Genomic DNA, 274,149 nt, shown 5'->3' on the forward strand with positions numbered 1-274,149 from the left:
CTTGTATCCTGGAATTTAAAATAAAATAAAAATTAATTTTTTAAAAACCTGTTTTCTTCATGAATTACCCATCTCAGGTAGTTCCTCTTAGCGATGCAAGAATGGACTAATATACCCCCTTATCCACAAGCCATCAAAATACATTTCAAGACTGTCAGTGGATGCCTGAATCTGTGGAAAGCACCAAACGCTATATATACTATGTTTTTTCCTATACGAACATGCTTACGATAAAGTTTAATTTATAAATTAGGCACAGTAAGAGATTAACAGTAATAACTAACAATAAAATAGAATAATTACAACCATATACTATAATGAAAACCAAATGAATGTGGTGTCTGTCTCTGTCTTTCCCTCCCTCTGTCTAAAAATATCTTCTTATACTGTGCTCGTTTATTTTCTGACCATGACTGACAGAAGGTAACTGAACCTGCAGAAAGAAAAACTGTGGATAATGGGGAACAACTGTATAGCATCAGCTCAGAGCTGAATGGCCTGACCTTATAAAATTGGTCCCACTTTAATAAGGGTTATTTCGACAGACACTATAATTACATTTAAACTGTTTTCCATACACCATTAATCAATATCATTTTTTCCCACAGGTTTGCTGGTTTCATAAACAACAGTTCTGTTTCTTCTATTTGTTTTTCCCCACTTTCCAGTAAGCACCATATTGTGCTTTAAAAGTGTGTTAAAATGGCAGACATGGTGGCTCATACCTGTAATCCCAACACTCTGGGAGTCTGAGGCGGGAGGATCACTTGAGTCCAGCAGTTCAAGACCATCCTGGGCAAAATAGGGAGACCTCATGTGTACAAGTAATTTTCAAAGATTTCTGGGTGTGGTGGCACATATCTGTGGTCTCAGCTACTCAGGAGGCTGAAGCAGGAGGATCACCTGAGCCTGGGAGGTTATGGCAGCAGTAAGCCATGATCACTCACACCACTTCACTCCAACCTGAGTGAGAGAGACAGACCCAGTCTCAAAAAAAAAAAAAAAAAAAAAAGTATGTTAAATACAAAGTCAATCTCTTCATTCAACCTAATTTTGCAATAATGGAGTTAAAATAACAAAAAGTGAAACTTACAAATCCTATTGCAAGATGACTTGAATTTTGTAAGCCTAGATAGGGTGATCTGTCTGTGTCTCGTGTGTGTGTGTGTGTGTGTGTATACACATTCACGTATATATACACACATATATATATGAACCATATTTTTTCCTAACTTTTGGAGTTGGAGAAACAATGACTTGACAAAATTTAGTATGCATGGTATGTAGCTTTGTGTTTTTCTATAGCAGAAAGGTTAGCAAACTCCAACCTCTGGACCAAAAAAAAAAATTTTACTGGACTTATTCATTCATTTGCTCTACAACAGCAGATGTAGTTGCAACAGATACCACTATATGGCCCACAGAGGCTAAAATTTTTGCTAACTGGCCCTTCACAGAAAAAGTTTGCTGACACCTGCCACAGTACATTATCACCAATAGTTATTACCATGGTCTGTGTAGGTGCTCAAAAATATTTAATGAAAATCTGAATTATATAAAGGTTTATTAAGGTTAAAACAGCCTGGAATTTTTCCCTCTGCCCCTTCAGATCCATTCTTTACTTTTAGCCAGCTCTGAGCCCTGGAAGCTCATCCTGTATGGATGCAACAGCCACAGGGTCCTTTGCCCATGGTGTCCTGTTGGATGTGGGTGCTCATCAAGGGGAATTCAAAGGGTGGAAGGTTTTAAGGTGCTCCCACCCACAGGTGCCCTCCAGCCTAGCAGCTGTTGAGTTGATTGTATCCCTCCATGCTCCTGTCTGTCAGTCCCCTCTGAAGTTCCATCCACTCGTTATGGGTTATGGTCACTACTCCTTTTCCTGAGCCCCTCAGACCTAGCATAAGGTCTGGCAGATCTTGGTAAGGGGGCTTCATGATTCTTTGTCAGTTTTCCCGCTCTCATGTGTAAATATGTTGTTTGGTAAGGTCTCCTGGGTTACCCCATTGGAGTGGGCATTTTTCTTCAGGGACCTTGACTGAGGCACAAAGTAAATCTCCAATGCCTGTACCCATGTAGATGTGGACTTAAATACTATGTATTTCAGTGACTAGCTGTGTAACTTTGAGAAAGCTCTTTTACTTCCCTAGACTTCTCTGAAAGAGACAGATAATAATATCAACTGCAAGGAATAGTTGCAAGAATTGAGTGGTATGTTGATAAAGTGCTTAATACAATGTGGGACACACAGAAAATTCTCAATAAATAGCATAAATGGCAGCTAGTATTGTTTTTCAGTTTAAACATCTATGACATTCCCACATTAAGAAAAATATCTCAAGAATTAAGTAAAGAATGCATCAGGATGTTAATGTTTTTGTTTGTTTGTTTGTTTTTGTTTTTTGTTTGTTTTTTTTTTTTTTTTTTTTTGGAGATGGAGTCTCGCTCTGTCGCCCAGGCTGGAGTGCAGTGGCCGGATCTCAGCTCACTGCAAGCTCCGCCTCCCGGGTTTACACCATTCTCCTGCCTCAGCCTCCCGAGTAGCTGGGACTACAGGCGCCCGCCACCTCGCCTGGCTAATTTTTTGTACTTTTGGTAGAGACGGGGTTTCACCATGTTAGGCAGGATGGTCTCGATCTCCTGATCTCGTGATCCACCCTCCTTGGCCTCCCAAAGTGCTGGGATTACAGTTTTGAGCCACCGCGCCCGGCCGATGTTAATATTATCTTGGTAACTTTATAGTCAATTCTAACATGATTTTTTCTTCAAGTATTTTGCTTCAAATGACTACATTACAGCAGTGATTCTCAATTTGCAACAATTCTCTCCCCTTCTCCCACCCAGGGGACATTGGCAATGTCTGGAGATGTGTTATATTGTAATAATGGGGTAAGGATATGCTACAAGCATCTAGAGGGGAGAAGTCAGGGATACAAATAAACATCATGCAATGCAGAGGATGGTCTCTCAAAACAAAAAATTTTCTGGTCCAAAATAATGAGAAACCCTAAATTAGTGGGATAATTTTAAGTCAACTTTTTGGGGAGCCCAGAAGAGTGAGGAATCCAGTGAACCTTATATTCCATACACTTTCCAATTTGCAATAGCTATCCATGCTAAGTAGGGGGTCAAGAATAGAGTTTTTCTAATATTTCAATGCTAATAGGAAATACTAGTCATAAATAGGCAAATCCCTTAGAAAACTGTTTTAAAAACTTTTAAAGCAATAAAATTTCCACTGCTCATTAAACATGAAAGTGAGCCAGTTGTATTAACATCCATTTTAATAATTTTAAAATGGAAGAAAGCAATTAAGCGTTTTGTTCATCATCACAAAATTTAATCATAATACAGGTGGCCTCAGTTACTCATTTTCTCTTCTTCCCCATCTTCTCTCCAGTTCTATGGCCTCTTCCTCTAAATCCTACAACACAGCAATGCATTTCTGCTGAGCTACATCACTTTCCACTTTGCCCTGCAATTTCACACACTACACGTGTATGGAGTCTTTCAGCAATCAAAGAAGCAGAGTATTTTTGTTTATTTGTTCTTTGTTTTATGGGGTGGGGATGTTGTTTCGGGGGGTTATTTAGTTTTTTGTTTGTTTGTTTGTTTACAAAGTGGACACTCTTCCCACTTGTTGTGTTGCGTCTTACCAGTATTGGTATCAGACAGTGTCTGATAGATTCCCTAGTCAATCAGTGCTTTCAGTTTTTACTTAAAACCATCCTTCTCACCCAGGTTTCTTACACACACACTTCACAGAACTCAGAATCCACAGGAAGGAGGCCACGGGGCTGTCCTGGAAGACAACTCAGCTACAAACAAACAAGACTCTGTGCCGAACTCAAAATCTCTGCTTCCTTCTGAAGATTAAGTCTTTGTTATTGGGTCAAGCTTAACTCCTCCTCCGCCTTTCTCAGAAGGCGTCCTCTCCCAAGAAATTTCCTCCATCCTTTGTCCTTTGTGCAATGACGGGGCAGTGCCCTGCAGGGTTTCAGAGATGACCAGACATGTCTGTATCCAAGGGGTCTGGCTCAGGCAAGACCCTAGTTCACGGTATTTATCGTAGTCTCACCTCTCACGTAATCAAAGCGATAAGCTTCAACCCTCCCTGACCCCCAAAGTTGCTTAGTAGACCAATATTTTGCTTGCTGAACTCTTTATTAACTCTGATTTTTATCAAATAATCATTATCCAAATATTTAATATGATAAAAAATTAATACTATCATAGAAGTCTGACAAGTGAACATGTTCAATGGATACCATGGAATATACCAAGAAAGAGGCATTCAGATGATTCTTCAGGTAAGTGCCTTTATTATGCAACTTTAGGGAAAATACAATAAAACCCTATTAAGAATTGCCTTCCTATACCACTAATCCAATTATACTCCGGGACAAAATTGTATTTCTGTGTTAAAATGAAATATACTTTATTTCTCCTTCTATCATATAGAAGTATATTGGGTTATTTTCCTTGGTAAAAGTGACTTAATGGTGATGAATCACACTTGACTACCTTAAAATTAACTCCTGATATATTGCATTATTTACAAATACATGAAATAAGAGCAAAACATCTATTTTTTCTATTAAAAACTCCTATTTTCTCTTACTGTGTTAATGTGCAGAACAAGGGCAGTTGATGTATTATAATTACATCTTTTTTTTCTCTCGATTCAGCAGAGGATATACTAGATTTTAGAAGCTCAAACAGAAAGACCTTTGAATAGATTTAGAACTGCGAAGATGAAATGCAGGAGTGAATGTACAAAGACGTAATACTCGGGGTCATTCTTGGGCTTTGTCTCCAGAGAGTCACTTCCAATGGCACCAGAAAGGTTTGTGCAAGGCAGTCGTCTGCCCACAACAGCAGGGTGACTGTCTATGATTGTGGGATCTTGGAGATGGTGTGCTGCCAAGGTCAAAGAACACAGAAACAGGACCGTACAATGGCTTCTGTTCTGAGAAAGAATGTTCTGCCACATATATAAATGTGGATTGAAGAGAAAAGTGGCATTTTAGCAATTTTATGAAAACGGAAGATATCTAGTAAACTAAGCCTGTGTTCTTCTCAGGGTCAGCTAATGTAACTCCAAAAAACATTCTGCTCAGTTAAACATGCATGAAGAAGTTATATTTTGTATATATGTACTTCCCAGTGAGATTAGCGTTCTTTCAAGGAGATACCTTATTGAATAGGTTTTTCAACTTCACATGTTCACATTCTTGAAAGACTAATGGATCCTTCATTAAAGACATCACAGCTTTTCGGATGTCATGCTTGAAGACACACAATGAATTGGTCATTAAGGAAATTCAGCCACGCAGAAAGGACAGGAGAACAACTGGTTGACTCTTCTAATGACTCAGACAATGCTGGCAAAGCTGCTTTCACTTATGGCTGGTTTATAGTTGCAGAACAAGCATTAATTTTTCAGACATAACAAATAGGTGAAAGAGTCAACCACCTCAGGAGTAAGTGTCCACCTTCTGGAAAAACAGTTTGCATACTGGTGTTTTTCATCAAAACAGATCTATTCGTAGGTGACTGCTGTCCCATTCTGTTGCTTCTGGCTGAAAAATTTTGTGCATCTTAGACATAAGTCAAAGTAATCACACCTAGGTACCTAATTACTTTCTCATTCAATCATATGGATTCAAGAGAACACACCTTTAAGATTACGGTATTTTGAAATAGACATGCATGTTGCATTATCCTCATTGCTCCGTGTGGCTTTGTTTACCTCAGGCTGAGTCTGTTTTGATTTCTTACTAGCAATGCCAGACACTTTGCTTGCCCATTGTGTCTGGTTAACCAGGCCTTCCCATGAAAGTCTCAGGAATGAATAGCTCTGTATTCCTTCATCGGAGATTGTCTAAATATTTGAACTCAAGATTTTTCTGTATCTGGCTGAACGGTGAATGAGAATTAGAGAGGAAACCTAGTGTCTGACAGCAACTTCACAATCCGCTTCTCCTCCCCTTTGTCATAGGGAAAAAGGTTCTGGTGAAGGTTGTTCTTTCAAGGATAAGCTGACAATTTGCTAAGCCTGTGTAAAAGCACTCTGGCAACTTCTTGATTAATTTTGAGATTTTTTTTCACCTTGTGGTGCTTCAAGGCCAAATGAGCCTTCAAGGAGGTCATAGGAATGTAAGATCATAAGAAATGCCATAATAGGTCAAATTAATGAGCCAGTTAGTGTGATACGCTGTCTCTGAGAGTGGCAACAAAGTACATTTTGTGCATGTTGTCAACTTCAAAATATTTGAGGCTATAAGCAGCAGTGTTTCTCAGATCAAGTATCTATTTCAAATGTCCGTGACTTCCTTTATTAATGTGCAATACATCTTTATCCACAAATTCACTTAAACCCATCTGATGATGTTTTAAATCATGCACTACTTTTTGTATCATGAGCTTTATAAACGTTTTCTCTAATTTTGCCTAAACTGCTTGTGTCACATTTTCAAGGGTTTCCCGATTGGAGCTGATAGACCAGTGACTGTGGTTGTATGCACTTCATTTGATTGAGGTCTCCGTACTGAGTTGACTAAATGGTAAAGCCTTTCAAACAGGTGGTGGTAGACTATCCACCTGCAACTCCTAGCACTTTCGGCCAGCTTTTCCTTTATTGCTCCAGGGTCAATACGTTCTATCTTATACTCAGATATTTCCATTAGTTAGTTTTTTGGTTGACTTGGGCTGCTATAAGAAAATACAATAGGCTGGATGTCTTAAACAACAGATAGTTATTTCATTCTCACAGTTCTGGAAGGTGGGAAGACAGAGAGCAAGGTGCCAGCCCATTCGGTTCCTGGTGAAGGCCCTTTTCCTTGTCTGCCTTCTCACTGTGTCCCCACATGGCAAAGAGAGACAAAGTGTGCTCTGCTTTTTCTTCCTCTTGCTATAAAAGCACTAATCCCATCACGTGGACCCCATTCTCATGACCTCATGTAAATCTAATTACCTCTCTAAGGCCCCATCTCTACATACCACCACATTAGGGATTAGAGCCTCGACATAAGAATTTGGGAAAGACACAAACATTCAGTCCATAACAGTTAGCCAATTTCCTCTTTTTACCAGAAAGAACTAATCGGGATTCTTCTCACTAAATAAATAAATAAACTGTGTTTCTCAGGACTTCACAACAGAAGCTGGACTATCAAGGATGTACGATGTGCACTCGACATGGGTCCATGAGCAGCTGGGCTGTGGAGATGTATTTTTAATTGACAACAAAAAAAATTAGCAATTCAAAAACCCATTGAAAAGCCAAGAATAAGGAACAAAAATGGGTATTGTGTTCTTTTATCCACAACAATAAAATAACTTTGGTACAAGATCTGTCTGGCATGTTCCAGAATAAATGAAAACCCAAATGAAACAAAATGACATTTTATCAGACTGAAAGGAAGCAAGCATTTAATTTTTAAAAAGGAGAGAAGAGGAATCCATGCCTGGAGTTGCAGAAGTTCACATGAGGGCCTCTCCGCCCCTGCTAAACTGCCTGCTATCTTGCCCCACTGCTATCATAATTTTTGGTTGGTTAAGAATGAGATGGCTCAATCTTAGAACCAGAAGGGATGTGAGAGATTTTTTCTTGTATTATAGGTAAAGAAACTGGACTTCAGAGAGTTTAAATGGCTTTCTTGCAGCCACACAGCTGTTTTTTGTCTTGGGCAAAGATAGGTCTTAGATGCAAGTATGTTGGCCACCAAGCAGGCATGGACAGCAGGGCTGCCCTGGCTCCATGCCTATAGATGGGATCTGTTCTTTCTTGGGACCATGTAAGGTTATTACCAGGATGTCTTCTTGCAATAAGACTTTCTTTTCTTCTAAACTCACACATTGCATGCACTTATTTAGTGAGTAATTAAAAAGAAAAAGGCAAAACAAATACACCCAAATCCTACCTTCATTTCTCAATCTATCGAGTAATCCAATAAATTATTTACTTTTGGATTACTTGGGTTAAACAGCATTCCCTGCATACTAGATGAGATGTCTTTGATCTTGAGCTTCTTTTAAATAAATAGTTCTATCAAAATAGAATGGCCTTAACTTTCAGCCCTGGGAATAAACAAATAGTCTCAATCAATGATGCTGAGACAACCATTTAATATTTTTCAAGAGGCTAAGAAAAGAAATATTTTCATGCCTATAACATTAAGTCAGAAATAGCCTTTGGCACATATTTCGCTTGGTCTTTTCAAAGGTTGTGGGAAAATATGGGGAAAAATATATAAGCAAAATTAGCAAGGCTACCATGACAACAGCAAGTACGCAGAGGCAGAGCTAAAACTCTGGAACTCTCAGAGGGAAGGAAAGGAGGGTCCTTAGGATAGTTATCAGGAAAGAGACATCAAGCATAAAGAGAATCATTGCTAAGTGGACAGATACTGGAACAGATATTTATTATAATGGATTTCCTGTGGTGTGAAATTTTATCAAAAGGGCACTGTTACTGGGGAGAGACTATTTGTTTGAAATTATAAGTGGTTTTTGTTGTAGTGAACTCAATGTAGAAATAGATGTCCGACACATTCATTTCTGTGGGCTGTCATTTGTTTTTGTTTAACACACACAAGAAGCTGCATGTTTGAGAGTAAGGATAAAAATATGTAGAGAAGTTTTTTTTAATTGAGTTATCCAAAGTGGCTGAGTCAGGACTCAAGAGTAGACACCGGGCCTACCAGTACTCTTTCTATCACAGCATGATTTTTTTTTTTTTTTTTGCATTTAACTTGTAAGCCTTAAATGCTTACATTCTTTCATTCAATCAACAAATATGTATAGGAAATTACTGTGTGCTGGTCTTCCGTAGCTGTCGGGAATACAGTGCCAGACAGGAAAGAGAGCAACATAGCCTCTGTGTGAGGGGAGCAAGAAAAGACACAATAAACAGGTGAACCAATATGTAAACAAGACAATGTCTAGACAAGAGGACCGACAAATGCAAAGGCCTTGAGTCAGTAATGAGTATGACATGTGTCAAGGACAAGAGGAGGCAAATCTACCAAGAGTACAGTCAGCCAAAGAAAGTGTGGTGTGTGATAAGGTTTAAGACATTAAGTAGGGATCAGACCATTGGAGGTGTGCAGTGGAAAGTTACCATCATCCCCAACCAGCTGTTTTTGAGACATCTATTAGAATTATCTAAAAACATAACTAATCTCTCATCTGGATTGTTACAGTAAACATAGATTCTTTATTCACAAGGAATGTTGAATCTAAAACTGATAAGACATGAGGATAGTGTGGATGTGGGAACATAAAGGAAAGGAAGCAATAACAACTCCAATGTTTTTAGCCCGAGGCAGTGAGTGGATGGTGCCATTTACTGCCATGGGCAAGCCGGGGAAAACAAATTCAAGGGGAAACTGTCTGATGGACATATTAACTTTGGAGTGTCCATTAGGCATCCAAACAATGTGGTCAGGTGGACAGTTACATACATAGTCCTTAGCTAGCGGGGAAGACCAAAGATGGAGCTATAAATTTGCATGTCATCAGCCTAAAGCTGACACAAAGCAATGGGCCCAAATGAAATCACCTAATGTGCAGAAAAGAGACAGATCCATAGCCTAGCCCTGGGCACCTTTGATCTAGAAGAGAACAGGGAATGGAGGAATCAAGAAACCTGAGAAGATGTCACAAAAAGATAATAAGAATGAGGTTAGCGTGTATCAAAGAAACCAAGAAAGAAAACCATTTCCACAAAGACAGAGTAATCAGCTAGGTCAGATACTACTGAGGGACTCAATAACAAGGAAACAGAGAAGTGTATGTTGGATTTGACAACTAGAAGGTCATTGTTGATATCTAAGACTAGTTTTCCTGCAGTGACAGATATGACTACAGTTTTGAGGGAATTGAATCATGAATGAGAAATGTGAAAGGAAAGACTGTTGAGTATAGATAAACATCTGTTCAACAAGGAAATGAAAAAAAAAACTGAACACCTACTGAAGTAAAGGCATACTTAGTGTTATTGTTCTTGACTTTATTATGCTTTGTAGATAGTGCATTTTTTACAAATTGAAGTTTTGTGGCAACCTTGCATTGAGCAAGTCTATTGGTGCCATTTTTCCAATACCATGTGTTAACTTCATATCTCTGTCACATTTTGGTAATTTTCATAATATTTCAAACTTTAAAATATATTATTATTATTACATGTTATGGCAATCTGTGATCAGTGATCTTTTATGTTACTATTGTAATTGTTTTGGGGCACCACGAACCATGCCCATATAAGACAGCAAACTTAATTTTTAAATGTGTATGTTTTGACTACTCCACCAACTGACCATTCCCCTACCTCTCACCCTCTTCTCACGTCCCTACTATTCTCTGAGACACAACAATAATGATATTAGACCAATTAATTATCCTACAGTGGCCTCTAAGTGTTCAAGTGAAAGAAAAAGTTACATCTCTCACTTTTTGTTGTTGTTGTTGATGTTTTTGAGACAGAGTCGCACTATGTTGCCCAGGCTGGAGTGCCGTGGCACAATCTTGGCTACCTGCAGACTCCACCTCCCAGGTTCAAGTGATTCTCGTGCCTCAGCCTCCCCGAGTAGCTGGGATTACAAGTACCTGCTACCATCCTTGGCTAATATTTGTTTTTTGTTTGTTTATTTGTTTCTATGTTTGTCTTAGTAGAAATGGGGTTTCACTATGTTGGTCAGGCTGGTCTCGAACTCTTGACCTCAAGTGATCTGCTTGCCTCAGCCTCCCAAAGTGCTGGGCTTACAGGCATGAGCCACCATGCCTGGCCTCTCGCTTTTAATCAAAAAGTAAAAATAATTAAGCTTAGTGAGGAAGGTATGTCAAAAACTGAGATAGGTCCAAAGTTGGGCCTTTTGCATCAAACAGTTAGCCAAGTGGTGAATGCAAAGGAAAATTTCTTAAGGGAAATTAAAAGTGCTACTCCAATGAACACATGAATGATAAGAAAGTAAAACAGCCTTATTGCTGACATGGAGAAAGTGTGAGTGGTCTGGAGAGAAGATGAAACCAGCCACAACATTCCTTTAAGCCAAAGACTAATCCAGAGCAAGACCCTAACTCTCTTTAATTCTATGAAATCTGAGATAGGTAAGGAAGCTGCAGAAGAAAAGTTAGAAGCTATGAGATTAACCATGAGGCTTAAGGAAAGAAGCCATTTACATAACATAAATGCAAGGTGAAGCCATAGGTGCTAATATAAAACCTGCAGCAAGTTTTCCAGAAGAGCTAGCTAAGATAACTGATGAAGGTGGCTACACTAAACAACCGATGTTCAATGGAGATGAAACAGCCTGCTATTGGAAGAAGATGCTGCCTAGGACTTCCATGGCTAGAGAGGAGAAGTCAATTCATGGCTTCAACGCTTCAAAGGATAAGCTAACTCTCTTATTAGAGGCTAATGCAGCTGGTGACTTTAACTTGAAGCCAATACTCATAGACCATTTCAAAACTCCTAGAGCTCTTAAGAATGATGCTAAATCTACTCTGCCTGAGCTCTATCAGAGGAACAACAAAGCCTGGATGATAGCACATCAGTTTACAGCATGGATTACTGAATATTTAAAGTTCACTGTTGAGATCTACTGCTCAGAAAAGAGATTCCTTTTAAAACATTACTGCTCATTGACAATGTGCCTGATCACCCAAGAGCTCTGATGAAAATGTACAAGGAGGTTAATGTTGTTTCCTACCTGTGAAAACAACATCCATTCTGCAGACCATGGATCAAGAAGTACTTATGACTTTCAAGTCTTGTTATGTATGTAAGAAATGCCTTTCACAAGGTTGTAGCTGCCATAGATAGTGATTCCTTTGATGGATCTGGGCGAAGTAAATTGAAAATCCACTGAAGAGGATTCACTGTTCTAAATGTCATTAAGAAAATTTGTGATACATGAAAGGAAATCAAAATATCAACATTAACCAGAGTTTGGAAGACGTTTATTTCAGCCCTCATGGATGACTTTTTGGAGTTCAACACTCCAGTGGAGGAAGTAACTGCAATGTGGTGGAAATAGCAAGATAATTAGAATTTGAAGTGGAGTCCGAAGATGTGACTGAATTGCTGCAATCTCATGATAAAACTTGAGCAAATAAGGAGTTGCTTCTTATGGACGAGCTAAGAAAGTAATTTCTTGAGATGGAAACTACTTCTGGTAAAGATACTGTGACCGTTGTTGAAATGATAACAAAGATTTAGAATATTACATAAATTTAGTTGCTAAAACAGTGGCAGAGTTAGAAAGGATTGACTCCAGTTTTGAAATAAGTTCTCCTGTGGGTAAGATATTATCAAACAGCATCACATGCTACAGAGAGAAATCTTTTGTGAAAGAGTCAATCAGGAGGCCGAGGTGGGTGGATCACTTGAGGTCAGGAGTTCGAGACCAGCCTGGACAACATGGTAAAGCCCCATCTCTACTAAAAATATGAAAATTAAGGTCAGGCACGGTGGCTCATGCCTGTAATTCCAGCATTTTGGGAGGCCAAGGAAGGCAGATGACCTGAGGTCGGGAATTTGAGACCAGCCTGGACAACATGGTGAAACCTCATCTCTACTAAAAATACAAAAATTACCCAGGCATGGTGGTGCATGCTTGTAGTCCCAGCTACTCGGAAGGCTGAGACAGGAGAATCTCTTGAATCTAGGAGGCAGAGGTTGCAGTGAACCGAGATCGCGCCACTGCACTCCAGCCTGGGCAACAGTTAGACTCCGTCTCAAAAGAAATTTTTTTTTCATTTTTTAAGTCTATCAATGTGGCAAACTTCATTATTGTCTTATTTTAAGAAATTGCCACAGCCACTTCAGTCTTCAGCAACCACCAACCTTACCACTCAGCAATCATCAACACTGAGGCAAACCCTTCACCGGTAAGAAGATTACGACTTACTGAAAGTTCAGATGATTGTTAGCATTTTTTTAGCAATGACATATTTTTTAATTAAGGTATATATACTTTTAGACATAGTGATATCATGCACTTAATATAGACTACAGCATAGTATAAACATAACTTTTACATTTTTGTGGGAAACCACAAAATGTATGTGACTGTATTGAAATATTTGCATTATTGTGGTGGTTTGGAACCAAACCCACAATATCTCCAAGGTATGCTTGCAAAGATAGAAGAAAAAGATAAAATTTGAAGCATTATGTTGGCCAAAAAAGACTCAGGGTGTGTAATCATGATCAAATTTATTTTTACCTCCAACTATTCTTTTAAACTCTACTCAAGGATTACTTTCTTCTTTTTATCCTGAATGAAAACGGGCAATCCCATTACTTTTCTAACTACTCTTAGTAATTGCAAACTCCTACAGTCACCTTAAGTCACAAAACATGATCTCAGTTTGATAATTATAATTACAATCTCCAGGGTCATTTTGAGTCAAAGCTTCCAATTTCATTCAAAGGAAAGTCTTATATATAAATTATAGTTTCATAAAAAAAATCTATATGGAGTTCCAACCTTAAATCCAATAATTCCCATAGAAGTAACACCATGTAGATTCCCTGGGTGAGACAAGAAATGTTAGAAAATGGAATGAGTTTATTTTCTCTCTCTCAATCACCCCTCTCCCGTGGCCAGCTACTCTTTTTCATGCAATCTAGGGTGTGAAGGAGGAAGAGGGAAGAAGCAGAGAGCGAGAGAAATCATGAGTACAGGAAAATGCTTATAGGATTGGCACTTTGTAAGCTGGCTTTGTGCTCTTGGCTTGGTGGATGTTTAAAGTTGTCCCTTGTGAAACTTGCTGCACAGGTTTCTTGCAATCTTTGACCACTTGTGGCCTCTCGCTTGCCTTTCCCCCAGCCAGATGAATGACCTCTATTCTTGCAGGTCCCTAATCTCTCCTCAGGTCATCTCCAGCTTCTCTGTTGAAGCCTTTTCAATCCTCTAAAGATGATCCTATTAGATCAAATCAACAAAGGCCTCCAGAACAGCTTTTTCTCACTTATAGTGCTCAACCAATCCCCAAGAAACACTCTTTTTTTTTTTTTTTTTTTTTTTTTTTTTTTTTTTTTTTTGCCCAAACAGATCCTGGCAATAGAGTTAGACCTTAGGCAGCATCAATATGTCTTCACTTTGGTTTTCTGAACCATCTCATCTCTGCCTTTTAAGTATTTCAACATGGGTTCGCACACCTGAGTTAAGACATCGTCATGCTCTCAAGTGGTGTCTTGAAGGTCCTCATACACCCGAGATGACAGACAGCAGAGAAGGGAAGAAGACTCATCACACAGGGGCTGCTTGTGTTCAGAGAAATCTCCTCCAAATATTGCTTTAAATCTGAGCCTTTTCTACTCAAAGTGCATGTAGAATTCAAGCGTCATGTAACAACTTTTCTAAAACTCCTTTGGAAATTCTGCATATTCCTGCTCTGGAATGCAGCATCTATCTTATTATTACACTTAGCTGAAATTGCACATTTAAATCTTGTCGTGGATATTTTTAAATACAGAATAATCCAGAGAAAGTTCATAGGTTGACTTGAATGGTCAAGAGGGAAAATTTGATGATCCAAGAAAGAAAAGGAGTAACTACAGAAGGAAAGTGCCAGGAGTAAGAAAGAGGAAACAGATTCAAGGGAACTGGAGGACAGATATGATTATACATATCTCAAGAATACTAGTGTTCAAAGATTCTAAGGAAACTTTTTTTTTTTTTTTTTTTTTTTTTTTGAGACAGAGCCTCACTCTGTCACCCAGGCTGAAGTGCAGAGTGCAATGGTGTGATCTCGGCTCACTGCAACCTCCACCTCCCAGGTACAAGCGATTCTCCTGCCTCAGCCTCCCAAGTAGCCGGGATTACAGGTACGTGCCACCACACCTGGCTAATTTTTGTATTTTTGGTGGAGACGGGGTTTCACCATGTTGGCCAGGCTTGTTTTGAACTCCTGACCTCAAGTGACCTGCCCACCTGGGCCTCCCAAAGTGCTGAGATTACACTTTGAGCCACCAAGCCTGGCCTGGCCTGAAAAATTTTTTAATTTAAATATGTAATTTCAGGCCCGGCAAGGTGGCTCATGCCTGTAATCCCAGCACTTTGGGAGGCTGAGGCACGTGGATCACCTGAGGTCAGGAGTTTGAGACCAGGCTGACTAACATGGTGAAACCCCGTCTCTACTAAAAATACAAAATTAGCCGGGCGTGGTGGTGCATGCCTGTAATCCCAGCTACTTGGGAGGCTGAGGCAGGAGAATCACTTGAACCCAGGAGGCAGAGGTTGCAGTGAGCTGAGATCGCACCATTGCACTCCAGCCTGGGCAACAAGAGCAAAACTCTATCTCAAAATAAATAAATTATTTGGTTATCACCTAAAGAATATGTAATTTCATCTCATCCTCTTGTGAAGCAAACAAAAATGCTTGCATCTGTATAAACTATCAGTAATACTTATACTATCTTTATGTCAACACATTATAACAGAATATTTCCATATATTTTAAAGATATTATATACATTTAACGTTTTAAAATAATCTCCCTATGCATCCTTTTATTGATAAATATTTCAAAGCTTCACAAAGTCTACCAGGTTGTAGCAGAAAAGCAAAATTGGTACAGGCCCATAATTCTTTATTTGAAATTCCAAAATCCAAAACCTCTGAAAAATTTCAAGATTTTTCATAAGCTTGATGACAAAATCTGATCTGAACTGAGGAGAGCATGTTTTCTATTTATCCTACTTACTGCAAACGTTCACATTTTCTGGAAAAATATTAATGTGTTTGATAGTGGGGTTTTACCTAGACTTTGCTGATAGTATTGATGGTGTCATATGCAATATGTGCAGAATATTATCTTTCTAAAATTTGTGGGAGGGAGAATTTGAGTTTTTAAAAGCATTTCAGGTCCCAAGAGTTTTGGAGGAGAGATTGTAAACCTGTTGTATAAATGTAGTATTTTGTGATTTTATGCATTTAAGGAAGCCCAAATTTACAGAATTTAATTATAATGCAGAAACTCCGCCTTAGAGTAATAGTAGAAAGACCTTTTTGTAACCTTGCCTTACCTATATCACCAGTAGCGTGTACAGACTCCAAGGAGCAAATTAAAGCAAGATAGAGTGTACTCTCTCCAAAGAAAGTTGGGCTTTTCTGCTGGCTTCCTTATTTCATCTGGCCTACAACATTAAGCATGTTAATAACCAGAACACTCCTGGAAGTCGTTTGACCAAGCCGGCCTTCAGGTCCCTGGAGTTCACGCAGACCTGCACAGTAAATCTATTGTAGTAATTGGAAATATGTATTACAAATACAAAGGAATCTACATTTAATCCATCTCTAAAAGTCATATTTAAAAATCATTGGAAAGGAGGATAAGGTTTATGGGGCGTAATCCTATCCGTGTGGAATTTTGGCTGGCCATCAAAATACCTTTTGATACCATAAATCTGTTTTAATCTTTAAGAAGTTCTGCACTGAACCAAAACGGTTTCCAAGAGCGATGGTGCTGAAATGTGTGCAGTCGACCACGGTGTTGAGTCCTGCATCACTCACTGGGTTATCGCCCAAAGAAAATAGTACCTTCAACCTCTTGATAATCATGACCATGCAAGTGTCTCATTTCTTCTGTGTTAAATGTGACTCACAATTAAATTAGACAGTAAACATAGACATGTGTAAATACCCGATAATATTTCTCAACCTGAGTTTGGGGAACAAACATCTTTTCAAACTTTCTAATGACAAGCCACTAAGGAAATGCAAAATGTACACGTTGCAATGCAGGGCTGCTCTGTTCATTCCTCTGGATGCTCAACTGTGGTGGAAATAGGATACTCTAAAAACACGATGTTGAATAATGAAAATGTAATTTTGCTTAGAAATTGACAAAATGTCTAAATGTTATTAGAACTTATGGATAAGTATCAAGCAGACAGTGGCTAGCCTGACTTCCAAAATACCAGTTCAGTGAATACACCATGAGCTTAATAGAAAGCTATAACACAGTTGCTAATTACATTCACCTCAAAACAATGTCATAGAGAGAGTTCCCCATGAGGACATTCCTTTGATGTCTGTATCTCAGAGTATCCAAAAATATTATTTTCTGTTAGGACTAATATTTGTGGATGGGGTTTTGGTTTTCTCCTGGTTCTTAGTAAGTGTGTAAGGATTATTACTTTTTTTAGGTTTTGTCTATCAGTTTTCTTTTTTGCATAAATTTCTAGCAATTATCATGATAAAGAAGAAGGGAAAAGGGAAGAGAAGAAGAGAACAAGATGAAAGTAGATGAGGCAAGAAACTCTCACTTATATACATCAGTCAACTGATATAAACACTAATGACTGCTTAATTTTGAGATGCTGGGGTTTTCTTTTTTCTTTCTCTTCAGCTCACATTCTGTTTTTCTTGATTGTGTTGTTGTTTAGTCTATATTTTGATTTTATTATAGACTCTACACATTCCTGAGAGTAGCCATTTAATCCTGTCTTTTGAATTTCTGGTACTCAGAATAAATGAAAGTAAATGTCCAAAGAGGTTTAGCAATAACTTACCAAACATCCTTACCAGATACGCTTAAAAGTAAGCAAAAACTAAGAGTTCATCAAATGAGAGGCTGTGTAGTTGGTGTTGAGTTTTAGACTTTCAAACTCCATTTGTTTTGTTTTGTTTTTGAAGATACCGGATGACCAATTGTACTAGAGCAACATGAAGACCAGCAGAAGCTATTGTTGGGAGTTTTCTTCTGGGAAATAAATTTGCTTTCCTAGCTTTCAATGTCCTGCCTAAATAATACGACTTAAGAATATAGGGCCGGGCACGGTGGCTTACGCGGTAATTCCAGCACTTTGGGAGGCCGAGGAGAGTGGATCACAAGGTCAGGAGTTCAAGACCAGGCTGGCCAATATGGTGAAACTCCATCTCTACTAAAAATACAAAACTTAGCCGGGAATGGTGGCATGCTCCTATAGTTCCAGCTACTTGAGAAGCTGAGGCAGAAGAATTGCTTGAACCCGGGAGGCAGAGGTTGCAGTGAGCTGAGATCACACCACTGCACTCCAACCTAGGTGACAGAGCGAGACTCCGTCTCAAAAAAAAAAAAAAAAAAAAAAAAAAAAAAGAACGTAAAGCTTGCAACTCAATTGTAGCAACTGTTTGCAGACCTGATGTTAGACCACTGCCCAGATTTGTACTGTGTGATGTAAAGGACATGATTCTGGGGTCAGAGCTATTATTACTGCTTTATTTGCAGTATTTTTAAGTGGGAAGTGCATATTTCAGTCAAGTTCACTAATTTTTGTTTCCAGTCCACTATGCTATTTTTGTAACTAGAAAACATTTTTAAAATAAAAATGTTAAAAGTAGAATCAATGGAAATAATGAAAATACCTATTCAGTCGTGATTCCCTATACAGGTTAACATGATTGGAAAGAAACCTTTAGCTGTGGAGAGGTACTGCACCGCCCTAAATGTCTTTCACTTCCCAGGTGGGACGGCAAAGCAACCTTTCTCATACACTTTCTCCTTTTTCTCTGACTATAATGTTTTCCGATACTATTTAAGAGTGTGTCGAATTGATTTTTCCAGTTTAGCAAGACTCGCCCTGAATCATTTCCTGTTTCCTCTTTTGCTGGGAACAGAGACGTCTCTGCAAAAAGCCTTTCCATCCCTTGATAGCCTCCCTGGACCAAGCCTACTCAGGTCCAGCGCTGTGCAGCCAGGAGGGTGTCTGCTCCGGTAAGAACCCACCTTATAGTGTGGCAATAAACAAACAAAGGAAGGCAATGCAATGACAAAAGAAAGCAACTCAAAAGCTAAGGAAACCTAGCTTCAAAGTCCCTGAAAAATAAACACATTTATGAGACAGTCCTATTTGACACTTTTTTAAGAATTTTTGATAACATTTCACAAAATAGAAGCCTAGATTCTCACCCTTTGTCTATTGTTTAAAAATCTTTATTGTTGAAATTAAAAGAAATTAGAGAATAAAGGTCTGTTCTTTATTAAGAAAATAATTTAGAGTACATCCATTTCTTGACCTCACTACTCATTATATTTCCATTAAGGACATTACTTTCCACTTGGCATAGCAGTCACTTGAATACTAAACTTGTGCTCAAAAAAGAACACACCCACCTTTTATTTTTTAATTTCTACTAAATGAAAATTATTTCATTTTGGCTTACATTTCCTTAAGCTAATTTTGCAAATAGCCTTTTTGATGTGTACTCAGGCCAATAAAACCTCCCTACCACCCAGGGCCATTCCAATCTCTTCTCAAAAATCACACTCTCAGCGGGGCGCAGTGGCTCATGCCTGTAATCCCAGCACTTTGGGAGGCGGAGGCAGGCGGATCACGAGGTCAAGAAATCGAGACCACCCTGGCCAACATGGTGAAACCCCGTCTTTACTAAAAATACAAAACTTAGCTGAGCATGGTGGTGGGCGCCTGTAGTCCCAGCTACTCCGGAGGTTGAGGCAGAAGAATGGCTTGAACCTAGGAGGCGGAACTTGCGGTGAGCCGAGATCGCGCCACTGCACTCCAGCCTGGGAACACAGCGAGACTCCGTCTCAAAAAAAAAAAACTGCCATCACGACAGTGTTGTGGTTTCCGTTTTTCTTTTCTTCTCACTCTCAATTTTCTCAATTTTGCGTTTTTCTTTTCTTCTCTCTCTCAATTTTCTTTTCTTATAATCTGTCAGTGGATTGGCAATGGAAAAATATGAATACATCATGTGATTATTAAACACACTTAAAAGAGCATGATTTTTGTGTTTTTTTTTAAATGGGCACGCAGTTCAGAGGGGAAAAAGTACTCACATGTTTTAAAGTAGTCAAGAGAATACTGCACATGTGTGGGAGGAAGCTGTGTCTCACTTACTATAACTGGGTTAAGGATTTTACTCTATTACTATATAGCAGACAATAAAAGCAATAGATATTGATACCTTAAAAAATCACCATTTAATCATCTTAAACTTCACACATATAAGTAAACTTTTAAATTGATTGTCCTTTGTGCAATAATTCACTTATCATTCAGCCTACAGAGTTTAAAATAATGTATACTTCCTAAAGATGAGTACAGGCAGGAGGAAAAAAAAAAAGGTAGCTTGTAACAGCTACAGCTTCTCTCTTACTATCCACCATGAATACCTTCAACTGAAAAACACCTCACAGAAACATAAAATAAAGGTAAAACTGTGTATTAGTCCATTTTCACACTGCTGTAAAGAACTGCCCAAGACTGGCAGTTTATAAAGGAAAGAGGTTTTATTGACTCACAGTTCCACGTGCTGGGGAGGCCTCAGGAAACTTACAATCATGGTGGAGAGCAAAGGGGAGGCAAGGACCTTCTTCACATAGCAGCAGGAGAGAGAATAGCTAGCAAGAGCAGGAAACCATCAGATCTCATGAGAACTCATCACTAGCATGAGAGCAGCATGGGGGAAATCGCCCCCATGATCCAATCACCTCCTACCAGGTCTCTTCCTCAAGATCTGGGGATTACAATTCAAGATGAGATTTGGGTAGGGACACAAAGCCTGACCATATCAAACTGGTTTATGTGTTTTGCAAACACAACTTCAGAAAGCAGCCCCTAACTCATCTTTCCAATTCCCTCTCCGGTTACCACACACACAGATGACAGGCTTAAGGGACATTTGCAAAGATCCCAGTTCTCCACTGACTTTGTGGGAAGGTTGTGCTTCCTATCACGTCATGTAACTTGCTGTGGCCAAAGAACTGGAAGCACAAAGGAAACACATCATTTAGCAGAAGTTTTAAGGGCCGCATTCTCTAGTCCCTTTGAAGTTCATGTCCAAATTGAGCCTCCAATGGCTTCTTCTATCCATGAGTGACAACAATGAGTACTGCCCCCCACCCCGCAGATTCACAATGAACATGTAACCTGAGTAAAAAATAAACTTTTGTGCTAATTCACCAAAATTTTGAGATTTGTTTGTCTTACTGCAACTTAACCTCCCCTAACACATCATTTCATTTAGAAACATAAGTGATCCCACAGGAGGCAGCAAAAGTTAGCAAACATCATAACAGGTTTATTCAAAATAGCATGAATAAAATATTACTAAAAATCTATAAAAAGTTGTTCTTATTAAAATCTAAAGATTTTAAAATCTAAAAATCCATTGCTTTCCCTTAAAAAATAAGTGTTTAAATTATAGTGATGTTTTTAGCAGTAGTGTTAAAATAGTACTTAACAGTAATAGTGACAAAATTTATATTTGCATAGCACCCCAAAACAGTTTAAATCTGTGTTTTTTATTAATTTAATTAGGATTGAGGGATGTCTCATTACAAGGGTCTCAGTTTTATCACGTGTGTTGTACAGAAAACATGACAATTCCAATGTCACACTAATTGAAATGCATTTTGAAAAACAATAGGAGACTAAGTAAAAATATTAGTCTTAAGTGAGTAGAAGGAAATTAAATACTATTTCTATCAAAGAGAGAACATGGTCTTATTCTAGATGCTCTAATGCAGTATCTGTAAGAAAAAAAAAAGAGAGAGAGAAAACAATAGCTCCAGGTTAGACTACTTGTCAGAATCCTAGAAATGTCTCAAAGAAATCGTTAGGAAGTTAAAGAGCGGTAGCTCGAGGTCTCAGTGTGCACTCACGTGAGATGGCAGGGTTGCAAATCCCTGCAGAATTGTGTGGCTTCATCAGGCTTCTCAGGAAAGTGAAATCACAAAGAAAGCCACCAAGAACTGTCACCTACGAACCACGAGATATGACAGTGTTAAAAAGTGACTGGTCCATTCTACAAAGCTGGACGAACGACATTTCTCTGATGGTTTCAGGCAATGTAATTAACAGAAAAATGTGTGAACTTGAGGAAATACTAGGACCCAAGGTCATCCAATAGCATTTAAAAACTCAATAAAGGAGACAATTATATATTCTTTTGGCAAATATTAGTCCTGTGTGTATGTGCACGCGTGTGCTCGCGCGCGTGTTTGTGTGCGCGTGTGTGTGTGTGTGTTCTACACAACTGACCATTATTTGACAAGTATTTATTGAGGACTTTTTTTTTTTTTTTAAGAGACAGAGTCTCGCTCCATCACCCAGGCTGGAGTGCAGTGGCACAATCTCAGTTCACTGCAACTTCTGCCTCTCAGGTTCAAGCAAGTCTCATGCCTCAGCCTCCAGAGTAGCTGGGACTCCAAGCATGCGCCACCACACCAAGCTATTTTTTTTTTTAATTTTAATAGAGACGGGGTTTTACCATGTTACCCAAGCTGGTATCAAACTCCTGAGCTCAGGCAATCATCCCACCTCAGCCTCTCAGAGTGCTAGGATTACAGGCGTGAGCCACCATGCCAGGTCTATTGAGGACTTATTGTGTAAAACTTCCTCCACTTGGCAGCATGGACGGTACAAAGATGTTTGAAAAACATCCTGTGGTCTCCCAAAAGTTACAATCTATTCCATGCCGAGCATTCTAAGCCATGGAGGCAGATATATGCCCTGGAGAGCACTTTGGAACCCAGCCCAGGCTTTGATTATAGTAAAGGTTTCATAGATACTTACTTGAATGAATAAACAATCATTTAGAATTAACCTCCTCCATTTATTTCTTATATATAAAATCTCAATTTCTAAACATTTGCTATTCTTCTTTTAGGATATTCACAAAACCCCTGCAATAGAGTTTCTCTCTACCCCACAGCATGATGAGATATTGTGACAACTTTATAATAATTATGATATTCCAATTTAAAAGCATACAGCCACACCTTTATATACGAAAAAAGTGAATAGTTGACCTACAGATAGCCAGGTGGGAAAAAGGAGTTAAGGAGATAATGATTTTAAGCAAGAATATTGAAATAAAATATCCCATAAGGTTTTGAGTTAGCTTACGTTCATTTCCTTGTTAATTAGAAACAGCGAGGACAAATATTTGGTAGTTTACTCTTTAACTTGTATAGTCTCTATATTTAAAAATACCATCCAGGCACAGTAACTCATGCCTATAATCCCAGCATTTTGGGAGGCCAAGGAAGGTAGATCACTTGAGGTCAGAAGTTCAAGACCAGCCTGGCCAACATGGTGAAATCTCATCTCTACCAAAAATACAAAAATTAGCTGGGCATGGTGACGCACACCTGTAATCCCAGCTACTCAGGAGGCTGAGGCAGGAGAATTGCTTGAACCCGGGAAGCAGAAGTTACAGTGAGCCGAGAATTGTGCCACCACACTCCAGCCTGGAGACAGAGCGAGACTCCGTCTCAAAAAAATAAAAATAAAAATAAAGGGAAAAGTAACATTTATCAAGCTTCAACCATATAACAGACGGCATATATGTGCATATATACATGTTTTTTGTTGTTTTTTCTCTCATCTATTCCTAATACTGCCTTATGGAAAATAAAGCCTACTATCTAGATGTTTTAGGATGCAAATAATTAATTAACAAGAAAACCTACTCACACTGGCATAAAGGTTGATTGTCGCATATATCAAGAAGTCTTGGTTGGTTAATTCAGTTGCTCATCAATGTCCTGAAAAACCTCAGTCCTGTTCAAATGTTTTTTGAGTCATACTCAGCCTATCACCATGGTTTCAGAGGAGATCCCTGCTGTCTGCTGTTTGAGGCAGGCACAAAATCTTTCAACAACAACAAAAGAAGAAGGGTAACTCTTCCGGTGCGTCTTTTCATCGGCAAGAAAATTTCTCCCCTCCACTGATTATGGTTTAGCAGAGGTCTGGGGCTCTCTGAGTACACGGCTATATAGAAAACAGCTGGCCAACGAAGCACAAGCTGGACATGGAGGGTAGGAAACCAAGAGTGTCTGCTAGCAACATATCCCTTTTCATGTACAGTTAACCTTCTATCCACAGATCAAGATCTGAAAATTCATCTACTGGATAAAATTTACTTTAACCCCCAAATCAGTACTTACTGCATCTTTTCAGTCATTCACAGACTTATACAGCAGGGAATGGGGGTTGGTAGAAATGAAAATTTTGAGTCACCCAACGGGCATTTCCGCTCCAGACTGAGGCCGAACAGGTGATTCTGTGCCTTCTTGTTTCAGCTCCCGAACTATAAACAAGTGTCCTTTTCACAGTCTATTTAAAAGTGCCACGCTTTTTGGAATTTTGTGCTTTGTTGGTGATTTCACCATTTCACCAAGCATGGTACGGAAATGCTGTCTAGTGTTTCTGAGGGCAAGAAAACTGTTAAAGTACTTTATGGAGAAAATATGTGTTAGAGAAGCTTCATTTAAGTAAGCATTATAATGCTGTTACCCACGAGTTCAATGTTAATGAATCGACAATATATATTTAATAAGGTGTTTTTAAAGAGAAGCACCTGTAAAACAAGGTTATATATTGATCTGTTGACAAAAGTGATATAACCAGAGGCTCACAGGAACCTAACCCTGTATTTTCCCAAGGAGCAACGATTCGATATTTGCTAATTCAGTGTTTATGGAAAATGTACAGAGCATAACTACCACAAATAATGAGAATCAATGGTGAAGAGAAACTGAGATGTAACTAGGTCAAGTCACATGGCCATAAATAACAAGCCAGACCTCAAATCCAAATCCTATCCACCTTGTTAAGGACTTTAAATTTTATTCTGAAAGCAGTGGGAAGACGCTAAAAGGCTCTAAGTAGGGAGAAACATGAACAGATCTGCATTTCTGGAACATCATTATGGATATAGCCTGGAGAACAAATGAAGAAGTAGGAAGACTGGATTTAGGGAGATGAGGTAAGAGGGTGCTTGCACTAATTCAGGTAAGAAGTGACAATAGAGAGTGAAAGTAGAATAGGAAGTCAGGATCAAATTATTTTCCTCTGAGACAACAGAAAATAGACCCTTGCCAAAATGTAAACACTAGTCACCAAGAAAGGATGCAAAACAAACATAATTTTTACAAAGGAACAGTCAAGGTTGAGAGAGAAAGGGGGGCAGAACACAGATTTTTAAAAAGGAAAGAATTGTCCAATTTCAAAATATGGCTAGGTACTGGCTAAGTCTGGCCCATTTTCAGATTCTCATCTGAAAATCTTAGCAAGAACCTAGTTCATAGCCTCTATTAATATTAAAACATTAAATTTTAATAGGTGGAAAAATGGGATTCTTAAAGTCTCTCAGTTGCATCCAGTAGGAAGCTGACCAGTCATTTGTGATTTTACACATCTCTTGGTTAAAGCAAAGTTACAAATACATAACTGAGCATTGGGATGCATCACGCAAATGTTTGACTCTCCCTGGAGGACTCTGTGTCTCCAAAGTAATGAGCGAATTGCAATTGAGTTATAAATATGATATTTCCACCTATGATCAACAGTAAGATTTTCCTTAGGCAGTATTTAAAGTAAAAGCCTTCAGAACTATTGTACATTAGAATGAAGGTAAGTAAGCTGAGAATTATGATCTGCATTTATATGATCATGTCACATTTCCATTGAGACATTGTAGAATTTGAAGTATTGTCAAGTCTCCATGGAATTGTATGAGAGAAGGAAAGAGTAAGAAGAGAAAGAAAAATATCGATGCTAAAGGATGATGAAGACTAGAATGTTGGGGCGTGTACAATCTGTTCCTTATCAAGTGTTGATATCTGGTGCATCGTCATTTCTAAATCTTATGACCTGCGAATGATTTTAATTATCTCATGATAAGAATATCATAATACATGTTGCTGTGCAATATTCAAAACATTAATGCTAATATATGGCCACATGCAAACCCTTACATGTTGTACATTTGAATCACATGCCGTATATTATTATACATAAGTGATAAGCGCACACTTGGATGACCCACTATACAAGAAACTTTTAAAATAAACTGTCCTTTGAAACTCAGCCTTTCAAAGGGCTCATAAAAGCCTTTCAGGTAATACTGTCAGTTAGAAAGAGAATCAACACAACTAGAAATAAGTGAATCATTTTAGAGTATTTTCCAAGTTTTGAAATTAGAAAGAAGCACATAGTAAGGATATATTCAGTTTGATTCTTCCTACTGTTGACTGTGCTGCACATGGTTTGTGCTGAGTATCCCAAAACTAAAATAGGATATTTTTCATATTATATTTATGAACGTTTATATTTATGAAAGTGTTAATAAATGCGAGCTGCTGCAGCAGATTTTTTTTTTTTTTTTTTTTTTTTTTTTTTTTTACCAGAGTCTCGCTTTGTTGCCCAGACTGGAGTGCAGTGGCACAATCTCAGCACACTGCAACCTCCGCCTCCCGGGTTCAAGTGATTCTTGTGCCTCAGCCTCCTGAGTAGCTGGGATTACAGGCATGTGCCACCATGCCTGGCTAATTTTTGTATTTTTTTAGTAAAGACAGGGTTTCGCCATATTGACCAGGCTGGTCTCGAACTCCTGACCTCTCAGGTGATCCACCTGCCTTGGACTCCCAAAGTGCTGAGATTATAGGCGAGAGCCACTGTGCCCCGCCTGCAAACGTATTTCTCACATCAGAATCAGTGTCTTTTTGGTTGGATGGCCTTCCACATGGTCACTTCTTCCATCTTAGGCCATGGGAGTGCTCTTCACTCAGCTGGTTGATGGTGGAAGACACTGTAGGGTGCCAAGGCTCACCTGTTTCTTAATCACACTGGTTTGGCTGTCACTCCTCTTTATATTCCATTGGTGAGAACTAGTCACGTAGCCCCACCTAGGACTGGGACTGGGACAAGCAGCCAGGAGCTGAGCTGTCACTGCCCAGTAGCATCTCCTCACTGGACAGGCCCCACAGACTGCTCAGCTATGTGTCTCAGCCACATGTGACATTTGCATTTCTTGCCAATATTCTTTGCCTTTAAATATCCAAATTTGGTTACAGAGGGAGTCAAATCGCCATACATATTCCATATGCAATGAACCTTTCTTGTTATGGGACAGAAATATCTGCGATGCCTCTTTCATAATACTAAATTAGACTTCAATTGCATCTGGATCTTTATATAGAATAGTGCTGCTACTACTAATAATTATTATTATTGTCATTGAAAATTGGGGTGAGAAAAAGAAAAGATGTCAGAATATACAAAGAATATTCTTCCTTTCCCATCCCACTCTTCACTCCTCTTGAAAGTTTCAAATCTATGATGAAACATGTTTTCCCATTTTCTAAACAGAAAATCAAAGGAATGTTAGGTACTACATTAATGAAAAGTCCTTTATCCGTCAGGGACTCCATTAGCATCTTGTAGGCTGAGGCCCAACAGGATAGTGACCTTGTTTATTTACACTTTTTCAGATCTTACCAAATTGCGAACCAAGATTCACACCAACATCCAGACCGCACTGATCAGAACACGGTTTGCCATGACTATAACTTTATGCTGTTGTGGAATCTAAGACTTGCCTTTTTTCCTCAGCACTGGAGAATAAATCATGTGCCAAGGAAAGTAAGTGCTTATAATTTCATTCCATATCAATGGGGCAGTAAATAGAAGATTTGTGTGAACTATAAATGTAAAAATTACCTGGAAATGATCCTAAAGATATTTTAAGAAGAAAAAGAAGGGATCTCATTTAAGATGAGGCAGAGATCTCACAGACAACAAGCAAGAAATAAGATGCCTTTGGGCTCAAAAGAAATTATGCTGAACTTCAGCAATAGGATCAGAAGAGAAGAAATAATGCAAAAATGTTGAGGACCACACTGTCACGGTTAATAACAAACGTTCTTTTTCTTGAAAGACCATTTAATTGACGTAATGATACTTCTTTAAAATCATGGTAATGATGGGTGGTGATGCAATGAAGCAAGGGATGTTTCTTATAAGTACTTTCTAATAGGCACCCAGCAGATGATACTGATGGACAGAAAACATAACATGGAAAGAAATGAAATAAATGTTTTTTATCCCAGCATTGAGAAACTCTGTGGTTCAAATGGAATTCAGATTTAACAAAAAGCAGGGATCAATAATTCCGCCTCCTTCACATTGTCCTGAAATTATTTCAAGCCTTAATTAGAAAATCTGAAAAAAAGAACCTTCTGGAAAATAATGAGATTCTCCCTAGTCTGCTGTTTTTAGAGGCACCACCCTGAGTATGTCTCACATTGCTCCTAGCTAGCGTACAACATGCATTGAATAGAACACTTTCAGATTGAAAATGGCATTTATTGGTTGTCAGGATAACCGTTTCTTTAACAGCTCAATTTGGCATGCCTTTGTTTTTAATTTAAACTGAATGAAAATTAATTTTGTCTTCAAATTTTCACGCCACTTTCTGGGATGATTGGAGCTACCCTGGAGGGTGATGAAACTGGAGTTGGGGATCGCAGTTTTGGTCTCAAGAGAGAAAGAAGCAATTTCCATATTTCAAAATCATTTCATTAGTGAATATAGATGGTCTGAATTTTCAAATCTAGGGAACTAACCATATGCTCCCTCTCCTCTGAAGAAAATAGTGGCAAATTGCCACCATCCAACCTAGAAAGAATGGAAGATGTCTAGCAACAAGGAATTACAAATATAAGCGTACTTCATTATGCATATTACTTAATATAAATGGATGGTCTCTGTGTTAATCACAAAGTTTTTTCTTTTCCAAAAGTTAACGAGTAATGTATCTTATCTTGGAGTTACTAATAGGTCAGGCAGAAGCCAAATGCAATTCAAGAGAGAATGACTGAGAAAGAAAAATGCATTGCAAAATGGTACTATAATGTACAGGAAAGAGTCACTGTACTATGTAGCAGCCTTACGTGTGATTTCTATTTTGTGGATTGTTAATAGGACCTCGAGTTCCAGTGATGGCAATATTCACTGGGGACCAGATTCACTCCCTAGGTTCAAATTAACAGCATAGTGTTGCAGATTTCTCGAGAAAGATATATAAGGCTGTCAAAAACACAGCATATTGTTAAATCATGTGTTAAAAATAAGTTCCAGAAGTCACAGTAAAAAAAAATTCAAAAACTGTAATTGTGCAATGGAAATATTATTCCTAAAAAACACACATTGTTTTCCAAAACAAAATCTGCTCTCTGTGTAACATTTTTGTATTAAGCCTTTTTAAAAAGCATTCTCGCATGGAATTCAGAGAATTTAAAGGAACTTTCACACATGATCTGAAAGCTCCTGGCATCCCTAGGAGTCCAGGAAGGTAAAATTATATTCTCTTTACTATTTTATAAAGAAGGAAGCAGTGAGAAGATAGATTATGTGGGTTATTCAAAGTCACAAGGCAGAAAAGGGGCAGACCCAGGAATCAAACCTCTAACAACCAATTCTGTCTTAGAAAGGGGCCACCAACCGAACACGTGATCTAACGTTGTCCTCTTACCTTCCCACTTGTCTAAAGCATGCCTGGCCCAAGCAAATAGAGCCCTCATTCATTCTTAAATTTGTAAGGTAATAAGCCTAAAACGAATTAAAAGGCATATCATGCCATGGCCTTGGGAAAAAACATCCTCTCTCATTGCCATTACAGAGAGAGACGAAATCATATCAAAGTAAGCTAGACAGTTGAAAGGGAATAGGAAATAAAAAGGAAGTGGCCAAGCGGTGCTGGTGGCAGCTGTCTGAAAGAGAACATCAGCAGGATCAAATAACAGAACTTTCTTATTTGATTCTTGAAAGCACAAACTAAAAAAAAAAAAAAAAAATCATACACACTGTTATGCTGAATCTAAATACACATCCACACACACAGTTTAGTTTTAGAAGGTATAATGGTGAGCCTCTCAATGGCAGACCAGATTAAGCACCAAAACTAAATGCCTTTGAAGTCAGCGTAGACAGTAACTTACATGGCCTAGTTTGAGATGAGTTGAAAGCTCACGTCTCTTTATGCCTGGTATGGGGCCTGAAATCTCCTCCAGTAAAGGCATTTCTGAGGATTCTAGCTCAAATGCAGATATATGACAAGGGAGGGATAATGTTAATCTAGATTTACCCATTATTACAATAGTTTGTCAGGATATCTGGGAAAGAATCGGGCATTTTAAAAAGCAGAGAAGGGAAAACAGTAAGGAAAGGTCCAGAGGCCTTTATGGCACCAGAGTGTACGTCCTGCCATTAGGAAACCCAGGCAATTGCTCTATTTGGTTGAAAGACTGCCGGTTTATGGATGCTGGAGAGCAGCCTGCTGGGTGGTATAATAATGAATTCATTTGGCTCCAAAGCAGCATGTCAAGTAAGTTGGTCTAACCCTAAGCAATTGATTACTTGTTTGAAATATTTCAGAGAGTGTCTCTTACCCCTCAACCCCTCCTTTCCTACCCCCAAGTGAACGACTTGAGTCATTCTTCCAGAAAGCCATAGCCTAGGTGAGATAATGGGTCCCGTTTTAAGTTCCAAGCATCCCATATAGAAACAGATCTCACTTAGAATCTTGTTATATAGAGTACTTCAGAAAGTTGGACAAAAACAACTGCAGGACAATTATTGTCCAAATCAGTGTGCCCGTTGACTACCACAGTTTAACATCTATAAAAAGAACCAGAGGTAGTCAAAAAAAAAAAAAATCAAAGCAGGATCCTGTAGCTCAGATAATCACAATAGAAGAGTTAGCCTTAAAAACAGAATCAACGTGCTTGCAAAGGACCCACATACACGTGAGACTCTTCTTTGGTTCTTAGTCTAATTCCAGAACTCTCAATCTTGAGTTGTAAAAACAATAAAGTGGCCAGGCACGGTGGCTCATGCCTGTAATCCCAGCACTTTGGGAGGCCAAGGCAGGCAGATCCCCTGAGGTCAGGAGTTTGAGACCAGCCTGGCCAACATGGTGAAACCCTATTTCTACTTAAAAAAAAAAAAAAAAAAAAAAAATTAGCCGGGTGTGGTGGTGCGCACCTGTAATCCCAGCTACTCGGGGGGCTGAGGCAGGCGAATCACTTGAATCTGGGAGGCAGAGGTTGCAGTGAGCACCAAGGTCGCCGATGCCATTGCGCTCCAGCCTGGGCAAAAAGAGCAAAACTCTGTCTCAAAAAAGATAAATGAATAAACAAAGTATGGTTCAAGGTGAGGGGTCTTTTTGCCCTTCACATACCAGCTCTAATGATGAGAGGGAGAAAAATGCAAACATACGCTCAAAATTGGAAAAAAAAAAACCTATACGATCTCCCCATCCATTGTGTAAATATTTCTTTCCTAAGAGAGCATACTCAGCCCACTAGTTTCTTTAAAACTAGAACTAGAAGGGAGGGGGGATTATTTAGACCTATGAATTAAACATATTAGCTTGAAGCTGGGCCTCTAACCTGAAAATAAATAAACCAACAGAGTCAAAAACAAATAGCAATTAACTTTGAAAATAATTAACTGGAACATCTGTACTATCAAAGTGACCCTTTCTTCAGGAACAAATCCTAGAAAATATAAAATAGTATAAATTGCTTAATTAGATTTTTGGCTGTCTAGGTAAGTGTGTTTTTTACTTCAATGTATTATGCTTCCATGATGGTAGCCTATTTTTCAACACTGTATATGGTACCCTATGTACTTAGGAAAAGGTACTTACTTGAAAATTAGTGAATAGATAATGATAACTCATTCATTATTATTGATTCTGATTATAGACAGTGATATAGAGAAGGAAAGTAGAGATATAATGACCCAAGTTTTATTTCTGACTCTGAATTTGATTATACATAGTCATTGAATTTGACTGGAATTCTAGTTAGCCTGTTTTTGAGGTATAGAATGGATAGATCATGAGGCCAGGTACGGTGGCTCACGCCTGTAATCCCAGCACTTTGGGAGGCCAAGGCAGGTGGATTACCTGAGGTCAGGAGTTCAAGACCAACCTGACCAACATGAGAAACCCCATCTCTACTAAAAATACAAAATTAGCTGGGCGTGGTGGCGCATGCCTGTAATCCCAGCTACTCAGGGGGCTGAGGCAGGAGAATTGAACCTGGGAGGCAGAGGTTGCGGTGAGCCGAGATTGCGCGCCATGGCACTCCAGCCTGGACAACAAGAGTGAAACTCTGTCTCAAAAAACAAACAAACAAAAGCATGGATAGATCATGAACTATAACCAACCATTGAAATAACATTGTGTCAGGTAAAGATGTATGAAGTCTCATTACTAATGGTTGCAACATTTGAAATGTATCTGTAATGGCTGTGTCTATCATTGGTTCAATGTTTTAAGTATCATTAGATCATGAAATAAAGTATTTTATTTCCTCTTGACTGATAGCAAATGAAACTTCCAATATACATATGAGAAGTAGATGCTTTCCAAAATTTTGTTATGAAGGTCATTGAAGAAAGTTAGTTATAGGATGACGTTCACCACTGGAAATCATGAAGCTGAATATCTCCGCTTTTCATACAGTTTTCTGTATCAACAGATACCATCCAAAGTGGGATTCAGAGCATGGACATAGGCATGATTTAATCAAAAGTCCTTGGTGCTTAGTCCAGCATTTCAACTTAAGAATTGAAATCCAGTCGCTGCATTTTAAAAATCAAATCCATTCTCTACGGAAAATTTTTACAAAACATCCTGGCACCTGCATTGCTGAAAATAGAACCAATTCTATTTAAGAGAAAGTAACAGCAAATCGGAGATTTGTGCAATGGCAATAAAATGCAGTTAAGTGTGGTAGTGCCAGGTTTTAGTCCAGAGACAAGGGGTTTTTATAGCACATTATAAACTTCTGAAAGGAGAGGTTATTAGAGGATCAGTTCCCTAACTGTGTGGTTCTAGCAGGCTCTGCTCTGTTGCACTCTTTATTCTCCTGCTGGGAGTTCCGTCTTCTGAGGTGCAGAGCACATCCATCAGCCTTTTCAGCTGTTAAGGCACTTCATTTATTCTAGTGTTCCCTTCATCTTATTCCCTTGCCCCTGCTCCCATGGACCTCAGAGATCTACAGCTCTCTTTGGCCTCTTAACAGGTGTAATGGATCACCAGCTGAATGAACCATCATCACATAGCCCTTCTTGCTCAGAAATTATTTCTCTTCTGCTTCAAATGTTCTTCCTTTACACTTGGTGCCTTTCCTTTTGCTGCTGTTCTTGCTGTGTAGTCACCTATATGCAAAGAGATAAAACTTAGTCCAAAATACTGGTTTGCCTTTTGAAGTGGTCTCTTGAATATTGGTCTTTTGGTCTTTTCCAACTGACAGTAGATATACAGAGAAAGATATATCTATATACAGACATATATCTATATATAGATATGTGTCTAGATACAGATATATGTGTATAAAGATATATGTATATAAAGATATATGTCTGTATATAGATATATACATCTCCAATATGCAAATATTTGCTCAAGAATAATGTGTTATTATTATTGCATGTCTATTAGATTCATAGATTATTATTTAACTATTTAGAAAATGAGCTCTATTATTAGTATTAGAATCCTTTCATGTTGAAAGTCACTTTCCTAGCTCATGTCTGTAATCCCAGCACTTTGGGAGGCTGAAGTGGGAGGATCACTTGAGGTCAGGAGTTTGAGACCAGCCTGGCCAACACGGCGAAACCCTTTCTCTACTGAAATACAGAAAGTAGCCAGGCGCAGTGGCACACACCTGTAGTCCCAGTTACTCTGGAGGCTGAGGCATGAGAATCGCTTGAACCCAGGAAGTGGAGGTTGTAGTGAGCAGAGACCACACCACTGCACTCCAGCCCGGGTGACAGAGCAAGACTCTGTCTCAAAGGAAAAAAAAAAAAAGGAATGAAAGTCACTTTCCTAAACATAATATTCAGTTTTAGGCAAAAAGAAAGCTACTAAATTTTGTGAGTAACCAGGGAAAATAGGAGGTACCAAAATTCCCCAAAAGAGAACCCTTGAAATTGTTAGTCACCTTGATGTACTGATGTCCATATGTTCCACACTATTTTCATTAATTAATGATGATCTGGTTGGTCTGATACCGCCAGGAATAACTAAAATATGTACTCGTAGAAACACTGGGTTGTTGGCTAGAAGACCCCAATAGATTAATCAAATGGCTTTGGGAAAGTCACCTAAATTCGTGGGGCCTCAGTTTCCTTTTCTGTATTAAGAGCAGGGTTGAGTAGATCACTATGTCCATTCTGAGTCTAGTACTCTGGGAGAAATTTTCAACTAGTTCCTCCTCCAGTTGTTGCCTGACTCTGTCCTTTATTTGCCTTATATACTCTGTTTTCTGTTCTCTCTGTTTCTTCCCTTTCCCCTTTACTCCTTGATTTTCTTTTTTGCTGAGTCATTGTCTTCCTTTTCTCTAGTCACAGCCCATTCACTATAAAGCATCTCTCTTTATCAGTTCAATTTCAGGACAGCCTTGAGTATAGAATTTTCTCAGTTTTTAGCTTTGAAGTCCTATTGGTTCCCCACTATGACCCAAAATGAAGGTACATTTGGTACCAGGATTAAACCAGTCAACAGAATGGCCAGAGTTAAGAAAGATCTTATAATAGAATAAAGGTCTCAAGAATACCTTGGCCCTCCTCCAGTCTTGTGCCAATCCAGTATTACATAATGGAGAAAATTTAAAAGTTAACCAATTCCTGTTGCAAACATGTGAGCAATATAATTAATCACCAGGACAGATTACTTTTATTTAGGAAACCATATTGAGGGTCTTTCTTGATATGAAAGATGGGTTCCCTCTACTCCCTGCACTGAAAAATAGAGAACTAAATTGCCTTTGGAAAGATATTTTAAGTTCCTTCCCCTGCAATAGAAAGGGTAAGTGCCCCCAAAATTGAGGAAGAGGGCATATGTAAGGCAGCTTAATGAAAGAGGGATTTCTAAATACCACTCAATTTTAGGGGCCAGCCACAGTGGCTCATGCCTATAATCTCAACATTTTGGGAGGCTGAGTCATAAGGATTGCTTGAAGCCAGGAGTTCAAGACCAGCCTGGGCAATAAAGCAAGACCTCATCTCTACAAAAAGTAATAAAGTATCCAGGTGTGGTGGCACATGCCTGTGGCCCCAGTTACTCAGGAGGCTAAGGAAGGAAGATTGCATGAGCTCAGGAGGTCAAGGCTGCAGTGAGCTGTGATCATACCACTGTACTCCAGCCTGGATGGCAGAGTGAGATCCTGCCTCTAAGAAAACAAAAAATAAATATAAATATAAATAAACTTTAGGAAACATTTAGACCTAATGTTGAATGTATTCTAACAATTTACTCCCTTCACCACCCGCATCTTCCATTGCTGCATTCTAGCGCTACAGTGAAAATCTGCTGCCCATACAGGCTTGTATTGCTGATACTTTAGGCAAAAAAAAAAAAATAAAAGAGGTGATGTCCAGTATGGGGTGAAACAGTAGGAAAGTGGAGCCTCCAGAACCAAGGGAGACAGGAGTGGGAGGTAGGCTCCAGCATGTACACATGGAAGAGAGGTATGAAATTTCATTGCCATGGGCAGAGCCACCCGGACCACTGCTGAGCATGCCGGGAAGCTCCCAGGGCCGTATCAGTGCATGGCATGGAAGCTGGAATCACTTTATTTGAATAGTGAAGTCTACAATAACCTCTGAAGTCTGAAGATGAGCACCCTTCAAGGTGACGGGCCTTGGCCCATCCCCGAACCCTTTTCCTCATCCTCCCAACGGTGCTTCCCCAATGCCTCATTTTCTTCTACTTGTAGCAAAAACCATTCTTATCAACTCAAAAATGAACATGTCTCCAGAGTACAGCCATTCAACATCCAGTAATCAAGGAGAAGGTTATGCAGCCTCAGGCTGGCTTGTGCCCTCTGCTTGCTTTGTGGATATCTGGTCATCTCCACTGTATATCAGCACTGCTGCAGGAGAGAGGTGTAGAAGAGTCACTGTCTTCTAAACGAGGTGCCTGTAAAGCTGCACACAGGATTGGGACCAGCTCCAGCGAAACAGTGGGTTGTAGATGCAATTCACCTCCCTCCACATCTACTGAGGATTGCAAATTAGGACAAATCACTATCTTCTCCCTCTTTCTCTCTTCCTTGGCTCTTTCTCAATTTTTACTACCCTTTTACACACAGACACACACACACACACACACACACACACACACTTAGACTAGAAGAGTCATTTAACATGAGAACATTAACATCTAGAGATACGGTTTGGCCGTGTCCCCACCCAAATCTCATCTTGAATTGTAGCTCCAATAATTCCCAAGTGTTGTGGGAGGGACTTGGTGTGAGATAATTGAATCGTGGGGGCAGTGTCCCACATACTGTTCTCATGGTAGTGAATAAGTCTCACGACATCTGATGGTTTTATAAGGGAGACCCCTTTTACTTGTTTCTCATTCTTTCTTGCCTGCTGCCATGTAAGACATGCTTTTGCCTTCCACCATGATTGTGAGGCCTCCCCAGGCCTCCCAAACTGTGAGTCCATTAAACCTCTTTTTCTTTATAAATTACCCAGTCTTGGGTATGTCTTTATCAGCAACATGCAAATGGACTAATACATCTAGTCTTTATATGTTACTTAAGGATAAAATATGTATTTTACTTCATTTTTTCAAAATAGACACAGCTTTTTGTTTTTTATGCTTATCAGTGCTTATCATAAAATAATTAGAAATTGTAAAAATAAAGAAAGAAAAATAAAGATCATTGGAGATGGTACTAGCCAGATGACACAGTTTACATTTTAGGATATAATCTTCCCTGTTTTTTCTAAATATGCTGTTTATTCTTCTCATCAATTACTCATAGAATTTCATACCTTGCTTTTTTCAGCTAAATATATATCATGGATCTCTTTTGCTATCAATAGATATCTGCCTTCTCATAGCTAAGTAATATTCCACTTTATAAGTGTACATGAGTCATTTAGCTGTACCATTTATGAATACTTGTTCTTTTACTAACTTTTCCTATTAGAAATAACACTACAACATTTAGCCCTGTGTGATTATTGTGTTTGTTGAACGATTTTCTGATATATAATTCCTAGAAGTGAAATTTTGGTACATAATGTCAAATAACTCTGTAGAAAAAGAAATCCAATTTTTGACCCTGACCAGAATAATATAAAATAAAAATCCTCCTCCGCACTCTTCTTGCCTACCTTGGACATTGTTAATTATTTCAAGTTCTGCTAACTTTGTTGTAATGTGAATTCATTTGATTACTACTGCAAATGAAATTAAAGAGCCTTTCATATGTTAATCAGCCATCTTTATGTCTTCTTATGTGAATTTTTTTTTACATACTAAAAATATTAGGTTCTTTATTTTATATATTTTGCAAGCATTTTTCCAGGTGGCAATGGTCTATGTTGTTATGGCCTGGAGAATTTTTAATTTTTATGCACACCAATCTAGCAATGGTTTTCTCCACCTTCCTGCCTCTTTGATGCCATACTTAGAAATGCTCTGCATAGATCAAGATTGTAAAAATATTCATCTGTATTTTCTTTTTGTTCTTTTTCTTTTTCATATTAAAACATTTAACACCTTTAGAATTGGATTCCTGTAAGATGTAATTTTTAAAAGCCAAATCGTCAGCGGGTTGCCCAACAAATTTCTCATCTATTCACTATTAAAATGCCATTTGTATCACATATTGAAGTACTATACTTATGTGGATCTTTTTCTAGCACTTCTGCTTTATTGTGTTAATCTGTATATCCTTGTAATCTGTAGAGGGGTCATGAAGACAGTCTGCTCCTCTTATGCACAATCCCTTCTGGTTTTTCTACACACAATACCCACACATTTTTTAACTGTTCTATTTTTATATCCTTCCAAATTTTCTATTTTTGCGTGCTTTCTGCTTCTTGCTGAGGCCCTGCTAGGCCCACACTATTTCAATTACAATAGCATTCCATTATGTTTTAATACTAGGGAAGCATTCCTCTCACTATTCTTTTTTTCTTTCTTTTTTAATGTTTTTCTCATACATTTCTTCATCCAAGTCAATTTTAGAATCATTTGCACTTTCAAAAAAATATCCAGTGCTGTCTTAAAAAGAAAAAAAGTCACTAAAGTGAAAATCAGATTGAGTTGTCTGAAAGTAGAGAGAAATTTTGACAGAGTAGAAAGAGCCAAAACCTGCACTTGAGGTTTGACTCCCAACTAAAGCTATAAATCTGGCAAGATTTTTAGCTCATCTGAACCTCAGATCTTCATCTAAAGACGGAGTTAATAAAATCTAAGTGTAGCGGGCATCTCACATGCTCCTTGGCCACCCACCATTGGAACCCCATTCCTAAATTTGGAGAATTCTTCACCCAAAACTCTTGTGCGAGCACCAATAATTCCATAGAAAGCTAATAATGCCAGGAACTCACTCTTCCACCCTCTTTTGTACTGATGCTCAGTCAAGAGATCTAGGTTCTGGCAATCATAGGCACAAGCCCTGGTTGGAATTAGTAGCCGATAAAACAAGAAAAAAGGTCCATGAGGAAGAATCTCTAGCCATAAAGGCAGCTTCCACCATGGCTGGAGTCTCGGAGCAGTCGCATCTGTGATGTAGGCACACAGTAATCGGCTGCGGTGTCCTCCCCGAACCTGGCTCTCCAGCTCTCCTGTGATCCCAGAAGGATCTCAGTATCTTCTCCTGCTTAAGCCAGCCAGTCAGTTCTGTTGTTTCCAGCTATAAATTCTGCCTGACACAATCCACCCTGAGATAGTGGACAATGAGATTGCACAATGAAACGAGGTAAAGCATGCATTCTCAGTACATTTCTTCCTTCTCACCCTGATCTGTCCACTCAAATGTTAATGGACTGCACTAAGGAGTTTCTTTCTGTTCTGGTTTCCGGTCGACTTCAGCCAATAGAATGCCACAGCATGAGATGTGATGAAGGAAGGAGGGCTGGGGAAAAGCATTTATTCCTTCAGCTCTCTCTCTCTCAAGGGTTGCTGTTCACTGACTGCGTGGTTCCATAGAGTTAGAATCCTGAGTCAGCCATGTCTCTCTGAGTTCCATTTGCCCTTCTGGCTTAGGGGTCATGAATACCGCCTAGCCTCAAGGCAACACATGATCCCTTCTGGTTTTTCTTCTTTATAATATTCACATATTCTAAATTGTTCTATTTTTATATCCTTCCCAAATTTCCTATTTTTCCTCTGCTTTCTGTTTCAATCTGGGGCCCCAATATGCAAGCAAAAGTTCCTAGTACAGTACCTGGCTTCTAAAAGGGTTCCAGAAAATTTCCATGAATAAAGATACAAAATGTACTCATTTTCTCCTATTCCGTGGATGTGGTAATGCAAGAGAGCCAAAAGTAAGATAAGAATTAATTGCATGTATAACTGCAGCCCTCTGGTATTTTCAAACAAAGGTTACTGGGGTTTTCTACCTTCTGAGTCTCCAAGCAGAGAATCAAAAGCAGGTCCCTCAAATAGAAATTTTCCCAGTTTAGCATTCCCAGTAGACCCTCATGCCAAAGTTTCTGGAATATTTGCTAGGGTATGCATATAGGCATTCCTGAATGTCGGAGTGCACATGTATATGTAGGAATGTCACCACTACCACCTTCACCACAGCCACCTGTTCCCTGCTCCACTCACCTCTCAAATCTAATGGGCATCTAATGGGCATGTGTCATAACCATCAAACCCACTCCCCCTTCCCATTCCACTCACCAGTACTCAGGTGTAGCTTTGGATGGATTACAGCAATCTATCAAACTGGCTCTTTGGAGCAGTAAAACTTCCCTTCAAACACTCTTTCTGTATTCATATAATAAATGGTCATAGATGCTTCTTGACTGGCCAGTTTTTTGTATCAATATATGAGTGTGAAGTGCAATTAGCCATTGAAATAAAATTGGTAATGAATGCTAATTACTTCATTCTATGGGTTTTGGGGTAATGTATTCCAAGGCTTTTCTCATTACTTTGAGAAATTGAGAGGTGGCTCTGTAGCGATCTACAGAAATTCTGAAATGTACTTAAAGCATCAGACATTAGCTGAAGCTCTGTATAATTGGATCTGTTCTGCACCCCTTGCATATAAGTTTTCTTGATGCAGAGCCCTGAATGCATAAAGAAAAGAGAACGTGGAAAGAAGAGCAGCTTCAATCTGCTTTGCTGTCATTTGGATCTTTTGAGTTCTGAATTCTTTTGGCAGCTCTAATATAACAGAAGAGCTTTTCCTTCGGTGACTATAAAATCCCAATTTGGAATGTTTTTCTCACAGATTTATGTGAACGTTGCCAATGGCTACTTTTCACAAAATTAATTCTCACCCTCAATAATTATTTACAAAAGTTTGCTGAAGTACTGATAGTAAATATTAGGAACTGTAAAACAGATATCTTTGCCACAGAAGAAAAGTGCTTTCTCTATGTACACAAATGTTCAGGAATCAAACACAAACAGTTTCATTAGATGTTGAAATAAATTTTGAAACACAAAAAATGTCACTTCTTATAATTTATTACACTACGTTATTATCAGCAATTCCTGTCACAACAAAAGCAAAATGAAATCACTCTATAGGGACAGAAAATTCCTGACATAAAGAGGATGCTGGTTGTTGGAAATACACAGAAAACAGAAAAGCTTTTCTATCAGGCATGTTCTACACCTGAAGGAAAGCTAGATTCTGGTGCCCCCGCTCTGCCACTAATAGATCTTGAGAAAAGTCACTTGACTTCTCTTAATCTCTCTTATCTGAATAATGACTGAGTTAGCCTAAATTGTTTCAAAGAGCCCTCCCAGTACCAATCTTTGTTTGTTTTATAATTTCCTAAATATCCAGTAAATTTCATCAATAGGGAATCAAGCTGGATCAAATTTAACCCCTCCTATTCTTTAGCAGTAAGGATTTCAAAAATTCACTTTATTTGAAGGTTTGCTTCAACTTTTAAGATAATCATAACAACAATGGTTAAATTTGAAAGTCCTAGTCAGAAATCAAAGTTTGCATCACATAATACATATTTTGCTTTTGTGCCAAGATATCTGTCCTAGCACCAGTAAGGGGATACTTCTTAATAGGTAGCAGCTCCCCTAGTGATGTGCAGTGTCTAGCAGGAATGGTCTGAAAAAATGCCCACTTTTCCTTAAATCCTAGTCTGATCACAGGATATTAAAGACAGATTCTTGCCATCTTCCTTTGGCGCTGCAAACTTTGTGTGGATCTTCACTGGTCCTCCTGAGACAGGATGCATGACACTGTTGCCCTCACCAGGGTTTCACTTGTCATTATTTGGGCTGAATTGCCCCAGGCTGTGGATGAGAGACTATGGAGAATGCAATGTGTGCCCCATCTGCAGCCTGGGACACTGGCACAACTAGCCACTTGCTCTGGTCTTCAGGATTGCTGGACGATGAATAGCACTATGTGGAGTCATATTCTGTTTTATTCTAGTCCATTTATTTCTGATGAGCTCAGGAGCAAGTGGATTGAATACATGAAGGTCAACCAGCATCATGGCAGGGTGAGAGAGATGAGAGAGCTGAACTTCCAGCTCCCAGCACTAGTTAATGGAAATAATAGAACCAGAAGAGATTGGTAACAGTTTGCAATGAATGACCTCCCTCTACAAACTAATATATACATATTTCCATTTCTTTCATTTTTAACTACTACCATTAATAGGATACTTCACATGAATCCCATCAATCCATTAATCTGCTTTTTTTAAAACCAAAACATGCAGAGGAGAAGGTTAATCTGTCTTCTCTCTCTCTCCTTTCTATCCCTGAAAACAGAAAACAGCACCAGCAAGAGCAGCAGCAGAAAGGCAAGGGAAATCTGGCCCAGAATAAATTGGTTGTGCTGAAACATTTGTAATTAAGCATGATAACCAATTACAGAAATACCTGGGGTAGTTCAGTGATTCTCTCTCCCACATCAGAGGTCTCCTAATCAATTTGAAATAACCGAACGCTATAGAAAATAAGCAAGATCACAGCGTTTGCTAATGAGTCTCAAAAACGGATTTCACTGCATGAAAATGTTCATTGTCAGGAGAAAGACTGTTTTCACAATCTTGCAGGTCATTTGCATTTGTATTTGATTGGAGAAAAGTCCTTTGTTCTTTTCTCCCTTCTCATATCCTTTACAACACTACTGATTTTTTTCTTCTGGTGATTTAGTATTTTTGTATCAGTGTGTTGTACCAAGCCTTAAAAATACACCAAAATAAAACCTTTTGTGCTGAAGTAGCCAGTATCCACTTCAATTATTACTTAATTTCACTGCATTGAATGGGTTTCCTGGAATTTAAATTGGCGGATTTATGACATTGAAAGAGGCTGTTGGACAGAAGTTGCAGTTGTAGAACTCTGAAAGCATCATGAAAGCCACATAGTGTATCATGGACAATACCATTTAAATATTTCTACACTGCAAAGCCCCAGCAACCCTCTCCTCAGAGATTTGAACTGTCGTGGGCAAGCATTTGAGGGCTCCCAAAACCAAAAAAACAAACAAACAAACAAACAAACGGATAGACCATTCAAAATCTGTAATGGTGTATCACAAGCCCGATAAATTTCTGCCATTTCCACAGAAAAGAAACATGGAAAGAAGGGTCACGGAGTTGGAAGAGGAGAGAACATGACATGTGATACTTCCACTTTCCTAAAGGCAACATTACATAAGACATCTGCAGTGCTGTGTTGGTCAACACTAGATCGGGTGAGTCTCTTAGTAAGTTTCATCTATCGATCTCTTAATAAAGCCATAATTTATTCAAAAATCTCTCTTAAGTTCATGGTTTAAATATTCTTTCCAAAATCATATGTTAGGGGAATCTGTGCCTCTTCTGTCTCTCATCTGTTGCATCCATCCTATCCTACTCCACTACTGTACATCCTATGATCCCTCTCTTCTCTCCCCCTATTCCCTGTTCCCTCACTTTTCTCTCCTCTTAGCTGTTCTGGCTCTCTGTGTACATTTGCAAAGCCTGCATGACTGAAAGTGTGTTATCACTTCCTGTCTTCCTCAGGACTTGGACAGCATGTCCTCCGACGTGTGCATGGTCGGCCATATTCACAGTGACCCTAGCTATGACCTCTTCCTGTCACCTCTGTTAACAGAAAATCGTCACACCCACAACTTAATGTTCCACTCAGAGAGGTGCCCAGTTTGTGCTAGCTATTTTAACCCTTCACGTTTTAAAAAATGCTTAAATAGAAGACATTTTTATTCTGAATTATTCTCACAACTCTTGCTTATCTTTTTAAACTTGACAAAGTAATCACACTTTTCTAGTTAGTTAGGAAACTATTTATCAGACCCAGTACGAGAAAAAATAATCTAATTTCATTCTTGGCAGATACAAGATTCCTATGTCTTTCTAAAAACTTTCTGCAAAATTCTTGGGTCCAATCCTTGAAATAGTTTTGGTTTCTGCACTTACCTTTCTTCCTGTGCTTCCTCAAGATTTCTTTCTTTCATCCTTACTACCCTCATAATACACACCTGTTCTCACACACACACACACACACAACCAAGAGGAACTAACAGGATATTAACAAGTAAATATAAAAATATGTACCATTGCTTGTCACGTTTTTTCTTCAGCTGTTCTCAGTGCTGCTTTATTTGCATCTTTCAAGTATAAGCTCAATTGTCTCTTCCACAGAATTTTGCCTGAGCACACTGAGTGGGGTTAATCTCCTGCTTCCACCCCGCCACTGTCACTTTCCATAATATATTTTTAGTGGCTCTTATCAGTATACAAAATTATCCTGCTTATCTATTTGTGTGCATCTATATTTATATATAAATATCTGTATATGTGCATATATGTGTGCATATACACATTTACTTATGTGTATATATGTGGGTGCATATACACATGTATATGTGTGTGGCATTCCTAGGAAGTAGTCCCCAAGTTTATTGTGAATCCCTTCAGAGACAGGAAACTTAAGAGCAGCCAGACGCTATGCCTTTGAACCAGCTAGCCCACATCAGAGTCCTGCAGCCATGACAACCTGTTGCACTTTCCATTTCCATCTTGAAGGTTTTAGTCTCATATTGTCTTAATAATCATACTACTTTACACTCATACACTCCTCTAGATTCTTGCAGAACCTGTCTTTGATCTCACAAATGTCCTTTGGACTTGATACTCAGTACTACTTCTGTGATGCTGAAATCAGCCCTCTTCCGCACTGCAATCTCTGTTAACTCTTACTAGATACTACAGAAGAAACCTCCGTCCAGTGAACGTCAGTCCTTCTGTCCTACCCCATCACTATTTTATGCAGCCTTTCTTAAAGAAAAGTTTAAAGTTTAGAGAAAAATTGAGTAGCAGGTACAGGGATTTCTCATATCCCCCTTCACCCCCAATTCCCACACAGTTTCCCCTCTTATTAACATCTTGCATTAGTATGGTACATTTTTTACTGTCAGTGAACCTGCATTGACATCTCATTATCTGCCAAGTCCGTAGTTTAAATTAAGGTTGACTTTTGATGTTGTACATTCTATGGTTGTGTGTAAATGCATAATGATGTGTATCCACTGTTAGACTGTAATGCACATTCATTTCACTGCCCTAAAAATCCCCTCTGCTCGCCCTATTCATTCTTTCCTCCCTCCCCCTGAACCTCCACCAACCACAGATCTTTTTACTGTCACTATAGTTTTGCCTTCCCAAAATGTCCTATGGTTGGAATTATACAGCAGGTAGCCTTTTTCAAATTTACTTCTTTCATTTAGCAATATGCATTTAAGGTTCCTCCATGTCTTTTTGTAGCTTGATAACTGCTTTCTATTTATCACTGAATAATATACCATAGTTTGGATGTACCACAGTTTGTTCATCCAGTCACCTATTGAAGGACAACTGTAAACATTATAGTTCGGGTATCTAGTTCAGGTAGACCTAAATTTTCAACTCCTTTGGGTAAATATCAAAGAGCATGATTGCTGGATTATAGAGTAAAAACATCTTTAGTATTGTAAGAAACTGCCAAACTGTCTTCCAAAATGGCTGCACCATTTTGCATTCCCAGCAGCAATGAGTGCTCCTGTTTCTCCACATCCTTGCCAGCATGTGGTGGTGTCAGTGTTTTGGATTGTAGCCATTCTAATAGGTGGATAGTGGCATCTCATTGTCGGTTTCATGTAGGGTTTTCCTTATGGGAATTTTCCTCTTTTAAAACGAAATTGGACAACTCAATGTTTTCCTGGGTAAGCTATGCCCTAATCAGGAGCTGACTATTAAAAGTTTTTCCCTCAGAGGTAGCCAAAGTTTTTTTCCCTATAACTTCTAGATACTAATGCTAGTCAAACCTTTGAGACCGTGAAGCTCCAGACAAATATCTTTTCCTCATGATGCTACTTGCACTGTTTTTTAAACTATATTTTCTCTGAATTTTCTCTTATCATAGAAAAGTACTCATTTAACAGAATAGATTTAATAACTTTTGATATTGTCTGACGACATTCCAATTTGTCTATATATCTCTGAAAATGTGGAACCCATAATTGTCCATAAACCATACACAAATTGTACATAAACAGATGGAGTCTGACCAGTACCAGAGGAGAGATCTTCAACTTCCTCTTTCTGTTCTCCAAATAAGTCTAAGATTTCATTGACCTGTGTGGCTACCCTATTACAGATGACCTTTTCTGAGAATCTGCTACATTCAGTTGCTAAGCAGGAAGGTTTTTTGCTTTTAAGGTAGGACTTTACCTGTATCCCTATTAAATTTCATCTTGTTAGAGGAAGCTTGTCAAAATGTTTTCAGATTGTGATTCTGTCATCTAATATATTTGCTATCCATTCCAGCCTCAGGTCATTTGCAAATCCAATAAGCATATATTCTATGTATTCAAACACATCATTGATACATGAATGCAACAAGATGTGGCTAAAAGCAGAGCTCAGCAGTCCACTGTTAGAATCACCTTCAGGCTGGCATCTTCCCGTTAATCAGCATCCATTGAGCAACTCTGTACAAGGCGCCATGCTAGGCACTGCAAGGGATGTAAAGTGGCCCAGTTTACTCCTTCCTAATAGGGATGTTTTAAAGGATTCTTAGCAAAGAGAAGACATGATGAAATAAGTGTTTCTAGAAGATAAGCCTGACTTTGTTGTTGTCCACTAGGAATTGAAGTACTAGAAACAGGAACTTAATACGCTCTTCTAATATTACAAATGGGAAAAAGAAAAGTCAGAACGACAATCTTTATTTGAGAAGACAAGTTATTGTTCACTCATTAGATCAAAGCAATTTGACGACCATCTTTCTATAAAAATGAAGCAACCCCACTAAATTTTCAGATGAGAGTAGGATTTACTTTTATTCATGTCAACAAGCAATGGATGACATGCACCCTCCATGCCAAGTACTGGGCTCAATGATGGGTAAACCAAAACACAAATATAACTTTCTTCTTACCTTCTCAACTCACTCAAGAGCCAGATGCATACATATGTGTTATATTATTATGTGACAATAACGTACCAGCAGTCAAGGACTACTTCCCCCCAAAAATGACTATTGAATCAGAAACCAGGAGAGTAAGATGTTGCTTAATGAAATTCAGATCTTTCATGAGATGGGATATTGCAATCAAGCATGATTCAATAGATCTATGACATCTGTACACTGCCTCAAATTCCAGAGAGTGAAAAACTCAAGCAGACATGCTGGTCAAGTTGTTTCCCCATTAAGTATAAGGATTTCTTGTCCTTAAAGTTAACCAATGCTTAAAAACTTCAAGGTCTTTAAGACAGAAGCAATTTCACTCACAACAAAATAAAACCATGAGTTACTAGCATTCTTAGGAGTAATTAAACATGAAAATGATAAATGTTTGGCTAAAAATAGGAACATAAATGGAAATGAAGGAGCACTCCCTTTTTCTGTGTTATGTGTCCTGCTTGGAATCTTGTCTTTTTAATGCCTTGCCCTAGGCTAATTTGTCTGGAGCAAAGTTCACTTAGGGTATGCACAAAAGAACAAAGGATGTGATCACCAAGCAGGAAGCTTCTGAATACGTTCCCTCTGTCTATAAAGTCCAAAAGCTCTGGTATGTCTGTCAAAACAAGTTGTAACTTTCACTTCCTGGGGTGTGCATTCAGAAGAAATAAGAAGAAAAACAAGAGAAGGTGAGCCTTGCAGCCCAGCAGTAAACCAGTAACTCAGAATTGCAAGCTAGCAAATAATGCATGCCATTGAATCACCAAGGAGTCAGAGACAAGCTCATTATTGCCCGCACCATTCATAGACCGTTCACCGCTTCTCCACGACTCCTCTCTTCTCATGTTGCCTTTATAAAACTGCTTAGCAGAACTCCTCCAAATATAAGCACATCATCAGTCCTTAAGTCAGAGTACCAGAGCGGTTTTCCCACTGTTACCTGAACTAGCCCAGGATATTTGAACAAAGCTTGAGGAAACCTGTCCTAATTTTTCTTAAGAATATGACTCTTTTGCTTTAGTTTTGCAAAGTTGTCATTTATCTCAGGCAGGCACTTTGAAATTCAGCCTCATGTTTCTAATTTTAATGAACTAATTTGATAAGCATCATTAAGACCAAAAAAACTAATACAATCCAATCAAATAATTCTATAGATAGCTATTAAATGTCAAAACATTACTAAATAGTTTAATGCAATAGAGGAAAAAAACACAAGAAACATACATTAATCTCCTAGACTCTTATTGGATTTTTTCTGAAGTAATACACAATTATAGAATCTTTGAAGAAATATGTAATATCTATCCCCAATTCTATTGTTTCCTCTACACATAACTAATCAATAATAATTTCCTTTTAACCGGATTCTGTGTCTTTTACACAATTCACAGTTAATTTGAACGGTGTTTTCCTAGTCCATCTTTCCCCATTGAGCTCTAGTCAAGAAACATTTTTTGAGGAACTTCTACAGTGCCAGATATTCTCTTATGCCTTAAGAATACCAAGAAAAATTGTCTTCAGCAAACTAATGCAGGAGCAGAAAACCAAACACCACGTGCTCTCACTTATAAGTGGGAGCTGAACGGTGAGATTACGTGGACACAGAGAGGGGAACAACACACACTGGGGCCTGTTGGAGGATAGAGTTGGGGCAGGGAGAACATCAGGATAAATAGTTAATGGATGCTGGACTTAAACCTAGGTAATGGGTTGATCTGTGCAGCAAACCAACATGGTACACGTTTACCTACGTAACAAACCTGCACATCCTGCACATGTACCCCAAAAACTAAAAATAAAAATAAAAGAAGAATACCAAGGCAAAAGTCAAAATTCCTTTTGTTAAATAACTCACTGTTTTGTCAGAAAAATAAACATGTAGAGAGATAGTAACTGTTCAATATGACTCGTAAAAAATAAAAGTAATGTTGGAATAATACAAAGCAAGGAATAATTACCTATGTATGGTGATCAAGGCAAAAGAATCATAGCATTTATACAGACCTATTATGAAAATTCTGAACTCCAGCCTGACTATTCCTGGGCATGATGCACTATCCTTTCTTTGAACAGTAACTCCAGTTCAATCTGGTTCATATATTCCCTGGATGACAGGCCAATCAAAAAAAAATAGTAGGGGATTCTAATTTGATTCTGGATTCTGGATGCTGAGGATAATCAGCTGCCTGGATTCTCCTTTTAGACTGACATGGCCTTAGACCATAAGGACAATGAACACTCTGGTCTAATGATTTTAGAGCAGGAGGATAGTACCCCTAAAATGTCTCAGCGGGTCAAAGTTGGGATACTTTGGATCTCTGTAAGTTTTCTAACAATGTTCTCCTCTTCTAATATCTCACATTTCTGGATCAAATGTCTCAGCATAAGGAGGCGAGGTTTGGAAAGTGGTAAAGTTATTACCACTTGAAGAAGACAGGACAATTTGTGACACTGGATGAACAGCAACAATCCAGGAAATGAGAAAGGAAACATCTTATATCCTGGAATGTTCAGAGGAAAGAGAAGTTTCCCACCTGGAGCCTTCCTCAGGGGAACAACAAAAGCCCCAGTGAAGGTCTCCCAAACTGTTGACAGTAGGTTGAATTTAACTGGCTGACAAGGTCTACCATGCCCCTCTAGATAGCTCTGACTACAATTTGCTCACCATTTTTTCTCACCAAGAAATCCATCAGCAACAGCAGGTAAGGTCCCAGCTCCTGCACCTTCCATACAAAACACACATTAATACCTCTTGATGCCTCCCGGCCAGTCTCAGTCATGCCATGGGGCACACCAATGCCACCTGGTAAGGTGTTAAAAAAAAACACAGAAAAGATTGAACTGATGGTCCTAGGTCATTCCTTCCAAGGCTCAATTATTCAGACTGAACTGGGAACCCAAAGGGTTATCAGTGAGCCAGAAAGGCACATTGGAAGCACTGTCAACCTATGTCTAACGTAGGTCCCACTTGAGAGGGCTTCAACAAATAGAAACAGCACTTCCTTTCCAAAGGCTCCGTGTGTGCCCCCAGAGTCATACTTCTTGTAACTGACTCTTGGTGGAAGATACTTTGCTCAATTTGAACTTGTTGAGGTTTGGGAGTCTGTGAAGCAACTGGGTGGAGAGATCCAAAAGCTTATTGACACTCAGCAAAAAGAATGAAGTGCATGTCACACTTTTTCCTACCTCTCTCCCTTCTACCTACAGTTCTCATCCTCTCTGAAAAAGCATTTTCTTCGTTGAATTTTCCATAATTAACTCCTTTTATAACTCATTTTTCATCTCTCCATTATTTGTAAAATATCCATTAGATGATTACCCATGTAGGTATGCACACTCACTCACACATATGCACAAAATCGTAAATGTATTTGACAGAGTAATTCATACCCTTGCTGCTCAAGGTATAGTCCATGGACTGCAGCGTTCATGTCACTTGGGGCTTGGGTAGAATTGCAGAATCTCAGGCCCCACTCCAGGCCTTCTAAATAAGAATCTGGGCCTTAATGAAATACCCTAAAATTTGTATGCACATTGATGTTTGAGAAGCATTGTTCCAGATTATTATTCTTAATCAAATATGAGCACACAGAGGGGGCAAGTACATATCAAAATAAATATATCTAACTTATATGCATATAATAGATTACTTTTTCTAATACCTTTCCAAAATGTAATGATCTAACTCAAATAAAAGGAGAGTTATATGATAAGGCTGAGTTGGAAATATTGCTGTGCACGTGGTTAATCTTAGACATGTATTTAGTAAACACTGATTAAACAGATGACTTGTAAAGTTCCAACTCAATAATTCTGTATGTGATAATATAATAAAGAGAGTCGGACTGAAAGTCAGGAGATGTGGATTAAAGTCAGGCATTAGTTTAGTCCGCTATGGGATCTGGGGACTTTCCGTTAACATTTCTGAACCACTTTCCTCCTCAATACAATGCCAAGCCTTCGATCCTTACTCCACAGTGTTGGTGTCAGAATCAAATACAATATTACACAGCATACTAGCTGTGAATTATAAAGCAAAAGTGAGGTGGTATTGTTTTAGGGTAGCCTCTACATATGCAATTATACAGAGACATGTACTGTTGTATATTCATCCACCAGAACTCCTAAAATAAGTAAGTCATGCCTATTTTTAAATTCCATATTTCTGTATCTAATAATATTCATTATAGAGACTTCATGTGTTACAAATTCATTTCAGATAAAAGGAAAATATAATGATTAAAAACACTTACTGACTGCTCACTAAGAAAATGCCTTGACCTAACTTCTTTACATACACAAATTTACTTAGTTCCCTAAAGCAAACCCATGAGGCAGAAACTATCGTTATCAGGCCCGTTTAACAGATAAGAAGACTGAGGGGCAAAAAGGTTTAATAACTTGTCCAAAATCACCTAACTATTAAGTGTGATAGCCAAGATGTGGTTGGGCATTCTGGTCCTACAGCCCATGCTCCTACCTACAGTGCTATACAAGCTACCCATTCATTCATTCCTGCATTCAACAAATCTTTATTAAGCACCTACCATCTGTCAAGCCCTATTCACGGTGCTGAAAATACAGAGATTAACAAAATATACATTCATGTCGTTGTGAAACTTACATTCTGGTGGTAGAAAACAATGAAAAAGTGACCAAATAATGTATAATTACAAATCATGTAAAATTCTATGAAGTCAAGGAATGGAATGCAGTGAGAAAGAAAACTAGAATAGGGTAGAGCTTAGATTAGATTTGGAAGGACTCTCTAATGAGGTAATGTTTAAATTGAAATTCAAAAATGCTTTCAAATGATTAAAAAAAGCAAAACCACAAATGCATACATACGCGTTGCCACAGTAAACATAATAACCTACTTATTATGGATGATATTTGAAAATTTGGAGGATGCAAAATTATGTCAAAAACTATTATTGACCCATTACATGTAAGGAATCCAAGTCAGAAATCACATCCTAACCTTTTTTCCCCATCTTTCTCTTCATCCTGTGCTGCAAAAACCAAATAGGAAAAAGGAATTGAATTACCTACATTATCTTTCTAATCTCCCAGGGAAGGCACAAACCTCTTGACTCTCCTGCCCTCCCCTGTGGAATATACCTTGTTATAGAAATACATGTGTACTATTGTTCTGCAAGAAAAGAAAGGAAACAATAGGAAGCCACTTCCTACCAAAGAATATTTGTCTCCTTCACAATCACAAAGACTTTGATTTGTACATATGCAAAAGAGAGCCGCCCATATTCCTTGATGTGAGCAATTTATGGTACTCATTTACTGTGAAATTGAAAAGGGAAAAAATTAAGCATGGTTGATGACTTTTGTCCATAGAAGAGAAGGTAAATTATTTGATGACTCTTAGTTGCTTAGAGATCTTTAAGAGAAAAACACATACCAGCACACACACAGAGGAGACAAATACACACAGACACAGATACACTTGCACATGTGCACACTTAAATGTACAAATGTGTATATATTACACATATATATTATGTGTGTATATATTGCTTTATCTTCCTCTTCTTTCTATAATTCTATACATCCTGAAATGAAACTATGGAAAAGATGGTGATATGGAGAAGTTTGGCTTATTTATTCTTTTATTCACCTGTTTAAAAAAAAGAAGTTTCCCACTACATAAGTGGACTTGAGAGAATATTGTTGCCTTTAAAGGTGGTAACATTGCCGGGCACAGTGGCTCACACCTGCAATCCCAGCATTTTGGGAGGCCAAGGCGGGTGGAGCACGAGGTCAGGAGATCGAGACCATCCTGGCTAAGATGGTGAAACCCCGTCTCTACTAAAAAAATACAAAAAATTAGCCGGGCGAGGTGGCAGGTGCCTGTAGTCCCAGCTACTCAGGAGGCTGAGAATGGCGTGAACCCGGGAGGCAGAGCTTGCAGTGAGTCGAGATCGGGTCACCGCACTCCAGCCTGGGCAACAGAGCGAGACTCTGTCTCAAAAAAATAAATAAATAAATAAAAAATAAAGATGGTAACATTGTTCTTGTGGGGAGGTTCAAAATGAGACAACACTGGGGGCAAAGTAGCTCACTTCGAAAACTGGTTTGAAACAACAATCACATTTATACCAAATATAAAATGCATGTACATAAAATATAGAATTATGTAAACATACATGTTCATATCTATGCATGGTGTGTATACATACATATGCATATACATATATGAATATATGAAATGTTTTATATAATTTCAAGTTTTAGTTTAGATGAAGGGGCAGATGTGCAGGTTTGTGACATGGGTATATTGCATGATGCTGAGGTTTTGGGTACAAATGATCTCATCACCCAGGTCATGAGCATAGTTCCCAATAGTTGGTTTTTCAGCCCATACCCTCTCTCCCTCCCCTGTACATATGAAATTTAAAGAAGAAGCAGTGCTATGTCCCTTTTCCAATGGGGTGTCAAACAATGATCACTCAGACTAGCCTTAATCTTATGAAATGAAAGTTTCTATTTTGAACCCTAATTTTGAAGAGAGAATTTTTGAATCCATAGACTTCTTTTTTTTAGAGCAGTTGATGGGATTCAGGACATGCTATCCCAAAACATGGCACCTTGGCATTTGAGAAAACAGCAGAAGCAGGAAGGTCTCTCTGACCTTTTCTTTCCTGTCTTCCCTGAAGCAGACCATAAAGGAAATATCTCACCCTCCTCTAAGTAGGTGATAGACCTTCATCAAGAGGTGGCCACTGTATACTAGAGGAAAGGAATGCCACATAAGGACACAGCAAAAAGTCTGAATAAACAGACCTTGCTAAATTCAGCCCAGTTCATTACCATTCGAACATACTCGCCTGTCCTCTAATCATACTTCTGCATGGCTGTCCATAAAAATACAGTTTCCCCTGTTGTTTCATGGGGTTTTCAATTCTGAAGGCTTCTATGTCACATAGAACTTACATTAAATACATTTGTATGCCTTTCTCTTGTAAATCTGCCAGGTGTTACAGGGATCTCAGCCAGGAACCCAGTAATGGGTAAGAAAAGTCTTTTCTCCCCTACACAGTTTTAAGTTGACAGAAAAATTGAACAGAAAAAACAGAGTTCTCATATATCTCCCCCTGCCCTTCACACACACAGTTGCCCTACTATTAACATATTGCATTAGTGTAGTACATTTGTTATAATTTATGAGCCAATATTGATACATTATCATTAACTAAAGTCCATAGGATTCAGGTTGTATGTATAATGCAATAGTCCACTATTCCAGTCTCATACAGAGTAGTTACACTGTCCTCAAATTCATCTGTACTTCACCCTATTCATCTCTCCTCCTCAGCCCTCCCACCCCTGTCCCTGCAAACTACTGGTCTTACTCTGTCTCTGTAGCTATCCCTTTCTCGGGATATCAAATAGGGGAAATCATACAGTATATAGTCTTCCCAGACTGACTTCTTTCACTTAGCAACATTCATTTGTGTTTCCTCTATGCCTTTTCATAGCTTCATAGCTATTTCTTTTTATCACTGAATAGTATTTCATTGCATGGACATACCAAGTTGATGACCCTATTCACCTACGGAAGAACATCTTATCTCCTTACCAGTTTTGGACATTACCAATAAAGCTGCAGAAGAGAGAATTTTAAAAAATCTATCTCTACCTCTTCTTTTCTAAGGATCCTAATTTCTAGAAAAGTCAACTTACTGGAAATCCCTCTAGAGCTGTGCTGTTGCTCGTGTATTTTAAACCGTGGCAAGGAAAAAGCAGGGGATTTTAACAGTGGCCTTACCTTCACAGAACACACACACAAAATTATTTTAATGTTCAGCTGATACTGAGGAACTTGAGTATACACACAATTATTTCTATCTAAATGTTATTAGATTACCTAAGCAACTTATATTTTCTTTCTTCTCAGGAGATGTATAATGACGTTCCATAACCTGAAAAAAAATACTGTGAATATCATATACACATGTGCTCATGTGTCATAAGTGCATGTGCGATGGTTCTATTTGCAGAGAGGAAAGGTACTTTTCCCTAAAAATCTACCTATTTGTGAAAAAAATGTAATAAAACATTTGATTTATCACATCCAACTTGCCAGTTTACACAAATTTGTTATATCAATGCCTAGGACTGGAATTCAAGCTAATAATTCTACATCATTAGAATTTCATTTATAACATATTGACAGCCTCGATTCCTTATTTGTTCAAGGAAGTTCAAATTAAGGCCTCATTATCCATTATTGATAGCTATCAGTAAAATAACATTATTGTATCATGTCAGTCTTATATTGATTTTTTAACCCAATGTCAGCTACATTGAAAGTATAAGTTCTGTATTAAATGGACAGATCCCTTCCTGCCCAATAAATGAGGAAACAAGACAAGGGAAGCCCAATTACTGAGCAGGCATAGGGAGATGGACGGTGCGTGTCTTTGCTGATTGTCTAACCACACCAGGCACAGAGCAGCATCTTTGCTCCTGTGCCTCCTCCGAGCACCTGAGGCATCTGACCTCATTTAGTGCTGTGCAAAACCCAGGAGGCAGGCACAGACTGCCCTTTTGCATTGGTGTGAGTCACCCTTAGTCCCTCCATAATGAATGACTTAGCTCAGCCTCCATTTGTCACCAAGCTGCTCTTCACCTAGGTCCCCGTAGCCTGGATCTAAATGCTGCCACAAGCTTTATTATATCACATTGCTTTTCACTTAAAATAATGTCTGCATCATTTCATTACTAAACCACATATAAATCATTTTTATCCCAAGTCCACTCCGTGGTATCACTTAATATTATTCCAACTATTTTGTGCCTTTTTCCCCCTTTCGATTTCTAGCCAAAAAAACTGTCCTACTTCCAAAGCAGACATCAAGGACCTTCCTGCCTAGAATCTGAATTACCACTACTAAATCTCCTGAACTTATCCCCAAAGCGTTCATTCTAAAATGCCTAACTTTTTACTCCCATATATAAAATCCTTATACAAATATCCACTTATGTGTCTATGTTTTTTGAAACACGCCTTGGTTTTGTCTTCATTTTTGTTAGGTTTTTATTTCTGCTTTTGTCTCCTCTCTGTGTGTCTCTCTTTTTTTTTTAATAGAGGCAAGATAAAAAAAATGATCACTTATGTGAGAGTTGCTTTTCCCGGTAACTTCTGCTTAAACAACAGGTGAGCTCTTTCAAGGCCTGTCCTGCCAGCAGGTGGTTACTGTTCTTCAGCATTCTTCACCTTGTCCAGGTATAATGGGGTGGTACCAGATAGTAGAGAAGGCCAAGGGTAAATGTTTTATTTCATTTTATGAAGCCTAAAGGGTGCTAAAGAATTCAAACATTAATGGATTTTGAATAACAAATTGGTAACTCAAAAGCAGCATTTTGGGGAAACTGATCTCCATAATTCCTTCTCTCTAGGTTTTATTATTAGCTTAGTGCGGGGCAAAGGTCATAATCTCTTCTCCTCACTAATCCCTTAAACTAAGATTTTTCTTATGATTTTTCTATATAAGAACAAAAGTGTTTTCTCAGAAGAAATGACAACAGTAAGCTGCTGTTGATAAACAGAAGTTTACATACAACCTTTCACCTCATAGGAGATGAAATATCTCCCATGTGGGAAATATCATAACTACAAGTTGGAATACTGATCATGGTAAAAAAAAATTTAAATATGAAAGTATAAATGTCTATCTTGATGTATGCTGCATAAAAGCATAGAATAAACCCATTCCAAAAGCCCATCACAGAAAATGTTATATGAGAGAAAGAAGGAATAAGAGTGGGAAAAAGAAAGTGATTTAAAATGCAGTTTTATACTTTAGAAACTAATTTCTTACTCTGAGAAATCAGAAGACAGATTTCCATGCTGTGTTATAAAAACATAAGTAGAGAGGACAAGTTTTGCATTTTAGTAATTGGAAATTGTGGTCCACTTCTTTATTTGAGGGGATGATGAATTCTCTCCTTGATTCAAATGCCAGATAGACAAGATAAACTATTAAAACTATTTACAGAAGAAGTTTGAGTCTATAGAAGTGCAAGAAAAAAGAAATTATGATCTCACATTGTAAACCTTCACAGAATATGAAAGCATGGCATTTAAAGATCTAATGTTTGTAAAAAGTATATTTTCCAATTGACAATTACTTTGCAGAGTTGATATGTATTGGATCATTTCATGGTCGGTACTACATGTTAACAAGAAAAGAAACCAAAGGCAAAAGGTTCTGAAATTAATTATCAGCAACAAGAAGGCAAATATTTTCCCAACAGACATTGAAGGGACACACTTTCCTCCTCCCTATATCCCAGTTTGGAGCATCCCTTAAAACCAGGTTGGTGCTTTGAACACTCACAATGACCATCTCTAAAGAGCACCTTTAGTGATCAGGCTAAGCCCTAATGATTGTTGCTGCTTTACCCTTATTGGAAAAATGAAAGTTGGCAAGAGTACAAAGTTACATGGCTGTGTAGGCACAAACCGATCTCACTACAAAGCCCCAAACTTCAACTCTGGACAATTATCTTTATTCCCATCCTTTTTAACAAAGTTATTCAAAGAAGTAAAAGCCCTCTCTTGGCTTCTCCAGTCTATCCACCCTTTCAACTACTTTTCATTTTTAGCTCCTTTTACCAACTGGGGTCATATACTTCTTAACATTTTCTTAAGGTTATATAGAACTACACACAAACACACACACAAATATGAAAGAATTGTCATCACACTGCACATTTTTTCACTCATCCATATAGCACAAATTTTTTTCATGTTATTAATATAACTCTACCTTATTCTTTTTGATAGTTACATAAAGCCGTTTGTAAGGATTTATTCCACCATTTTCTTATTAACGCACATTCATGTTTGTAATAAGCACAAACATATGCTTTTGAACCATAGCTATAAGAAGGATTCCTCAAAATGATATTTCTAGGTTATAAGAAATGAGCACCTAAAATGTTAATAGCTATTACCAAACTAATCTCCAAAGGTCTTGCAAATTTACTTTAATACTGTAGGGAATGAGAAGGTCACATTCATGCCACAGGTCAGCCCCATATAGCACAGCACACAAAGTTTTCCATTTTCTTTATGTTATCCCAGTCTAAAAGCCAAAGAGGGATGTTATGTTTTGATTTTCCTTTTTTATTATTAATACAAAGATTGAGAACTTCCTGTTTATAGGTCTTGTCTAGTTCTTCATCTCTGAAGTGCCTATTCACATTCTTTGTCCATCTTCATGTTACATGGCTATTGTTTTTTCTTAATGTAGTGAAGGAACTCCTTAAATATTAGGAATATTTGCTACACATACCTATCATATATGGGAAAAATATTTTCACATTAGCTGTGTGTATTTTAACTTTTCATCTGCTGTCCTTTAGAGAATTTACAATTTTAACAAACTCAAATCTGCCCATGATGTTTTCTTTATGGGGTCTGATTTCCATGTCTTACTTAAGAATGCCACTCTAAGCTTATAAACATATTCTATACTTTGTAGATTTTACATTTAGATTTTTTATCTATCTGTAGCTTGTCCTTTTCATATGGTGTGAGGGAGGAATCTAATTTTATGTTCTGCTTTTGAATATCCAATTGTCCAAACCTCTCATGGATTTGAAATACACTGCTTAACAAATACTATGCTCCCTTATGTAGGGATGTGGTTTTGGTCATTGTCTACTTGGGTTCCATTGATCTGTCTGTCTATCTTTTGATATCATCTTGTTTTATTGAAGCAATTTTTATCGTTCAATATCACTGTACATACCTCATCATTATTAATTCTGTTGGATTTTTTCATATGAAATTTAATATCAACTCTTTAGATACTGATTAGGATTATATCTTTGGGTTTACATATTTATTTATTTTGAGACAGGGTCTTGCTTTGGCATCCAGGCTGGAGTGCAGTGGCACAATCATCACTCCCTGCAGCCTCAACTTCCTGGGCTCCAGCTACCCTCCTGACTCAGCCTCCTAAGTAGCTAGGACCACAGGCATGCACCACCACACTCAGCTAATTTTTTATTTTTAGTAGAGATGAAATCTTGCTGTGTTTCCCAGGCTGGACTTGAACTCCTGGGCTCAAGTGATCCTCCTACCTCAGCCTCCCAAAGTGCTAGGATTACAGGTTTGAGCCACCACACCCAGCCAAGATTGAATTTTATTTTTATATTCATTTAGTAAAACTTAACATCTTATTATTATTAATTATTCCTACCCAGGGAAGATTCTTCAAACATCATTTTATGTGAGACAAAAATGTTTTAAAAAATATTTTTATGGGTCCTGAAGGACAAGCATTAATGAGAGTAAATTTTAAGTCAACTCTCTAACACAGCGGGATATAATTATAAAGAAACTATGAAGCTAACTTTATGAATCTTTTAAATCTAGACTTTGCTCTAAATGAGGAGAAACGTCTGTCATTCTCAGGACTATGTTTTTTTTTTCTTTTCTAACACTGCTTTTGCTTTTGTCCCCCTGGGGGTGAAGATGCTGGACTAAATTCAGCATGAATAAAGATTTGGTCACAGAGATCATCAAAAGAATTGAGGATGTGTCATTTAAGATAGGCTCAGTTTAACTCAGGTTGCAACAATGAATGGTTTCCTGCTTTCTGTCCAGTGAATGGGATGACCTGGTGCAATGAGCTCAATACATGAGCAACGGTGTGAAAAGACAGAGCACTTTGTCACCTTTCCTTATGACCCCTTTAACCCTGTTGCTGAGACTATCAACCAGGGAGACAATTAGTAACAGTTACATTCTAGTCTTGTGACATGGACAGCTATTCACTAGGAAAGAGACCAATTCATTTCATCCAGGTCGCTGAACAATTGCTGGATCATAAAGACTTTTAGTCACTGCCAAACTGAACTACATTTGAACCACCGGACCTAGTTGTGTGAGTCCATCGATCACTGCCATGCCAACTGGTCACCCATACAGACATTGCATTAAATGCAATAACCCCCAAGATGATTTATAAGTTGTCTTCTAAATACAAGTGTATGTCTTGGATATGGGGAAAAAATTATACAGAAGGGATGTATAGATTTTTTTTATATCTCCTGTCTCTTCATTCTAATATGTCTTATTGAATGCATCGTTATTTACTGCGTGCAGTTATAAAGCTTAAGTCACAGGTACCCCTTATTTCTCTTCTATCTCAATTTCTCTTGGCTCATACACTGCTTACTTCACATAAATACTGTAGAACATAGGGAAAAAAAGATCCAAGGTTTAAAAGCATAGCATGACTGTCTTACAAGACAGAGATTTGTAATATCCAAAGGTCTAAGTTACAAAACCTTTTATAACTGGCCTTTTTTCTCTTCTTCAGACCTAGATAAAAGTTTAGTGAATTGGTTAATTGTCCACCTAGAGTGGACAATAAAAGATGGTGGTTGTACGAAATAATAGAAGCCTAAAGAGTTTCAGATGCTGTGTGGGGCTGACAGAGTGCATAGTTTGGATACTGGCTATGCCTTATAAATAAAAATATGAGGTCTGAACAGAACAAATTTTCTGAGCCATTCCTGAGGAATAACCAGTGTTTCATCATCCTGAACACTGGGTTTTGGTTTTTGTTTTTGTTTGTTTGTTTGTTTGTTTATTGCCAACCAACACAAATGAAGATAAACCAGTCTTTTAGGTTAAAGAAAAGAACAAGTTTTGTTGTTGTTGTGTTGTTTGTTTGTTTTTGTTTTTTGCAGTCAGAGTTAAATCTCGAATGAACAGCAAATTCTCAAGTTGAGAGTAAGTATGGATTAAATATCTTCATCACTTTCTCAGATTAATTATATATTTTTAAACTGAATTAATGTTATGGGCAAATCAAAAGAGATTGCTTAACTTAGAACAAGTACTAAATGAAATCACAACCAGTAGTTTTCTGGTCTCCCTAGTGGATGCTATAATGGAAATGGACAAAGGGTCTGTGTATCAGATGTCAACATACCATGCCAAGAAGCCATGTAAATGCACCAAGATACCCTGTTCTTGAAGTCTCCTCTTTAACACACAGAATCAAAATGGTAACATCCATGATGGAGAAGGAAGACGGTCCCCAGCCCCCACCAGCCAGGAGAACTCTAATGACATTCCATGTGCAGTCATGCCTTGGCATCAGAAACCTCAAGGGAGTTGACATCTTCTCCATTATGATCATAGTCTGGTAACAAATCATCTATTTAAAAATGTAGAGCCATGTTTATTTCCTTACTTCATTTCAAAGGACTCCTCTGAGATAACTGATAAAATGCAATTCATCTTCCAAGGTGGGGAAAGAAACCTGTCAGTTACAAGAAAACCCAAATTTGAAATTAGAAAGAATCACAAAATCCAACTTACCCATGCTGTCTTTTTATAAAATTAAGCTCAAAGAAAGAACTGAAAGTTACTTTTTGCAGGAGGAATATTTTGTAAGGACTATACGAATAAACATCACCAGGTATAAACCTGAGGTTTGCAAGGATTTAAAATATTGCTCCATGTTGCAGCTATGAAAATCATGAGCAAGTGAACTGAAAGAAAGCTTCAGTTGCGTATCAGGAACACATTACATGGCGCGTGAAAAATAGACTCTAGTAACCATTGCTCAGTACAAGAAGCAGCACCTACTGAAAAGAGCAAAGAATTTATGCTATAAATAAAATACAGAGCCTCAAACACAAAGCTGTGAGAAGAAGAGAATAATTTTACTTGCTTAATGGGAAGTATATTCAGGACGTTTATTGTTTTTACTCTTGCTTTTTCTTCACAGAATATATAACTCGAGGTCATGTTCCTGTCCCGAGAGAGAGATGACCCTCTTCTTGGTGCTTTCCCACTTGAGTTTTCATCTTCCATAATTTACGAATAAAGCATAAAATGTAAATTGACTTGAATATGACACATATTCAAGAAAAGAATGATGTGGAAGTGCCTGGCAGAAAAGCAAAAATGTATTAAATGGCTGAATTTACTTTCATTGATCACTTCATATGCCCTAGACCCTGTATTAGGCAGCTTACATAGATGATCTCAGTTTTTTTTAAACAAAGAGGCTTTTAAAAATTACCGTGAAATCAAAGTGACAACAATAGAGTTTAGGTAAAAATTTCAGTACAAAAATGACATGCAAGAGCAGGATAAGTCATAAAACCACATAGAAAACAAGAGCTTTTCTATGTTCAGTCAATAATCAGCTGGGCAGGAATTAATTTAACAAACGTTTATTAGTAACGTGCCACAGGCAAACCGAAGCACTGCGTTAGCTATTGGGTTACTAAGACAGTAAATCAAGACAAGTGAAAAAGGAAAGGCTGCACCACCAGAATATATACGAAGAGTGAATTGGGAGACACCGTTTTCGGTTTTGTTTCCATAGACTATAATGGTAATAGCATCCAGCAGTTCAGTACTCAAAACCACACTAGTATTTTATTCCTCAATTAGATCATAAGTTCCCAGGAGGCTGCAACCATGTCTTGTAGGTCCATTATCCCCAGCACAGTCCTAGATATACTCAATAAAAGCTAGTTTATTGAGTATTGATATTAGAACCTAGGAGAGTCTGGTATACTTAATAATCAGTGTTCAAGATGTTTTAAATCCAAGATAACCAAATGGGGTTTTTGGTCACCTCAGTGTAACTGTAAGGGCATGATTTATCTTCAACTATGAAGGAAGTAATACAGTGACAAACACCATCACTAAGGACCCAGTCACAGTGTGGAAATGGGCTAAAAGAGATGAGGTGCTTTCAGTGTTTCTAGCACTTATCATCAAGGGGAGAATATTGCTTTAAGGCCAATTCATATTCCCCAATGGTCATAGTTGTTCCATTTTATATGGTATTCATTCAGCATTTTTTGTCTTCTTTGGCCCGGAGGGGAATTGGGAATTCAAGCCAGTCATTTGAGAATCCATGCTGTGCTACAGAGAAATCCTGCTGGGATCCCATGGCTGTGTTGCTGCTGGTCCTATGAGCTAAGTCCTTCCTGGCTCAGCAATGTTGTGTTACACTACACACAGCTGTAGGGAGAGGATCATGCCAAAAACCAACAGTCAGGGTGTTTTTATAGACCTAACATTTACTCAGTGCTGATAATGTGCCTAGAAATATTCTAAGCTCTTTACATAGATTGATTCATACAAGCCTCACACCAACCCTATTGGATGGGTACTGCAATTATCTCCAGTTTAAGAGGAAGAAACTGAGGCAGAGAGACATTAGGAAACTTTCTGAAACACACAGCTATTAAAGGGAGACACTGGGATATAGATCCAGGCTCTGAGGCGCCTAAGTCTGGAGTCTCAACTGTCCTACAGTTTATCAGGCTTCAGAGGTCCCTGCCACCACATCACTTTTGCTGAGAGCCTCCACTCCTGCTTACTGAAATCCCTGGTCTAACAGCCACCCCACTGTTCTCTACATGCCTGCTACACAGCACTGTGGAACCTAAGCATTGCATCCCTTCATTCCACTTTCTCATCCTGATATGGTCTGCATCTGTGTCCCCACCAAATCTCATGTCCAGTTGTAATCCTCAGGGTTGGAGGTGGGACCTGGCAGGAGGTGACTGAATCATGGGGATGGATTTCTCATGAATGCTTTAGCACCATCCCTCTTGGTATTGTCCTGACGATAGTGAGTGAGTTCTCATGAGACCTGGTCATTTAAAAGTATATAATACTGACTGGGTGCAGTAGCTTATACCTATAATCCCAGCACTTTGGGAGGCTGAGGCAGGTAGATCACCTGAGGTCAGGAGTTTAAGACGAGCCTGGTCAACATGGTGAAACCCCACCTCTACTAAAAATACAAAAATTAGCTAGACGTAGTAGCAGGCACCTGCAATCCCAGCTACTGGGGAGGCTGAGGAATGAGAATTGCTTGAACCCAGGAGGCAGAGGTTACAGTAAGCTGAGATCGTGCCACTGTACTACAGCCTGGGCAACAAGAGAAAAACTCCACCTCAAAAAAACAAAAAGTGGGTAGCATCTCCCGCTTCTCTGTCTTGTCCCTGCTCCAGCCATGTAAGACGTGTCTGCTCCCCCTTTGCCTTCCAGCATGATGGAAAGTTTCCTGAGGCCTCCCCAGAAGCTGAGCGGATGCCAGCATCATGCTTCCTGTACAGCCTGTGGACCCGTGAGCCAATTAAACGTCTTTTCATTATAAATTACCCAGTCTCAGATATTTCTTTTTCACAGTGTGTGAACAGACTAATACATATCCTTAATCCTTTCTTTCCACATCACCCCATGTGTCATGTGCCCACTGAATACCTGCCATACTTCTACCAGTGGCTTCATACTACATCCTGAATCCCTTGTGTAATCTTCAAATGCTTTCTCAGGAGCATTTTCAAAGTAGGGACAAAAAAAGAGGGTATAGATACAGAAATATATCAGACAGATGCAAAAATAAAAGAAGGTTTGGTGCAATTAGATAAGCACAATTCCTTAATTATCTTTGCCAGTGATAAGATATATTGATGATACATGAATATATTCCAAAGCCTAGTGGTGAGACAATACCAATGTTACATAAGGGAGTGAAAATAAAAGTTAGCAACTAGGGATCTTCAACACCAGAAACACCATAAAAGACACTCTGTGTAACTGTTGAGACAGGCCTTCATGTTCTTCATGTTTGTAAAAATATGTCCCTGGTATGATAAATATCACTCCCAAAAGTCACTTTGAAAAATTCTGAAACTGCTTTCCAGACTCATTCATAAAGAGTGTAAAAAATTTACCGTACACCACAGTCAGCATCAATGACCACGGAAGGATGATCAATCCATTCCCATAGCCTCCCTAGCTGGTGATGTGGGGTGGGCTGGGCTGCTGGGGGAAGTGCTGCACTCAGGCCAGACACAGCAGGCTGAGAGTGTGGGGACATTAATATTTCTCTGGACAGAATCTCTGGACTTCACCTTTTCCCTTCCTGTTCCTGGATGATATGCTATTAGATATAAACTCAGAAGTGTAGCATTATTTATCTCCACATTTCTCAGCTGAAATGTTAGTTTTTGCCATGTTATTATCAATTCCACCATGAGCATAGGTGGCTCCATAAACTATAAAGGGAGTAGAGAGAAAAGGTTGAAGTTACTGTAGGGTTTGATGTCATTTCTTTACTAGGTAGGAAACTAGACTTAGGACTGTCAGGTGTGTTTTTATTATTTCACTTGTAAGGAAATAAGAGGCTCTGAGAGAGGTGACCCGTGAATGATCATCTCCAAATGGGCTTATATATTCTCTTCTGTTTCATTCAAAGTTAAGTAGAGTGACCATATAATTACTTGTCATCCAAGCCAAAACACTCTTGGCAGTAAAATAAGGCACGATTAATAATTAAATCAGTATAACCAGACAAACTAGGCTGGATGATCACCCTAAAGCCAGGCAATCCTACTACAAAATGCTTTTCTACTTGGAACTGATATCGGTAGAGTTTATCATTGGTGCTCTTTCCAAAGGAGCTGGGCCACTTGACCAATATTTCATGTGATGTCCACACTGGCTACAACCACAGCATCTCCTTCACCACTGATGTAGTCTCCATCTTGTATTCTCTCTTGTTATTAACACTCAAAATTATGGCTGTCCATGTACGTATGTATTAGCTTGAATTGAACATATTTATTATTTCCTTGGCTGACTTACATAATATGGCCAATCATCCCTGAGTTCTCTTTGTAGAAAACTAAATGCAGTTTAATTGCATGGTTTATTTTGCAATTGCAGTATCAGTAACTCAGCAAGCTTGTCATAGAGTCAAAAAGAGTGACCAACCAACACATCAGCTATAGCTAACACCATGGATGGGAGTGCCCAGTGCATCAAGCTTCAATTTCTATTCCCTGGGAAGGTGAAAATGAAAGTTGGGCAACTATTTATAGAATTGAAACAAGCTGGATGAATTTGTCTTTTAAATCTTCCTCAGTATCCAGAGCATGGAGATCATTATAGCTAAAGAAATGAATGAGTGTTCATTCTGCATCAAATTCTCACAGCATCTCGCTGCCATCATAATCTAATAATTTAATACCAACGGATTACCAACGTACAATTATTTGACCTATTGACATTTTAATTTTAACAGGTTTGTAAAATGAAAATGTCTTCAAGGCCCACAGAAATAAATCTCCATATGAATGACTTCAGATATTTGACCCACACCAGTATTCCTTGAATCATTATTACCCAGGGAAGAACACAGTGTTTGATTTGACGTGACCCAACTCACCTGCAAAGATACCTGACCATCTGCATCACTGGCAACCAACTATTCCACATAAATGAATTACCAAATTATCGAAGCACACCTATTCAGATGCTAAACATCATCAACTCATTCTCCAACTTCTTAAACAATTATTAGTAGCTTTCTAAGGGAAAGTGACTATAAACTAACTTTTCTTGAGTTTCAGAGTCATCTTTGTGAGGCTTCATCATAGTTTTTCTGCAGCAGTACCCTCAATGTCTGCTTTTTTTGTGGTGGTGGTGGTGATCTTTCCACTCAAGGTCAGCTGTCACTTCTACTGTTATTAAGCTTCCTTCTAACACTATGTCAACTCCTGTCCTTCTAATTTATTGCTACAAAACTGCTAAGTGGTCACAAACTAAATGTTGAGACCGGGCGCAGTGGCTCATGCCTGTAATCCCAATACTTTGGGAGGCCGAGGTGGGTGGATCACGAGGTCAGGAGATCGAGACCATCCTGGTTAACATGGTGAAACCCCGTCTCTACTAAAAAAAATACAAAAAATTAGCCTGGCGTGGTGGTGGGCGCCTGTAGTCCCAGCTACTTGGGAGGCTGAGGCAGGAGAGTGGCATGAACCCGAGAGGCGGAGCTTGAAGTGAGCCGAGATCACGCTACTGCACTCCAGCCTGGGCGACAGAGTGAGACTCCGCCTCAAAAAAAAAAAACAAAAACAAAAAAACAAAAAAAACACTAGGTGTTGAATATAATTAAAGATGGATTGTTAAGAAACAGTCACTTGGATACTATCTTAGTTTTTCTCATTTCGGGTTTGGAATTAAGTTGTCAAAAGTTCAAAACGAACCTTCTAAGAAGACTGGGACTATCATCCCTTACTGAGTCTTCCTTCTAGCCCTTTCTATGAAAAACGTGATTTTCTTCCCTTACTTGTTAGCCATTTCCTAGCATTTTGTGATTTTTACATCTCTCTTGTTAGTTGAATAAATCCAAAATACAGGGGTTTTTTCCTCCATTTTTTACACTACATTTTAAGAGCTTCACAAGAATAAGAAAGTCAAAAAACCAAACAGGTGAAAAATCATTTCCAAACATCTGGTCTATTCAAAACAGCTACACAAAACGAATCACGATTGCCTGAGCTGGGTTTCAAGACGATCTGAGAAGGAACAGAAAATGAATGCACACAGCTGCCAAGCATTCCATTTCAACCTCATGTTCCAAATTTCAAAATTCCTGTGCTTGAGGCAAAGTCATGCCAAATTCCCTCATGTCCTAACATTAGGCATTCCTGAATTACCTTTGTTTTGAGTTCTCCTGAAAATAGCATCATAGATGGTACAGAACGCTGATCAAAACAAAATAGTGACTGGCACCCCAGGCTGAATTACACAGATCACAGGATTCCATCAACGTGAACCTGACTGTCACTGTCATCTCTCCCAACCTGCATAAACCAGAATGTCATCAGCAAAACAAGGCAGAGCACAGAAGTAATTACCTGGCTAATTCAAACAGAAATAAATGTCTCTTGTTTTGGCTACGTTATTAAGGGAATCCAGGCAGAAGTGTCTCTCCTACCTGGATTCTCTAAGCAATTACTCAAACATCCACTTCATTCCGAAGCCTGTCAAAGAATATCCAGTCCTCAAATTTATAAACAACAGTATCTCTAAGCAAATTATTGAAGTAACATTTAAATCCAGCTGTCGATCCCTCCAAGGTAAAATTCATAGCATTTTATTCTACAGCTAGCTATGCAGAGGAGGGAAATGGCTCAAAGAAATGCTAAAATCCCAAGCACAAATTTGCTATAGAATTAATATAACAATTTGTCACTGATAATGAAAGCATATAAAACAGGTCCTGACAGCATGTTATTTCTGTTGCAGATCATTCTTCATAAAATCCAAACAAGGTTTCCCTTGCAACCGTGGAAATTATTTTTTCCTTAAATTTACCAAGCAAAATAATATTAATATTGTGGTTAGTAGCCATCTGCTTCATGAGAATCCTGTGCAATCATTAGTCTAAACTGATGGCATTGTGGCAAGCTGCCACCTCCCAAGAGGCCAGCCTCTAAAACCATCAGCATCTTGGAATTAGTCTCAAATCCAAGAGGGCAAACCGCAAACCCGGAAATCAGCTCTACGGGAAGATCCATGTCATTAAACTCTGTTCCTAGATATTGAACCCCAAAATATTTTCATACCCCAGTCTATATACAGAGTCATGCATCAGCCGGGCCAGTCAAATGGAGTCACCGGGCAGCAACTAATAAACACGAGGCATTTGGGTCCAATGCCAGGTCCAGCAGAGAAACTAGCGACCTGTATTCCACTCAACAACAGTGGTTTTCACTACAAAGTCAGAAGAGGATCAAGCTGTGAGGAGTTCAGCTTATCACAAAATCTCACTGAAGTCACTGTAACTTTTTAGTTTAAAAAAAAAAAAAGCCACAGAGGCAGCAACATGCAGAGGAATTCAAAGGAGGTGTGAACTAAGTAATATTTCTCACACGGTCTCCACCATAAAAACTTGCACCGGAAATATCTAAATTTAAATGTTTCATCCAATAGGCTGTGTACTCTCTTGCCATTTTTACTAGCCTGTTCTAATGATTTTCATTTAGAAATGCAAAAGGATGCTGTATTTTTAATGTTTAATCAATCTTCAAGTACTCTGTTATGTTTGTAATCATGGGCCATATGAATGCTTGCAGAGTAAGATACGTGCCCAAAAATGATTTAGCAAGACACACTGTAACTGCTTTTCTCTGGTATCGTAATCACATATCATTTTCTTTTTGGGTAGCCTAGATGCTCCAAGCAGCGGGTGGAAAGGGGGAAGAAGAGGTAATAAGGAATGAAGAAATCAAACTAGGATGTCACAGTTAAATGTAATCTTGCAATACTTATGCAGATAATTCAAGTTTCACCAAACATTTTGCCTCATGTAGAAGTTTATGTGAAAACCTGAGTGAAGGAACAGGGGGATGCACGTGATAGAGTTGGAGTCTAACCTCACGTATACACAGAACAAGTCACACTGTGAGAATCTACTTGTTTTCAGTACAAAAATGATAAAACTTTTGATAAAAGTTTTTTTTGATAAAAGTTTTTTTTTGATAAAACTTACGTGGGGCCTACATGCATTTGTAGATAAATGCACAAAAAAAAACTAATAAATGAAACCACCATCTTTTTGCACACAATATAACTTGCATGCACTTATCCAAAAGCCTCGCTGACAAACTGTCAGAGATGTTTTACAAAGGAAAAAAAAAAAAAAAAGACAATGCAGAGGCATATAACATTGTGCAATGTATTAAACTAATCTTACATGTACCATCAGTTATTTAAAATAAAACTCTTAAGAGAATTATTCATTTAATTTTGAACTGTCATATAAAATTATCAGGTTTTCCCTCCTTGTCTCGTGGCATCCTGAAGGTCTGAAGGAAACTGAGGAGAGGCAAGCTTTGTGCTTCCTTCTTCTTCCACTTTAAGCAAATATCATATTAAAATGAACAAAAAGCAAAATGAATCTTAAGAGATGAAAGGCTGAGCTGTGAGGATCAGGTAGGGACAGGAAGAGTCTACCACCCATTGCTAGAGGTGGTAGAAATACTAATTAACTAGTTGGATATCATCATATCAGTAGACAGCGTTGGGCTCCAAGCACCACGATTCACTGCTCAGAGCCAATCTCTCCAAGGCAACAGCCCCAATTTGCTGTACAATAGGGTAGCTCTGCACTTATTTTTCATGAAAAAAATGATCGTATTTTGCAAAATAAACAGCAGACTAGCAGAAACCTTACCCTCCTCTTCTATTGCACATAATCTCTACCCTCCACACAAAGCCAAGGGATTCTTTCCTGCCTTATCAGCTGCAACTTGGGTCATATTCATATCTAAGCACAGAAAGTGTCACCACAACCATTTGAAACAAATATGATACCTGAACCTCATTAAATATATTGAGTTAAAATCACATGCAAGATTTGGGTTCAGCTCTGACCACTGGCTGGCTCGGTGACTTAGACACATTATTTAATCTCTCTGAGATACATGTTCCTCATCAATAAAGTGAGATTATAAATAAAGTGAGATAAATGACTTTAGAAAGTTTTCATGGGGATGAAAAAGGTAACTTATAAAGCACTGCTTGTGTAGTTCCTGGCCCATAATAGGCACTCAATAAATGGAGCGACTATTGTTGTTCAAAAACATGAAGTTCTAAGTTTTCTGAGAATTTTAGGGTCTTGTTTTTAAGTTAGAGACAAGTAAACTGTAAGAATAAGCTTTTCAAAACAAAGAGCTCAGGATTTAGAAGTTTTCATCTCATCCCCAGATTCTGTTTCTAATAGTTGAAGATAAAGTACTCTTGTGTCTACTATAAAACGACTAGAAGAAAACACTTTGGAACACTGATCAAGGCAAAGAATTTATGGCTCAGACCTCAACAGCGCAGGCAACAAAAACAAAAATAGACAAATGGGACTGTATTTAACTAAAATGCCCCTACATAGCAAAGTAAATAATCAACAGAGTGAAGAGACAACCTGTTGAATGGGAGAAAATATCTGCAAACTAGTCATCCAGCAAAGGACTAATATCTAGAATATACAAGGGATAAAAATAACTCGACAGCAAAAAATTATAATAATAATTAAAAGTGGGCAAAGGATACAAACAGACACTTCTCTAAAGAAGACATATAAATGGCCAACAGGCATATGAAAAAAATGCTCAACATCACTAATCATCAGGGAAATGCAAATTAAAACCATAATGAGAAATCATCTTAGCCCAGTTGAAATAGCTATTATTTAAAAGAAAAAAATAACAGACAGTAAGAGTGTAGAGAAAAGAGAACTCTGATACACAGCTGGGAATGTAAGTCAGTACAGCCACTATGGAAAACAGTATGGAGATTTCTGAAAAAACTAAAAATAGAACTACCATATGATCCAACAATTCTACTATTGGGTATTTATCCGAAGGAAAAAAAACCAATATGTTAAGGGGATACCTGCGCTTGCATATTTATTGAAGCACTATTCACAATAGCAAAGACGTGGAATCAATTTAAGTGTCCATCAATGGATGATTAGATAAAGACAATGTGGTATATACTCACTATGGAATACTATTTGACCACAAAAAATGAAATCAAGTCATTTGCAGCAACACGTATGGAACTGGAGGTCATTATGTTAAGTGAAACAAGCCATGCACAGAAAGACAAATATTACCTGTTTTCACTCATATGTGGTAGCTTAAAAAAGTTGATCTCATTGAGGTAAAGAGGAGAATGATAGCTACCAGAGGATGCGAAGGGTGTGAACAAGAGGGGAGATGAAAAGAGGTTGAGAGGTTAGTTACTGGTTACAAAAATACAGTTAGAAGGAATAAGTTATAATATTCAATAGCACAGAAGCATGATTATGGTTAACCACAACATGTTATATATTTCAACACAGCTAGAAGAGAGAACTTGAAATGCTCCCAACACATGGAAATGACAGATACTGGAGGTGACAGATACCCCAAATATGACTTGCTCATTACACATTTTGCATGTAACAAAATATATGTTCCACATAAATATGTACAAATATTATATATCAATTTTAAAAACCTCTTGTTTCTAAATCCATTCTGTCTAACTTCAAACAGTAGATTCTTGTTCAGGACTCTTAAACTGTCTGAGTTTGCCTGCCCTACCTGAAAAAATGATGGCCAATGTAAATGCACCCTCTACTGAAGAGAACTGGAGTGAACATGCAGAGGAGTAGTGGACATGAAGCATTTTATAATCTGGAAAGTGCTGTATAACACAGGCTATTACATGAGGCAGCAATGTGCCACGCTGATGTGGGGTGCCAGAGTTCAAAGCTCCACCCTGCTACCCGCTGGCAGTAGCAGTGTAGGAAGGCATGGCCATTAAGCTCTGTAAATCTCCATTTATTCACAGGCATAAGAATGATTACTTCACAGAGCTGTCAAAATAAACAAAAGAATATAAACAAAAACTTCTAATACATCTCCTGGCACACTGTAAGTGTTCAATAAAGGTTAGCTAATAAAATGTATTATGGACCTTTTTGGTTTACAAAGTATTGAGTTCCTTTTCCACTTTGCAATTAGAAATGTTTCATTTGTGTTGCTTTCATTTTTTAAAAGGTTAACTACTTATTAGCAATTTTGATAACCACTAAAAAATTTCAAAACATCCTTTAAATGTCTTTATCTGCATTCTTAAGACATCACGGTTTGTGATATTTTTCAAAGAAGACTTATATCCCTGATTTTTCATGGGCTTAGTGAAATCTACATGGTAATATTCATGGAGATATGTGATTACGCTTGTAAAGACTTTACTAGTCATAGAAACAGTAATAATCGCTTTCCTCAAATTCTTAAGTTTTACAAAGAAGTACCAGTTCACATCACACTGTAATACCAATTAATAAAAAGGCATTTTAAAATATTCAATGCCTCATTAAGAAAAATCGGCTTTCCCTGTTGGTTGTTCTTCAAGACTATTATTCCGAATCCGTAATGGGCAGCAAGTTTCAACAAAAGAGCTTTCCTTTGTCCCCCTAGTGGCCACATGCAAAATAACAACAGGTAAAGACAAGGCTTTCAGAACTGCTGAAGTAAAAAGCCATTCAACGCCTTCGTTTTACAGAAGAAACTAAGGCCAAGAGATGAGAACTTGGCCAAAACTACACAATTTTTCAGCAAGCCACCAGCATCTGAAAAAGGCTTTTGGATATTATGAATATTATGACTTCTGGAAAGATACCCCAAAATGGACTTACCTAAGATTTTACAATTTTCTTGTCAATTGACACTGAGAAGCTTTATTTCCAGTTTTCTTTTTCCTTCTCAAACAGCTAATAAGTACAGTTTCCCAGGGGCAAAGATAAGACCTCAGCTGTGACCAAGAATTCTGCCTGAATCCTTGGTGAAGGATTCCTTTTTTGAGGAATAAAGACTTCCCCTGAGGGCTGAGAAGTGTACAAAGATAGCTCTCCACAGAAAAGACCAGCAAGAGTCAATGCATCTTTTCAGATGGCCAAGGGCTCACAATGAATAAGACATAAAGGTCAATAAATAAGTTAAATTCAGTTTTTCTCAACTTTAAGGTATCCCCAAATAGGGAAAAATTGGAAGCAGGCAGGGTACACACATGGCAGAGGATAAAACTGAATTTTCCTTTTTTGAAAAAAAGAAAAATTATTTGCGTTATTAGTAAGCCTTCTGTTAGCACAAAAAAATAACAAAAGTACAGGTTTTGATTGAACATAATTAAGGAACTGAAGTCATTATCCAGATATTTTGAAGCAAATAATAAAGAAGACAGTCATGTAACACCCAAAATATGTTTATCTTAAAATTAGAAATTTCCCAGGTTTCAATTTTTACATCGCTTCACATAGATTCCACAGAAAGTTCTGTCAATCTGGAGGCACCTACATGATGATTATGACCACAGGAATTCACCTCAAAGTGTATGTTCAAACCTCAGCTCAGATGCATACTAACTGCGTGATCTTAAGCAAATTACTTTACCTCCCATTCCTCAGTTTCCTTATCTACACACAAGAATGATAACAGTATCTAGTGCATGGGCTGTCAAAAGATTAAATGTGAATAACATGCATGGTGAACAAGTACTTGGCACATTGTCTCCATGCAGTAAATATTAGTTACTGTTCTTATCAAAATATTGAGGAACCCATTTTCTATACTTTAAGCCTGAAGAGAAAGCAAAGATAAGCAGTGAGTAAAAGTAGCTGCAGACTGGATCATGGGAGCCATGCTAGTCTGGCCTCTCTAGCTCTAATGAGACGTCTGACTTCGGAGAAATCTCTCAACTGGTGTGATTCTTGTTTTCTCATCTGCAAAAAATAAGAGGTTGGATCCAAGTTCAGGAACCTCAAGTTTGACAAAAATGTAAAAGATCATTCAGTTCCAAATGTGATGCTTGAGCTCATTTACAACAAGCGCTTGTCTAGATTGTGACTGAATGTCTTCAGGGATGGGGCTCATGTCTGTCCTAAAGCTGCCAGGCCCTTTTATCTTGAACATAAATGGCTTGAAAATCCTTTCGTATGTTGAGCTGAAATCAACCATCTGCATGTCATCAGGGCTACAATACCAATGGTAAGAAGTAGCACCATTCTTTAATGTGTTGCTGAGAAAGAAGAGACACTGACAAGTATATGATGACATGATGTTTTTCTTACCATGTCAATCGTAGGAGACATCAAAATTTCAGAGTAGTTAAAATATGAAAATATGAGTGTCTTACAATCAACTAAATGCAATTTTCATCCAGTGACTTCACCAGCTGATCCTAATTAAAGTCTATGGCACTCTAAAACCCAGTCTAATTTTCTTTCATAGGACAGTTCCTAAAGTATTTGCAGAGTATCCTTGACCAACTTAAACCTCTCCTTTTCCAGTCTTACCACCTTTAGCTCATATGCAAATCTTAAGACTATAACCATCTCCAGCTTCTGTCTACAGAACCCATTCTAGTTTATCTGAATCTCTTCTTATTCATACATGCAAGCACTAAGCACTTTTTCTACCACCCCAGATAAAAAGATGACCAAAACAATGACTCTGCCATCAATAATTCAATGAATATGCACTCTAGAACATGTAAACAATGACATCAAGCCAAAGTGCTATAGGTATTCTGTGAAATGCAGTAGAGACATAAGCAAAAAAAAAAAAAAAAAAAAGTATATTTAAATGTAGTACTCAAAGCGGAACAGAAGGCTGTAGGTGAGGTCTGTCTATTCTGAAGAGAATACTAAAGCCTAGACAGAGGATGGTCTTTCCATCTTCTCATCTTAATCTTTGTCTTCTTTTTGACAGCCATGATATCCTGTAAAATTTTGATGTTCTCAAAATCTATAAAATCCCAAAATGTTTTTTAACACATGCTATTATATTGTCTTTCCCACTCCAACCTGTCACTCTTCCCATCAAGTGCTTCTATAATTGGAAAGGGGTTGGTGGGAGAGAATTATTTTTTCCTCTAGAGGAAAGTAGAAGATGTTCTGTTTATTCTGGTCTATACATTTATTTAGAAGAATGTACTGAGACAACACATTTCCTCTTAAGGAACTGTTTCTTCTAAACAAGGACATGCCTCTTCATTGCCATAATACAATCTTGATTCTCAGTCTACCAAACTTGAGTTGTACATATCTGATCATGCAAATTTATATTTTACTACAAACAGGGAATAAAATGTAAAAAGAATTCAGCAAAATTGAAGTCCACACCACCTACTGTCAAATGCCCAGAGTACTAAAATACCCTGTGTAGGTCAATAACATTTTGCTGCTGTGCATTTATCTCATTTGGAAATCTTCTGGCTTATTGCAATCTACCTATAGTGATGAGTCAACTATAATGATCAAAAGGGAAATGTCTTAATGCATCCTGGGATCCAACCCACTTTAAATAACAGTATTGGAAGCTGTCCCAGGATTAGAAAACCTGGATAAGCACATGAACTTTGTGTGAATTTCAGTTTGTATTGAGATGTCTACGGCTCTTACAAAAAGGGAATTCCATTGAGATTTCTTGTCTCCTTTGTTTCAATTCAATAAGATCCATAGTGGTTAAAGCTTTTTTCCCCATTAAACACAGTATGTGTATGGCATGTGTGTGCGCGTGTGTGTGTGTGTGTGTGTGTGCAGCAGAGGTAGGGGATGGTCATTCATTCCTCACTGAAATCTGTGCTTGTGCACACCATGATGATTGAGCCATAGCATTGTAGTATGTGAGTTTTTCCTAGCAGCAACACATTTAGGATTAAGTTTTAGATCAATGATTTGTATTGGTTGATCAGAACAGCTGATGCCAAGATTCTTAATTAAGTTCATGGTTTAAAAAGTGAATTTTTTCTCCTAATCAAGAATAATTGTTAACGATCATGAAAACATTGTTATCAGATAATCATTGCATACAGATTTGTATTATCTAAAAGAAAGTCAGAAAACTTGTAATTATTTATTTATATGCATCCCCATTATAAAGACAAGACAGCCTCTTAATCATCTGAAGAGAGATATAGTGGAAGTTGGAAAATCCTTCATCAAAATTAATATCCCTAATAATGGTTTATAAAGAAGTTTTTTTTAAAAAAATAGAAATTGAAACTTTGCAAGCTGTAAAAGGAGAGAAGTACCAGTAATTTTGACTGAAGCATATAAAGTAATGAAGTAGCCTAAAAACTGATGAGATGTTTCAGCTGTTCCAAACTACTGAACAAAACAAGAGAGTTGGGGAACAGGACACTTTCTGGACTGTCTTTCCAGTATATAAGGATACTCCTTAAATGCTCCCCCTCTCTTTGATCCTGGGGGTGCTAGCCCCAGCTGATGGGTCCAAGACAGTACCGGCCAATCAGGGCCATTTTCTTTTCTTTTCTTTCTTTTTCTTTCTTTCTTTTTTTTTTTTTTTTCTGTGGCCCAGGCTGGAGTGCAGTGGCACAATCTTGGCTCACTGCAACCTCTGCCTCCTGGGTTCAAGCAATTCTCCCAATTCTCCTGCCTCAACCTCCCAAGTAGCTGGGATTACAGGTGTGCACCACCACATCTGGCTAAATTTTTTTTGTATTTTTAGTAGAGACAGGATTTCACCATGTTAGCCAGGCTGGTCTCAAACTGCTGACCTCAAATGATCCTCCTGCCTCGGCCTCCCAAAGTGCTGGGATTACAGGCTTGAGCCACTGTGCCAGGCCTCAAGGCCATTTTCTAAGAAATTGGAAAGGGGGCCGAAAGAGAAACCCTCCTTTCGACAGGTAAGCTCTGGAACTGTTGGGGTGCCATTCTGCCCTGTGGACTGAAGGATGAAGGAGGCAGGATGTGAATGAAGAGGAAAGGAAAGCAGAAGCTCCCTGAGGAGGAGATAGAGCTAGGGGTACAATGCTGGCAGCTTCTTCGCACCTGCCCTTGGGCCTTTCCAGAGACTGCAGAATTTCCACTCTTAGCTTTCAGGAGAAACCCTATACAAAGATGACACATACCTCTTCATTTGTTTAACTATCTCTGATGGGCTACTGTTACTTGCCAACATGTTTTGGTGTGATGATAGAGAACAAACCAGAAACAGTACTTACACAACTCCAAGTAATCATTTAACCTCAGTAACTCTCAGTTTCTAGTCTCTGAAATTAGAATAAAATAATTCTGGATATTTACATCAATCCTGTATTTGCAGATTAATAATTATTGTGACAAATGTTACTAGAAAGCCTCAAAAATTACATAAAATCCTTTAGTACAAGTGCTGTCTTTTATATAATTTAATGCTGCCATCTGAACTGTTCAGAAGCAAACGGATTGTCCGCTCATAAAGTAGTTGTTCTAAACACCTTTGACATGTAGCTTAATGGGGTTTGAAGAATAGTATATTGCAAACAATTAGAGGTTTCCTTTGTGAGATATTAACTGCTTCAACAGTTAGAAAATCAACTTCACTATAACCCTCGTCCACCATAAAAATCAGTCAATTTGCACATTTTTTTCTGCTAAAGGTGGTCTTAAAATATGACTTATTTTATTGACATATGTACATATTATGTATTCATGTATTATTCTACTACCACATATGCTAATAAATTATACCTGTACATATAATCTGTGGGTCTCTATGTCTGCATACACACCTGCACACCCTTTTACCAATAATATTTCTGCTTCTTGTGTGTTCCAGTTTCACTGCCTTGGACATGTTGTGTAACCTCTGCTGTCTCTTTATCAACCTGTTTTCTCTGTCTTAATAGGGAAAATATTACACCACTTGTTGAAGGATGAATTAAATAAAATAGTCTACAAAAGTACTTTGTAAGCAGTAAAGGACTACACAGACACACAGAGCTAATATTTCCAACTAAATGTATAAGAAATGCATAATCTGAAGAATGGACTATGAATCCAAAACAGCTTTCTTCCCCATTCTTTCTTCATATGTGTTTAAAGAGCTCTAAGAAAAGAAAATGTTCAGCCTCTTTTCACAAATTGGTAGTAATTCTTCATTCGGGGAAGGTCTTTTCCAGAAAGAAACTCAAGTCTTTCCATCATCCGTGTGCAGAACATCTGTGCTAAAACTATTCCATGCACACTTCTTTGAAGCACTGGCTGCCTAGAGGAATACTTTGATTTGGGCTTTATTTAAATGCCTGAACTTCTATTGGAGAAACAAAAGGTTTTCTAGTAAGAGCTCAGTTGGGAACAGGACCAACCTCCAGCCAGTTTAACCACTCAGAGGCCAAGCAGCCTGGCATTTCTTAGAGCTCTGTGCAATGAAAATCTCCCTGAGAACTTGCAGCACAGGCGAACAGCTGGTTTGGGAGGCTAGTGACCCTGGGTGCAATCACTGTGGTAATTAGATTTAATTTTCCTAATCAAACAGTGGCTGACTCCATCATGCCTATGTCTCCTATGTAGAAAATCATTACTCTCATTTAATGGTACTTTGACGTGTTTCATATTTTTGTGGCTTAGTACCTTAATATTAGATATTACCTCTTTGTGACTATCAATCTAGCCATTCAAACAGCTATGTGTACCAAAGAGTTTAATTTGGAGGTTACCCTACTTAGGCAACTTTCCAGAAGGATCTTCTAACGTTAAGCAGACCTTGAATATCATTGTACACTCCTCCTCTGCAAGTCTTTTGTATGCTTGTATCAATTCATTTAGAACGATGGCATCAGCCATAAGTCATTGGCAAGCCTGAAGGGTTTGGGTTTTGAGTGTTTCTGCAAGCCCAGGGAAGTACGACATCCTGGGGTCACTCCAAAAGAGTAACAGAGATCATGGGGCTACGTGAAAGCGTGTCTTCCTGGAAGGCGAGAAGGAAAGACATGTATGAATCTATCCATGTCTGCTTGCATCTGGAGAATGCCTGTTCATGTTGTAAAGAAAAGCCATCGGTATTGTCATCTCAGGAGACCGGCTTGTTTTATGTGTGTGCATGTTATACGTGCTATCACACGAAACTGGCCAACTGATAGCGTGACGAGGTACTGTGTCCCTGGGAATTGTAACTGCTTGGTCGGTGAAAAAAAGAACATCAGACCGTTGCTGATAATAGCACAAGGTGCATTTTGATAGTGTAAAAGAGGAAACAGACGGAGTCATACAAGTTCTGAGTATATCTTAAACCCCCGCCCAAGGGGGAAAAAAAAAGAAAGAAAGAAAGAAAAGGAAGGGAAAGCCTGGGGCTGAAGGAGTGTTACAGGGAGCGAATTGCTCAGGACTTCAAACACTGGGAGTCATTCTGTCAAGGGGAGGGGGCGGGCGGGGGCAGGCACTGGGCCTCTTTAACAAAGTCCTCCTCTCTTTGCTCCCTCCCACTTCATTCACTTGCAAATCAGTGTATGCCCACAAGAGCCAGCTCTGCCGAGCCCGTAACCTTCGCATCCCGAGAGCTGCAGTTTCAGCGCGAGAGCAAGAACGGCAGAGCCGGCGACCGCGGCGGCGGCGGAGGCAGGAACAGCCTGGGCGGGTCGCTGGGTCTCCGCGGGCGCAGGAAGGCGAGCAGAGGTGGGTTCGGGCTCCGTTGGCTGTGCGTACATCTCCCATTTTTTTAATTCTGTAGCGTTGATGAAAGCCAATCAGAGAGAGAGCCCTCTCCGCCCGGTGGGTGCCGCGCGCCGGAGTTGGGAGGAATGCTCTCAGCCTGCGAGCCCGGGTCGGGGCGGGCGCACGGGTCCGGCTGCGCGGGCGGCGCTGCTGCCGCTGCTCAGGACTGACGCCTCTTCCCGGGGAGCCTGGGCGCCGCTCCTCCGCCTCCGGGTAAGACCGATCCGCCGTGGCGCTGGGTGGGGGCACGGGGAAGCGGGCCGCCGGAGAAGGACCCGCTGCCTTTCTCTACGCCGGCAGAGGCTGCCAGGGGAGCTCCGGCATTTGCAAAGTTGGCTGGTCAATTACCAAAGGGCGCTGGTGCGTGCAGGACCCGCTGAGCCATTTGGGGCTTGATTTATCTCCACCTGCCCGCATCATAAGGGTCTGTGCGGTGACTGCTTGGGCTGAGTTACATTTCTTAGCTTTGGGGGTAAAGCAGAAAATCAGGTAGTCTGAAAACTCTGGAATGCTCCCAGTAGGGAAAACTTAAACTAAAGAGACGATTTGGCTGGGAGAAGGAGCTAAAGAAAACTGTTAGCTTGCATGTTCCGGGCAACGCCTGCCGGCTCATCTAGGACAGAAATGCTTAGGTTGCGAGGAAAGTCCAACACTGGACTCCGAAAATGGAGCACACTGTCCAGGGAAAAGTCATGTGGAAGGCGCAGCTCGCTCGTGCTCCTCCACGGCTGGCCAGGCTCAAATCTGGGGGATAAAGCCTTCCCCGGACTGATTGGAGAGTAGTTGGAGTGCGCTTGGTTTTAGGTGCCAGATGCAGGAAAATTGGAGCCCCCAATGCGTTAATCCCAGAATTTAATAAAAAGGGACGCTGCAATGTGGACTGCAGCAGTTGCACAGCTGAGATTACTTCTGTAGTTAGATATTCTGCCGTGAGTTACCGTAGATCTCGAGATGGCAGATGCTGGAGAGGTCAGCGTGGTGCTAAGAAGTGTTGTCACTGCTGCAATAAAATCCATATTTTATGGGGAGTTAAATGCAGGTCTCTGTTAGTGCAAGGGGCTGGCCACCTGAGTTGACTATGACTCAGAACATTCAAGAACCAAGAAGTTTAATCATCTGGAATAGCCATACTTTTCTCTCTCCCACTCTCATTAAAAAAAAAAAAAAATTAAATTATGATAGTCACACTATACAGTTGTATCAAACCGTGTCTCTGCGAATCTTCACTTTCACTTCGTAAAGCACACAGTGGGAAGGAAGAAAGAGGTTTTCCCTGCAAGAATGTTGCAGGAGTGGCTGTCGTGTACATATATGGCTGCTCTGGAGGGGTGCAGACCAAAATATGGGCTTTCTGAATGGTTAATTATCCAGGGGGTTGCAAACTCCTCCCTGTGTTGGAAAAGGAACCCGGGGATATGCCTAGTTAATGTACACCTCTTCCAAGAAGGACTAACAAATATGTTTATATGAATTTTGCCAAGAGTTGCTTATTTTCTTTATTTTCTTACTGAAAGCTTTATCTGAAAAGGAAAACCCTTAAGATTTTACTTTGAGAGAGACAGAGGAAAAAAAAACTCTTCCAGTTTCACTCGAGACTTGAGCATCATGCCTTGTGTAATAGTACTTGCATGGCTCTATGCTTGCTATTTTAGAGAACCGTAAAACCAGTTGTGTGAAGAAAGGGGTATACTTGAGCAGATGTCTTCATTATGTCATAACCAGGAGGGCAAAGTTTATGCCAGAGGCCAGATTGTCAATGCAGAGCTCAGACACTTAAAAGAAATCCAACAATTGACTGGAAAATGCAATCATATAGGATTGTATCTCATCCCCTTTTGCTCTTTGGCGTGTTCTAATTAAAAAGGTACTGAAGGAAAATAAAAAGCAGATATTTTCCCACCTAATGTAACGGTTCATGCCATACTTTTGAAGCAGAGGAAGTAACCAATTTCTTCAGAAAAACTAAGAGGCAGCAGCCCATTTTTGAAGGAAAATGGCACCAATTCAGTTTTACTGTATTTGTGTCTACAATTATCTTTTGCTACCATTACAAGAAAGTGACAGGTTAGTATCTCCATAGGGACTTTTAGTCCCTTTACTATCTGGCTTTTACACCAATTTATTGCACTTACATTTTGTACTGCTAACTCTGCAAAGATAATATATGGAAACATAATCATTTTCTACCAACTTGCCTACTATCGAAAAACGTGTACCCTACCTCTTCCACCCACCACTTCCATCAGCTTTGCAAGGAAAAACTTACTGAGGCACTCTTCCTTTTTAAGAAAAAAATGTATCTTGCAAAATACTGCTTGAGACACTTGAAAATAGCTAAACATTTTCTAGAAAGCACAGCTACAGTCACAGGGTATTACATGATACTGTATTATTATAGCAATACATTGCAACAAGTTCTGAAAATTGGGACTAATTGAGTGAATGTCCCACATAGGGATTTCTTTAAAAGGAATGAAATGTGACAAATATTCTGAGTGAAACTACAATCTTCCTAACAAATTGAAATGTGTGGTCCCCTCTTCTGGCCCCGTAGTTGCTTTGCAGTCATGAATGCCAATACACTAAGGCTGAACCCTTTGAACTATTGAAACTTTTTTTAGTTGGAAGGGACCTCTAGTGGGTCACTCCATGCATTTCTCCCTGGAGTTCAGTTGCAGAATGGATTTTGTTATCTAAGATGAGAGTATAACAACTTTTTCTCTGTAAACAAGTTAGTATTCTCTAAGCACTATCTTAATATTTGTGACAGGTCAAATCATTATTGCTATTATTTCTGTACTTTCTCTAATTTAGGGGACTTACAAATGTTTTTATGGTTTTCTGAATATCTAGACTTTTGGTAACTGCTGGATGGTTCCAAATAAAGCAATGGCCAATTAATAAAGAATTTACCATCATCAATATAAGATTTTCTTATTTCTGACCTTTCCAAGACTCTACTTCCTTACTTCTAATTTACCCAGTAATTATAACATTATATTTAGAACTCCAAAAGTTCTACATGAAGAGTGCCCCCCCCTCCACCCAACAACAAAAGAAATATTTGCAGGAAAAAAAGTACGACGATTGTTTCAAAAATCGGTGAACATTCACAAGTTATGCTGAACTAAAGCCATCTAATTCAAAGAATTCCCTATTCAAATAAATATGTTGAATATCCAAAAGATGTTTAGATACCTGTGTCACCCTTTCTCCAGGTTTTTTCTGTTTCATTTCTTTCCTTGATGTATCACAACACATTTTAGGTAACCTACTCCTTAAAATACTCTGCCTGGAACTTGGAGTAAGGTAACTTCTGTAGGGTGATTCAGCCTCTTCTGCTGACAGCCTGCAGGTTTCAACTTCCAATTTAAAAATCTGTTCTAAAGTTTGAAATGTGTTCCAAATGAGATAACATCCGGCAAAATCCAGTTGCCTTGTGCTTCTTGCTTAGTCACGGCTGCTTATTCTTTGGTGTCCATCAGAATGAGGGTCTCGCTTATAAAAATAACAAGCGGTGACTCAGTCTGAATTGTATTCCTAATAGTGTTTCAACCTAGCAGTGTCTACTGAGCACGCTTTATTTACTTCACAAAAAAGTGAAAACGTAGATAACCAAACCTTCTCTGGTTTAAATGTTTTTCTGAATAATGATTCTAAATTCAAAGACTCAAGAACATTATGGTAATAGGAGAATTGCAGAAAGAAGAAGGCATACACACACACACAAACATAGCACACAGTTGTGACAGTGTTCCAAGAATATTAGAAAATAAATGCAGAAATGCAGCCTTTAGGCTGATTTTCTTTTCTTCTTCTTCTTTTTTTTTTTTTTTTTTTTTTTTCATGTTGTTTTCTCCATTGGGATTTTTATTTTATTTTGAAGACAGATGAGTGCTTGAAGCACTTTCCTGAAACTAAATAATAGTAATATTTTTGTTCAAGTTTGCCTCTTACAAAGATTAACTGGTCTACTTTTTTTGAGTTTCTATTCATACAGAAGCCTCTCTTTTTCAAAGCAATCTTATGAGGAACTTCAGGTTCTCTCTAATTAACTATTGAACTAAATGTATATAGTGTTTGTGATGCTATCACCCACAGAGTAGGAAGATAAGGCAAGAGGGGAGAATATAAATAAACCTTCAAAAAAGTGGTGCACTTAAAATTACTACAAAATAGTTGGGTCAGAGGGAGCCATCTATAGCCAACAGTCTAGTTGTTCAAAATTGAACTATCCAAGAAATTTTCAACTCTTCCAACAAAGAAAACTTATTGAAGGCTGAATGCTGTGAGCACACATTCATAAATGTAGAGTAGACACATATGCAGAGACTATTCGAGATTATTTCATCTTATTTCATCTGGTTAATATATTTACACTAATACCGTTGGGAGCTGGTTTCTTCCAGCAATCAGATCACCTTGCTGTGATTTATAAGAGGTAGAGTTTCATTAATGCCAGAGTGTTAATATTAAATTTGATTTGTCATGTAAATGGGCAGCACGGGTTGCAAGCTTTTCTTAGTATATGTGGTACTATCTTGTGAGAGAAATGACTTATGAAGAAGATGAGGCACATAAAGCTAGCATACCACAGGGTATGATTTATCTTCATATTTCAGCACTTGAAAGAACACTGTGTTTTTCTCTTTCTCTAATTTCCGAAATTGGTAGGTCTGGCCAAAAGATATCCAAGAGACCTAATAAGTTATAGGAAGAGAAAACAGCAAGAAAAAATTAACTTTGAGAAGTGTCCAAGTGAGTAAAATGGAAAGAGATGAGGAGGTAAATTTTTACAGCAGAGGGAAACATAAGAATAGAAATAGAATCAAAATTGCCATTTTTACATAGGGTGCATTTTCCTCTTTATAAATAGTGCTACTGTTAAATGCCACTTTATAAACATAATTGCATCATTAACATATTTATACACACTACTCTTCTCTACCATAAAGTGCAAACTTAAAAATTACCTTTAAAAAATCACCATCTAAGGGAGATAACCCTGGGTGGATGGTAAATTAACCAGAGGAATATCTTTTTTAAAGTGGTCTGAAATCACATCAGAATCAAGGAAAAGATTTTATTGGTGCATTGAAGAATATCAGCTCTTTTCCTTCATTGTCCTGCATGCTAAATAGAAAAACTGTGTATTCCTCTGATGCCTACAATCCAAAGTATACAGTAATAATATAGACCGGCCGGGCATGGTGGCTCAAGCCTGTAATCCCAGCACTTTGGGAGGCCTAGATGGGCGGATCACGAGGTCAGGAGATCGAAATCATCCTGGCTAACACGGTGAAACCCCGTCTCTACTAAAAAATACGAAAAACTAGCCGGCAAGGTGGCGGGTGCCTGTAGTCCCAGCTACTCAGGAGGCTGAGGCAGGAGAATGGTGTGAACCCCGGAGGCGGAGCTTGCAGTGAGCCAGGATCGCGCCACTGCACTCCAGGCTGGGTGACAGAGCGAGACTCCGTCTCAAAAAAAAAAAAAAAAAAAAATAATAATAATAATAATAATAATATAGACCAAGTATTCTACTTGTCACCCATTTGGATCCTGTGTGTGATGTAGCATGATGAAAGGCAGAGCTACAAGACAGCATGCCCCCATCTCTTTACATGATGTGTGTATATATATGCTCAGAGCACACATATATATAGTGGATAGAAGAAAAAGAGTTGATAATTATGTATGTGTATATATGGTATATATCTGGTATATATATGTGTATATATACACTTTACATGGTATATATACACACACATGTGTATATATATGCTCAGAGCATATATATCTATACACACACATATAGATATATGTAGTGGATAAAAGGAAAACAGTTGATAATATATGTGTGTGTATACATATATACATATATCCAGCGAAGATTTAAAAAACCACTATTTTGGCTCGGAATTTTTATACATCCAAATAATAATGATAATAAATAATAAACTAACCTTTACTGAGCTTTTCTAAGTCACACCCTGTTCTAAGTATTTTACACGCATTTCGCATAGCAATACTTACACAGTAAATCAGAATGACCCTGCTACACTTATATCCTCTTTACTTAGCCCTTTTTTGGTTTGAATTTCCAGGGAATCTCCGTTTAAGCCAAGCACTTAATGAATGTGCTGTTAACAAACAATTGTGGTGTCTTGGAAGTAAAAGTGTGACTCTCTCTGAGAACTGCAGAGCAGCAGAGGGCGTGGGAATGATTTTATTATTTTGACCAGAGCTTGGCAGATGTGAAGGCTGAGGAAGATGTTTTCTAAGTTATTCATTTTTGAAAAATAATCTGCAAGCGTGTGTCAGAATTTATAATTATAGTAGAAAGCATTGTGTGGGCCATTTTTCTGAACATAATGATGGTACCTTTTATAAGAGAATAAACATCTTCTCCTGCCTTCAGAGGGATCTTTATGAGGGAGGGAGTATTTCAGGAAGGTAGCTAAAATGACACCTGTTCATTGCATTGAGATGGGAGAGACACCTCAACCTCACAGCACCCACTAAGGGCATCAGTCCATTCTCAGCTCGTTGACATTACCATGGATGTAGCATTTGGGACTCTGGGTAGAGCTAAGTAAGATAGTGTTTGTGTCCTTCCTTATCTGATAAGTAAAAGTATTTTATTTTGTGACCACAATTATTTCATTACTTCATTACTATCACAATTTGGTATTTGTTCTGAATGATTTATCAAGTAAAATTTCACACACACACACACACACACACACACACACACACATACATATACACCACTACCATGCCACCGGAAGACAATCCCCACAAAAACAAGGAAAGAAAGAGGGAGGGAGGAAAGGAGAAAGGAAGGGAAGGAGGGAGAGAGAGAGAGGGAGGAAGGGAGGAAGAAACCCTCTTAATACAGTCACATTTTATATGGTTGACATGATGAGCCATTTTCATTATATTCTATTCTTTCTATTGCCACCATTCAAAAAGTCATGGAGTTAATCTAGCCTTCAAGGAAAGTTTGATCATTAGAAATATAATCAGAGAATGTGAGACATAGGAAGGTGCTTAAAGATGACTTTATCTAATACTCTTCATTTAACTGTGAGATAATTGATGACCAGAGAGATGAATGACTTATCCATGGATATATTTGATTTATTTTGTTCTGTTATCTCTATCTTTCTCTGCTGTGGCCTGAGTTCTAGTTGTTGAATATTCTTGCTTTTTATCATCACCATTTAATTCTGGCATTAAAAAGTAAAAAGGAAATTTAAATCCAGAATATTATTATTTATAAGTATTCTGTGAAGGGACAAATGTGGAAACTTGTGGTGAAGATAAGGATGTAGGCTTCTTTAGGAATTTCATGTGTTCCTACATTTTGTAAATTTCCTATTGCAAAGAAGAATTAACAATTTCCCTCAAAATATTGACCATTGCTAGGGAGACATATGATAAGGTTTGGGGTTTTGTTTTATTTGTAATGGCTTGATGGCAGTTTTGAGTAAGCCTTATCTAAATCAGTGATTCCCCAGGAGACCAAGTTGTATCCATCTTTGAAACAAAAAATTATTAGTGGTTAGATATGAAAAATGATGACAACCTATTGTGTTTCTCATAAATCTCAATTTGTTTGATTTAAAGAACTCAGACAGTGACCTTCCCACTGCTTTGAAGTTAAAATGTCAATTCTTTCATGGAAATATGGGGAAAGATTATGATGGCTTTTTCCATGGCAAAATTTAAATTTGGCAAGTAACTCAATGTCAATCCTCTCCCTTTTAAAAAGTAAAACGTTAATGTTCCATGAAATCCAAAAATCTGGGGACCACTGGTTTATACAATGACTGACATCATGTTGAAAAATGATTGACCTGGTTCTCTTCCTTCTTATCTGGATGAACAAAAAGTAAAGGGGAATTATAATTATATTTAAAACACCAAAAAGACAAACTAAACAAAATCCATTTAATCAAAAGGTATCCTTGAGTCTCTTAATTAAAACTTATAGAGATTAATACTAACGTTTGGAATACTAATATGATCTTTGACCATATTAACAGATCCTCAAAAAAAATATGCTTTGCCAAGCTCATGGCCAGAATGTGTCATTAATAATGAATTTTCCTACTTGATTACATAGTGGATAATTCAGTGGGAAATGAAAAGTTTTAAATTTATATCTAACTCCATAAGCTGGAACAAACACAGCCCACCTTAACTATATAAATTATAAAATGGGTGTCTTTTTTTTCTAAAAGTGAACTTTGTATACTTGTAGACAAAAATTTACTAACATGTTGGTCTGTATTTTGAGGTATGCATTCAAAAAGCAATTGCCTTCTAGTGTATAGTATAGATTTCAGTCATTAAAATGAGCTTATCATATTTTTGACTACAAAGCTTAAATCTCCTTTTGCAGAATTAAACAAGAAAGAGTTTCATTAATCTACTATCATCCATTTGAAAATATTTTCAGGCTGGGCATGGTGACTCACGCCTCTAATCTCAGCACTTTGGGAGGCTGAGGCGGGTGGATCAACTGAGGTTAGGGGTTTGGGACCAGCCTGACCAACATGGTGAAACCCCGTTTGTACTAAAAATACAAAAAAATTAGCCAGATGTGGTGGTGGGCACCTATAATCCCAGCTACTCAGGAGGCTGAGACAGGAGAATTGCTTGAACCCAGGAGGCGGGTTGCAGTGAGCCCAGATCACACCATTGTACTCCAGCCTGGGTGATAAGAGCAAAACTTTGCCTCAAAAAATATATATATATACACACACACACCTATATATATGCAACTGTATGTATATATACACACACACATATTTATACATATATACATATATGTGTATATATGTATATATAACATATATGTAACTATATGTATATATACACACATATATATATGCGCAAAATGTATATATATTTGTAACTGCTCAGTTTCATACTCAACAAAATATCCTAAGGTCCCCTTAGCAACAGGTGCTAATTTAACACCAATCAAAATGGCGTGTGGTCAGTCTAATTACCAATGCAAACTGATGAAATCTGCCATGACTGTTATATTACTGCTGACTCTTCATTTGAACCAAATTCAGTGACTTTTCTCCCAGCAATTATTCTCATATTAAGCTATTTGTTTAAAAGTATCTAGTAGAGATATTGTCAGTGTTTCATAAAGGATTAATTCCATTAGTGTGGCCTTATGATAAATATCAGCGCCACATTTTCACTCTCTGATTCACCTGCCTTTTTATAAAGAGAGAGAGACGTTTCAGGCAGGTCTTAATTAAGACAACAGAATGAAGTGGAGTCACTTACAAGTTAGTGTACCCGGGAGGAGCTGGTCCCAAACCTCCAGATACAAAAAGTGCCTGCTCAGCAATAACTTTTGCATTCATAGCAAATGCGATTACCTGGAAGAAAATTGCATTTAAGATAACAGGGCGGGAATGTCTAATGCAAGCGCTATATTTAGATATTTTGTCTTATACTTTTTCTTCTTCCTCAAGTTCACTTTTAATTCTGTCACCACACTCCAAAATATCTTTCCAAAGAGCACTGTGGTTTGTTTTTCTTAGAAAACTTTTTCTTCTTGAATTTACATGGGCATGTACTTTGTGTTCCAAAAAGCAATGAAATTAAATTGAAGAGATAATCTTAGTACATGAGTGGACAGAGCAAGGTGCTTAGTGATTATCCAAATAAACACTTTCTCCCCAAATGTAACGCGAAGGAGGACGGGTTCTTTATTTAAAATATGAAGTTGGAAGCAACATAAGAGTAAAGTGCTCTCAAGCAACTGAGTTTAATTTGATATAATAAAAGATTTCTATGAGGTAGGCAGAGAAAGGAGAAATTATTGAAACCCTAAGCTGGATTAATTGGGCACTATAGAATAAAAAGTTTGCTTTGCACCTTTGAGGTTCTGAACATTAATTGAGCATATGTTTGCTTCCCAATTTCTCACTAAACCAAAATGGATTTTTAAATGGCTTTTTTCTCTTTTTTCTTTGTACGATAATCTTTTTATCACGGCTGGTTAGAGAAACCAACCACAGAAGACGAGAGCCAAACCTGTCCCATTTTGGATTTTAAAATATGCACTAATGTCTATAATCTTATAAAAGACTTTAAAGCAAGAAGTGAAATTTGCACTGCATGTTAAACTCCACAATCCAAAAAAGCAGCTACAAGACTCTGACTACTAAGGAGATGCTGAGTTTGTCAAGTACTTTCCAATTTAGGTTTTCCCTGATTGACAAGTGTTCCTAAGAATGATATTCAGCCAAGACTTTTGGAAAATCCATTATTTAATTCCCTGCACAGCAAAAGCCCACCTGATACAAACATAAGATGCTTTATGGAATAAATAAATCCAGGTTGGGGGAGAAATGAGAAAATGGTTTTAAAATATCACTTTTCCATCTCAAGATGAGAGTTTTAAGATGAGGGCATCCCTTGTAACTGTAAGCACATAGGGAAGGCTCAATAAATGCTTACTAGGTGAAATTCTTCTCATGTAAGCTACAAAAGCACCTCTTAAGTATTTTTACAACTGATTTCCTGTTCAAGCTTATTCATGCCAGTGAAAATACAACTTTTCTATCTCATGCTAACAACTTAATTTTTTATAATTCTGACCACTTTCAAATGAGCCTATTTTGAAGGAAGCCCTATCAGTGGTGTCCTGAGAGCCAGGAAGACCAAGCAAGTTGATAGGGCAACCGAGCTTTCAACAACGGGGCCACCAGCCCTCACCTTCCTCCAGGCAGGCATTTTATTAAAGTTGGTATTCAACATTGTTGCCTGGAGCCTGATTAATAATTTATGCCTTCCTAAGCAGATTAGCAGAATTCTGTCATTTTGATTTTTTAATTCTTAGTTTGTGTTTGGAAACAGAATGTACCCCCTGAGTTTACACTTTTAACATATTTTATTTTTTAGAATTCATACCTAAACTAAACAATGTCCTTGCCAAGAATTATTTTCTCTTACAGTTTTAGTATCCATGTGTGTTACCATGTATTTTCTATAATAAATAAAACAATTGCTTATTTTCTAAGTGAATGACCTTTTTTTTTTTGCCCCTCATTCAAATAATCCTATATGTTCTTGTTAAAGTATTTTGAATTTTGTTACTTAAGGATTAAAAATAAGAAAGATGATTGGGAAAATGGAGTAGAATAATAAAACCTAACACTTAGCACTTACAATATTTCAGGCATCATTTTAAATATCTTACATGAATTTAATGTTCACAACAAGACTTTCAAGTAAATACTGTCAATCTTCTCAATTTTAAAGATAACACTAGGGAACAGAACAGTTATGCAACTTGCCCAAGGTCACACAGTTCTTTTTGGAGCTAAAATTAAATCGTGGCACTGTTGAGAACCCACATTGTTTTAACTATTGCATTCTTGGCCTTTTGTGCTCTATATACATGTACTGAGATCATAGACAGAATAGATAGATGACAGGTAGATGACAGGTAGATGATAGATAGATAGATAGATAGATAGATAGATAGATAGATAGATAGATGATAGAATCGATGGAAAATATATAGATAGATAGAAGACAGGAAAGATAGATTCAAATGTATGAATCTCAAATACAAAAAAAGTCAAAGGTATATGGATTTTGTATATACATATATATTATATGTAACATGTACACATTTCTCAGGGCTTAAAAATACAATTAGAAAGAAAACTCATTTTCTTTTTCATCCTTCAGTGAGTGTATAAGTATATTCTTTAACAAGTGAGATCAATTAATTATAGCCCAAAGCAACAGATTTCAGCCTCATAGAGGCCTTTTAGCTTTAGGCCTGTCCGCTTTAATTTGAGTCAGTCTTATAATCACTTACTCTTGGTCCCAAGGAAAACCTCGCAAGGGTGTTTGAAAGGTTCAGATTCATCATTAATTACTTTATTCATTCTACAATGTTTATTGAGGGCCCCTGTGCTCAGTTCTAGAGAGAAAGCAGGTAATAAGACAAATATACATTGACTAGCAATTTAGGGAAAATAGATTATTTCCTCATACTCTATCTATGTATACTCATACATACCAATAATACTAGCTTTGTATATAATGAATAGGATATTCAGAATTGATTATGTTTTCTATTCTCCCATACTTATATCTTACATTAATACAGAAATTAGCTGTGAGTTTCATGATTTGTAAGGTTTTGTAAGGTTTCTATTCATCTTCAGGTTTGACTTTGAACCTCCTACTCAGCTTAGAAAGAAACACCATACCTCCCTTCACTACCAAAAATTTAACATGGTTTTATATTTTTGATGGTATGCCTCAGAATATTTTCATGGTGGTTCCTTCACTAATCCCTACAATTTCCCCAGTGAATTTGCCACAAAGCACAAAGCCATACATACACTGGTCAGTGGAAATACAGTTCATCAAGAAATCAGTCTACACAACAAGACTAGTTAAAATTTAGGATTGAGGTGATGGGATTTCAATTCAACTCAGCCATTTAATGAATACTTTTGGGCAAAGCATTGTGTCGAGCACCACAGATAATGCCATGCTTCGATGTCAGATGAGGTGCAGTCTGTGGTCGAGATTAAACATGACCATTAAAAGCTGCTATTTTACAAAGTTAACTCTTTCAGAATTCAGGTCTTTTAGTCAGGAAATCTATTGGGCTCTACCATTGCTAACTTTGGAGTTGAGTGTGTTGACACTCACACTCCGTGCTAATATCCAGCTGACCAGCGCTCCCACTTATGTTTACCTGGCCAAATCTTATTGGATCTTCAGGGCAAAGACCAAGAATCTGCTTCTCCAAGAAGCATTCTCTGACCCCCACCTACCTGTCTCGCTCTTAGCTTACATTCCTCATGGTGTGAGTGTGTCAGAGCCTTTACTTAGTCTAAGTGTAACTGTAAAAACATCTTTTCAAAAGTCTCTGCATGACTGTCTAGGCCTCACCTATCAGACTGTAAGCATCTGGAGAACAAAACCACTGAGTCTTCCTTTGACCAACAAGGCCTAGCCTTGTTTTTGACAAATGGCAAGAACACATTAGATGTTTGTTAAGAGAACAAAAGGAGAGAACTCATTATGAAACTCTGTACTACATTTATATACTTCTCTACATTTTTCATGTTGGAAGTTAGTGTTCTTTTCTAATAATTTGATTTCATTTGGGTACATTGAAGCAATACACTTAAGAAGCAAGAAGATTGGGGCCAGCCTTCTAGACTGTTCAAAGGGGTACACCCAACAGAAGGGAAATATTCTCAAGATGACCTTGGTGCCTATTGGGGTGATCAAGCCCAACACCAGGCCATCGGGGTCAAAGTCCAGCAGGGTCAAAGGAATGAGAAAAGACAAGCTAAGAGTGCATAAAGTGGGTCCAGGGGGCCAAAGCTAGATTGGAGGCTGCGAAGGCCCCAAGCTCTGGGAGTCCACACTATTTGTTGGTGGGGTAGAAAGGTAGCAGTGCATCAAGCATAGCTGTGATGGTTTAGCGTTTTATTTGATGCATATAGAATATGCTCTGATACTTGAGATAATGGAGAGCATGTTTATGAGCCTGGGAGAGCAACCAACAAGTCTGTGCACATTCCAGAGTCTACGAGGGGTTTTATGCCCTGAGCCCTGGATTCCTTCCAAGCCACAAGGGATTTCATGCCCTGGGCTTAGATTTGTGGTGCAGCAGGGCAGCTTTCCACCCTTTGGCACAGAGCTTGGTGTTCCAAAGGCCACGAGGGGCTTTAGACCCTGGACCCCGGATATCCTCCAAGACTCTTTTATATTATGACAGACAAGCCAGTCCTGCCTCAGCTCTTCTACCAACAGGTGCCTTTGGCCAAATGTCTGAAATAGGGTTACAGATTCTATAACTGATGGATCTCCTAACAGAATAATTGAGTGTCTTATAGGAAAGTTGACATTTTTTTGGTCACTCTACTCCAATGCATTGAATTGTTTACAGTTTTTGTTAATTTGTTTATGGTGGAAACTGTGGCTGTTTATTATTTCTTATTGGTATAGGCTATTATGATCAACTTTGCTTATCTTTTAGTTTATTATCAACCCATAGTAGTACATGAAACTGAATCTACAAAAAAAAATATATGGAAAATTCTTATGTGTGTGTTTCATGAGCAAAATTACCTTTCCTTTAGATTCCAACCTTGGAAATGTTTCTTGAGTTTCTACAGGAAGTCTAATACCAGATTCTATGTACCTTGTTGTCCTTGAACATGGCTGTACCAAAAAGATTGAATTAAATTCAACTGATTATGTAGTCCAATTTCATTCCTTAAGTGGCCGTCAATGCATGGAATAGGATCTTCATGAATATAGCTTGGCAGTGAAACATGCAGTTCAACTCAGCTCTATCTGAGCATGCCAAATGTTTTATAAGGTTGTGAGATGAAGTGGGAGAGGTTTGGATGATTTCCCTTATATTTCCCCTATTTAATGTGATAGCCATCATTCTGAAGCCAAAGGTATATAGAGAATTTTAAACTTATTAATCAATAGAATAGAAATTAGTTGTTTTTTTTTTGTTTTTTTTTTTTTACATAAGTGAATTTCCTAGACCAGAGTAGGTACCATGGTAGCTTCTGGCAAATGTTCTACTGCATCTCACCACTGTGGGAAATTATAACTTCCAAGGAAAAGGAGTAGAAATTATGGACTCAGAAAAATGAGATCAGTGATTCCCAGCATTGTGCTTGAGCCTCTGCACCATTCTCTTGCTTAAAGCCTTCCAATCAGTAACGTGTCTTATTAACACAAGTAATCTAAACTGGTTAAGGGCATCCTCTCCCACACTGCACATTCCCAGCTTTAAAATGAGAAGTAGAGAGTTAAATAATTTTCAGGAGTGATTAAGCTAGTGGGAGTAAAGGGGAAGGCAATAAGTAACCCTATTAATGGGAAAGGCAGTCAGAAAAGCAAGTTACAGTCATTCTTGCTCAGCATCCTAAAGATCTGATTGCTTCTCACTCTGATTCTCTAAGTGTTTTCAGCTGGTGTATTGGGATACTTTGGACTATGAGTAAGAGAAAATCCCATTTCAAACTGGCTTAAAAAGAAGTAAAATTATTATTTTACATAAGAGACAGTCTACAGGAAAGCAGGCTCCAACTGATCTGTTAGATCAGTGATATAACCAAAATCTCAGGATCTTTCTGTCTCCCTCTTGCTATCCTCAGCATCGAAGTCATTCACCTGGTGATTTGCCTCAGAGTCGAAGATGGTTGCCGGTGGCAGTTGGAGCTACACCCTTCCTTATTTTTGTCTAGTAGAAAAGAGAAAAAAAAATCTTTCTCACAATTAAGGATTAAGGGTAATGTCCTTCAGCTCATTGTGCCAACTCAGGTCATATGACCACTCAATACAATATTAAGTGCTGGAAATTCTAGATGCTATTTAGCTTTTTAGACTAAAGGCCCATTCTTGGGACCAACTTTTCTTAAATTGTGTGTGTGTGTGTTTGTGTGTGTGTGTGTTTGCAGAAGGAAAATACTTGAGCAAAACTGAGATTCCATTTTGAAGAAAGAAAAAGGTGAGAAACATGCTGGGTAGTCAACAAACACCATCTACTATAATTTAGTCACTTAAAGTCAGTATCACTGGCGGGGTGCATCGACTCATGCCTGTAATCCCAGCACTTTGGGAGGCCGGGGTGGGCGGGTTGCTTGAGGCCAGGAGTTCACGTTAACATGGTAGAACCCATCTCTACTAAAAATACAAAAATTAACCGGGCATGGTGGTGCATGCCTGTAATCCCAGCTACTCAGGAGGCTGAGGCAGGAGAATCCCTTGAACCCGAGAGGTGGAGGTTGCAGTGAGCTGAGATCATGCCACTGCACTCCAGACTGGTTGACAGAGCGAGACTTCATCTTAATAAATAAATAAATAATAAACAACTATTGCAGATAGTGATACTGATACTAAGTGAAAATATAAGCACAGTCATCAGTATCTGCAGAGAATTGGTTTCAGGACACCCCTCCTTCTCCCAGCAGATACCAAAATCCAAGGATGCTCAAGTCTCTCATATAAACGGTGAAGTATTTGCACATAACCTACCTACATCCTCCCATCTCTAAATTACTTATAATACCTAATACACATGAATGCAATGAAATAGTTATTTTACTGTATTTTTGTACTTGTATTATTTTGTATTACTATTTTTTGTTTTTCCTGACTATTTTTGATCCATGATTGGTGGAATCTGTGAAAGCTGAACACACAGGTACAGAGGGCCAACTATTGTATAAGTAAAGGATTCAATGGAATTCCATCTAATAAACTATAGCTTCAGAGGTAATAGATAACAAGACCCAAACCCACTTATTCTGTTCAGTGAGGGCTACCTGCAAAATAGCAATTTAGAGCAATACTAACTATTTGAATGACCTCTGTTCCTATCTTTTATTTTAGCTTGTGTGTGAAATGGGTTTTTGGTGTGTTTGTTTTGGGAATAGACTGACTAGAAATACATCACTGTCCAAAAGGAAAACATTTTTTTCATCTAGGGATTTGAGGCTTAACTAGCTGGAAGGAAAATATAATTTCATTTTGTTCTCATAGTCTCATTTAGAAAATAACCTTAAGAGATTCAAAGGACATCATGCTATGTGAGCACTTTCCTTGCTCTGTGGGGTGGGGGGATTTGGCTTGGGCTTCAACTTTATGAGTATCTTCTGAAGTGTTTCTTGAGAAAGTTTTTGCCTTCAGCTCTTTCCTAAACCACTAGAGCTTTAAGAAACAAAAAAAAAGTGTTCTTCAAAAATAGAATCACAAAACAGTTTTCTTTTTCCTTTCTTACTATAAATATCCCAAATCCTTCTTTAGGAACTTTTTTCTCTTTTAGCTTTTATTGGAAAGGCAAATAAGCTGAAATGCAGATGTTTATCTAAATCCAAGTCAAAACAGTATGAGAAATAATTATAAAATATAAAATGAAAAGCCAACAGAGTTCTACATCTATTATCTGGGTAATTTTAGGCAGAAAATGAGGTTCTGGGGGGTTTTTTTACAAATGCTTTTAGGTGGTTGTGATGTATGCCACACAACAGGATGTTCCCAAAGTGGAATAAAATCTAAAATCTTAAATTTTGTTCTTGATCTTGTTTGTATTCCCTGAGAACTGACCTTGCCACAGTGTGAATTCGCCTCTCTGCAAATGTAACTAGGACAAATATGTTTTGTTTGTGGTTAGGTTTTGTGTTTTGTGGGGTTTTGCTGTTGTTGTTTGTTTGGCCTAGCAATTTGGGGACAGAATTAAGGAACCATAACCATAAAAACTCCATATTTAATTAGGAGACTAGCTATATTTGTGTGAAATCTGGAGAAAAGGGGGCAACTCATCACTGAACTCTTCAACTGTCCTACTTCTGTATGACAAAGGGAATCCCATGTTGACTGTGTAGATGTAAGAACTACCTTGTCCAAAAGATGCCCTGTTGGACATTTCTCTTATGCAGTTTCCACCAATAAAATGAGAATAATGATACTTTTTACTTAATCAAGGTGTTGTGAGGAATAACTCAGTTAATTGCTAATAGAACTTTCACAAGGGGTCTAGCATGTGAAAACACCCCCAAAATGTCAGATATTTCTGCTGCTGCTATCGCTGCTGTGACTATTATTTCTTCCAAATTTTCAATCCACTTGGAGGTCTTGGGTATTTTTAAGCAACCTGCAAGCTTTTTAAAATTTTTTTTTCACTAATTGGAATGAGCCATGACATTTTTTTGTATCACAAATATAATGTGCCACCGGGGGTAATAGTCCCATAATTCTACTCACTGAAATGTGATTTGGCTGAAACCGCAATGTGCCAAATGCGGCTGAAATTCAGAATTCCTCAGAGCCTCTTCAGCACCATTCCCTAGAAAATCTGCAACCCGATTTCATTTCTCATTTGAGCTTAGGAAGGTGTGAACCAACTGCAGCCAAAATTAAGTAAGAATGGGAGATGTAAAATCTGTGAAGAAGTTTGTCGTCTGGGCCTGAGGGTATTACTCTAACCTGTCTGCCTGCCTGCCCTTGTCCATGGGATAATGACTGGAGAAAAGTGATAGATCACAACTGTGGCATCAAAAACTCATGGTGTTCACATGAACGTGCGCATGCCCACACACACATACAGCTCCACCACCAACAATGCCCCAAATAAAATGGGAGAATTGACTTACAATTCTAGAAATCAAGGCTACCAGCTAGTTGAAGTTGCTTTTCTAGCCCACGTAGATGCCCCTGGACACCTTCCTTTGCTATTCCCCACTCCTATTCTTCCAGTAGTCATTTATTCATAATCATTCATTCATTTACTCATTTATATCTTCAGCAAGTACTGATTGTTTGCCTACTATGTACTAATTACAGAAGATAAGATGATAAGCATAATTACTTTTCCTTCACCAAGAGCTTTACGTCTCTAGAAAAATTCTCAAAAAATATGTGGTAGAAGTTATTTTGAATGTGTACTCTTCAAATCTGAAAACACAGATGCAAGCTACATCACTGGCTAGATAATATGGATGTTATCTATAGATAATAGGATGGGAAAGAATGTTAGAACTCAAACAATGGAAGTACAGAATGAAGGCTGCAATACACCCATCAGAAAATCTCCCAAGCAGCACAGGTTGCAGATATTCAAATGTAGAACAGATGCATTTTACTGCCAGGATGAAATGCTTAAAATCAAAATCGTATCTCCAAATCACACTCACAGGAATTAACTGTTGGTGTCTCTGTCCTGTGTGGAGCTCAGCAAGAAAACAGGGGTGCTCCTCAGCTCTTGGGTGAAAGGCTCTAGAGAGCAGGTGATGGGTTGGTAGGGTGGTGGATAAAGGAAAACAGCAGACTGTTAAGTGAAAGAAACAGCCCAGTCTGTGGAATAAACTGCTGCTTAAACAGGTTTACGCGGAATGTGATTGTATGTCTTTTTAACAGCCTCTAAAAGTCCTTTTTTTAAAGCCTTTTCGGAAGTAGTTTCCTCTTTTCCTGTTGGACTGTCAGTTGGCAGATGCCTCTGGGAAAGGGGGATCTGCTTTCTAAAAGGCTCTTAAATAATGTTGGTTAAAAATTGCTTTTAAAGCTATCAGCTGAATAGCACATTGCCCTCTTCCCCTCACCCTCCCCAGCCCTATCTGATTTGTCAATTACCTCCTTCAGAAACCTCTCTCCTCTGACACCTGTGCTGACATAACATCCCCCCCCCTCCTGGCAGGCACCTGCCAATTCTCACTGAAAAATGATTGCTAAACATTTCAGCACCAGCTCCCAAGAAGAATTCCCTCCTCTGCCCATTGGCACCATAGAAACAGCCATTGTTCCTCGTAATTGTGAGTCCGAGGCTTCTACTTTGTAACTCCCTTCCCCTGTGGCATTCATGAGTTCTGGAACGTCACAACTGGGGAGGGCCTGTGTTGAAAGGGCAATGATGTACCAGAGGGGGCCTTGATGACCAGAAAGGTGCACAGAAAGGAATCTGTGCCTTAAAAATAAAAATTTAGAAAAATTAAAAAAAAAAAAAAAACAGGCAGCAGGCTGGACAAAGCCAGACACACTGGGCAATGCTTCTGACTTCAGAAAGAGGTCACAGGGCAGGTCAAACAACTCAACCACTCTTGTTTTTAACGTTTTTCAGAATTAAATTCTGCAGGCCATTTTTCTACATCCTAAGGGGAAAAAAATATCATCCATATATTTTTAAAAGGCATTAATTAAGTTTAGCTCTGACACCCAAGAGTAATACTCCCTGACCTAAGCCCCAACCTCCAACTAGGGGATTTGGATGAGGCTAATGGTGGTTGCACAATCAGATCTGTGTCGCATATTGAATATAGGTCAAAGAATGACTGCTGTCTGCAGAAAACAAAAATAATCTTTCTAAGACACCATTTCATATTAGCATAGGCCCATATGCTCAGGATCAGAAAGAAATTATGTTGTATCTAAAAGAAATCACATTGGAAGAAAGTCACATTCGAAGCTAAGGCATTTGGCAATGGAACCACATTTCTGTAAGCCTTTATTTACTGATTGCAGATAAATCTTGACCTGAAATTAATGAAAAAAAAAAATGTGAGCATGTCCTGGTAAAGTTTTGGAACCTCATAGAAACTGCCAACTTTGAATGATTTCATACTATAACATTCATCTTGCTACTTTCAAAATGTCTAGCTTCAAAATGTTTGAAACTTCAATGTAAAAAGCTTCACAATTCATATTAGTTCATTCCTGAGATCCAATGCAAATGGATTAAGTTGCATATATGAGTGAATTGACTTTACTGTTTTTTTTTAATCTAATTTCTACAATTGAAATTATAGTCTTGCTGCTGAGGAGGTATCTTACCCACTTTGGGATAAATTGGCAACTTTTTTCTACTATAATTCTCAGTGAATATTCTCTTGAATGATGTCTATAATTAACATTAATATATTTTCAACTATAATTAGAAGAAAATTCCTTTAGTAAGCACCAATCAACTAGTTAAGTGATGCTTTCTGACACTTTGTTTATTGAAAATATTTAATTACTTTTTAATCCTTTAAATACAATATCACATAGAATTAGATACTACATTTATTGAACCATAATAAACTGCTGTGGGTATGAATACTATTCAACCTAGGTTTCAATATAGTTTCCACACTGGGTCCCTGAAATAATTTAAAACATTTAATTTTCTGGTTTTACTATCCACACATTTAAGAATGCTGTGAAGGTAATAGGTTTAGGGGTACCATCAATATTTAGGTAATAAAAAATGTAAAACCAAATAGCTGGAAGTCAATTCAGTTCTACCATGTAAAATAATTGCTGACTGGAGCAAATCAATGCTTTGAAGATGTAACCTAATAAAAAAATATAACTCTGATAAAGTTAGGTAAATTGAGAATTCTAGGTCTGGTGTGCAGCAGACTCATTATTTATTCCAAAATGATGATTTTAATGTCTCCATGTCTATTTCTTTTTTTTTTTTTTTTTTTCCTCATTGTGGGTATTCAAAGTCTCCATGTCTAAAGTAAAGAGCTTTGCCATGGGTATCCAGATGCAGGATAGAATCAAGTCTAAGAGTCAAAGCCTTTACCTGGTACTCACCAGCAGGGTGAGCTTGAGAAAATCACTCGATCTCTTTTTCTCTCCATGAGCTACCCCCTAACATTATTAGGAAGATTGAATGAGATGGATGGTAAAGGCTTTGCACAGTTCTTGACTCATATGTAAGGAAACCAGCTCCCTTCGTAGAATTAAACCTGGATTATCCAATTTGACAACGGACAACAAATTTCCACATAGCAACCAAGAGACGGATGACCTAAAACCTGTGTTTCCTGACAATGACTGTGTGTTTACACTCACCATCATAAAGCAGGAAGAAGGCCCTTTGATTTTTTTTTTTTAATCTATGCCCTCCTACAGCAAAAGTATAAAGGGGTCGTAAGGTGTTTTAAAGTTCTGCAACATAGGCTATTATATTATTTAGATCATTCATTTATGTACACATTCAATGAAGTTTTGGAACTTAAAATACATCTGACTTTTTTTTTTTTTTTTTTGAAAACTTAGGGTCTGTTCTAAAAAGTGAAATAATTTGAGTTTAAGAAGTTTGCTTGCAATCTAATGCTTATCTTGTCAATTCAGTTGCACATAAACATTACAGTACATGCCTTGAGGGAAAAAGTGTTGTTGCTCCAATACAGGGGTCAGCAATCTATGGCTTTCAGGCCAAATCCAGCCACTGCCTGCTTTTGTGTGGCCTGCAGGCTAAAAATGGTTTGTCCATTTTTAAATAGTTCAAAAGAATCAAAAGAAAAATCGTATTTTATGATATATGCTGTATTACATATTATTTTATATAAAATTCAAATGTTAGTGTCCACAAATAAAATTTTTATAACAAATTATGTATGCATTGTCTATAGCTGCTTTCCCTCTACCATAGCACAGTCAAATAGTTCAACAGAGATGTGTATGGCCCACAAAGCCTAAAATCTTTACTATCTGGCCCTTTAGAAAAACAGTCCACTGATTCCTGCTGTAATATAGCATGCCCTCCTACCAAAAAAAAAAAAAAATGCAACAAGGAGTATTCAACTTAGAAATAGGTTTTATACCAAAAATTCATCTGGAAGTCAGTTATCCATGAAAGCCAAATAAGAAATGGCAGTTTGATTCCTGACTGGCCTGCAAATGCCGATTAACTTATAGTTTATTTTAACTGCAGGACTAAATCCTGAGTTATGAAGTTTAGAAATACGTGGCTGTAAGTTACAAAAGAGATGAGGAAAAGATTTCCATAACCTTTTTCTGGTTGATAGACGGTAGCGGGGCTCATGTGTGGCTTTAGGGTCCTTCTCCCTGGGTGCTGTCATGCTCTCTGAGCAGAGGGACCTTATATTATGCATGTTGATACTCTTCACAGTAATTCAGCCCAGGGCGTGTATAGGTGCAACAATATATACCTGTTATATGAAGTGAGGTTTGTACATTTCTATGTTCTGTGTGTTGAACAGTCAGTTTTCCATATAATCTTTGTCTCTCTTTTGTTAGTAGGCAAAATTTTCATAAATTTAGATCCGTTTTAAGAAAAAACATTTTTAACTTTCAAATATAGTGGTTTTCAACTTTTTAAATTGTAAACCACAATAAGAAATACATTTCACATCACAGCCTAATGCACACATCCATATATACTCATAATTAAAACAAAGGTTATTGAAAAAAAGAACTTTTCTACATCAAAAAGTATCTGTTCTTTTATATTCTATTCCGTTTAACTATTTTTAAATTCTCATCAGTCTTACCAGATGGGTTTAGTGGCCTACTAATGAGTCATAACCAACAGTGTGAAAACCTGGACCTATATTATTTCAAAATAAATAGCTGGATACTCACAAGTGAACTGATTCAATCAATCGGTTATTTCAGGACTATTAATTGAGCACTTTAATAAGTACCTGGGCCAGACACCATGCCAGACACTGGGATGCTGTGATCAGCAAGACACCCTCCCTAACCTCAGAGAACTGAATGGTTAGGTGGCGACGTAACAAACAGTAACTGATGTTGAGGGGGTGAACGTTTCTCAGCTCAGCCACAGGTACGCACAGGTTACAATATAAAGCCTCCAGGAATAAGAGAATAAATCCAAGTCCCAGGCCCAGCTCTGCCTCTATTTAACTAATGTTTTCATTAACCTCGGATTTAAGGCGTGGCTTCCTGTTTTGCTATTGAGGTGTAATCATTCCCCAAAATTTAAACCAGTTTTTGCAAGTAGAAAGACCTTTAAGCTATATTTAGCTTAAATACAGATAAAAATTGAATGTAAGGATAGATGAAGCTAAAATTCGGTATTTAGAAGTTTTCTTGCTGAAATAGAAACGGCATTTGTTTTTTTCTATTGTCATTAAAGTCTATTAAGTTTATTTTAATTTGTTTTTATAACCAAATTACTAAAAATGGTATTATTATTATTATTATACATTTGAAATTCCAGGACAGTTAAAATCATGGAAATACCAAGTTGAAATATACTTGCAATATGTTCTTGCAACCATTACTATTTTAAGCTTAATTATAATATATCATCCAATGAAGCAATTAGGCATTTTATAAGCAGATAAATTCACAAAAACAGGAAAAAAAAGGACACAATACTCAATCATTGTATTTAAAATTATAGCCAAAAGAAAACTATACCTGAAAGAGGTTTATCTCACATGTCTCAAAGATTTATAGTTAATTAAAGTAAAACATGGGTAGGTAATTCCAAATGCACAGCAATTTCATCCGTTTAACAAAGAGCTCATTTTACTGGTAGAAATTGTAGATATGAGAAAGCACGGGGGTTTTTGTTTTTAAAGAAATTGGACCCACTCTTGTTTATTTCGACAGAAAATTCCTAAGTGTGTTCTTGCTATCTTTCCCCATCTTACCCAAATGCAGGGTAAGCTCTGGGTTCCTTTTCTGTGAGCCCCACATCCAGCCCATCAGAGCACAGTCATCTCTATTGCCCAAATATGTCCAGAATCCATTTCCTTTCCTCTCTCCATCTACAGAACCTAAGTCCAAACCTCCATTTATTTCCTCCTGCCCAAACTCCAGCAGAGACCTCCAGCTTGTATCCCTGCTTTCTCTCTCTTGCTTCTGTGAAATCCAGGGTCTAACACAGAGTCATCTATAAAATTTAAGTCAGAGCATCTTACTCCTGCTGCTTCAAAAGCTCCAGTGGTTCCCACAGCACTAACCCACCCTCATCCCCTACTACTTCCCTCTTTGCTAGCACATTCCACTTCAGTCACATTTAACTTCTTTCCTAGATGGGATGGTTAATTTTATGTGTCACCTTGGCTGAGCCAAGGTGCCCAGATCTCTATGCCAAATGTTTCTATTAAGGTGATTTTTGGATGAGATCAACACGTTTTTAAATTGGTGGACTTTGAGCAGATGAGCCTCCATAATGGGCCTCATCCAATGAATTGAAGGCCAAATAGAACAAAGACTCAAACACACAAACACAGCAAGGAGGAATTCTGCCAGCAGACGGCCTTTGGACTCAAACTGCAATTCTCTTCTGAGTCTCCAGGTTACCTGTGTTTTAAAGTTCTACAAGATAAGCCATCAGATTGTTTTGACTCACCAGGCCTCCATCCACAATTGTGTAAGCTAATTCCTTAAAGTCTTTCTCTCTAGACAGGTAGGTAGGTAAAGAGAGAGAGAGAGATACACATACACACAGCCACACACATCACATCCTATAGGTTCTGTTTTTCTGGAGCACCACCAACTATAACACATCAAACATACCCAACTTTCCCTGTAACACTTCTGCTCTTGCCATTCCTACTCTCTAAAATTCCCTTTCCAGGCTCAACATATGACTGCCTTCATCACATGATTCATGCCTTCTTTAAGCTGAGGCCTGAATGATGTAAAGGAGGCAGTTATATATGTTGAGCTCACCCCAGATACACCATCGCATTACCCAGTTTCATTTCCTGCATGGAGCTTCTCATCCTGAAATGAATTCTATTCATTTATTTGCATATTGTCTGATTTCCCCTGATGGATTCCAAGTTCCAGAAGGGAAAAAAATCTGTTATATATTGTTCTCTGTTGGGTTCCCAGCACCTGGAACAATGCATGGGGCAAGTGTTTAGTAAGTATTTATTGAATAAATGAATTAGTTAAAATGTTAAAAGTTCAAGTGACTTCTGTGCACTATCAATCAACCATCAGAATTTGTTTTGTCCAGGAGGTCAATCTCCATTCACAGTTCATACAATGAAGAAGATAGCTGTATATCACATGAAAAAGTTGTTCCCCTCTTAATTTCCACACATACTGTATCATTTAAGTCTTAAATGGGGAAACTCAGATACCTACTAAAATTGTCTTAAACCTCTCTTTTATTTCGCATAGTTAAGTGTAATACATTTCTTATTAAATTAGAGCTAGAACCTTATTCTTCCTTTGTGCACTTCCAAAATTAAAAACAGTTCTTTATATTTTTCTATGACGCATCTTCCATGTTAAAGAGTATCAAAGGGTCTTGTCAGTGTGTGGACCTAGTTTCAAAGGTTCTACCTGCTAACTGGCTCCTGTTTTGAATTAATGAGACAATGTTGCCAAAACCAAAGCAAAATACTGATTTTTAAATGTGAGAACTCAGGAAGCAGGACCAACTCCAACAGATATGCTAAATCCACTTAAAAGTGTTTGGAATATTTTAACTTCATAAGCACATTATATCACACTCCTTATATCTCATAGTATCTTATACTCTTAGAGTTTGTGTGAGTTATTAAAGTGAGAGATGCCAAATTCTCTATTCATTTATTTATTCTCTCATCTGTTCATTCATTTCATTATGAAGCATCGCTAAGCACCAAATACTGAGCTAGGTGCTAAGTATACATTGGTGAATTAAATAGACACAGCCCCTGCCCTTGAGAAGCTTACAGTCTCATGGAGGAAGAAAAAAAGATGTAAACAAATAAGCCAATACATATATACATAAAACTATAATGCACGCTATGAAGAAGATGGACCTGGGAATAATGGTAGCAAATAACTAAGAGGGCATATTCTCTGGCAGAGAAGTTATAAAAAGCCTCTTTGTAGCAGTGACATTTTATCCCCCAACCTGAAGGATGAAAAGAAGGAAGCCAAGAGAAGAACTGGGGATGGGAAGATGAAAACTGGCCAAGAGTCCCAGGAAGAGGGGTCAGAATGGATAAGGAGTGTAGGGAAGCAAGTGACTGATCCAGTTTAAGAACCTTTAGTTCTTAGGGATCTTTTTCCATGGGGCATCATCCTGAACATCTGGATTTATTCTTTCCCTTAGCCTTTGACTGAGATCTTAAGCTGTCTTTCTTGAATTCTTACCCTATCCTGGACGCAGGCTATTCAGGGGGAGACATTTAAATAGAAACCATGTAGTTTGTCATGCAAATTGAATCTCTTGAGCAGAACTTGATTTAATAGATATCCCGAATGTTCATTATGCAAGCATAGCCTGGCTGCACATTGACGAAGTCCTTTGTCAACAGCAGCGACTCAGTCTGTCCCCAGTCACTCACTCACTAGTCAAGCACTCTGGCTGACTGCCAGAACCCTTTAGAAAGTAAACACTACTGATTAGATAGGTTGAATCAATACTTCTTTTCCTTACATACCAATAGTGTTGATTTTGTAGGCCAGAACCAGAAACCCTTTATCGGTCTTGGGCTCAACTCACATACATTTCGGTCATCTGCAGTCAACTTTAATTCTATTCAGAAAGAATTCACGCACAACAGCTCCAAGTCATGGAATCTTGGAATTAAGAGAGAAATCATTCTCTAGAATTTTCAAAAAACTTATTTCATTGATGAAGATTTTATCTTTTTTTCAGTATTTTTTCACTGACCTTTATTAAACATGTTATTAAATACACCTGAGAAAAGACTGTCATCAAAGACTGATGACTCATGGAAGAAATTGGAAGGAATCAGAAAGCCTGGCTTAGAGTTATGATAAAACTTGATGACAGTGCCATCTTGCACTTCATCTTTTATTCACAATTTGAACAAGCTAACAAGCTTAGGCACATTAGTCAGTTAATCAATGCAAATATTGTGTAAGGTACTGGGAAGAGAGTTGTTTAAGAAAGATGATGTGATGTGGTAGACAAGCTTGAGTTGTAGAATATTACACATGAAACTTAAAATTCCAATTTGGCCATAATGAGTTAGGAATTTTTGAGACAGGTAGTTCCTCAAGTTATTTAATTTTTTTTCACTTGCAAAAGTGGGGATCAAATCTGCTAGACTTGTGGTGTGGATTATATGAGAAACCATATGTAAAACCATCCGGGAGGATTTCTCCCAGCTAGTCAGCTTTAGAATGTGTTAGCTTGCCTTTCTCTACCTACTAACATTTTCAATGCAACTATAAAATACCTTTTTCTATTGTAGTTTTAAAAATATGAAAGACTTCCCTTCTATAAAACTTCTTGCAAGAGAAATAAATCTTAAAATGGCCCAAGTAACTTTTTATGAATAGGGATATTCACTACTTCTAGGAATGTTTTAATATTGGAAATATGTAACTGTTAATACCTGATATACAATGACCAAACTCTGACAGATGAACATTCCTTAATGCCAATTTTTCCTTATTCTAAGAATGTAATCCTGCCATCTTGTAAAAGTGATTGACACAGGTGTAAAAGTTTGCCCTACACATAAATCAGAGAAAGTGAATTAGACATAAGTATGTTAAGTTCCTTGTTTTTCTATTTGTCATATGAATCAAATTTTATGCATTTTTCATTTTATCTGGAATAATGCTACAGAAAGTTTTTTTAATTAAAAACTTTCCAAAGGAATACATTAAATTGAGCTCAGCATGAAAGTGTTTTCTGCTGATGATTCAGTATCGGCACAATTAGAATCACCTCCTGGGTGCCAAGTTCAGTGCTAAGACTTTAGTACACTTTATCTCACTTAATCCTCTTAATATCTATAAAACATAAGTATATATTTAAATACATAGAGATAAATTCATTACACAGATGAGAAATTGAGATCCAGAGAAATTAAGAACTTAAAGTAGAATAATTTGTTAATGGTGATTTTATAACCTAAATCAAAGTCTGTCTAATTCCACATAGCCTCTATTACACCTGGCAAAAATAAAGCTAAGCCAATCTACTATAAATTATAGGTCATCTGCTGTTTTTATTATTTTGTGCATTACCCTGATCAATACCATGATCCTTAGGTATTTATTTTGAGGGACTATATTTTCTTGCAAAGTTCTCATGTTTTTGAGATGGTGAAGTCCTTTGTTCTTTTGCAATACCAACTCTCTCTCTCTCTCTCTCACGTTTCCTCTCTCTCTGTGTCTGTCTCTCTCTCTCACACACACACACACATACACAGAGAACTTTCTTTTCAGCCACCTCTTCACTGTCTCAAGCTATACAGTATCTGTCAGTACCTGAAAAAAATACGTCTCATTTTCTTTCCCTGTTGACTTATGTACAAGTTCATTGATACCATCTTTATCTTTAGAGTAGTAGAGATTTGTTTAGAAGCCCTTTTAAAGGTGAACCACATTTTAAGGACATAGTTTCATAGTGGGGGATAAAAATTGCTCTTAAAACTTGTTTGATGCATTTTCATCTCTTTCTTTAACTGCTTTGCTCACAATGTTCTGACTTTGTATTTATTTCCCCTTGAAGAATTTGTTGTCACAAAAATTAATTACTTTGCTGCTAATAAAATTAGGATTTCAAAAAAATGGAAGCTTTGTAACATTATCCCTCCTTCTGGGAAACATACTTGTGCTCTCTAATGTGGAACTTAGGAGTTTTATAAATCCAGTACTTTGTTTAAATAGTTTAATGAGATTCTTATTTTATTCTTTTTTGTAATTATTTGTAGAATGTGCAGCTCTCAGTGATTTAATTCTTAAAAAACTAATTAGTGTGCTATGGAATGATTTGTCTTTTGTTAATTTCTATTAACATTACATTTTGGTTCTGGTGGTGTATGTTGCACTGGATTCCCTGTGGGCATCAGTGGATGAAAGGCATATTTAACTGTGTCCAATATAATCATTACTAATGAATGAACAAGTGAAAAGAAAGAAGAATGGATATTTTGATGCACCCTTCCTTTCGAAGGCTGAAGTTTGAAATCGTATAAAAGAATTTAAAATGTATTTGCCAAAATAATTATTTTTTTTAAAGCTATACTTTTTGATTGAGGAATACTGCCCTGCTGCATAGAGAAAGATTTATCAATGATTATGATAATGACAATGGTGGTGGCAGTGGCGATAAACAACAATGAAAAAATAATTGTCAGCATGTACTAAGTGCTTCTGTGGGCCCAACATTATGACATTATCTCATTTAATCCTCATGGTAACCCTGTGTGCTAGTCTGTTTTCACACTGCTGATAAAGACATACCTGCAACTGGGCAATTAACCAAAGAAAGAAGTTTAATGGACTTATAGCTCCACATGGCTGGAGGGGCCTTGCAATCATCGGGGAAGGCACGGAGGAGTAAGTCATGTCTTACATGGATGGCAGTAGGCAAAGAAAGAAAGCCCGTGCAGGGGAACTCCTCTTTACAAAACCATCAGATCTCGTGAGATTTATTCACTATCGTGAGAACAGCACAAGAAAGACCTTCCCCCATGATTCAATTACCTCCTACTGGGTCCCTCCCACAACAAGTGGGAATTCAAGATGAGATTTAGGTGGAGACACAGCTAAACCGTATCACCCTGTAAGACACGAATGATTTTTTATCCCCATTTCATAAATTACAGAACTTAAACTTTGAGAGTTTAAGTAAATTATCTAAAGTCGTACAGACAGCTAGAAGACACAGTTAAACTCCACGTTTCCAGAGACAAAATTTGAATCACTCTTACTAGTGCTTTCTTGTTTGTCTGAGACAGGGTCTCACTTTGTCACCCAGGCTGGAGTACAGTGGCCCAATCATGGCTCACTGCAGCCTTGACCTCCCCAAGCTCAAATGATCCTCCCACCTCAGCCTCCCAAGTAATAAGCACATGCCACCACACCCCTCTAATTTTTGTATTTTTTGTAGAAACAGGATTTTTCCTTGTTGCCCAGGCTTGTCTCAAATTCTTGGGCTCAAGCAACCCACCCTCCTCAGCCTCCCAAAGCACTGGGATTACACACATGAGCCACTGCACCCAGCTCTCACTACTGTTTTTGTAAATTAACATGTAATCTCACAATATTTATATTTCAGCCAAGTTTTCTGTATTGCTTAACTCACAATTTTAAGGCAATGGTTGTCAACTACAGGCGATTTTGCTCCCCAGGGAACATCTGACAATACCTGGAGGCATCTCTAACTGTTACAACTGGGAGGTGCTACTGGTGTCTAATGGGTAGAAGCCAGGGATGCCACTAACGTCTAGCAATGCACAGGACAGTCCCCACAACAAAGAATAGTCTGGCCCAAATGCAAATAGTGCTGAGGTTGTGAAACCCTGTTTTAAGGATTTGTCCAATGAATAATTTTCTGGTAACCATGCCTTTATATGGCTTGATTTCTGTTCTAACTGTTCTATTTGATGCATAACTGACTCTGGGCTTTGTGTTTATAGAAGACACTGCATCAACATAGAGGGCTGACATCATCCCTCAGAGTCTCAGAGGATGTGAGCCATGTATTCTTCGGGCTTGTTGATATTATTACTCTTATTATTATTATTATTGTTACTATTATTACACAACATGAGAGCTCATTCTGGACATACACTGTCTGTATTAGTCATTCCTGCATTGCGATAAAGAACTGCTGAGACTGGGTAATTTATAAAGAAAAGAGGTTTAGGCCGGGCGCGGTGGCTCAAGCCTGTAATCCCAGCACTTTGGGAGGCCGAGGCGAGCGGATCACAAGGTCAGGAGATCGAAACCACAGTGAAACCCCGTCTCTACTAAAAATACAAAAAATTAGCCGGGCGCGGTGGCGGGCGCCTGTAGTCCTAGCTACTCAGGAGGCTGAGGCAGGAGAATGGCGTGAACCCAGGAGGCGGAGCTTGCAGTGAGCCGAGATCGCGCCACTGCACTCCAGCCTGGGCAACAGCGTGAGACTCCGTCTCAAAAAAAAAAAAAAAAAAAAAAAAAAAAAAGAAAAGAGGTTTAATTGGCTTACAGTTCCACAGGCTGTACAGGAAGCATGGCAAGGGAAGCCTCAGGAAAATTGCAATCATGGTGGTTGGCAAAGGGGAAGCAGACATATCTTACATGGCTGGAGCAGGAGGAAGAGAGAGCAGGGGGAGGTGCTACACACTTTTAAACAGCCAGATTATGTGAGAACTCACTCACTGTCACGAGAACAGCAAGAGGGAAGTTCGCCCCCATGATCCAGTCACCTCCCATCAGCCCTATCCTCTGACATTGGGGATTACAATTCGACATGAGATTTGGGTGGGGACGCAGAGCCAAACCATATCACTGCCCAACTGTGTTACATATTCAAATGCGCATAATGGTACTGCATGGTGGGTGCAATTTTCCCCATAGAGTATTGTGGATAAGGAATCTGAATAGCACAGAGGTTAAATAACTTTCCTAAAATTGCATAGCTGGTAAGTAAATGAACCAGAATGCACATTCCAAGGACACACTCCGTTCAACATACCCCAGATATAATCAGCAAGAGAAACGTAGAGTCCTACGTTCTGCCCTGGTCCTTTGCTGCACTGAGAATAGGGTTTTTCCTGAAATAAAGTAACGCACTTCTCAGGTTAGATATAACTAAGTAGCCCATTGGATAGGAGGTTTGAGAAGAAATGTTCCCATTACACAGAAAAACATACTTTGAACAGTATACACAGAGTATGTTTGTATGCATGTATGTATGTATGTATGTATTTATGTATTTATTTTTGAGATGGCATCTCACCCAGTCACCCAGGCTGGAGTGCAGTGGCACAATCTCAGCTCACTGCAACCTCCCCCTCCCAGGTTCAAGCGATTCTCCTGTCTCAGCCTCCCAAGTAGCTGGGATTACAGGCACCTGCCATCACTCCCAGCTAATTTTTGTATTTTTAGTAGAGAAGAGGTTTCATCATGTTGGCCAGGGTGGTCTCAAACTCCTAACCTCAGGTGATCACCCACCTCGGCCTCCCAAAGTGCTGGGAGTACAGGCATGAGCCACTGCGCCCGGCCCAGGGTATTTATCTCTGATGGCATACAAGTGATTCTCTCTTCTAATCAGCCACTTTCTTTTCTTGGAAGAGGAACCCAGGGCACAGAGAGGTTGTGCAACTTGGCCATGTTCACACAGCATGTTAGGGAATTCACAACCAGAGTGCAGTTCTACTTCTTGTCCCTTTTTGCCTCCTCTCCCAGGGTCCCCACCTCCTTCCTGCCAACATGAGAATAAAACGGTCAGTTCAAAGTCCTCCTGAATATGAAATGCTTTTACAAACTAGGTATACAAATTCGTCAGTTTTGCTATTTTCAGAAACTGTTTGGGACTGCAAATACATGGTGAAAAAACCAGGCTTTTGAAGATGTGACAGAGAAATCCCACTATCCTCATTATTATGCAATCAAATCACTCCGCGAGACTAAATAAGGATTTTGAAGTATGTTGTGTTTCTCAGAATTAAATGTGAAGAAAGGTGGTCTCATGGCTTTCATAAGAAAGGGCTGAGCCTATTCCAACCATATAAGGGCAAAGCTTGACAACGACCCGTTGTCCCTGGAAGCTGCTCCGCTTCTCCCTGCACCACACATTGGGTTACAGCAAACACACTCCTCTAAAAACAGGGCTCCTCAAACTCCAAAGCACACAAATCTCCCTGCCTAGCTGCCACTGGGAGAGATGAAAGGAGGTATCTCCTCACCCTATCCTACTTCAACCCCTTTCTGAAACTAAGCTGGGCGAGAGACAAGGAAAGGAACATACGGCAGGAGAGTACCTCCGCCCATCAAACCACATTCTCCCAAACCCTCCATACCCTCTCCTCCACTCCACGGTGGATGTGGAAGACAATCTACTGAGCTTTGGGATATGTATTTTCTTTACATATTTTCATTATGTACCCTTTCAACTTATATTTTTTATTTGCCCAGTCCCATATACTGTATACAAGTACAGAAGTACATTAATAAATAAACAAGCATAATATAATAAATAAACAAGCATATACATTTGGAAGTGATTTGCTGTATAGTTTTTGGGAGTTCTGAAGAGAAATATTTCCCGACTTTTTCCCAGCGTTCTAGAATAGAATGTACACCTCCCCGTCCCTAGCAATGCATCAGAGGCAAACACCCTCGCTCTTCACCTCTTCCTAAAACCTCACCGATCAAGGCTTCTGCCAAGATTCCTCCAGAATTTACATCCATGTGGCCTCTAACCCCAATTTTATTTCTGTAAAGAATCAAATACATGTTCCCTCTCAGCCACAAGGTGTGGCTGTGCTTCTCAGCTATTCCCTGCTCATCAACATGCCCAGTCTCCATGCTCCATCCCACCTCCTGAGTGAATGGACCCCTACCGTAACTATCCTACATCTATACAAACAAAGCTTAAGAAACCCAAAAAAGACAAGGAACCAGTATTAGTTGCTTCTTGCTGCTGTAACACATTACCATAAAACAATACAAACTTATTCTCATACAGATTTAGAGGTCAGAGGTCAGAGGTGATTCTAGTGGGCTAAAATCAACCTGTCAGTTTGCGTGTGTTCTTTCTAGGGCCTCTAGAGGAGAAGCCACTTCCTTACTGTCCCCAGTTTCCTGAGGTCACCTGTTTCCCTTGGCCCCTTCCTCCATTTTCAAAGCCAATAGTGTAGCATGTTTAAATCTCTCTCTCTCTGTCTCAGACTCATGCCTCACTGTCACATCTTCTCTGACCCACCTGCCTCCCTCTTATAAGGTCTAAGGACCTTTGTGGTTATATTGGACCCACCCAGGTGATCCAGGATAATCTCTGCAGCTCAAGATCCTTAACCATAACTTCGGTCTCTTTTGCCATGCAAGGTATTGATAACGTAGGTTCTGTGGATTGGGACATGGACATATTTGGAAGCCCTTTGTTCTGCCTACCACGGACCCCAGTGCCAAGATTCAGGAAGTGAATCAGCTGGAGAAGGAAGCTGCATTCACCTTGATTCCAAACTTTGTGGAATGGAGAAACATATGTCCCAGGGTCAGACACACATGGGCTCCCCACCCCAGCTTTGCCAATAACCCAGTTGTATGACCCTGGGCAGTGGTCCCCAATCTTTTTGGCACTAGAAACTGGTTTTGTGGAAGAAAATTTTCCCACAGATGTGGTGGGGTGGGCAGAGGACATTGTTTCAGGATGAAACTGTCCCACCTCAGATCATCAGGCATTAGCTACGTACTCATAAGGAGCACGCAACCCAGATCCCTGGCATGCGCAGTTCACGATGGGGTTTGTGCTCCTATGAGAATCTAATGCTGCTGCTGATCTGACAGAAGGCAGAGCTCAGGCTGCAATGCTGGCTCACCTGCCACTCACCTCCTGCTGTGTGGCCCTGTTCCCAACAGGCCGCAGACTGGTACTGGTCCATGGCCCCAGAGGTTGGGGACCCCTGATCTTAGGCATGTTATTTGATCTCCCCATGATTTATTTCCTTTCCTGTAATGTGCAGAAAATAATAAATCTCTCATAGGGCATAAAGAATACAAAAGTACCTTATATAATGATAGACTCTTAGTAGATGTTCAATAGAGGTTAGTTCTTTCGCCATTCTGACACTGACAGCTCTAATCACTGTAATAGTAACTAGCACTTGTGTGCCATTTCCAAGGTTACCAGGTGCCCAAACTATATCATTTTATTTAATCTACAACACAGCCCACATGCTCTACCCAATTCTCCAAAACCTGAGTCCGATCAAGGTGAAGAGACTCAGTCCGTGATAAAAGAAGAAAGGGCAAAACAAAGACTGCAAGTCTACTGTTTTGACTCCAAATCTGGTGCTTTTCTACCCTAACAGACCTCTTGTTATCCAGTTCTGGTCACCATACTGGTTAGAAATTAAACGTTGGGCCAAAATAGATTGGAGGGTAGGAAATGAAGCATATTGCCTGTTATCTTTGTGAAGTTTGCAGAAAAGCAAAACAGAATGAGGAACTGGAGGCTCAGGAAAATATTTTCTCTCAGGAGCTGTTAGGCATTTGTAACAAGTTGTTAAGGCAGCTTGGCTCTTACGACTGTATGGCTGGTGCCAATTTGGAAGCTTTTATAGGTCTCTAGTTCCCCTGATATTATTGGCTAAACCAATAAGTGTGGTTAATTTTTTATGTAAAAAGAATTCTAACTCTGAAAACACTTGTGGGAATTCAAGAAACTCCAGAGTCCCACCTAAGGATTTTTTAGTGAAAGAATGAATTATGACAAGAGAAATGCAATTGTGGACCATCATGGTAGCTGAATAAACATTTCTCAGTACTTAATATCACAGAACATAGGAAGAAGTTTTGTGTTTTTGTTGTTGTTGCTCTTAATTGGGATTATTAAGGAGCAGCATAATTATGGGCTGAGGCTTTTTGCCCTTGGTGACGTAAGGGACTTTGCTCTCCATTCTCCTGGCTGGTGATTATCAGGCCAGTGACTTGGATCCTGGTATGACAATTAAGATTGAGTAGTGTCATCTGTTTCATAATTAAATTCTATCTTCCATATCCTTTGAATGCTGTATGGGCGTTTAATTGGCGGATGCTATTTCTGCTGCCACTGTGGCGTGTCTGAACAACAAAGTCAAAATAACAGTGATTCCGCTCCTTGCAGAATATCCCAGTTGAAGAGAATTTGCTTTCTCTTTGGCACAGAAAGGACCCTGAAGTCCCAATTTAGACACAGCAGTTAAGAAGCTGAGGGCCTCTGAATTCCTGCAGGTCCTCACTGAAGGTGATGTTTAGGGTCTACCATTGCAAATTAAAAGATCAACTTAACATGCATGGGAGAAAAGTCATCTCTGTCCTGTAGGTGACTTCTCCAAAGACATAGAGAACTCACTAGGTGATTGTACATAGGTTTGTCTGTATAACCATCACAGGCAGAGAAAATCTTTTTTTTAAATCCTGGCTCATTTTCCTTCACTTAGTAGAAAAAGAGTCTCTGAGAGTATGTATTAAAGTATTTATGTTAAACACCGTTAAAATACACTTCCAGTGTATTTATTAACAGAGAATCCAGAAGCATTAGGCCTCCTCTACAGACATATCTTCCTGTTTCATCTTTAAGAAAGGAACGGAAGATGTTTAAGAGCATGGGTAATGTACTCAATGAAAAATGAGAGCAGAAACTTATAGGCAAAGCAAAGAGAAACAAATCCTCCATGAAAAAGTGAAAATGCTATTTTTTAAAAAAACTAACCTATGATTTAAAAACCATCCACAGAATAATCTTGATTGTGTCCTCAAGTGGAACAACAAATCCATTGAGTTTAATCAAACTCAAAATAAGTCTAAAGAGAAATTAGAGATGTATACAAAAGAAGCTAAACAATACAATATAGCATCCAGGTAAAAATGTTGTATGCTAATTAATAAACAATTGTAGGGGACTTCATGAACTGTGAATGAAAAGATTGGTATGAATCTTTGTGCAAAATACTTAAATCCATGTTAAGACGAACAAACTCTTTAAAATGTAAAACCTAAGCATATAAAAATATGCAGGGAACACAATATGCTCTTTTTAATATTCTTCTAATCACATGATTATATTTTAATTATAGTTTTCATATGTTGAAAGTATATTCAAATGCAATATTTTTCTTTTCTTCTGGATAACAGTCTTCATTGCCTTATTTTCATCTTAAGGTGATTCAGCCTATAATGATTTAGAGGCCAAATGTTCAAACTCTTTTTAACGGATTACTCACGATGCAATTAAAATTAAAATATGTGCATAAAATTGATATTTTAATCAAATCATTGTGTATCTCCATAGTGGTTTAGCAATAAGGAGAAAAAGAGTGGCCTGAAACTCCCAGGATTTTGTCTTCCTTGCCCTTTGGAAATTTCTTTCCTTTTTAGTATCCTTAACAGATTACTGTTTGGCGGGGTCAGAATTCCCATGAATCATATTTCAAGCAGTTCCAGCTTATTTTGAATATTTCATGGACGCTTCCTGCCTCAGTCCATTTTCTGTTGCTCATAACAGAAGGCCTGAAACTGGGTAATTGATAAAGAAAAGGAATTTATTTCTTACAGTTTGGGAAGGTGAGAAGTCCAAGGTCGAGGGGACATACCTGGTGAGGGCTTTCTTGCTGGTAGAGACTCTACGCAGAGTCCCAAGGTGGCACAGGCCACCACATGGCAAGACGGCTGAATGTGCTAGCTCAGATCTCTCTTCCTCTTCTTATAAAGCCTCCAGCTTTACTCCCCTTGATAACCCACTAATTCATTAACCCACTGTTTCATTAATCCATTAATCCATGAATGAAGCTCTTAAAGGTCCTACCTCTCAATAATGCCACACTGGGGATTAAATTTCAACATAAGTTTTGGAAGGGATAAATATTCAAAGCATGGCATGTCCTCTGTAGCTCAACCTCTAACATAAAGAAATACAAGGGCATTACTATGTCCAGTTTTAGACCTTTGCTCTTAGAAGAAAAATATTCACTTAAGGAATAGAGTAAGCCTACTATAATTATGTTTCCTTTCAAATCACCCTGATTTGTTTCTCTTGTTCTGCAGGAATTATTTTGTATCTTCCTGTTCTTGACCTCTATGTCAAATGAGTTTTTCAGGCTTCACAACTTAGGCATTACCATTTAGCTTCTACTTCTGGTCTTACACTACTTTGTTTCTCACTCTTTAATTAGAAATGGTTAATTTGACTTCATGTCTTAAGGCAAGGAGAAAATGAGTCTTAAACAGTATTAAGCTCCCATAAATATTTCACTTTATGCTAATTCCTGTGCTTCCAGCTGAGCCGTTTGAAGTTCTCAAAAAAGTGTTTCTGTTCCTCTCAATTAAATACATAACTGGGAAACAGTAAAATAATTATCAGTTTTACTACCCTGCACTTTATTTTCCAAGCTTTCATTCTGGACGTTTTAAATTTTTCTTCCACATTTACGTAACCCAACCCAGTGTCATAGGTGCTACCTCCAGGCTGGATAGACTCTAAGACCCAGGCTTTGGAGGAATCTTAGAGCTCCCTCAAGTGGACCTATGTTTAATGCACCCTTAATCTCTAGAAAACGTTTTTGGCTGCACTCTCTATCCAAGACAGGAGTATTTCACTGTCCCAATTTAGAAACAGAAGTGGTTTCCTCTTTAAGCTAAAAATATTCTGTAAAGAAAGAAAAGTTCAAACAAGTTTGCCAAGCAAATGGATTTGAGTGGCCAATGAAAACATATCAAGTCAGGCTTTTTAGTTATTGGTTTTGCTTGCGAGAATGTAACTTGTAATTATTAATTACAATATCATTTATTCATTTGGATAAAATGTTATTGGTTGAGGAAATTATAAATGCAACACTTGTATGGCACTTATACTATTGCCACATGTACTATACACCAGGCCTTGTTCTAAGAGTTTTCCATATATTATTTCATTTCATCCCCACAACATTCCTCCAAAATAGGTCCTTTAATATTCCCTGTTTGACAGATTAAGAAACTGAGTCACAGAGAGGTTAAATAACCTTTCAAAGGTTACAGAGCTAGAATATGGAAGAGCCAGTGTGCAAACCCAGGCGGTCCAAAGTTCACTATATCATGCTGTTTCTTACCATGCAGTGAACAACTGAATATGCAAATACACACACGGCGTGCATAGACATATCTCTATAAACACACATATAGGCACATAAATACACGTTCACATGTTACACATAAATACACGTTCACATGTAACATGTGAATATATATGTGTATATATATGTATAACACATATATACACACAAATGCACACATATACACATATGGAGAGTATATGGTATAAGGAGCATATTTTATACAAAAAATAATCACTTCAAGTATAAAAGCTGAAAGAGAAGAGAGATAAATTACAAACATTTGAATCAAAGCTTTAAAAACTTTACTTATCCAACCTGGGCAACATGGCAATGCCCCCTCTCTACAAAAAAATACAAAAATTAACCGGGCATGCCCAGCTACTCAGGAGGCTGAGGTGGGAGGATCGCTTGAGCCTGGGAGGTGGAGGTTGCAGTGAGCCGAGATCATGCCACTGCACTCCAGCTGACGTGACAGAGTCGGACCCTATCTCAAAAAAAAAAAAAAAATGCTTACATTTCCTTGTTATTGCTTATCATTACTCATTACAATTTCTAGTCATCTCATCTCATACTCTAATTCAATTACTCTGACCTTGCTTCATTAAGACCGTTGAAAGTTTCTTTCCTGTGTGGCTATGACACTTCCTGTGTGGCTATGACACTTCCTGTTTTTTCTACTGGAAACTTCTGCCAGTTCTTCCCATGACTGGCTCATTGTCATGATTACAGTTTCTTCACAGAGAGGTCCTCCTTGACTTTATAAAACACCCACTGCCTCACTCTCTGCTACTCAGCATCCCTTTTTCTCCATAGGCCTCACCAATGATTCAAAAATATATTGCCTGACTATCATTCACTTGCTTCCAGTGCGTCTCCTCTACTAGAACATAAACTCCATGAGGCAGGACATGTTAGGAACTCAAAAGATAACTCTCAGTGAATGATTGAATTATTAAATGTTCCATTCTGTTGGCTTTTGAATGAATGAAAAATTGTGGTAATAGTCTATATCTCAAATTTTTTCATAATGTTTTTCTGTTTAAAGTGTGTTCTTAATACTTTGACTAAGTCTCAAATTTTAAAGACTGAAAATATTTAAATGTGTAGCCTAACAATTGTATTTAAAGGTATATTTTTATTCTTTATTAACATGTTACTCTTGCCTGATGTTGTAACAAGAACTGATGATACACTAGATGTTTAAGTACATGCAAAGATTGCACTAAAATAGTACCAGAAAAAAAAATTTGTACATCTGTAAATTTCTATAAACTGGGATAACATTTTAAAAGACTTTTTCTGGTTTTATTCATGGACTGTGTCATGATTTTAGAATCTTATCACATATATGGAGTGTATGTCTGCTAAATAAGTCTTATTTAGCAAAACCATCAGAGATTGATAATGGGAAGGTATCCACAGAGTAACTACCCTAAAAGAGTGTTACTAATAACTAAATGCCATTTTCCTAATACTTGCCATTCAGAATCCAATACAGCTGATAGGTGGGGAATCACATCTCCACCTCCACTCCAACACCAGGTTCTCACTGTAAATTACAGAATGTCCACATTCCTTCCTTTCCATTTCTTTGCTTCACTTCTATGACTCTTTTCACTCCCTGCCACAAGTATTTAATCAGTTTTTATAAAAACAGACCTGTCTTCTTTTCTAGGCTCCAGGCCTTCTTTCTTGGGCCTCTATTATTATATTGATGATTAGCTCAAATTATATATATAAACACATACATATATATGCATGACACATATATATACATGCATACACATTCATGTGTATATAGGCTTGCACATATACATACATATATACTCATTATGATATTGAAGCTACTTTAAAATTAATTTCTTGCACTATTAGCCTAAGTAACTCAAAGCATCCTGTCCCCAAGCACGCCATGATCCACAGGTGTGCAGTGTGAAGGCATCACTTTGGGGGTGAGGGAGTTTGCCATACTGTAGTCAATATCATCATTTAATAGATGGTTCAACCTATTTTAGATTTTGAGATACTGAGTGAGTTGCCAAATATCCAGCTGAGAAGACCATGGGGTAGAAGAAAATTTTTGAATCACCCATTCAATCCTAGGTCGTACTACCATATAATCAATTTCTTTAGGGTTTAAATATATTTTTATGATACCATATTATTTCATCTTTTCTATTCCTTTTTCTTTTTCTTTTTTTGCCTTGTATGCCATTCTTTCAAGCTCAAAGATAGAAACATTTCATTTTTTTTCAGTCAATCCATTATATCAGAGGCAACACCAACAAGCATAATTTTGTGATTTGAGTGGCTTTTGTGTGCCCATAAGAAAATATTGTTTTGTGATTTCATTTCAGACTCGACAGTTATATAGCTGTCCACCATTCTGATACATTTAGAGTCTTCTTCTATTTGATTTTTACTGTTCTCCTTTATTCTTTTGTCTCCAGTTTGCTCTAATGACAGTGAAAACTAAGTACTCATGCGATTTTTCTGCAAGCAGCTACTGGACCACGTGGGGGGGAAAGAGCGAATGTTAAGCATGACTCACTACACAAACCCTTTACTTTAGAGAAACAAGCCCCAAAAAAGAAATGTATTTGTAGCAATAAAAACCAAATGAATAAATCTTGTTTTCGGAGAACAAATGAAAGACAACCTCATTTCCAAACATAGTTTCTGGTTTTTTAACCCCAAATGAAAGGCCAAAAACTGAATATACTGAAACACAGGCAAAAAGCAATACTTTAGCCACATTCTAGAATATTAATTTTTTAAATTATGGAATTTAAATTTATTATAAAATAATTGTTTTACAGTTTTTCTATTCCTTTGATCAGAAAGGAATTGTGGACATTTTGAGACAGTCATTAACCATATTTGTATTAATTTATGCCCATTGTTTGTACTAATACGATTGATATTTGCATTTCTGTTTGCTTTTAATTGCCAAGAATTTATTCTTTTTTCCATTCAGTTTTTGAACTATAGAAAACATTTGTCAGAATTTTGAATGAGAACCAAATGTCTAAAAATATGTAACAATTTATTATGCAGTTTGCAGTATAAATTTTTATTAATGGTGTATATACAAATAGCAGTTCTACACTCTGGCAAATGATTTGTATTTTCTATATTCAGTTGGCTAAATGTAAGTAATTTTGTTTAATCACAGGAAAATTAACGGGAAAATTTGAAGACATTCCTAAATAATGACAATATTCACACCAGTTATTCTCATTGTACCCTATAGTTTACTAATAACCATCTCAATCAAGGTGTCTTTCACTGAAACAAATCTCTCAATTGAGTTTATTTCAGTTACAGTTATCTGACCCATTGAAGGATCATTAATATAGTACTCTAATTAAGAAGGGGTGGGCACACAATGTGAACGAAGGTGATGGGAAACAGAGAAAAGGAGGCACATTGCTTTCCCATCATCTTAGTTCCACAAGGCGTCCTTCCCAGGCCCCGCCACGTGGTGAGCTCTGGCACACCTTTGTTGCCACGTGCTGCATCCTACCGCAAACACCATTATAACCTCTCCAACTGTGGCTGGCCTCTCTGCTATTAATCTACTGGAACATGACTGGGGATTAAAAAAAAAAAAAAAGAGGGCTCTGCTTGGGAGGGATTTTCCACCCCACATCTCCCAGTGTCATTTTGTCCTCTCTCTGAACTTGAGTGTGCTGGCTGTGAACCTGTTTTGATCAGCAGAATTTGAAAATCTGGTCCCTCGTGCTGGGATTTAATGTCAATATTTGTGCCCAACATCTGAACAGAGAAGGAGGTCCCCAAGCACTGTTCTCTCCTCTAGCTGTCTTTCATCACAGTTACTGCCTTATTCGATGTGATTTCAGATGCTTGGGGAGTACTGTGGAATCATGCTGATAAGATGGTAAGGAGCACAATTTATCTCATTTTGGAAGAAAATCCACATAGATTTGTATGTTTAAGAATACATTGCCACTTAGCCATCTTATATTTTTGAACATGCAGAAAAATAACTTTCTGGCAAGATAGTATGTTTTTAAGAATGAATGAATCCATTTTGTTTATTTAAACCTCCCCGTGTTTCAGAGAGGACAGCTGAACAAGGCAGGTTAATGTAAGGAATAATATTTAGTAAATAGTTAGCAATCAAAGACATGTCGTTTGGAAAAGAATGAATCAGCCACCAGGTTTAGGCTCCATGTTATCACAAGGCTAAAAGGAGCTCTCAGTAGACTCTCAGGGGCATTGCACGAGGTAAGCAAATCTGTGTCCTTAAAAGGATGGAGGTGTCAGCAGATGGCGATAGCCACATGGTTTCCCACATGCTATCAGCACCCTAGATCATATGGCGAACACTTTGAACCACGCTATCCACAAGCTATTTATTTATCGTCCAGAGAGATCATACTTCATGTTGCTCACATAAGGGTCAAGGGCAGGCTGAAGGCAGAGAGAGTCCAGTCTCTATCTTATGAAAGGTGGTTTATTCCTCACCAACAGTAATAAATCTGAGCCTCTCTCTCCGTATAGAATCTCCAACCCTGAACTCAGCATTTTTGATAGGTTGGCCCCCAGACAACCTTAGCCATATAATTAAAAATTGACTTTTCATCCCTGAGACAGAGGTAAGAGAATGGATCTGACCATTTTTCCCCCCAATATTTCTTTGTGTGTGATATACATGTCACATCCTCAATTCTTTTCACACCTTGTTATTCCTTTCACATTTTTTCCCGGGAGACAAAGGAGAAGCAGCAAAGTAGAAGTAGAAGTAGCAGCTAACAGAATGCATTGCTGACCCCTGCATTATGCATTGTGCAAACGCGGGCGGCCTATTCAACTTCTTGGAAACTCTGGAGTCCGTTTCCTCCTCAGTCAATGGAGATCATGAGGTCTACCCTGCAGGACTGTTGCAATAGTTAAGTATTCCAAAGATCTTTTAATCCACTTCCCTAGTGCCTAGTACCTAAACAATGGCCAGTGGATGTTAATTCCTTTCTCTTCCTTTGGTTCTTCTCTTTAATGAAAACTTGAAGGAACAAGAAAAGACATACTCTGAAATTAGGACCATCTAAATCTTTGTTCAGATATTCTTGTAATTTTTGCTTTTTACATAAGTAACAAATTGATTTTTTTTAATTATCTTAAGGGGTACATTTAGGGATTTTTTAGTCTGGTAAGTAATTGTCAGAGGGTGGCAGCTGATGATAATTTAATCAAATTCTATTGTGCATTTTAAGTATCCTTTAAAACAATCAAATGGGAGAGCTAGAATAATGCCCTGTGCTCTCTGGTGAGAACTGAAATGTACCCATTACAAAGTATATTAGTATTTCAAGGAAAGATAGGCCACGCATAGGAGTGGCCTTCCCTGTCACTCTCTCCCCAGACCCTCTCACTCCAGAGCTGCCCTACTTTCCCCCATGGAGCTATCTTGGTTCAGCTGTTCCCTTGAAAGGAGACAGAAAGTACTGTCTTTCTAAATTCTTTTTTTCTTCTTCTTTTGTTTTCACTATCATAATCAAAACAATTACTGCAATTGTGGCAATAAGTAAGAAGGTAGTGAAAGAATCATACGTGTTTTAAAGAGAATGGAAACCATAAGTGTTAAAGGAAAAATAGATGTAAAAGGTTTTTTAAAATACTGAGATATTTTACTTTGGTTCATGCTGAGTCTTCAAAATCTGGTGTGTGTGTTTTGCACATGTCAGTTCAGACTATAAATATCTCAAGTGCTCAATAGACACATGTAGCTAATAGCTACTGAATTGGACAACACAGCTCTGGAAAGTTTTGTCTCTTCTCTATGCTGTGCATATGTTAGCTTTTTCCTAACTTTATTCTTAATGGCATGTAGGATATTGAAAAGTTAAAAGCCAGTCTGAGTTTTTGATCATACACTTACTTCTCTATATATGTTTAGGAAAAAGTAACACACTTAAGTAGTCAAATGCCCAAATACAATTTTGACCAATGGCTAGAAGAACCATGCCAGTTCATCCTTCATGAAATGATGGGGAATGATATTGCTGGTTAGGGGATCTATTTCAACGTTCCGTCACTGTGTGGTTCCAGAAATCATAACTGTTCCTCTGCAGGGCATCATGTGGCAGATACATATTGAAATCTGCTAAATGTGAACATTTGGAAAAATAGTAGGAGAATCATAGAATTTTATAGCTCTAAAGGTCCCTAGAGGACATTGTGTCCAGCCTTATTTTACAGTTAAAGAAACTGAGGCCTAGAGAAGTTAAGAAACTTGCCCAGGGCCACAGAACGTATTAGGAACACAGAAGAAATAGAAACTGGATTTCTTGGCTTCAAGTTCAGACTTATTTTATTTTACACATAATGAAAAGTGGTTTAGTTATTGCTGGGATACTTCTGATGATTACCAAATCCGTATTTCTAATCCATATTATTTTAGTGGAAGTTTACTTCTCTGCTTATGTTTAAAGGTTTTTAAAAATAAAATGTATCTTATTAGAAAATATGGATATGAAATGTGAAATGATATAAAGAAGCATCCCTAGAAGCATATGGAAGTACATATTTACAAATGAATGGCTAATAAATGCAACTGTAAAAGCAAGGTGAATTTAGGGTTTGCCCCAATTATAACAAAATGTGTGACCTGCCGGCACTGCTTCTCTTATCCTCACGGGCAGTTTAAAGGGGGCGCATGTGATGAAAAGTGAAGAATCTGACAAGGCAAAGGCATAGCATTCGTTTTAAAACTCACTCACACAAAGGCTCTCTATTAGAAGAGTCACAGAGGAATCCATAGCTCTTTAGTACAGGGATGAAACATGCTTGCCAGTTTCACTGGCCTTCACTTTATGAGGGGATGGTCTACCCTTCTCTCTAGTCTAGGAAAAAAGCACATAATTTGAACAGAGACAATTCTTCAAATAATCTTTCAGATAAATGAATAGGATTTTACTTTTTATTCATATCAATTTATTACCTGTGAATTTTTCTGCAAAAGGGGAAATGAATTGGACCAATCATGTCTCAAAATGTGAGCTGATGAACATTCACTCCTCCAAGACAATCTAAGGTAAAAAGAGTCCCTGGCCTTAAAAGTCTGTGGAATTCTGCTTTGTATATGACTGTCATGAGATCCATCCCACACTTTAGCATATTAAAGGCTGTGAAAAGACCCGTGGTAAAGAAAAAAACTTTTGGCTTTGTTTAGTCCAGATTTACCCAAGTTATTTGACCATAGTGATTTTTTTCCTTCTATAGCATTTGTATATATCCAATGCAACTACACTTTGGGAAATGCTAACTTTAGGTATTTCTTTCTTCAATTCGCGGGAGTAAGAGGACCTTCCGAGACCAGAGGTGCTGATTGGTGTAGGACATGAGGAAAAGTTTCCACCAACATTAGTACTCTGAAGCTCCCTGGCCTTTAGAGACCCAGTGTTGCAGGCCACAGTCGAATCATTTAGGCCACTCTTGGAGCAGAAAATATGAGGCCAAACCAGTGACGTCATCATCCTGCACCTCACAGGCAGCAGCTCCACTAACAATACCTCCCTCTCCTAGGAAAACTTTGCTCTTCTCAGACAGCTCACCAACTACCAAGAAGAAACACAGCCATTTTTATTTATTCATATGAATTCATTTTTTCCACAATTAGAAGACATAATGCTAGGATTCATTCTGATGATCCTCCATGCTCATCTGGCAGCGCAGAGTGAAAACTAGAGAAAACGGGTGTGTGATGATAGTGTCACTCTATGTTGTGTGTAGCAGAGTTGTACATTAGGAAATGACTTTGTTCTTCTTCCATTGCTACATTCTTTCATGCTCTCTGAATCTCTCTTTCCTACCCTATCCGTAACAACTTGGACAAATTCCTTAACTTTCTGATTGCCTTGTCATTTTTACAGTCCAGGCTAGTCCTGTCCAATTGGAAGTTCCAGTGTCATATGCAATCTAAAGCTTTTTCAGTTCCTTGTCCTCAGCCGGGCTCTGCAGCCCCAAGGAAATTGGATTGGGGAGAGATTATTTCCCTTTTCCTCTTCCCATGAATCTTCTAGTTCTAACTCCTCATCATCAGGTGCAGAGAGGAGAAAATGGACAAAGCAAGTGTCCTCTTATCTTACTGGTCATGGCGTCTCTCAGCCCATCTTTGCTGGCCATCAGTGCTTTCTGTGTGGCTGGCATTCAAATAAAGCTCTCCCATGTGAACCAAGGCTGAGTTTTCAGGCATCCAACAGGGCTGCCCAACTGCACAGTTTCCTAAGATGAGAGACCCACTCCAGCTCAACCTCCTCCAACTCTTGTGTTTGCATCTCCTTGTGGTCTCTTGCTGTTTGAATCCCCTCATCCAGAAAGCATTCATCGTGGATGGAATATAGGCATCAAGCCTGTGGCCAGGCTCTCATCTGAAGAGTGTCATTGACCCAAGGGGTTAGCTTTTAAGGGACTTTCTATTAGTTGGGGTAATGCCAGCTGCTATAACACATAAACCTGAAAATGAAAGTGCTTTAACTGGCAGAAGTTTATTTCTTTTCCGAGTAAAGCCTCAAGTGGGTGTCCTTGGTCAGATGATGATGACTTTCAGATACCCCTGCTCCATCTATCTTACAGCTCTGTCCTTCTCTAGAGCCCTGGCATCATCAGCATTAAGCCTCTGAACAAATGGAGTGCAGAAGATTGCATGGGAAGTTTTTATAGGATAGGCCTGGAAATAGCATACGCTGCTTTCTTCACAGTCCACTAACAGACCTTCGGTGGTCAAAACTAGCTGCAAAGCAAGTTGGAAATTATAGTCTCGCTGTGTGCCTAGAAGGAAAAAGGAAATATGTTTTCGTGACTACACTGCAGTCTATGCCATAGAGTTGTTCCACTCTTCCATTACCTTTTCCCACTCTCCGTGGCAGTAATAAGTGTCATTCAACAGTGTCCCTGAGCTACTCTTGGCCCCTATTGCAAAGCACCAACCTTATTTCCCCTTGATAATCAGGGTGAATCATCCCACAACACAGTGGCATAGTTTTTCCCTTTTGGCCCATGGCCTGCAGAGCCCAATAATCATATGGCAGTCTCAACATTCAATTAAATGGACCCATTGTTATGTCCCGTGGTGAAAGTAATTTTCTTTTGCATCATGAAATCTTTGAGCTAGCAGAGCCCAAATCTGTGGAATTGGAAAATAAAATATTTACAAGTGAGATTTACATGTAATAATGAGAACTGTCATTCTAACTATAAATTCAGTTTATGGAGACATTCAGATCTAGATTGAGCTCTAGATCAGCTCAATGTTAATCATTAGATCAGAGCATCCCATGGGATGGTAGCCCAACCTCACAATGTTATCTCTCAACTGTTGCTGGAACTGAGTTCTCAACAGGCCAATCCACTCTTTTGGGTAATGAGGAACATGGTAAAAATCAGAGAATCCCATGGGCATGAACCCACTGCTTTGCTTTTTGTTGTTGTTGTTGTTGTTGTCGTTCAGAAGCAGTGTTGGGTGGCTCACTGTAACAGTGAATGTTGCAATGTGAGTCCATTGATGGTAGCAGTGGCAGAAATCATAGCATGCAGGAAAAGCAAATCTATATCCAGAATTGTGTCTTTTACAAGAGGAAGGAGATCTGATAGAACTGACCTGTAATCAAGCTGCTGCCTGGTCCTCCCTACAGAATGACAAGAATTTGGGGGGTTAGAAGAAAATATATACCACATTTTGGTCATGTGCAGTGGCTCACACCTGTAATCTCAGCACTTTGAGAGGCTGAGATGGGAGGATCACTTGAGCTCAGGAGCTTGCTACCAGCCTGGGCAACATAATGAGACCTCATCTCTACTTAAAAAAAAAAAAAGTAAAATTAGCCAGGCATTGTGGCATGCACCTGTTAAGGTAGATGAGCAGTCAGAAAAAATAAGTGCACTTCAAGTTTCTATCACTCTAAGTCTTTGAATTCCTTCTACTATGTTGTACAGATGAATCCCTGGCACTGATAAGACCAGTTTTGAATCAACCAACCAAGCCAATGGAACCAAGAATATCTGCTAAGTGCACACATGCACAATCTAAAATTGTGTTTCTCTCTACCTGGTATAACACCCTTAGAATCTATTTCTTCTCAAAATCTTGTAGTTCTGGTGTGAAAGCCTTCCACTCCTGGATCCGATTTTATAATTGGCCAATAGAGCCTGCTGAGGTCAGCTGCTAGATACAGGTCTGGAGGCAGTGAGGGCTGGTAAGGTGGGGACATGAGGAGAAAGGGCACACCTTGCAAGGTAACCATCCCAATTAGGTTACTAAGCCATCTTTAAGCCAGACCATATCAGTCTCAGCAGACAGAGGAAGATGGCCTGCTTTGGCCAGCAAGGAAGCACAGCAGGTGGTTGGGGTTTCAGGATATTCAGCTCATCTGAATCTTCAGTGTTTCTGAAGATTTTAGTGAAAATAGTTCTTTCAATTTCTGCTTGCAGCCCCTCTCTCCCTGAGACTCACATCTGAGTCCCTGGGGGGACAAATCCAAGTGACAGCATCATGCCGTGGTTGGAATTGTCCTTCCGATGTGATGGCTGAGGCTTCTTTACTGGCCCAAGCTTGCCTGCTTGACACTTCCCTCCCTGAGAACGACTTCTCTCCTGGGAGACATCCTAGCGTCTCTGGCTCAGACTCCAGGCAGGCTGACCCCAAGTATGCCAGGCACATCTAGACCTGTTAGATCCCAGAGGTAAACACAGCTCATGCTAAAACAGGGGTCCCTGCTACATATCTTTAAAGCAAACCTCGATTCTATCTACTCTCTGCTCAACATCATCAAAGACATCTCATGAAAATGTGCAAAAAAAAAGTTTGCTTCCAATCTCACAGATAGGTTAGGCACCAAGCCTATAAATATTGTTTTTAAAGGAAAAGTTCATGATGTGAATTTGAGAGTTTTAAAGTTCATTTGTTTTTATGACAATTTCAGGCCAATTTTGTGCAGTCTTGTTTTTATGGCCAAATCAAACTCTAAGCGCTGGATTACCTGCCCCAAGATGTTAAATGTGCTGCAGTGACTTAATTTTGGTGTCATGTTTATATATTTTTAATTATATTTATCAGGAAGTGTTTGCCTATTTTTCTAACTGAATTAAGCCAGATGTGTGTATGATAAAGATGAAGACTCTTCCCAACTCAGCTGAAACTGATTAGCAAGACAATGTAGACAAGGATACAGATGCAACTCCCATCCTGAGCAGACTTTACAGCTGGAATGAAGGACAATTTCATCAAATCAAGAATATAAAAGGTGGTCAGAGAGAGGATTCTGAGATGAGATTACTGAAGAAATTCCTTTGGAAGGCTTTGTTGTTGCAGACTCCCCACCCGCCTTTGTAAGAGGAGCTGCTACCTTCCCATCTTAAGCCTAATGAAGGGAAGATTTCATTAAGAGGGACTCAATGGTACCACACAGAGAACTATGAAATATGTTCCCTGCAGTTGGGAGGCTCATGCTAGAGAGAGGGAAAGCAGGCAAGAACTGGGGACTGAGAGGGGCTGACTCACTATTTAGATGACCGAGCCAGGAGCATACTGCTTCACTGGGATCAGCAAGAGTTTATCAGTATACAGATGTGTGTTTCCCATGGACCAGATGTGGGCCACTTGGGAAAGAACTGTCATGGGGTTGCCTTGGGCTGTAAACAATAGGGCTTCCTGGAGGAAAAAGGTGGCCTCAATAGAAAGAGTCTTGAAGTACCCGGGATCTAGGAAAGCAGCCCTAATCTGAATAGAACCTTCTATGCCTAGGGCAAGGCACGTACTGTAGGAGAAGAGGGGCCGGAGTTAGATGACCTCTGCGGACTCCATCGAAGTTCTCCAAGAGAGGAAAAGTCCACTCTAATCATAAGCGAAGCCCCCCCAGAAACAGCAGCGTGAACAGTCAGGCCCAGAAAATATAAGGAAGAGTCCCATGACCTCGCTATTTATCCTTACTAGCAACTTTGACACTGACATGGAGCAGAAAACAAAGTCATAAATGGGGATCTGTGGCTAGGAGACAGGCAACAGAAGAACCCCATCTCTTTCCCCAGTGTGGACTTCTAGCAGGAAGCAAGTCCCAGCGGAGGAGGGAAGATTCACACCAAGCTGAGTTTGGAGGTTTGACCACGGCATGTGTATGACACAGTCTAATCACTGAACTGAGCCTATCTATCAACTTAGAAAGGCCAAAATAGTCGGGGACCCTGGAATAAGGACAGATTACTTCCATCAAAGGAAATTTCAACAGGCAGCGGGAGATCACTTTGCATGGTGATTTCAATTCTTTTCCGTTATAAATAGACCATCACTGAGTTTGTCCTTCTTCTTCTTCTCTTTCTTCTCTCTTTCTCTTTCTCTTTCTTTTCCTCTGTCTTTCCCATCAGCTTACGGGCCTTTGTCCAGGATGAAATGTTAAAAGCCCTTTCCTACCTCTGCAATTTCCACAACTTGTGTGTCCCAGCTCATGGGGGTTAAGAGGGTTGCTGGCTAATAGGGGACATTACAGGGTTTTTACTTTTAAATTGAATAGTTGTTCAACTCATCAGAATGGCAGAAAATTGAAAACTATTCAAACCATGATTATTCCTCATCATGGATTTTTATATACAAGAAATATTTAACCTAAGCCATGATCCCCGTTATCTACATAGCCGGCTCCTCAAAGCACGTTTTTAACTTTCTTCTCACTTAATCTAAGTTGTCCACAAATTTCTCAAGACTCCTAGGATAAGATTCAACCTCTACTTCTAATATGCCATAATTTCTAGAGCAAGTCTCCTGACTGAAGCCATCTTAATATTTCTCTTTTTTTCTTTCTCTCTCTCTTTTTTTTTATTTTATTGAGACAGAGTTTTGCTCTTGTCACCCAGGCTGGAGTTCTATGGCACAATCTCCGCTCACTGCAACCTCCACCTCCCGGGTTCAAGCAATTCTCCTGCCTCAGCCTCCCAAGTAGCTGGGATTACAGGCACACACCACCACACCCAGCTAACTTTTTTTGTATTTTTAGTAGAGACGGGGTTTCACCATGTTGGCCAGGATGGTCTCGATCTCCTGACCTCATGATCCGCCCACTTTGGCCTCCCAAAGTGCTGGGATTACAGGCATGAGCCACCGCGCCCAGCCTTAATGTTTTCTTAATGGACTCCAACATAGCAATGTGACGAGAGCAACATAGAGTGGCACATGCTTTACTGTTGCTTAATTTTTCTCACTAACGAATAGAAATTTGTTTTCTGCATCCCCCACTCCATTGCACCCTATTGCTCAGCCAAATGAGTTAAAATTTTAAATTAAAATGTCAAGGATAATTTATAAGTGAGAACCCACCCTGACTATGTTTCAGTTGGGGATGAAGTGGGATGGTCGGGGGAGGAAGCTCCACCTATCATCTGTACAGTAGAAAGCAGGGTTTACAGACGTCTATGTTATCTGGCGTTTCTCCAGCGCAGCCCCGGTGGGCCACACTCAAGCCCAGATTGTGCGAGGGCCCAGGCAAAGCCACAGTGTGAAGGTGACCGTAGAGCATCAGATTTACAAATTTTGAGGGGCAAACATGATTTTGACAATAAAACAATTTAGAATTCTTATTGAGTAGAATGCAAAATGTGCATAGGTGTTTAAGATAACATTGAAGAGTTTTTGTGTGTGTGTTTTGTTTTTTGTTTCTTGTTTTGTTTTGTTTTGTTTGAGACAGAGTCTTGCTCTGTCACCCAGGCTGGAGTGCAATGGCATGATCTCGGCTCCTCTGCCTCCCAGTTCAAGCAGTTATCTTGCCTTAGCCTACCAAGTAGCTTACAGGCAGGTGCCACTATGCTTGGCTAATATTTTGTATTTTTAGTAGAGACGGGTTTTCACCATGTTAGCCAGGCTGGTCTTGAACTCCTGACCTCAGGTGATCTGCCTGCCTCAGCCTCCCAAAGTGTTGGGATTACAGGTATGAGCTACCGCACCCGGCCTAAAGACTTTTTTAATTCCACATTTTGGGTTCTGCCCTCATACCTTTCAGGGATCTTAACTCAGGACATCTCTGCAGAAGAGTTTGAGAATGTGCTGGCTATCATAAAATCAAAAGTTATCGATGATCAAGAGTTATCAATTCACGAAACCATTACCAAAAATGATTTAATAATAGCTAGTAGGTATCTGCTCCTCTGCACACCTGAGTCTTTTGTTCCCCACATTAATACCTTAGGACCTGAATATGGTCACTCCTCAGTTTAGAGGAGAAGAAGCTAAAACTTTAAAAGGTTAAGTAACATGTCCAAAGACTCATAAGTAACAATTTCAACCCATATCTAGCTGATTCCAAAGCTCATTCTCTTAATCAGAACATTCCACCTGCTTCTATCTGGTGACATATTGGTTTGCCGCCCCCACATTGACTGGAGAGGATTGCCTTAGACAAGAAAACATCCAAGGATGCTGTGGCAGGTGTCCTGGTGTCTCACAGGCAATTGCCACTACAATCACTCATCACAGATAAAGTGCCAAAGTCATTTTTCTTTAGTTATAAGCAGCAGGAAGCGTTGTGCATGAAGACAGCAATCTGTTGAGCTATGAAAAGTGATGATTCATTCTGTTTTTAAAAAATATTTCTAAATGTCTTTGAATGAAAACAAATATTTTCCCATTAGTGGTGGCATCGGAAGACATAGTAAATTTCAAAGCACCTGTGACCAAAGTTTTCGGATGAACGCTGCCTTGTTCTTAGCAGTTTTCCAGGTTTATATAAAGTGTGGCTGACTCTAACTGCATTAGCAAAATAAAGGATTCCTGTAAAATTACCCTGTAGCCCAAACAGAAACAACCAGAGAAGGCTCAACAACCAAGAGCTGTGAGAGGTTATTTATTTGCTAAAATCTTATTCTGGAGATTTTTTCCATATGGTTCAATGTAATTTAGTTTTAAAAACTAAAAGCCGGTCTTATGTAAATGAAGGTGCCTAGCCAACATAAGGAAATTGTTTTAAAGGTTTTTATTAAGTATGTGTGTTATATATTTCTTCTTTTAAGCAATTACACTATCCACCCTGGCCAGGAAAGCTTTCTTCCTAATGATATTAAAACAAGAAAAAAGATTCATTGGCATGAATACGATATTTAACTGTTCAAATTAAAAGCAGACCTCAAAGCGGTCTTTCAAAGCAAGTATTTGAAATAACTTTTCTGTGAACTAAAGCTGGTAATGACTTGGGGGAAGAAAAACCTGCTCTCTGTCCTTTTTCCACTCATTTCCAACTACTCTGTGCTAAGGTAGTCCCTGATAATCATACATATTTTATTTTCATCCAACTTATCAGGCATCTTAATTTAAAAAAGAATCCCATAGTAAAGTACTTACTCAACACGATGAAAGTTCCCTTGCCTTGTGCAATTTCTATTTCATGACAGCCTTCTCTTTATATAGTTCTTTTCATCTCTTTGCTTTAAGACTTGTTTTAGACTCTAATTATTCTTGAGACTTCGGGTTAACACTACCATTAAATCTTGTATAGGTAGATGATAAATTGGTGGCTAACAAGTTGTACTGATCTTTTTCTCAGAATTCTTCTTGTTTGAACTCAACCATCATAAAGCAATATTAAGAAATATCCACATTCCTGAATCCTCTCACAAGCAAAACATGCACATACATACACATACACACACACACAAATTATACCACCCCAAAAAACCTAGGTAGTATTATGAGAGATCATGCATTGTCTGTAGAAAAGGATTTATGTTGGCCCTTTGGCAGGCAATTTGGGGAAAAATTCTACATAAGTTATGTTATAGTTTGCAAATTTCATGCTTAATGGCTTTAACCATTTCAAAAGGGTCTTAGTCTCCCCCTTCATCCCCTCAATAAGAATTCATTAAATTAGTGTTCCCTTAAAATAAAGATAAGATGGAATGCAGAGAGGTGTTTTTTCCCTAAAATGTTCTCACCACGAAAATAATAATGATTATGCATATGTTAATTAGCTAGATCTAATCATTCCACAATGTATATATACTTCAAAATGTCATGTTGTACCTGACAAATACATGCAATTTTATATATTTTTAAATATTTAAATATTAAAATTTTATATTTTTTAAATAAATTTGGGGGAAAAAAGGCGAGCCTAAGCACTGATAGTCTGTGTTCGTTTGCTTCAAAGCACAAATGAGGATGTCCCATTTTCTGCCTTTTGGGTTTTATCAGCTGCTGTAGGTTTTCCACACTGTGTAGTTGCAGTAGCCTGGCTGCCCTCTGTCCAACATGCAATGCCACTTGGTATCATTCATGGTTTGATCCTGAGAACAATCCACCTATTATATAATTTCTCCCTCTCATGTCATTCCACTGACCTCAATCAATTGATTTGGTGATGAAATGAAACACGTTCATGGAGGAGCTGAGAAAAATGTGCAAAGTACACCTGCAAGGAGAGGTTCCCCATCTTTTCCATAATGTGGCCATCCAGAATGAGGAAGGAACAAGAATACTTGAACATCACGGAGACCAAACCATTTCCATATGTCAAAACCAGAGAGCCTGGGATCAAAGTTATTCTTGGAAAAGGGCTGTAAGAAATGAAAAACTACCTAGTAGCATCTGTACTTCCCTTAAAATTCAACCTTCACTGGCTTCCTCTGAATCCATCAAGGTCTTAAATATTTAAAGAAAGGCTAAATTCAGAAGGTATTTAAGAAAAGGGCAGGCCCTGCTGGGTCCTGATGAGTCCAGTGGCTCCGGGAGCTGCCCAATGGGCCAGCAGTCTCTGTGGAATCCAGGTGACCCTTCCCACTAGGGACTGGACTAACACTTCATGCAGCTTTCTCCCAAGAGGACTCCAATGAAGGAGTGTTTCGAACCCAAGTAAAAAGGATGCCCTGCAAGGCTAGTTTGAACAGAACCCTTAACCCGGTATGACTACCAGAGAACAACTGACCAGAGAAATTGGCACTCCAGAATTTAGAATACAGATTTGGTTTCAAAAACCAGAGAATACAACACCTCAGACAGAGTTTACTGGGGTCTGGATTGAGGTCGATTTCCTGGAATTGCTATCAGGGAAAAACTGGCTGCACAAACAGGCCTCTCAGAGTTCGGAACTCAGATATGGTTTCATAACCAAAGAGCTCGGCACTGTGGCCAGAGCTGTGGACTTGTGAATTCCCTGGCAGAAGGCCCCAAGTCAGAGACCTCACATGACTGTGTGACAAGGCAAGGCAACTTGTGCATGGCCCCTATCACCGGAGTCACTTCCCTCCCTCCAGTTCTTTCAGCAACAACCAGCTATTCTTCCACGCCACACATGCTTTGGTTCTTGGGTTCCAACCTGGGGTCAGAGTGAGCCAGGCACCAAGGGTCACGATGCTCCAGCCGCCAGGCTGTGCTGGGAGGAAAGATCTCTCCACCTCTTCTGACACTTAGGAGTCACATGTCAACAGGCCCAGCTCTAGGAGGGGCACTCTTACATCCTCTGACTCCTTTCCAGCCCCAACACCAAGGAAGATGCCAGGATGACAAGGACAGTGACACATGGCCTGGCAGTACTGCCTTGTAAGGACTCTACACAGCCCCAACCTGGTAATCCTAAGCACCAGTTGCAGGGAACTGGTCAGCAAGACACGTTTCACCTTATGCAGTGGTGGCACAAGGGGCCCTAGGGAGTGATGGTCAAATGGCCAGGTAGAGCAGGGGCACCTCAGCAGCCCACACAGCCTGCACACACCTGGACATCCCTGTGGCAGCAGTGGGCACCACCAGCTGCAGAGCCATCTCAGCCACTTGAGCAACCGCGCAGCTCTCTGCAAAACCCATCCTTTTAGGATGGGCAGCAGGCCATGAATGCCTTCACTGCATCCTGAAGAACCAAAGCATTTCTATAGCAAACATCACTTCCTCCCTGCAATCCTCACCACTTGGGCAGTCTGGACTATACAGGAACTGGAACCAAACCAAACCAGGGCGAGGACACTAGGTCTAAGGGGGACATCTCCACACTTCTTTCCTTCTGGCAAGTTCAGAAGTTACACCTGAAAGCAGGTGATGTCTAGAATATGGGGGGATGCTGTATTTCCCTGTTCTGTGAGTTGATAACAAGGAGTTTTTAATCTCAGCTCTGAGAGTTGGAAATGGGAATTGGAAGTCACTTCACTACCCACCTCTTGGGAACTGATTCCACAAGTTTATATCCATAATCCCGAGTAGGCTTTATGACCAGTTTTCCCCCTGAACATTGAAATGTAGAGAAAATGACAGGGGAAGTTAGAATAGCAATTCTATTAGATCATTGAACAAAGCATATGAATGTTACTCTTCTCACATTGTTAGCATTTCTGTATGTTAACTTGTACATCTACCCATCAAGCTGCCCTTTTTATTATAAATAAATGTCAAGTTTAAATAAACAAATAAAAATAAAAGTCCTGAAGTAAGATTATTTTTATTTTCATATTCCAAAATGACATTTCAGAACTTTATCAAAAATTCCAGGCTAAGCAAAATAAAGACTGTGCCTAATTTCCTCTTCCCCATATAGCTGAAGCTGTATTTTCTAGACACTTTAGTCCATATCCATCAAGAAAAAAATTCTGGGACAAAAATTGGAGACTTTAATGCTGATTCTTTGCATCTTAATTAATGGTTGCCTATGACCTGGAACACCAACTATTGCACTTCTGGCATTATTTGAGGGTGGCTGTGATTCAATTAATTGAAATTTTTTGCTGTGGCTAAAGAAAATGTGAAATGAGATATTTATAACCATGGATACCTGGTTTTTATTTACAGTCATAAGAAAGAAATTCTACATTAGTACGGGAACCACAACATCTTCTAAAGACAGGATGTCAGAAATATTTGACAGAATACTTTTAAGGTGTATGTGTGTGTGTGTGTGTGTGTGTGTGTATATTTTTTATTAATCATAAAAATGCTCAGTTTACAAAAAGTTTTTACTGAGTTGTGGAAAAAATAAACAGCTGCATGAAGTCCATTAAACAATTGCAAATCAAATAATCCAATCAATAATTCGAATGCTCCAAATGGAATGATACCTGAGTTTGACAGTAGTTGATAGAGCTAAATTATATTTTGGCTTAGTTTTCATATTCAGGGAAACTCATTTGATAATTGGTAGGTGTGCAAATATACTGGCACTTTAGATTCTTATTTTATAAGGAAAAATACATTAGGAAATTCTATTTGTCCCACCAAATCAAATAAATAAGAGCAAGTCAATGGCATGCTTAAGTACCAAACCATGCCTGTTCTTAGGTATAAAGTATTCTTTTCTGAAGAAAAATAATACATAGAAGAAAGAGCTTTTTGTTTTAGTTTTGTTTTTTAAGAAGGCTGCCTTTTATCATACTCTGACTTAATGTTCTTTACTGATATTAACTGACTGAAATACAGTAAATTGTTACATGTGCTAGTCTCATATGGCTCTTTGTAGGCAATAATATTAAAATCAGTACTGGCTAATATTTATTTCCTGATTATGTAGCAATGTGCTAAGTGTTTCATGTACTTGATATCTTAGTCTGCTCAAGCTGTTATAACAAAAATACCATGGACTAAGTGGCTTATAAACAACAGAAATTTATATCTCAATGTTTTAGAAGCTAGGAAGTCCAAGATCAAGGCACCAGCAAATTCAGTGCCCAGGGAGGCCTGGCTTCCTGATTCATGGACTATCTTCCTGCTTTGTCCTCACATGGCAGAAGGGGGCAAGGGGTTTCATATGGTTTGGTTCTCTGACCCCACCCAAATCTCATCTTGAATTGTAGTTCCCATAATCCCCACATGCTGTGGGAGGGACCCAGTGGGAGGTAATTTATCATGGGGGCAGTTACCCTCATGTTGTTCTCATGATAATGAGTGAGTTCTCACAAGATCTGATGGTTTTACAAGGGGCTTTTCCCTCTTTGCTCGGCACTTCTCCTTCCTGCCATCGTGTGAAGAAGGACATGTTTGCTTCCCCTTCCACTATGATTGTAAGTTTCCTGAGGCCTCTCCAGCCCTGCTGAATTGTGAGCCAATTAAACCTCTTTCCTTTATAAATTACCCAGTGTCAGGTATGTCTTTATTAGCAGCGTGAGAACAGAGTAATACAGGATCTCCCTGGGATCTCTTTTTTAAGGGCACTCATCTCATTCATGAAGGCAATGCCCTCGTGATCTAATCACCTTCCAAATAACTCACCTCCAAATACCATCACGTTGGGGATTAGGTTTCAACATATAATTTTTGCAAGCATATTTATATTCAGTACTGTATCAAATAGCACTGTATCATATTTAATTTTTATAACAAACCTGTGGAGCCTTAGAAGAAACCTAACTCAACTCTCTCACCTGGAGTGAAATTTCAAATAGGACACCCAAAGAGGCCTGCTCCCAATTCAATGTTGTTTCCCAGACCTGTACAGGTTGTGGCAGAACTCGTGATCACCAAATTTGAGAAATTTGGTGATCAGTTTCAGCAATATGGAAACAAATATAACAGGACTGATATAGGTTTTTTTTTTTTTAGAAGGGATTCTGAATGAAATTGTTAATATTGGCTAACTTTTCAGAAAAAAAGATTGTGGGATGTCTTGGTGAGTAGATCTGCCTTTTAAAAAAGAAAAGGTAAATACAGTAATCCGTCCTGATCTGAGGTTTCTCTTTCCATGGCTTCAGCTACCCAAGGTCAACCACAGTCCAAAAATATTACATGGAAAATTCCAGAAATAAATAATTCATAAGTTTTAAGCTACACGCTGTTCTGGACAGTGTGGTGAAATCTTGCCCCCCCCACACCGTCCTGCCTGGATTTTCATTTTCCTTTTTTCTAGCTTATCCACGCTGTCTACAAGACCCACCTGTTAGTCACTTAGCCCTCGTGGTTATCAAATAGACTGTCGAAGTATCACAGTGCTTGTGTTCAAGTCACCCTCATTTTATATTTTAATGACCTGAAGTGCAAAAGTAGTGATATCGGCCATTTGAAAATGCCAAAGATAAGTTGTAAAGTGCTTCCTTTAAGTGAAAAGGTGAATGTTCTTGACTTAATAAGGAAATTTTTTTAAAAAAAATTGTATGCTGTGGTTGCTAAGATCTTCAGTAAGAACAAATCTTCTATTCATTTGTGAAATCATGGAGAAGAAAAAAGAAATTTGTGCTAGTTTTTACTGTCTCACGTCAAACTGCAAAAGTTATGGCCATAGTGCATAAGTGCTTAGTTAAGATGGAAAAGGCATTACATTATGGGTGGAAGACATGAATAGAAATGTCTTCCAACTGACTGCAGTTGGGTTCGATACTATCCTTGATTTCAGGCATTCATTGGGGGTCTTGGAATGTGAGGATAAAGAGGACAACTGTACCAGTTATGCTGTTTAGGAAAATAATTTTCTTAATAATGATCTTGATAATTAGTGCGATGTGTGCATTTATTTCTCCAAAAGATTACAAACTTATTTTTGATATGTTTTCTTCTGATTTTTTCATAAAGCTACTGAAATAACAGGACGCATCTTAGAAAGATTGGTTTCATTTTATTTTTGGGGTCATTCGCTGCTTTTCAATATCGGTCTTTACTAACACAAGTAATCATCATCAATAGATGGAGAAAGTGGAGAAACTAAAAGAATAAAGGAAGTGGAAAAGTTGGTAACCTATTAAAATTAGAACTAAAAACTCAATATCATCAAAATATTTATCTTTCTACACAAATGCTCTATTAAAAAATATTTTTCCATAGTTTTAAATAATTAAAAGGCCACATTACCGACCTACTAAAAACTCAACATCCAAACATTCTGATATTCTACCATGGAATAACTGAATAGAGGAAGGAAATTAAAAAGTGCTTGATTTGATTACTTCGAAACATCAAGCAACAACGAGCAATTATTTTGAACAACAGCTCCCAGTGGGAATTGGCTTTTCCTTGGCCCTCATTGCGTTCTTGTGCCCATTGTTTATAATTACACAAGCGCACTGTGACGTGCCGTCATTAAATTAGAAATGGGGTGTCTTTGACAACTGCAGAAAAACTCAACAAAAGACGAATGTGATTTTTTTCTGCTTCCCTTCTTCTTCTTTCACTTATTTAAACATGTATTAATTAACTTGTTCTGGCAAGTGTTTAGTAAACATCGAACAAGGGCATTTCTTTAGTGGTATAATTAAAATTCTCTTTTAAAATGTTTTGCGTGATATTTTATGTGCAGTTTGACTCTAGTAAACAGAGGTTCTAATTAAAGTTTTTAAATTAAGGCAATCAAAATTGATAAAACATCCAGCATCCCATTCAAACACATTGTCTTCCTGTCTAGAGCAAGTTTAATTTGATGGTCAGTTAACATGAACCTGGATTAGTGAAGATGTCCACACCTTCACAAGCCCCCTTCTATTTTATTAATAGTTAGTCTCAGGGAAGAAACCTTCTGGTGTTGCAGTATCCTTTTAAGTTATTATACAAAATTTATTACATTAATTATTCTAAGGTACTATACCAAGATATTATGAGAAGCATCTGATTTACGTTATGAATTCTCTGCAAATAAACTTACATAAAACACATTGAATGAACAAAGCTATCCAAACAGCAAGTGGAGCTTTGATTATTTCTTTCCATTATAACTTGGCGTAAAGGGTTACACCTCTGTAAATACTGCTATTCTTTTGGGGGAGAAGTGTCATGGTAGTGTTTCAACGCTAACAGGCAAGTGTCTGAAGCATATAAAAATCGGGATCACTATCCCTTTTTGCTGTGTGTGTGTGTTTAGTGGGAAAGGAGAATAGAGACACAAAAGAATTCATTTGGCCTGTAATGCATTGATTGACCTGAAGTGAAATATATTTTCAGGGAAACTTTAAATTCCCCATCTTTAAATTATTCATACATTTTTTCCTTTTAGTGATGTTGTAAACAACTCCAAAAAGCAAAGCTTTAAATACAAGAACCGTCAGTAAATAATAAGTGATTTACTGGCTCTCAGGATTACTGATGTCTCTAATGATCTTTTTTAATTAGTGGGGATTAAGACAGATTCCTCCCCATCACTTTGTTCAGACCCTGGGGTCTGTAACTGAGCTGGCCAAGGGTGGGAACAGAAAGGCATTCCCTCTGGCTCTGAACTTCGAATTGGAGTGTGTGACCCAGAGGTAAGAACCACTTGTGCTTTTGTAAAAGAAAGAGCAAAATAAAGTGTAACTCCAACTCCATGGAGAGCTTGCCTAATGCTGGGGTTTTCTTAGCAAGCCCTCGTGGCCCTTACACTAAGCCATCTTTCCTACCTGGTTGTCTTTGGTTTTTGTTTTTTAGTAATAAAGGTGATATATTGGTCTTCATCCAACACTCCTGTATCTCTTAATCTTTGGAGTTTGGAAGAACAAGGAAGATGCTATTTATCAGGTACCTCCCCTGAGACCCCAAAACTTTACTATTCTCAATTTAAAGATGAGAAAATTGGAACACAATGTCTCATAGCTAATAAGTATTGATGCTGGGATAAAAATGGGTAAACTGGCTCCCCTTGTGCTTCTAAACACACCGCTATTCTATCCCTGGGTATGAGCACATCAGCCCTAATTTTATACATGAGAAACAAGAGCTGAGAGAGGTGGAATAGCTTGTCTGAGATCACAAGAGAAGAGAGTGAGATCTAAACCCCAGCTCTTCTAAATACCACTATTACAACTTTCGACGGTAATTTTCCTCATATTTATTCTGCACATCCATGCCTTTTCAAACCAAACATTCAAAAGAACTTGGACCTTTGCTTAATGGTTTGAGGTCATTATGATGAATATCAGTGTGCTGTATTTGTAACATGGTGATACCTCCAAGTGCTGTGAAGTATTTGCATGTTCGTTTTTATAGTCATTAGTCATATCATCAATTCACGCATTTAGTCATTCTTACATTCAGCCATGCGTACATTCATCTACACGTTCGCTTATTTTACAAATGTTTATCTGGTGTTACTATGTGCCAGGAACTGTTCTTGAAACAGGGATGTAGGAATTCATCACTCTCCCAAGACCAGCCCCTGACTTGTTCTGTTCTGTGCTCAGTTCTTCTGCCTGCCTTTTGTAGCTACTCTGTCTGTGCCTTTCAGCTACCCCCTCCCACTAATGTTGATACTCCAGCCTCCAGCACTCACCTCAACCCTTCAATTTGTGGGGGATTTAGAAACCTGATGATAAATTTGTTCAAATTTTGTCTGTAATGAGAGTAAATACAACCTAGATGTTGTCTCCATGAGCAAAATACAAATGACATTGTGGTTGTTATGGCTAAGAAGGAGCCTCTAGGTTAGTTGGGTTTTATCCAAGTTCTGCCACTCACTAGCTGTGTACTCTGGGCAAAGTATTCAGTCCCTCTAAGACTGTGTTTCTTATCTCTCTAAAAGAGAGGATAAGGAAATGGTCCCCATCATGGAGTGTAAATTAGTTCAAGCATTGTGGAAGACAGTGTGGCAATTCCTCAAGGATCTAGAACTAGAAATACCATTTGACCCAACAATCCCATTACTGGGTATATACCCAAAGGATTATAAATCATTCTACTATAAAGACACATGCACACGTATGTTTATTGCAGCACTATTCACAATAGCAAAGACGTGGAACCAACCCAGATGTCCATCAATGATAGACTAAAGAAGATGTGGTACATATACACCATGGAATGCTATGCAGCCATAAAAAAAGATGAGTTCATGTCCTTTGCAGGGACATGGATGATGCTGGAAACCATTATTCTCAGCAAACTATCGCAAGAACAGAAAACCAAACACCACATGTTCCCACCCATAAGTGGGCGTTGAACAATGAGAAGACATGGACACAGAGTGGGGAACATCGCACACCAGGGCCTGTTGGTGGGTGGGGGATAGCATTATTACTGAGGGAGGGATAGCATTAGGAGAAATACCTAATGTAGATGACAGGTTGATGGGTGCAGCAAACCACCATGGCACGTGTATACCTATGAAACAAACCTGCATGTTCTATGCATGTACCCCAGAACTTAAAGTATAATTAAAAAAAAAAAAAAAGAAATGGTACCCATTACAAAGGATTGTTGTAAGACTTACATGTGTGTAGAGCATTTATCCCATTACCTGGCACATTTGTCTGCTGCTCTTAGTTAGCTTGTAAGTTTTGTGACAACTCTTTTTACCTCTTGGAGACTTGCATTGGTGTTATTTTTTAGGGGATTCATGAAGACTCAATTCTAAGGCCACAGCCAGACTGAGCACTTGTCATGTGGGCAGCAGCCTGGCACACACCCCTTTAGAGTGCATTCAGAGCAAGGGCACCCTAGTCTGAAGCATGAATTGGGATCTGGCTTTGTTACATACTCACTGCATGACCATGGACAAGTTATTTGACCTAAGCTTCAGTTTCTCATCTACAGAAATTGAAAGAATATTATCCATCTCTCAGGATTGTCATGAGGATTCATGAAAGCACCTTTGTGATGTGCTTAGCTCGGTGCCTAGCACGTAACAAGTTCAGGGTAGAATACAGCAATGTTAGCCAGTATTATTATTTACGAGTTAGACATCATAGAATTGATCAAAGATGTACGCATATCATCCAAAATGAATTAAACATCTCTACTCTTTGTACCACTTTATGCAAGTATTAGCTCTAAAAATCATCTATGATATGCCAAGTTCACAATTACTTAATGGTAAACTGAACCATGTGATTGCTTTTGCAATTTAATCAAGTTAAATCTGTTTTGGACTTCCCATCCTCACTAGGATACCTTCTTTTCCTGCAGGCCCATAGCTGCCAGCCAATACTCTCTGGCTGCCCTTTCACTGAGCTGTTAAAAGAGCCAGCTCATTGAAATCATCCACGCTAATTTGTAAGAGGGTTTTGACATCTCCCGGTCTTGTTTAAGCTTCATTGTCTTCATGGCCATGTGTCTAAAAGAATTAATGTAGCTGCCAGAGAACCTAACATATAAGCAGAGAATAATATGAAACCCAGTCTTTCCTACAATTCTGCAACCTAAACCTATAGTTTGTTACAGAAATGTTTAAAATTCATACCATGAAGAGCTAATTAAAAGTATAAAAATGCTTTCTCTTCTTTGTTTGCATGAGTAAATCTTTTGGGAAAATATGGGGTCCACATGCCCAAAGGGCCCTCAAAAGCCAGGCAAGGTGCTTAAAGGAATGAAGCAAGCAGGTCTAGGAAAACCCCAGTGGAAGGGAGATGGCAAATGGCATTTGAACACAAGGCCGCAGCAGGGGAGTACAGGAAGGACAGTGGGGACCGTGGCAGCCCGGGAAGCCCTTGCACTGCTGTGGGAGCAGCTCCCTCCACTCCAGAAGTAAAGGCCACCAGAACTCACGAGGTTTCAAGTTAATCCACAAATGAGGATCTACTGATTCCTTGAAGAACAGCAACTGACTTAAGTTTCTTAATTGTAGAATAAAAGGCATAACAAAAAAATGCACAAGAGGCAACATGTGGCCCTAGGATGGCCTGTGTGTGTCCTCTGCTAAGATCTTTGGCAGTTTAAGTAGTTGTAGCCATCTTAATGTTCATAAGTAAGACCTCACATGAACTCATTCATTTTTATCCTCACAGCTATCTTATGAGGTAGGTACTATTAATATCATCCCATTTTATAGATAAAGAAATTGAGACACAAATTGGTCCCCTCTTTGTCCAGCCAGCGTTGTGCGGAGCTGAGATTCTCACCTTGACATGTGGCATGCCAGAGTCTGCTCTTCATCATATTGTCATATTTAAATAGATTAGTAGTTCTCACAATTAAAGAGTTTGGACTTTTCCCTGACATGTGGTAAAAGAACTTTGTCTTTGTGCTCTGATTTAAGTTTTGATCTATTTTGTTTTTTGTTCCAAGTGAGTATTTCACTTCAGCCCTCCACTACATATAAAATGCCATTTTATGTGCTGTAACACATTGGATTTTATCTTTATTAATGCAATGTGTGGAATATGATTTCAGAACAAGGGCAATGCTGTTAAAATCGCTTCATCTGGAAATACATCAGTTTGCAAACAGATTGACATATTATCCACAAATATAAACATTTACAAAAAAATATATCAGGCATCATTTGATGACTCTTGCCATAATGATTCATTGGCACAAGAAAAGTGCTTTGTGGTGAGAGGTGCCAAAGCTGTTTGACACATTTCAGTGGAGTTCATTACACACACGAAACAGAACCAATTTTACTCAACAGTGACTTTGACATTTACAGAAAAATGAAATGGAGGTTTAGAAATGAAGACTTCATGTGAAATCCCTACCAAAACTTTTAAATTGGTTCTATCCTTATGTTACCGCTTCTAGAAGATCGGCCATGTTCTACAGACACATTTTTATTCACAGCAGGTGGCCACCTATTCAAAACTAAGTTTCTTGGGTTATCGGGAAATTGATCTTGAGCAAGCTTAATTGGCTGTAAAACCCTTCTCTCAGAATAAATATCATATTTTTTTTAAGATTTACTTGTAGGAAGACATGTTTCCCTTTGGCTTCACTCTGTTTAATTCATCTTCCTTATTTTTTCCAATTCTGTTTCCTTAATTTTCGAGGCTTTCATGGATTAAGGACCATCTTCATCCTCATTGCCCACAAAGACAGGGCAGGACTCTTGAGATTTCAGGCTCAGAGTTGTGATGCAGTAAGAGAGATGTTAAAAAGTCATAAATAACCAGCTGTTTTCTACTTCCTCAATGATATAATGCAAGAAAGTGTACCAAAAAGTAATAAGGTATTTATGATACTTATGCTAAAAAGACTTCTATATTTATGCCTTATGAAGAGTTAAGTGTAGATCATCCAGTGGGGTAGGATGACCTAAGTATAGACCATAATTACAGAAATGTAAAGTACTATGCTACAGTATGTGTATGCAACACCATTTATCTGAAGAAACAATTCATAATAGGTTGTAAAACATTCTCTTACTATGGTAACTGGTTAAAGTATATTAATAACGTTGCTTTACTGAATGCTTGCTGTGCTTTCAATGCCAAAGTTAAGGCTCCGCATAACAAAGAACAAACGTGCTTGGTTTAATTTGTAAGTTTAGATAACATTACAGTAATATTGCACTGATTAGAATTAATCAACAACACCAGAACAAATCTATGTCAAGTCTGAATTTTAAAACTTGAACGTAATTATATTGCTTTCAAACCTGTCTTATATTTATTTAGTCTGCAAATAGTGTAATAAAATCAGTATCTCAAAACCAGATAATACATTTGAGTCATTCAAACTGTTATCAAACATGTCACTGGAGAAGCAATTCAATCAATAAAAAAATTTCTAATTAGCATATTAATTATTTGCGAATAAAAGGTGATTCCAAAGTACATGAGGGAACTTGAGGACATATTAGTTTGTCTTCTCATTCTATATATCCCTATGAAATATTTTTGCACTATTAATTTCCAATAATCTAGGGGAAAAGATTTTGCTAATTAAAAGAAAATGTCAGCCCAGCCTTTGCATTAATTATCACATACTCTATCTTGATAGGACTTAAATTAATGAGGCCCAGGTTCCTCCAAAATGGCACGTATTAAATAAAATCTGGACTTGACCGTGCATTCTTGTGGATATTGAAGTACATATGCATATTGGCTGCCAGGCAAATAAATTTTCAAAGTATGCAATTACCAAAGCTATGTGGGCCTTGCCCTGCTATCCATGAGCATCTCAATTACCTTCTAGTCATCAATGTAATAGGGTTCTGCAAAGATTCAAACTAGTTTTCTTGACCACCAACCACTTGTGCATATCAAATTTCCGAGCATACAAACGATTCCTTATAGAAAATAGAAAGTTCTCACAAAAAACTAAGATCCCAACAAAAAGGAAAGAAGAGACACAGTCTATTAAGTAGCCTTTTACATCCACTGCAAAATGTCATTAGACTGTGATTAGGTAGTTCACGTTTTATTTTTATAGAGTTGTTCATGTTTCTAATTGATTGGCTCCTAATGCTAAGAGGGAATGGAGGGCAGGGTGAGGGCAGCAAAAAGGTACAACATCTATTTTGTTTTGCTTTCCCCCCCTCCCACCATCTAGTTCAGGTATTTTGTGACTGAATACCCTGCCTTCTATTTTAAGTTCAGTATCTGAGCATGCCCTTACTTCTTTCCCCTTTCCATTTACTTCCTGACATCTACAAAATGAGCCACCACATCTGACTGCCACTTACCACATGGTTCCCCTCTACTTTGCCTGCTTCTGGGCCATTGTCTTCCTTTGCTTGAACATCTGACGGTTCTGCACAGTAAGAATCCTGTTTTTTGCATTTAGGGGCATACTTGCAGCACACTAATTGTTTTCCCATTTACTGTCTTTTAGGTTAAGTAAAATCTAAAATTTGGAATTGTTTTAGTTCCTTTTCTATTGCTTATAACAGAATACCTGAAACTGGATAATTTATAAAGAAAAGGATTTTATTTAAAGTTATGGAGGCTAAGTGCAAGGTCGAGGTGCCACATCTGGTGAGGACTTTGCAGAGTGTCACATGGTAAGGGAGGCTCAGCATGCTAACATGTGATCCAGGTCTTTTTTTTTTCTTTTCTTTTTTTTTTCCAGACAGAGTTTTGCTCTTGTCGCCCAGGCTGGAGTGCAATGGCATGATCACGGCTCACTGCAACCTCCGCCTCCCGGGTTCAAGCAATTTTCCTGCCTCAGCCTCCTGAGTAGCTGGGATTACAGGCACCAGCCACCATGCCCAGCTATTTTTTTTTTTTTTTTGGTAGAGATGGGGTTTCACCATGTTGGCCAGGCTGGTCTCAAATTCCTGACCTCAGGTGATCCACTCGCCTCGGCCTCCCAAAGTGCTGGAATTACAGGCGTGGGCCACCACACTTGGCCTCTCTTCCTCTTCTTATAGAGCCACCAGTCCCACTCTCATGATAACTGATTGATCCACAGATTAATCCATTCATGAGGGCAGAAAGAACCCTCACAATCCAATCATGTCTTAAAATCCCCACCTTTTGATACTGCCACATGAGGGATTAAATTTCAACATGAGCTTTGGAGGGGGCAGATATTCAAACCATAGCAGATATCATTCATTTTAACTTATCAAATTCTTTTCTGATATAACATTAGAATAGTATCAGTATGTTAATTACCAGTCCCATTTTTATAGGGGCAAAATTACTGAGTGAAAGCTAGTTCCGATTTTCTTTCACCTGAATAAAGACGACTTTTAAAACCTTAACGTAATAAAATGGAAAGAAGAAAATATAGATTCTATGAATGAGTCCACCCTCCAGTGAACTTTCTTTTTGGCCCATATTCTTCTCCTTCATGCAAACAGTGGTGACAAGGCACACAGTGTCTCTGCCTTCCCTGTTTCTATACCACTACTGTTAAATGCTGAATTGAAGTCCACATGAAAGAAAACAATGAGTATATAAATTACTATAGATTTTTCAAGTGCTTCTATTATTTAATTCTAAGAAAATTTTGACTTGCTTGGAGATGTTTTCTGATCAATAAACTATCTTCTGCAGATGTTTGCAATGTGTTGTAGATGGATTCTATACATGCAATACAAATGAGAATAACAAGAATAATTAGTGATTAGAATACCTAATACTTATTAATACCTTACCAAATGCCAGGCACTGTTCTAAATGATTCGCATGTAATGCCTCATTTAATCCTTGTAACACCCTATGAAGTGGATAGTATCATTACCCCATTTACAGAATAAAGAAACTGAGGTAGATTGAGATTAAACCATTTTTTCAGGTTCACAGAGACTAATGTTGCAGACTCTAGCACTGATGATCATAACCACTATGCAATCCTGCCTATTAAGAAATATTAAATGAGAATTGCTACGCTATATATTCAACAGTTTAAAGGGGTTTTTTAAAAAACTATAGAATTTCACAGAGAAATCTCTCTCTCTAAAAAACTAACATCAAATATGAGTTTGAGCATATTGATCATAGTAATTCAATTACATATATTAAGTTTTTAACAAGGATGCACCCTATCAAGTTGATACAAAAAGAGCTGGGTTGTAGCAAAGTTAGATGTTGTAGCCTACTTGGAAATACTACTTAAATTTTTATCACTTAAAAGCTCATTACCAACTAAGTAAAAAATGAAATACTTGACATTTTGGTATCTGTGATATTAAAAAGAACTAATATTTAATATTCAAGTGGCAACAGCTTGTAGAGTTTGCACACAACACCCACAGGGATCGATTTTTCTCTAAAACGGCCTTCAGGAGTCTGCCTTTTAAACAGCTGACACCTCCTTTCTCCATATCCCTCTTTCCTGCCAGCACCATGGGGTGCTCATGGAGTGCAGCAGCAGACGTGTAATTCTTCACTGCAGGATTTGTCTTTGCAAATAATGGAGAATGAGAGAAATTAAGAAAAATGTAATTTCCACAGAATCAACCTCAGTGTAATCTCGGCTACTAAAAATGAATAGATGTCTTTAGAGGGCTGTTCTCCATATGCACTCTCCGTCCCCTTTATATACCATCTATGAGGAGAGAGAAGAATCATTTATACCTAATTGATCGTCAGTCATTCCACACCTGTACCAAGGCTGCATTATGACAAGTATACTGTTGCCTGGCATTTTTCCAGTATGGCTAATTGTCGCAGTACTAATTTACTTACCTGTGGAATTTTCAACTTCCCCAGCCTGCTGTCAAGAAGACGCATAATAATGGAATAAAGGATTTAAAATGCCGAATATTATAAATTATTTCACTTATCTTTCAACAGAAGGCTTTGACTAAGCCACATATTAGGTGGCTATAATTACTCATTGCTGGAGTAAAAAACAAACAAAAACCTGTCACATATACATTTACCTGGTAGAATGACAAGAATCAAGTGAACCAATCTTTTCTGATGTAGAGAAAAAAATACCAATCAGATTACCTAAAACATGTTCTTGATCTGCATGGTTTAGAGTAAATGTACCAGTTCAATTACTATTACGTTCCGCATTACAAAACACTTCCTTTTTGTTGTTGTTGTTGTTGTTAGTATATTTAAGAATGTTTTTTCTAGATCAGATAGTAAGACAAATGAGTAATTTACTGTTTTTTCTCCAAAAAAAAGGTGGAAAAAATTTCTAAAGGAGATATAGGCATATATGACTTTAATTGCATAAACTAGTAAACTAATTTGGGACATCTATACCAAGCAAATCTGGTCACCAGGATTTTTTTTTATGGTAGATTGTGTTTTTGAAAATTAATATTTCCCACGGAAAGCTATCACCCACAAGTATAGTAACTGACATTTTTGTTACAGTTTGTTACAGTTCTTACAGTTGATGGCCCTCACTGTGGTACTTAGATATGTTTGATACATCTGTGAAAATTACCTAGCAACTGTGCAACTGTAATTTTTGTTATAACAAATGTAATTGTAATTTTACCAGTTTTAACAAATATGCCTGATTGTTTATGATAAAGGCAAAAATTTATAGATAAGGTTTAGGATTTCCTAACGAAATTTGAATAGAATTGCTCATTTAATTCTTACAGTCTATTAAATACAAATTCTATAGGTTGCTTACTCCCCCATCCTATAGTATTATTAGGTCCTCTAAGGAAAAAAAAAAAGTTTTCTGGACAAGTTTGGGAAATGCTGGATTAAATATGTATAGGCTTATCTTTATTGTTGCAAAATATCACTTTAAAAACTTTATTTCAGGCACTTTGATATGCTAATCTGCACTCTGAAGAGAAGGTGTATGGTCTTTTCCAGCCTTATTTGACCCAAAGGTCCTATCACAGCTCATCTCCGAAGCCAAGAGTCTGCAGAGCTGGCTCTGCCTGACTCACGCCTGGCACATCTCAGGGATTCAATACATTTTAGCGAAATTTCAACATTATCCATTTTCAATTGAATTCAAATGGTCTGTGATATTCTTTGCCTTAGACTTGTTCATGAGGATAAATATGCAAATAGAATCAGAAACACAAACTCATTTTTTCTACCAGATCTCAGCCCACATATTCCAAGGTAAAAGAGTAGCGCAATAATCCATTCTGGCACATTGACCTATAGCAACACTATTCCTTAAAATAGGATTTTTAAGCGGTAGAAAAGGAGAAAGAAAACAACAGCTTCCTACCCAGCACATGCCTTCCATTTAGCATGTCTGGAAGATCGTCTCCTTCATTTCAAAATTGATAGCCAACTTTTTTTGTTGTTTTGCTATTCAAATTTCTGTCCTCTTTTTTTCCAGCCTATTTGCTCTAACACTGAATTTTAAGCATCTCTAAAAATGCTTGTATGTTATTATTCTTTCCAGATATCCTCTGAGAGCCAAGCAAAGAACATTAACGAAGGAAGGAGGAATGAGGCTGGATACGGTGCAGTGAAAAAGGCACTTCCAAGAGAGGGGCATTCACTACCCAGAGACGCGACGGTGCCATCAGCATGAGAACTTACCGCTACTTCTTGCTGCTCTTTTGGGTGGGCCAGCCCTACCCAACCCTCTCAACTCCACTATCTAAGAGGACTAGTGGTTTCCCAGCAAAGAAAAGGGCCCTGGAGCTCTCTGGAAACAGCAAAAATGAGCTGAACCGTTCAAAAAGGAGCTGGATGTGGAATCAGTTCTTTCTCCTGGAGGAATACACAGGATCGGATTATCAGTATGTGGGCAAGGTAGGATTCCTTTGAGTGCTTTGACATTCTGAGTTTAAAAGCCCGAAGAAGTTACTTCTAATAAATAGACGGGGAGGATGTGAACTATTCCCCAATATAGTAAGAATTGTTGCTTATCTGGTTAAGACTTTTTTTTTTTTCTTCACTTGAGTAGTTTCGGAAAGAAGACTGTAGCAAAAAGCTGAGAAATGTTAGCCCTGCAACAAAGAAAGAGAAAATGCTCCAGTTGAAAGTGAAACACCCACAACCAACCGCATAGGATTATCATAAATCCTTTAATTTTTACTGTAGCTTAAAAAATGTGGTCTGGCTATTCTATAAAGTCGGGTGTATTAAAAATAGGAATGGAGAGATTAAGCTGTAAGGAAAGGAAGGCTCCTTTTTCTCTCATTCTAAAAGCAAATATTCTGAGCTATAGTCCTTTGGCCCAGTTCAAATTAACTACTCCTTAACTCTGCTACCTATAGCACCATCATTCTCTGGCCAAATGGAGCCCTTGGCTGTCAAAACCCACCACTGCCTTAGATTTGGCAGCTTCTGCTGCTGCTACTGTTTAGTCTTATCTCAAATAGTTGGCAAAAAAACAGGTATTTCAAAATCTTGTGATTTAACTGTGGCAAAATTTGTAAAAGAGAAAAATGCTTATGTAAAAGTACTCTTTCCAAATATCATCTGACCATTTTATTGACTCCAGAAAGTAAAGTGAGGAGGCATCGCTTATTATAGCCCTCACAGATTACTGGAGCTGAGTCAGGGAAACAGCTTGGTGAGCCTGTCATCATGAGTTTCGTTGGAATTTTATCATCGGCTCCCTCCTTGTTGCAGAATATCTGCATACTGAAAAGATGTCAAAGAAAAAACAGGGCTACAGGCTTGTACTTTGTAGGTTCCATGCCTCATAAGGTTATATTGATTTTTTAAAAAATCATTGTCACATATCCCTTCCTAAACAAACTGATAATGAACATAAATAGATACATGAGAAAAGGCATTCATTTATGATTACAGCTATGATTTTAAGACATCTATATTATCATGCAAAAAACATACATTCTGCAGATTCTAAAGGCTGCATGTTCACACTTCAATCTGTGATCAAATATCCCTGAATAACCATATGTAAATATTCTCTTTAAGTATTTACCACCATAAATGAAGAGAAGCCATCCACGGCTTGGGCTGACGTAACCAGGAAGTATTCCAATGATGTGAATTATTAATGTGGAATAAAGTGAGAGAGGAAGCATTTGGTGAAGGGGTGAACATCAACACAGATCCCCAAGGATCTAGCCATGTATTTGCTGTGAAATTCACACTCTGTGTGACTACTAAAGACAGTTCAGCTACTTGTACTTCACTCCATTTCCTTTGTGAAATTTGAAGAGAACTAGGTGAATCGGGTGATGGTTGTAAAAAATAATCATCATCTTAAAATCTTTAAAGCACTTTTTACAACACAAATAGCATTGTTGCCATAGAAGATTAAGTTTTAAAAAGTGCTTTATCTAAGTGATGGTTCCCCTTTTTCCTTTCCAGTTTTCCTCTCCAATTGTGATGCCATTTTACACCTATAATGCCACATATTCGTTAAAAAAAAGTGGGGGTGGGGGTGTTGGGGCAGGTTATTTCAGGATACTACAAACAGCAGTGGCTAAACCCACATAAGAATCAGTTTTACAATTATAATTATGAGAAGTAATAGTGCCATGGGGAAAAGTTACAAGCTGTGGACTCGAGCAGATCCGAGAATGCGTCACTGTGCTGCCAGTTGCCAATTATGTGACGCAGGACATGTTGTTCACCTTTCTGGACTTTCATTTCTTCATCCGGAAAGTGCATGCAGCAATACCTACCTGATGGAGTTGCAGTAAAGTGATACAGGCACTAGTGGCAGGGACAGAGTAGGTGCATAAAGAAGTTACTATTATTGGTAAAAATCCATCGTACATGTTCTATTAAATCCATGTGTAACACATTGAAGTGGCATATTGACTTTCATATCACTGCAGAAGTAAAATGAGGTAATTAACAAAGCTCGGTGGAAAATACAGAGAATCATGGCAAAATCTTTTCACAACCACAGCTTTGACTGGATTAGTTGGATTTGGATATTTTATTGGCAACTAGATAAATTTCCCTCCCTCCTCATCACCTGTCCTTCCCTGCTGCCCCTCCTTCTTCTCCTTGTAGTTATAACACATGAGATATTTGCTGGAAAAAAAAATCAAGGGCAACAACTGAAGTTGTCAAAGTTGCCACCATGGCTGTATCAGACATGTGTTAAAGGTGGTTTTGAACTGTTGATATGACATTTTCTCAAATTCCTCTTTGAAGTTATATGATATCAACAGATCAAACAATTAGATGAGTATTTTTTACCACAATTAAAAATAATAGAAAAAAATACATTTTTAAAAAAGATAAAGGAGAGAGTTGCCCCTCATTTGTGGCCACAAGTTGGTCCACCTTTAATTTACCTGGAATAAAAGATACACCCGATGCGATTATCCTGCTCCACTAGGTCAGCAAGCTCTTGGCAGGAAAAAAATGATTAGACCAGAGCCGAGGTTCCAAAACTTTCTTGGTTCACAGAGCCCTTTTTCACAGAGCCCTTAGGCTCAAAGAAATACCTTATAGTGCCATGTATTAAATACTTAGACTCAAACAACTTAATAAGAATTTTTGCTTTAACAACTGAATAATTATTTGAAAAAATACACATAAATGGACAAAAAAAATTTATTTCACTCTTAACCACAGTTACAAATGGTATGTGTGCATCTCTTAAGCATGGCACAATTTCTCAATCAGTTTGGACACAGCCCTCTCCTTTCCTTTTCCACCTTGATTTTTGCACTGTAATTGCTTTCTATTACAGCCACTATGGAAAGCCCAGCTTTATAAATATAAATCATTGAAAGGAATGCAGCACCACCTACTGTTGAAACTGTGAACTACCCTGAGCGAGTAATTCGCAAGGGGTCTGGAGAGGTCACGTGCTGCTGAATTTCTCTCCTTTTCCCTCCTTTTTTTTTTTTATTTTTTATTTTTCTTCTTGTTTGAACTGTGGTCTTGCTCTGTCACCCAGGTTTAAGTTCAGCAGCGCAATCTCCGCTTACTGTAGTCTTGGCTTCCCGGGCTCAAGCTGTCCTCCCGCCCCAGCCTCCCAACTAACTGAGACTACAGGCATGAACCACCACACCAGGCCATCCCTCCAAATTTAAAAATATTTCCTGGTCAGTTCCCTCCTGCAACCCAGGTTGCCTCAGTGCATACTCTGGGAACCATTAGAATAGTTAGGTTGACATATAAAGGTGTACCAAGGCTAATAGAACCTTTAATCATGCTATTTAAGCAGATTACTACTAAATAAAAATCACTCCGAGCCCATCGTGGGTGCCTAACACTCAAGGGATCTATCTGTATGTGGAAGGATAGAAGCATTAACTGAGGAAAAGTAATACTGTTGAGAAAATAAAACTTAACATAGAAGAAATGTTTACATTATAAACATCTGTTTGTCTTTGTGTTGATTCGAAATTATGATGACGCAAATTAATTTGTGGTAAGTCATCATGAGGATGGTGGAGTGAGGAAAATGAGAATCAGTGAGGGAAACAAAGGGCTTTCAGGTGTAGAAGAGAAAAAAAAAAAAAAAGAGAGGGTCATGGCTGGCGGTGGGCGTCACAGCAGCCAAAGAGGAGTCCAGGGGCTGGAGTGACAATGACGAGAATAGACAAGATGGTGCTTTACATCTGAAGCACAAGCAACTGCAGCGAGACCTTGCTGCTCCATCTTAACCTTGCTCAACCTTCCACTGCGTTCTGTTGCCAGTGAGATGAATGCAGAGACACGGACAAGACAAGGTGGGGAGGAATAGTGGAGAAAGCCCATTATAGCTGAAATATTGACAAAACAAATTCTGATTTACGAGAAAATGTCAACTTCCACTCACTTAAAATGGTGCTGGCAGGGAGAGGTAACAGGATAGGAGGAAATAAATGGTCCTGTATTGGGTAAGTTTCTGAGTTTGTGAGTTTCAGATATAAAACCGGGATGTGATTGTTTTCTAAACCGCATCTCCACTTGGGGGCTGCTTGGAGCTGCTTTAGCTTGAGTGGCATCTGCGTCACCTGGGAACTTGTTAGGAATGCAGAGTCTCAGGCCCCACCTCCAATCTGAGTGAATCAGAAACCTGCATTTTAACATGATCCCCAGGTGAATCGTATGCATGTTAAAATTTGAGAAGTGCTGCTTTTAAAAATGCCTTCCGTGGGTCTCACCTCCCCAGACATTCTGATTTAGTTGGTTTTTAATTATTTATGATTCTAACGTGTTGCCAAATTTGGGAACCACTGTCCTAGGAGGATGTTACTGCCAATCGTGATAACAAAATGTGGCAAGTTCAGTGATAAATTGGGCATCCACAAAGTGTTATCAAAATAAAAAGGAGAAGAGCCAACCAGGCTCTGGGGCTCAGCAGAGCTTCCTAGGTGTTTGAACCCCATCTAAAGACAGAGCAAGTGTTAGCTTATACCGCAGAGGGAGAATTGCCAGGACCTCCCAATTAATCGGATGGAGAAGCCAAAGGTCTGAAAGCTGGAGTTCAAAGGGTCAGAGATTTAGAGATTGAACAACCAGCAGAGTGAAAGAGTCCTCACACTGACACAGAAAACACAAAGAGGTACATATTTTCTTGTCATGGGCTAAAGAAAAGAGTGTTTTATTTTTGTACAAAATCCACTTCGGTTATCTTTGGCTTATGTAAACTTAATATAGTAGAAAAATGGAGGGAAACCTTATCATTCCACATTTTCAGAGATCCCTGTAACTCTGTAGCCTGTTTTCTGTAATGTTGCAATTTCCTGGCGATGATTGGTAGATAGTCTACCATTCTTATGGGAAACCATCATTTCCATAAGAAAAAAAGAGCACAGGTAGATGTAGATACAGATTAGATTTTGAAGACACAGGCATTCATTAATACAAAGATGAATTTACTTAAAATATCAGAATTATGCCTAACTTTAGGCAGATGATTTGCACAGTGCCATTCAACAGCTACAGCAACACTTAATTCCCATCTGCTCCATTTTATCTTCCACAATGTTCCTTAACTCCTCCTTCCACACAATGTATACATAAGACCAGCCTCCACTAAAGCATTCGAGGTGTTTCTATTTTTAGTAACATGCCAGAAGATCTGTTTTTATGGAATATAATGAACTGTATACTTTCACAGGCATTTTCTGATGGAAGTTGGTGATGGTTTTGGGGGGACAGTTTTCAAAAAAAATTGATAGCCTGTATTTTTTTTAAATATTATGAAAATGTGGGTTCTATTTGAAGCTCTAACATATAGGCTTTCCAATATGCCTTTATCCTCAGTCTTTAAAATTAATGTCTACCCAATTCAGTGAAGCCACTCTTCTCAAGATAATTAGACAGTAATGTTTTAACAGACCGTAAAAATAAAAGTTGTCAGCCATACACACCTTTAAAATTAGAAATGAGCAATTATTTGTTACTATAATTACATGATCCAAATTAGTAAACATGAAGCAATATTTTATCCATTCTGAAAGGTTAAAAGATGCCATCGTTGAAATGTTGCTTTTTTTAATTCTTACACTAATTTGTTTTTTCCTAAAAAGAGCATAAGCTGAAGAGTAGAAACCTCCTGGCACTAATTCCATGCGTGATTCAGCGAGTCTCTGAACCACTTGTTGCTTCAAATAGCAATGTCAGATGAAAACATCGTCATAGCTGATATTTTCTGAGCACTACTTTGTTCTAAACCCTGTCTAGGCGCTTCAAATGGGTTATCTCATTGGATTATCGCAGCAACCCTAATGCATGGATACTGTTTCCATCCCTGTGTTACAGATGAGTAAATTAAGGCTCAGAGCAGTCAAGTATTTCAGGCCACTGTCTCACATTGCTAAGACCCCGACAGACGATACTGTCTGGCCACCTAGCTACTCAGTTATATACCCTCCCCTGTATGTCCACTTTACAAAGCCATTTTGAAGCACAAGTAGAAAAAAAAAAAAAAAACCCGGAACATGCGTTGGTGTTCAATGATTGCATTCTACGCAATACCACAAAAACTTACTGAGAATGTATTGTGTGAAACCCAAAGGTAGAGAGAAAAAAAAAATTTTTTTAAGGCGACTTTTAAAGAGCTGCACGAATATGTTTGCATTATTGTTATGCACATTCCTTTTACTTTTTAATTTCCAGAACACATTAGTGGTATTCAAAATAGTTACATGTGAGCATTTTAAAAGGAGATACACAATTAGTGATCTTTCTGGTCACTGTGATTTTTTTTTTAAGTGTCTTTTTCTTTCCCTTGATAACCCTCTCTAAACTTCTGTTCTGGTTCAATGACCTGCAATAATCTTTTCTCCCTGAATCAGGGCAAGTGCCTTTGGGCATATCTCTCTTCTTCTTCATTTACATTTAATGCTCAGCCATTTAACTAACATTTTTATATTTCTATGAGTTAGCATATTTAAGAGAAAGTGCATGCACACACTTGCCCATTGGATATACTTCTTAGAAAATATTTCTAGAAGTAACTTCTCAACAGCCGTTATTGGAAATAATCCTCATTTGTTTCCACTGAAAGTGAAACCAACTGGTTTCACTTTCTTAATGACAAAAGTTTCAATTTGCTATTTGATACTAAGAAAACGAATGTCTTGTATAGCAGCAGTTCTCTGGCTCTTAAACTTCCCTCTGTGCACAGCTCATGTGGAAAGCAGAAAAGTTAAAATGTCTGGCCTTGCTCACAAACCCAAGGCAACTCTTACGTTGGCCAACCGCACAGCAGAGTAATAGACAAAGCCTCATAAGGAGCCAATCCCAGATCCTCCACCTTCCCTTTCATCATGCCGGTGGAATCCTAGAGCCTCCTGCTTGAATTCAATTTGTTGAACAAAATGGAGGGCTAGAGCTGGGCGTGTGGCTTAGGCCTGTAATCCCAGCACTTTGGGAGGCCGAGGCAGGCATATCACTTCAGGTCAGGAATTCGAGACCAGCCTGGGCAACATGGCAAAACCCCATCTCTACTAAAAATACAAAAATTAGCCCGGCGTGGTAGCGCGTGCCTGTAATCCCAGCTGCTCAGGAGACTGAGGCATGAGAATCGCTTGAACCTGGGAGGCGAAGGTTGCAGTGAGCGGAGACTGCGCCTGCACTCCCAGCCTGGGCAAGAGAATGAGACTCTGTCTCAAAAAAATAAACAAACAAACAAGGAGTCAAGTAAAGAGTGAAGGGTTTGCATCCTTTTTGTTCCCACTGTAGCTGTTACTTCCACACCCCAACGAGTTAAACAGAGAGTAGAAGTTGTTGCAAGGTTAGAGAGGCTCCCGTGTTCATTATGGACACAGCCCTTTGCATCTCTTCCATAGGCATTTTTAAGTATTTCTTTATTGATCAGCATAACTTGTTCGTAGTATTAGTAAACCATGTAAATACTGATTGCACCAGAGTTCATTTTTTTTTGTCATAATATGGGTCTGTAGTAGCAGATGGGAATATAAATAAGCTGAATGCCAACATCCTACTTTACATTTCTTTTCAAATCAAGATCTCTAATTGTTTTCAACTTCATTTTAGATTCAGAGTACATGTGCAGGTTTGTTAGTTGGTTATATTCCATGAAGCGAGGTTTGGGGTACAGCTGATCCACCACCTAGGTACTGAGCATAGTACTCTACAGTAAGTTTTTCCACTTCTGCCCCTCTCCCTCCCACCTCCCTCCCCACTCTAGTAGTCCCCAGTGCCTACTGTTGCCATCCTTACGTCCATGAGTACCCAATGTTTAGCTCCCACTTATAAGTGAGAACATGCCATATTTGGTTTTCTATTCTTGTGTTAACTCACTTAGGATCATGGCCTCCAGCTACATCCATGTTGTTGCAAAGGACATGATTTCATTGTTTTTTATGGTTGCATAGTATTCCACGATGTATACATACCACATTTTCTTTATCCAGTCTACCACTGATGGGCACCTAGGTTGATTCCATGTCTTTACTGTTGTGAATAATGCTGCACTGAACATGTGAGTCCATGTCTCTTTTTGGTAGAACAAAAATCCCTAATTTTAATTGTGACTAAACTTTATTTCAAAAATCAGATAATAAATTCCTGACATATTGTAACCAAGCATCAACAGATTCCTAAACCACTGGTATTTTTCATTTACATTGATATGAAAAGCCAAGAATACATTGTAACCAGAATTATACATTTAACTTTTAGAGGCCTCAACCTCTCTAGCCAAATTTAAAAATGTCTTCCTTATGTTCCACCCACATTTACCAAAAATAAACAGACGTTTGGGAGGGGTCCTCCCTTTGATAGGCTTCATCAAATTAGGAGATTATGTTTAGATGTCAATGTGCCATTGCAACCTGGAGGGGGCAACTCTGTGTGTGTGTTGGTGTAGGCTGCTGGGAGCAAATTCCTATCTTCCTACAAGCTTTTATTTTGCCAGTTACCAAGATGACAACAAAATATAACCATCATGAACATGCTAAATATATCAGTGTTCTTTGCAAACCTTTCTTTCCATTTAGAATTGAAGGTAGATCAAAAAGAAGTACAGAATTCCCCACAAGAAAATTAGAGCTTTTTTATCACAATTATCAATACATATGTAAAAGTAATGGGTATCCTCAAAGGCCCATGTAAGGAGTCAAATTTGAAATTACGTGACCTGGAATAAGAAGAGAAGAAGCATGCCAAAATATTTCCCAGGGAAAGCATTTATAGTTTCTTCCATTTTTTTTTTCACAGAGAATATATATGCACAAAAAAGAGAGGCATTTTAAAAGATTAAATATATACATGTGAGAAAAATATGAATAAATATTTTAGGTGAGTTGGTGTGTTTCAAAGGACTTAAGGGCAGTGATGAGGGCATAACAAAAAGCTTGAAATATCACTCTGAATGTGAGATTTAATGCCCACTAGAGGGAACGGAGATTGCAGTTAGGAAGGTAGTTGAAGTTATCTCAGTTATGGCCTTTTTGGAATAGATTTGGAGAGAAAATCCTTTTCATTCATTCCACAGTTACTCGCTAGAGAGTATAAGTCAATAGCATGGGCAGACTGTCTATGTTTCAGCCTCAGCTGCACTTCTGACTATGTGTGTAATATTAGGCAAGTAATTTAATCTCCCTGTGCCCCCTTGATTCCTTAACTGTTAAATGAAAAGAGTCATAAAATTATCGAGGTGATAATTAAATAAGTTAATACACAGAAAAGGCTTAGAACAGGGCCCGACACATCACACTTAGTAGTAAGGAACTGAAGCAAGACCCGCGTAAGGAGGGAAGGTGCCCTGCTGTGAAGGGTGCCTTCAAACAACAGGTGAAATGGAGAGAAAGAAGAGCCGAAGGTGAACAGGTGATCCCACTCATGGCCAATGTTGTGAAGCCAAGTATTATGGGTCAGAAGATGGTGCCAAAGCAGTGAAGGCAGCTGAGTCTGATGCATCAACAGCAATTCGGGGCATGAGTTTATATAAAAATATGAAGTTGCCTTTATTATTCTAACTATAAGAAAAATAATATGCACACGACACCTCACATTGTTTGAGGATCCCTGGCAACTGGTAGATTCCCCTCTATTTAAGGATATTTATCCTTTCATTTGAAATCATCATCATTTTATGGTACAGCTTGGGGTTTATATTATTTCAATTGCCATGAATGTTATTATAGAATCTGGTTAACTCTTGTTTCTTTGTAATAAGAAAGTTTAAGATGCCCAACAATTTTTTAAATGATCTTTTCACTTGGGTTATAATAAGGTTTTAAATAGGAATTGTTATCACAGTTAGGATTAATATCATAATCTCCTTATATAATTGAACCAAAGTTTTATTATGAGAAAATTGCTATTGATTTAATTACTTAATTACCCTGAATGTTTCACCTTTTTAAGAGTAGAATAATTAATTCTTTGTTTAAGGTTGAACTTTTACCTTAAATATATTGAGCAGTGTTTCAAATTGGATCCCAGACCTACTCTTTCAATTAGTACTTCAGACATTTAATGCAAACTTTGGAATACTTACATCTTTGCAAACTCTGCAAGACCCTAGCCTACATGTCGTACTCATCCTTATATACCCAATAGTGCCTAGCACATATTTTTGCACATAAAAACAGCCAAATACTACTTGAATTAAGCTACAGTGAGCACAAAATATTAAAAAACCACCTTGTTATCTAAAAGCTACTTTCTAGTTTTTCCAGCTTTATTGAGGTATAATTGATAAAAATTATATATATTTAGGGAGTACAATATATTTTGATATACATTGTGAAATGATTACTATCATGCTAATTAGCATATCCATCACCTCACATAGTTACCATTTGTGTGCATGTGTATTTGTGTGTGTGATGAGAACATTTAAGATCTATTCCCTTAGCCAATTTTAAGTATACAGTACAATATTAACTACAGTCACCACGTTGACATTTGATTTCTATGCCTCCCAATTGATTGATGCAATGATTTGGTATGAGTATCATTGGTAGTGTTTTGTGGTATTAGCTTGACAATGGAAAATCTAATGTCTTTAAAGTTCAAGGATGTTTTAGATAGTAAACATATAAACCAAGTATATTATGAAAGTCTTTCTATGAAAACTACCTCTGGAAATTTCATATCAAAATGGCACAAATATTTTATAATACAAAAGAAGAAAACTCAAGCTTCCTTAGTGCAAAACAAAGAAACTGAAGACAACACTGTGGTGGTCCATGCACAAACTAACAAGAAAAATAAGAAAAGACATAACAAATAATATTGTATGTATCATGAAAGCTGGTTCCTTTGAGACATTTACAAATTAAAATCAGACATTATTTAGTGTCTCGGTAGAAGAAAGTTTGAAACAAAATGAGAAAAAGGCAAACAGATTTGGCCAATGGAAAGCAAATTTCTTTTTCTTAAAATTGCTAGGAAGCTACATTGTACAGACAATTCAAGTGTTCAGTAAAAGAGAAATCATTTAAAACCTGAGATTGTTGATTGCAACGATTCACAAAAATATCAGCTATAGAGAGAAATGTGATAATGTAGGGACAGAAAAATTCTATATAATGACATTCTTTTAACCAACTGTATCTTTTAATCAACATATTTTGAGTTCTCACAGAAAACAATCATTTCTGGAAAATAATCTCATCTTAATGCTTTCTACTACTTGTGAGTACAAATCAGAAAAGCAGCACAAAAGAGGAAATGTAGAGAAAATCCTGCTTTAAAATAGTTATACAAAGCTTTAGCATGCTGGATTGTTTTGTTTTGTTTTGTTTTCATAAATTGTGAAACATAAAAATCTGGCCCATTTCCTTATTACTCTGGAGCATGAGACTTTTTGAGGGGTCAGAGGTATTAGGGGTCAGTGAGGATCAATACCCCCGCCAGGAAGCAAAGTTCCCCTTTAGGAAATAAGAAAAGCGTTATACTTGACCATTGAACAACCCAAGGGTTGAGGGCACCAACCTGCACAGTTGAAAATTCTTGTATAGCTTTTGACTCCCCAAAAACTTAGCTACAAATGGCCTACCATTGACTGGAAGCCTTAACACATATTTTGTGTGTTATATTGTTATATACTGTACTTTTAAAGTAAGCTAGAGAAAAGAAAATGTTGTTCAGAAAATCATGGCTGGGCACAATGGCTCATGTTTGTAATCCCAGAACTTTGGGAGGCCGAGGTGGGTGGATCACTTGAGCCCAGAAGTTCCAGACCAGCCTGGGCAACATGGCAAAACCCCATCTCTACCAAAAAAGAAAAAATTACAAAAAGTTAGCCAGGCATGGTGGCATGCACTGTAGTCTCAGCTACCTGAGGTCAGAGGATCTCTTGAGACCGGGAGGTCAAGACTGCAGTGAGAAAGATCATGCCACTGCACTCTGGCCTGGGTGACAGAGTGAGACCCTGCCTCAAAAATATATTCATAATAATAAAAATAAATAAGAAAATCATAAGGAAGGGAAAATATGTTTACTATTGATTAAGTGGAGGTGGATCACTTAAAGGTCTTCATCCTCATAGCCTTCATGTTTGGGAAGGTGAGGAGGAGGAGGGGTTGGTCTTGCTGCCTCAGGGGTGGCAGAGGCAGAAGAAAAATCTAAGTATAAGTGGACCCATGCAGTTCAAATTCATGTTGTTCAAAGGCCAACTGTACTTTCTTATCCTGTTTGTGCCTTGACTATTCTGTCTATCCTCCCAACCACATATATGTTAAAAGAAAAAACAAAGGGCAGCTATTTAGCTTATATTAAAGCTATGATCTTGCTGATTACCAATCCACTTGCCTCTTAAAGGAAAATAGAGTCTTCAAGTCAAATCGAGAAAATTAAGTGACTTGGGCTAAGTTGAGTGGTGGCGCTTCATTTCATTTTACCTGCTTTTCAACAGTAGACATCGCTTCCCTGAGTTTTAAAATGATAATGTGGCCGTCAAAATCTTGACTGCCACACAAACCAGCAAGTAACACCTAAAGAAGGGGAAGGTCTAGGATGGGAGAGAGAGAAAAGAGAATTCAACACAAGAGAAAGTATTCCCTGGCAGGCTACGAGTCATCACAGATTACCTTTTAGCAGAGTTTCATGGCAGAAAACTTGTAGTGAAACTAGAGAGCAATGATAATATTGTCTCGTACTGTGTCTAGCTTTACAGCTTATAAAATGCTGTCACATGCACAAGCATTCCTCAGGTGATCCACATAACCACTCTCTAGTTGAACGTCCTCAGGTGATCCACATAACCACTGTCTAGTTGAACTTCCTCAGGTGATCCACATAACCACTGTCTAGTTGAACTTTCTCAGGTGATCCACATAACCACTGTCTAGTTGAACTTTCTCAGGTGATCTACATAACCACTCTCTAGTTGAACTTCCTCAGGTGATCCACATACCCACTCTCTAGTTGAACGTCCTCAGGTGATCCACATAACCACTCTCTAGTTGAACTTCCTCAGGTGATCCACAGAACCACTGTCTAGTTGAACTTCCTCAGAGAATCCACATAACCACTGTCTAGTTGAACATGATTCATTCCTTTTGCGTGTGAGCAAACATAGGCTCAGAGGAGTTCAGGGACCGCAGGGCTATTGCCAGCACAATACCAAAGCTGAGACTAGAGTTCAGCTTTCTTTAGGGGTTTAAGTCTGATACTCTTTCCCTATATCACATTATTAAAATATTAAAGTAGCAGAGAGTATTTCAGATATGGTGGACAAATGAAACAATGACATAAATGGGAGGGAGAGGAGCACAAAAGTTCATGCCACTGACATCGCAGTGAGGACACTTTCCCCAGCCGGGGCCATCAGATAGTATGAATTTCTGTTCACTAGTGTTCCAGTTGGTTTCTTTAACTGAAGGAGGAGGACGGGGAGAAGGAGAGCTTTTGAAATGGAGGAGGAAGAGGAGAGGAGGAGGAGAAGAAGGACAACAGAGAAACGAGAAAGGGAGCTTTCAATATGAGGAGGGAGGAGGAGAGCTTTTGAAATCTAAGCTGGTTCCCAAGCAAAAAAAAAAAAACTAATAAATGAACTCATTATCTTCTTTCCTAGAATCATTTGCCATTAATTCCCTGACAGTATGAGAGGTTATAGAATTAAATTTAATCATCATTTATTGTGCACATACAGGATGCTTGAGAGTTATGAATTTAAGTAAAAAATAGTCATTTGTCTTATAGAGATACATAGCTTTAACTTTTTAGATCCTAAGTAAAAGTCAACATAAAAGAATATAATATCCAACATATTTTTTACCTTTCAAGAAGAACACATTTTGGAAAAAGTCCATTTGCTATTAAGGAACACATTTTTTTGAATTTCTGCCCTTTGAATTATCATATCTCAAACGCCTGCATTTTATCTATTGATGTTCTCCTCCAAGGCATATGTGTCAAACAGAAAGAGAGAGAGAGGGAGAAAGAGAAAGGGGGCTGGGGGGGGTGTGTGTGTGTGTGTGTGTGTGTGTGTGTGTGTGTTCTTTTTTGGGATTGCTGAAGAGATTACACATAAGGCAAAAAGGTAGTATTCTCACTGGTGAGTTACGATGCCTTACTAAATCAATTTTTGACTGGGATCTGGCTCTCAGCTTGATTTACCACTGGCTTTTTGAAAATGAAAATGTTAGACGAAGCAGGAGCTGAGACTAATGTCACAGTCTGCCAAGGCGAGAGGGACCTTGGACTTCAAAAGCCAAGCATAAAGCAGTAAACAATGCCTTTTTGGGGAAACAACTTTATGCAGTTAATAAACCAAAAGGCATTTGTTTAATTGACAAATCCCAAATGAACAATAACATTTATTATAGTTTGTATCATTTGTGCCAGTAGAATTTACGAATAACTTAGCCTGGGTCTGATATAATAAATACAAGGAATACAGAAATGTTTATAATCAGTGTGGGTAGGGTTGCTTTGATGTGAATGAGAGTAGACTTTGGAGTCAGGCAGGCCTTGGTATCCTTTCTGGCTCTGCATTTAACTTTGGATAAATTACTTAATCTCTCTGGCCTCAGTTTCCTAATCTGAAAAAATGGAGAAAATAAAAGTTGCCCCTTGGAGTCATTGTGAGAATTAATGGATGGCAACACACTAAGCATTTTTGCAGTACCTGATACGCAGTAAAGCATTCAGGAAGGGTTAGTTTTCTTCCCTCCTCCATTGGGATTCTTGAAGGACCACAGGCAGTTTCAGTTCACCTTGCATTTCAGAAATATGGAGCTACTATCTTAGTTTCTTGTTCCTGCTGTAACAAGTCACCACAGATTTGTGTCTCAACACAATACAAATTTATCATCTTATAATTCTAGAGGTCAGAAATGGGTTTCACTGGGCTTAAATCAAGGTGTCTGCAAGATGTCTTTATGGAGGCTTCAGGGAAGGATCCATTTCCCGTCTTTTCCAGCTTCTAGATACCACCTGAATTCCTCGGCTTCTCAGCTCATGGCGCCTTCCTCCATCTTCAAGGCCAGAAGCATAAGGGCTTCAAATTCTCTCTCTCTCTCTTCCTTTCTTCTTCTCTCTCTCTCTCTCCCTGTCCTCAGCTCCTATCATCACATTTCCATCTCTCACTCCAACTCTCCCCTGTCTCTTTCCCTTGTAAGGACCCTTGCCATTACCTTGGGCTCACCTGGGTGATCCAACATAATCTCCCCATCTCAAAATCCTTATCTTGATCACATGCATAAAGTCCTTTTTTCCATGTGCGGAAACACAGTCACAGGTCCCGGGAATTAGGACGTGGACATCTTTAGGGGAGTGGGTGCATTAGTCTGCCTACTACCACTATTATCACTCTAAAGTTGTGTTCATTTAAGTTATTCTGTTACTTCTGACATGAAATTCAAGGTATTGAGTGTAAAAAAAATGATTGTCAAGGGAATTAGTAAATTTCTGTTGTGTTTAGGCTTAAACTTCTTTTGCTTTTAGCACTTTGTCAAAAATTATCCTCCACACGACACAAGTCTGTTTCAGGGGTTATTAAATGTAACAAAAGATAAAAAATTGAATTGAGTAGGATTATGCAGAATCTCTGCAAATACAGATCCTTTATGATATTATTTAAGTGTATTTTAAAAGTCACAAGGTATGTATTGATAAGAAAGATGGAAGGATGGATGGATGGATGGATGGATGGATGGATGGATGGATGGAAAGACAGATAGGAGATAGATACATAGATAGACAGACACACAGATTTAAAAGCTTGATCAGTGTTCTCAATTTTCTGACCCCAGGGGACATTTGGAAATATCTGGAGACATTTTTGGCTGTCACAACTTGGAATGACGCTACTGGCATCTAGTAGGTAGGGACCAAGGACTCTGCTGAACATCCTATAATGTATGGGACAGCTCCCTAAACAGTTACCTAGCTCAAAATGCCAATAGAGCAGTGAAAAACACTGAACTAGATAATTCTTTGTAACTCAAAATATTGTTTGGTACAGAGTAAGCCTTTAATGAATGTTTGTAGAACTAAATGTAAAAATGGAGGAAAAAATGTATTGTGGTTAATAGAGTAGGCCACCTGGACTCAAATCTTGCTCTTATTCATGCTGTCATGCTGAGAAGTGATTTACCTCCTGTATTGCCTCAGTTGCATCATCACTTAAGAGGGGATAAGAATGGAATCATGGGAGGAGGTTCCAAGATGGCCAAATAGGAACAGCTCCAGTCTACAGCTCACAGCATGAGTGACGCAAAAGACGGGTGATTTCTGCATTTCCAACTGAGGTACCAGGTTCATCTCACTGGGGTTTGTCGGACAGTGGGTGCAGCCCACAGAGTGTGAGCTGAAGCTGGGTGGGGCATTGCGTCACCCAGGAAATGCAAGGGGTCTGAGAATTCCCTTTGCTAGCCAAGGGAAGCTGTGACAGACAGTACCTGGAAAATCGGGACACTCCCACTCTAATACTGCACTTTTCCAACAGTCTTAGCAAATGGCACACCAGGAGATTATATCCTGTGCCTGGCTCAGAGGTTCCCACGCCCATGGAGCCTTGCTCACTGCTAGCACAGCAATCTGAGATCAAACTGCAAGGCTGCAGAGAGGCTGGGGAAGGGGTGTCCACCATTGCTGAGGCTTGAGTAGGTAAACAAAGCAGCTGGGAAGCTCAAACTGGTTGCAGCCCACTGCAGCTCAAGGAGGCCTGCCTGACTCTGTAGACTCCACCTCTGGGGGCAGGGCATAGCTGAACAAAAGGCAACAGAAACTTCTGCAGACTTAAACGTCCCTGTCTGACAGCTTTGAAGAGAGTAGTGGTTCTCCCAGCACGAAGTTTGAGTTATGAGAACGGGCAGACTGCTTCCTCAAGTGGGTCCCTGACTCCCAAGTAGCCTAACTGGGAGGCATCTCCCAGTAGGGGCCGACTGACACTTCATTCAGCCAGGTGCCCCTCTGAGATGAAGCTTCCAGAGGAAGAATCAGGTAGTAACATTTTCCATTCTGCAATATTCGCTGTTCTGCAGCCTCCGTTGGTGATACCCAGGCAAACAGCGTCTGGAGTGGACCTCCAGCAAACTCCACAGACCCACAGCTGAGGGTCCTGACTGTTAGAAGGAAAACTAGCAAACAGAAAGAACAACCACACCAAAACGCCATCTGTACGTCACCATCATCAAAGACCAAAGATGGATAAAACCACAAAGATGGGGAGAAACCAGAACAGAAAAGCTGAAAATTCTAAAAATCAGGATGCCTCTTCTCCTCCAAAGGAATGCAACTCCTCACCAGCAAAGGAACAAAGCTGTATGGAGAATGACTGACGAGTTTAGAGAAGAAGGCTTCAGATGATGGGTAATAACAAACTTCTCCGAGCTGCAGGAAGATGTTCCAACCCATCGCAAAGAAGCTAAAAACCTTGAAAAAAGACTAGATGAATGACTAACTAGAATAAACAGTGTAGAGAAGACCTTAAATAACCTGATGGAGCTGAAAACCATGGCATGAGAACTATGTGACACATGCCCAAGCTTCAGTAGCCAATTCGACCAAGTGGAAGAAAGGGTATCAGTGATTGAAGATCAAATGAATGAAATGAAGAAAGAAGAGAAGTTTAGAGAAAAAAAGAGTAAAAAGAAATGAACAAAGTCTCCAAGAAATATGGGCCTATGTGAAAAGACCAAATCTACATCTGATTGGTGTACCTAAAAGTGACAGGGAGAATGGAACCAAGTTGGAAAACACTCTTCAGGATACTATCCAGGAGAACTTCCCCAACCTAGCAAGGCAGGCTAGCATTCAAATTCAGGAAATACAGAGAATGCCACATAGGTACTCCTTGAGAAGAACAACCCCAAGACACATAATTGTCAGATTCACCAAAGTTGAAATGAAGGAAAAAATGTTAAGAGCAGCCAGAGAGAAAGGTCAGGTTACCCACAAAGGGAAGCCCATCAGACTAACAGCAGATCTCTCAGCAGAAACTCTACAAGCCAGAAGAGAGTGGGGGCCAATATTCAACCTTCTTAAAGAAAAGAATTTTCAACCCAGAATTTCATATCCAGCCAAACGAAGTTCATAAGTGAAGGAGAAATAAAATCCTTTACAAACTGAGAGATTTTGTCACCACCAGGCCTGCCTTACAAGAGCTCCTGAAGGAAGCATGAAACATGGAAAGGAACAACCGGTACCAGCCACTACAAAAACATGCCAAATTGTAAAGACCATCAATGCTAGGAAGAAACTGCATCAACTAATGAGCAAAATAACCAGCTAATATCAAAATGACAGGATCAAATTCACACATAACGATATTAAACTTAAATGTAAATGGGCTAAATGCTCCAATTAAAAGACACAGACTGGCAAATTGGATAGAGTCAAGACCCATCAGTGTGCTGTATTCAGGAGATCCATCTCACATGCAGAGACACACATAGGCTCAAAATAAAGGGATGGAGGAAGATCTACCAAGCAAATGGAAAACAAAACAAAAAAAAAATAAAACCAGGGGTTACAATCCTAGTCTCTGATAAAACAAACTTTAAACCAACAAAGATCAAAAGAGACAAAGAAGGCCATTACATAATGGTAAAGGAATCAATTCAACAAGAAGAGCTAACTATGCTAAATGCACCTAATACAGGAGCAACCAGATTCATAAAGCAAGTCCTTAGAGACTTACAAAGAGACTTAGACTCCCACACAATAATAATGGGAGACTTTAACACCCCACTGTCAACATTAGACAGATCATCGAGACAGAAAGTAACAAGCATATCCAGGAATGGAACTCAACTCTACACTAAGCGGACCTAATAGACATCTACAGAACTCTCCACCCCAAATCAACAGAATATACATTCTTCTCAGCACCACATCACACTTATTCCAAAATTGACCACATAGTTGGAAGTAAAGCACTCCTCAGCAAATGTAAAAGAACAGAAATTATAACAAACTGTCTCTCAGACCACAGTGAAATCAAACTAGAACTCAGGATTAAGGAACTCACTCAAAACTGCTCAACTATATGGAAACTGAACAACCTGCTCCTGAATGACTACTGGGTACATAACGAAATGAAGGCAGAAATAAAGATGTTCTTTGAAACCAATGAGACAAAGACACAACATATCAGAATCTCTGGGACACATTTAAAACAGTGTGTAGAGGGAAATTTATAGCACTAAATGCCCACAAGAGAAAGCAGGAAAGATCTAAAATGGACACCCTATCATCACAATTAAAAGAACTAGAGAAGCAAGAGCAAACACATTCAAAAGCTAGCAGAAGGCAAGAAATAACTAAGATCAGAGCAGAACTGAAGGAGATAGAGACACAAAAAACCCTTCAAAAAATCCAATAATCCCGGAGCTGGTTTTTTGAAAAGATCAACAAAATTGATAGACCGCTAGCAAGACTAACAAAGAATAAAAGAGAGAAGAATCAAATAGACACAAATGAAAAAGGGGATATCACCACCAATCCCACAGAAGTACAAACTACCATCAGAGAAAACTATAAACACCTCTATGCAAATAAACTAGAAAATCTAGAAGAAATGGATAAATTCCTGGACACATACACCCTCCCAAGACTAAACCAGGAAGAAGTTGAATCCCTAAATAGACCAATAACAGGCTCTGAAATTGAGGCAATAATTAATAGCCTACCAACCAAAAAAGTCCAGGACCAGACAGATTCATAGCCAAATTCTATCAGAGGTACGAAGGGGAGCTGGTACTATTCCTTCTGAAACTATTCCAATCAGTTGAAAAAGAGGGAATCCTCCCTAACTCATTTTATGAGGCCAACATCATCCTGATACCAAAGCCTGGCACAGACACAACAAAAAAAGAGAATTTTAGACCAATATCCCTGATGAACATTGATGCAAAAATCCTCAATAAAATACTGGCACACCAAATCCAGCAGCACATCAAAAAGCTTATCCACCATGATCAAGTTGGCTTCATCCCTGGGATGCAAGGCTGGTTCAACATATGCAAATCAATAAACATAATCCATCATATAAACAGAACCAAAGACAAAAACCACATGATTATCTCAATAGATACAGAAAAGGCCTTTGACAAAATTCAACAGCCCTTCATGCTAAAAACTCTCAATAAACTAGGTTTTGATGGGACGTATCTCAAAATAATAAGCGCTATTTATGACAAACCCACAGCCAATATCATACTGAATGGGCAAAAACTGGAAGCATTCCCTTTGAAAACTGGCACAAGATAGGGATGCCCTCTCTCACCACTCCTATTCAACATAGTGTTGAAAGTTCTGGCCAGGGCAATCAGGCAAGAGAAAGAAATAAAGGGTATTCAATTAGGAAAAGAGGAGGTCAAATTGTCACTGTTTGCAGATGACATGATTATACATTTAGAAAACCCCATTGTCTCAGCCCAAAATCTCCTTAAGCTGGTAAGCAACTTCAGCAAAGTCTCAGGATACAAAATCAATGTGCAAAATTCACAAGCATTCCTCTACACCAATAACAGACAAACAGAGAGCCAAATCATGAATGAACTCCCATTCACAATAACTTCAAAGAGAATAAAATACCTAGGAATTCAATTTACAAGGGATGAGAAGGACCTCTTCAAGGAGAACTACAAACCACTGCTCAACGATATAAAAGAGGACACAAACAAATGGAAGAACATTCCATGCTCATGGAGAGGAAGAATCAATATAGTGAAAATGGCCATACTGCCCAAGGTAATTTATAGATTCAATGCCATTCCCATCAAGTTACCAATGACTTTCTTCACAGAATTGGAAAAAACTGCTTTAAAGTTCATGTGGAACCAAAAAAGAGCCCACATCGCCAAGACAATCCTAAGCCAAAAGAACAAAGCTGGAGGCATCATGCTATCTGACTTCAAACTATACTACAAGGCTACAGTAACCAAAACAGCATGGTACTGGTACCAAAACAGAGATACAGACCAAGAGAACAGAACAGAGCCCTCAGAAATAATACCACACATCTACAACCATCTGATCTTTGATAAACCCAACAAAAACAAGAAATGGGGAAAGGATTCCCTATTTAATAAATGGTGCTGGGAAAACTGGCTAGCAATATGTAGAAAGCTGAAACTGGATCCCTTCCTTTCCCCTTATACAAAAATTAATTCAAGATGGATTAAAGACTTAAATGTTAGACCTAAAACCGCAAAAACCCTAGAAGAAAATCTAGGCAATACCATTCAGGCCATAGGCATGGGCAAGGACTTCATGACTAAAACACCAAAAGCAATGGCAGCAAAAGCCAAAATTGACAAATGGGATCTAATTAAACTAAAGAGCTTCTGCACAGCAAAAGAAACTACCATCAGAGTGAACAGGCAACCTACAGAATGGGAGAAAATTTTTACAATCTACCCATCTGACAAAGGGCTAATATCCAGAATCTAAAAAGAACTTAAACAAATTCACAAGAAAAAATCAAACAACTCCATCAAAAAATGGGCAAAGGATATGAGCAGACACTTCTCAAAAGAAGACATTTATGCAGCCAACAGACACATGAAAAAATGTTCATCATCACTGGCCATCAGAGAAATGCAAATCAAAACCACAATGAGATACCATCTCACATCAATTAGAATGGCAATCATTAAAAAGTCAGGAAACAACAGGTGCTGGAGAGTATGTGGAGAAATAGGAGTGCTTTTACACTGCTGGTGGGAGTGTAAACAAGTTTAACCATTGTGGAATACAGTGTGGCGATTCCTCAAGGATCTAGAACTAGAAATACCATTTGACCCAGCCATCTCATTACTGGGAATATACTCAAAGGATTATAAATAATGCTATAAATGTGCTATAAAGACCCATGCACATGTATGTTTATTGCAGCACTGTTCACAATAGCAAAGACTTGGAACCAACCCAAATGTCCATCAGTGATAGACTGAGTTAAGAAAATGTGGCACATATACACCATGGAATACTATGCAGCCATAAAAAAGGATGAGTTCATGTCCTTTGTAGCAACATGGACGAAGCTAGAAACCATCATTCTGAGCAAACTGTCACAAGGACAGGAAACCAAACACCACATGTTCTCACCTCGTAGGTAGGAATTGAGCAATGAGAACACTTGGACACAGGGTGGGGAACATAACACACCAGGGCATGTTTTGGGTGGGGGGAGTGGGGAGGGATAGCATTAGGAGATATACCTAATGTAAATGACGAGTTGATGGGTACAGCACACCAACATGGCACATGTATACATATGTAACAAACCTGCACATTGTGCACATGTACCCTAGAGCTTAAAGTATTTAAAAAAAGAAAACAATAGAATCATGATGAGTAACAATTTATGTAATCTTTGTGATGAGTTCAGGTCATGACCTGGTCCATAGTATGGGCTTAACAAATATCTGCTATTATCATTTTCCCAAATCCCAGCCAGACCAATTGCCAGATGATGAATCACATAAGAGAAGACTTTAAAGATAAAATCTTTACACCATTATAAAAATCAATTAAATCATTTCTACTGTAAAGGAAAATATTAATTTTGGGGGTCATAAGAGCCAACATGGTGTAATAGAAAAAGAACATGAGATATGAAGGCAGCCTGATCCCAGGTTTTGTCACAAAAATATATTTTCTAGATTCCCCCTTTTTTTTTTTTTTTTTTTAAGATGGAGTCTCACTCTGTCTTCCAGGCTGGAGTGCAGTGGCGTGATCTCAGTTCACTGCAACCTCCGCCTCCTGGGTTCAAGCGATTCTCCTGCCTCAGCCTCCCAAGTAGCTAGGCCTACAGGCAGGCACCACCACGCCCAGCTACTTTTTGTGTTTTGGGTAGAGACAGGGTTTTGCCATGTTGCCCAGTCTGGTCTCAAACTCCTGAGCTCAAGTGATCTACCAGCCTCTGCCTCCCAAAGTGCTGAGATTACAGGCGTGAGCCACCATGCATGACCCTATTTTCTAGATCCTTTTCAAGTCCATTTTGTAGATCAAGAAATAAGCTGGCCAACCAAAATAAAATTCACTAATTCCATTTATAAATGTAGTCACCAAGAATTACTTGCAGCATGCTCTGGCATGTAGGTCATTTTTCCACCCCAGCTATCTCCACAGGGTCTGTACTAGGAATTGGCCCTTCCACCTACAGCAGTTTGTGTGGTAGGATATTCCTGAAACCACGGAACTTCACATTCCTGGCTCTCAAATAACACGGACAGACTTACTTCTACTGCCCTGAGACACATGAATCTGAACCCCCAGGGTGGAACAGTGGCAAGGTTTGGGTGAAGGTGAAACTAGAGTGGGTTTTTCCCACTTCCCCCTGGGGCAATCATGTGGTGAGGGAGAAGCCCTGTTTCATTCCCATGAGCCTTCCTGGGCTTCTCCAGAGCAAGAAGGGGGTGGATTGATCCAATAAATGGTCCAATAGAAGGACAAAGCAATCCTGTAACTAGGACTACGTGTGCTAAGGGCGATAAAGAAGACATAGCCAGACCTCAAGGGCAGTATGTGATGCCAGTGGGGGATGCAAGATGTAGCTAGTCACCTTGATCACTGGAGAGCAAAGGTCATGATCTGCTAGAACCACAGATGCCACTGAGGAAAGTAATAGATAAGAGATATTCTCTAGAGACCAGAGGGTCAGAGGGCATTCTGAGGACCATCCTTGGCTCCAAAAGCCCCCAAATTTGTCACTGACAAAGGCCATGTGGCTACCTCTCCTTCATACAGGCAGATGTCATCTTGGACTGGATCAGGAGCAAAGCAGGAGGAGAAAGAAACCAGAAAGACTGAGATTTATCCAAAAGAGACCGTATTACGGAATCAGGAAGACTTTATTGGGATTTCACTAAATTACTGAGTCAATATTCAACTGTATTGAGCTTCTAATCCTCAATGGGACTAGAGCTTGAGGGAAAAGCTATAAACGAAAATAATTATAAGGAAGCTGCATCTTTCCTTGCACATTTGAGTGCAGTGTGAGAAAATATGTGACCCTGCAACTTAAGGGAAGGAGTGTTTCTATTTTTGCTGACTTTATGGCTTTTATTACCCCAGGCACAAACTCAAGGCCTCTTCTGATTTTCTCCCACACTGAGCCTTGAAACCATGCCATGTCCTCATGTTGGTTGCTAAATCATTTTTCTCCCATCAGTAGTCTAAACTTCTCCAAGAAGTCTTCCTAAAACCATCAAAGAGCTTACACATTCCCCAATTCGGTCTTCTCCAACTTACAAGTTCCTTCTATGCTATTCTCCAGCTTTTTACTTACCTTGTGAATCCTAATACCTAACAATAGTAAAGTGTCTAATTTCTGCTTTTTTTCTATATATTTTATCCCAATGTAAATGGCAAGTTTATAGAAGGCAGAGTTTAGATGCTTTTATTCATTGCTTTATGCAACTCATCAGACCGGTGTTTTTAATGGCCGTGGTTGACAGAGTTAAATTATTTTATTATGAAATAATGTTTCTGTGAAATGGAGCATTTCTCTTTAGTTGCTGCAACAGGAGGATACTTGAAATATAGTTCAGTAAAATCTTGCAGCTTTTTCACCATTAACAGATGACTTCTGACCCAGCACCCAATGTATTTATGATAGTCATTGAATTCAGTGTACTTACAATTGGTCCATTTTTGTCAACAAATCCAATACAAGTTGGTTTTACTATTGTATTGGGGTTGAATTTGTTATTAAATTTTTTCAAGTCTGAGGCAATAACTTGAATTACTTCCTCAGATTGTTCAGATTAGACCATGTGTCTAATGTTTAGTAGTAATTGATAAATTATCTGGCAATTTCAGGAATGTATATTTTTGATCTACAGAATTATCCTAAAGTCAAGAAAGAGGATAGAGGACACTAAGATTTATTGAGTATCTGCTATGTGCCAGAAACCTTCACTGATCGTTGATATCTTATCCAATTTAATTTTTAGAAGATTCATTTATTCATTCATTCATTCATTCCTTGCTTTGATTGACTCTTAGTATCTATAAAGTGCCTGTATATCAGGCTCTGAGGATACAGAAGTGACCTAAACGGGTTTGGTGCCTTCCTTTATGAACTTGCAATCTAGCTAGGAAAACAGCTGTAAAACACATCATCAACGACAATAGAAGGTGCTGATGGCTAAGTGGGGAATGAATTGATTGCGTATAGGAGGAGAATCTAACTTAGACCAGCAGCTTAAGGAAGGCTTCCCCGAGGTGATAAAGATTAAGCAGACCGGGCACAGGAGTTGGCTTAACCAGGTGAGGATGTTAAAAGGGCTTGATGTCAAGGGAACCACATGCGGGAAGGCCTAGCTACAAAAGAGCTAGTTAGTGATGTTATCTTCAAAAAGCTGAAAGAAGTAGGGTATGACTGGAACCAGGAGAATTAAGGGAAGAATGATGGCTGATGAAGCCAAAGAGAGGAGGAGAGCAGAGGCCTTGCTGGGCTTTGGAGGCCATGTGAAGGGGTGGGGATGAGGGCTTTATCCCAAGACTAAAGAGGACACTGCAGGATTTAATTAGAGGAGAGTGGCATCTTCAGAGTTGGTGTTGTTCTTAAGTTGATCTAGTTACAGAAAGGAAAATCTAAAGAAAGCAAGCCTGGGTGTGTGTTTGGAGGGCCTCCTTGCAATAGACCAATGAGAAAAGGCAATAGCATGGACCAGGGTGACAGCAGTGAAAATGGGAAAAGTTAGGTGAATCAAGATATACATAAGAGGTAAAATCGACTAGAGTTGGTGGCTTAATGAATGTGGGGATAGTGGCAGAGGGGATGGCCTAGGATGACTCCCTGGTGGCTTTCACAAAGATGAGAGGAGGAAAATGATTTGGAGAGAAGGTGATGAGGTCAATATGGATGTGCTGAGTGTAAGTTGTCTAAGAGACTTGCCTAAGAGGTGACTATATTCTCTCCAGATCTCAAGAAAATGCTCTTCCCTGGGGTAATAGATAGATTTGGGCACTCATGGTACAGAGATAGCAATTGAATCCATGAAAATAGATAGAGGATCTCATGTGGGGAGAGCATGTGAAAGGAGGGAAACAAGGACCAAAGACACAGGCCTACAGGATACCAGCATTTAAGGGGCAGATAGAGGAGGCAAAGTTAATCATTTCCAGTTCTATAGTAGGACTGAATGGAGACTAAGATCACTTAATTTATTTCACTGATTAATAGGAAAGTCAGAATTCAGATCCAAATCCCACCACTTTCCCAAAATCCACTTTTGGATACTTGGTGTTTATCAATTCAAGAGTAATTTATTGAAGGTTTTCTCCGAGGTAGGCCCTCTACTAAGCATCTTACATTTGTTATTTTATTTATTGTCAGAGAAACCTACTTGTAAATTAAGTATTATTATTATTCCCATCATGTGGATGAGGAAATGAAGACCTGGAGAGGTTAACTAAGTTCCCCAAGGTTATGTGACACGTACGTAGCATAAATTTACACTCACCTCTTTCCCTGCCTATGTCCATGCTTATAATTATTATGATTGTACTAGTTAAGGCAGTGGCTCTCAAACCTGAGCACTTGTCAGAACTACCTACAGGGCTTCTTAAAACACAGCACTGGTGGACATCCCCTGAGTTTCTGATTCCGGAAGTTTGCATTTCTAACTAGTTCCCAGGTAATGCCAATGCGGCTGGTCCAGGGACAGCACTTTGAGAACCACTGAGTTAGGGTCAAGGCAGAACTACAAAAACAACAACAAAACTTCAAAAATATAATGGCTGAAGTGCAATGCCTTTCTTTCATCTTTCACATGACAGGCTGGTTGGATATGAGGTTATTCTAGAACCTGGGTTCCTTCCACTTTGTGGCTTGCCATTCCCTTGGGCACTGTCCTCCTCAGCCTGGTGGAAACCAGGTCACTGCCTCACTTACATCGCAACCTGTGGAAAAAAGAAAAAAAGAGGACTAGAGCAAGCCAAGTCCTGCTAAACCAGGGACACTGAAGTTGCACCCTTTACATTCACACATATTACAATGTGAAAACTGAATCACAGGGCTGAACAGCCGCACACCCAGCCGACCCACAGCTGGGAACCTGCCACAATCCTATGCTGCCATCATCAGCTTTTTAATTGGTAAAATAATCATCAGATATATGTTAGTTAACTCATGCCAAATTATTAACATTCAAATACAGCATAAAACGTGTCACATGGAATTTTATTAAAATATGCTTTTGATTTACCTAATTCTATAATCTCTAAAACAGAAACAACTCTAATCCCTGCCACGTACTTCAAGCAAGGTTCAATTTCCACCTGATATAAACTCTACCCAACAAGCTTTTCCCAGCCTTCACAACACTAAGTCTATTTATTAGCATTACGTATACATGCATTATATATAAAGATGTATGTATACATGCAGACATCTATACATATACATAGATATTGATGCAGTTTAGCCTCAGTTTGTCATAACTTGATTTCTTGTGCTAATTTAAAGTAACAGTCTACATATTTAACACAAAGATGTTCTCTCTCTCTGTTGTAATTCCTGTTTCCCTCAATCCCAGTCAGACAGCATCTTTTCAACACCACTGTTCTGTAATTGTCTTGTAACGTCTCAGGTTAGCAACCATAACATTTCTTAAAGAGCAACATTACATTTGCACTACACCCTACAAGTATATTAGCCAAACTTCAATTTTCCATTTTAGCCAAACATCACTTCATACCTTTCCTAAGCCCATGTAAGGCTGCTGTAGGTACTTTCCTATGTGTGTCATCTAGGCAAACTTCTGTTTGGATTGTTTTTGCTGGGGGAGAGGGGATTATTTTATTTAATTTTTATTTTAGATTCAGAGGGTACTTGTTATGTATTACATGTGTAATGGTGGGGGTTGGGTTTCTAGTGTACCCATCACCCCAGTATTGGACATTGTACCCAGTAGGTGATTTTTCAGCCGTCACTCCCCTTCCTCCCAACTTTGGAGTCCCCAGAGTCTGTTTTCCCCATCATGATGTCCATGCGTACTTTTTGTTTAGCTCCCACTTACAAGTAAGAACATGTGGTATTTGATTTTCTGTGTCTGTGTTAGTTCACTTAGGATAATGGTCTCCAGCTCCATCCGTGTTACTGCAAAGGACATGATTTCTTTCGTTTTTACAGCTTTGTAGTATTCTGGGGTGTATATGTACCGCATTTTCTTTATCCAGTCAACTGTTGGTGGACACGTAGGTTGGTTCCATGCCTTTGCTATTGTGAATGGTGTTATGATAAACATATGAATGCAGGTGTCATTCTGATAGAATGATTTCTTTTCCTTTGGATAGATTACAGAATGATTTACTGAATTGCTGGGTCAAATGGTAATTCTATTTTTAGTTCTCTGAAAAATCTCCATACTGTTTTCCCTAGAAATTGAACTAATTTATCTTCCCACCAACAGTGTATGAGCGTTCCCTTTTCTCCACACCCTCGCCAGCATTGTTTGGACTGTTTTGTGTCTCAACAATGCATATGCTTCGGAGATTCCACTTGGTCACTGACTCAGATGGTGACTCGGGGACACACAGGAAATGGGAATAGGGCAGCAGTAGCTGGCTTCACAGGCCACTAAACATCTTTGTTATGCCTTTGAATCTGATTTAAAGTCAAGTTGGAAGTAGGCACATTTAGCATGTAAAAACATGCTGTGTCCCCAGGAAAGCACAACACCCAGCTGGCAAAGATGCTGCCATGATTTTGGTCCCACCCACCATGGAGCTACGTCTACAACCAAAAATCCCTGTGTTTATTTGCCAACACGCTGCATTAAAAAATATTTATATATTAACACAGTGGCTCACACCTGCAATCCTGGCACTTTGGGAGGCCCAAGGCAGACAGATCACTTGAGGTCAGGAGTTTGAGACCACCCTGGCCAACATGGTAAAACTGTGTCTCTACTAAAAATACACAAAAAAAATTAGCCAGGTGTGGTGGGGGGGTGGGGGGTGCCTGTAATCCCAGCTATACGGCAGGCTGAGCCAGGAGAATCGCTTGAACCTGGAAGGCAGTGGTTGCAGTGAGCCGAGATCGTGCCACCGCCCTCCAGCCTGGGCAACAGAGTGAGACGCCATCTCTAAATTAATTAATTAATTAATTAATTTTATAAATCAACAGAGGAAGCGGACAAAGACCAAGTGCTCCCTCTGGCACAAAATGCTGCAGGTACAGTAGTAAAAAGTCATACCAGCCACAGGTGAGATGTGACTTTCTGAGGCAAGTGGATAATTTTTACTTGATGGTGAATCGTTAAAAGTGAACCAGATGATTAAACTTAATGGAACAGCCACATTAAACTGAAATTAGTGAAAACACGCCTCGGGCAGCCTACAACCTTTTATTTGTTGTTGTTTAACGTCTGTCTTTTACAGTGACCATGATGAATGACATCACAAAAGAAAAAATCCAATTAAAATCTAAGTGCTCAATAAACCCCTCATGTCTGGCTGTCACCACCACTTTCACAGGCACTGATGTCTTAGGTTTCCTTTTTTTCCCAAGAAAAGAACTGGCCCCAGGGGAGTTTGATGGCAGAGGAGGAGAGTGGGGAGAAAAAGCGGAGGCTTTGGGAGGCTTCTGCTCCGTGTACTCTGTCAGACCCAGAAAATGCACCTTGGAGGGAGGAAGCGGGAGGGTGTTAAATTGCTTTATTACCAGACAATGCGAAGAGAAGAGATGCATTTTCCCACTAGTTTTCAAATATTGATAAATCAGAATTGTGATCTGCAAAGCAATCCTTGCTCACACTCTTCTTTAACCTCTCCTCTGCCCTTTAACATTGTTTCAGGTGTTTGTTCTATAAGTCATCGAAATGGTCTCGCCTGACAGCTAAAAATAAGTTTCTGATTACTTTTACCTGAATAAATCTTGTGCCCAGATGTGGAATTCACCTACTAAGTGTGCAACAATTACATACTGAAACCGATGGAAGAACTGGTGGAGGAGAGTGTATAATCTAGTGGAATGTAGAATATGATAAATCACATGTAAAGATAGCAATTGTCCCCTACTGCCCAGTTAAAGAATACTGGCTTTTGATCACAGATTTTGCCTTAGAGATACCATGTGTCTGTAAAATTGGGTTTTCAAAGTCTTCAAAACAAAGTTCTCAAAGTCAAAATAGGAGAAAAAACAAGCTGATTATAAACTAAGAGTTAATAACAGTAGCACTGGCTTAAATTTGGGAGGCACTTTGTAATTTATAAGACCCATATTATGCTTTTATTGCATGTTTACATGGTGGTTAATGTACTATTTGCATGTGGTCTTCAATTAGATCTTCACAACAGCCTCGCCGTGTAGCTCTTATATCCTCATTTTGCAGATAAGAATCCTGGCTGAGGGAGGTTAATTGACTCTGCTGTGGTCTTACACTTGCTGAGTGAAAAAGAATGAACATGGCTCATGCCTAGGACCGTGCCCCCGACACTGTGCCAGGCTGCTGACCACAGCTGCCCTAGAGCAAGGATCCGCCAAGTGGTGACATTGGTTTCCTTACTCATGGGTTAATGAAATAGCTTTTTAAGAGCCTCTTCAGTCATTTGAATTTGACGATGGAGAGTTAAACTTTCCCCAGTGGCTCTTTGTGTGTTATGATGGTTTCAGCGTTTCCTTAGCATATCCCATCACTCAAATCATGGGATGCTCTTGTTTTACATTTCTGATTGCATTTATCTCACTTCTAAGCAATTTCCTCCCCATTCGAATTTATCTTCCAATATTTCTGCCAAATTGCTTTCAAGGCTACTAATTATATGAATAATATTCTCCTCCCTAAACACCACGATTAACTAGCTTTAGCTGTGTTACATTAAACACAGTTTCCCTACCTCTAAAAATGAGGAAGTTGCACCAAATAATCTATAAAGCCTCTTCTTGCGCTCCAGAGTTAATCTTCAGATTCTTTTCCCATGAGCTGTGTGATTTTGGAAACGCAGCACGTACCGGATTCTCGGTTTTCTTGACTCTACAGTGCTGGATTTTTAAATTAGTTCATGTTTCCCAAAGTATCTTTTTTGGAAAACTGGTATGGGGAATATCCATATAAGTTATACCCAAAAAGGATTCTTTCAACAAGAAAGGGTAAACTAGATTACACAGAATCGAATATAGTTTCAAACTGCAGACACTCAGAGCCTCTGACATGTTAACAGTGACTCTAAAAAAGAGACGGTATGTAAAGTATTTCTTCCCCTCAGCACTTCCTGGAAATGACATTCCACGGAATACACTTTTAGACTAGGTTAGATGATTTTTAAAGTCTCTTTTTGCCCTAAGAGTCTATTTTCAAATGTGTAATGCTTCTCCGAGCATTTTGTGCAGTATTAATCAACAGGAGAAAGACTTGGCGTAGCTGTTGTTGCTGTTGTTGTAGCATAGCCCGTACTCTGTTTAGGCAGAGTTGAAACAAGATAGAGAGTAGCAGCCTTCCCACTAAGACTAACTTCTCTATATACTGTGGATGCTTAAAACTCTGGGAGTTTATAAATAGTCTTCCTCAATAAAAAGCACTTTTTGAAAATTTGCAAATAGGGTTAAATTATCTGAAAACCTACAAACTGAATTTATATATATATATGTGTGTGTGTGTGTGTATGTATATGTATATGTGTGTATATATATGTCCTATAGACCTATAGTTAGGTCTAGGTACCATCCAAAGGTATCATCTAACCTTTTGCTGGGTGGGAAAAAGGGAATTTAGGAAACAATAGGAAATCAGCACTGTGGATATAATCTCTGGGAAAGGAAAAATGGATAAGAATCCTACTTATCCAAGTTAGGATTCTCATCTTCTCTTTCCATGGTATCCTTAGTATTCATTTAATTCTGCCTTTTACCCAAACCCATTTCACCGACAGTTAGTCATCAGAATCTCTGCTTGATTACCTTTAGGAGGAGGGAACTCACTACTCATAAGACTATTTCAATTTTAGGTTGGCTCAAATTATTACAAGGTCCTTTCCTATCTTATACTAAAGTCTAAATGTGAAATGTTACTGTTCCAAGTGACCTGTAAATTATCTAGTCAGGTGATTTTCAAGGTATTGCCCGTGGCAGCACTTAGGATATTTCTCAAATGCTTTGAGTTGAATTTCATAAATAAATAAATAAACATCACATCTTCCCAGAAAAAAATGATTATAATCTCCATCACTAAAGACTCAAGGAAGTTGCCAACCTTCCCTAAATTCACGAAGATAATAAATGTAAGGTAGAAATAGAATATACCCAAGTCTCTCTGATTCAAAAATCAAAGTCCTTTTCTCAACAGGATATTGCTTCTCTAATATGTTTGTGTACATGCAAGTGAGGACAAGAGTGTATTAGCAGAATGTGAAAGCTATAGTGAAAAATTGGAAAATCTTGAAGAGTTTCATTCCGGCCACCCTAATATGTCCTTGGCCACCTTGCTATTGCTCTTGCCTTTTGTTTTCCCTTCTTCAAAATAAAGATTACTAAATTTTCTCCCAAACTCTGTTCCAGGTCTGAAAAACTCTACGATTATAAAGAAACATGTGCATTAATGCATGGTATTTACCATTGAGAGGTTATGTAAATAGTAAAAACAAAACAAAACAAAAAATCCTGTACACCTTAGAAAGGATTGAATAAAAGTTAACATAGCATGCACCAAAAAGACAAAAACAGTTTAGAACCACATGCTTGACTTTTACTTTCTTTAATTTTTTTTTTTTCTACACTAGTTACATTCAGACCAGGATAGAGGAGATGGATCACTTAAATATATCCTTTCAGGAGATGGAGCAGGAGATCTCTTCATTATTAATGAAAACACAGGCGACATACAGGCCACCAAGAGGCTGGACAGGGAAGAAAAACCTGTTTACATCCTTCGAGCTCAAGCTATAAACAGAAGGACAGGGAGACCCGTGGAGCCAGAGTCTGAATTCATCATCAAGATCCATGACATCAACGACAATGAACCAATATTCACCAAGGAGGTTTACACAGCCACTGTCCCCGAAATGGCTGATGTCGGTGAGTGAGATGTGACTTCAACCAAAAACTGGCTCTCCCCTGGTGCATCCACCGAGTAAGGAATCCCGTGAGCTCAAAGTACTGAACTGCATGAATTTAGATGCTAACTTCTTCAATCCATGTGTGCATATGTTTCCTAATATTACTCTAGTCTCATTTTGTTATTATTTTTACAACCACATTTCCTCTAAAGAGGGTCTGAAAAGTGGCAGGGTGGGAGTGGGAGGTCGAAAGAGAGACCATCTCCTTTCTCTCCCACCCTGAATGCCCATTCTCTTTCTTGGGCTGAAAGACAGCAAACTTCTCCACTTCTCTTAGCCTACATGGGTGTTAGGGTCCAAGTAACAATCTCCCAAATAGAAAATAAAAACTTAAATTTACAATCCAGTCTAAAAAGTAGTGATAATTGGTTTAAGTAACTAGTAACTCTATATTTGGGAAGGAAATTCAGAGAACATTTTTTTAATCCATAAACAATAGGCACGTTATGTCTAGGGAGTGGATCCTTTGCTACATGGTGGAAATGAAAAGACTTTCATAACATACATAGAGTGAATTAATATTTTATACACAATTCTACTACTTGTTTCAAATGGTGGATTTAATTTGTTTAAATTGAGAGAAGTAAATAGGATTTAAATTAAGAAAAAGAATTCTACTGACATCACTCTTAGCCACATTGAAATACTTCATGGGAGACAGTGACAAATTTTAAACTACTTATATAAAGCGTTATTTTTATTTTCACTCTGTCAAATTCAAAAGGGCTGAAATTACATAATAACTTTATTATGATTCTGTCAGTTAGATATCAGAGACGTTGTAGTTCACAGATCCAAGACATAGAAAATAACCAATCCATGGAAATCATTGTAAAACATCTACATTTTTCTTATGAAGAAATTGCTTCTCTCATTATTTAAAGCCAGTTTGTTTTGTTACAAAAATTGCAAGCCTCACAAAGCAAAGAGGGAGATGATTGGATTTTTTTGCTTCTTCTTCTTCTTCTTCACTGGTTATAGCAGCAATAGAATGGCATTCTTTAAATTTGTTAGGAAAAGTTTCTCCTCTATGTGGTAAAAGGCAGAAGAATTCATGAAGAATAGTCTCTTCATCAGCACTACTCAGGGCAACTGTAGCCAGATATGCAGGTATTGCACTGCACAATTCTAGGGGGTGCCATTCACTTTTGAAGCCATTATAGAATTAAATTTGTATTACGAACATTTAGGGGTAGTTGACAGTAACATGTCTTGAGAAAAATAAAAAGGCTTTTTTCAGTTTGCACACAGACACAGTTATGTTGATATTCATGATCCTTAATTGATATCTCATTATTGTGATTATAGAAAGGCATCTTCAAGAAATTCCATAAAGGCAGTGGGACAACAGCATGGGAACAAAAATGGACTTTAGTATCAAACAGAACTGCATTTGAAACTATCTCCACTAAGAACCAGCAGTGTAGCCTTGGGCAAATTATTTGATTTCTCTGATCCTCCAGTTCTGTATCTTGAAAAAATAAATAATAAATGTCAACTCCTAAGGGCTATCATGAGGATTAGATGAGAAAACAGGTGCAGAGCCCCTAGTACAATATCTGGCAATGAATAGACATTTAAAATGTCCAGATATCATATTCTAAAAGCAATCAAATTTTGTGTTAATGTTAAATAAGAACTTGAGTGTTTGTTGACTTTTCACCTTAAAATCATAAGATGTTCTCAGATTCCCCACCTCCCTTGCCAAATTACAAGGGTGAGTGCTCTGTTTTGTGCATCAGCACTATACATTCAGGGCATCCAATCCTAACATACTACAATCTGTTTCTTCAATAAGGGAAATTGGCTAGATATTACAAAAGCAATGTAGAATTCCTAATATTCCCCGGATGTAACTTCCCTACCTCTTTCATGGAAAGGGGAACTCCAGCAGTATGCTTACTGGTTATCTGATACAAATAACAAAAAAATAGCCATTAAGTGATCTTAATTAGAGACTCTCATCCTTTCGAGAAGTCACAGAGTCCTTTGAGAATCATATAAAATCTATGGAATTTCTCCTCAGTGAAATAGACATGTAGGCATACACATAAAAATTTATGTGGAATTTCAGGAATACTTTGAAGATTATTAGGCAACTGTGGTCACTAAAATAAGAATGCTGATCTGAAATGTAATAGTGTTCTTTGTATATTTAATTATAATAACCTTTTGGAATTACAGATTCCAGATGTTTGTGCTCTGGTGTTCCAATTCATTGATTCTTTATGTAATCCATAACTACAATCTTTAAGGTTCAGGGCCTTTTAACTGTTTAGAATTGTCAGATTTATCATTTAGGATGCTTTTATTGGTAAGTAACTGGAAATCCAACTCAAACTAGTTTAAACAACAACAAATAAGTATTTATTGGTCACATTACTTAAGTCAAAAAGTAAAGTGGGCTTTGGACAGGATTTGATCTGAGTTCTAGCTGTTTTTCTGTAATTTTCTATTCTATCCAGCTTTGTCCTCAGGCTGGCATTTCTAAGATCACAAAATAGCTGCTGCAAATGTATATCAGCACATTACAGTCCAAGAAAAAGAGTATCTGTGACAGAATTTCCAGCAAAATCATGAGTGGCCCCTGATTGATCAATTCCTAAACTAATTCCTGTGGACAAAGGAAGCAAGATGCTGATTGACTTTGTCCAGGAGAACTCAAAAGAATCACTAAAGCAAGAGTCTAGTCAAACCCCGCCATTGGAGATGGGTTGGAATCAGTTCTACCCCAAGTCATGATCATTCCCATGCTTCTCTGTAACCTAATCCTTAACAATATTTCTAAATGTTGGTTGTATTTCTTTACAGTAAAGAAGCCAATCCTTTTTCACCCAGCATCCTACCAAAGTTTTCGACTTCCTCAGCATGATATTCCTGTACAAAATTAAGATTGTGCTGGTTTTGGTGTGTGTCAAAGATTGACACGAACTCTCGATGTGTTTTCAGTTTATGTTTCTGTCATTACAGGTACATTTGTTGTCCAAGTCACTGCAACAGATGCGGATGATCCAACATATGGGAACAGTGCTAAAGTTGTCTACAGTATTCTACAGGGACAGCCCTATTTTTCAGTTGAATCAGAAACAGGTTAGACTTTTTGATCTTCCTTTTTATAATTTGTAATTTTAATTGACATGCACAGCTGAGCTAGCATATTTTTTAATAAAAATAATCAGTGTGATTGGATTTTCTTACATACATCCACCAAACACTAATGATATATTTGTAAACATGACATCTGAATCCTTGTAATCAAAAAGTCTGGCAATGAATCTTTCACCCACCCTTTCTATGGAGTAGATTGAGAAAAATTATGTATTGCCTTAGTTTTCTTCCAGTTTGGGGCGAAGCTAAAAGGTCAACCCCTTTTTGATAGCTATTGGCCTGTTTACAGATACTCGGAATCTTCTTCTTCTAATTATTTAGTAGGATTGTGTCTCTCTATTCTGCTCTGAAACTAGATGTAGCCATGCGATTTATTTGGTTGAATAGATGTGATAATGATACAAGTCGCTTCTTAGTAAAATTTTCAAAGCTGGTACACGATCTGCCACATTCCTGTCCCTTGCCACAGTTATCATGGAAACCAATGTTGAGATGTAGTCTGTAGCCTGAATGTCTGAGTGGTATGGTGAACCAAGCTATCTGCTTACCTACTCAGAGCCTGAGCAAAAAATAATCTTTAGTTGTGTGAAGCCACTCAGATTTTGCATTGTTTGTTATCACATCATTGTCTAGCCCATCCTAACTGATGGAGTCCTAATCAAAGTGAAATGCCATCTGGAATCCTCTTTTCAACATCTCAGTTTTCTGTTTCCTGTATTTTCTCCACAAAGTAGCAACCTATCTTATAATGATCTGTTTTTAGCAGATATCATTTGTATTGTATAGTAAATTCTATGCGTATTTTTATTATAATGAGTCAATTTCCTTTTATACATTTTTTAAACATCCATTATTCTTGGTAGAAATCAAAACCTCCCTAGGTTCCCACATCCAGTTGGAAATCTCTGTGTTAAGTGGTGCAATGAACTTGGAAAGAATCCCAAGGAGAAAGAAAATATTGAGTTGAAAAACAATGAGGATGAAAAATTAGAATTATTCAGCTTAAAGGACAAAAGGCTAAGGTGATCTCCTGTATTTAAATAGAGAAGTACTATTATTTGGAGAACAGAAAGCAGCTGTACTTTCACTGAAGCCCGGACTATAGGAATAAAATTGATCTGTTGTCTGAAGTATTCTTGTTAAAAATTTTTAAAAAGATATTTTCGCTTCATTAGTTGTTAAGCACTAGAATGTGTTTCTGCAGAAGGTTATAAAGGCTTCTCCAGTGAAATTTGAAAGAAAGTTAATTTAAGCATAAACGTTACATAGAAACTGGGCAAACTTTTAGAAGTTCTTTAACTATTTTATAACGACCTAACAACAGAGATAAATTTAACCTAACTTAAAAATTTTGGTTGCCATTGGGGCCAGTTGAACTAAAGTTCACGGTCAGCTTTAGGAATTCTAAAAGGCTTAAAGACCTTGAACCTTAATTCCAAAATTCTCTAGAATCATACAAGATGATCATTATGAAAGAATTGATGTTCTATTTTCTAAAGACCATAGTTTTACAATTTAGAAAATCCTCAGAGCATTCATTATGGTAGGTGTATCTGAGGGGTAATTAGTTAATTCATAATGGGAAACTCAAGAGTCATTCAAGTATGTGACTTTCCTAACAATTTCCTCATAATTCACCTAAATGTCTTTTATCAAGCAGCTATTGTAGTACACCTTTATACCACAAGTCATTTTAGATTTTGCTGCGTCATCTTATAACACTTAATATTTATACATCCATAATGTAATTATAATATTGAGTGTCTTATAACCCTTAATAATCTAAGCTATTGCAGAATCTGACTTGTACTTATTTTTATTCTCCTTGTATTACAGTCTTCTTTTAACGTATCTATCTCCCCTGTGTGATTGTAATATCCTTCAGTATAAAGGCTGTATATACTTATTTTTATATCATGACATCGGCATAGCATTCTGCATATTGTGGGTGACAGTTTATGTTTGTTTGCATAAATAAATGATTCCATAAAGTATTCTTAATGCATCCCTTTGCACTCTTAAATTTCACATCCACAGGTATCATCAAGACAGCTTTGCTCAACATGGATCGAGAAAACAGGGAGCAGTACCAAGTGGTGATTCAAGCCAAGGATATGGGCGGCCAGATGGGAGGATTATCTGGGACCACCACCGTGAACATCACACTGACTGATGTCAACGACAACCCTCCCCGATTCCCCCAGAGTAGGAACATTTGATCGAATGAGTTTCTTCAATGTGCTTTTATAAAACTTGAACATTAAGAGTTTTTGTTTTCCATTGTCATCATTATTGTCAAAGTTAGTGGACTTAAGAAGAACTGGTACTTTTATTAAAAAATGAGTTGACAACATGGCAACGCTCAGGAAATGTGAACATTTATGTTCCTGTATTGGTAATTAGCTGAGTGATTTCTGCTGTTGTTGTAAAGGCAACATCATTGTTTCATTTCTCCTTATTAAGAAAACTACCACAGACATAAATCTGCTCATGCAGAACATATGTATACAAGCATGCTGCAATTTGTTAGGAAAAATTTGACTTTATGTTTTGTGAATTTAATCAGGCATGTAATCTCTTTTAAATCCTCACAAAGCTTTGTAAGGGGAGGATTTATCATTTTACTCTTTCTAAAAATACAACTGTGGAAGTAACTAGGTACTTAATCCATTTGTAATCATAAATCGTTTTCTACATTATGGTTAGTTGAGATACCGAAAGTCGTCTCCAAAATCATTAACTCTCGTGATTAGATAAGAAGGAAGAAGAAGGAAAACCAACATCCATGAATACCAACTTGGTATCAGAAGTATGCTAAAAATTCCCACAAAAAGCTACCCAAGAGGGAACTGGTTTTAACGTAACTTTTCTTCCAGGAACAAAATCCCTTTGGGACCATGATCTCCTACAAAAGCTATCTTAATTATTAAATAGAAAACCCACTCATTCTATCATGGCATTTTTAAAAAACCGAATCAGCTAATATGGGCTTCCTTTAGAATAGAGATATACATGAATCAACAGGAAGTCGTTGTATTTTCTTTATTTTTTCAAGTTTTTAATCAGAGTTAGCTAAATGCAAAAAGATCAGAGCTAATTAAAGAATATCTGATATAACAAGTTGAAGAAAGGTTCTGTGAGGCCTACCATTTCCTTTACACAGGCCTGAAACGAAAACTGTTAGGATCACCAACAGTTTGCCCAAAACCTCCTTTTTAACATGGAGATTCCCTGGGGAAGAATAACAAAAGGATTCCCCTGCACCCTGGTACCACAGGAATTTGTAACTCACTCTGCTCTGCTTAGATAGCCTGTGACTTGTTATTGAGCAATATGCCAAGGCAAGGGAGGGGAGAAGATAGAAAGGGGCAGGAGGCCCTAAAAATGGAAGTTGAAAACACTAGAGAAATACTTAACCTGGGGTGCACCAACTCATTCCTGTAATCCCAGAGCTTTGGGAGGCTGAGGGAGGAAGACTGCATGAGGCCAAGAGTTCAAGACCAGCCAAGGCAACATAGTGAGACCCTGTGTCTACAACAAGTAAAAATAAATTAGCCAGGCATGATGGTGTGCACCTGTAGTCCCAGCTACTCAGAAAGCTGAGGTGGGAGGATTGCTTGAGCCCAGAAGTTTGAGGCTGCAGTAAGCATGATCATGCCACTGCACTCCAGCCTGAGCAACAGGGGGAAACCCTGTCCGGAAAAAAAAAAAAAAAATGCTCTTTTTGAGTTGCATATTTGAGTTAACTTGCTTTATCATTTTACCAAGTATGAACTCATTACTTAGGGGATTACTATTATTGAATGCCTACATTTTAGTAGTGCCATAGACTGTTTAAATTCTTTTCAAATCATTTGTATGAATGGTTGACAAAATGTAATGGAAAAGGGTAGAATAAGCTTTGGTTTTACTATTTTATATTTTTGGTGCTAAGTACATCATAGTCTGGCCAATCTAAACTGTAATTCATATGTAGTCTCTCTAAACTAAGTTTGCAACAGGAGCATATTTAAAAAAAAAAAGTTTCTGTATAGGAAAAATGGATTTCAAAGTAGTAATACAAATATAAGTATGGGAGAAACCTATGCATAAAATAATAAAATTTAGGAGTCAAAAGAAAAAAATTAGGAGTTTTATCACTTAATGTATTTACCTATATCTCTAACTCTGCAGCTAGGTCCAGCTCCATGTATGAGTTAAAGAATATCTACTTGGATACAGCTTCCAACTTGCTATAATTTCTTTCCACCTCCAGCTATTATTAGCAATGGTAGAAAGAACTCTTTTAAAGAATACCTAGTAATTAACTTAAAGTCGCAGTTCAGATTAAATTCTTCTCTACTCTGTTAGATTAAGTTAACAAAGGGCTTTGAAGCCTTCTGTGCCTCCTGTAGCAGTTCAGCTGTTCTCACAATCACACTGTAAACTTTGGAGCCTGTTTACAGGACAAGAAAAGTGTTCTCCATTTGCAAGGAGACAGGTCATGAAATAGAAGAAACATTCTTAACAACCATGAAAGTAGACATAAGAAGAACAGGCCACCATTAGTTATTTTGAGGAAAGCACAAATCTACCTGATGGTAGTGTCTTAAAGAACTGTTAGAGAATAGGTTTTGTTTTTATGATAATAGACTGTGGTTAGTGTATGTTTGACTTATATCTGTCTGGTGATTAATAGGTACATACCAGTTTAAAACTCCTGAATCTTCTCCACCGGGTACACCAATTGGCAGAATCAAAGCCAGCGATGCTGACGTGGGAGAAAATGCTGAAATTGAGTACAGCATCACAGACGGTGAGGGGCTGGATATGTTTGATGTCATCACTGACCAGGAAACCCAGGAAGGGATTATAACTGTCAAAAAGGTAATGCCGCTTCTTAAACACCATACAAAGTGAACCCATTTACCTTTCTCCAGTTCCTAAGTTACCAGGGGCAATTATGTCTCACATAAACATTCCTTTAGATTTTTATTTGACTTATTATTTTCAGAAAAAATGCCAATTCTGGCCAGGCATGGTGGCTCCCGCCTGTCATCCCAGCACTTTCAGAGGCCGAGGCAGGAGGATCTCTTGAGTTCTGGAGTTTGAGACCAACATGGCAAAACCCATCTCTGTTAAAAATACAAAAATTAGCCAGGCGTGGTGGCAGGTGCCTGTAATCCCAGCTACTCTGGAGACTGAGGCAGGAGGATTGCTTGAGCCTAGGCAGCAGAGGTTGCAGTGAGATCACGCCACTGTACTCCAGCCTAGGTGACAGAGTGAGACTCTGTCGAAAGAAAGAAAGAAAGAAAGAAAGAAAGAAAAGAAAGAAAGAAAAAAAAAGAAAGAAAGAAAGAAAGAAAGAAAGAAAGAAAGAAAGAAAGAAAGAAAGAAAGAAAGAAAAGAAAAGGGAGGGAGGGAGGGAGGGAGGGAGGGAGGGAGGGAGGGAGGGAGGGAGGGAGGAAAGGAGGAAAGGAGAGGGAAGGAGGGAAGGAGGGAAGGAAAGGAAGAAAGGAAAGGAAGAAAGAAAGTCAATTCTAATGACAATGAGATCTCCTGGGTTGGCTTTCAGGAACCTAAAATGATATGCATTCATGTTAATTCTATACATCCAATGAATTTTTATTAGGAAGCTGCTAAGTAAATAAGTAATATAAACAAATGATATTCATAAAAATACATTAAGTAAATACTTTAAATGAACAGTAAATAAACAGTGCCAGACACTGCTCTAAGTGCTGGAGGTGCACTGGTACATACTACAAATGTTCTCTGCCCTCATGGTACTTCCAGTCTGGGTGAAAGAGACGAGGAGCCAAGTAAACAAACAAACAAATACATTACTACAAATTGTGATGCATGCTGTGAAGGAAAAGAGTACAGCAAGCAGTGATCAAGATGACTTGCATCACAGAAAGAGGATATATAAAGATCACAAGTTTAAATTAAATACCATAACAAATTTAAATTAAATACCATAAATTTCCTGTGACCTCTTTAGCTACTTTTTGGAACACAACAATAAATCTTTTCTGATTTCTATTTTTTTCCAAAGTACTGATTCATTATTTTATCCCCCAAATTGTCTAGCACCACAGAGTAGTATACAAAAATATGGCAAAAATTAAAAACCAATGAATGGTATGCTTCGAGACTAAAAATATTAATTTTGGTTAACTTTTTATGATTTCACTTTTATCATGTATGGTGTAATATTTTCTCTCTCCTTTAGCATACTATTACTTTTCTGGTAAATATAAGCATCGGTGGATGTAAATAACAGAGACTTTTTGCCTCCCAAACTTAGGATTACGTGTCTTAATATCTGAAAACACAATAAAACATGTTTAAGTGACACTCAGACTAATGTTTTAAACTGTAATATAATTAGGAAGCCCATTAGTGTGCATTAACCTTTTTAATTTTCTTGGTGCCTTATCAGATTCGAACTGAAATTTTGCCTAGACGACTAAATCACATTCACTAACATCTTGATTAATTGTGTTTCTAGTGAGCCTTGTCATATTATCATCAAAAACTAAAAGTCAGCAATAAGCATTTGGGTTCACCATGTCTCCAAAAGCAGAGCTACTTTTCCTAAAGACCCTTGACAACAATGATCATTATTTTCTTTGGCAAATAATTAGCCCAATGCCCTTTTCAGGATACCATATTGACAACAATGATCTTTTCTTTCTTTGGCAAATAATTAGCCCAATGCTCTTTTCAGGATACCATTTGGAATATTTCATTACCTCATGCAAAAAAAAACACAAAACTTTAATCTATGTTTTTTTGAATGACGACGAGGGATTCACAATGCAAACTTGTGGCTCTCAATTCTGGCTGCACCATAGAATCACTGGGGGAAGTGTTTAATCATGTCGATTTTAATCTGCATGCCCCGATATGTTGGTTTAATGGTCCAGGGTGGGGCCAAGACATTGGCCAGTTTTAAACACTCACTGGTGTAATTAAAGCCAGATATGGCCTGCACAGTGGCTCACGCTTGCAATCCCAGCACTTTGGGAGACCGAGGCAGGTGGATCATGAGGTCAAGAGATTAAGACCATCCTGGTCAACATGATGAAACCCCGTTTCTACTAAAAATACAAAAATTAACTGGGCCTGGTGGCATGTGCCTATAGTCCCAGCTACTTGGGAGGCTGAGGAAAATCGCTTGAATCTGGAGGCCTCGTTGCAGTGAGCTGAGATCGCGCCACTGCACTCCAGCCTGGCGACAGAGCAAGACTCTGTCTCAAAAAAAAAAAAAAAAAAGCCAGATGTGAGAACATCTGACATGGAATAACACACTGTGTATTTGCCAACTTGCCCCTGATGGCCCCCTCTAGTAAAATGCGAGTATATTTTAAGTGGGGACAGAGTGGGCTCTACCAGACTCCTGCTTCCAAGTGCCCTTCCTGCCTGGTATGATGCCTTGTACCTCAGGACCCACTTTTAAGTCAACAGCAGGCACAGTCTCAGCCCATACACTTTTCAGGGCTGTGTGGCATCTGAACTCCTTCACAAACTTTATGATCATTTCCTGCCTAACAGCCTAGATGTAAGAAAAAAAATTACATCTTATCTTTTCTCCCTGTGCCCAATATCACACTAATGTGTTTCCCTAAGCAATATGATTCCATTCATTTATCAGTGATTTACACCAAAAATGTTTCATGTCTTGGCTTTCTGTGTCTTGGCTGCTTTAAATATGTCACTTCTTCCCCCACCCCCCACCCCCCACCCCAAGCTCTTGGACTTTGAAAAGAAGAAAGTGTATACCCTTAAAGTGGAAGCCTCCAATCCTCATGTTGAGCCACGATTTCTCTACTTGGGGCCTTTCAAAGATTCAGCCACAGTTAGAATTGTGGTGGAGGATGTAGATGAGCCTCCTGTCTTCAGCAAGCTGGCCTACATCCTACAAATAAGAGAAGATGCTCAGATAAACACCACAATAGGCTCCGTCACAGCCCAAGATCCAGACGCTGCCAGGAATCCTGTCAAGTAAGCACGCTTCTGCGATGTGTCTGTTTCATAAGCTTCAGTCAATTTATATTCAAATATCTGCCTGCACTTTAGAAAAGATGAATCCCTTTTGTTCCAATTAGACAATTATGTTTTCCTGAAAAAACTATTCTAAACAGCACCTTTAACTCTCTTTGCTCACTGCATAAATATTATTTTGGCAGAAATACAGTAGTCCCTTGTTATCCCTGGGGGATTGGTGCCAGGACCACCCCCATATTAAAATTCACAAATCCGGAAGTTCCTTATATAAAATGACACAGATTTGCAAACAACCGAAGCTCATCCTTCCCTATGCTTTAAGTCATTTCTAGATTACTTATAGTACCAATTCAATGTAAATATTATGTAAATAGTTGTTATCTTGATGTTTTTATTTGTACTATTTTTTATTGTTTGCTTTTTGTTTTTTCCAAACATTTTTGATTTCCAGTTGGTTGAATCCACAGTTGCAGAACCTGTGGATACACGGAGCTAACTGTATAAACCTTAAAAGAACACAAATTTGGGAAGGAAAGCAAGCTATAGGGAGTTTACTGCTTAAATAGAAGTAGTATAAGGTGATGTGGCTGAATAACCTGGGATTATTTTTCAAGGTTTGAGATTTTTTTAAGTTTAAGATTTGTCAAAGAGTAGCAAAGAAAAAGTATGATTTTTAACAAATCAAGCACTGGGATTGAGAGCCTGTTTTTCAAGTGTTTTTCAAGTGTTTTTCAAGTGTAACACCTAAAAGACAGAATTATCCTCCATTCAGATGCATTTTCCTTTTGTAGATGTAGATAAAAACAACAATTGTTTCATGATATACGTCCGTGAAATCCTAGGGAAATTAATACAACAGAGTCCAAATGTATGCTATGTAAACTAGTTCTGTTTTCCCTATGCTTTCCTTACACCTTAGTTGTAAATCATGTTACAATAAGGCCTTATTGCTCTTTGGGACCACCGATGCTTCAGTATTCTCGGATCTTAACAGAAAAATGCTGGAGTCAACCAACCTCCAGCCTTCAGCCAGTAGCTTAGTTGACTAAATGAGAAAAGTACTAGCTGGGCGCGGCGGCTCACACCTGTAATCCCAGCACTTCGGGAGGCAAAGGTGGGCAGATCACTTGAGGTCAGGAGTTCAAGAAAAGTGCTAGACCAGAATAGCATTGTGTCAATTATTACCCATAAACAAAGTAAGCAGATTGAAAAACTAGAGAAACTCTCGCCAGTGAGTTCACAAATAGATTCTGGTCAAGGTGCCAGCCAAGTGCCAGGTACTCTAGGCACTAGGGAATACAGCCCTGATCCCATGAAGCTTACATTCTAATTGGGGCAAGCAGAAATAGACAAACAATAAATATGTAATACGTCAGGCAAAAGTAAATTTTAAGCAGGAAAATAAGGCAGAATAAGGAAATAAAGAACACCTGGAGTACTATTTTAGATAATGGGGTCAGGTTTGGCATTCTTGGTAGGGGACCATTTAGTAAAGATTTGAATGAAATTAAAGGGCGAACCATGTTGATGCTGAGGGGAAAACATTCTAAGAAGAAATTAAAGGGCGAACTATGTTGATGCTGGGGGGAGAACATTCAAGAAGAGAGAAAAGCAAGGGTAAGTCTGATACCAGAGCTTGCTTGACAGTTGAAAGAGCAGTGAGGAGGCCTCCGCAGCTGGAAGAGAGTGAGTGAGGGAGGGGAGGTCAGATATGAGGCCTCAAAGAGGTTTGATAGCTGATGAGGAGTGTGGCAGGTCCTGTAGGGCTTTGTAGTTCATGGTAAAGACTGGATTTTGTTCTGATTGAGATGAGAAGCCACTGGAAACCTTTGAGTATAAGAGTTAACTAATCTAAAACTCCATTTTAAAAGGGTAACACTAGCTGCTACATGAAGAATATTATTGCAGATAAAAGAATTTGGGGCTCTAAGGCAGCAGTCATTTTCCAACTTTTCCCAGTTGAGCCCTTTGTTCAAATAAAACCTTATGACAAGCCCTACATCTCAAACACAAAAATTCCTGGCTTACTTTCAGGGAATAATTTTAAATCACTGGGCACATAAACTCTTGTTTTATCATCCTACTGGAATATCTATAAGACACTTTGAATTGGGCTATGGTCAACCATGTGAGCTCCATGGATCAAGTGTTTCTCCACATACATTTAATATTGTTAATAAGGAAAATGAATGTGGGTTTCACTAATATAGCTTTCACTAATATAGTTTTCACTAATGCATGTGTAAGTATTTTCACAACTACTCTCTTAGAGTTTATTTTAACTGCATAAGGAAAAAAATCTTAGCAAGTAAGTATCAAATTCAATTTGAAAGTGTTAATGCTAGAAGTTTACAAATATGAGCTTTGGTTATCTCCTTGATAGATCAACATTTTTTTAATTAAAAGCGAGAATGTTCTGTGAATTCAGGCAATATTTCCATATCTATATTACTTTTTATACCAAATACCATTTTTACCCACTGCATTATTTTCTGTTTTATGAAAGAAAGTAGTTAGCTTGTCAGATTATGTTGGCTGTCAGCTAATTTTTAAGCTTTTTGCTGCCAGCCTTTCCTTGGTACATATGGATTTGATACATATACATTTGAGACTAGAAATACTTATAGATATATTGGTATATAAATGGTATTCCAGTGTCCTTTTATAGGATAAAATTCATTCTTATATTAGAAAAATACATTCATACATAATTTTTGATTATTCAAAACATAAATGTTGAACAACTAAGTGCTAGACAATATGGTAGGTGCAAAATTAACACTAGAGAATTCTTCCTCAGAGCACTAATTTATCATTATGCAGGTACAAATCTTTAATTCTTTAATCACGTAAAATTATTTTCTTCTAATAACTTCATCTCAAATTCCCTTTGGTTTCTGTGAAATAATCTTATAATATGTCACTATACATACAAATTATGAAAAATTTATGCAAACATACATCCTTTCCAGGAAGAACCACAAATCTTCCTGACTTGAGGATATATTAGAAGACAAATTATTTAATCACAGAATACAATTAAGTCCTAGAAAAAAAAAAAAAAAAAGAGCTACCTAACAGAAGGAACTGCTATAATCACGATGGGATTGATTATCTTGTTTCTTATCAGTGATAATTATAAGTAATGTGATTGGACAATAAATATCTTTGATATAAATTTAAATTACCTTGGAAGGAAAAAACAACAAACAAGCAAGGCTTGTGTACAAACATCTTTCCCAAATGATGTGGGCATTTTAGATTTTCTATTAATTTTTAAATGTCCCAACACAAAGAAAAAATACAATTTTGGTATTTCCTAAATAGTTACTTTCTCTTTCAAATTGAAAGCTGCCTTCAACTAAAAATTCTCGCCTCTTACCCTTTATGTCAAGGCTTGATAGGAAAATATAATGACTTGTAAAATTTAAAACTATAGCAGGGGGAAAAGAAGAAAACAAGATTATTGCTGTATGTAATTGTAACAGCTTACAGAAGCAGCACATCTTAAGCTTAGCATTTTCCATGAGAAAAAAATATGTATATAGATAATTATAAAATTTCTTACAAAGTCTATGAATATTGAGGTTTCCTTTTTGTAATTAACTATGTGCTATAAATATCTGTCATTCTCAAATTTAAAATAAGACGTGATCAAGTAAGTACAATACTGTTGCCTAAATTCTTAATAAATATTGATTCATGACATAAATGGCAAAACAATAGCTGTTTCATTTGTTTCAACCCTTTTGATAATAAAAACATAAGTTTATATCCATTGAAACTGAAATTCCAATTCAACTTAATATTACACCCATTGTGAACTTCATTAATTCTCTTTAAAATCAGGTTTAAATGGCCTACAATAATTGAATATCTATTTCATTTAGACACTCACTAGATAATAAAAATAAATTTTATGAAGATAAAATATATTGTTCATTATAATTCACTACTTGTGTTTTAAACCAAAATAACATATTCAAGTAGAATATTGGATGCAGTATACTATGGCAAATTAGTAACAAGGGTTTATTTTTCTTAGAGCACTCATAATGATTCCACATATGTCTGCCTCACTAGGTCATTTACTTAAATTGAATTTCTTAGGCAATGTTTTTAAACCTCATAAAGTTTTAAAAATCCAGCTGAAATGGGCAATTTTTTTTCTAATGGCCTTAACAGATCAACTTTCTTCAGTTTTCTCTGTAATACCCCACCCCCACCCTGCTCATAAACATAGTGTATTAGTCCATTTTTACACTGCTATAAAGAACTACCTGAAACTTGGTAATTTATGAAAAGGTTTAATTGACTCCCATTTCCACAGGCTGTACAGGAAGCATGGCCAAGAGGCCTCAGGAAACTTACAATCATAGCAGAAGAAGAAGAGGGAAAGGAAGGGGAAAGTGCCACACACTTTTGAACCATCAGATCTCATGAGAACTCACTCACTATCACAAGAACAGCAAGGGGGAAGTCTGCCCCATGATTCAGTCACCTCCCACCAAGTCCCTCCTCCAACACATGGGGATTACAATTTGAGATCAGATTTGGGTGAGAACACAGAGTCAAATCATATCATTCTTCCCCTGGCCCCTCCCAAATCTCATGTCCTTTTCACATTTCAAAACCAATCATGCATTCCCAACAGTCCCCCAAAGTCTTAACTCATCCCAGCATTAACTCAAAAGTCCAAGTCCAAAGTCTCCTCTGAGACAAGACAGATCCTTTCAGCCTATGAGCCTGTAAAATAAAAAACAAGTTAGTTACTTCCATACAATGGGGTTACAGTTATTAGGTAAATGTTCCCACTCAAAAAGGGAGACATCGGCCAAAACCAAGGGGCTACAGGCCCCATGCAAGACTGAAATCCAGCAGGGCCGTCGTTAAATCCTAAGGCTCCAAAATAATCTCCTTTGACTCCATGTCTCACCTCTAGGGCACACTGATAAAGGGGTGTGCTCCCATGGCCTTGGGCAGCTCCATTCCTGTGGCTCTGCAAGATACAGCCCCCAAGGCTGCTTTCATGGGCTGGCATTGAGTGCCTGCAGCTTTCCCAGGCTCATGGTGCAAGCTTTTGGTGGCTCTACCATTCTGGGGTCTGGAAGAGAGTGGCCCCCTTCTCACAGCTCCACTAAGCAGTGCCCCAGTGAGGATTCTGTTTGGGGGCTCCAACCCCTCATTTTCCCTCCACACTGCTCCAGTAGAGAGGTTCTCCATGAGGTCTCCACCACTGCAGCAGACTTCTGCCTGGACATCCAGGCATTTCCATAAATCCTCTGAAATCTAGGTGGAGGTTCCCAAACCTCAACTTCTTGCTTTCTGCACACCTTCAGGGCCAACACCATGAAGATGCCACCAAGGCTTGGGGCTTGCACCCTCTGAAGCCACAACCTGAGCTGGACCTTGGCCCCTTTTAGCCACAGCTGGGGCTGAAGTGGCTGGAACACAGGATGCCATGTCCCAAGGCTGCACAGAGCAGCTAGGCCCTAAGCCTTGCCCATGAAACCATTTTTTTTCCTCCTATGCCTCTGGGCCTGTGAGGGAAGGGGCTGCGATCAAGGTCCCCGAAATGCCCTGGAGACATTTCCCCCTTGTCCTGGCTATTAACATTCGGCTCCTCTTTAGTTATGGAAATTTCTGCAGCAGGCTTGAATTCCTCCCCAGAAAATGGATCTTTCTTTTCTACCACATGGTCACCGTTTTAAATATAAGTTCCAGTTTCACGTCATCTCTTTGTTCACACATGAGCATACACTTTAAGAAACAGCCAGATCAATTCTTGAAAGCTTTGCTGCTTAGAAACTTCTGCCAAATACCCTAAATCATCCCTCTTGAGTTCAAAGTTCCACAGATCTCTAGGGCAGATGCAAAACACCTCCAGTCTCCTTGCTAAAGCAAAGCAAGAGTGACCTTTAATCCAGTTCCCAATAAGTTCCTCATGTCCATCTAAGACCTCCTCAGCCTGGACTTCATTGCCCATATTATTGTCAGCATTTTGGTCAAAACCTTTCAACAAGTCTCTAGGAAGTTCCAAACTTTCCTACATCTTTCTTTCTTCTTCTGAGCCCTCCAATCTGTTTCAACCTCTGCATGTTACCCAGTTCCAAAGTTGCTTCCATATTTTCAGCTATCTTTATAGCAGTCCCCCACTTTCCTGGTAGCAATGTTCTGTATTAGTTCATTCTCACACTGCTATAAAGAACTACCTGAGCCTGGGTAATTTATGAAGAAAAGAGGTTTAATTGATTCACAGTTCTACAGGCTGTACGGGAAGCATGGCTAGGAGGCCACAGCAAACCTGTAATCATAGCGAAAGGTAAGGGGAAGCACTACACTTTTAAACCATCAGCTCTCATGAGAATTCACTCACTATCACAAGATCAGCAAGGGAGAAGTCTGCCCCCATGATACAATCACCTCCCATCAGGCCCCTCCTTTGACACATGGGGATTACAATTCAAGATTAGATTTGGGTGGGGACACAGAGCCAAACCATATCACATAGCTATTCTAAAAACTAGTAATACATTTATAAATAAGACAACATTTCTCAAAATCCACTAGTCTTCCACCAGTATTAGGGTTGGAATGTTTGGTTTCCAAATGCTTCTCTTGGTTTTCCTTGAATGTATTCAAACTCTCCTTCTTAAATTTTTATCAAGTTCCTTGTCTGTTCCAGGCACCACTGTGTGTCTCTGGTCTCCCACTGATTTAAGTGATGTAAATGATTCTGTCTTTAGTGCTTTTCTTCCTCCACTGGACATTGTTTTCTTGGACAGCTGAATAGGAAATCTGGAATCAGTCCAGATCTTGATCTTGAGCTTCAGACTAAATATCTCTTCCCGTACTTTTCTCAGGCACCTTAGCCTCAGCATAGCAAAAATGGAACTTACCCATCTTCCCCGAATCCTGTTTTTCACTCCTTTTTTCTCTGTTTGTGGCAGCACTGTCCAAGCATTCTCCTCAATTCAACCAGTGATCTTTATTATCCATAATTTAGATTGTGGCACTCACCTGCTTAAAACCCTTTGTAGCTAGGCATGGTGGTTCATGACTGTTATCCCAGCACTTTGGGAGACCGAGTTAGGTGGATCACTTGAGCTCAGGAGTTCAAGACCAGCCCGTGCAAAATGGCCAAATCCTGTCTCTACAAAAAATACAAAAAATTAGGGCATGGTAACACACACCTGTGGTCCTAGCTACCCGGGAGGCTAAGGTGGGAGTATGGCTCAAGCCTGGGAGGTCGAGATTGCAGTGAACCAAGATCATGCCACTGCACTCCAGCCTTGGTGACAGAGTGAGAGAATGAGACCACATTTCAAAACAAACAAACAAAAAACCCTTGGGTAGATTCGCATTGCATTTAGAATAAATTCCACCTTCTTACCACAGCCTTCTGCAGTCTAGACTCTGGCTCTCTCCCTAGTCTCATCTCCTATCTCCCTCTTCTGCCTCACTAACCTTGGCCACACTAGCTGTCTTTTGCTTATTTCAACAGATGATTTTTTAAATTAAATGGAAAGTAGAAAAATAACCAACACCCTACATATGCATACAAACACACACACACATATTAAAGTTCTCAGGTTGTAAAAACTTGAGTTAAAAATGAAACACTATATAAACTTGATCCAAATTTATACATATTAGAAAAGAAAATGTAATGGTGATCCTCAAAGTCATGCAACTTGTCTAGTGAGTTTACTATTAAGACCTCCATTGTGAAGAACTAATTTCTCAAAATATTTTACTTAATGTCAAGTTGTAGATATTCAAATATGCACTAGAGATGGAAAAAAATTCATGCCACAGATACTCTGGGACATGTTGTGTACCAGATGTGTTATGATGTTCTATGATGTGACAATAGGAAATAGAAAGAAAAGCCTTTCTTAATTCCACTCTGCATTTTCAGGTACTCTGTAGATCGACACACAGATATGGACAGAATATTCAACATTGATTCTGGAAATGGTTCAATTTTTACATCGAAACTTCTTGACCGAGAAACACTGCTATGGCACAACATTACAGTGATAGCAACAGAAATCAGTAAGTCCTACCTAATACCACTGCTGTCCCCCATTAATAGACTGAGTGTCCCAGCAAGGGCTGGCAGAGCATAGCTTGTCACCATGTATTGACAATCCCACTTGATATATATTGAGGGAAAGAGCCCTGGAGTGATTTGCAGTAATGCTTCTTCTATATATGCATTGGCTTATACATAAATGGAGAGGCAACCCTGAAAGTTCTATGGTTTGGAAACAATAAAATGGCAATGTATCTCACAAATGAGATTGAATTGGTACTGGGTGGATTTAATTCCAAAAAGCTTATAAATTAGAACATTACATAAACAGCTGAAAAAAACAGACTCTCAATTAGACATTGCGTGTGGGGGCAAAAGATGAGAGTGGTCAAGTATATTGTAAAATGTGGGCATTGTTTAGAAATTTTTTAGATATCAATTCTCTAGCTTACTATAGAATTTCTATTTCGAAGTCTTTACAGAATTAAGAGATATAAATTATCACTGTTCCATGGTATACCAAAGTGACTAATACAAACCACCAAGTAATCAATAAAATGATTAGAATGAATTTTATGGTAGCCCCCATGAAATTGAAGGCAAAGAACAATAGTGCCAAAAGAATGCTTTAAATAAAATGATTACACACAATGAAAACTAATGTAGTTGGTCAATACAATGTACGGGCTGAAGAATATAAGTGAAAACCATCTTTAAAATAGAATTTCAATGTTTAAAACTAGGCTTCTAGGCCGGGCACGGTGGCTCATGCCTGTAATCCCAGCACTTTGGGAGGCCGAGGGGGGCAGATCATGAGGTCAGGAGATCAAGACCATCCTGGCTAACGCGGTGAAACCCCGTCTCTGCTAAAAATACAAAAAAATTAGCTGGACGTGGTGGCGGGTGCCCGTAGTCCTAGCTACTTGGGAGGCTGAGGCAGGAGAACGGTGTGAACCTGGGAGGCGGAGCTTGCGGTGAGCCGAGATCACTCCACTGCACTCCAGCCTGGGCGACAGAGTGAGACTCAAACTCCAAACAACAGCAGCAACAACAATAAAACTAGGCTTCTAAAGTATAGCTTACTTTTTTTTTAGTTTTTGTGTTTAATTTTAAAAGTTCTAAACATTTTTAGCTCACTTTGGGTATCTAGTGTGAAATATTCCTTATCGAGTAGTTTATTACATTTGTATTCTCTGTCAATATAACTCATGAGATTTGAAGTGACTACAGGATATTTGGTAGAATAGTAACCAATACGGGCAAAATGAAGCATTGCTTTTAGATAGTGATAAGGACAGCACATTAGAAATTAGGTAGGAATTTGCTCTTCAGAACTTATGTCAAGATTTATCTTGAAGTTCATGTTCATTTATATTAAGGGACTGAGGTAAATAGCAAAGACAGAGCATCTTTGAAGTTTTAAAATTATAAAATTCTTTCCCACTGAAAATGGCCATTTTTCCGACAACCACGGAATTTTATTTTTTACCAAAGCAGTCATTTCATAAGTATTTTAAGCTTTGTGCCTAAAAAAATTGTTTTTAAGATTTAATGTTTCTATGACACATTTGAAAGTATTGGTGACTATCTCTTAAAAGTTAGTATTCAGCTACTCTAACTTTCGAAGAATAGTGTGAGTAAAATTTCAGACATTTTAAAGAATCTTACTGTCTAATCTTCTTAACAACCTTTGATATAACAGAAACCAAAAGCTTGTATAAAACCACCTCCCACTCACCTCAGGGCCTTTGCATATACTGATTCCTCGACCTGAAGAGTCGGAAATATTCACATGGCTTAAATCTTCTCTTCATTCATGTCTCTGGGCAAATGATGTCTCATCAGAGAAGCAGTCCTTGGTCATCATTCTAAGTAACAGCTCTATTTCTCTCAATCCTTTTTACCTACTTAATTTCTCTATAGCATTTACCATCTGATACATTATACATTTATGTGTTTATGGTTTGTCCATCCCCATTACAATAAAGCTGCAGGAAACAGGATCTTTGTTATGTTTCCTAGTGCCCCAACATCCCAAATAGAGGCTGCTATAGATTAGGTATTAGATGCTCCCTAAATACTTACAAAGTGAAAAAACAATAGACATACAAGTGAAGTAAATGAAGAGAGCTGAGGTGATAGATTCTAACTCCTGATTCTTACACCAGGAATCTGTCTTCCATACTGTGCTAAAAGATTACCACAGAAGGCAACCAAAATACTTCATTTATCTCAGGTCTGCAAACATTGATTCCGCTCTATCATTAATTCCAGATGAAAAGCCTGGGCTTTCAGCCTGGGCTTGGAGTCAGACAGATCCAAGTTTGAACCTGGACTTCTCTCTTTACTGTCTCTGTAAACACAGATAAATTGCTTAACTTCTCCATGTCTCAGTTTCCTCATCTGTAAAATGGGGGCAGTAACTCTGTCTATCTCAGAAGTTTGTGAACATTAAATAACATAATATAGCAAAGTGTTTAGCATGACATCTTGCTCTCGTTCAGCACTCAAACTAAAACACTAAGACCAATAACTATCCTTTGGTCTTCTGGTGGTTCATTCATTTTCCCTCTTCTTCCTTTTGTCCATATGCTCCCCATCAGCCTGCTTCCTTGAAAATCTACCTTTAAAATGCCTTTCTTGGTTTTGTGTTATCTTAAGGTTTATTATACAGTTGAACTATATCAACACAAGTAGCTTTGTCACCCATGTATCTCTAACAGGTGCATCCAACTCCAGATGTACCAAATAATCAAATTCTACTTTTTGTGACCACACTGATACTTAATGCCCAGTAGTACAGTAGCTTGGGGAATCTGTGCATGAATGAGAATGAAGAAGTTGAGTGGATGTTGTCTAAAGGGAATCGGCAATCAACATGTAAATGGCTTTTTCTTTCTTTTTGGAATGTGACAGATAATCCAAAGCAAAGTAGTCGAGTACCTCTATATATTAAAGTTCTAGATGTCAATGACAACGCCCCAGAATTTGCTGAGTTCTATGAAACTTTTGTCTGTGAAAAAGCAAAGGCAGATCAGGTGAGTTTCATTAAAAAGTACATTCAAGTTGAACGTCAGATTAATTTAGATCTTCTAATCATTGAGATGATTCACAGAGCTGAAGGAGAGTTGTGAATTATCTATGAAGTGAATGCCACGGAAATTAATACTATAAATAAGAACCAGGACTTACATATGAGAACTAACAGTTTCGAAGAACTGGAAGTTCATCAAAGACTGAGGCTGATTCCAAATTGATCTTAAGTTTTTATTAAAATAGATTAGTCACAGCTTTATTGGAAAAATCTTTATTGGTGAACAGATAGTTTAATTACCATATGTACTTGAAGTAATAACTAGAACATACTTTATAATTGCCTATAATTCATGATTTCACTTATTTACATTGACCATCTGTATAAGTAATACAAATTCATGAATGTTTTCCTATTTTACACATTCGTCCCCATGTGAAATAGGTCTTTGCTGCCAGTGATATAAAAATTATGTTTCAGTTTGTGAAAATAGAAGTACACTGTTAAAGTACACGTGCAGGTAGAAAGCTGAAGTTATCGTGTTCTACATACTTATTTTCTTTTCCATTTTTTGCAAGTTGATAGCTTATGTAATGCTAAGAGTGCATTTCTAGACAGACTGTCCAAAGAGAACTTCTACTTTGTGAAGTGCGATGTTGTCACAGACTATTGGGATATTTTATAGCTTTGCATCACTCAAAGCCAAATGTTTCTCAATCAGGGTGATTTCCTCCCTGGGGATATTTGCAGTATCTTGAGAGAGTTTGATTGTCACACTAGAAGTTGCTACTGATATCGGGTGGGTAGAGGCCAGGGTGGCTGCTTAACATCCTACAATGCACAGGACGTCCTACAGTGTCCCCACAACAAAGAATCATTCCCTGCCCTTTGGCTTTCTAACCCATAATAGAGCAGATTCACTGTGCATTACTTAAAGGCTATCATTTTTATACTTAAAATGTTAAATCATTTTGTCAAGCAATTTATTGCAAAACGGTAAGAAACACTTTTGAGTTATCAAAATTTTATGGCAGTGTTCTGGTTTTTCTCTTAGTTGATTCAGACCCTGCGTGCTGTTGACAAGGACGACCCTTATAGTGGGCACCAATTTTCATTTTCTTTGGCCCCTGAAGCAGCCAGTGGCTCAAACTTTACCATTCAAGACAACAAAGGTAAATGAGTTCAAGTTACCTTCTCTACCTCCATCTATATCCATACCTGTATCTGTATGTATATGTATGTGTATGTATCTGTATCTATATCTATCTTTTCCCATCACAATTGATTCAATACGTGACGCAGTATCCACAAACATTCACCACTCTGCTTTCCGGTTCCAGACAACACGGCGGGAATCTTAACTCGGAAAAATGGCTATAATAGACACGAGATGAGCACCTATCTCTTGCCTGTGGTCATTTCAGACAACGACTACCCAGTTCAAAGCAGCACTGGGACAGTGACTGTCCGGGTCTGTGCATGTGACCACCACGGGAACATGCAGTCCTGCCATGCGGAGGCGCTCATCCACCCCACGGGACTGAGCACGGGGGCTCTGGTTGCCATCCTTCTGTGCATCGTGATCCTACTAGGTAAACTGGTTCTCCCTGCCTCCTATCTCCCCATGGTGAGGGGCTCACACTGTTACTGTGACACTCTAGATTTATCTGCCTCCCCCATTAAGGCATACAGCCTGATCTAGGTGAGTCGAGTTACATACTGAGAATCTGTGCTGTACGATGTGAACTCATTTTTGCTTGCAAATGGCTTTGGGAAATGAACAGATGTGAAACTTGCCCGTGTCTTTGCTTGCCCAGGAATCGTTCCACCAAAAGAATCTCTTGTCTATCAGACTGGGAATGAATCTCGGGGGATTTCAGGGCAACATAAATGTGCCCTTTTCATTTCATTTGTTGTGTAATTTTTTTTACTTGGAAAACATTGTTGTTAAGTGTCTGGCACGGAGTGTATGATGAGGGCCCTTTCTATAAAGGTAAAGTTTAAAGATCTGTGGGAAAGTGGGAAGAGGAGTGTGCTGACTTTTCTCTCATCCTAGAAAAATAAAAGCTACGAAATTTTTTTAACCCAGCAAACTAATGTTGATTTACCATTTAAATGATTACCTTCTTAGCATTGCTCTCTGATTGCCACATGCATAAGGTCTATTTCTCACACTCAACAATAAATAACTTCTGTGACTGAGGAAATAAGTATGGGGGCCCAAAAGAAATGAATGTAATAAAAATGGAAATCAGGGTCCAGCAATGATTCAAATGAAATTTTTACCCCTAACCAACTAATTAAGCCTACAAGTCAAGCTCAGATTTCTCAACAGGCCCTTGGCTGTTTGTGAACTAAGAAAACAAATATTTGTTAATGCAGCCCTTCCAAAAATAAAAGCAAGATTTGTAAAGCTTGCCTGTATAGTGAAAAGAAAAGGTAAGAAGTTCAGAGTCAACCTGAATTATACAGGGGGAAATACTCTTTTTAAAAAAATGAAGACAGAGTGACTTTGAGAAGAGCAAAAGAGAACCTGCATTTCGCCAAGAACAGAATGCCTAGGGATCCCTGCTCGAGCGCTCCTTCACACTCCACATCAACCCTGCTAACTATAACAGAAGCCTTGAAACTCAACTACAGAACTGTGATTCTCTTTGTCAACTAAGACTTGGGGAAAGTATTTTAAGATATGAGCATAAATAAAAACTGACAGTGTGCAAAGACAAATCAGTGTTTCTAATGGTGTGAGTCTGTAACATTGTTTTGGAAGAGAAAGATATGAATGTTCTTTTTGATCAAAAGGGTGATTTTTTTAGAAGCCTTGGATTGGTAGGGCTGTACCCAAGGCATATTCCATGGACTCTTTTTGTCGTCTATGGAAGGAGAGATAACTCTCATCTGACGGAGGTGATTCTTCCTTTCTATCATCATCTACCCATTATCTCTTCCCCCTTTTCTTCCTTCTAGTCAACTCACTGAATCTCCCCCTTTCATTTCCTTCCTCCAATGAATTCACTGTCTCCTCATGACTTCTAATTGGCCTCAGTGCCTCCCACATCTTGTTTAATCTCTTTGGAACTCTGTACCTAATAAAAAAGGAGAAAAAATGGGATTTAGCCTTTGTTAGGTATACACCATAGGTCAGATGCAGTGCAAGATGCTCTACAAAGGTTTTTCTCACCTAATCCTCAGCACCATTTGGTGTATACTTATCTGTACCTTACATATGAAAACTGCAACTCCAAGATGTGAAGTAATGTAGCCAAGTCATGTGTCTAACACGTGGTAAAACTAAAGTTCCCGACCTAAATTTTCTTCCCCAGGCTTGGTGCCTGAAGCCTGCACTGTACTTTCTTTTCAAACTTATGAAATGCAGGGTGATTTCCAGGCCGAAAGACAGCCCAAACTTAAAATGTGGCAATTGAAGAAAGTGGAGGAAAATGAAGGAAAGCCACATTGATATAGGAAGAAATCTGGAGTCCAGAAAGTGGATCATATGGTAATGGATATTTTACAAAAATAAAACAACAGTAAAAACAGCTAGACAACTGCTACATCTCATGTCTTATGGTGCCTTAGAGTTTACAAAACTTTCACATTCATGACAGTAAGACTGGGCACTGTGCTATTGATTTTATTTTACAAATAAGAAAACAGGCTTAGAATGGTCAAATCATTTAATTTAACCCAGATCTCTTGACCCTCTAGTTTTACGATGCGATTTGAACACAAATTTGCCCAATTGTCCCTCTATCCCCCCAAAAATCTTACTGCTATCCTCTGGCTTCAAAAGGGTAAGGGAAAAGGGGAGACTCAGTTCCTGCTGAGGGCACCTCATCAGGGCATCACTTTCTAAGAATGTGTTTGCCCCATGTGCTTAGCAATCACATTTTCACTTTATAAAAGTTAGCTCTGAGAGCTCTCCTAGACAGCGATACTCTCAAGAAATTCTGTTCAGATGTGCATTGGGCTAACAAGAAAAGATATAGGCAGTTTTAGCTGTAGAAGAATTAGACCATGAATAAATGCCTTTGATTTTTTTAATGTGCCCTCTCCCTTCCAGACAGTTGCGCTTTCAGATGTGCATAAGACTAAAATACAAGCTATAGATACCTTAAGCCAGGGAAGAATTAGGAGGTGATAAATGCCTGCCTCTTGCCTTACATGACTGAATGAGCCCATGTACATTAGAGCTTAATTCTTGGAGAGATAATTGGCTTGATTCTGTTCTCTAATCCCAGTGGATGTCCTTACTTACAACCGTCTGTTTTGCAAATCCATGTCATTGTTCAGACTGGCAGCCAGTCTGAAAGGTAGATCATGTGCATCCCTCTGCCCAAAGCCCTGCAGTTCTCTTCATGTCTTTGCTCAAATTATGCAACCTCCCTCCAATAACATATACAAAACTCTGCTGGCTGGGCGCCGTGGTTCACGCCTGTAATCCCAACACTTTGCGAGGCCGAGGCAGGTGGGTCACTTGAGATCAGGAGTTCGAGACCAGCCTAATCCAGCATGGTGAAACCCCGTCTCTACTAAAAATACAAAAATTAGCCAGGTGTGGTTGTGGGCACCTGTAACCCCGGCTACTCAGGAGGTTGAGGCAGGAGAATTGCTTGAACCTGGGAAGCGGAGGTTGTAGTGATCTGAGATCGTGTCACTGCACTACAGCCTGGATGACAGAGTAAGACTCCATTTAAAAAAAAAAAAAAAAAACAAAAAACTGTGCTGTATGTTCATATGGGCTCCTCAAATATATACAGAAGTATTTTTCTCCACCTTGTTCTGCTCTGCTTTTTCATGTTCATATTGCACTTATCACCTTCTAACAATTTCCTTATTTATTATACATATTGTTTATTTTGTTTCCATCCAACTGTCCCCCACCCTACCCACTCATTCAGTGCCTAGAACCGTACCTGGTACAGAGTAGGCACTACATAAATATTATCAAATGCATGAATGAATAAATACCCTGAATGGGTGCATCAAACAAGGCATCAAGATACTTTCTGGCAGCAAAAGAGGGTGTGTACAACTACAAAACCACACACTTGAAAGGGGCAAAGTTACATTTTCTTTGGAAATAGTCTATACTCCAGACCTGCTTCAAAACATGGCAATTATGAGTGCAGGCTTTTTAGTCGGACCAGCCTGGATTTGAACTGCATGTACATGTAACAACTTTAAACTTCAATTTCCTCTTATGTAAAATGGGATTTTAATGATGGTATCTACTTGTAGGGCTATTATGATAATTAAATGAGATTCAGTATGTTAAGCACTTAGTACAGTGCTTAGCACATAGAAAGCTCTCAGTTGGTAACCAATTATTATTAATACTAACGAAATTTTAATATGTAGATACATGGGTGTGCCTACATCTATTCTTATACAGGTAGTTATGTACACTCATTGAAAATACATTATTCTGTAATTCTTATGGCAGTAACTCAGTTTTCGTGGCTCATAAAAATTGGGCCTTGTTGTGGATGAAATAGTAAAGAGACACTACTGTGACTTCCTGTAATACACTCCTCTGCACAAACCCAGTTTAACAATGCACTTTTTGACCTAGATGGCTGTTTTCTCCCTAAGCTTTTACTGTGTTTTTATTTTTTCACCCATCTGTCCATTTGTAGATAGATGTGTCTCTCTACAAGTAGCCAGCTGTGTTCCACCCAGCCAGCTGTGAAGAAAGATCAGGAGCTATTTAAACACAATTCTTGCTTTGCCTCTAATTTGAGTTAGGAGGGAAAAATCAAAAGAATGAACGTCCCGAGTAACAAACTTATAGAACATGAACCTTTGAAAAATAAAAAATAAAAAATCTCACTTACATGTGTTTATTTCATTTAGCTCAGTCAGAAATAATATGGCATGTGGATTCTTACCTGCTTCCTTCAAATTAGCCAATCTCAAAATCCAAAATGGGTTTCTGAATTATATCTGGGTCTCTCCAGGTATTTTCTGGAATAATATTGCTTTATATGTAGGAAAGGTATGCAAATATTCAATGTCTACTTTGGGTTTTAAACTAATTTTACACTTTTCTTAGGGAAAAAAAAAAAGGCATAGCGCAAAAGTTATTTCAGATGTGGAGTTATGTAAACCCTTCAACACATTCCCAAAGGTGCCAGTCTTATCCTTGTAACCAGTTTCAGAGCATTTTAGGTGTTCAGCATAATTTGCACCCTGATTGCAGTACTTTCACTGAGGCCGAGCTTCTTTTTTTTATCATTTTTTTTCCTTACCTTGAAACCAGTTTGCCATTTCAAAGTAAAAAGGAACTACTGCCAAAATGTGATGGTGTTTTATCCTCTACCTAAATTATAACCTTCTTTCAAATATTTACTCCGTTTTATGGGTCCCGGTTTGATCATGGATGGAGGCAAGTGCATCCTTAAAGAAATAAAAGTTGAGTCTGCGTTTTCTAGAGAACTTTTAAAACTTCACATTTGAGCACGGTGTTTCTTCCTGACATTAATTGGGCAGCAAATTAACTTTCCCTTCCCTTTCTGTTTTGTTTTCTGCTTCCAGTGACAGTGGTGCTGTTTGCAGCTCTGAGGCGGCAGCGAAAAAAAGAGCCTTTGATCATTTCCAAAGAGGACATCAGAGATAACATTGTCAGTTACAACGACGAAGGTGGTGGAGAGGAGGACACCCAGGCTTTTGATATCGGCACGCTGAGGAATCCTGAAGCCATAGAGGACAACAAATTACGAAGGGACATTGTGCCTGAAGCCCTTTTTCTACCCCGACGGACTCCAACAGCTCGCGACAACACCGATGTCAGAGATTTCATTAACCAAAGGTTAAAGGAAAATGACACGGATCCCACTGCCCCGCCATACGACTCCTTGGCCACTTACGCCTATGAAGGCACTGGCTCCGTGGCGGATTCCCTGAGCTCGCTGGAGTCAGTGACCACGGATGGAGATCAAGACTATGATTACCTTAGTGACTGGGGACCTCGATTCAAAAAGCTTGCAGATATGTATGGAGGAGTGGACAGTGACAAAGACTCCTAATCTGTTGCCTTTTTCATTTTCCAATACGACACTGAAATATGTGAAGTGGCTATTTCTTTATATTTATCCACTACTCCGTGAAGGGTTCTCTGTTCTACCCGTTCCAAAAGCCAATGGCTGCAGTCCCTGTGGATCCAATGTTAGAGACTTTTTTCTAGTACGCTTTTATGAGCTTCCAAGGGGCCAATTTTTATTTTTTAGTGCATCCAGTTAACCAAGTCAGCCCAACAGGCAGGTGCCGGAGGGGAGGACAGGGAACAGTATATCCACTTGTTCTCAGGGCAATGTGCCCACTTCCGCTGGCCTGGTGTTTTACTACACTCCATGTCAGGTCAGCCAACTGCCCTAACTGTACATTTCACAGGCTAATGGATAAAGGACTGTGCTTTACAGATAAAAATACCATCACAGTAAAAGAAATGAGGGCATATGGGCTCACAAGGAGATAAACTACATAGGGGTGTTTATTTGTGTCACAAAGAATTTAAAATAACACTCGCCCATCCTATTTGTTCTTCAAGAACTTTCTCTGGCATCAACTACTATTCAAAACCTCAAATCCACCCATATGTTAAAATGCTCATTACTCTTAAAGAATAGAAGCAAATTAAACGGTAACATCCAAAAACAACCACAAACCTAGTACGACTTCATTCCTTCCACTAACTCATAGTTTGTTATATCCTAGACTAGACATGCGAAAGTTTGCCTTTGTACCATATAAAGGGGGAGGGAAATAGCTAATAATGTTAACAAAGGAAATATATTTTAGCATACATTAAAAGTTTTGGCCACCACATGTATCACGGGTCACTTGAAATTCTTTCAGCTATCAGTAGGCTAACGCCAAAATTGTCTAAAAATTCTTGAAAGAATTTTCCTGAGACAAATTTTAACTTCTTGTCTATAGTTGTCAGTATCATTCCACTATACTGTACATGAAAGTAGCAGTGTGAAGTACAATAATTCAGATTCTTCATATCCTTCTTACACGACTAAGTTGAATTAGTAAAGTTAGATTAAATAAAACTTAAATCTCACTCTAGGAGTTCAGTGGAGAGGTTAGAGCCAGCCACACTTGAACCTAATACCCTGCCCTTGACATCTGGAAACCTCTACATATTTATATAACTTGATACATTTGGATAAACAACATTGAGATTATGATGAAAACCTACATATTCCATGTTTGGAAGACCTTTGCAAAGGGAAAATTGGATTCCCTTAAACAAAAGTGTTTAAGATTGTAATTAAAATGATAGTTGATTTTCAAAAGCAGTAATTTTTTTCATTGTTTTTAACTTTGCTTTCATGACCACCCTGCCATCCTTGACTTTGAACTAATGATAAAGTAATGGTCTCAAACTATGACAGAAAAGTAATGTAAAATCCATCCAATCTATTATTTCTCTAATTATGCAATTAGCCTCATAGTCAGTTATTATCCAGAGGACCCAATTGAACTGAACTAATCCTTCTGGCAGATTCAAATCGTTTATTTCACATGGCTGTTCTAATGGCATTTATCATTAGAATCTTACCTTGTGCAGTCATCAGAAATTCCAATGTACTATAATGAAAACATCCTTGTTTCGAAAACCTAAAAGACAGGCTCTGTATATATATACACTTAAGAATATGCTGACTTCACTTATTAGTCTTAGGGATTTATTTTCAATTAATATTAATTTTCTATGAATAATTTTAGTGTCATTTCCATTTGGGGATGTTGTCATATCAGTACATATTTTCTGTTTGGAAACACACTGTTGTTTAGTTAAGTTTTAAATAGGCATATTACCCAAGAAGTAAAGATGGAAACTTTAAAAGAAGAGAAATGTAGTATTTTGGGTTACCTGATTAGAGTGAAAATTTTGTACAACCATATTATTCCTTGTATCTTCTGAATGGTTTCCAATTTTATAATGGACTGCCCTATATAGTAACAAGTATTTCATGCTTGAGCTATTTCCTACTTTCAGGGTTTTTTTTTTTTCTAGTTCTTCATACACACACGCACGTGCGCACACGCGCGCGCTAATGCAAACAAAAGGCTATGTGAGGTCTTCACTCTAATGAATTGATATGTATCATAGTCACAGGTAAGTGTTGAAAAAAACTTAGTAAAGTTAGAAGCTAGTTATTCATAGCAATAGAACAGCACCTTAATCACACGATTTACTGTAAAATTAAAGAGGTCTCTATCCTTATGTTTCATGTCATGTAACAAATTGAATCAAGGAAGATAGTCCTGTAAAAAGAAAGGTATCATCTGAAGTTGAGGATTGACACTAGCAATTTCCAATGTTTAAGGGTAAGGTCTGCGTTCTCCTAATAAGTGAAAGGAAGTAGTTCTATAGTGGAATATCTGAGATGTAATTGGCAAGGTCTTTTATCCCTCCCTGAAGATGACACAGCATACCAAGAACAGGTTAATGTGACTACTTATGGAAATAACTTTAATCTCTTATCACAAAAGCTGATGATGAAGTAAATTTATAGGAAATTGGATAATTTGAGACTGGGGCTAAATATTTAGTACCAGGATATTGTAAGTATCAAGTTGGAGTGACATTTTCCTATAATTCAGATTCTTTGACATTGTGGAACCAATAAGAGCCATAGTTCCATCATTCTCCAGCTTCATCTCACTTCCTTCCCACCTCACCTGAGTATCAGGTCAAACATCAGTGCATGCGCAGGTTTTTTTTTTTTTTAATTGCTATGTCCCAGGCAACATGAAAGATTACTGGAGAAAAAAATAATTTTCAGCTCAGTTTTTTCATTGTCTGTTTCCTAATTTTAGATGTTGGTGATGGGAAAGATGGAAGGAGAGTGGGAAGAAGTAAAATTTTAATATTTGTTTCAATCACTGAGAAACGAAAATTCATTAAACATAACCAGATTGCTTTTGTGGGTTGTTTCAAGGACATTGAGAGCTTTCTGATGATATATTTTTACCCTCTATTCAAAAGCAAGAGTTCCTTTAAACTACTAAGATGTTCCCTAGAATAAGCTGAATTTTAAAAAAACATTAAGCCATTGTTTAAAGCCCCTTCACTTCCTGGCCACTTTCTTCTGAAAGGTCTAAAAAACAGTCGTGCCCAAATAAATAAATAAACCAAACGGGAAAGAAGCAAATATTATTCCATAGAACCACAAGAGAGGGAATCTGGGCACAGTAAATAGATGTTTCTTTCAGCACTTTCCTGCCTTTACAGTTTGGGTCCAGAAAGGGATGTTCAGCAATGAAATTACTCCCTTTTCAGATGGAACAAAACCTGCCCATTTAATTTTAACTCAGTTTAACATGTGGTTTAGTTTTTATTTTCAGCTCCCAAAAAGTTGTGCAGAAAGTACTTAAAAATTGAATCTGTATCTTAGAGGCATCCAAATTTTATGAATCCAAATTAACTTTAGAATGTTTCCATTACTTTCACTTTTACGTACATAGATTTTCAATGTCCTGATTGGCTGAACAATATTTCACATCAAATGCTTTGCCTGGTAATAGATATCCCATTGGGGATAATGGTGTGTAAACTATGACTTGGACAATTCTGTATACTCAAGCACCATAAAAAGTATGCAGTTGAAAAGAAAGATCAAAGTTGATTCCTGGGTGCAATATTCCTGATAAATATTTACATCAGGTACTCATCCTTATCAGCTAAATTCATTTTCACCAGGAACAGACCGCCAAATAAATTATTTTATCCTAATAACTAGTTTTGAAGCAGTGTAATTACTCTGGAAAAAGGCTCTAAAAAGTCATGATTCCCCCACTATTTTGAAATGTATCCTCTAACAAGGATCATTTTAGTGTAATCTTAATTTTTATGTTTTATCAAGATGAAATCTTGTTTGAATTGTGACATTATAAAAGGGGACTCAAAATCCAAGCAGTCTACTGTGTTTAAATTAACACCACAACCTTCCTTATCAGATTATAAGCGTAGAAAAATTAACACTTGGCATGTGAATCTTCAGGAAAATGAGCTATTTCCTAAGCTCAAACAAGCAGCTTCCTTTTCCAGAGAATATAGAATTATACTATGGTCTCCTTAAACGTTCAGTAGCTCTTACGGTCACAACATTTTTAATCTCCCTATGGCATCTTTATGGAATAATTTTCTAAAGGGATAATTCTCTACTAAAAATATCAGACCCCGACCATATTTAATGTGGAGAGCAATACCCTCTTAGAAAGAAAATACATTGACTCATACACTTGTTAAAAGTTAATAAAGAAATAGCTCATTTTTAAAGCCAGAAGTTTACGGTCTCTGCATCGTCAATTTAATTTAAGCATTGCTGAGACAATCTTTAATCTACTCCCCTTTTTGTAATACCTTATTTATGGTGCATTTTCATTTTTATTTGGGGGAAACATTAGCCCAACAGAGCCGGCAGATGAAAGTGTTGAAAAGAGGTCAAATGGAAACAAAGGCTCTTACCCGCTGTATTTCAGACAGGACTGAGGCACTTACCCGAGGAGCTACTGGGTTATTAGATTAATTTCAAAAGAGCTTTTACAAGTTGCTTAATTCCATTTATTTTCAAAAACCCATGAACCACAAACTCAAATTTCTCCTCAAATGGAGTTAATTTGACAAATGAGGCATGGACCCAGCTTTGTGCAAAAAGCATTCCACGCTAATGAGATCTTGGTCTTTCTTGTGAGTCTACGCTATTCATGTAAATATGTCTGGAGGCACCTTCTCTAAGCTTTTAGTTTTCTATGATCTATTAGTTTAGTGTTTATTAAAGAATCAAATGTATAGAATTACTAGGCATTCGGGGGGAGTGCTGTGCAGCAAATGTAAAACTGATCTCCTTGAAAGAAACGTAGGAACGCTTCAAACCCACTGTACTGTTTGGTTTAAGATTATTTTCATTGCTTTGAGAGTGAACTGCATAAGAGTAGGCCTTATAATAAATGCTATGTGCGTCTTCAGTAGTACCAGGCTAAAGCAATTTGGCATTCTCCCACTGTGATTTGTGATTTTTAAACCCAGAAAATAAAAGCGTTTTGGTATTGATTGTTTTTAATTAAAAATACTTCCAAGTATAAATTGAAACGGATGCCACCCTTGAAGATTTACTGGCGGGAATGCTCAGCTCTTGTCGTTTTCTTAGTATCGTTCATGTCTTTGGCAACAAGAACACCTAACAAAAGCAAGCAATGCTCAGTTCCCATCAACATTTCTAGTTAGGGGGATTCTCATAACCTCGCAGTTTACCTGAGAAAGCTTTCTGTGTTAGAAGAATGGAGTATTAACTTTTAGCTCAGTGTGGCCAGGCCTTTTGTTGCAGTCAAATGGCAAATACGCATTCCTTGAAATGGCTTCTTTTATTTTGTTTTGTTTTCTTCGACTTATAAATTTCAAAAGAATGCAATTTAAAAACTGATTTCTCACAAAGAGTAAATATGCCTTTTGCAAATCAATTTTTGTAACAAGTTATTTATATGATATTACTTAATAAACTGGTTTTTTTCTAACTTGTTTTTTTTTTCAATTCTCTCAAACCATTGTTTGTAATTACAGATTTTTTAAATATACATGCTGACATACTTTATCTTTCTGAACCTGCTGTTTTAACCTCTCAGAGAGCTAACAAAAGCTGACTTATTGTACAATAATTAGCTTGTAAACAATAGTTTTTCCCAGCCAGCAATATATATCATTGGCACTGCCCTGCACACTTCTTACTGCGGGGACATCAAGAATTCTACTATTATTTATGGAATTGCTTTATTGAGAAGAAAGCTGTTTATCTTCATGGTAATTGCTTTAGATTTAAAAAAAAAAAAAAAAGGACAGTTCTATATTTTTGCCCCTCCCAAATCTCCATCCATTATTTCACTCCCATAAAAACAATTGTCTCTGGGTCTCTGATTAAAAAAAAAAAAAAAAAGATGAAACAGCAGTCAGATCTGAGGAACATAAAAATAAAACTCTTCCAGCATTCTGATACTATGAGTAAATAAAATGTTTTTAGCATATTTACAGCTGTAATATTTTACATGCATGCTCTTTTTTAAGCTGCCTTCTATTTCTACAGGGGCCATTTCATAATTTTTTTTAACTGTGAGAATTCATAGCTTTGCAAAGAAGATTTTCATTTATTCATTTGTTCCATATGTATTAGGCGCTCCACTGTGTGCCGTCAAATATTTGACAGTAAGTCAGATTGGTGTACTTTGCTTCCTCTCCAGAAGCTTGTGGTCTGGGAGAAAGAAATATGATAGGCTCATCACCACAATACACACTAGAAGGTGCTGTGGAGACATCTCATGAGAGATACTGATGAAAGTGTCCTTAGGAGAGAGAAACTGTTTCTGCCCAGGTAGAGGGGTGTGGGGGAGGCTTAGGAATCAGTAGGATTGAGATAAAGTGAGATAAGAAATCAAAAAGAATAACAGGGGAAAGAGAAAAGAGATTTTAAGCCATGTCACTGGTCTCCGCTGACGTCCTTGAAAGGGACTAGTCTTGGAAACATCACATGACATCAGAACACAAGGATCACGAATGCCAAAGAAAATGACATTTGTTGTTTTGCTTTTGCTTTTGTTTTTGTTTTTGTTTTGCCATTTAAAGTTAACTTAGTCAGAAACAGAAACCCACAGAAGGGAATGATGCAATTAGAAATACACTTTTTGAAGAACATGTACATTGTCCAGTAGTATGCACAGTGCTCCACAGCCAAGTCCCTCCCCACACTACCCCACCCTGGCCCCAACTCCACAACACCCCTAGGGTTATGGTACCCCTGAGGCGACGACAGAACAAATGATGTCTGCAGGATTCTAGAAAACTTCCCTTACCTAATGGTAAGGCAGACAGGGAGTGCAATGTGAGGTCTCAGTCCTGCAAACATTTAGATAGAGTAAGCTTTTTCCCATTACCTGAACAAACCACTTCCCATAAAAATTATATATGAGGGTAATTAACCTGGCGGTGGCAGCAGACAAAATCCAACATCTCTATAAAGTGTGTTCCTCACGCTTGTGAAATTCAGGGAGTTTGTAGATCTTTCTCCCCCGGTAGCAATGCCCTCTGGAGCACACTGCCTGCAAGGTGACCCTGACAAGGAGAATTCAGTCACATGGCCCCAAACTAACTAGGAAGAGGCAGGGAAATGTAGACAAGCACAGGTGTATCCACTGAGCACTAAGAGCTTGTGCCACATATAGCCTCAGATCCACCCTGTCAATCTTGCAATATCTTTCACAAATTCCCTCCAATTTCAGTCACCATAATAAACTACATTCCATAATAATCATGAGGGTGTTATTAAGGGAGAAGGCAGGAAGTCGTTCACAAATTCAACCTTCAAGTTAGAAACCATTTTAAGAGGTGTTTGTCCACCATCCCTGACTCCAATGCCCCTGGCAGACATTGCCAATCAATTGACATTTTTTCATGGATCGCCTAGATATAACCCTAGAATCCCTAAACAGAAGACCCCAAGCAGCCACCAATGGCAGCGTAATGTGACCTATGTGCCATCCCAACCCTAAGAGATGACGTTTTGAGGGTAAAAAATTTGTTTTCTTTCATTCTAAGTTTCGTTGACCACTCACCACCAACATTTGCAAAGAGCATTCTGGTCTTGTGATTGCCAAAAGTTTGGAATAATTGAAGAAGCTAAAAAGCCGTGGCATACATCTTGATAATAAATCTGAACCATGAAGTAGGTATCTCTTTGCACAATTCAGGCATTAATTTCAGCTTGGTTGAGACATCTCCCTTCAGCGATACTCCTGAACTTTTATATTCATTCTACCAAAAATCATTTGAGAACCTACTCTGAGCCAGGCACAGATCAAGGTGATAGGGATTCAGAGTTAAACAGGACACACACTATTTTGTGCACTCTCTTCCATCAAGGACTGCCATGGTTTCATATCCTGTCATTAATCTTAATTCACCTGACTAAACATTTTGTACTGAATTACATCCTGATTTTTTAGAGTACCTTTCTAAGTTTCATTTTCCTGAATTCAGTACTTTTCCAAATATGCTATGAATAGATACAGCTCTTCAAAAGAAGTGGATTGTCTCCTACCTCTCTCTACAATATACTTACTCGTTTCTTAAAATGTCTTCCTTGACATATTAGATCATCTTATTACTTCCTGGGCCATTTGGTCCCCAAACCTTAACTTTTAACGGCGAATAATGTCATGTTTGCACACTGGTTTTTTAAAAAGCCTCCTTATAGTCAGTAAAGGATAGGTTTTATTAAAGCTTTTCACTTTGCTTAGCTGCCTGATAATAATGCCTTACTTTTATACAGCACTTTAGAATAACTATATCTATATTACTTAATATAACTCTCATGAAAGCTCTGTACAATAGGTTCTAACATTCACAAAGAAAGTGGGGTCATTTGCCTTTAGGTCCCCATCACAGGAATTCGAATTAAACTCCTTTTAACTCAGACTCTGCGATCTGCCATCAAGCCCCACATTTTTCCCTTTGAATGCATAGTCCAATCCTACCCATTTGTGAGAATATTTATTGGGAGAAAAAAGGATGCTTTTTTTCCTTTATACAGATTCAGATGATATTGGACACTGCTGATGGCTGCAGCCTCAAAGATATTCCTCTCCATAAGATCAGCCCAAAGCCTCTGTGAAGAAAAAAGAGCCTGAAGAGCAAACTTCTACTATTAACCCCAATTACCTAGCTGATTCCTATTATAAAAACAGAGCAGTATTCCTAAGGAAGAATATCCCCAGACACATAAAATTCCACCCAAGACTACAAAAGCTCTAATTGCTTTCATAAGAACAAGCTGGACACTGTTGAAACTGCAAATATCAGATTGTAGTGCGCCTCTGTAGGGTGGGAAAGCTCTGTGAAAGGAGAGAGAAAAGGAGAGGAATTAGGACTCCCTGTCTCTCCTTAGGTGATTTAGACTCTGACTGAAGGAGTAGTTGTAGGGGAGGAAGGGAGCCTTGCTCTGTCCCTGAGCAGTCATAGAATCCACTTCTTCTCCCCAGTAATCCCCAAAAAACCCAGCTGCTCAGGTAGGTGGGAGTCTGGGTGGCAGAAAAGCAGCTACAAATCTTTGTTTCCAAACTAGAAGACACATACTTGCCTAATTTTTCTGTAACTGAACTTAATTTCTGTGTTAAACCTTGGTGCCTCTGAGGAGCAGAAACTCAACTTTAGTCACATAGGGTTTCTTTCCACAATTGTCACTGATATTACAGGTAAGTTCTAAGGGACTAAGGTGATGTCAAGGGTTGAAACTTGGAAGAAGAGACATAGTCAAAGCTTACAGCTAATCTGCTAAGAGAGCTAGAAGGAGGAGATAGGTTCTGGAAAAAAATATGGTAATTCTCTCTCTTAACCCTCCCTGTCTGTCCTCTCACCCATTACCAAATGAGAAGACAGAAGTTTATTGATCAGAAATTTGTTTATGTTATTGCCATTTTTTTCTTATTCTCAGGTCAGGATCAAAAGCGTAAGAAAGACACATGATTCTTTTCTGACTTACGGTTTTGGCAGAGATTCAGAAAAAGCTGAGAGTTATCTCAGAATGCCTCTATTTCCAATTTAATGCTAATTTATGACAATGTCTTCTTATGTTTTACTACCTCAAGCATCATTAAACGTATTCAGTTATAGTATTAAAATATATTAAATAGTATATTAATGATTGAGCTCGTTTTCTAAAATTTTTGAACATCTCTTATGTGATAAGTACTTTATCTACTTTATGTGAAAAATATATTCGTCTTGGACGGGCACGGTGGCTCACGCCTATAATCCCAGCACTTTGGGAGGCCGAGGCAGGTGGATCACGAGGACAGGAGATTGAGACCATCCTGGCTAACACAGTGAAACCCCGTCTCTACTAAAAATACAAAAAAATTAGCCGGGTATGGTGGCGCCTGTAGTCCCAGCTACTCGGGAGGCTGAGGCAGGAGAATGGCGTGAACCCGGGAGGCGGAGCTTGCAGTGAGCCGAGATCGCGCCACTGCACTCCAGCCTGGGCGACAGAGCGAGACTCCGTCTCAAAAAAAAAAAAAGAAAAGAAAAGAAAAAAAAAGAAACATATATTCTGTCTTTATCATAAATCAAGAAAAAAATGACAAAGTATTTTTTTATTTAAGAATACATTTACGTAAAAATCCTACAAAGTTACAAAAGTTAAATCACAATTAAATATATATTTAGTAAGTAATTTGTACCGAAAACAATAAATGTGTTAAATACAGGTTGTTCAGCTCCCTTTTGTCTGATATGGTTTGACTGTGTCCACGCCCCAATCTCATCTTGAGTAGTGGTTGCCATATTCCCCACATGTGGTGGGAGGGACCGGGTGGGAGGTAATTGAATCATGGGGGCAGTTACCTCCATGCTGGTCTCGTGATAATGAGTTCTCACGAGATCTGATGGTTTTATAAGGCACTTTCCCCCCCATCACCTTCACGCTGCAGTTCTTGCTGCCACCACGTAAAGGAGGACTTGTTTGCTTCCCCTTCCACCGTAATTATAAGTTTCGTGAGGCCTCCCCAGCCGTGCTGAACTGTGAGTCAATTCAACCTTTTTCCTTTATTAATTACCCAGTCTGTGGGTATGTCTTTATTGGCAGCGTGAGAACAGGGTCCAAAGGCATACATTTACCTTAAAAGAATTTGGCCAAATAAAATTATACAAATGATAGCTATCAAGTGGGAAAAGGCTGAGGGACAGATTGGTTTGGGCATTAGACCTGAGCTGGGCCTCCAAAGAGCACGAGAACCTATAACAAAATCACCAGAACGCTTCTCTAAAGCACAAATTCCCCAGTCCAACTCCAGAAATAATCGGGGCCATTTTATGCACTCCACAGGCCTTAGGCATTCCTAAGGGATGAGGAGGGAAGTTCTAATATTTTTAATATTTTAATATTTTATATTGTATTTAAAATGTATTTATTCATTTAAATATTTAATATTTTAATATTTGCATATACTTTACAACTTTCCTGTACCTGTTGGGTGCAAGGCATGGGCTTGTCTTGTAAATAATAAAGGGATTAAAACAGGTGCCCTTTCTGGAAAAGGTTGCAGGTTTCTAATTAAAACACCAGGAGTAGTTCAGACGCATTTATTTAAAACCTCAGATGAAGCTTCCCACAACCCCACATTTTTTTTTTCAGAACTTTTCTGGCTACTTTCCCTGCATATGTCAGTCAATAAGTAGATTGAAATCCCTCTAGAGTTGATTCACCAGTCTTCCTAAGCATTTGCTTCTATTTTTCTCTCTTTAGAGTCAGCTGTTACTCTATGAGCCTCAGCTGGGGAACTCCTCTCTCATAGGGCCCAATCAGAATTCCACTTCAATTAGCTTAATTGGAGGAAGATGCAACCAAATTTTCAATTAAAGTTCTAAACAGGCTATTAGAACAGACTATTTTTGTCTTCCAGAGTAAGCTCTCCTAATAGTCATTTTTTAAAAGGTGAAAATCTAAAGGAGAAAAAGGGGTCACAATTAGATCAATTACTGCTATTAATCATTTCTCCTGGTAACATTGGGTCTTTTCACTTAGGTGATTTGGAAGTAAGACACTTACTCATTTTTTATTAACTTTATTAAATTCATATATTGTTTAAAATGCCAAATAGTTCTTCAAAGTTTATGGCAAAAACTTTCCACTCCACTTCCAATTTGTTACCCACAGATACCCGCTTCACCTCTTCCAGATAGCTCTTCTAGTATTGACATTCATGTTTCTAAATAACAGCAGTCGTTAGAAACTACCATTTTTGTAGGTGAAAAGGGGTTAATAATCAACAATTTTAGATGGTTCAACTTAACACTACTAGTTCTGGATTTATAGTTTTGACTGTTGTCTACTGACTTCTCACTATGGAGAGTAAGGATTTAGACTATGATATTCCCAACAACTCCCCCCTCCCCCTCCACTGCCTGCCTCTCTCTCAAATATGCGCTCACACACACACACACACACTCTCACACTCACTCACTCTTCCTTCATCATTCCAATGTAGTTATAGCACAACTGTTCAACATTCGAAGTTTCTATTATGACTCCTATGTAAATATTGTCCACAGTTGAGCCTTTTACTGCACTATAATTTCACTTTCTTGTTCAACTTTATTTTTTCCTGAAATTAACTGCCTCTTTTTTTTAATTGCTGACTTTTCTATAAACCTGTCATAATTCAGACATAAACTTCCTGACATGATCCTTAAATTCCTCTCAACCATGTAAGGGAATCTCAGCTTGGTTTTTATTTGTTTTTGTTTGCAATATCACTCCATCTCTTTGAAGTCATAAAAATGGTTTAATGTTTTCTTCTCCCTGCTGCTTATCTGTTTTTTTTTTTGGGGGGGGGGGGTCTGTTTGTTTTTTATTTGTTTGTTTCCTGAGTGTCTTTTCTCTGTTTGCTTTAGTCTGTATTCTAGATGAGAAGCCTTCCTCAGCTGTCTGGTGATCTTTAGCTGTCTTTTCATAGTTAATAGTGAGGTACCAAAAAGCTAATTAGAAGTGCTATATGTCAGCTGGCAGGCCTCACCACGGAGTGATTGAAGAAAACTGATGGTTTCATTGGGACACCCAGTTGCCAGCCTTTGTAAATCTTTTGTTTTGGATCCGTCGGTTTCCCCTAGAAGATTCCTTCAATCTCCTTTCTAAGGGTATAATTCTGGCTACCGGTACTCAGAGAGCTTTACAGGGGATCCCAATGTTCAAAATATGGATTTTTCACTTAATCTGCCTTTGGAGTGCAGTTCTTTCCCATGCTCACAGCTGCCTCATGTTCCTGCATGTGGGTCCTCTTTTGATTCTGCTTTTCTGGAGAGTAAATCTCCTACCTTCTGCTGGGATGGGGAAAGAATGGTGAATAAAGTCATCCAGCTGTGCAGGGTGGGGAAGAGGATCTGAGATCTAACTGCTCGTTATACAGATTTGTAGTCAATCTGTTTCAGCCGCACTCCACATCCTGGCAATCAGAGGTACTTGGCATCTCTGATTCCTGACCTTGTCTGAGTTTTGCATTATGAATCAACTTGCTGCTTATTGGATTCCCATCCCTGTGCTAGCAGTTAGGCCTCAGTTTCTCCATTCTTCTAGGTAAGTTGCCATTCATTTATCCTTTCATCATTTAAACTTTTAGAGACATAAGAGGCAAGTGCAGTAATTGAAACAAGAGATGAGAATGGCCAGTACTAGCACAGTGGTAACAGCAATTTGAGTTTTACATTCATGGATTCACAAGAGATTTTAAATGAGTTTGCGGTTTGACTACATTGTGGACCATCCCTGCATGTTTCTGGAGTGAGCATTTATGTAGCTTGTGATGTTATTATACAGAAGGTCTAGGAAAAAGAAAATACTTGAGGGAAAGATAATGTGTTCAATTTGAGCATGCTAAGTTTGAGATATTTATGCAACATTCAAGAAAGTCAAGCAGCAGTTTAATACATAGATTTGAAGTTTATGGTAGCCAATTTGGAATGTAGATGTAGCTTTGAGAATCAGCAACATAGGGATGATAATTTCAGGCAAAGGAATGGATGAGATTGTGCAGGGAGAGTCCTTAGGGCATGAAGGGAAGAGGGAAAAGACAAAACTTACCAGAACACCCATATTTAAGGAATAAACAAAACCAGAAGGACTTGCTATGCAGACTGAGAAATATTTACTCAAGAATTAGAAGAAATGCAGGGAGACTTGGTGTTTCCAACTTTAGAAAAGAGTTATAATAAAGACGGAGAGTTAGCCCAGAGGTCAACCACGCTAAGGACTGAAAAGTTTCCAATGGACGTAAAGAATGGAGGTAACTGAAGACTTTGGCTATAGCAATTTCAGTGGGAGATGACAGGGCCTCAGCCAAGTTGCTGTGGGTAAGGGTGAGAAGTCAGTGAGCTTTTCCAACTCTCTGGCAGTTAAGAAGCGGTGAAAGGAAGTGTGCTGGAGAGGATGTAAGCTACACATCCTCTAAGATGATAGATTTGGAGTCAGGAAGTTTTGGTGTTTCTGTGGAGAAGCAGGCATAGTTACCCCTATGGAGAAGAAAAGAGATGACTGAGAAAGAGAAGGCTTTCCAGATAGTATTAAGGACCAAGTTGGTGTTCAAGACCATGAATTTGTAGTAGCCCTTATCTCTATCCTAATGTGATTAAGACTTGAATCATCTCCTTTTCTCCAAAAATGTGAAAGATGTAATGAGATATAAAGCCATTCACCTTTCCATTAAACTTCTAAGCTACATAAAAAATGTAGGGAAATAGTAATAATGTATTTTTATAGAACAATTCAGAGACATATTCGACAATGTTAAAAATTCAGCCTCTTGACAATCTAGTTCAGTTTGGAAGATCATGTTTCTTCACAGAAAAAGCCTATAAATGCTTCTCTTAGACAACCTATCTGATTATTCCTGCTTACTTATCAGGGGTTCTTAGAGAATGAGTAGGTTGCAATATGTTCAAAATCCACTCTTCTAATCATGAGATCCCAGTGTTGCTTTGCATCAACACCTTTTGATTTAAATCTGTATTATTATTTTAGGAAAGAGAGGACCTCTTTAAGCAAGTCAGACTTATCTTGTTTCACTTGGAAATTTTGTAAAGCATCAGTTCTTGGGGTCTTCTGTTCACAATCAAATTTGCCTAGGTCTACATTCTCCATACAAGAGTGTCCTTAAAATTCTCCCTGGTTATCAGTGAGTAATATATAATATGTCTTTTGGGGAACAAAGTTGTTAAAGGGATGCCTGGTGTCATATTATTACTGTATGTAAGGAACAGCTTTCATCACCATTTACAATAATCAGTCTCCTTTATTTCTGCTTTGTTGGTAAAGCCTTCTAGGAAATGATACATATATGGTCAATATGATACGGTATACATCTTTGCTATCCATCAATGTATCTGCTACGTTACATACACAGTAGGCTTCCAATGAATATTTATTGAATGCCTGAATAAGTGAATTTTTCTCTTTGAAGAATAGTTACTCTTTAATATCTATTCTTCAAGAATGTCAAGCTGTGTCTAAAAGTAATCAAGTGTGACAATGGTAATATTTCCCTAAGCTTTTATACCTTTAATTTTGCACGCTTTCACATTCACTTTCAGGTAGCAAGTGCATTGAGCATCTTTTTCATGTTTGCAACGATCCCACATATTACAGATTCTCAGTGTCAAGCGATAGCATGCATTGACCTTGAAATCCCCAGACACATTATTGGATAGTGACTCAGGAAAAGACGTTAAATTTTTCTGTGTGTTGAATATTGCAACTGGGCTTCTTAATCAGGAGAAAAAAGGTTGAGTACCTAGGGGACAAGCGTTATATACACACTGAAAGACAGTGTTTATCTCTTCTGAATACATGACGATGGAGAGGACAGTTGTGCTGAGCAAACGTAATGTCAAGGGATTAGCGTGGACCATGAAAAGACATTGCACAATCAGTGCTGAGGGAGAAAGCCTCATCCATAAGTTTTGAAAATATTGTTTAAATTTGTCAAAAGTTAGGTTAATTTTTTAAAGGATTTGGAATTAATTGCTTTCTGAATTTGTAGCTCTTTATAAAAAGAAAACGTTGTGGGCCGGGCATGGTAATCCCAGCACTTTAGGAGGCAGAGGTGGCCGGGTCACCTGAGGAATTTGAGACCAGCCTGGCCAACATAGTGATACCCTGTCTCTACTAAAATACAAAAATTAGCCAGGTGTATTGGCAGGTGCCTGTAATCCTAGCTACTTGGGAGGCTGAGGCACAAGAATCGCTTGAACCTGGGAAGTGGAGGTTTAAGTGAACCAAGATTATGCCACTGCACTCCAGCCTGGGCGACAGAGCAAGACTGTCTCCAAAAAAAAAGAAAAGAAAAGAAAAAAAGAAAACATTGTTCCAAGCATGGCGGTGACTCATGCCTGTAATCCCAGCACTTTGGGAGGCAGAGGAGGGAGAATTGCTTGAGGCCAGGAGTCTAAGACCAGCCCAGGCAACACAGCTAGACCTCAGGATGATCTATTGTTGGGGTGAGAGTGTGACAAAGAGTGACAGTTGAGAATCAGCAACAAAAAGTTCCCACCCAGAAAAAAAATTATTTAATCTCTGGTTTAGATGAAAATAATGATTTTCCAAATGACAGCTAATGGAATGTAACACTTTTTACATGTACAAACTGTTTTGTTTGCAATTTACTCTCAACCTCCCCAACACCACAGACATTTAATGTGGGGTTTGCTTTCAGTGTATTTTGGCACTAACTTTTCTTTATTTCTGGATCCATTCATTCAATTGTTTTTGAAAGCATTTGTTGTGCACCTGCTCCATGCATCCTCCTTTGCAAAGCTCTGTCAGAGATAAAAAGAAAGCAGCATTCTTGCTTATCCTAGAAGAGTTGTTAAATATTTTCATGCTGGGAATGGTTCAGCATTGCTCATTAAAAATGACTGTATATACTCTCACCAGTGAGAAGAAGAAATTACTTGATTCCTCTACCTATTACCCATAATGGATGCTTTTCTAACTAGCCTGTTAGGTGGCTTGAGTTAATAAACCCCCAAGGAGAAATTAGTAGGCTACCTTTCCATTTATGGAATTGGATACATTGAATCATGCTTCTAAGTATTTCAAGGTGTTTAACTTTACATAATTTTGCATGGAGTGAGGAAAGATAAACAGCTAAACAAAAAGTATGCCTTCCCATTTGTAGTAACATTTTTTTAATTAGAATAATAGTCCAAATTACTAGTGTTCTTCCTTTATCATATAAATTACTAATTATTTCATATTATTAGAGGAAAATTATAAAAATTAAATTTTTAAGTATTGATACAAAAATAGTATTTGATGAAGCTAAAATATAATCTTTTGACATATATTTTGATTATTAACTTCTTGTTTCTATATGTTCTATGGGAGAAAACTTTGTATTTTTAGATAATTTTCAAATTCGGAGGAAAACAATATACCCTAAGTGTATTGCTAGAGCAGTGGGGGTTTTTTGGTTTTTTGAGACAGGGTCTTGCTCTGACACCCAGGCTAGTGTACAGTGGCACAATCACAGCTCACTGCAGGCTCAGGTGATTCTCTGGCCCTAGCCTCCCAAGTAGCTGGGACTACAGGCGCACGCCACCACACCTGGCTAATTTTTTATTTTTTTTGTGGAGACAGGGTCTCACTATGTTGCACAGGCTGATCTCAAACCACTGGCCTCAAGTGATCCTCCCACCTTGGCCTCCCAAAGTGCTGGGACTACAGGCGTGAGCTACCATGTCCAGCCTTAGAGCAGGGTTTTTATTATAACTTTCCTAGTGTTCATTTGATTAGAACACAAAATGATATTACTAACAAATCTGCATCAAATATTTTTCTCCAGTATCAAAATAACTGGTAACTAAGCAGCATACTTAATGATCAGAGTTCATCATCCTTTGAAAATGTAAACCCAAATAAAATTAAATATACAAATAAATGGAGGACATAAAACCCTACATTTTTAAATTTTGTTTAATGTTTGTTTGATTGCTTGTTATGAGCAAGGTACTCACTAGAAATAGAAAAAAATTAATAAGACTTTAAAATGTTCATAAACTGGATGGAGAAACAAACAGGTAAACCAGTGAATACAATTCAGTGTTATCATAGTCACCTGGTGAGGTATATGTTAAGTCTTGGTTCCCCAGTAAATGACAATCCCACCCCAGTATGATTCAGTTCTCTTAGCCATACCTGGTTAGAAAAATGCTTTAGGTAGGTCAAGTTTGTTTCCGTTAATTATACCTAAACAAAAGTGGACTAAGAAAATGATGATGAGTAGTAGTTTGGGGTGCAAACAACAGGGAACAGGCAGATCCCAGAGCACCATACTCCAACACCAATATGCTGGTAGCTGAGGGAAGTGCACCCTGTCCTCCCATCTCCAACATGCAGAAGCTGCTCTAGCTGAGTAGAAGTTGGTGACAGCAGATCAAGTCCAAAGCACCACAGGTGGGACAAAGTCCCGACCTCACTAGCTACCAAAGAAGTAAAGGCTCCACAAGGAGGCCCACCCACTCCCCAGTGTTCCCTCTTGCTGGACTCAAACTAGCATTATGTGAACTGCATTGCTGTCTTTCCTGCCATGAGACTGCTGTTGGGTCAAACCTTTAAACCTCAGCATCTCCACAAACTCAAAATTTCAAAGAAAGGAGATACGGGGGTAATTGGACCACCTTTCCGAGACAACTGTGTGTTTCCTATGCAAATTGCCCTATCTCTGCTTCAAAGCTGGTCATCCCCTAACACAAGGACAAAGACTGAGTATACTTTGGGTCCTGGGCTGGACCCTGTCTGATGCAAATCTGCATGACCCTGGTCTAAATCAAGGGTCTCTCTGCCTGTTGGGAAAGTGGTTGCCAGGGTCTCTGAGTAATGAAGGGGAAAGAAGCCCTAGGGTACTCAACTTTCTAAAAATGAAGGGGATTGTGAGGGAGAAGTGTCAGTGTCTCACCCATAAAACCCTTTTGAGAAGAGATGACATTCAAATTGAGTCTTCAGGTTGAATAGCAACGTTTCAGATGGAGTTGGCAGAGTAGTCTTGCAAGCACAGAGTAGTGAAAAAGTTTCATTGTAGTAAAGGCAAGTCATTTAGTATAACTAAAGCCAATGATAAGTGTGGAAACGTTGAGCTGGAAGCACGACACCAGGGTGTTTGAATTTTCTTCTGCAGGCTGTAGGACATCCTTGAAGGAGGTAGAGCAGAAGAGTGACATAATCAAATTAGGGATCTACAAAGTTTAAAACAAGAGCAATTTAGAGAATTAAAGTAAAGCTCTGAGTTAGAAGGCTATTATAGTAATTTAATCAAAATGTAATGAGGGTTTCTAAATAAGACCACTCAGTGAGAATAAAAAATAGGGGAGGCATTTTGGAAGGTTATATGCCAGGACTCATTGACTAACTGAGGGTGAGGAAGAGGCAGGAGAGAAGGGTAGGATGACCACTGGCTCTGGTGACTGTGAGAACAATGAGCAGGTGTGAAGAAAAAATATGTTCTATGTCGGTTTTACCACTTGTTTGCAAAGGTGTTGCAATGTTCCCTGATTTTCCATCCAAAATTCATCAGATTTTTCTGTGGAGTATATTAAGCTAGTGGGTGATGTTTATGCATTAGTTTTCCATTGCTATGTAAAAACCGCCGTGGACTTAGTGACTTAAAACAATACCCATGTATTAGCTCACATTTCTGTAGGTCAGAAGTCTGGCTCGTCATGCCTAGGTTCTCTGCTCAGGGTCCCACAGTGATGGGATCAGCTGAGCAGGGCTCGTCTCTGGAGGTTCGGGGAAAGAATCTGCTTCAAAGTTCATTCAGATCATTGGCAAAATCCAGTTCCTTGCAGCTGTAGGACTGAAGTTCCCATTTACATGCTGGCTGTCAGCCAGGGAGGAGTATCAGCTTTCAGAGGCTACCTGCATTCCTGGGCATGTGGCCCCCCTCCATCTTCAAAGCTAGCAGTAGTGTGCTGAATCCTCATGATGCAAATCTCTCTGACTTTCTATTCTACCACCTATCAGAGAAAACTCTGCTTTTAAAGGGCTTGCGTGATAAGATGAGGCGCACCCAGGTTGTCTCTCTTTTGGTACGAACCGTGACATCACAGGCGTAACACAATGAAACTCGGCCAATCACACCTTCTAAACACAAAGCTAAAATAAGTGATTCTCCTCCAAGGCCTGGTGGTATGAAGAAGTATATTAAGATCAGAGTAGAGCGTTCAATTAAAAAATTAGAATCAGAGAGTCAGATGGAGAAGTCAATGTGTCTCTGAAGAGAAGATCCAAAAGCAGAGGCTGCAAGAGGGATGAACAAGAGCCAGGAATCTGAGTCCAGTAAGTCAGGATCAAAGGGAAAGAGGTAAGCTTGAAGTAAGATGGCAACTTGAACAAAGTATCTCACCTCCTGCCCAGCCCCTTGTGATGGTGACACAATGATTTTGAAAATAGTGAAAAAGTTCTGTCGACACTTGAACAAGGGAATATTCCCCCACGTGTCATAACTTGAAAGAGTCATAGTTGAGGTGGAACAAGATGATAACAAGTATAAGAGGTATTGGGGAAATCCCAGCAACATCCTCCAAGTTTGAAGGCCACATATCAAAGAAAAGGGTGATGGTGGAGCAAGCAGGAAGCGTGTCCCAGGGAAGCACGATTACTTGGAAGTAACTATGCCATGACCCCAGGAGTGCAGGCCGACCTACCTAGTGGAGAGTTGGTGACTGCTGGGCTGGATGACGTGACGGCAGAAGAAACGAAAGAACGGCCACCACTTGTGCCCAGAGTAGAAGGTTGAGCCACATCAAAATCTTGGACATAGATATTTGGCCCCTGGAAAACAGTCAGCAGAGATTCAACATGTAGATAAATGGAATTTCTGAAAGAGACTAAAACAAATGGAAGAAAAGCTGTCCTCAAAGAGATAATAGCTAGCATTTATTGAGACCATACTGTGTTTGAGGCACTATGCTTAACACTGAACTCATATCATCGCTACCTGTACTCCTTTCATTAGTCTTGGGGACAATCACAACCTTGATGGGGACTCATCCAACACTCTGCCTCCTCAGCTTATAGTCAGTTCACTTCTCAGAGCTCCAGGCCGTATTCTGGCTGCTGCCTCAGCATCTGTACTTTGCTGTGCCTAACCCTCTCAAACACAGCATGTCCAAACTTGCCATCTCCCCCAGAACAGTCCTGGTCTCCTTCAAGGTTTTATATATCAGGAAAATCATCCTCCAACCTTTCTGTTTGTGAACACTGAAAACCTAGGTGTCATCTGTAGTATATCCTTTGTTCTCATTTTCATAGCCAAGGTGTCACCAAAGTCCAGATATATTGATCTCTTAAATATCTTCCTAATCCATGCTCTCCACTATACCCTGATTCAGATAGCACCATTTCTAGCTTGGAGTAACTTCCCAATTTGTCTTCCTATATCCACTTTCATTCCACCAGTCCATTAATCTATACTGCAGCCAAAGAGATCTTTCCAAATCATAAATCTGAGTGCTTCACTCCTGCCTAAAACTATTCAGCATTTTCCCGTTGCCCTTAGGATGGAGTAGCAGTTCCCCAACACGGGCTACAAAACTCTGCCTTCGCTCACTGCACTGGCCTCTCCCTTCCTCCAACACACATCATCCCGAAAGTTCTCTGTACATGCTGTTCCCATTCTTGGGATGCTCTTTTCCATCCCAACTCGATTTACTTCTTACTCATCCTTCAGATCTCAGCTGTGTTCACCCAGTTCCCTTCATTTTATTCACACACTATACCACATAACTTTCCTTCATCTATCATCACATTGCAATTATACATTTCCTCTGTGCTGATTTAACGTCTGACCACAGTAGACTGGAAGTTCCATGGGGGCAGAAAGTGTTTCCCGTTGTGTTCCCCTTTTATTGCTGTCACTTAGCACAGCACCTGGCAGGGAATAGATGCTCAGTAAATATGTATTGGTTCAATGAATGAGCGATTTACTGAATGAATGTATGTTTCATCTAATTCTAGAAGAGGGCCAGACAGGCTCCACCATACTTGGGTTTTTGTGTATTTCTTCCATTTCATACAGCTTTATGTTAGGATTTTTGATCTAGTTGTTTTTAGCATTTAACCGTCAGTGACAGACCATTGTGGATTGTAAACTTTGTAAGCTTTTTCATTACAAGTGCCTTTTTCTCATTTATTAGTTTCTGCCCTCATTTCAGTCTTGGATCTTGGATAATATTAACATTGCAGCCCCTGCTTCCTTTTTGTTTCCATTTGCCTTGGTTTGTTGGGCTTTTTTTGCAGGGGTACAGAGTTCACCTACCTTTGATTTTTCAATCTTGCTGAGTCATTTTTTTTCCTTCTCTCAAAATCTCAACAGATTATTTCCTCCACTTGCATTTATTAATCTGATCATATCTTTGGTCTTTGTGCTAAACTTCACTTTTGTTTTATGTTTTTAATACCTACATTGTCTTGTATTTTCCTATGTGATCTGACTTCTCTATTTTGTTTTTGTGTGGCTTTCTGTTTGTAATAAATTTTTAGTTTTTAAATGTTGTACTTTTGAATAATACATTTAAACAACCTGAAACAGTATCCATACAAACTTCCTCAAAAGGAGATGAGGAAATTCTCATGCACACCTCTCCTCCCAAATTTTATACACCCCTCCGTATACTGATTGGCCAGTTATACTGTTGTTTTCAATTATTCTGGTGTTATCTTTATGCATTAAAATAATGCACTTAAACCTTCATGATTTGAATTATCAGTATTAGAATTTCTCAAGCTCCGTAATGAAATATTAAATAAGAGGAAATGAAGAAATGTACACTTCCTCCCATCTCTACTTCCTTCCGACCTCTCGACTATTTTACTAAGATCATTATTTCTAACCTCTTGACTACTGTACTAAGATTATTATTTCTATTCGGTTACAATTTTTAACATTCATTCTTTTCTAATGCCCTAATTCCCAGTTGTTTAGACTTGGTGTTATATCTAAATAGTTTCAGTACTCACATCAGTATTCTCATTTCCTATTCCTGAGCTCATCATTTTCATTAATCTCTTATCTCTTGGTTAGCTGACTTTCAGAGTTAAGTAGATAATTTTTTTTGCCAAAAAACAAAGCTAATGTGTACCATATTTCCTGAGTGCTTTGTGTGTCAAATTAATCTGTTTTCTATATACTTGAATGACATTTAACTGAGCATAGAAGCCTCAGAGCACATTTTCCTTCCCCAAAGACTTTGTAATGATTGCTTCACCATTTTCTAGTATTGTTGCTATGAAATTTAATGCCAACTCGGTTTTCCCTTAATATAGGTGAATTACCTTATTGTCTGGTTTGGTTGTACTCATTTATTCAACAAATACTAGTTGAGTGTCTACTATGCAATAGGTACTATTCCAACTGCTAAGTTTATATCAGGTTCTGTATTCTTGACACCCAACAACTTGACCATTATCAGTTGTCCCAAGACAGGAGGCCATGGTATGCACCTTCAATCCACAGAATCAAGTCTTCTTTCACGGCAATTTTTTATAGCATTAAAATCTTTTCAAGGGGGTTTATTAATTCTGTTCTCTTCTTCATGCAAAAATATTTAAAATTGTATTCACTTCATGATTAAATTCACCTTTTGACGTGTATTGTCTATTTGCCTTTATTTTGTTTTTTCCTCCACTCACCCTACTTGGTTTTGTGGTCTTTCTCTTTGGTTTCTAGCTGTCAAATATCTGTACATCTGTACATGAGTCTATGCTAGATTCTTTCTCATTATGACTTTTTGTTTGTTTTTTGAGACAGGGTCTCTGTTGCCCAGGCTGGAGTGCAGTGGCATGATCTCGGTTCACTGCAACCTCCACCGCCCAGGTTAAAATGATTCTCATGCCTCAGCCTCCTGAGTAGCTGGTACTACAGGTGCATGCCACCACCCCCAGCTAATTTTTTTACTTTTTGATAGAGACAGGGTTTCACATGTTGGCCAGGCTGGTCTCAAACTCCTGACCTCAAGTGATCTGCCCTGGGATCACAGGCATGAGCCACCACGCCCAGTCACTTTATGACTGATTTTTAAACAAGGGAAGCTCCATCTTGTTCAGTTTTTTGCTCAAGAGTTGTATGAGGAAAGAAAAGGGAAGAGAGAGCCAAGTCTACAGGAGTAATATTATCTTGCATGACTTTCTCATCAACTCCGCTGTGCCTTTGCTGCAAGGATGTTTCTCCTACCAGTGACCCACATTCCTTCTGAGAATGAGCAGAAGGTTTTTGTGGCTCACAGTGAAGCCCCATAAGGTTCTAGTTCTCTGTACAGTGACTTGGCATTTATTTTCATTCTCCTCAGCTGACATTGGATTTACTGATCAAAGGTGACTCTGTATACAGAGCAGAAATTCCCCAGGGCATGGAGGTTAAGAGGACAGGCTTGGCATTTGAATCCAGGCTCTGTAACTGACTTGTAAAATTGGGATAATAGTATCATCCTCATAGAAATTATCTTTGAAGATTAACTAAGTTGATACATGTAAACTATTTAAATCAGTGCCTAGCACACAGTAAGCACTCACTAAATATCAGCAATTGTTATGTTGATACTGTTATCAGTGGTATTATTATTCCATCATGTGCCATCAGCACATTTCCTGCAAAGTTCATGGACTTTTCTCCTTCCAGTCCCATCTGGTCTGCAGTTTCTCAGGGTAGGATGTAGAATTAGTTATTCCCAGTAAGGGATAACTGGAAAAGTCCTTTGGAGCCGTGCCACCTACTGTTGGAGAACTTTGCAATGTGAATGGACTATCCAATGTGAATCTACATTTGGCATATTCTGGAATTGGGGCCAAATGCCCCTATATTTAGAAGCAATTCTTCATAGCTTGGGGTTGTGTCTACTAGTTTTGTTAAAGGTGGACTCTTTTGTTAGAATCTGTGTTGTGTTCAGTTGATATTAAAGAGTAGAGCTTAGTGCAATTATCTTTATGCTGTCATCTTCAAGCAGCAGCTCTTAATATTTTTAAATCCAGAAATATTTTTAAATAAGAGAGAATGGCAAACTCCTTTTTCTCCACTGAAGCTTAAATGTGAAGACATTATAAGAAGGATTTGAGAGTTCTTAATGTGATGTTCATAAAAGCACAGTTTTTAAACCTCAAAATCAGTTCCTAAGGGAGATTATTAAATCTTATTCCAATTTTGCACTTGTGACTAAATATTTTTTTATTTAGAAAATGGTTTTGCATGAGAAATGGAAGTATAGTTTTAATATAAAATCTTGGTAAATTGCAAATTATTTAAAATTTTCATGAAACCATAACTGAGTATAGATATACCTTATTACCTTTTTATATGTAAGTATATGTTTTTATATTATATGTAGTATGTATATCTGTAAATATATATATTCGAAAGAAGTCTTATCTATATGAAAGATATGTTATTATTCAAATAATGTAAACCTGGTTTCAACCTATCTTGCCCAGATCAGTTTGAATTTTATGGATTTCACTTTTTCTTTGAGTCCATGTCTTTCTTAGTCGATTAAGAAAAGCAAAATAATTAAACCAGTTAATGGTTATTTGTGATTTTCATGGTCATGGTGCTAATGATGATGGTAATGATCTCACATTTATAGTGGGTGGGTACTATGTTTATAAATTATTTCATTCTCTTGTCAAAAGAACCACATAAGGTAGGACCAATTATTATGCCTACTGCACAGATAAGAAAACCAAGACCTAGAGATTTAAGTTACATTCACAGCATCATCCAACCAGCAAGCAACAGATTTGCCAAGCCAGACGGGCTCAAAATCCATGCTCTTAAATAATTAGTGAAGCCACTCCCCGATCCTCTAATACTACCTCTCCAGTAATATGGGCACCACAGTACTCATTTTATAGGAGGAAAGACAGTAAATTTTCAATTCAAAAATTGGCTCAAGTTCACCTAACTCAAAAGAGAGAGAATCTTAACATACACTACTGCTCTTTTCACTACAGCTCTTGAATATTAGAAAACTGAAGTTATATGTCCCAGAATAAGTGAGAAACTTTTAAACAATTTTTTTAATTCACTTATAATTCTTTTAAGACCTGTTTTCCCTGTCCTAAGAAAGAAGCAGGGGGAAATGCTCTCAAAAATGTTATTTTCCATGGATGGTCAGATCTTTTGAAGCATGAATGAATCTCCAAAACAAATGATCACTTGGCCATTCAGTGTAGGGAGAAATTGCTCTGAACAATGATGCATATAAACTGAATTTTTGAGGTATAATAAATATGATTCTCCTTGAAGGAGATTTTTTAAAATCAGGTTGCTGAAGTAAGTCAAAAGAGACAAATATAACTCTTTGCTTCTATATGTGGAGGTTAATCATAAAATGCATCTTTGTTTTAAAATCCCATGAATGTTGGAACAGAAGACCATCCAATGTCAGTTCATAAATGAACCATTCCCTTTGAAACTTTGACAAATGACTCCCTGATGTTGCTTCTGTTTGCTGAGGAGGGAAGCAGTGGCCTTCTGGGGCAGCACGTTAAAGATATTTCTATGAGATTTATGTGGCACAAAGCACTCTCAAAGACAAATCAATGTATCCAAGTAGAGCATTCTAGTATAATCACACTGATCAAGAAAAGTGTTTCATCAACACAGATCTGTCATTTCTTCCTCTCATTGTGTGGAGCTGCCTAAAGGTTTTATGTCCCTGAAACAATGCTCTGAATGGCAATCTTCAGTCACATTTGATATTAACAGAATTCCATAAAATCAGTCATCACTCTGGATGCATACTTTCCCTTAGAAAAACCATTTAAGTTCAAACTTGGTGGGAGAAATATCAGAACGAAACTATTAAAGAAACCTGGTGGCTGGGTGCAGTGGCTCACGCCTGTAATCCCAGCGCTTTGGGAGGCTGAGACAGGTAGATTACTTGAGGTCAGGAGTTTGAGACCAGCCTGACCAACATGGTGAAACTCCGTCTCTACTAGAAATACAAAAATGAGCCAGGTATGGTGACACACGTCTGTAGTCCCAGCTACTCAGGAGGCTGAGGCAAGGGAATCACTTGAACCTGGGAGGCAGAAGTTGTAGTGAGCCCAGGTAGTGCCACTGTACTCCAGCCTGGGCCACAGAGCAAGACTCTGTCTCAAAAAGGAAAAAGAGAAAAAATACATGGGGACTGGGCTTGGTGGCTCACGTCTGTAATCCCAGCATTTTGGGAGGCCAAGGTGGGAGGATCCCTTGAGCGCAGGAGTGTGAGACCAGCCTGGGCAACATAGTGAGACCTCATCTACAAAAAATTGAAAATTAGCTGGGCATGGTGGCGTGTACCCATGGTCCCAGCTGCTGAAGTGGCTGAGGTGGGAGGATTGCTTTGGCACAGGAGGTTCAGGCTGTAGTGAGCCAAGGTCACACCACTGCACTTCAGCCTGGGGGACAGAGCAAGATCGTCTCTGGGGGGGAAAAAAAAAAAAGGAAAGAAAAAAACATGCGCCTGGATTATGGCCTCAGAATTTGTTGTGAACCCATATTTACATGCAAAGTTAACCTCAAATACTTTGGCAAATTACAAAGTCTGTAGGGGTGCTGGAATGATGCTGTCATTCATTGATCCATACCACTTCTGAGAGATTTACGGATGTCTTGATTATGGTGGGATTCTCACCAGGCCTCATCTTCAGCACTCTCCAGTTCCAGGTGATGCACAGCCTCGCAACCCTCCCCCTGCTGAGATCCAGCCTTTGAGCATCACTGCCCTGGTTTTTCTTTAATGAAGCTAAACAGTGCCCTGATTAAAATTTTCCAAGTTCTTGACATTGAAATAAATGGAGTAAGGGAGAAAAAAAAAATCTGCCTCAAAATTGTGTATGAGAATGTATTTAAGAAGGAAAACAGGCTGTTGATGGAATTTTAGAGGGTCAGTAAATACCCTTCTCCCGGTTGTGAACTGAACTGTGAACCCCACCCCCATCCAAAATTGAAGTTGTAACCTCCAGTGCCTCAGAATGTGACTGTATTTGGAGATGGTGGTCTTTAAAGAGGTAATTAAGTTAAAATGAGGTCAGTCGGGTAGACCCTTATAAGAAGTTAAGACAGAGGCCTGGTATGGTGGCTTACACCTGTAATCCCAGCACTTTGGGAGGCCGAGGCAGATGGATCACCTGAGGTCAGGAGTTTGAGACCAGCCTGACCAACGTGGAGAAACCCCGTCTCTGCTAAAAAATACAAAAAACAAAAACAAAAAAAATAGCCGGGCATGGTGGCACATGCCTGTAGTCCCAGCTACTCAGGAGGCTGAGGCAGGAGAATCGCTTGAACCCAGGAGGTGGAGGTTGCAGTGAGCCAAGATTGCACCATTGCACTCCAGCCTGGGCAACAAGAGCGAAACTCTGTCTCAAAAAAAAAAAAAGAAAATTTAAGACAAAGAATCACACAGTGGAAAGACCCCATGAAGACACTGGGAGAAGGCGGCCCTGTACAAAGGAGAAAAGTCTCAGTAGAAACCAACTCTACCATCACTTCGACCTCAGATTTCTGGCCTCCAGAACCGTGAGAAAATAAATTTGTGTTATTTAAGCCACCCAGTCTGTGTCACACTTTGTTATGACATCCCCAGTAAACAAATACACTCTACTGCAGAGTTCAGGACCACTGGTAAATAAGGCTGGACACAGCGATGGGGCCAGAGTCAGCCATATTATTGATAAAATCCATTTGAGAACATGGCTTTAGATCAGCAGTCATAGGGCTTGCATGGACTGTATCCCCTCTAAACAGGCAGCCTGCCCTGGAAACATGCCATACAGAGGAGCTGAGGAAGTACTCCATGGACGAGGGGAGAGACATGAAAGAAAGAGGACTCTCTGGGAGGAGTAGGGGGATGGGGAGGAGCTGGGAGTGTTCCTCCTGTCGTTTTTCCTCTGGGTGGGGCAGCAGAAATCCCTCCCCTCTCTGGAAGTGTGAGAAATAGGAAATGAGTGTCTCCAGGGTCCCACCCCCAGCAGATCTCAAGCTTTATTCTGCCATGTGCTTCCTAGAGAGGTGAAGTCAACTCTCGTCATCTTCACTTGGAAAGGCCATATTCAGCTAAAATGCCACAAGAGGAAATCTCACTTTCCCCCTTCAACGTGCTCATCTTTCTATAGTTCTTTCCCAGGAGGAATGACATCTTCCAACCCTGGGCCAGGCTGTCACTTGGAGTCATCTAGTTTTCTTTCTTCCTGTTTGATGGATTCTTCCTCTTAAATAGCTTGCAAACCTGTCTTCCCTACTCCAGCCCATGGCCAGTGTCTCAGTCAATCCCCTCATTAACTTCCCTGCTGAATTCCAGCCCCATCTTCCCTACTGGCTTCTCTGCCATGTGCGTTCTTCACATCATCACCAAAGTGAAATGCCTAAAAGCCCAGTCGGACCACAACATCCCATAAATTAAAATCCTTCTAGTTCCTGAGAGGTCTGCATGATCTGGCTTCCTCTACCACTGGGCCTAGGCAGAGCCAGGGGGAGCCAGAGTCCAGGGGTCCTCAGACATCAGAGATACCGGGCTTTGAGGATGAACAACAGGAAGACAAGTTCCGCACAAGGTCTTGGGGGAATCTCCACTGGCAGTGAGGAAGATTTATCTCCCACACCACTGAGGTGAAACCCCAGCCTCCCTTCTCCCCTCTACTCCTTCCGTCCCACCAGAGCAAGAAATGAAAGAACTGAACCAATATATCCCTCTCTTTTCTGGCATCTACCTGCCCGTAGATAAGGTATCATACTCTTAAGACTAAAGGTAAATTTTCATGTAGAGGCTTTGTCCCTGCGGGAGAAAGTGTGCATCCCAAACACCAGCTTAAAGCAGTGAGTTGTTTTAATTCTCAGGGGCAGCCTATGGAAGTCCATTTGACTCTCAGACTAAGCCTTGGCCTCTTAAAAGTTTTGTCAGCACTGAAGATAATTTGTTGATCTCCATCTACCTGACTCTGGAGTTTCCATTCTGAACCTGCTTAAGGAAAAATGATGTCTTTCAAACTCATTGAACCCTAACAGTTTTGAAGGCTTGTGATTCTGCCCCTGGGTTATAGGTCTGTGATGTTAAGAGATTATAAATGGACATGGTAGGAAATGTCACAGTTAACGTTTGCTTATGAAAGGTATGAATTATAGCAGAGGCCCCTTTGATTGTCAAGCAATTAAGGATCATCTGTGTCTGGGGCTTGCAGTCTTTATCACTCGCTGTTGAGTCTGTTGCTCTCCAAAGTCTCCTCCTCTTGAGTTCCCCGTTTTCATCAATAATACTACTTTCTTGATAATCACCCAACATCAGAGCTCTGTCACTATCCTCCTCCTCTAATTCTTTCCAACGAATTTGTTAGCAAGCCAGGAAGATTCTGCATCATTCCGTCAGCAACTTCCACTTAACTGTCACCTATCATTGTTGCTTCTCATTGGAGTATTACAATAGCTTCCTAACCCGTGTCTCTAAATTTTGTCTCCCTCTTCTGCAGTTCATCCAATTCATTGCTAGCAGATTAATACTTCTGAAGGGCATACTTGGTTGTCTTTCTCCTATTCAAGAACAGTCAAGGAAAGGAAAGCCCTTCACAGTAAGTTCCAACTTCCCCCTTCAGCTCTGTTTCCCAGCATTTTTGTATCATTGACTGGCATCACCATCACACAGCTCTACACTTGTCTGCCCTTTTGCTTTTGCTGATATGTTCCTACATCTGAGGATATCTTTTTTTTACCCTGAGATAGAGCTTCGAAAATAAGTAGAAGTAATAGGCAAACCACAACTATTTTGTGAAATCTCTTATCCTCCCAACCCTGACAAAAGGTTGAGCTTTTCTCCCTTTTGACACCATAGCATCAGAGTACTTTGTGCTTTTCTTACCCCATTCATTTTACTCCGCTACTGCAGACATATATCGATTTGCCTCTTCTGTCCAACGGCTCCAAAATTTTCTTTGGACAATTGTTCCTTTCCTATTCTCAGACATGTGGTTTGGGTGGAATTTGCTTCCCATTGTTTTTGAGCAAAACATACTGCTTCCTGTCTCCTCCTCTCTTCTGTTTCAGAGTCTTGATAATTTGTTTAGGGAAGAAGGTAAGACTTGATTAAGAACCACAAGGCCTAAGAGATATTGGCTGGGACTTTGAGAATAAGAGCCTCCATTATCTTCCAAAAGAACTCCAAAAAGACACATCCTCACTTTCTCAGATGTTGTAGTGAGGGTGTGAGGTCTAGAATTGCATGAGTCATTTTGGTGGCATGAGGGAGGCCAGCCCAGAGATAAATCGGGCACATAGAGGAGGGGACATGAGCTAAAACAGTCATGGAGAAATTGTGGTATTTTGAACCTCTGGGTAAAACAGCACTTTGAGCCAGGCCTAATTTTGTACTTTTCAATTAAGTTGACAAATTTCTAATTTTGTGTAAGCCCATCTGAGTTTGGTGTTCTGACTCCAGCAACAAATCTTCTGTCTTCATACTAGACATATGTTATCTTTTTGTTGGGATAGTTTAAATCTACCGTAATGGATCTCACAGTGCCCCTTACATAGCAGCTTTTTAATAGATCTCTTTTAATGGGATTGATTTGTGCAGTGGCAAAAAAAATGTTTCCATGAACTTAGGCAACATTTTTGAAAAGAAAATAGAATATTCACTGTTTGGTGAATTGAATTGGATACACTGATACTTACTAAAAACACATTTTATCAAACAGATGGATTGTGGAAAATAGCTTGCAACCCGGTCTTTAAAATTTCTGGTTGTTTAGGAAAGTAGTCAGAAGGTTCTTTTCCTTACAGTGGAGATTTTGTAAAATAAAAGATAATTCTCATACGTCATCTACAATAATAAAAACCTCCTGAAATTTGATTATCTAGGCCATTTCTATATTTAACTAAAATGGCCTAGCCCGTGGATAGAAATGGAGGCACATACATTTTTAATAACAAAAAATAAGGGTTCTGAGTTTATATGCTTAACTGCATAGAAAACAATCTATTATAAATTTCAAAGGCCCCAAGGGCCATTTCCAAGGCTTCCAAAATTTATTCTAGGTATGTTTTATCTTAGAGGCTGGACAGAGATGGACTCGCTGATAAATGTGTGGCTCCAAGTAAAAGACTAACTATTTAACTGAGTCTCATTCCTAGAATGCTGGAGTCTGCACAGAGGTGGAGAAACCAGAATAGTGCAGACTGCTATTTGGGTTTTCTATTGCTGAGTAACAAATTACTATAAATTTAGCTGCTTAAAGCAACACTTGTTTATTAGCTCATAGTTCTGTAGGTCTGGAGTTTGGCACTGCATAGCTGTGTTCTCTGCGTAGGGTCTCACAAGGCTGACATCAAAGTGCTGACTGGACTGAGTCCTTCCCTGGAGGTTCTAAGTCATTCATTCTGCCTCCAGACTATTCACACTATTTACAGGATTCAGTTCCTTGAAGTTGTAGAATAGAGGTCCCTGTTTCCTTGCTGGCTGTCAGCCAGGACTGCTTTTAGCAGCTCAAGGCCACCCACATTCCTTGGCATGTGGCCTCCTCCATCTTCAAGCCAGCAATGGTGTGTCAAGTTGGGTTTTTTCCTTTTTTTCTTTTTAAGACAGGATCGCACTCTGTTGTACAAGCTGGAATGCAGTGACAGGACCACAACTCACTGTAGCTTCACCCTCCCAGGTTCAAGCAGTCCTCCCCACTCAGCCTCCTGAGGAGCTGGGACCATAGGCATGAGCCACCATGCCCAGCTAATACTTTTAGTTTTTTATACAGGCCTTGCTATGTTGCTGGGGCTGGTCTTGAACTTCTGGCTCAAGCCATTCCCCCACCTCAGCCTCCCAAAGGGCTAGGATTATGGGTGTGAGCCAGTGCATCTGCCTCAAGTCCCTCTTGTGCTTTGAATTATTGACTTCCTCTGTCTCTGACCTCTAGACCCAAATTTGAAGGGCTCATGTAATTAGGTCAGGCCCACCCACATACTCACCCTACCTAATATCAACTGATTTGGGAGCTCCGCAAAACTTCCTAGATCTGCAAAACGTCCATAGCAGCACCTAGATTAGTGTTTGATTAAATAATTGGAAGGAAGTATGTGTACATCAGGACAAGGAGTCTTGAGGGGCATCTTAAAATTGCCTATCATACTTGCAGTAATCAAATATCAGCCCCCTCCACAACGGGCCACCAGATCTCTTAAGGAAATAACAATTCTCCTGTAGCTTGGGTTTCCTTCTCAATCTGGACTAGCCTGGGTCTCTCTATTTCCCCTCCCTTCCAAGCGATATGGAAATCAAGCCTTACACCCTTCTTTTCATTTCCTCTCAGATTTGTCTTTGTTAGCTCAGGCTGCCATAAGAAAATGCCACAAATAAATTTATTTTCTCACCATTTTGGAGGCTGGAAGTCTATGATGAAGGTCCAGCATGGCTGAGTTCAGGAGAGTGCCCTCTTCCTAGTTTGCAGATGGCCCATCTTCTTGCTAGGTTCCTCATGTGGCAGAGAGACTGAGCAAGCTCTCTGCCGTCTCTTCTTATAAGAACACTAACTGTATCATAAGGGCCCCACCCTCCTGACCTAATTTTAACCTGATTACCTTTCAAAAGTCCCATCTCCAAACACCATCACATTGGAGGTTAGAGCTTCAACGTATGAATTTTGGGGGGGACACAATTCAATACATAGCAGTATGAAAATAACAAAAATTTCACTCATCACACCAGAGATAATGAACACTTTGAGTACAAGGCTGTCCCAAACCATACAGAAAAAAATATGTATTTTTGTCCTACCACTTCTTCCAGCCTGTTCTCCCACTCCACGCTATTCCCCACAAACAACAATGGCAAAATGTGTCTGGAGACACTTTTCTATCTAAGCTGGATTCAGAAATGTGTGCTCCTAAAATAGGCTTTTAACTCTTCAGTCTCAAACATCTACATCCAGGTTAGAGTTGACTTCAGCCTAATCCTGGAGAACAGTTCCCCAAACGTTTTGACACCAGGGACCTGTTTCATGGAAGACAATTTTCCATGGACCGAAGGTGGAGGATGGTTTCGAGATGAAACTTTTCCACCTCAGATCATCAGGCATTAGTTAGCTTCTCATAAGGAGTGCACAACCTAGATCGTTCGCATGCGCAGTTCGCACTGGGGTTCATGCTCCTATGACTATCTAATTCCCCCAGCTGATCCAACAGCAGGCAGTAATGCTCAGGCAGTAATGCTCACTCACCTGCTGTTCACCTCCTGCTGTGCGGCCCAGTTCCTGACAGGCCGTGGACCGGTACCAGTCTGCAGCTGGAGAGCTGGGGACCCTTGCAATAGAATGAAGGGTGGACACAGATTTACATCTCATATAGACTTTCAAAGTAACAAGTTTACCATTATGGCTCTTGAAAATTACACTACTTTGCAAACAATGATTCTTTGCATTAGTTTCCTATCTCTGCTGTCACACATATCCACAAATTGAGTGCCTTAAAAACAACACAAACGTATTATCTTCCAATTTCCAAGATGAAAAGTCTACAATAGGATGGCAAGACCACATTCCTTCTGGAATCTCCAGGGGGAAATCCATTTCCTTGCCTCTTCCAGCTTCTAGAGACACCCTGTCTGTATCCTCATCTAGTGGTTCCTTGCTTGCACTGCTTCTATCATTACTTTGCTTTCTCTGACCCCCTGCCCCTCCCCTACTCATAAGGACACTAGCAATGACAATGGCCCACCTGGATAATCCACAATAATACTTCCATCTCAAGATCCTTAACATAATCACATCTGCAAAGTCTTCTTTGCCACGTAAGGTAACATATTCATGAGTTACGAGAAATTTGACGTGGACATCGTTGGGCGGAGGCCATTATTCTGCCTATCACATGCCTTGTTTCAGTATAATGACTCTTGTATCCCAAAACATAATAAATGAGATATACGAAATCATATTCTGAAATATATGTTCAGGCAAAGCCATATTCACCAATTTACTCAGTCCAATGGTTTCTAGTTATAGAATATTGACTGGAAAAAATCTGAATTGTGCATGTTTAAATGTTTAGTTTTCTGTACATATAAACCGAGTAAAAGAAGTGAAAAGGTGGCCTCTTCCACTATCTTCAGTCTGTTGCACCCTTGCACTATTTCCACATCTTCCAAAGTGCTGTCATGTTTAGCTCTATTTTGCCCTGAAGATGTTTGTGCTTAAACTTAATTTCAAATGCAGTTTGAGTGCAGCATAAACACAAGTCCCAAAATGGTTGAAAAACTGGTGAAGAAAGTGGTGCAGGGAAAATATATATATATATATACACTAAACCTCCATTACATTACATTTTATGTGCAAATTCTATGTGCTTTACAATTGTTGTTTATTAACTATTTAATCTTGTTTTCATTATCCAAATGATGTATTTATCTCTCTGAGAAAATTGTTTGTGAGAATTTCAGGTGAGGACAGAATTAATTACAATTAACAGAAATATTTTTCGTGTAATAGCTTTTCACTTAATGCCAGGAAAGAATTTAAGCTGACAGAAGGGTGTTAAGGGTATTTGCTTTGAAAAGTTCACCCAGAACAAAAGAACCATCTTCTTTCTCTTTCCTCCTTCCTTCTTTTCTTTCTTTTCTCCTTCCTTCTTTCCTCCCTCCCTTCCTCCCTCCCTTCCTCCTCCCCCCCCCCCCCCCTCCCTCCCCCCCTCCCTCCCTTCCTTCCTTCCTCCCTTCCTTCCTCCCTTCCTCCCTCCCTCCCTCCCTCCCTCCCTTCCTTCCTCCCTTCCTTCCTTCCTTCCTTTCTTGACAGAGTCTTTCTCTGTCACCCAGGCTAGAGGGTAATGGCATGATCTTGGCACACTGCAACCTCTGCCTCCCGGGTTCAAGTGATTCTTCTGCGTCAGCCGCCCGAGTAGCTGGGATTACAAGCATGTGCCACCACAGCCGGCTAATTTTTATATTTTTAGTAGAGAGGGGGTTTCACCATGTTGGCCACACTGGTCTCAAACTCCTGACCTCAGGTGATCCACCCATCTCGACCTCCTGAAGTGTTGGGATTACAGGCGTGAGCCACCCCACCCAGTTGAACTATCTTCTTTAGAAAGGAACTCTGAGACCTCCACTGAAGTAGACAACTGCTGGCAGTTTTTAAATGGCAGGTTTTCCAACTTCTTCCCAGACTTCAGAAACCCTAGGGCTGAATTTCAACCACAGCACCTGTTAGAGGTATAAATATGTGCATGGAATTTGATTTTGATTGATCCTCATTCCATAATGTTGACTCTGAAGAAGCTTGCTCCTGGGTGGCCAGATGAATGGCCAGAAAGCAAAGGTGGTTTTCAGGTACTGCATTCTAGCAAAGCAATCTACCCCCAATGCTTCCAGGATACTGTCATTGGGAAAGCAAAATTGCACTGGAAAGGTGAGAAGCTCCTATTCACCTCTTCTTCCTAGTCACATGAAGAGAATTTTTTCTTTGGTAGAACCATGATATCATTGTGGGACAGCATGCTTTTAACTGTAGTGCCATGGGTTGAAGATATTTTTAGAAAATAAATCTCAGCTCATTCTGTGACTTTTTTGAGTTCCGTAAATACTTTCAAGGGACGTCAGACTGAAATGTTTAATCACACTAATTGTTCCTACCAGTCCTAAACCAATGTGGGATATATACGTAACCCTTACTCACCTCTCCAGCCTCTAAGAATGAGCTCAGTAGCATGTTGAAAGGGGTACTGCATGTACTGCCTGAAGCACTGATTGGGGAGTGTCATGCATATCACTCATTCACCTGTCCCAGAATGTGTCTCTACTCTTTGGTTCCATTAGCCCAAGAAGATAATGAAGGATGTTGGCCAGAGTTGTAGGTACAAAGAACACCCAGACAAAGAAGTGATCTCAGTGCACAAAGGGACATTTGCTTGACAACACTGCAAGGGTTTGCTGGGCTGTCTCCTAGACCTCCATAATTCACAGTTCTTCATTCCACGGCCATCATTTGTTTAAGCATGGGTCACACGACTTCAGGTTTCACTCATAACTTCCTATACTCCGTCAGTCCCCTGCCTCTGAGCAGACATGGGTTTGTCACAGACCATGACTTTCAAGTCCTCTTACTGTACTTCCAAAAGCCAAGGGCTGAGTGAGAAAAAGATAGTGATTGATGGGCTAGAGCTCAAGCTAAACCTAGTGGGGTATGTGTGTATAAGCCTTGAGAACCACTCCCACTACATTTCACAGAAGACAATCCAAATTCCAAATGTATCATCCCAAAGCTCCAATTGCCATGGCACAACCTTTGATACAGTCCCAATAACTATTTTTGAAAAGCCTGTCTATCTAAGCTTTGCATGTTATTTGTCCTTCTATCTTGTCCATCATGTCTATTTCCTATTGTTCTGGTGGTTGCCATCTTTGCCCATGGAGTCTGGGAATTCTCGCAGAGCTCTGCAAAACCTCTTTATGATGCGCAGTATTTCATATTCTTAGAACACTTATCAGAGGTATTTTTATCTTTAGTATGCATATTCTATTAGCATAGACCACTGCAGCATATAGCACAAACAAATCACACAGAGGCTCATGATTATTTTTTTCTAGTTTAATTAATATAAAAGTAACAAGGGTATATTGTAAGAAAAAAATCAAATAGGAAAAGACAATCTATGATGGAAAGAAACAGTCTCCTACCTTCCCCCCAGTTCCTCTCCCAAGAAACAACATCTTAACTGTTTCAGTTATTTCTTATACTTGTTACTTTCAAAATACTGAATAACATGCATATGAGATTTCTGAATGTATCAAATTTATATTTAGCCTATTGTCTCCCAGAAATGAAAGATGAGGATTTAATTAACTTATACAACCATCCTCTCTTCTCCCACCTTTTCCTCCTCCTGATATTTGATGTATTATCATTTTTACTTCTTTGGTTGTTTATCTTTCATTACTTTAAATAATATACTTATGCCTCAATTTCTTTTGTAGCAGGTTCAATTTTCTCCAGCCATGTTCTTGGACATCTTTTTAAAAAAAGATTAACTTTATTTTCTGTAACTAAAAGACCACATTTTACCAGCTGACATAAACCTTAATCATTGTCAATTCCAAGCAAGCTCAGTCATTTTACATTTAAACTCGATACAGTCCAGCTGAATTCCTCCCTCACCTCCCACTTTCCTGGGAGGGCAGTCCTTTTCTGGGGGATTTATGTGGTGCCAAAGCACTGGGGGGAGGTATCCTAGGTAGGTATGCCCTATATAGATATGGTTGACCTCTGTCCTACTTGGCATCTCCTGATATTTGGTCATTAACATCTCTGTTGACATCCGCTGAGCTGTTCCAGGCACCGCCATGAACTCTAGTTATTAGTTCACGTGGTTTGTATCATCTGTGTTCTCATAAAAGATTCCTTTCAGATCCACTCACCATCTTAACCCTTCTGTGACCCTTTAAGGGACATGAACAGTTCTCCAACTGTCTTCTGTGTCTATGGGGACACAGGAATCTCAGCAGGGCTGGCTTACGCCCTCCCCTGAGCCTTGGCCCTCCCCACTACAATTCCCATTGTACAGCTATGGTACACTCTGTTAGGAGGTGGGGGCACTTCTGTGAGGCTTGTGTTTAGCTTGCTGCCTCTCAGAAAGGGGTGTACTGCTCCTTTCTTCTCTTACTCTTTTCGAAACTACCCTCTCCCATTACCGGAAAGTGGTCCCAATCCAGATGCCAAGAGAGGGTTCTTGGACCTCTCTAAAGAAAGAATTCAGGGCAAGTCCATAGAGTAAAGCGAAAGCAAAGGAATAAAGAATGGCTACTCCATAGGCAGAGCAGTGGTATATGCGGCTGCTCGACTGAGTATACTTAGAGTTATTTCTTGATTATATGCAAAACGAGGGGTAGATTATTCATGAGTTTTCTGGGAAAGGGGCAAGCAATTACCAGAACTGAGGATTCCTCCCCTTTTTAGACCATATAGGGTAACTTTCTGACATTGCCATGGCATTCGTAAACTGTCATGTTACTGATGGGAGTGTCTTTTAGCATGCTAATACATTATAATTAGCATATAATTAGCAGTGAGGACAACCAGAGGTCACTTTCATCGCCGTCTTGGTTTTGGTGGGTTTTGGCCTGCTTCTTTACCACATCCTGTTTTATCAGCAGGGTCTTTGTGACCTGTATCTTGTGCTGACCTCCAGTCTCATCCTGTGACTAAGAATGCCTAACTTCCTGGGAATGCAGCCCAGTAGGTCTCAGCCTTATTTTACTTAGGCCCTATTCAAGATGGAGTCACTCTGGTTCAAATGCCTCTGACACTCCCACTCCAGGATTGGGGTTGGGAGCTGAGGGTGGCCAGGATACAAGCAAGCCTCAAGCACTTGCTTTCCCCCTGACTCTGTAAACCTCTATCCTTCTTCCTCACTTCAGGCAAACCAACCTTTATGCCCTAATTCCTTCAGAGATTTTTCCTTGGCTACTTAAAACAAAGCTTTTGGAATTCAATGACATATTTCTTTCTCTTGCAAGCAAAAGCCTTTGGATTTCAAGAAAATAAATTTCAAAAGCACACTTAGAATTTCAAAAGCCAAGAACTTGATTAATGCACGTAGCCTTGTCGGCCCTCCTCTAGAATGCCTCAGCCTAAAATATTTTATTAAATAGGGAGAAGATCTCAGGATTAAAAAACAAAAAAAATGTGGAGGTAGATGAGCAATGATTAAATATTAAAACAGGCAAGATTCCAATGACAGAAGCCAGTTTCTCAATCCTACCGTATGTAAAACAAGGCTATTAGCATCACTGTCCTTCATTCCTTCCTTCCTTCTCACTCCACTTCCTCCTTTTGTGTTATTAGCCAGTTGCTGTTCAGTCTCAAGTAACAGAATATTTCATTTATAATGCCCTAAATAGATATGGTTTAATTTACTCAAATATCAGTAAGTTCAGGCAATCCAGAACTGATACAGTGGATAATGATGTCATGAGAAAACTAGACTCTCTCTCACTATACCCTCTTTGCACACTGGCTTGTTGTCCCATGGCTGCAAGATGACTGCAGTTCTAGGAATTACATCTGTGATCCAGGCAGCAGGAAGTGGAAAAGGGAAGAGAGGGCCAGGGGAAGCTGCATCAGTTACCTTTATCAACTAAGCAAATATTTTTCCTAGAGCCGTTTCCTCCATAAATTTGTTTGTGTCTTACTGGCCAGAATTGTGTTGTATTGCTACCACTAGCTGTGTAGGTGACTGAGTGAGTATTTACAGTTAGTTACTCCCTCTACCACAAAAGCAAATAACAGCAAAGGGGGTTGTAAGCAGGTATTGAGTAATCCAATTTATAGTGTCTGCCAAAGTCCTCCCTTTGGCTTCTCAATATTTATGTATACTCATAGAACATACCTTACCCCACCACCAAGGAAGACAACCACAGTCTCATTCAGTTGCTGCATCAAGCTTGAAGTCCACAAATTACAGAAAAGCGGTCCCAATCCAGACTCCAAGAGAGGGCTCTTGGATCTCACGCAAGAAAGAATTCAGGGTGAGTCCGTAGATTAAAGTGAAAGCAAGTTTATTAGGAAAGTAAAGGAATAAAAGAATGGCTACTCCATAGACAGAGCAGCCCCAAGGCATCTTGGCTGCTACAGGTTACCTTGGACTTTCTTTTCCATGTGGCTGATTTTTGCCCATGACTGAAGGGTCTTCCTATTTTTTCCCATGACTGATGATGTTCATTCTTATTTAACAACAAAAACCTGGGGGATAGGTGTAGCTTTCTTCTGCCATTGTGTAAGTAGTTCTATATTCCAAAAGGCTCTCTTGGAGGGAATTCTGACCGGGAAGTCTATTCAAATGAATGAAGCATATCAGTGACCGTTTTGCTTGAGCCTGCTTTAGAATAAATGAAGGGGCAGCCTCTGTTAGGCTGTAGGTCTACCACAGACACTAGCACACAGCTAGGACCTTAACCTTTCCTTAGAGTTCATTTTTGTTTTACAAAATACCTGCTCTGTTTTTGCTGATTGTTTGGATGGTGGGTTGGTGAGTTGGTTGGTTGGTTGGTGGGTTGGTTGTTGATGGGTTGGTTGGCTGCTTGGTGAGTTGGTTGGTGAGTTGGTGAGTTGGTTGGTGGGTTGGTTGTTAGTGGGTTGGTTGGCTGCTTGGTGAGTTGGTTGGTGAGTTGGTTGGTGGGTTGGTTGTTGGTGGATTGGTGGTTGGTGGGTTGTTTGGTTGGTTGGTGGGTTGGTTGTTGGTGGGTTGGTGAGTTGGTTGGTGGGTTGGTGGGTTGGTTGTTGGTGGGTGGGTTGGTTGGTTGGTGGGTGGGTTGGTGGATTGGTTGGTTGGTGGGTTGCTTGCTTGCTTGCTTGCTTGTTTGCCTGGTTGGTTGGTTTACAGATAAGTCTTAGGCATTTTGCCATTCTGCATACAGAGCTGTGAGAGAGAGCTGTACTTTGTACCCTGCATGAAACATGCCCAATGGGAAAACCAGTTCATGTTCACTTTCTTGATTCCATAAACACCCACATGTATTCATAGTAAGTAAAGTTTTAACAAAATTCCTATGAGAATTGCACCCACCTATGTAGTTGTTCCATAAGTTCTTCTTTAATTAGTGCCCCTTACTCCTGTTCTGTCCTATGGTTTGATGTAGAACCAAAAGTCTCTTCAAGGTTCTTGGCTCTTACTTGCTCTGCTACTTCCCATAGCATGTTCTGGGCTTCTGTCCTTTCACACAGTTCTATTATCTTTCTATCTCCCAGAAATTTATTAAACTAATGAAACTTTCTTATCTATTGGCTACGCAACTCTCCTTGCCCTTATCCTGGCCTTCTGACTATGGGTTAGCAACCCCCAGTGGGCTTTGGTGACTCAAAAGGCAAACACGTGCTCAACCTGCCATCTTCTAACCAAAGCACATATTTTAGAGTATATTGTGTTACACTCCTGCAGAGCATTTCTGAAAGAATGCATCACACGCTAATAATATCAATATCAAAGTCAAATATATTAAGTCAATATCTGAGATTGGAATCCAGTTTTCCAAAGCTCCAAAAGTTTGAGTGGTTTGCAGGGAGTTTGATGGCATCTGTCTTTATATCATGGCCATGGACAGAACTTGGAAAAAGCTTTACCACTAAAACTTCTATGAACTCAAGAAAGAAAACACTGGCTATGTACAATGATGACTGTGATCTTTTAAATTTATCTCAAATAGCAAACCTATCAGTCATGGTAAGTATTTCATTACTTTTTAATTCAGTTACATAGTTTTAATGCCTAACTGTAAAATAATACATGACTCTGTAGAGGAAAAATGAAGTTGAAGTAGTCTACGGGATTTATAAATCCAGTCCTTGTGATTGGAATAGAGTTTGACAAATGGGTCTCCTGGAAACTCTTTCTTTCATTAGCAATGTTACTACGGCAACATGAACAGCAGGCCTGATTTCAGGAGAAACTAATCTCTAAATTTGAATTCCCATGATACTTAGATGGAGAGAGGAGATAGAAGAGATATTCTGAATAATTATTTTTAAGATTCCAGAACTATCATCTGTGCATTGTCCCAGCTTCCAACCTCCATTTCACAAATTTAAGTAGGACAGAGTCTAAGGGTTTGAGACAAATCCTGGTGCATTGGAGAATGCCACAAACTATGTGGCAAAACTCCATAGGATACTTCAGCACAGAAACAAAGGGTGGTGTCTGGAATTGTGGGTGAATTGTTTAACCTCCTGCTCTAATGAAGTACCTAGCAACAGGAGAGGATAGTGAAGGTCCAGAGGGCAACTAGCCTCCTTCCTCATACTAAACACTGCACAGTGAGCCTCAGAGTCATTCCTCCTGCCCTGGGGAGCCTAGCCCTCAGGGGTGGACTTACAGTCCCTCTTTGCTTGCAGTCAAAGTCCAAAATTAACTGTCCCCCCTTCTGGCAGCAGCTGCCAGCTGTTCTGGTCATACCATCTCTACCATCCACCACCTTTCCCCAAGGCTCTGACCTTAGTGGCTGCCTTTTCTACAAAAATCAAGCATTTCTGATCACTGTTATACTTTGTTCCCTGCATGAAAAATGCCTGATGAGAAAACCAGTTCATGTCCACTTTCTTGATTCCATAAACACCCACATGTACTCAAGGTAAGTAGAGTTTTAACAAAACTCCTGTAAGAACTGCATAGATGCAATACTAAGTAAAAATTTTTTTAACCTGTCCCTTAAAATGTTTCCATTGTGGACATATTTTAAAGCTCTCCAGGTGAGAGAGCAACTACTTATTTGCAAGGTGGTGCTGGGCACTTATTCCCCTACAGTCACTTGATGGCACATATTTATCTCATTACTCTTAAATGGATGATGAGATGTATCCAAAAGAGAAAAGACCACATGGGAGGAAATTCTGCATGAGACTGTCACAAAGCAACCTAGGCGGAAAATAACAGACTATTATGAAATGCTAAACTGGAAAATAAGTACCTGAACACCACATTTGCAGTGTAGCGGAGATAGAGAGTGGAACTGAATGTTTAAGCTCTAATCAATCTAAAAAAGAACACCCAAACTATTCAAAACAAGGTTGGAGACCCATTTGAGTTGGCAGAGGGTTTGCTTTTAGTGAGTTGGAGTATTTGCTGCTCAGGTTTAGATTTCTTGTGTTTTTGCAGATGTTCATTGTAACTCCATTTTCTCAGAGACTAATACTTATTCTTAAATTGTGTGTGTGTGTGTGTGTGTTCTGCAAAGGGAAAAAAGAGCCAGTCATAGTTCATGACCCTGCTTACACATGGTCAAGATGGCAATAGCACATTCCTGCAAGAGCTTCACCAACTATTGCTTTGGTTGCCTTTTCACACCTGTGATTTAAACTGTTCAGTCAGCTAAAATGGATAACAAGTGACCTGGTGCAAATTACTGGAATTGGCAGGACAAGCTCCAGAAAGCACTCAGCCAAATGCCTCCGTACTTCTATTAGACAACCCACAAATTCTTCTGGGAACAGGCCAGAGACCCCTTTGACAATGAGCATTTCTGATTCAGGGCATCTTGAAACCCATCTTCAAGTGAAGTGAGAGCATTACTTGAGAAGTGAGTCATTTCCAGGGCTGAGGAGTAGCTGTGCTTTTAATTTACCTATTGAGCTTCAGTCATGATGAGTAATAATCCTATAGAAAATATCAGTCCTTCACTAGGATGTCCATACCCTGAAGCAGAGGGAGTGGTTTGCGGCCTTCCTCACAGGACTCAGGAACGCCAGATTTTAAAGGGCTAAGAATGCCCACAGACCTTTTACATTCATGCTAATGCAAGAGAACAGTGAGACTTGGTACCTAGTTTTTGAGTTTGTTGATCTTGTTTTCTCTGGTAAGCACACTAAAATATAATTCATAAATGTGTTATTGATTTATAAGAGTGAGGAAAATTGAGTGTTTTTTGAATGCCTTTCATCTCCCATAATTAAATTTCTGAGTGCGTTGATGCTCACAGGAAAGGAAGGAAGGGAATGGAAGTTTTCTGAACAATTAGCAACATCTGATCATATGTCCTGGGCTTCACACACTTTATCACATTTAATTCGTACACCACTCTAGGAGATATTTGGTATTATTACTTCAATTTTGTGGACAAATTTAGCTCTCTAAGGTCACAGCGTTAGTAAGTTTTGTATAAACTTTCTGATTTCAAAGACTATGCTTCTCCCATGATCTTTTTCCTTCAGCCAACTCAAAACTACTATCTAGGCTGGTCGCGGTGGCTCACGCCTGTAATCCCAGCACTTTGGGAGGCCGAGGCGGGCGGATCACGAGGTCAGGAGATCGAGACCACGGTGAAACCCCGTCTCTACTAAAAATACAAAAAATTAGCCGGGCGCGGTGGCGGGCGCCTGTAGTCCCAGCTACTCGGGAGGCTGAGGCAGGAGAATTGCGTGAACCCGGGAGGCGGAGCTTGCAGTGAGCCGCGATCTCGCCTCTGCACTCCAGCCTGGGTGACTGAGCGAGACTCCATCTCAAAAAAACAAACAAACAAAAAAAAACCTATTATCTAAAAATAAAGTGGTAATTTTTCTTCTTGAACCACCTCAAACATGAAAACACCATTGGTTGTACTCTTGTGGATTACATTATATTACATTAAGCCATGAAAGATCAGAGAAACTCATTGTCTTATTCTTTGTTTTATTTTTCGTGGGTGCAGCTTGCTTCTTTCTTTTATAGATTGAATTCAGGATTAATACTCAGTCTACTTCCAAGGTAACCCAAAATAATTGACAAACTAAAGCACCATATTACATTTACATCATAAATAGAACTGAGTTGGTCCAAAGGAACTAATTCATTCAGTCATTCAACAAATGTATATTAACTAAGCACTTCTCTGGGAGTCATCTTACGAGGACCAAGATTAACCTATTACTATACCTAAGTATGGAGTAATATCCTGGTAATAAAGGAGAAAGGGAAATATGATATATTGCAAAATTTGCATATTCTAATAAGTTAAAACTATATTGGAGGCCTCGCATAGTGGCTCACGTCTGTAATCCCAGCACTTTGGTAGACCAAGGCAGGCAGATCACTTGAGCTCAAGAGTTGAAGACCAGCTTGGGCAACATGGCAAAACCCCGTCTCTACCAAAAATACAAAAAAGAAAAAATAGCCAGGCATGGTGGCATGCACCTGTAGTTCCAGCTACTCAGGGGTCTGAGATTTGAAGATCACTTGAGCCTGGGAAGTCAAGGTTGCAGTGAACCGTGATCATGCCACTGCACTCCAGCCTATGTGACACACTGTCTCAAAATAAATAAATAAATAAATTTCACATAAGAAATAAATGATTCCCAGAATAAAAATCAAGTAAATTAGTCATATGGATCTTTATAGAAGGGACATTGAGTAACCCAGTGGATAAAACCAAAACTGTCATTTTGAAAAGGACAAGACATGCTATCCAAATAGATAGTTCTTAAATCGATCCTCCATACACTTACGGTTTATAGGAATTAAACTCTTAGTCATCAAACAACATGGATCAATAACTGGCACAGAAAAGCATTTCTGAACCATCAGACAACAGTACAAGTTTTCAATCCCAACATTACAAGGGAAAAGGATCTTCCCCCCCACAAATTTGTTTTTTCAAAAGTGAATTCAGTAAACGATGATACCAATCATCTATTTTTTTAAATGCTATGGTCTGCTGTCAAAAGCCAGATATGCATTATATCTAAAATATTCAACATAAAGCACATGCATTAGGGATTGTTTAGATTTTGTTTCGTGGGGTTTGAGTGACAATCCAGGATACAGGAAAAGGAGGGAAATGCCACAGACATTTACAAAGAGCACCATTCATTTCTTTGCAATAGAAATGATTCTTCCAACCTCCAACAGGACCCTACCTACTTTTTCCTAATTTGGAATTGAGAAGGGATAGAATGTAGTGAACAATTCTTCCAAAAATGCAAGAAAATACTATAATACAAATGTAATATCACAGTAAGATGAGGTCTGTGGGCAGACCTAGAAAAGTCTGTTTCCTGGTTCTTTTCTTAAAATGTGACTACTTTTCTGAGACCTCTCCCTACTTGACATTCTGCAAGCATTTGGCATTTTTGACAACCCCACTCTTTTTTTAGCCTTTGTCCTCATTGCTTTTAAGATGTGAGTGCTCTAGTGATTATCAGCTGCTCTTTTGGACCACGCCTCTCACTCTTGTCCTGGTTTCTCTCAACAATATACCTGGACTGTTACGCCCCAGTGCCCCCATCTAAAACAACGTCATCTGACCCTCTGCTCTGCTCAATCTCAACTCTTTTGAGGAAAACTTATTCATTCCTATTGTTTCCATTGTCGCCTCAATTTCTCTATAAACATGCTCTTTTACAGAGCTGCAGCTCGAGCTGTGTCATCTGAGCTTCTGGCATCTCAAACACAACATGGCAGAAACAAAACACTCGCTGGCACAGTGCCTCGTGCTACATGTCACAGAGCAGGTAGCATCATCGCCATTCTCCGAGGTACGCAGATAAATTATTTACACGTTGTTAGTTTTGCCGCAACAGTTTCTAGAAAGGTTTTAACCCCTTTGGCTATGGAACTCTTTGAGGATCCAATCAAAGCCACGTGTCCTTGTGGTGATCATGAACAGGAGCCTCTCTGCTCTCCCAGCTGCTGGGCTTAGACACTGAGCGGCTGCCTTGGCACCTAGCCTCTGCTTCTGACAACCCGTTCCCAATCACTAAACACAGCAGGAATACTAAGCACAGCCATTCCTGGAAGATAGAGGCTCCTCCAATGGGTAATTTGCCTGGAGGATTCCCCCTTAACCCTCCTTCCTTCTATCTCTGAGAGCTCTCTCAGCCTCTCCCAGCATCCTCTCTTTTCTCCCACAGGCATTTCTCCTGTGAAATGTCTTGAATGTTTAATCCCATCTTGGCATCTTCGCTGGGGGATGCTAGCTAGCAGAATCCTCTCCCCAGTTACATTCGTATGTGACTCCCACAAAATTTGATACATAACCTTTGAGATCTGTGCAGCCCCTCAGTCCACCCATGGGCCTTGTTGGGATCACTGAGCCAACGTGTTAAGAGCCTTGTGCTGGGACCGGGCATGGTGGCTCGCGCCTGTAATCCCAGCACTTTGGCAGGCCGAGGCAGGCAGATCACCTGAGGTCAGGAGTTCGAGACCAGCCTGGCCAACAAGGTAAAATCCCGTCTCTACTAAATACAAAATTAGCCACCATGTTGGTGCGTGCCTGTAATCCCAGCTACCCGGGAGGCTGAGGCATAAGAATCACTTGAACCTAGGAGGCGGCAGTTGCAGTAAGCCAACATCATGCCATTGCACTCCGGCCTGGGCAAAAAGATTGAAACTCTGTCTCGAGAGAGAGAGAGAACCTTGTGCTGGAATCTGCCCTTTTCTTTCCACCTGTACCACCTCTCCCCTACACTTCTAGTTTGGGCTTTCACTTGGTACTTAGCACAGTCTTAGAATTTATCTTTCACCTCCAGCATCCCTCCTTTCCAATCCATTCATCATGGTCTTTCCAGAACTTTTTTTCTAAAGAGAAACAAAATCTATTTTCATCACACTCCTGCTCACAAACCACCAACTGCTTGTCATTACTTATAAGATGGCCCTCAAACAAGGTTGTCTCTGCTTCACCCAACCTTCTCCTTCCCCACCATCACCCCTCTACAGCCACAAGGAGATTCTTCTCATCCATCAGGTTGCTCCCATGCCCTAAAATGGACTTTCCCATGGTTTTACCAATTAAAAATTCTTCTCTTTCTTTTAGACCCAATTTGACTGCCACCTCCTCCCTGAAGTCATTTTCTACCTTTCTCGCAATGCTCATCACAAATGGTTCCATGAGAAGCTGCCTTCCCCAGTACCCTGTAGATTCCACAGACGATTTAGTCATCGTTTCCTCCCACACACAGCAGTGCCTTTCCCAGAGCAAGTGCTCAGTAAGTATTCATTGACCTGACTTCCACCCAAATGCATGGAGAATAAACTCAAGGCACATCGCATGGGCGTATAAGACTTTCCATAATCCTGTTCCACATAGCAGCCTCCCAACCCATGGCAAGGCTGTCCTCAAGAAGCCTCACACGATGATTTTTGTGCTGGCAAATTGACCACCATCCAGTGTCTGATACTCAGTCTCAGAAACCAAAAATGGATCTTTCCCATTAGCCAAACTCCTTGGTATGATGTAGAAAACCAGAAAGACAGTTTACCATGTCACGCTAAGCAATTCCTGTTAAGGAGACTAGAATACTTGAAATGTCTCTGATCAGCACTTTTCTCTCCATAAGCAAATCTAGAAGGAAGGCTAAGTTACAATCAAAAGAATGCATGACGAGTATAAAAAGAGAAGAATTGGATTAATGGAGTATTTAATAACATCATTTATTCACTCCTTTGTTCATCTAATTGAGCATCTACTCAGGCTCTCTGATGCTGCCTCTCCTGATACCATGGTCTTCTTGCCAATGAAACCAAAAAATTAGAAATCATTTGGCTAAAACTCAGTCTTCGAGAGCATTAGGACAAATACCTAATGCATGCAAGGCTTAAAACCCAGATGACGGGTTGATGAGTGCAGCAGACCACCGTGGCACATGTATACCTATGTAACAGACCTGCACGTTCAGCACATGTATCCCAGAACTTGAAGTAAAATAAAAAATAAATAACATTTTTAAAAACTCCCTCTTCCCTGACAGGGTTGGATGGGGACAGCCAAATTTCATTTGCTAGGCTCCTTAGACTGGCTAACCCTTCCTCTAATTTTTTTTTTTTTTTTTTTTTTTTTTTTGCTATGTGTTAATTTTATAGATCGTATCTTGTTACAGTGCAATCCCCTGGGCCAGGGAGCAGCATGGATTTTAGGGTGGCCTTGTATATCTATGCTCTGACAGATTATGCACTGGCAGGCTTCTTTCCTCCAGTTCTTAGAGTGCATCACTGTGGCCTCCTTGCTATCCTCCTTGCTATCCTCCTTGCTGTCTTCCACTTGTCCGCTTCATGGAGTTTGCATCCCAGCCAGCCTGCTAGGTTTATCCTGAAAACACACCTCACTCGGCTCTGCCGTAGTACATTCTTCTTACCTGGACCCCACTTCCCTTCCCCTGTAGCACTCCAAAGCCTGCCCTGTACTTCAAGAATCAGGTCAGACTACAGTTCCTTCATCTGCTCCCTCCAATTATTCCATCCCGTTTGCAAATCCTCCCTTCATAGAAGGTCCGTACACACTGAATGCCATGTATTGGTCATTTTACCCTGTGCTGCCAGAGCTTTTATTTAACCCTCTATTGAGTGAATATCATGCACCATCAGCTAAATCATAAAATGTTTAAAAACATGAATATTGCCTTATAAAGTAGCCATTCAGAGAGCCATCATGCACTTGCAGAGACAGAGAATGTCTTTCCCAGTATTCCCTTCCTGGGGCCCTCTGTCATCATGATACTGTTCCTCCTCAAAGATTCCTCATGGCTAAGCCCCACTCCAACCCTGTCATTCTTCCCACTATGTGCCCTTCTGCTAAAGTCTAGGCTTAAACTTTACTGGCCCCACCCCCTGCCTCCTGTACCCCTTGGACCTCCTATCCAAGGTAGTAAGAATACTCTTTCTTATTACCTTAGAAACAATCTATTTCCTGCCCCCAACCAGCTCCATGGAGCACTCTGGCCTCCAGCCTGGGAACTGTAACCTCAGGCTCCCCATCTTCTACCCACCTGTGCCTCTACCCCCACCTCAAAAAATTGTGTTCTTGCTGAATGTGCTGCCCTTGAAGTAACTATTTCCCACCCTCCCTCCCCAACCCTAGCTGAGAGGAAATCACCACTGGAGAACTGAGAAGCATAACAATAATTGCCCCTTCCAAGTAGCAAGAAGTTACTTAGTCTTCTCATCAGGACAAGATTTCCAACTCTGTTGCCTCTGCAGGGATGGATTTGTGGATCCTGGATTCTGGCAGCCGTGTGATCAGCACCTTGGCTAGCACCAGAGGTCTCTGGCTAAGTGCTGGGACATCAGGGATTCTCCCAGGCCAAGTCCATGGGGTTCAGGCCAGGGATGATCAATCATCAGGCAAATGTTCCAGGACATGAAGTGCATTATAGGTGCTCTCCAGGAACAGGTACCCGGCCATGCAGGACTAGGAGAGGCCCAGGGCAGCCCTGATTCTCACATGTCCACCCACTGGCAGGAGCTGACAACTGTGCACGACTAGCTCTCAAAGGCCCAGCTGCGTCCTGCCGCCTCTTGCTTCTGTTGAGTCTGACAGCTACAAGCAAGAGTACGGGAAAGCAGAAGACAGGAAGACAGGTGAACTCATGGAAGACGGAGGCAGAGGGGGAAGTAGAGGCTCTGCAGACCCCATCATGGAGAACAAGAAACCAGTGGGAGCTTGTCAACTTCAGCCTTACCCCAGGATGCACTCTCAACCAAGTTTACTCTCTGAACAGCTCTGAAACTATTGGTTCAGTCGTGGCTGAACCAATAGGAAATCAAGGGAAATGGCACTTACTTATTATGCAGTCGTGGGTCAGTTCCCCAGATGTCATTATTGCACTTCCAGGCCTTTTGCTTGGAGAAAGAAACAGACTGAAAGAGACTTCCTAGACAACAGCCAGCAAAGAAGCTCACTGCCTTTTGAAGGGGTTCTCCTCCCATGGGAGAAGAGCTGCTCTGGTCATTTCTACAAGTTCTAGCCGGCCAGGCAGGGCCCTGGCTGAGATCTTATTTGGGGACTGATCCTCTACCCTCTTCTCTCCACAAATCAGTGAGCTTTCAGGGGAACTTGACTCCCACCAAACATGAGGATTTAGGACTAGGGAAGCTGGCAGACAATGGGATCCCCAGTGATACCCCTCAGATGTGGCACAGATATTCTCAACCACACCTCTGTCAATGGTATTGATGGTTTTTAAAGGGTCTGTCCATTTTTTCATTTAAAAAAAAGACACAGTATTAAAAACTTGCCTGGAGTCAAACAACTAGTAGGAGGCAAAGCCGGGTCTTGAGCTTGGTTTGTCAGGCACATAACCATTCTACATTACCTTGTCAAGGTCAAAGAAATTCTTTTCTGTTTATTGCCTTACATCTATTTTAGTGGGAATCTTTCAGAAATGAAGCATTATTTCCATAGATCTGAAAACAGAAAACACTGAAGATGTTGACACCCCCTCATTTCTATTCCCTAGCCACTGAGTGAAAACAGCGGTTTCCTTTCAGCAGCTGCTGTTTTGGTGTAATCCCAATTTAAGTTACTGAGCTTCAAAAATGCACCCCCCTGTCCTGAAGGCCTTGATGACAGGTGAAGATGAGGAGATGGAGGACTTAGCCTGCACTGCTTTTTTTTTTTTTCTTTTTCTTCTTCTTTTTTTTTTTTTTTTTGGAGACAGAGTCTCACTCTATCACCGAGATTGGAGTTCAGTAGCACAATCTCAGCTCACTGCAACCTCCATCACCCCAGTTCAAGTGATTCTCATGCCTCAGCCTCCTGAGTAGCTGGAACTATATGCATGTGCTGCCACGCATGGCTAATTTCTGTATTTTTAGTAGAGATGGGGTTTTGCCATGTTGGCCAGGCTGGTCTTGAACTCCTGACCTCAGGTGATCCACCCGCCTCGGCCTCCCAAAGTGCTGGGATTACAGGCGTGAGCCATCGCGCCTGGCTTTGCACTGTTTTCTTTACATCACTTGGTTCCCCTCTGATGTGCCCCAATGCACACGCCTGGGCTTGAATATTTACACAGCTGGTTTCCACCCAGTGCTGCCAACTTTTGTGCCCAAGTTTCACTTGTATAAGCGCCTTTTTGCATGAACACATCTCTCCTGAGTTTCCTTGATTGTTGCCTGGGCAGTTCCTTCTTGATGGAAACTCTACTACCAGTGGTTTCTTCATAGTCCTGGGTGCGAACTATGTTGTGCTTCTGTGATCCAAACATTGCGAGAGGCCAGGTGCTTACTTTCTGTTATACCCTATGGAAGGGACTTAGTATCAAAGCAACCTTTTTCTTTTTTCTTTTCATTATCCTCTTATTTTTGGTCTGCCTTTGGTGCATATCTGTTTTTCTTCAGATGGTAAAATCTGCTTCCTGCTAAAACATACATTTATTTATTTATTTATTTATTTATTTATTTAGAGATGGAGTTTCTTGTTGCCCAGGCTGGGGTGCAATGGCATGATCCAGGCTTACTGCAACCTCTCCCTCCTGGGTTCAAGCGATTCTCCTGCCTCAGCCTCCCTAGTAGCTGGGATTACAGGCACCGGCCACCATGCCTGACTAATTGTTTTGTATTTTTTTTTAGTAGAGATGGCATTTCACCATGTTGGCCAGGCTGGTCTCGAACTCCTGACCTCAGGTGATCCACCCACCTCAATCTCCCAAAGTGCTGGGATTACAGGCGGGAGCCACCGCACCCAGCTTAAAACATTATTTAATCTTGAGCTTACCAATAAATTTATGATCAATTTTAATGTGTATCATGCATGCCCTAGAAAACAGCATTTAGCCAGGCCTTGATGCAGAATTGTTATCATGAATACACAGTATTTGATTTTTTAATAAAATACGGTTCTAGGTCTATAATTTTTTTTAATGTTAGAAATCTGGACCTAACCTAACATGTCACTGGCTCCAGCTATGTCTCTAGCTATTCTGAGATATTCCTTTTCTTTTTCTGCCTTAGTACATACACTGCTTCCCATCTGAACAGCAGGAGAACTCAGACTTGCACACTTGTTGAAAAGCCTGGACAAGAAGAGTTAGTCTGAGAGAGAAACTAAGGAATTACATACCTGACTTTATTTGAGGCAGAGTTTCCTAAGTGAGGCGCTTTAAAACTCACTTCTTTGGCAGGGCGGTATTTTGGAGATTTGGAGATGTAAAGCCGATAAGTGAGTGTCCCCTCTTTAGGTAATCCCACAGCATCCCAAAGGAACAGAGGTGACCTTTTGTTTACTGACAACCGACTCGGACTCCTAAAAGCCACCATCTACTTGAGGCCTTTCCTTGAAAAGACCTCACCTTTCTAGTTACGCTAGTGGTATTTTAGCTGAGCAAATGAACAAAAAGGACAGAGATATAATACACAGCCATTACAGCTTTACTCCCAAAACTACATTTCAGTCAGCAGAGTGTAAATGACCCATCTGTGAAACCCAGACACATCTGGTAAGGTATCATTCCAATTCATTTGGGTAATGTTGGACCTAGGAGATGTTCCTTCATATTTCTTTTGTGTCAATCATCTCTTGTATCTTGACTTTCTTCTGCTAGTCCTGTCCGCACATGCCTTGCATTCAAACTAGAGGTGAAGATTCCATTCAGAGTTCTCTTCCAAACGCTGTGGCTTCCACTCTAAAGTACCATGACTAGAGTAGAATAATCCTCACAGCCAATGATTTATGGCCCAAATCCCTCCAAATTACATTCGATAACAAGTAAACCTTTCTGATTCAGAGGCCCTGTGGTTAATTAATTATAGGACCCAACTAAAATCATTTTTGGCAGATGTTGTACAAAATGTAACTGGTACATATCCAATTACATAAAACAGGTACATTTATTTAGAAACTGAAATAAGGACATCTTTCAATTAATGCATCCTGGCAGAATCAAACTGCTTTGATCAAAACTATGTTATCTTTGGGAACATTATCCAGGTTTTATATGGTCGTTGAGGAGAGCTAGTAACAACTGCTCTAACGGTTTACAGGCACAAAGTTTCTTCTCATGCTCTGTAGAGTAAAATTTTCAGGGCTTCATTAATCATTTTTTCAATCACCAGAAAAGCCCCAGAACTATTTCCCAAGAACAATTCTAGCTTTCTGCATTTTGTCTCCATGAAGTGGTCAAATAGCTATCAATCCAAGTAGATGCCATACTTTGCCTACTCACATTTCATTAAAAAGTATCAAATTTCCATGTTTTCTTTTTATTGCCAAAGGATATAGTTCCATCCTCAACTGACGCACTGTCTCTCTAAAATATAAAACAGTGTCTGAAAATATAGCCAAACTATCAACTGGCCAATTCTTATCAAAACCACAGGTTAAGAAAAATGATGTCAATGGACAATTATTTAAAATATATAAGATAGGTTGAGTGTGGTGGCTTATGCCTGTAATCCCAGCACTTTGGGAGCCTAGGAGTTTAAGACCAGCCTAGGAAACATAGTGAAATCCTGCCTCTATTAAAAAAAAAAAAAAATGACCCAATGCCAATGCCATATAAAGTCTATCCCTTGATCCAACTTGACATCAACACAGTTCGGCACAGAACAGAACTGAGCCCTCTGCAGAATTCCCTTCCCTGAGCTGTATTGTAGGTGTTAAGGCCCTGGCATTGATCAACAGACACTAGAAGAAAAGCCTTATGACACTAAATGCTATGTTTATTACAGGAATATTGCTTGAAGACACTGCCTTCTCGGTCACTCAGTGCCTCCTTTATGACCCTACTGTGAAGTGAACTTTGGAATTCATGCTAACGTAATCTATAGCCACCCAGAGATATATAAGCCTTGTTAAAATCATAGGTGTTACTTACTCCGGTTTGCAATAATGGGTAGATTCTTCCAGTCCAGATATCAATATGATGGTGCCTGGAGGAGCTCCTTAACTCAGAACTTTATGGATCTATTAAAAAGACCAGTGGGGACTGTATACTTTATACGATATAGTAAACTGGAACCTCAGTTATGATGACTCGTAACTCTGGACAACAGAGTTGTGATATCAGTTACCAGACCTGAATGAAAGGCTGGTTGGGGCTGTATTTTCTCCTTCCTCTTGCTTTGTTTCACTCTCACCGAAGGGTGTGTTCCTTCCACACCATTCTTGCTCCACCATGTCTGAGTTGGAATTTTCTTTCTGGTTTCAGAGCACTTTCCCTGAGATTCTGTTTGCTTTTTGGTCCAGTTTACTTCACCTGCAGCCTTTGGCAATTGTTGGCCAGGAGGCACCTCTGCACGTGCCTTCTGCAAAGTTCATTGACAAGCCCAGAAACGGCAAACCGTCCCTTTCTTCCCTTGGTGTCCCCAGTCCATGCCCTCCATTAAGGATTGTTCTTCTTGGGCAACACTGAGATAATGGGAAGGGTTTATTCTGCTTCTTCTGCCTTGAAAAGTAATGTTTTGCTGATTCACATTTTGGGCAGAATTTGGGGGCACTATGACAGTCCTCTGACTAACTCTCTGGTGAACAGCTACAGTTCTCTGGTGATCCTACAGTTTAAGAAGGTCCTGGCTGAGCAATTTTATTCGGTGTGATGGGAGAGGAGTGAGGGCTTTGGTGCCTTCAGACTTGGCTCTGAATCCTGACCTTGCCTCTGAATCCTGACCTTGCCTCATACTGCTTTGTGATCTCAAGCAGGCTAGGTAACTCTCTGAGCCTTGGTTTCGTCATCTACAAATAGTACTTACCTTGGCAAGGTCGTAGTAAGGATTGCAAATTACTGCTTCTGTGGAACAAAGGACAAGGCAGAAGATAAAGATGGAGTGGAGGGGAGGCGGGGAAGATAGGTATGTATGCATTTATTTTCAATAAGAATGAAAAACCACATCACCGTGTTTTCCTTTTGACTCTCAGGAAACTTACAGATAAATCTGATATCCAATTTGAACAGTAAAGTAGATAAAGTCTTCTGACCTGTAATTTTAAATGTTTATTTCTCCTGGATCTTTTGTTCCTACTTTCACCTATTCCTGGATGCTCATTTTTAAATCATTTTTTTTATGGTTCATTATTTTGTGTGGCTTTTTTATGTGAGTTTTGAGCTTTGCCTGGGGCTTGATGAATGTCTGGAATCTTTTCCGGGATGAGATGTGGTATATATAAATATGTACATTTAGATGTGTTGCTGTGAACATTTTTGTGGCACTATATAATAATCTAATCTATAAAGTAAGCTCACACCCGGTCTGTCTTAATCCTCCTAATGACCCTGTGGGATAGATGTTATGAGCTCCAGGGCTGAGATGAGGCAACTGGGCCTCTGTGAGTCGCTTTCCTCAGATCACTTAACCTCTCCCAAGGGTCAGAATTTGACGTGCAACCCAGGTCTTTTGAATCCCAACCCAAAGCCTTTTCTTCTGCTACTGAACTGACTCTCTGTGGTCATAACCCATTCAGGTTTGCTACTGGGCCTAATAAATAACACTGATAACAATAGCACACATGTATCACCCACCTGCTATGCGGTGGACATTTTACGTGCATTATTGTATTTAGTGCTCCCCACAAGCCAGTGGCATAGCTACTGTTATCCGCCTTTATAAACCATCGGCCATGCAAAAGCAGGCTCCCCAAGGTCACACACCCAGAAGGGGAGGACTGGGGACTTGAACCCAGGTTAGCTCAACTCCAGAGGCCTTGCTCTTACCCACTACCCTCCAAGGGCATCAGTTCTGTCACTGAGTGACACTTCCTGGGGGTAGTGTTCAAAGAACGCTGGGCCTGTATGATGTCACCATGTGGCTGTGATAGAAGCAGACAGCAGCAGCAGGCTGTCCCCGCTTCCCTGACCTCTCCCCAGTGGGCAGCCGGATCACCTTTGCCACTAACCTGCCGCGGCTCATTAAAGCCTTAGGCCTCTGTGATCTCCTTTGGATCTGTGCGAAAGGGTCACAATCTCAAGCTTTGTTCAAGCTTTCCTTTGCCGCCTGTTTTAAGACCTTGACATATATGATAACAAAACACGCATACGAGGACTGGCCCTTAGAAGCATCCTGGGACTGGTTTTGGAAGTCTAATTATTACCTTGAAGTCTATTCTTTTTATCTTTTGGATTTATTCCGCTTTTACAGTCTTTTACCTTAAGATATGCTTTTAGGTTACAATAAACAAGGCTAAATATTTCTGGAAATATTCAAAGAAGGACGTGTTTCTTTTTCATCTTGATATGTGTGCCACTTCTTTTAATGTTAATAGGATTATTTTGTTTTCTTGGTTGGCTGTCTACCCTCTCGACCGAAGCGCCAGATCTGTCTTCTTTCAGGCTCTATCCACAGTTCCTAGCAGCACCCGTGGTCCTGTCTCTACCCATTCCCGGATGTCTCATCTTAGGCTGCTCCACAGCTTCTTGAAGCCTTGGTTTTGTTTAGTTTTTTTTGTTTGTTTGTTTTTTCTTCAATCATGAAATAAGGATAACAATGACTCTTTCTACCTCTCAGGTTGTTATGAGGCTAAAGTGAGATATTGTATGTTAAAGTGCTTTGGAACCACACATTGCCATAGAAAGGTAAGATCGCCACATGGTCCCTGGTGCAGACTTCTGATAAAGAGCATGTGCTTAAGGAACATGCCAACAGTAGTTACAAAGGCATCTGGGCCTGCAGCCTAATTACCTGGAAGAAAAGCAGAAAATTCTGTAACTCTATCGTGTTGACTACCCATCTTGAATCACATTGATTGTGGAACTGAGGTTTTGATGACCAGCATTTTAATCCACATCACCATGATCAAGTCTGCAGAGATGATGGGCAGAACACAGTGTTTTAGTGCAGTTTCCTTTATGGTGGCAGTTTTCAATCTTCTTAGAGCAGGTGTCAGCAAACTATAGCCCCTGGGCCAAAGCCAGCCCGCCATCTGTTTTTATATATTCTGCAAGCTAAGAATTGCTTTTACATTTTTAAATAGTTGAAAAAAAAAATCAGAAGGATATTTTATGGCATGTAAAAATGAAATGGAATTCAAATGCCAGTGTGTATAAAATTCTGAATGTTATCAATAAAAATTGGTGAAGATTTGTCTTATTATTATTATATAAGTACCTACATAATAGTCTCAATTTTGCCTGTTGGCCCACAAAGACTAAAATAAGTACTATTCAGGCCGGGCACGGTGGCTCACGCCTGTAATCCCAACACTTTGGGAAGCTGAGGCGGGCGGATCACGAGGTCAGGAGATCAAGACCATCCTGGCTAACACAGTGAAACCCTGTCTCTACTAAAAATACAAAACAATTAGCCAGGCGTGGTGGTGGGCACCCGTAGTCCCAGCTACTCCGGAGGCTGAGGCAGAAGAATGGTGTGAACTCGGGAGGCGGAGCTTGCAGTGAGCCGAGATCTCACCACTGCACTCCAGCCTGGGCGATAGAGCGAGACTCCATCTAAACAAACAAAAAAATAGTACTATTGAGTCCTTTATACACACCGTTTGTGGCCACTGTCTTAAAGCATTCATTCGGTACTCTGAATCCAAAGCATTCAAAATCCTCATCTGTTTGAGCATCAGCATGCCACTCTAGGGACTTAATGTGCTGAGACTCTAACAGACAGATGAGATCTATTCAGAGAAGGCTGAGACTTGGGGACTGAAAGAGCAGAGTGGTCCATTTGGGACCCAATCGGGATGGAAATGACCAAAAAGGGAAATGGGACAGAGAGGAGGAGAGAGATGGAAAAAGCTAGCAGGGGAAGAAAGCAGCTCCCTAGGCCCTTGGCGATGTGACTCAGCTATGGCTAGACCATGTGTGTGCTCTCAGTTCACTTGGTCAGTCTGGATGTTGGACTCAATGCCTGTTTATTCTATTGCTTACTTCCATGATTGAGCAATAGGTGTTTTACTGATGCTCTCTCCGAGGAGGCAGAGGGAGTCTGCCCTGCTAAACATGTAGCATTTCGTGCCCCTGCCATCGCTGCCTAAGCTTTTCTCTGCCACGCCCCTACCCCATCCCTCCTCTGCCTGGATGGCACTCTCATTATCTGGTTTCCAGCCTCTGAAAACCAGCGGGCACCATTCTCATTCTCTTATTCTCACGCCTTCCCCCCAGGCTTTTGGTTTCTCTTTTCCTTCCTGTGCCATTTAGCATTGTCCTCCCAAAAGCAATCCTACGTTCCCTACCTTCATTGCTTAACTCTGCCTTGAGGTTTACCAGCAATTTGTCTCCCTGGGGAGTGAGCTATAAATGATGCATGAGGTTTCCCGGACCCAGTGGACACTGAGGGGTGAGGTGGTATTTGGGGCACCTCTGGGAGCTGTTGGGCAGCATTGGCAAGGGCTGCTGAAGACAAAGAGCATGGCTGAGAAAAATGGAGGCCCCATGCTAGAGGAGAGGAGAGACCAAAGCAAAAAGAAGAATTTCCCTGGCACCTGCCAAGACCAGGGCACAGAGTTGAGTACTGAAAAAAAAACTAGAAAGGTGACGCTAGAAGTAACCATGATTGTGCCAGGCCAGGATAAAAACAAAAGTGCCGTGACTCCAGGGGGTGTGTGCACACCGAGGCTGTCCCATCACTGTCAGGCCTTTATAGAGTCTGCAGTCTACATGTGCTGTGTGTGTTGTGCAATATTGCAACGTCAATTACGCTTCTTCGTGTAGCTTTACTAAGAGCGATGGACCCAGGAGGGCTGAAAAAGTGGAGGGAGGTGTACAGATTGCCACTGTTCCGTGCAGTGGGTAAATTCACCAAGCGACTTTTTGATGAGGAAGGACGCATTCCCAAAGGAACGGGGAGAACAACTGAGCAGGATGAAGTTAGCTGAGCGACGGCCACCTGTGGCACCAAGGACAGAATGTCACTGATGACTTCCCGACAAGTGCCCTTTCCTGGGAATAATCTATTGTGAGAGAATGAAAGCTTATTCTGCCGCCAACTCCTTTAAGCAGAAATGAAGTCTTAGTGAGTAAAATAACACTGATTAGCACGGCACTGCAGAGAAGCCTCAAGGGTCGGATTTCACATCCCCCTCGGACTTTCTCTTCAGGCAGTTAAGCATTCACAAGAAAATCCCTTCTCTTTATGTGGCTTCTTCAGCCGCATCATTCGTGAAACAATTTTCAAGAGAGGAAACACAATGAACCACCACGTTTGTATTTCTCTTATCTGAGATGCCTCTTGAAATTTCCAACTAATCTTGAACATGGTTAATTTCTCCCCACCCTTCACGCCTCAACCATTAATTTTTTTTAAGGGAGAGAAAAAAAAAAAAGAGGTCCCTTGTGTTACTCAACGAGAGTATGTGATTTGTAAGTTTCTAAAAATCCTTCCAGCCCTGCTTATTTTGACAAAACTACTTAACACTTCAAGCAATGAACTACAGGGCCTAAAAGTATAATCTGCAGAGAAAACCTTAATCCTCTATAGTAACCTATTTGAATCTCCTCAAACACATTTCCGTGTGTAGGCCCAGAGAATTAAGTCAATTGTTTGATCTGAGAAGAAAGGCAATTAGGGCTCTCTCTTGATCTTTCTGGTTGAATTCTAGTCAGGGGCAGCCACTGTTCTCCACAGCTCCATTTGAGACCCTTATTATTATAATAATAGAGGTGAGCATTAGAATCGCTACAGTTGAGAGTCTCCCTGCATTTTCATTATAAGTTGTTTTATCCGG

At 39.0% G+C, this 274,149-nt stretch overlaps 1 protein-coding gene across 3 annotated transcripts; it reads left to right on the forward strand.

Moving 5' to 3' along the window:
- Positions 1–78,820: 78,820 nt before the first annotated feature.
- On the forward strand, positions 78,821–219,311 carry CDH6 (cadherin 6). 3 transcript variants are annotated; one of them, XM_050793819.1, is made up of 12 exons: positions 78,821–79,045; positions 151,187–151,542; positions 184,273–184,567; positions 187,579–187,698; positions 189,754–189,921; positions 192,395–192,582; positions 195,452–195,705; positions 203,630–203,766; positions 206,663–206,784; positions 207,835–207,952; positions 208,121–208,372; positions 213,318–219,311. In XM_050793819.1, exons 2-12 carry the CDS (start codon positions 151,315–151,317, stop codon positions 213,806–213,808), a joined length of 2,373 nt encoding a protein of 790 aa, XP_050649776.1. In that variant the 5' UTR covers positions 78,821–79,045; positions 151,187–151,314; the 3' UTR covers positions 213,809–219,311. The 3 variants fall into 3 exon arrangements, with proteins under 3 accessions (XP_050649776.1, XP_050649778.1, XP_050649777.1); XM_050793820.1 differs by lacking the exon at positions 78,821–79,045 and adding an exon at positions 79,215–79,297; XM_050793821.1 differs by lacking the exon at positions 213,318–219,311 and having other exon boundaries at positions 78,878–79,045; positions 208,121–209,507.
- The last annotated feature ends 54,838 nt before the right edge of the window (positions 219,312–274,149 follow it).

Source organism: Macaca thibetana, chromosome 6 (genome assembly GCF_024542745.1).
Source record: "Macaca thibetana thibetana isolate TM-01 chromosome 6, ASM2454274v1, whole genome shotgun sequence".
Taxonomy (NCBI): domain Eukaryota; kingdom Metazoa; phylum Chordata; class Mammalia; order Primates; family Cercopithecidae; genus Macaca; species Macaca thibetana.

Bases quoted from the DNA above. Each gene is read 5' to 3' on its own strand.
- CDH6 (XM_050793819.1), top strand. From the start codon at position 151,315: ATGAGAACTTACCGCTACTTCTTGCTGCTCTTTTGGGTGGGCCAGCCC. The intron at 203,767-206,662 runs GTAAGTCCTACC...GGAATGTGACAG, and splicing joins AGTGATAGCAACAGAAATCA to ATAATCCAAAGCAAAGTAGT. The intron at 208,373-213,317 runs GTAAACTGGTTC...TTCTGCTTCCAG, and splicing joins GTGCATCGTGATCCTACTAG to TGACAGTGGTGCTGTTTGCA.